Source organism: Lemur catta, chromosome 1 (genome assembly GCF_020740605.2).
Source record: "Lemur catta isolate mLemCat1 chromosome 1, mLemCat1.pri, whole genome shotgun sequence".
NCBI classification, from domain to species: Eukaryota; Metazoa; Chordata; class Mammalia; order Primates; family Lemuridae; genus Lemur; species Lemur catta.
In genome coordinates this window covers 56,027,681-56,247,752 of record NC_059128.1, presented here as the reverse complement: position 1 = coordinate 56,247,752, position 220,072 = coordinate 56,027,681, and the positions used below count along the sequence as shown (strand labels likewise).

The following is a 220,072-nucleotide window of genomic DNA, read 5'->3' as shown; positions in this document are numbered from 1 at the left end:
GTCTCAGCCTCTTTTTAATGCCACCATACAGAATCGGATCATGTTACTAACTTGTTTATTTCAACAGCAACCTAATTTGATTTTATTACAAGAATATAGAGCATTGTGGATTTTAAAGTATAGATGGTCTTCAAATGATTGTTTTTAAGGTTTTTGGTTTTGTTTTCAGATTCTTATAGTTAGAAGTAGGATAGAACATGTATAAGAATATTAGACAGACTTTTGCTTAGAAGAGAAAGGAATATTTAATGTTGTCAGGGCGTTGGATCTGTTGCTGCCATGCGCAATAATATATACAAGGCCATAAAACTTTAGGGAGCATTTCTGAATTGGCACTGCCATGAAAATGGAATCTAAAGTGTCAAACGAAGTCTGTGGCTGAAATGTATGTTTTATTTTTTACTTCTACATATTTGTAAAGACTTTCATGTTAAAACAACAATAAAAAACCATTTACCTAGAGATGCTCCAACTCGTTTGATGTTAAAGTCATGCGGTAATCATTGCGATGATGATTTTTAGAATGTGGTTGAACACTGGGAAAAATGGAACAAGTCTGGGATGCCCCCCTTACACACGTGAACGCGCGTACACACACACACACACACACACACACACGGCCTACAACACAGATCATATAATGTTTGTCAACTGTCAAGATGGAAGCCTACTACCGCCCTTTGCTCTCAGGTCTTATCACTTAACTTTTTCTACAGTTATACTTAAGCACTTCAGACAAGTGTCAGCAAAAATCATCCTTGGGGCTCTTATTTCGAGGGTATTTTGGCTGGACTGTCATCCATGTTAGGAATGGAGTGCGTAGCAAGAGCTGTGCATTTTACAATACATTTCAGCAACCACATCTCACCAGTAGCCTTTGAGGCACAGTACGCAGCTGTTCCCATTTATAAGTGCAGCAACCAAGGTCTGGGAGGGTGACTGCCAGGCGCGCAGCTGGGCCAGGGCTGCGCCGGGATCCTGACGCCAGGCTTCAGGTACAGGTACGAGGCGTGACGTCACAGGTGGTGCCAGGCGGGGGCTCCGCGGGCTGCGGACGTGGGCCGGGCCGGAAGCGGCGCAGCGCGGGGCCCCGCCCGGCCAGCGGGCGGTTGCGCCTCTCAGGCTGCAGGCAGCCGGCTGCGGGGGCGGAGCCAGCGGGCGAGGCGCGGGCCGGCCCCGCCCCTCTCGGCCATCAAGTCGCTCTCACAGTGACTTGGCGGGGCGCGGCGCGGCGCGAGGCGGGCACTCCCGGTGAGTCCCACTTCCCGATAGCCGGGCTCGGTCAGCGACTGGGCGGGGAGGTGGAGGATGGCAGTGAGCTTATCGGCCATTACCCTCTGTCTTGCCAGCGCCAGTAGTCGTGTGGCGGCGACCACGATGGACCCGGAGCCAGTGGGCCGTGGGGAAGGAGAAGTCTCAGCATCTGGAGCTGCGGCCGCCGCCTCATTCAGGGAACCGGCGCGGCAGGTAGGTGGGGCCGCCTAGGCTGAGAGCTGGAGAGCCGAGCCTCCTTCCTTACCTGGTCCGCGGGCTGCCCTTTTGGCCTGCCCGGCCTTCCTCCTAGGAGGCCGCCCGCTGGACATGGGTTTCGGGGTTCCTCCTCACCGTCCCCCTGACTCTGCTCGGTGAAACCGGCTTGTGGGAAGGAGCGGACGCCCGCTCCCAGCGGAGGCGCCCCACGCTCACCAGCGCCTTCGCTGGCCGCGCCGCAGTCCCTGGGACGCCCTCGGGTTTCCGGGGGTGAAATTCCAGCTTGTGTTCTGCAAGCGAGAGAAGGAAGGCATGCCCCGCAAAGGCTGTCCTAAGAGTAGCTGGAAGCCTGGTGACGGTGGCGTCAACCGCTTTTGAGTCTCTTCTTGTGCAAGCGCCTGCCTTGGCAGCTGGCCTTTGGTTAGCTAATAGCAACTATATGCTAAGCGTTTACAGGTCTTAGTTCGCTCGATCCTTATAGTAACCGCTCGAATGGGCGTTATCTCCATTTCACCAAGGAGGTAACCAAGGTTCAGAGCTGTGCTGCCCAACAGAAATAAAATGCAAGCCTCACTGAAAATTGCAATGGAAAATTTTCCAATAGCCCCTTCAAAAAATAACCGGTGATATTAATTTTAATATCATGTATTATTTAACCCAATTTATCAAAAACATTTCAACCTATACTTAATTTGAAAGTTATTAATGAAGTATTTTGCATTCTCTTTTTTGAGTCTTTTCTAAGTCTTTGAAATCCTGTGTGTATTTTACACGCAGCACATCTCGGGTCCTACTGGCCACATTTCAAGTGTGCATTAGCCACATGTGGCTAGTGGTTACTGTACTGGACAGTGCTGGTTTACAGAGTTAGGTACACTCAGTCTGGAGATTTGTTTTGGAAATGGTAGTCTAAATTAGTAGTTTAGGACCTTTACCCAAGTAAAACTAATGAAGAAATTGCTTTAACTGAAACTGGCTCAGGAGTACTCAATTTTGGCTGTTAAAAATCTGGAGTTGCTCATGTGTAGTAATCTTCCAATCGTTCATGAGAATGAGAGACTAAGTATCTGAATGTTAGTAAGACATTTCCCTCAAACTGTGAGTGTAGCTCCTATGGTATAAGATGTAGTGTGCATTAACAAAAACTTTTCCACATACTAGTTTCTATGGAATTTCTTGTTTCTTCTTCTGTGTCAGAAGGAGTAGGATAACATGCAAGAAGGAATTCAGGGAACAACACTAATTGATTAGGGAGCCACTTCATTTTCAGTTGAGACCTGTTGACAGGTACACTTGAACTTAACCTTTAAGTCCATAGTGCTTGATGTGCTTTTTCCATTTGATTTTTTCCATTTTCGTTACTAGAATTGTTTTTATCATTACTTCAGCTTTGAATCTCTCTAATAGCAAAGTAAACATACTTGTACTGATATAGCAGATATTTGTTGTTTAAACAGAGGCTCTTTTTTTGGTTTTGGTATTATGTTATTTTTATATTCTTGGTTAAAAAATAAATATTTAAACAGTAAAGAAGGCTGTAAAGAGAAAGGTAAAAATTCACAGGAATATCCATCACCCTTTCCTCACATTCTCATTCCCCAAAAGTAACTATTAAGTTTTGGTCTATTCTCTCTGGGATTTTCTATGCAAATACTACTCCTTCTTTCTTGTTAAACACAAATGAGTTTGTACTATACAAACTGTTTTCTAATTTGTCCTTTTTGCTTTCTCATTCACATTTCTAAAGCAGAAACGTCTCTGGGAACCCCAGATCTATGCCGAGGGATTTGAGCACAGTTAAGAGGGAAAAGGCCAATGCAGTGGAGATCTGAGTGGAGGGAGAGACTGTCATCTTAGACTCCTTCCCAAGTTTGGCAAAACTGAGAAATCTCAAGTGCCATGTAGGGAAGGGAGTAAGAGATAGGAGATTGGGTCTAGAATTAGGCCTCTAACCAGGCCATCCAGTACTTCTTGTGATGTTCTATCCAGCAGCTTCTCTGCATAGACTTTTAAATGGAATTTCAGCCTTAATATTATTAAAGGAGTTAAAATTTCCATACTATTTATTTATTTAGCACCTCTATTACTGTAGAGGCTAAAGCAACTCCATCTTGGATGCTAATTGGCCATGTTAACTTCTGAGTATCCCCTGTTTTAGGAATGCCTCTAAGATTTCTACTTTATCTACTGTTGCTGCTTTATATACTTTTTAATTTACTTTATCTACTGTTAAATTGTTAAATCCTGCCCTTAGGCAGATTCACATAGCATTCTTTTTTTTCCCTGAGTGGTCAGTTCAGTTGTCCTCCCCATTCCTTCCCTGTTGTATATAAGCCCTGGGTCTGGTGGGTAATGGCACTGGGATCCACAGTCTCAAGTCTACCAGTATGTGGCTTCTGTTCATAAGTCCCTATTAAATGTTTTTTTTCTGAGAAACTGGATTTGCCAGCCCCTTTCTTTGGCCTCTTAGCTTCCTCTGACTTTTCGGTTAGGTTTGATAGACCTCACCTTGGAACAGTTCCCAAGCACTTACTATGTGCCAAGAACTGTAGGCTAAAGGATATAGAAGTACTTACCTCCATGTTGCTAACAACCTAGTTGGGGAAGGTGATACAGAATAAATTCCAAGTGTAGTACCTGCTTTACATAAGTTCTGGCTGCTATGGAAGTAGATAAAAAGAAAATTGCCATTAAAAACAGGTCCTGAGAAACAGATTTGCAGTTTGATTAGCCATAAAATGTAGTAAAATGTTAATTGACACTGTATCTCAAAATTTCCCGGTGTTATGAAACTGTCTTTTCAGATCTTTGGAGTTCGTTAAAGTGATGGAATTTATATTGACAGTGAAGATTTTCTTACTTGCAAGTTTATTATTTGTAAAAATGAAACGGTTTGGAAAATTCAGAATAACTTTTATTTATAATTACTGGAAATTTTGTACCACATTATTTTCTGGTTGGTTTTACCTGTCAATGCCTGCCTTCACTGGGTTGGAATCACATGTCATATAGGTTGAGTATTCCAAATCTGAAATGCTCCAAAATGTGAAACTTTTTGAGTGTTCTCATAATTCTCAAAGAAAATGCTCATTGGAACATTTTGGATTTTGGATTTGGGATGCTCAACCAGCAAGTATAATGCAAATGTTGCAAAATTTGAAAAAAATCTAAAATTCAAAACACTTGCATTTTGGATAAAGAATACTCAAAACTGTATTGTCTTTCACAGGTTTTTTACTTGCCAGTCTGCTTCCTTAAGATCAGAGGTTGACAGATTACAGTCTATGGGCCAGATCCACGTAGCCACTTGTTTATGTAAAGTTTTATTGGAACATGGCCATGCCCATTCATTATGTAGTGTCCATGTAAGTGGCTACTTGTCCATGGCTGCTTTCACGGAGTTCAGTTGTGACAGAAATTATATGGCCCACAAAAGCTAAACTATTTATTATCTGGCCTTTACAAAAAGTTTGCTGATCCTCAAACCTAAAATTTAGATTTTACTATATCAAAAAATAATATCAAACTTTTTAAAGAAAGGCCTTAAATAAAAGTCTATTTAATAAAAATCTTTATGTGAAATATAATTAGACTAAAATGCCATTTCAAATGAGGTATTATGTATAGAGGATATTACTCAAAGTTCTGTTTCTACTTATCCAACTTTGGAATTGGAATGAAAAATATGAATCATATTTCTTCCTTCCCCTTTGTAGATTTTTTTTTTTTTAACCTTTTGGAAAGACCATAGCCAAGAGTCAGCGTTAATGGAGATTTCATACTAGTCGTTATGACCCACCCAGATTGCTTTGTTAATGATGTTTAAGGAAAATAAAGTGGTTAAGCCAATGAGAGACATTCCTTCTCCTTTGCCTATGTCTTAGGAAAACTTAAGCCAATGGGAGATTGCTAGAGGGAGCAGTGAGAAGCTGCTTCTGCTCTGGTAGGGGTGGTCGCAGGGAATAGGACGGGGCATGGTAGAATATTGTGAAAGATCTGAGATCTATTCACCGACTGGGGCTGTTGTGTTGGTATGAGATCCATCCAGTTAATATGATGACTGGGGATCTAACCTATCTCCTCTGGCTTTCCTTCCTATAGGAAATTAAGGGATCCAAAAAGCTGAGTCATGGTCTAAAAGGAAACATTAGTGTCAGGACAACCATAGGCCAAATCTTATCTCAAGGGGAAACACGAGATTGTGTAGGAATGGCTTTCAGTGTCTGGGGACCTGGGGTTGGGGGAGTTGTAGAAGAAAGGTGGCTTGAATAAATAAACCACTTGTCCATATGTTCATGGACACAATAAATGGGCTGATTTCCTTTATCAAGGGCTGGGATTTGTTTGAACCCCCAAGATGAACTGGAGAGAATAGGGAATTTTTTTCAGGTTAACCCATAGATAGCCTTATTAAAGTTTTCATGATCTGCAGTTTGCTATATGGCAGTTATAGTTGCTGTCAGTGATGTTCATGTGTGTCATGGAACGATGTATGTGTTCTTTGGGTTGGATATATCTGCATTCAAATCCTGGGTAATGACTAAATTTACCTTTGGGAAGTAAAGGACAGAGAAAAACCATATCTGTTTTCTAAGAAGGACCTTAGAAAACAATGCATAAAAATAAAGTAGTTTATACTGGTATAACTGGGCAATTCTAGTTTATTATTTTTATCAGTATTATCACATCTCTGCAAAATCGGTTCAAAAAACTTTTCTAGTGGTTAAACAGCAATCATGATTTAAATTATGTTTGCCCATAACTATAAGAATCCTGAACTGGGCATGATGGTTTGTAATCCCAGCAGAAGTGGAAGGATGGCTTCAGTCCAGGAGTTTGAGACTAGCCTGGGCAACACAGATGAGACTCTGAATTAAAAACAGCAGCAACAACCACCAAGAAAAAAACCCCAAATTCCCAAGAATCCTTATAGAGCACAAACTTTTTTTTTTTTTTTAAGCATGTCAAGGAAGACTCTATTCTGGACCACTGCCATGGTATAGAGACCACTGCAACAGGGTCTTGCAGTGGAAGAGAGAGACTGGGCTCATCTCTGAGTATAGCACAGGCAAGTGGAGATTTATAGCCAAGGAACAGGGTGGGGTCGAGGATGGAAAATGCCTAAGAGGAAACATCAGTGTTGGGGGACTCTGGCTTAACTGACCTAACAGATTCCTGCTGCAGCCAGGCCAGGGTGACCAGACACCATCTGGGGGATGGCAGGGAGTGTAGGAGCCTGATCAGATAGCAAAGGAGACCAGAGGCCGAAGGTGGGGTTCTTGCTAACCTGACTTAGCAGGGTTCTTTGTTAAAACTAGATTTCACAAAAAAGTGTATAGAGGGGCCTACCTAGGAGAAGGTTCAGAAGGCAGAATAAAGTTTGGCCAAGCAAAGAATCTTTGTCAGTCCCATTAGTTGTTGGGTCACCTTTTGTTCAGCAAGGGCCAGCTGAATCATCTGCCGGAGCTCGGCAGCCAGGACATCTGCTGGACGGTGCGAGCTGTCAGCCCTTTAATGAGGGGCATTTAGTTCTATTTAAATTTTTTTTAAAAAAAGCAAAGATTAATAGTTGGAACAAACTATAAACTCAGTTTCTGAGTCCAGAGGGCAACAGTCAAGAAGATTTCTAGGAACTGGGCCCAAAACATCTTTGGATGGAGCAAGGGTGGGCTGTAGCAATCTGACAGATTTCCCTGCTTTGCAGTTTGCGTGTTTTGAAGGTTGTCTGTACATCAACTGTTGTGATTTCTCTGAAGTTAATATCAAGTTGTCCAGCTTCAGCTTGCAGGACTTCAGGAAAAGGACAGTTTTAATTTTTGGTGGTTCTGGCCATTTTTTCCCCAGGGGCTTTATTGGCTTCATAAAGTCAGCCTTAGTTTCTAAAGTTGTCTGGTCATATCTGAAAATACCACATTCCATTCAAAGCCTTGGTAATATAACCATTTCCTCAGTTGTATCCAGCTTGAACAAAAGTTTGTCCAGAGCAATGGTTCAGGGGTCTAACTCATCAATGGACCCCAGAGTAAGTCAGGAGAGAAGACAAAGGTTGTAAAGATGCACACTGGGGGGCCTTGGTGAGAGGCCTGAAGGTCCCATGGTGAATCTGATTACGAGTTGCAGCACCATAAACTCCCCCTCTCTGAGGCTGCTGATGCCGCGCCAGCAAATAGGAAAGCGCCTGCTGAGCACGCTCCGTGCTTTGTTCACGGTCATGGTTGACGAACTAACGCTTCTGACTGGATTCTGTGGGCCCGCGAGGTGGCGCCGCTCCCCAGGACAAACTTTTTGAACTCTGGACTATTCTAGAGAATTCTACCAACATGGAGTCTAATCAGGACAGCCCTATAGTCTTGTATCGTTTACTTTGGTTTAGTTTTGATATACCAGTAATACACAAACATATTCTCATCCCAAAATAGCAATAATAAACACCAAAATGCAAAAAGAATAAAAGGCTTCCTTGACTACTCCCTGGCCTATACCTTCTTCCCCATCTTAGTTTCTATCTGTGGGGATAAGCACTGTTGCCAGCTTTTCTTCACAATTATGTATACGATGTCTTTTTGAAATCTAGGAGTTTAAACTTGAGGCAAGATGACAGTGAAAAGCTCTTCACCATCTCCCACAATATACATTTACTTTAAGTTTGGAAATTGCATATGCAGTAAAATTAATATTCCCTTAGGAGTGAATTTGGGATTTAAATAGAATTCCATAGATGGCTGTAGTTTTAACATTTGTAATATCTGGCCAGGTGTGATGGGAAGCCAAAACAGGAGGATCACTTGAGCCCAGGAGTTGGAGACTAGCCTGGGCAACATAGTGACACCTCTTCTCTACAAATAGTAAAAAAAAATTAGCTGGGCATGGTGGCATGCGCCTGTAGTCCTACCTACTTGAGAGGCTGAGGTGAGAAGATCACTTGAGCCCCAGATTTCAAGGTTGCAGTGAGCTATGATTGCACCACTGCACTCCAGCCTGAGCAATAGAGTGAAACTCTAGCTCTTAAAAAGAAAGTATAAAATCTTTTTACTATCAGAATCTCTATTGTCATCTATATATTATTGACTAAGATGGTCTGCTTTCCAGATTAGGCTTATAAATGGATTTTATTTGGCCTGCACAGTGTTTAAAAAAATTTTTTTTTAATTTAAATGTCTTTAGTTGGGGTGTGCATTCTCCAGGGTCTGCTCTTCCCTATATAGCAGCAGTCCCCAACCTTTTTGGCACCAGGGACCTGTTTTTCATGGAAGATAATTTTTCCACAGACTAGGGTGGGGGATAGAGGGTTTCAGGTTGATTCAAGCGCATTACATTTATTGTACAGTCATACCTCTCTGTTAATGAAAATTTGTATTTGCAGCTTCTCCCCAGCACTAGCATTACCACCTCAGCTCCATGGCAGATCATCAGGCATTAGATTCTCATGAGGAGCATGTGCAGTTTACAGTAGGGTTCGTGCTCCTATGAGAATCTAATGCTATGAATGATCTGACAGGAGGTGGAGCTCGTGTGGCGGTACAAGCAATGAGGAGCAGCTGTAAATACAGATGAAGCTTCACTTGCTTGCCTGCCACTCACCTTTTGCTGTGCGGCCCAGTTCCTAACAGGCCATGGACTGGTACTGGTCCATGGACTGGGGATTGGGGACCACAGCTACATAGGTTCACTCATTTTTGGTACCTGCTTGACCCTAAAAGGCATTTGAATTTAGAACTCCTGTTTTGAAAAAGGAGAGGTTTAAGCTGAACTGCTTTTCTTTTGCTTATGTAATACGTAGCTAAGGTCAAATCCAAAAATTTAGCAGAGTTCTCTGATATAAACTATTTATTTTATTTTATATTTCTGATATATCTGTGTGTGTCTATATGATTTTCCTTTGATATTATACATTAATCTTTCCATAATTACCATTATTCTTTAAAATTATTTATGTCCAGCAGCCTTCATTTATATAAAAAATTGGGATTGCTATGACTTAGTGTGGTGCTTAATTTATTGTTGACGTAAACAAAAAGTTTAATTGGTTACGTTCTATTTTTTAGCGTCAGTGAGTATGCAGATGTTTACTTTGGGTTATTCATTAAACTCTACGTACACAGTATGCTATGGATCCTCATGTAAGATTTGTTTTTTAAGGGAAAAAAACTGCTTGAAGTTTGTTTTTTTTTCCTTTATCCCCTAAAATAAAGCAACCAAAAATTTTTTGTGTGTAATGAAAGAAAATCTCACTTGAAACTCTCATTTTCTTAATTTATTATTGATATAGATGAGTAACGAGAGAGGCTTTGACAATGTAGAACTGGGAGTCATAGGAAAAAAGAAGAAAGTCCCAAGGAGAGTCATCCACTTTGTTAGTGGTGAAACAATGGAAGAATACAGCACAGATGAAGATGAAGTCGATGGCCTGGAGAAGAAAGATGTTTTGCCAACTGTTGATCCGGTAAGTTTGATATTGATGATCCGTTAGTCAGTGGGCGTTTTTTTTTTTTTTTATTAATTTATTTCTTGAACATTGAATGGAAGGGACCTTTTGAGGTTTAAATGAACTATATTCCAATTATAAAATTATGTGTTATGATTTTGTTAGAAAATGGTATTTTTACACAATACGAATGGAAATATTTTCAGCATTTCAGTAACCTTAAACCATTTGTTTTTCAGTGCCAGGATACTTTGTTAGTGTGTTAGTGTGAATAGATTTCTTTAAGATTTATCTTACTAAATTAAGTGCTTAAACCCTAGTTCCTTTGAATTAAGGACTGTACTACCATGATAGTTTCCACCCAAAACTTAGGAAATTGTCAGTTCTTTTTTATGTTGCCTCAAGTTTTGATTAGAAGATAGAAATATACAGTTCTTAACTTTGTGTGCCTCACTAGCTAACTTTAAGAATTTCTAAATTATGTGAGATGTGACCATAAAATTATGAGACTAACTGTATATTTTTAAAAAGGAGTAATGCCCTCCCAAGTAGTTATTTTGAGTTTCTGTATGATCACATATTCGCTGACTTTCTAACAAGTACTGTTTCAGGGACTGATGATATAGCAATGAACAGTATAAATTTCTGCTTTTTTCTTTCAGCCAAGAAATTTCTGCTCTTACGTACTAGTTGGAAGATAGGCAATAAACAAATAAATATGTACTGTAATTATCAGGATGTGCAAAGTGTTATAAAGAAGATAAAGCATAGTAACAGCATAGATAGAGAATTATTAATACTTTTTTAAATCAGATTTGGCTCTAAGTAAATTTTGGCTATTAAAAAAGCACATCTAGGTTCTCTACTACAGAAAATATTCAAAGGATTGTGCAATATACTCTGAAGGTAGTTCCAAATATATGTATTAATAAAATATTACAGAGATGTTTCATGTAGTGGAAAAGATATTGGAATAAATGTCTTCTTTTTAAATTATTTTGAAGGGATTAGTTCATATTTGTCTTTATAAACGTGTATATGTTTTAAAAAGTTATTGTCTCAGAAGTTGGCCTGTATTTACATAGAAACTGAAAATAAAGGCATTGTCATAAAAAGAATGCATCCTTATTACTTTCCTAAAGATTTACTCTTTTTAAAAGCTTTATTGAGATACAGTTTGATATTGAACTTGTGGGGTTCTGGGTGGCCAGGGGCATTGTCCACTATCAAAAGAACTTTAAAAAGGCAGGCTGTTATTGGCAAGGTACTTCCTGACTTCAGGGACAAAGTATCAATGGAACCAATCCAGAAAAAGGATCTCTTCTAAGAAAAGACTGGCAAGCTGGTGTTTATCTTCTCCCTTCAAGTCTTGTGGGTTAGCTTTATAGATACGGGCAGTCCTGACCATAAACCCAACTACATTTGCACAAAACAGTAGAATTAGCTTATCCCTTCTTGCCTTAAATTCTGGTGCTCGCTTCTCTTCCTTACTAGTAAATATCCTTTGTGGCTTTTTTTTTCCCCAAAATAGGGCACTTTTGTCTGCATTAAAAAACTGTTCAGGCAGGTATCCTTTTTCCACAATAATTTTCTTAATGGTGTTTGAAAACTTGTCTGCTGCCTTTTGGTTAACAGAGCTGCTTCTGTTGGTTTTTTTGACATTTTTAAAGTCAACTTCTTTCTAAAATGATCAAACCATCCTTTGCTGGCATTCAATTCTCCAGCTTTAGATACTTCACCTTACTTTGCTTTAAGCTGTCATATAATGACTTTTTCTCAAATTATATTAGAGTCTATAGGTATACCTTTCTAAGAGCAATCCTGCACCCACATAAAAGCTGCATTTTCAATACAAGATAAACAAGTATTTTCAAAAAGTGCACAGTTTTCATACTCACTAGCATAGCTGCAGTGATGGCTTCACAGATTTTTTTCTTTCTTTTTTTTTTTTTTTAACGATAGTCCTTACACTTGGATTCATTTATCTTGAAATGACAGGTAACCACAGCTGCAGACCTCAATTTAAAGTACATATCAAGACATTTAACTTTTTCTTATAGTATCATGACTTTTCTCTGCTTCTTAGGAACACTTCCAGCATCACTAGTGGCACTTTGTATAGGTCCCATGGTGTTATTTAAAGTTTATGGTATTACAGGAAACATGATGAAAAATACGCAAGAACCATGAGAGATCAAAACACTTGTGCTCACCGCAGTAGTAACAGGAGGTGGCTGTGAAATTATTACAGTAGTACAATATTACTACAGTTGATTTTATGCAGTTATGATTAATACTGTATCTTTATGTTTGTTTATATATCTCTTGACTGTAAATGGTACCATGTATAGTTTGTGTTTGTATGTGAAAGTTCTGATAAATTTAAAATTTTATGGTAGACTTGTGTATATTTTATGGTACTAAATGATAAAATAGACAAGTATCTATGTATATTTTATGCATTCATGACATACCTAACTTTTTCTTACTTTTTTTCTGATATTTCTAGGCTATATGGTTTATGAATTTTTTTAAATTGTCAATCTCCAAAAAATTTTCCAGTATATTTATTGAAAAAAAGTCCATGTTTAAGTTGATCTGTGCATTTCAAACCATTTTTGTTTAATGGCCAACTGTATACTTTGCTCCAGAGCATGTCTTGTCCTTTTCTAAATAGTTTCCTGGCCTTATCATTTATTACGTGTTATAGAAATTGACTCCATTTCCTTATACTTCTGCCACTTTCCCATTTCCTGTAAACCATAAGATCAGAACATCTTAAATAGAGCCCCTAAAGTAACCCTTATCCCTCATAAGAGACCCCTCCTTCTCTGAATATAGAAGATATAGCAAATTTGATCTAGGGAGTCAATAATATCAGTATTTTCTTGGCTGAATTATTTGGACATTCATTCTTGAGTAAATGGATAAAAAGGAACTGCTTTACTTCTGTGTCTTTTCAGGAACAATATCACAGAAATTGGCATACCTACTTTTTATAGTAAGACTGTGTTGTTTGTTTCCTTCTCTCTGCTTTCACCCATCTACTCAGTCTTAACAGATATTCTTGTGTTCACATTTTTAATGCTCTCATAATCGTAAGATTATGGACAAGTTTTCTCTTTCTCCTTTCCTTGGAAACAGTATTAAAACAATTATTGGCCAGGCACATGGCTCACATCTGTAATCCTAGCACTTTGGGAGGCCGAGGTGGGAGGATTGCTTGAGGTCACGAGTTTGAGACCAGCCTGAGCAAGAGTGACCCATCTCTACAAAAAAATAGAAAAATTAGCCAGACTTGGTGGCGCACACCTGTAGTCTCAGCTACTTGGGAGGCTGAGGCAGGAGGATCACTTGAGCACAGGAATTTGAGGTTACAGTGGTCTATGATGACACCACTGCACTCTGGCTCAGGCGACAGAGAAGACCCTGTCTCAAAAAACAAAACAAAAACAAAAAACCACACACACACACACACACACACACACACACACACACACACACACACCCAAACCCAAACAAACAATTATTAATGTATTTGATTGATTGCACTCTCTTTACTATGTTTTCTTTTGATAAACAAAATATTCGTACAATGAAGCATGCCTGTATTACTGGTTTCATCCACAGTGTCAAACTGTCATCTATTTGGCAAGCTTCACGAAAGTCCTATATGGAATCTAGAACCAAGATTAGCTATGGAGGTATGCAGTGTTGATTGCATTCTGCCAGTGGAGGTGGCTTACCAACATACACTGAGCTTGTCTTAGGTTGTATGGTCTAGTCCTTTTCTAATTCTTTTTTTTTTTTTTCCTGATTCTTTTTTTTTTTTTTTTTGAGACAGAGTCTCACTTTGTTGCCCGGGCTAGAGTGAGTGCCTTGGCGTCAGCCTAGCTCACAGCAACCTCAAACTCCTGGGCTTAAGCGATCCTACTGCCTCAGCCTCCTGAGTAGCTGGGACTACAGGCATGCGCCACCATGCCTGGCTACCTTTTCTAATTCTTAAAGAAACAAAACTTACCTTGCCACTTATTTGTCCCTTATTGTCCCACCATTAAAAACTCATTTGATATGCCCTTATCCTGCTTAATTTCCCTGAGCCTTAATTTCCCGACTATAACATACGTATGTCAGACTGTATGAGTCTTGAAGGCCCTTTTCATGAATTGTATACCCTCTCTGGTATTGTGATTATAAACAGTGAAGACAAAAAAGCAGCAAGATGGGAAAGGAAGCCTCTGGATTATCAACTCCTAGATAATCCAGACTGTGATTTACCAACTCCATTTCAGTGGCTCCATTTTTTTTTTTTTTGGTTCTTTTATGGGCTTAAGTAGGTGGTAGTTATATGAGTGAATGTAAAATATCTTTGTGGAGAGTGATGTTTGGAAACAGAACATAGGGGTATCAAAAACATCATGTAGAGACAAATCCACTGGATGAAGTAGAGATGGGGGAGGAAATTCAAGGACAGGTAGAGATGGAACAAAAACACCATCCCCTCTCTTCCCTTGCCATCAAGCTGACATTCAGAAGACTTGTATAGAGAGAAAGTCACTTAGGAATAAATCCAAGAATTAATAAAGTTAACCGGTCTCATGTTCCTGTCAACTCAGACTCTTATATCTGAAAGGGTGCCATAGTAGAAAAGGATAACATGCTCTTTGTACCAGGCTTTCTATGCCCCAGCAGCCCCACAATGAAGTCCTGAGCAGTCAACATCTTAGTGGCTCTGCTCATGCAAAGCCTGCCATGCTCTGGGCAACTGGGCCTGCCCAGCTACCAGAAGATTTGTGCACTCAGCACACACGACGATACCTGCAACCCATTGGTATCTATCTCTATTCCTCTCCTTTGTAGTTTTCAGAAAAATTAAGTTTATAGTGCCCTCTCATCTGGAATTAGAATTTTATAGATATAGCCAAAATTTTGTGGCCAGGAACTTTGCTACAGATATAATAAAGCCCCTTCCTCAGCTACTACAGTTTGGCTAAAGAAAAAAGAGAGAGAAATGACCATGTCCTCTGATGATGCCCATAATGTCCAGGCAGTATTCTCAGTTACAGAGGAAAAATTTTCTGTTACAGGAAAAAAAATCACTGAAATGGAAGGCAAAGTTCATCGTCCCAGAAGGTTGGGGTATACCTTAAGAATACTGTTGGCCAGGCGTGGTGGCTCACGCCTGTAATCCTAGCACTCTGGGAGGCCGAGGCGGGCAGATCCCTCAAGGTCAGGAGTTCAAGACCAGCCTGAGCAAGAGCAAGACCCCATCTTTACTAAAAATAGAAAGAAATTAGCTGGACAACTAAAAATATATAGAAAAAATTAGCCAGGCATGGTGGCGCATGCCTGTAGTCCCAGCTGCTTGGGAGGCTGAGGCAGAAGGATTGCATGAGTCCAGGAGTTTGAGGTTGCTGTGAGCTAGGCTGATGCCACGGCATTCTAGCCCGGGCAACAGAGCGAGACTCTGTCTCAAAAAAAAAAAAAAAAAAAACTGTCACCAACTCTGTAGCTATTAAAAATCCTATCATAGAAGTAATATATATATATATATATGTGCATATATATATATATATATCTTTGTGGGATTCTATCTATAAAGATTTAAAATTTTTGATTGGATTGCAGTCTATTTGTACTACTGCCTGTAGAATATACTCTGTTCCTACCAATTATTTGACTACTTCATTCTGGCGTAAATATATAGAGTGAGTTTATGTATGAATGTTGCTAATCTGACTTCTTGTTGCAGACAAAACTTACCTGGGGTCCCTATTTATGGTTTTACATGCTTCGGGCTGCCACATCAACCCTCTCAGGTATTGTTTTTCTGTTTGAATATTGTGTAATTGCTGTAACATGCTTAAAGAACAAGAGCTTTGCCAAATGGGATGTTTCCAAACTGAAGGAGAAATAATAGGGAGTTAATTATTCCATCCTCACAAGCTAGCTAGCATTGGAAGATATTAACCTAACTTGTACTTCACCTGAAAACATTCTTCAGCTTCTGATTATGTTTAAGGTAAAAGAACTGAAGAATGACTATATTAGTTTAGATATGTGTTTCACGTTCTTAAGCCCTTTCTGTTAGGAACTATTTTGCTGCTCTTACTTGATTTGGTCTCCTACTGGTATTGTTTTCATTCTGTCTCACTGCTTATTCTAAAGCCTGTAGTTCTAGTTCATTTATATTTTTATTTCACAAATATTTCATTTCTTATATAGATATTTAAGTCATACTTGAAATGAATAATCAACTTATGACTTAATGCTAATTTTAAATACAGGTTTTAAAATATAAAGCTTTCCTCTGCTTCCAATTTTAGCCTCCTCATAGCTTCTGTAACTTTCTGCTTTTTATTAGGACTAATTGTGAATAGTAATTGATTCAACAAACATTTACTGAACACTCATTATATGAGTGCTATGCTATACTCGCTAGACAGTCTGGTGTAATAATAGGAAGAGCATGAGCTTTAGATTCAGACCTGGATTTGAATTTTGGATCTCGTTTGTCAGTTGGGGCAAGTTCTTTAACCTCCCTAATCCTAACTTTTCACGGTGCCTGGTACATGGTAGGCACTCAGTGTTGTAAGTACAAACCATTCCTCTCCTCCAGCCCAGTGATATCCCAACGCTCTAAGAGTATACATTTTTCTTAAAAATATAGTTATGTAACAGATAATTATAATACCTGGTGATAAGTGTGTTAATGGAGATATGAATAGACTATTTGTTGGGAGCCCAGAAGCAGCTACTAATACTTCTTGGAGAAATCAGGGAAGATTAACAGAAGAGAAAGATACATTGGGTTTTTATAATCTCTTTGAGGGTGGGAACCGTAACGCTTGTATTCCTACTGTCTTACACGTAGAAAGTGCTCATGAAATGTTTTTGGAATTGTATAAGTCTTTTAACTTTTGTATCTTTAGTGTGTGACTTCCTTGGAGAGAAGATTGCATCTGTTTTGGGCATCAGCACCCCAAAGTACCAATATGCCATTGATGAGTATTACCGGATGAAGAAGGAGGTGTGTCTCCTTTTCACACTTTCTTCATTCAGTTTGGTTTTCTGTGGACTTGGTGGACTGTATAATGAACATATGTATTCTCTAGCTTCCCAAAAGATAGCTCTCTTATGCTAGGGATTCCATTCTAGAGTCATTAATTTCTTTACCAAATTAACATACATTTTAGAATTCTTTAAAACTGGCACTTCTCTAGGATCTATATACAAAACTAAGCTAGATTTCATTGTGCTAGTGCTATGTGAGGTGCCTCATGTATGTTATTTAATCTTCATACACCTCTATTTGAATTATTCTAATTTTAAGATGAAGAAACAAGACCCAGTCTCTGTACTCAGAGTACATGTACTGGGCATAGGAGAAGTGTAGTTGGTTTGATGCACAGAAAATTATAAGTTCTAGGAATGTGTATGTGCCAGTTGTCAATGCACAAAGATGTGAGGGTAGTTCTGTCTGCAGAAGTATAAGATCTCAAGGTGAGGGTTAATTGAGTTTAGACTTAAAGAAGGAAAAAGCTTTAGTGCTTAAGAACCAAACTAACTTTAGAGCTCAAGAACCAAAGGTCCTGAATTCAAAATCTGTCTCTGCCGCCTATAACTTTATAACTTTGGGCAAGACATTTAACTTCTATAAGCTTCAGTTTCCTCATCTTTATAATGAGGAGAATTGCAGCATCCATGCTCAAGGTTGCTCTAAAGATTAAATGAGTTAATACACAAATGTTTAGAACAGCATCTAGTATATATTGGTGAGCACACAATAAATATTATAATTTGTTATTCTTCAAGTAAATCAAGGGCAGCAGTTCAGGTAAAGCTAGAATATAGAGGCATGAAAATGCGTTGTATGTTTGGCGTAATGGCAAAATAGTTTACCGTCACTGGATCATAGGGTACAATGAGGGAATGGCTGGGCTTGAGATGAGTCTGGAAAGGTCAGCTGACTGTATTTGTTGTGTGGTTTCAAACACGTTTTATGAACAAAAAATATTTTTAACACTACCAGCCTTGTTTAAAGCCTCATTACCTCATCTGGACTATTGTATTAGCCTCCTAAATGGTCTCTCTCTATATTTTCAATCAAGCCTCAGATTAATCTTCCTGGGTTACTCACTCTGTACTGACTACTCATACTGTAGGGTCCGATACAAATGCCACCTCCTCAATGAATTTAGTAGTTCTGTAACTAGAAATTACTCTTTCTAAATCTCTATAGTGCTTATTTCTTTCTGTCTTAATACTATTTTTACCTGTCTTAACTTTCCTGTTAGAATGTAAACTTCTTGAGGACAGAGACTGGTTTGTCTGTATATTAGGTGCTTATGGGAAAACTAATCAAGTTACACCATTTTGTGAATGAAGCAGACTATTCAGCTGAATAGGCTGACATTCTATAATTGAAGTGATACAGTATTAGCTAATTTTTAATTTAGATTAAACTTACTGAACAAATACATAGCCACTGTCAAAGTTAATTCAGGTCTCATTTAAGCTAAGTTGTGCTGGAACATTCTTCAAGCAAATGGAGGGCAGCAGTTCAGGTAACTTCATTTTCCTTAAAATGTTTTACAATAGTCATTGTTTCATTTTGGGAACAGGGGAAGGGAAAGTGAGTCATAATTAGACCAAACTGCATTGGACATGACACTAATGTTTTGGTTTAAAAAAGACACGAGAAGCTGACAGGGGGAGAAGAAATACTATTCCTTTTGGATATTTATATTTCAACTATTGATATTTCCCCTTTGTAGGAAGAAGAGGAGGAGGAAGAAAACAGGATGTCTGAAGAAGCAGAAAGACAATACCAGCAAAATAAACTGCAGACTGATTCCATTGTTCAGACAGATCAACCAGAAACAGTGGTATCCAGTTCATTTGTGAATCTCAATTTTGAAATGGAGGGAGACAGTGAAGTAATTATGGAAAGCAAACAAAATCCAGTCTCTGTCCCACCGTAGAATGAAATGACTATCAAACTTCAAACACTAAGGTTTCTTTTTTTTTTATACCAAGAACTTTCATATTCTCTATTCAGTGGAACTTAATAGAGTTATTTATGCTCTAAATTATTATCTGGAAAGGGAAAATGTTTCTTCATTCTTAGTCTCTATCTAGCAAAAGCCAGCTCTGAAATTTGGGTATTTGTACTGTTTTTACTATGTCAAATTAGTGCTTTGGTTTTAAAATGATTTTTTAAAAAAGGACATTCTAGAAGCATAATCACTAGTTAAGAAGAGTTAAATTATCAAGCTTGTTTGTCTGTTGTGTATTTGTTAATAAAAAACAAGGTAAGTTGCAGATGAAGGCTAATTGGATCTGATAATCTTACAGTTTCAGATTAAAATGAGGATTTTTTTCCGTGTATTTTCTCATGTTATGCCTTGAGTTTATATATCTAACCATTAATTTCATACTAAGGATGGTTCACTAAGTGTATAATAAAAGGAGCAAGATGGATGCACTTTGAATTTTCTTTCATTGAGAATAACTTTTTATGGAAAACTGGAGTTTATAACAGCAAATATCAAGATGGGTTTCCATTTTTTAATACAAGTTACTTAATATTCTTTTTCAGTAGTTATTCAAATTAAATAGCTAGCTTTGAACTAATGTTAAAAATGCTAGTTATGGAATGAATTTGTTAGTGTATTTTTATTCAAGAGGTAATACATAGTGATTGTTCATATGGCATTCTGGTTATGTCACTCATTAAGCCCTAATGCCTCCTGTAGGCAAAGTAGTTTGAGAAAAGAGGGGATGGGGGATAGGTGTAGATTTAACCCATCAGCAGGTGTCAAATACTGTACAGGTGCAGTGGTAGCATAATGAATTTATGTGTCACTCACCATTTTAAAGTAGCAACAGTAAGGTGGACAGTTTACTTGAACAGGTTGGCCATTTCTCTATCTACTGAGGTATTTGCAAACCTTACAAAGGTATGCAGTATAAAGCTAATTTTTTAAATATTCCTAAATGTGTGTACAGAACCTTTTTGAGATATCTGTGACTAACTTTGTAAATAACTTTGATTTATAACTAAATGTAGGTAAGGAAGAATGTGTGGAGTATTTTAGACATGTTGATCTTAAAAGTCTTTTCAGAAACTTAATTGAGCTTTTAGAAATTAATGGTTATGTTAATAGCCTTCTAAACAGCATTACGTATTCAATCTTAAATATATCTATATAAAATATAGCTTCAGAGAAACTAACACTGTAGGTAGAGGGGGTCTATTATGGAAATCTGTTGTCAGTGAACATGAACTATTAATAAGTTCTTTAAGCAAAAGTTGAAGAATGTAGGAAGGATAATTAAACTCATTAGGAGTCTTCAGTTACACCAGTAAACATGAATATGTAAACATGAATATGGTGTATAGTAAGTGATGGGGTAATCATTTTATTTATGGGTATAAACTCTTTATAACTTAGTGCTTAAAAGATTATGTAATTAATGTCCCATAAATTACATTTTACCAATAGCTCTAAAACATGCTAACCTGATCTCCTCTCCAGTTTGTTTTTAATTTCATTTGAATTAGTACCTTCAACTCAGATATGTATTTGTTTATCAAGTGAAGGTAGGTTATGTCTAAAGGTAATCTTCTGAATATTCTCTCCCTAGAGGCACTAGTAACTAAAAGAGTTTACCTACAAACTTTTCTGATTGTAGTTTAAGGAAGATAGTAACTTATGAAGGTTTTATGTTTCTTGAATTTTACTTTTGATACTTGTCCAATAGTGGCCAGTTTATAATGTTTAAATATAGTTATTCACTGTGCCTTAAATTTTATACTTGTTTATGCAAACTATAACATTTCCCATAAATGCATTAAATTGTCTTATTTTAAGCCTCTTTCACTTTTTCCTACTTCCTTTTCAACCCTGTTAAGAATTACTGTTCCCTTTGTATCATAGTTCATATTTTACCTTCTTTTGATCTTTTATCTCATAAAAATGAAATACAACAGTATAATTGAAGAACCTTTACAAACTGAATTAACATAAAATCTTTAACATAAAATCCTTAACACTATGGAGTTAAGTCTTATAGAATGTAATCTTGATACTGGTTAATAAAACTAGATACATTTTTTATACCAGTGATTTTAATTTTTTTATATCAATGATTTTCATGAAAGTAAAGTATTAGTTTGAATACTTTTTATTGAAACATCCTATTAAAAGAAAGATCATGTCTGAACACTTCTAACCCAGAAATAAAATGGCTCTACTTTAATGAATGGGAAAGTCTGTAATCTTTGATACACATTTTAGAAGACTGAAGGTTAAATGACCATCTTAATAATTTAAACTATCCATCAAATATTCAAATTCTGAATGACTAATGTCAGAAATATTCCATGAAAACTTTATCTGTAAAGATTACACAGATCTGAATACCTGAACTGAATACCTTCTAACTACAGCAAATTACACTTCCTATCTTTGGGTTAAATGGAACCAGAGCTTACCACCTCCTCAAAAGTAATATTTGGTCCTACTTCCAAACTATTGCAACCAAAATTCCAGTAACCTAAACATTTGCTGTGTTCTCTATATGAAATGTTTTATTTAGACCATTTCTAAGGATTCTGCTTCAAAGGTTATACATGTGGCATCCAAGCATATCTTAAAGAGGACAGTCTAGTCTTTCAGAGATCATGTATCATCAAGGTCTCCAGAGTTTTCATTGTCATTTGCAACAAGAGCTTCCCTGTTCTCGTAAGTCCAGAAGCCATTCAGATCAATTAGAATGGTGGTGACTGTGTCTCCTTGATTACTGTTGATTAAATCCTGAAGAGAGATTTTCAAAGGGTCCTTTGGTTTTACCATGTCAAAGATTTCGTCCTGCAAAAGAGAAAAAAATACAATGAAATCTGATTCACTTAATTTTTAACACACACAGTGATCTTAAGTTCAGGGCTGCCACTTGAGCTTCCGTAAAAAGTTTTTGTTCCATTTTTTTTCTTTTCCATTTAACAGGCAATTTCCTTTACCTACAATCATACAGTTTTTTTGGAAGATTCCTCAGCTATATGGTAACTATCTCTCATTTTATAGATGAAGAAACCACGACTCAGTGTTTAATCTAATCAAAGCTACACAGCTAATTAGTGGCAGACCTGTCTAACGCAGTGTTCTCTGAATACATGTTAACTCCTTATATTTCTCTGTTGGGTTATTGGTGGTGGAACAAGGTCTTGGTTTAATAAAAACTCAGTTAAAGTAAACCCTAAATGCTTCAAAGATAGTGACAAAGCTTCATTTCCAATATTCATGTCAACCTTTTACTCTGGACCTAGGACGGAGAGGTGAGGGAAGTTTGGTTAGCATTAAAGAATTAGTTATGCAGAATGATGCTAAATTGTGCAAAAATTTATTGGAACAGATAGAAGAACCTCTCCTGTATAATGAAGTGCACAATATAAATATTTATAAAGAATCAGTACATGTTTTCTAGTCTTTTGTAGTAAAATTACTCAAGAATATTCAGTAGCATTTAAGGAGGCACATTTACATTTTAAAAAGACCTTTTAATCTTTTGTTAGTGAAATTTCCTTTTTTGGATTGGCTGCACTTTAAAAATTGCTGGTTCTTAAACTGCTTGTTGCAAAGTTTCAAATAAGTCTCATATTAAACCAAAATAGCCCTTTATCTTATACTTGGTTAAAATGGGTCAGGGTATTTTATTATGTTACTCAACCTGAACTGAATGGGTACTGGATACTGAAATGTTATTTCAGAGCTGGTCAGTCTGATTACTGAAATGCTAAGTAGCAGCATGTGTTTGAAATAGTGGTGGTTTTCATATTGTAGGACTGATGTCTCCTTAAATCTAATATGATATCAAAGTGAACAGAATCCTGTTCCCAAGTTACAAATTCAGTTTACTGTGGAATAGACTGCCAAAGGATGCAGGCTATACTGATTTTCTTAATTTTCAATTAAAATGAAATGAATGCTTCCAATGGTAACACAAAGCTGACAATGCTAAAATTATAAACTACATAAATCCATCATTAGTCCAAATGTAGTCTCAGTTTCTAATGATTTGGATATCAATTCAGAACAAATAACAGCAAATACCTGATTCAGTTATAGTGTTTCGTAAGCTGCTTTCATACAAAATTTCATGTACTACAAATGATTATCTGGTGGTATTATGATAATATCATCTGGTAATATTATGTAAATTAAAGGAAAAGGTAACCTTTACGTCTTGAAATGAAACAGGATCTTGTCCATGGATTTTCATTAGTTCCTGTATGGCCTGTATTTAGTGAAAATAAATCTGTAAATAAAAAATGAAATACACAATATCCCCTCTCTTACATGGCTTCGCAATTATTTTTATGATCTGCTCCTTCCATTTGCCATGAATATTGTTCACACCTTCACCATTCTCCTAAGACTATCAATCTACGCTCTCCCTTCCTACCCTGCACTTTGCTTTCTACATAATGGAAAAAAAAGGAGGTAGACCCCCTAAAACTCTTCCCTTTTATAATAAAGTACATGATCCGGGCCCAGCTTTATCACTGGGATACTGATGTACAAAAGGCTCTATGAATAGCCCAGGATTACAGGCCTCAGCACCAGAAACTTTTTATCTTATCCATACAACCAAGCCTAAATAAGCTTTGATAAAACAGATTCATGTATGAAATATTTTTATAAGATTTTTGAAACAAAATTTAATATTCTTAGGGTAAAAGATGCTATTAAATATAAAGAAATCCTTATGAAAAAGAATTCAGTGTTTTATTTCCAAGACATATTTACTTTGTTTTTCATGTAATAGGTTTATCTATAGAGGACATCCCTGTGATCAGTTGGTATTTACCTTCTCAGGTTAGCAACTGATACAAGCCCATGTAGCATTCAATTTTTAAAAAATATATTCTAATACTGTGATTATAATTTATCCTAATATTTGTAGTCATTACTGCCTGAAAAATCATAATGTAAAGTCTTGGAGGGAATTTAATACGAAATTGTAAAATATATATACTATGACACTCCTAAGGATGAATTCAGACACCAGAGTACCAAAAATTTAAAAAAAAAAGATTTTTTGAGAAAGGGTCTCACTATCATAACCCAAGCTAGTCTTGAACTCCTGGTCACAAGCAATCCTGCCTCAGCCTCCCAGAGTGCAAAAATTACAGGTGTGAGCCACTGTGCCCAACCTCCAAAATATTGAAAGAAAAAGTCTCTGGGGGAAAATGACTTATGACAAAGATGTGAAAATATCATTTTTATTGTTTTAAAAGATCCTGCTGTTGATCTGGACCATATAAAAATCACATGGTCTTGTAAAATCCACCTATGAATATATGGTGATGAAATAGAATACTACTGAACAATATTAATTATATTAATATTCCATCAAGTGGAAAAGTTACCATTCAAGTTAAGGGCAGACATTTCTACTTTTACACCTGTTGCATCTAAATGCTTATCATATACAAATTCCACTTCAGAGCCCCATCATCTTAGTCTCTGAGACCAACTAAAGCACAAAATAATTGCTTCAACAAATCTGATTCAGGCTGAAATGCAGCGCACAATTCTAGACAGTTAAAAAAATTTTATTTTCTTCAATATAACAAAATATCTACAACTGCGAAAATCTGTAAAACCTCTGTGGAAAGGAGCTACTTTTCTGAACTGTTTATAAAAGCTTAGGATTTTACACACAAGTTTTTGATCAACAAGAGTGCGGAATATCTCATGTGTGTTTCTATCTCCAATGGCTAGTACAGTCCCTGACACATTTATACTCGTAAATTTTTTAGTATTAATCAAGTCAGCTTTGATTTAGCCCATTTATCTTTTTTAAAAATAGAAAATAACCCTATAAACAGACTTGATTTCATTCTGAAATCTGTTGTGTAAATCCTTTTGTTAAATTAAAAAAATCACAAGTTAGGTGAAACTACCACTAAGTAGGTAATTTAAACCAATTGGTATAACATATCTTAAGGAACAATAAATCATTTACACAAATGATACTTACCCTAAAGAAATAATTAAGGGAAAAGACATTCAGATATCCTTTGTTCTCAATATCAAGCAGTTTGAAAATATATTGCAGAGCTGCAGGTTCCTTTCTGTTTTCTAATGCAAGAACAAAGTCCAAGTAGGTTTTGTAGTCCTATAGAAAAGAAAATGACATTCTTTAGAGGCCTTAGTTGAAATTAACTTTTCAACTGAATATCTGATATGAAGCTATCATACCATTAACTATAAGTCATTAAATATGAAATGTCCGATTTCAAATCAAAAATACAGTTTATTATATTTCAAGCAAGAAGCAATACAATTAATCAAAGTATGCACTTAAACTGTTGACACAGTTTTGCCATCTTAATGGTAGTTTGTTTATGCCAGCAGCAAAGAAGCCTGGAGAGCAGGTGTCAATGAAATCTCCAAAGGCGTTTTCCAAAGCCTGAGAATTTCCTTGCAAGAAGTGGTCCAAAGCCTGGAAGAAGTGGTAGTCAGTTGGTGCAAGGTCTGGTGAATATGGTGGGTGACAGAGTTTGCAAGTCTGGCCTCTGTAGTTTGAGCAGTGTTTGTGTGACATGTGGTCAAGTGTTGTCTTTCATGAGGATTGGCCTGTCTCTACTGACCAATCTTGGCTGCTTAATTTTAACACAAGCGTCCTCATAATTTTGTCCAATTGGTTGCAGTAGACATCTCCTGTTACCGATTCACTGGGGTTCATGAAGCTGTAGTGGATAATACCAGCACTGGACCACCAAACAGACACTATTAGCTTTTTTGGATGACTATTCAGTTTTGGACTGTGTTCAGCACTTCATCTTTACCCAACCTTTGTGCCGAACGCTTGGAATTGTCAAAAAGAATCCGTTTTTCATCACACATAACAATATGGTGTAGAAATGGTTCGTCTTTATGTCATGACAGCAAAGAAAGACCAAGCTTTGAGACAGTTTCTCTGCTGATACTCATTTAATTCATGCAGAACCCATCTATCCAGCTTCTTTACCTTGCCGATTTGTTTCTAGTAGTCCAATAGTGTTGGAATAGCAATGTCAAATGTTGCTGCTAATTCATGTGTAGGTTGAGATGGATTTGCTTCCACTATAGCTTTCAGCTCATCATTATCTACCTTGGTCTCAGGTCACACACGTGGCTCATTTTCAAGATTAAAATCACCAGAGTGGAACTTCTTAAACCATCGACGTATTGTGTGTTCATTAGCCACATCCTTCTGAAACAATTCACTGATATTTTGAGCTGTCTATGCTGTGTTGGTTCCACAACAGAACTCATATTTGAAAACAACAGGCTGGGCACAGTGGCTTATGCCTGTAATCCTAGTACTCTGAGAGGCTGAGGCAGGAGGATTGCTTCAGCTCAGGAGTTCGAGACCAGCCTGAGCCCTGAGCAAGAGTCTCCACTAAAAATACAAAAAATCAGCCAGATGTAGTGCATGCCTGTAGTCCCAGCTCCTCAGGAGGCTGAAGTAGGAGGATTGCTTGAGCCTAGGAGTTTGAGGTTGCTGTGAGCTAGGCTGACGCCATGGCACTCTAGCCTGGGTGACAGAGTAAGACTGTCTAGGGAATAACACAAATTTTTGACTTATCCATGGTTTCACAAAATTGCTCGAAAAAAAAATCTGAAAGATAATCACAAGCCAAAATGTGCATTTGAAAGACTGAGGATGTACTTTCACAATAAAAATAAAACAAGAAGTGTCAAAGTGAAATGTTAGAGATATCAACTGTCATACTTAGTAATTAAGGAAATCAGACATTTCATACTTAACCTTTGCAATCAAAGGTGGCAAACTTATTTTTTTAAGATAGTATGAAAAGAGAAATCTATTTGTATACTTAATGTTGGCTTCTAAGAACCTATGTGTAATCTGCACAGGACAGTTTAGGGACATAGTTCATTTTCTTGTGGGAGAAATTTGCTGTGTTAAACCATAATTTTCTTTCATTATACTTTTAAGAGACAAGCCACGGACTAAGCTATCATACACTGCCACTAAATTTATATTTTCATTTCATATTTTCATTTCAGTGTGGTTATTTGAAAATATTTTTTACCAGGAATGACAGAACATTTTATTTATTAGTATTTTTAGAGACAGAGTCTCGCTTTGTCACCTAGGCTGGAGTGCAGCGGCATGATCATAGCTCCTCAGAACCTCAAACTCCTGGGCTCAAGCAATCCTCCTACCTCAGCCTCCCAAGTAGCAAGAACTACAGGCACATGCTACCATGCGTAGCTCATTTTTTTAAAAAAAAAATTTCTTAGAGACAGAGTCTTGCTATTTTTGCCCAGGCTGGTCTTGAACTCCTGGGCTCAAGCAATCCTCCTGCCTTGGCCTCCCAAAGTGCTAGGATTACAGGTGTGAGCCACCATGCCTGGCCTAGAACAGTATATTTAAGTTGATATTTTGAAGTATTGTTTAAAATTTTTAAATTCAGATGATTTCCGGTAAGAGGCCATCTTGAGATTGCCAGATATTCTATAGTGAGCTGACACCTTCTCATCCAAAAAAAAGGGCAAAGAATGCTAATGAAGGCTAGAAAGACATGAAGACAACAGGAAACTTTCCCTGTGATAAAGGAGGGATACTCACAGATTACCTTTTTGTATGGTTAGAAGTAGAATACTTAAGATTCACACTTAGAAAAAATTTTATATTCTTGAAAAAGATTTTTTAGGCTAGAATTAAGAAATTTTTCCTGCCTAAATTGCAGTATAAAGAATTTAAAAAAATGTGGCTGAGCATAGTGGCTCACACCTGTAATCCTGGCACTTTGTGGGGCCGAGGTGGGAAGATTGCTTGAGCCCAGGAGTTTGAGATTGCAGTGAGCTATGATGATGCCACTGCACTCTAGCCTGGGCAAGAGTGAGACACAGTCTCAGAAAAAAAAAAAAGTTGCTTCTTCATGGTCTAACTCCATCCATAGTTTGTTGCCTCTGATTTTCTTTATTCACCAGGAGTTAGTATACTACAAGCCCCTTACTGTCCACTTTCAACAGCTGTGGGAGTCACAAAGCAGACTTTTGTGCCTTTCCCCCCTTTTCCTTGGCTGTTGGCTAACAATAGTGTTATTTAGCAAACTGCTATTAAAGCCAAATGAAAAAATGTAAAACCCCATTCTCTCCTGACAATATGACTATTTCTTAAGCATCACTGGTTTGGAAAATTTACCAGATTCTTAATACATGTTTTTAATAGCAAGAATGGTGATTTAAAAATGCTATTTGGAATTTTCCTGCTCAGGTATTTGACATTGTTATAATAAAAGGACAAGAACATACTAGTTATCTTCTGCTACTAATATAGCCACTTACAGAGACTAATACAACTTGATTCTGAGATTTAAATCATGGCATATATGGTACTTATCTGACCTGGTAATTTAATGACTGAACCATCTATATGAAAATAAATAATCCATAAGATTTACTAATGTTTTGGCTTTTTTTAACTAGTCCCCACACCTACACAATAGGTGGACTGACAATGAAATGAACAAAATATTAAAATTTTTTATTTGCCCTGAGCTCATAAGGCAAATGTCTTTAAATGAATTTACCTTAAGACCAAAGGCTCTGAATCTCAAGTAATTTAATCAGTTTATATTTTTAAAGATACTATTACACACTGATGTAAATAATGGTATTATCACATCAAGAAACGGACTTCCGGAAACTATGGGAGCATACATTTTTAAAACTTATCAACAGATTTAAACTACTACCATTTCTCCATCATAAGTGAGACACTCCTGGAAAACACGGTCTAGGAAAACACTGGTCATAGTTGCTGTTCCATAGCGGGAGAGTTCTTCTTTACTTAGCATGCCATTGTGATCCTTATCGAGATTCAAATACTGGCCTTGAGAAGAAAGATAACAAAAAGACACTTATGACCAAAATAAAATTTTAATGACAAGATAAAAGAACAGACATTAACAAAAAGTTCTTTTTATTGGTTAATACTTTGATTTTCAACCTAATCATGTTATAGTTAGGGCAGTGCCCTATGTGCAATAATATCAGCTATCTTTGCAATCTCTATCAGAACAACTATTAAGCTAGAACCAGTCAAAGAAAACCCATCATGAAGACCATGGCCTTTGGGCTATTTCATTTACATCATTATTTGTTTTCAATTTGCAACCTCTTAGAACATTTCTAGGTTTCAAACGGAGGGTAGGGGTCAACAAAAGGCACTGAAAAGCATTTGAAAAGCCAGCACTTGAAAGCAGAAATCAAGAATGCATATGAGTCAGAAAACCACTAAACAGGATAATGTAGCAGACTAGTGAAATTCAATAAAAGAGCAAACCAATCCCTTGAACACCTCCCTCTGTGGACCTTGGGAACAGCATTTTATAACAAAGCAAGACAATAGTTGATGTTCATAATGATGCTGAGTCAACCAAAAAGGATCAAATTACATTGTTCTATTGAAAAGTAAAAAAGAATAGTAACTTAAATGGGTTCCAAAAAGTTAAAACAATGGTATTCAAACAAGTACATTTTAGTAATCTAGAATATTAGATATTTAGGTAATTAGAGTATTTTGATCTTAAGGTAAAGTAGTCTATGTATAAAATTGTTCTCTGAACACCAATTACCTGATGAATGGATAATTCAAATTTTAGCACTATGATATGAACATACCATAAACCCTTAGGGCAGAAGGAGCAGAAAACCAATTTGTTTCTTGACTCTCCTTGGACAGTTCCTCATCCCTTAGCTAAAAGAACACAGAGACATACTTAGAATATAGCAACCGTCAAGTGATATAATTATGTAGTTTAAAAACATTTACCTCCAATAAATCATCTAGGAAGCTGCATGCTAAAATATCTTGAATTTTTATTTTCCCTTTAAAGAACATAAACACAATTAGTTAATTTCAAGAATAAGACCAGCTCAGTTTTTTAAAGGTATTATTTTACAAGAGCAATCAGTTGATATTTTAAAGCTTCTAGCTCTTATGCTCCTAAGTCCTTATTGCATATTGCCATGAAAAGGGAAGTCTGCAGGGAACATTTAATAAAATCTGTATTGCACATCTACTTGTATACCCCCAACTATATGAATCTAAGCAGTAAATTCTTTCTAGAATTACACTGATATCAGATTTCTAGAAAAGTTATGATGAATATTCTGTGATTAATAGATATGATACTGCTGGTAATCAAATAAGGAGACTGTCCATTTTTTTTTGGCTGGTTCTAGAATAGGAAGCCATATAGAGGTGTGGTTAAGAGCAGACAGATGGGAGTGTGAATGCCACTTACACATATGTAATCTAGCTAAGTCTCAGTTGCCTCTCACATAAAATGTGGACAATAATATCTTCTTTATGGGGTTATAAGAAGAAAATAAAAGAATCCATGTAAAACACTTATTGCAGTACACATCAGAAACAGTCAAAACAGCTATTATTTTATAAAATTTCAAAGGGAAAAGATGTGTATGTATGTGCCTATAGTGGAGGAGTTTAAAAAAAGATTGTTAGCTACTATGTCCTGTGATTGGACTCATGGCTGGATTTTCAAGGACAGCAGAATCAAGGACTTTGATTTGGGCCTTCTCTGTCCCTTCCTCTGCTCCACTTACACATATTTAAGTCTGGGCAGTTTAGAACAGTTACTAAAGCATACCATTAATGAGGTCAGACTTACTAACCTGATGCCCATATAGGATATAGTTAACTTGAAAAAGAGAAAAATAAAAATACATCATGGCTGATTGGCTCCAATATCCCCAAATGCTTATTTTTCATCAAAAAGAAAAAAATTCCACTATGTCACATATCAGGGAGAGCAAATTTTATAACTGGCTTCTTATAAGTGGAAGGAGCCACAATGAGTGATTACCCAGTTGACACTTCATTTTAGGGATGAAGAAAACTTCAAGAGGTTAGGTGACATCCCCACTGTCACACAGCCAGTGATGATCAGTACAAGTAAATCATAAAAGATCTTTAAATAAACCTAAACCAAAGGACTGCTGCTATTTTCTAATTTTCGACCCCCTTGAGATTTGCCAGATTATTAATGGCAATGACGTGTTAGGAAAATAACTGACATTTTTCAAGACTTTTCTCTAGTTATTGAGATCTAGGTATAATATCTAAGTTAGGTAAGTTTTTTTTTTTTTTTTTTACCTGTTCTTAGAGGGTCTAAAAAGAAGAAGAACTTCCTAACTGCTGTACAAACATAAAAGGAGTAAAAGGATTTTTCCAGGCCATCTAATTGTGGCAAAGTAGGGATAAGTTCCAATATGTAGTTTTCTAAATCCTAAAAACAAAACAAAACAAAACATTAAAGTGTTAAACATCCAATCTTTATAACCACAGAGCCTAGTCAAGAAAAAAAAAAATCCAATCTTGTGTCTTCATTAGATACTAGAATATAATTTCAGTCCTAAAAATTATTTAGTATTAATATTATATTGATGATGAAATAAATTTATAACTTTTAGTGGTGAAACTACTTTATATTAAATTTTGTTTCTACTAATTTACTTTTTAAGTTTTAACATATTTTTGAAAAAGTAATATATTCTGCATAGTTCTAAATTCAAAAGGAACAATGACACTCTGTGTATTTATTTCCCTCTTTTTATAAAAGATGTAGCAGCATACCATGAAAATTGCTTTTATCATTTATTATACTTTATAGTCATTCCATGTTGACTCTCATAGAGTTTCTACTATTCTAAATAGCTATATTATTTCGTTGTATGGATGTGCCATAATCTATTTAACTGGGCCTCTATTGATGGACATTTAGGTTGTTTCTAATCTTTTGCCACACTAAACAATACCATAAGGGCTAAGGTAATTTTTCATTCATAGATATTGTGGAAGAATATAGACTGCAATTTCTGTAAGTGGACCTGCTGGGTTGAAGCATATACACATGTATAATTTTGATAAATGCTGGCAAACTTCCCACCTTCCCATAAAGGCCACAGGCATTTTATTTTATACTCCCACCAGCAGCAATGTGAAGGCTATTTCTATAGTTTCCAAACTGCACACCCAGGTGCCCCAGAAGTGCTGACGTGAATGCACAGGGCTACATCAGCATATTTAAAAATTCTGAGGGAAATACAGTGATATCTGTCAGGTACTGCATGACAGATGCTACTATAAGCTAGAATCACTCACTCAAGGTAGATCCCATTTTCAACATTAGATCACAATATATTCCTTTTGATGACATAAATCTTCACAAAGTTAGGTTTTTGATGGTTGCTGTGATAAAGCCAAGTACCACACGAAAATCAGTGTAGAACTGGAAATGAGGATTACTGTGTCCAATCTAATTCCCAGGTTTAAGTAGTTGTACAGTGTGCCATGGGCACACACATCCATTAGTCACTGTCATTTAAGAATGCACTGCAAATATTATTTTCTTTCAACTTATGTGTGTTATTTTTTCAAATGGCTAACAAGATAATAAACTTAGTGAATACTTTCATTAAATTATTTAGAACTGGTTAATAAATGGAACTGTTAGGGATTTCTTTTGGCCCAGAGACAGTGAAAAAATTATGAGGACACTAATAGTGTTATTAAAAGCATTATCAAACATTCTGATCTTTGTCACTCTGACAGGTGAAAAATGGTACCTCAGTGTAGCTTTACCTGGCATTTTCCTTATGTGAAGTTAATGTTTTCTCTTATGATTAAGAAACATCTGTACTTTACCATTTATATCCTTTGCCCAGTTTTCTGTTGGGTTAGTGGCCATTTTCTCTTTGATTTCTAGGAGCTTTTTACACATTAGGGTAATTGGCCATTTGTGACTTTCAGATATTTCCCCTACTTTGTTGTTTTCCTTTTACTTTATCATGGTCTTTGCCATACAGACTTTTTAAAATTTAACTGAAATTATTGTTTTTCTAGACTTCTGCGTTTTGTCATACTTATAAAGGCTTTCCCTAGTCTAAGATTATCTATTTAAAAGTCTCCCAGGGTTTCTTGTATTTATTTTAACAACTGTATTTTTGCTTTAATCATTTTAAGTATAATGTTTCTGGTAGCTCTGAGATACTTTATAATTTAAGTTTTTATTTTTGTTTTGTTTAGTTTTAGAGACATGGTCTCACTCTGTCACCCAGGCTAAAGTCCAGTGGCATGATCATAGCTCACCGCAACCTCGAATTCCTGGGTTCAAATGATCCTATTGCAATAAGTATTCTCAGAGCTAGGGAAGTACTCGCATACCTGACCTCTGAATAAGTAGCAACAGGTGGCTAATTATGCCTTCCTTGCTAGAGAGAGATGGACAAATGAACATTTTACTGTGAAGTTGGCCTGAATTTTAACGAACAAGAATTGTACTGTGTTCCTGGGAAGGTTTTATGCGTAAATGTTCAGAATGAGCTAACAGATTCTATTTACAAAAAGCTGGACAAAACAGACTGCAACAGTGCTGTTCACAATAGTAAAGATATGAAATCAACCTAAGTATCCGTCAACAGATGAAGGGACAAAGATAATGTGGTACATATACATGATGGAGTACTATTCAGCCATACAGAAGAATGAAATCATGTCTATTGCAGCAATATGGATGGAACTGGAGGTCACTATTAGGTGAAATAAGCCAGACCAAGAAAGACAAATTTTGCGTGTTTTCACTCATATATGGGAGCTAAAAAAGTTGATCCCATGGAGGTAGAGAGTAGAATAATGGCTACTGAAGGTTGGGAAGTGTGTGTGGGTAGGAGGCTAAGGGGATGAAGAGAGGATGGTCAGTGGATACAAACGTACATTTACAAGTCATCAGTTAGAAGTTGTAAGTTCTATTGTTTAAAATAGCACAGTAGGGTGACTATAGTTAACAACAGTGTATTGTAGCTAGAAAAGAGAACTTAAAATGTTCCTAACACATGGAAATGGTAACTACTTAAGGTGAAAAATACCTCAGATACCCTAACTTGATCATGATATAGTCTATGCATATAACAAGATATCACATGTACCCTATAAATGTGTAAAATATTATGTATCTTTTTTAAAAAAAGACTGCAAGAAATTATAACAGGAACTATAACAAACTAATAAGGAATTTATATTTCTTTAAGTTGCACATTTGAATAGTTACTTGATTAATCTATTTCATATTTATGCCCAACTCCCTGACTTTCTCCCCCACACTCCTAAAAAAGGATATTATGTTTGGGAAAAAAGACTGAGGTAAAAAGAAGCATGTCCGTTTAATTTAGATACTCACACTTCCAAGAAGCATAGCCATTTACCATTTTACTTACTTACTTATTTATTTATTTATTTATTGAGATGGGGTCTTGCTATATTGCCCAGGCTGCTCTCAAATTCCTGGGCTCAAACAATCCTTCTGCCTCCCAAGTTAGAAGTATAGTCATTTGGATCATGAGGTTATAATTCTCTAGTGGCAACTTGGCCTAACTATGTTAGTACATAATAGGAAAGAAGCAGATTCTTGGTAATTGACCTTACAACCCTAAACCTACAGGTGGGAATACAGTGACATTAATTTTTTCTTATATTTCCCGATAAATGGAAAATTCCTGGCCCTTTTAAAAATAGTCACACAATGAAATAATCCATGAATAACCAAAAGTTTTTCACTATTCCTTTCAATGATTTTTAAACTTATTAAAATATTACATTCTTTTTATTTCCCTTTTAAAAGGCCTTTTTTAAAGTTTGGAGAAAAAGAATCTTAAAATGAATTTTTATGGGTAATATACATTAAAAATTTTTTTAGCAACATGTTTGTAAAAGCAAAAAAAAAAAAAGCCCATAAAAACAGAAACAAAACAAAACAAGAACTGCCTGTAAACCCAACACCCAGTGATAACTACTGTGAACTTTTTGGTGTTTACAGTAGTTATTAAAAGTAGGTAATACTTACAGATTCCCGAAGGTACCCTTGCCCAGCAACATCATATAAACTGAGTCCTATTCTTGTTTGATGAAGCCAAACTGACACAAAAGAAAACAAAATGTAATTATTAAGATCTATCCTTTGGCATACATATGGAAAAAGGAGATGAAGTTGAGATAAACTAATCCAATAACTCCATAAACATATTGCTTCTCTCATATATTACAGAATCAGTAACCCCAGAATTGTATGAAACAAAAAAACATACGACAGAATGGCAAATTTCAACAATTCTACCATGACTAAACTTATAACAAAATTGATGCCCTTGAGGATATCATTTTTTTACCTATTAAACTTAGTGTTCCACCAAACGGGGAAAGCTAGTATAATACTGTGCCTTCAGTGAAGCTGCTGTTGGTTAATTATAGCAACTAAGTATTAGTTAAAGATGGTTCACAATGGGATTTCACAGATCATTGTGGTACTTATAGGAATCATAGCTCCATGCTGTTTAATAGAAGTTCCTTGAAACTGACACTACAGTTGTGGATTTGAAACTATCCTTTCAGGCAACTCAACCTGTAATATATTAATGAAATAAAATTACCAATAAATTAAAATTATTTCAAATCATCACACTTTAAAAATCTTGCGTCAGCTTTTGGTATTTCTAGTTTGCTGCTATCTTTAGGATACATGAAGGTGTTTTTTTTTTTTTTAAATAATAGTGAACCCAAATTTATGGCAGAAAATCACAGCTTCTAGTAAGCTCCATGAGAGAATCATAATCATAGTAAAACAAATCTTAGTCAGAAGATAAGAAATTCTGCTATTCAAACTTAGAGAGTTGTTTCACGTGGAAGAAATACTATAAAAACACAGACCAAAAGCTACTTGATTCCCAGATAGAAGGGGCTTAAAGAACAATATACATGAATCACCTTTTCTCATGACATAATTAAAGAACTGCATGATGGAAATTCTTCCATACGAATCTGTATGAAGGAGTTTAGCAAACACTTTTGCTGTGAAAAACTGCCTAAGAAAAGGAAATAAGGATTAAAATAATTTGCCAACATAATATAAAAATACTTTCTACATGAATTAGCAAACAGCATAAATTCATACAATTAAAAATCAAAGTGAAAAAAATCAGTGAGAACTACAGAGGCTCACTTATAGTTCAAAAACTTAAAATATTAAGTCATACACTCTGCATTCTAAGAATGAAAGCTTAAAGTGTCATATAAACTATATTATTTCTTTTAATAACTCATACCAATGTAATTTCTCCTTCATTGCATATAATTTTATTAAATTTCATTAGTAACTCAAGTTGATCCAAACATCATACCACTGACTTCAATTTTCAAAATTTGAGACATTTAAAATGCTTAACATAACATACTCCTTTGTTTATTATTCTTACTTGCACTTTGGTCCAGCCTTTTCACCAACCTTCAAAAAATTTTCATAATTGATCATTGCTTCCTCTCCAATCATAGGTGGTGTCTGGTGTTTGTCCAGCAGAAACCATAAGTTCTTAAGAGAATTGCAAAACAAAGATGTTATAAGTCAAAAACAAAATTTTAAAATGTAGTTAAATGTGTCATTTCCACTAAAATGATAGCTTGATAGCACAGTTAATATAAGATGAATCTCATGACCTATTATCCTTTTGATTAGTGATGACAATAAAAATAGCTAACATTTATTGAGTGCCTACTAACATTTAAGTTTTTCATATACATTGGCTCTAATCCACTATGTGATGTAGGTGGTCATGCCTACTTTATAGATAAGAATTGAAGCACAGAGATGTTAAGTCCATTGCCTAAAGTTACACAGCAAAGCTAGGATTAGAATTTCTGCAGTCTGACCATACAGTGGTGGTTCTCAACGTTGGCAGCATATTAGAATCACCTAGGGGACTTAAAAATACATAAGCCAAACAAATAACAGTATGCTTGAGGGACATGGCCCACGCAAAGCTCAGCAGCTGATTCTCATGGGAATCCCACTGCTTTAGAGACTATGCAGTACCACTTGGCAGTACTGACTCCATTAGGTACCATGAGATCCTGCATAATATAAAATGGTTAACATCTAAAGCAACTTTTTAGTCCATTGTTACCTGTAATTCTTCATTATCTAACAGTTCTCTGCTTTTCCTTTGTAGAAAGACGGCTCTGGATTCTTCTCTTAATTTCTGTAGTAAGACTTCATCTTCAGCTGGCAGCTAAAAAAGTATTGTAAATTTCTATATGTAAATTTTAGACTATTGGATCATGTAAAATGTATATGGCCTCATAAAATAACTATGTCACTGCCTCAAATTACTACTTGTATCACACTTTAATTTTGCTTTACATTCACTTAACAAAAATAGATCTACAGAGAACTCAGTGATCAGCAAGACCAGATATCTGCCCTGAATAGTCTATTTCAAGTTTTATTTTATATTCTTAAAGCACTACGTTTCTTTTGTCACCTCAGACTGATAAAGAATTAAATTAGGACTAGCTGAGGATTGATAATCTTAGGAAAGCATGCCTGCTGAGACTGCATCACCTTCCTTCTTAGAGATGGTCAAGCCAGTGTCTATTATGTTGGCCTCCAAGGCAGAGGGTTTACCAACTGGGGTGATTTCCATAAGCAGGCCTTTAGAATGACTCATTCCAACCTGACTTAGAACAATTTGCTTTAAGGATTTCTTCCTTTTCTACATTTTTGCCCCATTAACTGTACCTCAGTAGTCCTTAGTCCAAATTGGGGTTATGGTTTTCACCTTTCATTTCTGAGAACTAAGATGCCGTCCCTCCCATCAAAAGGAATGGAGAAAGAAGAAACATTAGGAGGTGGGGGTGAAGCTGGAGTGGGGGATGACTGACACTGTGCTCCAGTGGCTAGTTAACTCCAGCTAACTAGCCAAGAATAAAAGTGATGACTGAAGATGATGCATGGTTTCTCTGAAGCAGTGGGATCACAGAGGGAGAAGAAAGAAGGGAAAGGACTTTTCAGAAATCCACAGCTGCAGACAGATAAGAACTTTTAACAAATCCATAGCTGCAGACAGGAAACCATCAGGGACCTGGAAATGGTCACAGAGAGAAGAGACAAGAAGACAGAAAAAAGGGGATTCCCTCAGGAACCAGAAGGGGAAGACAAAGCTTTGGTTCTGGAAGTACAGAAAAGTTCAGTCCTGGGCTCAGGAATGGGGTCACACCAATCCTATCCAGGTTTAATGAGCTAATATAAAGTGCTCTGCGGTACTTAGGAACTCAGTAAATGTCAAGTTCCTTTCTTCTTCCCTAGGTTATCAGGGAAATAAAATATTCAGTTGTTGGCCAGGTGCAGTGGCCCACACCTGTAATCCCAGCACTTTGGGAGGCCAAGTAGGAGGATCACTTGAGGCCAAGAGTTTGAGACAAGCCTGAGCAACACAGTGAGACCCTGTTTCAACAAAAAATATAAAAAAAAATTAGCTGGGTGTGGTGGTGCATGCCTAGTAGTCCCAGCTACTCAGAAGGTTGAGGGAAGAAGATCACTTGAACCCAGGAATTTGAGGTTGCAGTGAGCTATGATGACTCCACTGCACTCTATCCCAGAAAACAGAATGAAATCCTGTCTCAAAAAAATAAAATAAAATTCAGTCGTCTAGTTACCTCTGTTTAAGAAAAGTATGAAATGAAAAAGCAGAAAAAGTATGTATGATATAATCCCATTTTTGTTAAGAAACACATACACACCCACAGAAATGGATTCATGTAAAATTTTTTATTTACATCTTTGGGTGATGTTATCATGAGAGAATAACAGCTTACTGAGCTGTTTTTTGTTTTTCTTTTCTACAACAAATATAATCTAGATAATTTTTAAAAAGCTGGGAAGCATACAGTATTCCAGAAAGGTTTCCAATAAAAAATGTTCACATGAAAACAATTTTTACTTGAAGAAATGTTTCAATATCTGGATAACTCACTTATATTAATACCTTAATACCTAAGAATGCCAGGTAAAAATGTTTACTATCTTTGCTAATAATGTTATAATTCATAGAGTTTAAAAGAAAACAGGTTCAAGAGACATCCAGCTAGGATTCCAAAGTGGTTACATTTTACATAATACTAAGTAGGACTTAACTTCACTTTCAGGTACAAATAGCTTCCTTTCTTTTTTAAGCAGTTTTGCTATGTTGCCCAGGCTGGTCTCAAACTCCTGGGCTCAAGGGATCCTCCCATCTCAGCCTCCCAAGTAGCTGGGTCTATAGGTATGTGCTACCTGCAGCCAGTTTATAAATAGCTTTCTTAAGGTCTTACTGTTTTTTGTATACTCCCCTTCAAAGATGTCTTTAGGAAAGTTTTGGCACGAGGAAACATAATTAAGTAAAAATCTTTAAGATTTCCATTCTCAATCTATTTTTCAGTTTAGATTTGAGCAAAATTATTACACCTTATATCAAAGTGTTATACACTTGACACTATAATCCAATAGAACACTACTAATATTTATAACAATTGGAAAGAAAAAGCCCATTGTAGAACAGCTTGTCAACTGCAAATAACAAATAAGAGAAAAGAAAAGAAAAAGAAAGAAAAAGCCCATAGTTCAGAAAAAGGAGGAAGTAACAATTTTTTGTTTTTATACCAACTTATATCAAAACTCAAGATTTGGTTGGGCACAGTGGCTCACACCTGTAATCCTAGCACTCTGGGAGGCTGAGGCGGGAGAATCGCTCGAGATCAGGAGTTCGAGACCAGCCTGAGCAAGAGCGAGACCCCATCTCTACTAAAAATAGAAAGAAATTATCTGGACAGCTAAAAATATATATAGAAAAAAAAATTAGCCTGGCATGGTGGCACATGCCTGTAGTTCCAGCTACTCAGGAGGCTGAGGCAAAAGGATTGCTTAAGCCCAGAAGTTTGAGGTTGTTTGAGGTTGCTATGAGCTAGGCTGATGCCATGGCACTCTAGCCCGGGCAACAGAACAAGACTGTCTCAAAAAAAAAAAAAAAAAAAAAACCTCAAAATGTTGTATAATAGTGGTAGATCAACTAGAATGAAAGCATATACAAAATCTAAAATATAATCCTCTATTTTTTAAAACATAAAATTCCAATTCCATTTTAAAAATTACATGTTATTTATAAACTCTGCAAGACATTGGCTTAGATACCACTTACCCTATAATAAAACCGGGGAATAGTCTTATAGAATTCATTTGTGTTTTTTCTTCCTCCTTTCCATTGTGAATAGTATTTGGTAAATAAATCCATTTCTTCATCTTTTAATTCTTGTTCACTTTTTTTTTCTGGTAACAAAACAGATTAAGGGAAGAAAAGCACTTTCAAAATCAAGCAATACTTTTATTCAGATCATCCTATATACTAGTCTAACTAAAATAGTTGCAGTGCCAAAAAGGCCTTCACAATTGTCCTTAGACCTTGAATATCATATTAACTTGAAACTACCAAGAATCACTGCTTTCCACTGAATCAGCCTTCCCTACATCTTCAACCACTTCTGAGTATGCTCCCTCTACTCCTATAGACTTCTGGAATGTTCCTAATTCATTCAATCAAAAATATTTACTGAGCACCTTCTATGTACAGAGCACTGTACTGGATACTGGCACCAGAGGGGTTAGCAAAACAGCACCAGACTCTGACTTCATGGAGTTTCACCCTCATAATCACTGTTCCTCTACCTAATGTAAAAAAAAAAAAAGACTCCTCTGTCTGAAGCTAACAACTGATGTTATCTATTATCCTCCAACCTGCATTGGGATGTAGCTGTCTCATTCAGCTATTCCTCCTCACTTATTAATATTTGTGGACCACCGTGATTGGTGCACAGAATTCTTCACAAGGCCCTGCTATCCTCTACAATGAACAAACATTTATGTGGGTGACCATGAGCCCTGCAACTCTGAAGGTTTTCATCTCTACTTCACTCTGCCACTCAGTTCTATGGCACGACCACAGATCTTATTTGCTCCTCTTCTGAGATCTTAGGCTCTGAAACACTCTCAGATTATCCTTTCTGGTTATTCAAAACCTCACTGCCATAATACTTGCACTTCAGCCTCACTGAGATCTTGAATTCTGTGATCTGTTTTCTCAAAGGTTTATCTTCCTTTCTGCTCTCACTTCTAATAACCCTGTAGTTGTTTACCTGAACTCCTTTTAGGACTGCATTTCTGCCATGTTAATTTTTAACCTTGGACCAAACCTATAATTTAATTTCTTTACTATGGCTCAGCACTGTTGGAGAAAACTACAAAATTTTATAAGTAAAATGAGGACTGACAACTGACCATTGGATTTAACAATATGGAAGTCACTGATGATTCTGGAAAAGCAGGAATTAGAGACAAGTAGAGATTTAACCAACAACTCTTTTAACAAATGTTATTATAAGGGGAACAGAAAAATGAGGCATTAACTAGAGGTGGAAATTAAGTCAAGAAAGTTTAAGATGGGAGAAATACTAGCATGTTTATATACTGATGGAAATGATTAAGAAAGAAAAATTGATGATGCAGGACAGGGGACAACTGCAAGAGAAGGCAAAAATGGGATCTAGCACAAAGGATGGGATCCAGCACACCAATGAAGGAAAACAGCCTAAAACAGGAGCTGTATGACCTATATAATTTAGTTATTCTCCTCACACTAAATAGTAAATTTTACAAGGACAGGGATTTTTGTCTGTTTTGTTCACTGCTGAAGCCTAGAACAGTACTTGGCACATAACAGGCATGCAATAAATATGTGTGAAAGAATGGAGTGGGTTCAAGAGCTAAGGGGAGAAGAAAGCAGAGAATGCACAAGTACAGTGCATTCTTTGAGAAGTTTTCCTATAAAGGGTGCAGAGAAAGGTAGCAGAAGCTGGAAGGGGATGTGGGATCAATATGATTTTTTTTTTTAAGATGGGGGATATTACAGCATGCTTGTCAGTGCTCATGAAAATGATCCAATAGAGTAGTAAAATTTGATGATGTATGAGAGGACAAGGCTGGAGTGAAGTCAGTGCACATAAGAAAGGGAATGCGATCTGATGCTGGAGTGGAGGGACTCTTAAATAGGAGCATGGACAACTCTCTTTAACAGCCAAGGCACGGTGTATGGACAACTATAGGGGTGGGGGACTGATAGAAATGGTAAATGAGGACAGGCCAGGTTATTCTTTGACTGCTTCTACCTTCTCAATGAAATATATATTCAAAAGCAAACAAGTTCAGCTGAAGGTAAGGAGTGGGTAGGCCAGACGGTAAGTTTGGGAGATGAGAATTGAGTGTAGAAAAGAGAATGTCTAGAGACACGGCAGACGTGACCCAAACACTACTTTAGGTTAGTTGACATGGATTAAAAGTGCGACAACTCACCATGGTTCTGTTTTTCTCCAGCCACTTTCAGGAGCTCTGAGTGCGGATGTGAAATAGGAAAGAGAGATTTAACCAAGTTGGTTAACAAACAAGTATGAAGGAGGAGGGAAGAAACAAGGAAAAATGGGTTATGAAATCTAAAATGGATTAGGAAGGAGGCGAAAAGCGTGACAGTAAAAAGGCGGTAGGATCAATGCGGTACTGATGGGGTCGAAGAATTGTTGGAGCCGGGGTTCTCAGATATTCCTCACAAGTCTAGATCAAGACCATACAAGTCAGTGACTGAGGCTAAGTTTTTCGTTCCCGTAGATTCTTTCTTAGGGAAGTTTGGGTCGAACCTCTCTGGATCCCTAAACCACGTTCTACTCCGCCTCCTTTGTCAGCAGCCGTCCTTCACAGAAGCCGAAAGTGTGGCTCCCAATAGCTCCTCCTCCCCACTCCCCGCCCAAGCTCTAGAAGTTTAGGGCCGGGCTATCCCAACGAGCAGCCCCTCCCGAACTCACTGTTTGGACCCGTGTTGGGCGTCGCTAAGCGCCGGCGAAGAACTTCTTTCCAGTCCATGGCCGACTCCCACGCAGCAGCGCCTGCATTTGCTGTTTACTAACCGCTCCACCCCTACCAGTTCAGACGTCAGACGCCGATAAGCCCCGTACAGGTTAGGAAGGCCGCCCAGTCGCCATCTTGGACATGGGCGGAAGTCGCGGCTAAAGAGGCAAAAACCGGAGCTATCGCAGAGGATGCGGAGACCACGCTAGCGGGAAAAGCAGAAGAGAAAGATACGGAAAATGGCGTCCCAGGCTCACCAAGGCCGGTTTTAAATGCCAGGATAAGGAAGTCCGCATTTTTATTTCTTCATCGTGGGCCTCTGGCGCGTGTGCACCACGTGACTCGGTAGTCCATTGAAGTTTCCGGCTTGAGGGAAGCGCTTTCTTCTTTCACAATTTCTTTTCATTGTTCATTGTGGAAATCTGGTGGACCTCAAGGTCCACTGAATATAGCAGAGGCTTCAGCAGCCGTCTCTTACCCCTTCTGCCACTAAATGCTTCAAAATTGCCCGTTTTCCTCGCCGCTAGGCCCAGCGGAACTCCTGGGTCCAGGTCAGTCTCGCCCCAGCGGCCAGCGCGGTGCATTGTGGACACTGTAGTTCCCGCCGCGTTCCGGGTCGCCTGAGTGCTGCGTGAGTGCGGTGGTGAGTTGTTGAATGAAGTGCGCTTAGTTTGTCCGCAGTCGGTACACAGTCAAGGCAGCGCCCTTCTTGGACTTCTCTTCCTTACCTGAGTTGTTGGCTCAATTGACTCCCAACCTCCTCCACCCCTATTCCCTATCTGTCGAGTTTTGCCGCTTGGGGAGGGTTATGCAGGGCGAGGGCCCCTAAATTTGGCTTTCGCCGCTCTGCTGGTGGGCAGGGGTTGGCGGCTCCTGGTCGCGGTTTTTACTTTACGCCCCTTTTCCAGCAAGCCTCCCTGGGATCCTGCCCCATTTCAGGATAGTTGTGGTCCACGTGAGTTGAACTGCGTGTTCCTCCTTGTGCCTTTTCCTCAGATTCATGGACTGGAATATAAGGGATACCAGAGGATTCCTGCTCTGTCCGCCGGTTTGGGACTTTCGGTGTTGGATATCCCGGGATCGTTGTTTTAGAGAGAGAACTCACCTGCCTTCGTTGCTCTTAAGTAGTCGTAAAAGCAGCTCCCAATTTTTTTTGTAAGGAAGAAACAAAATCTCCTTTTTGAAAGTTGGACTTCGATTCTCCGCCCCGACCTCCAATCGCTTAATTTTGCTCTACAAGTAGGGATTTTTCCAAACATCTGTCTCATAATCTGGTGCTGATCTCACTGCATAATGACTTTCTGTTTGTCTGGTATTGGAAGCTTTGCTAAGCTTTGGAAGAGCAACCCGGTATTGCTAGGCCGAGGGCACTCTTACCTCTCTCTCTTTCTCACAGACTTCTGTGGCATCAGGAACCAACAGAGGTGGTTTTCTCTTAAAACAATGTCTCCACAAAATACCAAAGCAACGGATCTGCTAATTGCCAAGGCCAGACATCTCAGGAAAGATGAAGGCAGTAATAAGCAAGTTTCCTCTGATTCTTCTCATCTTTTTTTAGCTGGAGCAGCTAAGAAGAGATCGCAGATGAATCCTCAGAGTAAAGATCATGCCTTGCCACCTGTAAAGAACACTATTGAACTCCCAACAAAACCTTTGAATTCAAAGGAGTGGGATAAACTTAAGGAAGATTTCAAAGGAAAGGTCAATTTTGAAAGTTGGATCAGTTCACAGATGGCTCAGTGTCGTAGCTCTGTAGATGTGGCTAAATCTCTGCTGGCATGGGTAGCAGCAAAAAACAATGGTATTGTAGGCTATGATTTACTGGTCAAGTATTTGCATCTGTGTGTCTTTCATAAGCAGACATCAGAAGTTATTGATGTCTATGAAATCATGAGAGCCAGATATAAGAGTTTAGAACCTGAAGCAAACACTCTTCTCATCCGGGGATTAATCCATTCAGACAGATGGAGAGAGGCCTTGCTGCTGTTAGAGGACATCAAAAAAGTCATGACCCCTTCAAGAAAGAACTATAGTGACTGTATCCAGGGAGCCCTCCTTCATCAAGATGTAAACATAGCTTGGAATTTGTATCAGGAATTGCTAGCTCATGATCTCATTCCTATGTTGGAAACTTTAAAAGCCTTCTTTGATTTTGGAAAAGACATAGAAGATGATCACTATTCAAAGAAACTACTAGACATTCTTTTGTATCTAAGAAATAATCACCTATATCCTGGGGAGTCATTTGCACACAGTATAAAAACGTGGTTTGAGAGGTAATTTTGATTTTTCTTCACATGTATTTATTTTAATAAATATGCCTACAAGTAGCCTTTCTTTTTTTGTTGTTTCTGAGGATCATTTTATTCAGATTATACTTTTTTAGTAAGATTTGTTTCCTCTTTAAATTTTCTCTCCTTAAAAATGTAGTAGCATGAACAATTTGTGCTAATCTCTACCCATCACATAAAAAGGAAATTCTAGAGCACTTGTAGTTTTTATGTATTTTTTACCTTTTAGAAGGATCATTTATTTTGTTTTCTTAGGCATTAAGTAAGATACTGAGTGCTTATGAATAGTACTTGTGGCCTGAGTGCATAGCAAGAAAAGGATATAGTATTTGACTAGAGCTGTTCTTGGGCCATATTAGAATTTTCAGAAGTTCCTCTTAAATCTGGTGACTAGGATATAATGTGCTTATATTTATTCTGTCTAATCTCTGTTATATCGTCAACTTGGATGGTAAGAATGCAGAGGGAGATCCTAACCAAGCCTGATATGCAAACATTAAAATGGAAAATCTTTATCCTTCTAGTTTGTTTTGGATTTTTCCATCATTTGGTTGCTCTCTGTCCAAAGCTCTCACCTTTGCTTTCTCTTTGATTTTATGTATGTTACTGGCTATACACCTGTTTATTGCTTCAGTCATTTCCTCTTATTCATTAATTTGCTTCAGGCCCTTTCCTAAAAATTCATTTATTCCCTCTGTTTTTCTCTTGCCTTTTTATTCTATATCATATATACAGAGCTTTGAGTAGCAGTTATGCTTAATTGTCTTAGCAAACATATTGAACATCAACAGAGGAGGAACCAGGTTGTGAAAAATCTTTGAATGCCAAGAGTTTGGATTTTATTCTTTCATCAAGAATGCTGGTTTTGGATTTTATTCTTGTATCAAGAATGGTGTTTTTAGAATTTTAGAAAGGTAATTGCCAAAAAAGTGAGAAGAATAGATTGGAGAGGGATTAAGATTGGAAGCAGGGAAATCTGTTTGGATACAATTTTAAATTTGGATGTGAGATGATGAGGTCCTGAATTAAGAAGTAGGGAAGGAGAGAAGGCAAAAGAATCAATAGGTTTGAGGGCAATATATGTTAGAGGAAGGAGAAAAGGATAAATTAATTGAACAAATAAGTCAATAAATAGTTTTTGAATGCCTCCAGTTAGACTTGGAATTGTGTTTTGTGATGTAAAATCTATTATGACACTCTCAATTTAATTGGGAATACCAGTTAGTTAAATAACAGTGGTGTATAAGATGATAGTATAAGAGAAGAGAGAAATTATTCCAAGCAGCAGCAATCTCTGGCATCTTTATGGAGAAGGTTAGAGTTGAGTTTGATTTAGAGGTTACACTAGGTCAGCTGGTTTCTGTACAGCTCTAGTGAAGATACGTTTAGCTTGAAGATGATGAGGGTCAGGTGGCCAGAGAAGAACTGAAGGGAAGAAGGACATTCAGAGTAGGGTACCATCAGCTCATTAGCCCATCACAGGGTAGCAACCACTCTTCTAAATAAACCATTCTAGGGTAGTATCTTGACTTTGCAGAACTCTTGCCTTCAGAGTTTGTAAATATAGTGATTTATCTTTCAGTTCAGTAGAAATCTAACCTTCTGATGATTTGGTTTTGCTGTCTTCTTTGTAGCATTCCTGGACAACAGTGGAAAGGACAATTCACCACAATCCAGAACAGGTAAAAGCCAATATTTAGTTTATTTTTAATTTGTTTGATTCAGATTTAGTAAATTTTTTGCTATTGATTAAAAAATATTTAAGAACACCTTAGGGATAGGATAATTAAAAGTTTATAATTAGAGTACCTGAGCAAAAAACCACATTTTGCACAGAGACTTTGCAGTGATCAAAATGATTTTCCTGTAAGTACTGTGAGCCTGTGTGAAGCCTTAGAGATGTTTTCCCTAGACATTTGGGACCCAGTGTGTTTTAGGAATTACTTTAAAAATTTCATGTGGATACCCAGCAGTCTACTCTTTTGGGATTTCTTGCACGCTGATGTGTGATATTATCAGGTTTACAAAAAAATCAGATGCATGTGATGATCACAAAGATTTTAATGTTCTGTTTTATTACCTTTTAATTTCCTCATGTCCTGGGATTATTCATTTTAGAAAAAGGACATTATGTAACATAAACATTTTTCCAGGACTTTATGTAACATAAACAATTATAATTACAGTGGTCAGTGTTCGGGGTGTGGAAAAACCATAGAGTCTATTCACCTGAGTCCAGAAGAGTATGAATTTCTCAAGGGAAAAATCATGAGAGATGTAATTGATGGAGGTGACCAATACAAAAAGACAACACCCTGGGTGAGTCTAACAGGTTTTATTACCTTCTTGAATTGCTTGTCTAGAGCAGGGGTAGACAATTTCTGTAAAAGTCCAGATAGTAAATATTTTAGGCTTTATGCGCCACGTGGTGTTTGTTGCAACTTTTCAACTGTGCTGTTGTAGTTAAAACAGCCAGAGACAATACATAAATGAATGGGCATGAGTGTGTTCCAGGTAAACTTTATTCATGAAAACAAGCAATAGGCCTCATTTGGCCTGCTGGCCACAGTTGTCAACCTTTCAGAGAGTGCTTTAGAATTTCTTAGAATAATTGGATCAGACTATCATCTATTGATATCAGTTGTATTACATCTGGGCATAATAAGTACACTTAAACTAAAAAGATAGATGCCTTTTTTCTCTAAGTGCTTCCAGAAAACTATATTCAAGTAAACTCCCTTGAAGACATTGTGGTTTCTCACAACAGTTCTAATAAGGAGAGATTAGGGTAACTTGACAAAATCATTTACATACTCTCCTATATTGAATTTGATTCTCACTCATTTATAATAGCTTTGTTTTGCTAATCTTCAGCACTTTATGCTGATTTACTAAGGTTTAGTTGAAGAGGTAAGCTGTTTTTCTGTTGGTTATCCTTGGGGAAAGGCTGCCCATCATCTCACTGAATCTTTTTTCTTCAAGGTACCAAATAAAAATAAGAAGTGAAAATTGTTATGCTTTCTCACCTCGACTTACAATTTTTGAAAAATGTCCTAAGATCATATAAAGACCTTTAATTTCAGAATAAAGTCCAAATCTGGTCTATAAACATAACATCTCCATTTTATAGAATTCCGTTTAGCTAACTTTATGATAAAATAAATGACTGTTAACAATTATCAAGTAATGCTAAGCACTTTACATTTTATCTTGTATCTCATTTTATCTTTGCAACCACCCCAGAAGGTACTATTATATTTCTATATTACAGATAGAGTGATTGAGACTTTGGGAGATTAAATCTGCCCAAGGACACCTCACTAATAAAATCTGGGTTTAACTAACCCCAAAACCTTTGTCATTATACTCTACTGCCTCTCTTACAGTGGCAGGCTGTAGGTTGATATATGCCTGACAGCCAACTGGTTGTAGCAGCTCTTAAGGCCTTAGTAATTTCTGCTAGCTAAAATATGATTTAAACAAATTCCCTTTTCTCTCAACAAACATCCATTGAACATTTATGTGTATCTTCTAAACTAGGTGTTATGATAAACATATGGTTGTGTAAATCATGCTGTTTGCTATGAAAAACTTACCATTTCTGTTGTGGGCTAATGAAATATTCTTCCCACCGTCCAACTTTTTATTTGACAAAAATTTCAACCTACAGAAAAAATTTAAAAAATAGCAGAATGTACTACATATTCTTCATCTAGAGTAACTATTCATATTATGCCACATTTGCTTTCTATATGTATGTATCTGTTTTTATGAACCATTTAAAGATAAGTTGTAGACATGATGACACATTACCTTAAATATTTCAGTGTATATCTTCTAAGACTAGGAAAATTCTGTTCCTAAATACCATTATCACATTTAAGAAAACTAACAATTACTTCAATGTTATCTAATAAAAAGTATGTAAAATTTTCTCCATTTCCCTCCAAAATGTATTTTATAACTATGTTTTCCCCCAATTCAAGATTCAGTCAATTGGCCGGGCGCGGTGGCTCACGCCTGTGGTCCTAGCACTCTGGGAGGCCAAGGCGGGTGGATCGCTCGAGGTAAGGAGTTCGAGACCAGCCTGAGCAAGAGCGAGACCCCGTCTCTACTGAAAATAGAGAGAAATTATCTGGCCAACTGAAAATATATATAGAAAAAATTGGCCGGGCATGGTGGCGCATGCCTGTGGTCCCAGCTACTCGGGAGGCTGAGGCAGGAGGATCGCTTGGGCCCAGGAGTTTGAGGTTGCTGTGAGCTGGGCTGACGCCACGGCACTCACTCTAGCCGGGGCAACAAAGTGAGACTCTGTCTCAAAAAAAAAAAAAAAAAAAGATTCAGTCAAGGTTTACTTAATGCTTTTGGTTGTTATGGTTCTCTAAATCCAAACCAGTCCCCCTGGCTATTGGGGCAGCTACGGTCAGAGAGAGTCTGGGAGTTGTCCATATCTAACTTAGCCTACAGTTTTTAAAAAAATACATGGATAACTTTTGTAATAGGTGCTAGAGCTTTCCTCTTGAATTGCATCTTCTCTGTTTACAGGGTAAACACGTCTACTTTCCCAGCTACTCACACAGAGTTGTACCTCTGTGTAGCTGGGTAGTTGTGCCTCATGAAGTAGCATCTCTTACCTTCTTTGGGGATAAACTTTTTTTTTTTTAAATTACCAAAGGGCATGAAGCACAGATACTTCATTTAGATAGAATAGTTGGTGGTACAGCCCAGCCCAGGTATCTGCCTTGTTTCCCGGCCACAGTAAAGGAAAAATCTCTTTCCTAAAGGGCAACTTCAGACATATCCCAGGAATTGATGTCTCATTGTTCTCATTGAACAAGAATAGTCAAATTAGCAAGGGCAGCAGTTGTCAAGCTACACCATCACCGTCCTTTTGTAAGTCAGCTGGAGAGACTAGTGAGGAAGAACTGTCCCAGTATCCGAGCTCAGAATTGTTGCTATAAAGAAGCACAGATGAGGAAAATACTATAACATATGTGACAAGAGTTTTAGTTTTCCTTTTAATGAACACACTTATGTTGTCAGCACTATTCTTAAGTTATGGAGATTAGGCTAACTCTTCAACCCTACATAGAATGAAAAGAGAGAAGGAAAACATTTTTCCTGAAGTTAATGGCTGACACAAGTGGTCTGGAACATAATTTGATAAATGAAAGGGAGAAAAGACAGAGAGGGGAAAATAGTGTGAAAGAAGATGAGAGAATGGAAATGACATAGAATCATTGTGTTGTAGATGGGGAAAGCAGAAAGTGAGGGTCACACAGCCTGTCTCTTACGCCTATTGGGGAAGGTTTGGAATGGTTCTTGAGGGGGATATCAAGATGATAACTCAAGGCAGAAATGTGGTAGGGGTGGCTGCTGAGGTTGGAATCAGTAAATTTGTAGACATTACTCTGAGTGATTGTGTGATTTAATATATTTCCAATGGAAGTTGGCTCACTGAGAATATTTGTAGTGAAGACAAAGTGTAGCATTGGTCTAGAGTTTGGGGTTTGTTTGTAGTTTTTGAGACAGAGTCTCACTGTGTCGCCCCAGGCTAGAATGCAGTGTGTCATCATAGCTATTCATTGGATTTAGGGCCCACTCTAATCCCATATGACCTTATCGTAATTAAATTTGCAAAGACCCTTTTTCTAAGTTCACATTCTGAGGTTCCTGGTAGACATAATCTTGAGATGACTGTTCAACCTACTACAGCTTTTTTTCCTCTCAGGTAACTATTAGGACTAGAATGGTTGGGTCTTTCAGTAGATGTGTGTGTAGCTTTTTCAGAAACTGCCAAACTTGTTTGCTGAAGTGGTTGTATAATTTTACATTCCCACCAGCAGAGTATAAGTGTTACAGTAGCTCCACATCCTGGCCAATACTTAAAATGGTTAGTCTCTTTACTGTTAGTTATTCTAATAGCTGTCAAGTGCTATCTCATTGTGATTTTAAGTTACATTTTCCTAATTACTGATGATGATGGGCATCTTTTTATGTGCTTAATTGTCATCCATATGTCTTCCATATGCCATGCAAATATCTGTTCAGATCTTTTACAAATATTTTCCTTCATTCTGTGGTTGCCTTTCATTTTCATAACATACAGATTCTGATTTAATTGCTCTGGCTTGGGGTCCAGGCATTAGGATTTTCAAAAACTCCCAGATGATTTTAAAGTGTAGCCAGGGTCAAAAACAACTGCTTCTAATGTAAGATTTTGAAGAACTGTAATGTATGGCTGGTTCTTTTCTTTTCTTTCTTTCTTTCTTTCTTTTTTTTTTTTTTTTTTTTTTTTGAGACAGAATCTTACTTTGTCACCCTGGGTAGAATGCAGTGGCATCATCATAGCTCACTGCAACTTCAAACTCCTGGGCTCAAGAGATCCTCCTGTCTCACCCTCCTGAGTGGCTGGGACTACAGGTGAGCCACCATGCACGGCAAATATTTCTATTTTTAGTAGAGACAGGGTTACACTCTTGCTCAGGCTGATCTCGACCTCCCGAGCTCAAACAATCCTCCCACCTCAGCCTCCCAGAGTACTAGGATTACAGGCATGAGCCACTGCATCGAGCCCAGCTTCTTTTCTATGGGATAATTTTTGGAGAAAACCTCAGTTATATAAGGTAAATTTTTAGTTTTTCTGCTTTAAACATTCATTTACTGTAGTTAGACAACACAGCCAGCAGATGGCAATAATGTAACATATAAAAATGATTCTAGGTATGGCCAGGTCAATCAGGTTAAAGGACTTGGTGAGCTTTTAATATTAAACTGAAAGATAATTATGTCATTTTTATTTAAGTCAGCCTAGTGATAGTAGGTAAAAATAAGAGCTGTATATGTAAATTTTAAGTGAACAAAGCAGAACTCCAAATAATTTGCATCCACTGAATTAACTATATAAAACTAATTGGGCATCAATGAATATCAAAAAGTAAATTTGGGGTGGGGCATGGTGGCTCACACCTGTAATCCTAACACTCTGGGAGGCTAAGGTGGGAGGATCGCTCCAGGTCAGGAGTTCAAGACCAGCCTGACCCAGAGCAAGACCCTGTCTCTACTAAAAATAGAAAGAAGTTATCTGGACAACTAAAAATATATAAAAAAAATTAGCCGGGCATGGTGGCACATGCCTGTAGTCCCAGCTACTCGGGAGGCTGAGGCAGGAGGACTGCTTGAGCCCAGGAGTTTGAGGTTGCTGTGAGCTTGGCTGACGCCACAGCACTCTAGCCTGGGCAACAGAGTGAGACTCTGTCTCAAAAAAAAAAAAAAAAAAAGTAAATTTGGAGCTATATGGATAGTATTAGTTTAATATTAATTAGGTTCTTTTTTTTCCTCTTATTTTCCTCCATTCTTAATAGTAACAAATTACAGTCAGTTTTTTTAAATATATTCAACTACTAAGAATTGAACTCTTTAATCTTTTTATTAGGGAAAATTTCAAACATATACAAAATTAGACTAATAGAATGGACCCTTACTCATGGCTACTTTTATTTCATGTATACTTCCACCCATTTCTCGTTTGCAACTCAGATTTTTTTTTTTTTTTTTGAGACAGAGTCTTGCTCTGTCACCCTGGGCTAGAGTGCAGTGGTATGATCATAGCTCACTGCAACCTCAAACTCCTACGTTTAAGTGATCACCCTGCATCAGCCTCCTGAGTAGCTGGGACTACAGGCTCATGCCACTACGCCTCGGCAATTTTTCTATTTTTAGTAGAGAAAGATCTCACTCTTGCTCAGGCTGGTGTCAAACTCCTGACCTCAAGCAATCCTCCCACCTTGGCCTCCCAGAGTGCTAGTATTATAGGTGTGAGCCACCACACCCTGCCCCCCCAGATTATTTTAAAGCAAATCCTAGACATTAATCATTTATCCTGTAAATTATAAATTTACTTTTAAGTAGATTTCTTTGTTTCTCTTATCTTAAAAAATACTTTTTTGTAGAGTTATATTTTTCTTATTGTATAAGAAATATTTTAGAACTGCTAAAGACCCTTTTACATTCTTAAAAATTATTCAGGACTCCAGAGAGCTTTTGTTTTATGTGGGTTGATATCTATTGATAATTTCTGGATTAGAAATTTAAACTGAGAACCTTTAAAAATATGTATTGATTTATTTGAAGTACTATAAAAGTGATAATATATTAGTATAAGTAACATATTTTTATAGAAAATAATTCTAATGTCCAAAACAAAACCAGTATTAGTGAGGAGAGTGGCATTGTCTTATCATTTTTGTAAGTCTTTTTAATGAGTTAATTATACAGCTAAATTTTTTATGTTAAAAAAAACTTACATTTAGAATTAGCCAGCTGGACTCAGGTTAGATTATCCCAATATTGTTGGTAATATACAAAGCATCAGAGTCAGGAGCCAGTTGAACATAGGCTGCCTTCTCTCCATCAGTCCTGATCAGGGTGTTGATCTTGGCCATGTCAGTGTCATGGAGTTTCCTCACAGCCTGTTTGATCTGGTGCTTATTGGCCTTGAAATGAAAACCCACAGTGAAAACACATGCCATGTTGTCTTGTTCACGGTCAACTCAGTGGTCAGGGGGAACTTGATGATGGCATAGTGGTCAAGCTTGTTTCTCCTGAGGATACTCTTCTGAGGAAATGTCTTGGGCTGCTAGAATGTAGGTGACCTGCAGATCTTTTTTTCTGTAACTGTGGGTACCTTTCAATACTGCTTCCTTGACCTTCAAAGCCTTAGCTTTGGGAGGAGAAGGGGTTTCCTCCTTTGCTTTTAGCACTATCTTAGTGAAAGGGGGTGACAGGTGGATTTTTATAGCTGCTTCTGTATTCAGTCTGTTGTTATACGGTGTTTTGGTTAAAGCATAGGAAGCAAATGGAGGCTTGTGGAGATAATATAGTTGGAAAAGCAAAGAGTATTTTATTGGCACTTGCAGATAATTGTGTTTGTTCTTCCTTGTTAGTATGCCCAAACTCAACAGTACACGTGTAATCAAATGAGAGTGAAAAAGGCATGTAACATAGGAAGACCCTGTCTCTAAGAAAAAATAGAAAAATTAGCTGGGCATGGTGGTACACCCTTGTAGTCCCAGCTACTTGGGAGGCTGAGGCAGGAGGACTGTTTGAACCCAGGAGTTTGAGGTTGCAGTGAGCTATGATGACGCTACTACACTCTAGACCAAGCAACAGAGTGAGACCCTGTCTCAAAAAGAAAAAAAAAAGGATGAGCAAAGAAAGTCGTTTCTTGAGAGGGAATCCACTCCTGGTGAAGATGCTGTGAACATTGTTGAACTGACAACAAAGGATTGAGAATATTACATAAACTTGGTTGATAAAGCAGCAGCAGGATTTGAGAGGATTGACTCCAGTTTTGAAAGATGTTCTACTGTGGGTCAAATACTACTGCATGCTACAGAGAAATATGTAGCAAAAGGAAGAGTCAATCGATGCAGCAAACTTCATTGTTGTGTTACTGGAAGAAATTTCCGCAGCCAGTCCAACCTTCAGCAATCACCACCCTGATTAGTCAACAGCCATCAGCATCAAGGTACAACCCTCCACCAGCAAAAAGATTACAATTTACTGAAGGTTAAGATGATCATCAGCATTTTTTAACAATAAAGTATTTTTTAATTAAGGTATATATAGTATAAAAGTAACTTTCATATGAACTGGTAAACCAAAAAAAATTTTTAAATCCATGTGACTCAGTTTATTGTGGTGGTCTGGAACTGAACTTGCAAAATCTTTGAGGTATGCCTGTACTTCAGAATATATGGTTTAAAACTATACTTTGCAGATAATTAAATTTCTTTCTCAGATTTTTTTTGGTAACCTCTAAGCATCTAATATTTGCCATTTACCACACATTTTTTTAAATCTGAGGGAAAAACACATAGTTCAATTTCAAGACCACAAGCTCTTCAAACCCAGGAAAGAGAAAACAGAAGGTTCTGGACACTGTGATAAAAAGCTCAGTTCACATCTTTCACAGTTTGCAGCTGCCACTCTCAAATCTCTGTTGGGATATCTGCCCTTCAAATTAAAAAAAAACCAAAAAACCAAAGACCAAAAAACCAAAAACCTAAATTAGATCGATTCTTATACTGACGTTTCATTTGGGTCATATGTTCTGTCTTAAGTCTGTATTTAGAGAAATACCAGAGGCCACCCCTGTGTCAATTAACTGAAGAGATATTATCAAGCCAAAAAATGGTTTGATTTAAACTTAACCCTAAAAACTCAATTAAATGTACCATTGGCAATTTGCCTTTCTCCTTTTTTAAAAAGAGAATCCCAAGTCAGTAAAGATTTAAAAGGTTCTAAATCAAAGGATTATGGAGAACTGTGATTGTAATTAAAGTTCAAAATAAATGGACCATGGTAGGCTGTTTCAGCCTTCTTTAAAGCTATTTTAACTGAAATTTTTTTATAATTAATATTATTTTCACGATCAGAAAAAACCCACTTTCATTTTGAAAAGTGAAAATAAGTGATGAAATAAAAAGTCTCAATAAGAGCTAAAAAAGAACAGAAGAAACTAAACAGAAGATATGCTGAGTAGTAAGACTGTTGTCTTTGTTTTATTTTAACTTCCTTTGTTAATGTGCTCATGTAATAAAATTGAGGGAAATAAATTTTACTTTTAACATAGAAAAAGGAAATCATATCTAAAGCAGAGTATTTTCTAAAACTGTGATTCAAGGACCCCTGGGTGTCCCCAAGATCCTTTCAGGGAATCCACAAGGTTAAAACTATTTTCATAGTAACACTAAGATACTTCATGCCTTTTTCACTCTCATTTGATTGCTCGTGTACTGTTGAGTTTGGGTATACTAACAAGGAAGAACAAGCACACTTATCTGTAAGTGCCAATAAAATACTCTGCTTTTCCAACTATATTATCTCTACAAGCCTCCATTTGCTTCATATGCTTTAATAATAATACTACTACTGAAGACTGCCAGCTTCTGAGGAAAGAGAAAACTACCAGTGTGAAAAGGAGCAGTTGAGGTGTTGAGAATAAGGCCTCCCATCTCTGTTGAACTAAAATCCTGATCTTTATACACATGCCCCTCCTGTAGTCTTTCCTATCTCAGTTAATACAACTTTCTCCTTCTAGTTATTCAGGTGAAAAAGGTCAGAATCATCCTTGATTCCTCTCTTTCCTTCAGAGCCCACCTCCTATCTGCCAGAAAATCTTTCTGACTTCCTTCAAAGTATATCTGACCACTTCCCACCACCTTTACTCCTACCACTTCTTGATCCAAGCTGCCATCATCTCTACTAGACAACAGCAGTGGCCTTCTAACCGGTCTCCCTGTTTCCCAATACCCCAAATCTGTTTTCAGCACATTAGCCAGAATGATACTTTTAAATCCGTATCAGACCACCTCACTCCTGTGCTTAAAGCTCTCCAATGGCTTTCACTCTCAATCAGGCAGAATCTCGGAGTCTTTACAGTGACCTGTGAGGCCCTTTACAATCTGGGCCCCTTAAGCCTCCATACTGGACTCGTTGGACTCATATCAGATATGGTTGTGCCTCAGGACCTTTGTACTTGCTATTTCTTCTTCCTCCAGATATCTGCATGATTATTCATCTGCCTTCTTCATGTCTTTTCTTATCACCTTCTCATTATAGAATAGTTTTTCCTGACTTCCTAGTTAGGATATATGATTGCACCATAGCACTCCCTGTCTTCTGTCCCTCCTGTGTTTTTCAACATAGCAACTTACCATCATCTGACATACTACATATTTTGTTTTGTTTTTACTGTCTATTTTTTCTCTGTATTAAAATAGAAGCACCATGAGGATAGGAATTTTTGTCTGTTTAGAACACTTTTGTATCCCGATAACTTTTTTTTTTTTTAGAGACAGGGTCACCTTGTTGCCCAGATTAGAGTACATGGCGTGATCACAGCTCACCACAGCCTCGAACTCCTAGGCTAAAGTGATTCTCCTGCCTCAGCTTCCTGAGGAGTTGGGATGGCAGATACATACAATCATGCCCAGCTAATTTTTAGTAGAGACAGCATCTCTCTACATTGCTCAGGCTGGTCTCGGGCCCCTGACCTCAAGCAGTCCTGCCTCAGCATTATCCCCATAACCTGGAATAGTGCTTGACATAAAGATGCTCAATTTCTTGAATAAATGAATAATAGTTCCCATTTACTGAATTCTTAGTATGTGTCAGGCTAGGATCTTGGTGCTAGAATGTTTGTATTGGTTATCTCTAATCTTTGTGACAATCCTATGAGGAAGGCAGCATCCCTTTTTTGCTAGACCTCAGAAAAGTTAAGTGACTTCTCAAGCAAGGTTTGCAAGAAGCAGAATTAAGATTAGAACTTGAATCTGTCTGGCTCCCAAATCTGAGTTCTAGTCATTAAATTTCCTATGTTCATAATGAAAATATTGGGTCACTGAGTAATTTAATAAGATATTGTTCAGTGTTCTTCATTTGACAAAGGAAAGTATGCCCTGTATTTCTAACAACATTTCTATCTTTGATTATCTTGACCTTAAAAGATTAAAATGAAATAAAATGCAGTATTTAAAGGAGCATGCCTCAGTTATCTAGAACATTTAGATATTTGTAGAAAATCATTCCTCCAGAATGCAAAGTAGAAGGGAGTATTGTTTGTATTCTTGGAGAAGTTTAAGAGACCCTTATACATATACTAATTCTGTTTCTTAATTAGTTTTAACTATGCTTTTTTTTAAAAGCACATTTATATACAGCTTGTTATAAGTTAGTCATTGTTCTGAGTGCTTTACAAAAATACTAACTCATTTAACAAATATCTTTATAATAACCATGGGAAAGTTACTTCAGCACTCTCGTTCTGTTTCCTGATCTTTAAACAGAGAAGATTGGACCAGATAATCTCCAAGGCTCCTTCCATTTCTGCAATGTTAAGACTTTGTAACTGTTGCCAGGCAAACTAGAAAAGTTAAGATAAGGTTTTTCAAGTGGAAGTAGAGATGATGGTGGAGCCCTGAAGACAGTGCAGAATAAACTAGTAAGTTGTGATTTAGGTGAATAAAATAAAGAGTCTGTATCTATAGCACAGTGTCAGTTTGGGAGGGAAGAAAGATGGCATCAAATCATTGTTGAGATTTCAATGGTACAAAGCTCTGTCAACCACCTCTGTCTTTCCTTAATATTTAAAGGTAGAAATTCCAAGTTGTTAAGTCTTGAGCAGAGTACATGAAACTTTCTTATTAACCAGCACTCTTTTTTAGCAATAGGTTGAAGTTTAGCCAGTGGTTCTTCTCCAAGATTTTAAGAAACAGGAAATAGTTAAGAATTTGGTATATGAAAATATCAGGCTTCAATCCAATCAAGCATTTAGAGCTGACTATTAATGTATAGGAAATATAGGGGCCAGAGGAATATGTTAAATTATACCTCAAGGATACAATCACTAAATCCAGTCTGTAGGAAACTACAAGACAAACAACCCAGTTTCTTCCAGTAAATCAATTGCGAGAAAAAAAGAGAGATGGAGCAAGAACGTACAAATCGAAAGCCATTTGAGATAGAGCAACCATTTGAAGTGTATGGATCATATTGGGCCCTTAGTCCTTCATTTGAACAACCAAAGGACTCTGAATAGCAGCTATGGGAAATATTAAGAAATTATTATTGATTTTTATTTAGAGGTAATAATGCTAGTCAGTTAAAACTCTTTAGATTTCAGAGCTAAACACCAAAATATTTATGGATGAAATGATGTGATGTTTGAGATATGCTTCAAAAATAACTAGGACAGAGGGGAGGGAATAGGTGGGGTTACATATCTGGCCATGAGTTGATAAAATTAGTTTATAGGTTTATGGGGATTTATTTTATTCTGCCTACTTTTGTATATGTTTGAAATTTCCATTGTAAAAATCTTTTTTAAAAAACTTGACAAATACACATAAGCTTTCAGGGTAGAAGTTATGAAGAGGGAGATTATAAAACTACATCCTTAGTGATTTTCATGCAGAGGTAACATCGTTCTATAGTATATTTCCTCAAATAAACATAGTCTATATTCATTATAAAACATGAAAACAGTTTGGAAATGTCACTAAAGATAGCAAAAGTTTCTTTCTTTAAGCAAATAATATTTTTAAAATATTGAAAATTGTCATGATATTTGTACATGTGTTCCTTTTTCCATTTTTGAAATGTGCGAGACAGATGAAATTTCTTAATAGAGTAGAACAGCTAACTAATTTAGATCCAGAGTCAATTCTGTAGAGAAGGTTTCTTGCTGTACTGCATTGCTTTTGCTTTGCAAAAGGGTTGTTAACATTTGTTTTGGGGGTTTAAAAAATCCTGTACATGTTAATCCATTGTGTAGTGAAAACTATAGCTAAAGCAGCAATCTGTAATGCTCCAGTGTGCATCTACCGCTGCTTTTAGCACAGGTGACAACCGCAGATTAATTCTGGTGTGGTTAGGCCGTCCATGAAGGGAAATTTGAACCTAAGAGCTTATGTCCTCAACAATGCTAATTGGGAGATGTGGAGTGAGGGGATTTCCACTCTGGGTTAACAAGATCTCCAGGCGCATTTCCTCTTTGTTTTTGCATTTTCCTTAGCTGTGAAGCAGCTGCAGGGAAGTAAAATGTGATTTCCTGCACTTAGGAGTGCTGGCTTTTCTTTCAGGAAACTTATAATTGGAAGAGTGGAATGTGTATGGATTGAGCTACCTACACAGCTAATTTAAACAATACGTTTGGGTTTTTTCCTGTAATTAGTTCACTGCATTTGTGCCAGTAGTAAATTTGCTCAAATGATGTGAATTAGCAGATAACTCAGGTTGTCTTAAAGGCAGGCATCTCTCTTGATAGACCACTACTTTAACAGTGTGATTCTTTGCAAGCCGATTGGAAAACTACAAATGGCAAAATAACATTGTCATATTAATACAAATATGGTATTTCCTTTTCAGATTCATACTAAATAAATGCTTATCTTTTTGGGTGAACTGATTATTTAACTTGTAAAATTCTCCAAAATGAGAAAAACAGGCAGAAGATATTTTTCAGGAAACTATAATAAAGTCATATCAAGTACTGTGCCCAGGTACAATGTCAGTGGGAAGCGAAAAGAACTTATTAGCAGAGTAGATGTCCAGGAGCTGTTAGACTTTTAGGTGAAAGGTGAAAGGTCTTATCATAAAGTAATACTTTTTCTGCAGTCATTGTCAATATCCCATGGCCTAGTAACTGTGGTTCATTTTCTCAAAATATATTTAGTGGCCTGTACTACATCTAAACATGGACCAGGCCTTTGAAAATAAGAAATTTTTGATGTGATTTCTTCCCAATTCATTCACCATTTTGTTGATGGTACAAAGCTTCTATACTTATAATCAGAGAAACTTCTAATGACTATTAATAAATAAGAACTGATTAAGTACCAAAATAACCTGACAAATCACTTTCAGATTTAGCAGAGCTTCATGATCCAAAGCATAGCATTCATTGTCCCTAACTGTGAACTGTGTGATCAACGAAGCTAAACTAATATTTAAACCAAAATATAAATTTACTTTCATTGTATTGGGGTAAAATTTTTAAAATAGAATTGCTGCTATGAGTAAAGGAATGATAATGGGTTGGTGGGGAGAGGGAAGAACCATAACTCTGTTTCCTTGTTTTGTGATTCAACCCTGGTAGTTTTTGTTCCATAAGATTCTGAAACTCGAGAAATTGGTAAGATTTTGTGTAAATATGTGCACAATGTTTCAGGTGAGGTATGGATTAATAGGTAGATACCACATATACATCCAGTAAAATTAGATTAAGTTCCCAGGTTATTGAGCTAAGAACACTGAAATTTATTGGAAAATGGCCAGGTAGAGAAGAAGCAGGTGTAGTGTATTTTGTTACAGTTTTTCCAGGCCCTTGGAGTCCCTGATGTAACCAAACAGCTGCTAGTGACACTATCCACCCAAGGTAGGATCTCCTTCCCTTAATTCAGGCTGCATCACAAACCGTTTATCCTCAGGCTCACACAAGACTAACACCACACTCTGCATGCCTCCTTTAAGAGGATTTTTATGAATAGAAGGCTCTTCTGGTTTTTTAAGCCAAACTCCATGTCTTCTGCTGACCAGGAGGAGAGAAAAACTCAGTGCTCATCATATGGAAAACCCATTTTCCCTCAGTGAGAGCGTGTATCTTTCCTCTAAGGGAGGACCCAAACCCTGATGGGGTTTCTTCCTTCTCTTTAGCTCTACTCTCTTGTCCATGTGACTCCCAAATTGCTTTCTTTAATCTTGACTATTCCTTTAAATGCCAGATCATAAGTGTAGCCAACCGCTTATGAGACATTCGTACAAGAATATGCCATTATGAACTCAAATTTAATGTGTCAAAAGGCACATGCTTCGTAGATGCTTCTTCCTTCTAGGCCCTACATCCCACCATTGAGTTTCCTTTTATGACTTTTCTCTTTATCTACCACCCAGACTGAAAAGATTAAAGCTGATTTTGTCTCCTCTCTAATCCTAAACCTTCTTATCTAATCAGTCACTAATCCTATTGTGCAGTATTTCTCGCAACTGCCCCTGCTGTTCCATTTCCACTAATTCCATCTTGTCTAGGCCTTTAGCATCTCACTCTCAGCTTTGGGATTACCCCTAACTGGGTCTTCTGTGTCTATAGTCTCCTTCCATTCTTTTTTTCCACACTATTGCCAGGCCAGTCTTTTTAAAGTGCTGATTTAATCATATTACTCTCCTGCCCCCAAACCTGCAGTTTGCTATTCCTGCTCTGAGAGTTACTTCTCCACAGTTTGGCCACAACCTACCTTTCAGGCCTTATCTTTTATTACTCTTCTCTATGAACACCTGCTTCAGCCAGAGCCAGCTACTGCTGGCTTGTATTTGTATTTGCAATTGCTTTGCTATTTTCTTCCTCTTCTTTTTCCCCTCACCTAAAATATACTCCTATCTCCAAATCTTGTTTTTCCTTCAATGCTGTCTCAGTCCCTTTTCTGTCATGAAGCCTTTCTTGACCTCTGTAGGGTGGCTTTATCTTTTCTTCCTTTGAACTTGTAGCGTTTATTAATCCCGACACACATTTGGCTGTGGATCCTATACTGTGTGTTCTTGTTGTAGTGTTTAGTTTTTCACATCAGTATCTGTTGTCACTTCAACCAGATTGGAAACTCGGAAGGACAGGGCACCCTTTTTTTGTATTTTCTAGAGTGCATGGCATCCACTAAGTGTGCAATAAATATTGTTATTTACACATTAAATAATTCATTGTTTACATTTATTACATCACAACTACCATTTATTTAGTTATATCATTTAATCTTTACAAAAACTTTATGATGGAAGGAGTATTTTCTCTACTTTACAGATGAGGAAACGGAGGCTCAGAAAAGTTCAGTAACTTGCCAAAGCCACCGTTTAAGTGATAAAGCCAGGATTCAAACCCTCATCTTTAGACTCAGTAACACATGCTGTTCACACTATAACAGTAATTCTGCCTCCTTATTAGACTGATACATATTTTTTGAAGATGGAAAAGTACTTAACATTTAGCTAGCTATTACTTGTTTCATTATGGCAGCAGAAGAAAAGGTGTGCAAACATGGATTACCAGTAATTGCTGGCAGGAGTAATGAAACAGATTCAAACTGTGCCAAAGTTCACAGGAAAATAGAATTTCCCTTAATTGCGTTGATTACTGGTGGAATGACTCATCTTCCAGTTGTACATTGCTCTTGAGTTATTCAGATAATTTGTATAAGTTAGCAAGGAGGAAAAACCACTGATGAGAGATGTATAAGACACGTCATTTGAGCTAATGAGTTTTCCCTGGATATCCCCAAGATTTCTACCTGAGTATTCTTGCCTCTCCCATTTACTGTTTGACTCTTTCACCTTTTGGTTTTCTTTCAGAGTAAAATCACTTTGCATCTCCCTCTGCCCTCCACATGGACAACATTCATAGGCTACTCTCTTCCTGCTGCAATGCACAAAGATTTACTGTATACTTTATTTAACATTAGTCAGATTTAATGTTGCTGAACTTAGCAGTAAAAATTTCAGGAATTTAAAAATTTCCTTTCTCCATTCTCTCTTCTCTGCTCCTGATTTTTTTTCATTAAAAGAGGACAAAAAGAGCCCAAACCATTTTCTGTTCTTTTTAAATTAGCAATAGAATTGAGTAGTATAGATGATAGTAAATTCTGCTTCATTTCTATGAGAACATTTAAAACTGTGATGGCTTTTGTAGATGACTGATAAATTATTTCTGCTTTATAAATGAAAGAAATAGCTCATTCAACTCAGTGAAGTGATTAGTAAAACTGGAAATTGGAAATAGATTCTGTATTTTTTATGTGATCATTAACTTGGTCTTCATTCCCTCTGCATCTCCATTTTCTCACAGGATTGTTTTGATGATAGATGGGAAGACATGCACATTATAAAGCATAAGGTAATCCTTAAGGATGTACTGCAGGCAATTCCTAGCAGAGAAGACTTGATTTATGAATCATGTATACATGTGTACTACAAGGGGAATGGATCCAGTCTCAATCTAAACCCCTTTGAAGAGGACAAGCTGAATGGTTTCTTTGGCTCCTGAATCAGAATACCTGGGAACAGCTGAAATGTAGACATGCTTTTCTTACACATGTGGAGGTAGTTAGGTTATTGGTTGTTATCTAATCTACTGTCTTATGAAGACAGGAGCCCATTTCTCAGTCAGGAACAGGAAGCAGGGAAAGTTATTTTCCTGGTATCCTATGTTAAAACCTAAGGGCTTATAAATGGTGGCAAACTATTGGTAAAAGTGTGGTATTACTGCTTATCTCAAGCATATGAAGGGGCTTTTGTAGACTTTTTGTAGTCAAATCCTTTAATTTTATTGAGTCCTTACAATAGCCCGTGAGGTAGTATTAATAGCTCTACTTTATATCTGAGGACCCCTAAGGCCCGGAAAAGTGAGATGACTTGACCAGTAAAGGGGCTTAGATTTTCTATGTGTTTCCTTCCGAGGAAGGATGGAAATTAGGCACTATGTTGGTACTTGAGAGCAGGTTCCTGGTTGCTTGTGAAGCAGAGGGGATTTCCAGGACATGTAAGCATGGATGAACTTTTGAAAGAAAGCAAAAATTTTGGTTAATAGCACTTTGGGGTTTGCAGCATGCAGGCCATGTTATTGCCTTTTCCCCCCGATTTATTCCGTTCTAATTTGGGAGCAAGATTCTGTAATTAAAAACATACTGCCTTTTTGCTGTTCTTTTATCTATTCTCTACAAATCTATCAGGATATGATATGAAAGAGAAGGAAAGTAGGATTAAAAAGAATATAGTTTAGAAATTTAATTTCTAAACTCTCTTTACCTGGGTTAGATTTCCCCAAAGTTCAAGCAATATTTAAGGAATAGGCCAGATGCAGTGGCTCACACCTGTAATCCTAGCACTCTGGGAGGCCGAGGTGGGACGATCACTCGAGGTCAGGAGTTCGAGACCAGCCTGAGCAAGAGCAAGACCCCCCCCCCCCCCCCCCCCCCGTCTCTACAAAAAATAGAAAGAAATTATCTGGACAGCTAAAAATATATAGAAAAAAATTCCCTCCCCTTCCCCTTTCCCTTCCCTTCCTTCTTCCTTTCCTTTCCTTTCCTTTTTCCTTTCTTGTCCTTTCCTTTTTCCTTCCCTTTCCTTTCCTTTTTCCTTCCCTTTCCCTTTTCCCTTCCCTTCCCTTCCCTTTTCCCTTTCCTTTCCTTTCCATCTTGCTCTGTTACCTAGGCTGAGTGCAGTGGCATGATCATAGCTCACTGCAATCTTGAACTCCTGGGCTCAAGCGATCCTCCCACCTCAGCCTCAGTAGCTGCAACTAGTGTGCACCACCATGCCTAGATAATTTTTTTATTTTTTGTATAGAAGGAGTCTCACTCTTGCTCAGGCTGGTCTCCAACTCCTGGCCTCAAGCAGTCCTCCCACCTTGGCCTCCCAGAGTGCTGGGATTACAGGCATGAGCCACTGCACCGGCCCAACATTTTCTTTTTCTTCTTTTCTTCTCCATTCTAGTAGAATTTCTCTACATTTGTGCTGCATTTCACAAAATCTGTGTTCTAGTATATCAGTTCTAATCTTTACTGCTTTTAATGCAGATTTTAATTCTGCTTTTGTAGTTTGGGGTTTTTTGCATTTCTATTTTATTTTTTTCAGATCCCTTTGCATCTCTTGCTGTTTTGTCCTTAAAGTTCATTGCTCTTACGCGCTTGGGACTCTGACTCGGGGGGATGGGTGGGACATGGACAATGTATATGACCTAAACTTATGTACCCCCATGATGAGCTGAAATAAAAAAAAAAAAAAAAAGTTCATTGCTCTTTCTTCACAGATGCAACCGAGTTTGTCCTCTTCTTTGAGGGCTCTAGGTGGAGATCATCTAAATTATCTTTGAGTGTGAGAGCTATGCCCTTACCTGATTCTTTAAGGCAAAACTCCTAACATATGTTGCGGTATCTTTCATTGGCTTCTGATGGACTTTTTTCCTTGATTGAATCATCCTTGAATGAAAAGAGATCCATTTCAACCTGAGAAAGCTGATTGTAAAAAAAATAAGAAAAGAGATCCATTAATGCTCAGCATTTGCCAGTAGGCATTTGGGTAGAGTGTATTTACCCCTTCATTGTTCCTTTGGGTGTCAGCAGTTTCACCTTTCAGATCTAGACGCATCAGGAAATTGATTCCGTTTATCTGGTGAAGATGTGCTACATGGAGATGGAGCATCTTTCAACTCTGGCTTGTCGAGTCAGATGTAGTTCTCCTCTCAACAGTATATGAAAGACTACTCTGTGGGGGCATGTGCTTGTCTCATCATATTTTAGTCCTGCTTGTTTATACAACTTCTCTTTAGATGATAATGTGTCCAAAGATGCTGTATTCTCCTAACTCACCTGCCTTGGAGGTTAATCATTTAGTTGGGGTAGAAGAGAACAGCTCATGGGCCACCTGGATTGAGTAGTGAAGGAAACTTTCCGGGGAGATGTTTGGCATGTGATCAGGAGATCATCACTATTTTTTTTTGTTGTTTAGTACAACTCTTATTCCTAAAAATGAGTTAAACTATTTTGTCTACTTTGAGTTACCTCTACTCTTTTTGCCTCAAAGGCTGGAGCAGTGTGCTGAGATAGTTTGTCTCAAGGAATTAATACCGGTCATTTAGTTAGTAGAACCCTCTCTTTTCAGCTGAAAGAAAACTGTTGCCAGTTTAAACTTTCTCTAGCTTCTGTGTTAGTTGTTAGGTTACTGTGACACTTTCTAGACCTGAGGCTTCATTTTTCCCTAGCTACAGTAAGGCAGTCACGTTCGTGTTTCTTATATTTAGGATTTGTTTAGATCCCATGGTTTAAAGAAGGCAAATAAAGTAATTTGGCCATTAAATGCAGAGATGCATTTTTTGTTATTGTTCACATGTGAAGAGCAGTGCTTCAGGCTGGGCGCGGTGGCTCACGCCTGTAATCCTAGCACTCTGGGAGGCCGAGACGGGAGGATCGCCCGAGGTCAGGAGTTCGAGACCAGTCTGAGCAAGAGCGAGACCCCCGTCTCTACTAAAAAGTAGAAAGAAATTATCTGGACAATGAAAAATATATATCGGAAAAATTACCCAGGCGTGGTGGCGTATGCCTGTAGTCCCAGCTACTCGGGAGGCTGAGGCAGTAGGATCGCTTAAGCCCAGGAGTTTGAGGTTGCTGTGAGCTAGGCTGATGCCACGGCACTCTAGTCTGGGCAAAAAGAGCGAGACTGTCTCAAAAAAAAAAAAGAGCAGTGTTTCCAACCAAAATAGCTGGTATTCCCCTGTTTTTCCATGTCCACTGTGACTAAAGCTAATTGTTTGAATACTTCCTTTCCTATCCTTAGAAAATATCTGGTATTTGCAGTACATTGGATATAGTTAACATGTTAAGACTAGTTCCTTTTATGCTGTTAAGCTTTGAGTTTTGCATTATTGTATTCCTCCTACTTCCTCTTAGTTGCTATTCTAGAGTAGGACACTAGCTAAATAAATGAGAAAGAGCTTTTTTTAATTTGGTAAGACTTGTATCAGTCTCAGAATAGAAGTAAACTATCATGAACATGGACCATCATTCCAAAAAATTGAAGATTTTTTTTTCTTTTTTGAGACAGAGTCTCACTCTGTTGCCCGAGCTAGAGTGCCGTGGCGTCAGCCTTGCTCACAGCAACCTCAGACTCTTGGGCTCAGGCAATCCTCCTGCCTCAGCCTCCCGAGTAGCTGGGATTACAGGCATGTGCCACCATGCCCGGCTAATTTTTCTATATATATTTTTAGCTGTCCATATAATTTCTTTCTATGTTTAGTAGAGACGGGGTCTCGCTCTTGCTCAGGCTGGTCTTGAACTCCTGAGCTCAAACCATCTGCCCGCCTTGGCCTCCCAGAGTGCTAGGATTACAGGCGTGAGCCACTGCGCACAGCCCAAAATTGAAGATTTTTAACCTTTTCTAAGTAAAAAGGTAAAAAAGAAGTTTTAGCATGTCTCTGCATATCATTTATTGAGAAAAATCACTTGCTGTTAGTTTTCTCATCTAATGTAAGGAGAAATACACAGAAGAGTCAAGTTCTACTGCCATGTGTGTTGTCAGAGGCATTTTATAATTACGTCAGCCTTTGACAGCAGGTGCTAGAGTCACTTCTGTTCTAGAGCTTGTGTCATGTGTAGTGTGTAAACTGTGCCATTTTAAAATCTCTCTTATATTATTCATTTGTGATTAGGTAATAACAAAATAACAAGTAGCAGTTCTGCTTCATTATTTCTAATAAGAGGTTGCATAAGGTAAGGAATTTAAAGCTTTTGATTAACTGTTTTAGAATTATTTTTACATTTGTCCTGGTTACCATATTGTAGTAACCAGCAAGAGTTGATTTTTTTAAATTTAAACTCAAACATAATTGCATAAGGACTTTATTCTTTCACCTTCCAGATTGCCTAGATGTTAATCCTCAAACATGGAAAGCTCTGTTGTATCCAGTAAGGGCCTTGGCAGTCGTTTCTTCTGCCTAGAAGGCTCTTCTCCATGAGAGCAAAATTTTACTCCCTCACCTCATTCATGTCTCGGTTCAAATGTCATCTCATCAGAGGGGCCTTTCCCTGTTCATTCTCTATATGTAAAATAGAGAGGGACTAGGGAGAATGGTGGTAACATCTTACCCTGCTTAGTTTTTCTTGATGGCATCTACCATAAATTAAATATCTATTTATTTGTTATCTTGCTATTGTTTGTCTCTTCCACTATTGTGTAAACTCCTTGAGGGCAGGGAATTTGTTTACTGTTATGTTCCTAGGAATTAGAACATTGCTTGGCACATTATAGATGTTCAACAAAAATCTGTTGACTGACCAAGTAAATGTGTCATAAAATTGTAGCCTAAGGGTACAGTCTAGCCCATATGTGTTTTTGGTTTGAGCTTCTTTATGTTTTACTTTTTAAAAAAGTTATTTGATGTATTTCAAAATGTCAGATTTTCAACTTTCCTGAAAAATCAAATCTACTAACCCTGGGTCTTTATTTTTTTGTGTGGCAACAACTAGACTGAGCACTGGGCTGCCTGCTTTATAACGGACCTCCATTCTCCAGTTTGTTGCTCTCTACACCTCCCTTTCCTCTCAAATTTTGAACAATGAGTCTTGTGCCATTGCTGTTTATCATTTTGCCTGCTCTGTTATATTTTTCTTAAACTTGGCCCATTTTGCTTATTTGTTTTACCTGCCTGGTGTCTGTAAGCATTTGGGTTAACAACCTCTGTTGAAAGTCATAATATTTACAATTCTTGTGCAGATACACTTTTCAGATTTAAACTTAAATGTATAAAATGAATAAAGATGATAGAACTTGTGACTATTATTAGAGGAGATACACATTGAATTATGAAGCCTATATGTTAAAAAAATGAAAAGCTCCCCTTACACCAGTGAGCACATGAAAAAGATGCTCCAATTTAGTCATTAGACAAATGTGTATCAAAGCTACAGTGAAATGCCACTTCATAGCCATGAGCAGGATGGCTATAATCAAAAAGACAAACAATAACAAGTGTTGGTGAGGATGTGGAGAAATTGGAACCCTCATACATTGCATTTGGGAAAGTAAAATGGTGCAGCCAGTTTAGAAAACAGTCTGACAATTCCTTAAAAAGTTAAAAATAGGGTTACCGTATACCCTGATAAATCCATTTCAAGAGAAAGGAAAACATAGATCCATGTAAAACTTGTACATAACTGTTGAGAGCAGCATTATTCATAATAGCCAAAAAGTAGTCACAATCCATATGTCCATCAACTGATGACTGGATAAATAAGATAAGGTATATCCATACAATGGAATATTATTTGGTAATAAAAAGGAATGAAGTACTGGTTCATGCTACAGCATGGATTAATCTTTAAAGCATTATGCTAAGTGAAAGAAGTCAGTTACAGAAGGCCACATATTTGTATGATTCAGTTTATATGAAATGCCCCAAATAGGCAAATCTGTAGAGACAGAAGTAGATTAGTGGTTGCTTTGTAGTGGGCTGAGGGTTAGGGATTGACTGCCAGTGAGTACAGGGTTTCTTCTAAGAGGGACAAAATGTTCTGAAATTAGATTGTGGTGATGATGCATAAACCTGTGAATTGAGTTATACCTTCAAATGGGTGAATTTTATGGTATATCAATTATATCTCAATAATGCTATTTTTTAAATAAATTTTATTGATAGCCAGGAAACAAATGATTAAAAGATTCATGGATTTTCAAACCCCAGATCATTAGCTAATATGCAATCAAGTACAGCCTTAGAAAGAAATAATTGTTCTTTATTTGAATTTACCCTCCATTAAAACAGCTAAACTTGCATACTTGTAATACCCTATGCCATACTAGGCATGCTGTCTCGGTAGCTCAGCTCTTTCTTTGCCATATCCTCATGGTCTACTCAGTGGCTTTTGAATACAATGATATAAATATGTTTAGTTTGAAAAATGAGCATCTTGGGGACCCACCAGAAGTATTACAGAGAATCTCTGACTTGTAATATACTTAGTAAGTGGAACTTTAGTAATGGGAAAAGAAAAGCAACCCAACATGCTGGATTTTCTGTCTCTAGTAGCAGACGTGTATCAAGATTTTGGATGGGGATTTTTTTATATATCTTCTTGATTGTACAGAGGCTCCTGAGACTCAACTTTCAAATTAACCATCTCAAATATACCCTTTTAGGGCCAGGTGTGGTAGCTCACGCCTGTAATCCTAGCACTCTGGGAGGCTGAGGCGGGTGGATCGCTCAAGGTCAGGAGTTCGAGACCAGCCTGAGCAAGAGAGAGACCCCATCTCCATTAAAAACAGAAAGAAATTAGCTGGACAACTAAAAATATATATAGAAAAAATTAGCCGGGCATTGTGGCGCATGCCTGTAGTCCCAGCTCCTCGGGAGGCTGAGGCAGGAGGGTGCCTTGAACCCAGGAATTTGAGGTGATTGTGAGCTAGGCTGACGCCACAGCAGCACTCTAGCCCAGGCAACAGAGCGAAACTCTGTCTGAAAAAAAAAAAAAGAACAAATATACCCTTTTACATTCTGTGATTTTAAGGGATTTACAATTCCTGTTGACATCATCAAATAATCAGAACTGGAAGGGGATTTTGTAAGTTATCTAGTGTTGCTCTTGATTTTATAGGTATCCATTTTGCCAGGAATATTGAGCTACCTTAATTTGTCGTTACTCTTGAGATGAATATAATGTAGTACTAGGAGCAGCACCAAAATGATAAATTGGAGATGTACTGGGAAATCTTTTCCATGTTAATATTTATATCAGTGAAACTTGAATTTTAGAAATGTAATGCACTTGTTTTGTTTCCCTTGGTCATTCAGATATATAGACTGAAACAAAAAATGGTCATATTGTAGATAGTTTTAATTCTCCTTGATGGCTTTATTTTCCTTTATAAAAAATACTATCCCTATTCCAACCAATATTTAATTAATTTGATATTAATTGGAGCTTTCTAAACATTTTGTAGGAAATATATTTGAGCAGAGAAATTTTAAAATGATGATTCCACCGAACTGGAGTTGGCAGAGATAGAAAAGCTAAGAGGCTGGGTATGGTGGCCTGTCTCTTAAAAAAAAAAAAAAAGATAGGAAAAAAGAAAAAGAAAAGCTAATGAAGTCACGTGAGAAATGAAAGCATGCATATGGATCAATGGTAATTTTAAAGATATTATATATTAATATTAGGTTTTTCTTATTTTTTAAATAAGCTTTATTAAGGTATAATTTACATGTAATAAAATTCACCAGTGTACAATTCAGTGAGTTTTGACAAATGTATACGGTTGTGTAATAACCTCCATAATCAAGGGGAAATTTACATCACCCCAGAAATGTCCCTTATATTCATTGCAGTCCATTGCCTCTCCTAACTCCCTGGAACATTTTTTTTTTTAAGGGACAGGGTCTTGCTCTGTCACCAAGGCTGGAATGCAGTGGTGAGATCATAGCTGGCTGCAGCCTCCAACTTCTTGGCTCAAGCAATCCTCCTGCCTCAGCCTCCGTAGTAGCTGGGACTACAGGCATGTGCTACCATGCCAGCAATATTTTTATTTTTTGTGGAGATGGGGGTCTCAGTCTCACTGTTGCCTAGGCTGGTTTCAAACTCCTGGCCTCAAGCAGTCCTACCGCCTTGGCCTCCCAAAATTCTGGGATTACAGGTGTGAGCCACCACGCCCAGCCCTTGGAACCATTAATCTGCTTTGTCAGTATAGTTTTGCCTTTTTTAGAATTTTATATAAATGGAATCATACAGTATATAACTAGGCTTTTATGCCTTTTAACATAATGCATTTGAGATTCATCCATGTTGTTGTATGTATCAATAGTTCTTTATTATTGCTGAATAGTATTCCATTGTCTGGATATACCACATTTTTTTCCATTCATTCACCAGTTAATGGACGTATGAATCGTTTCCACTTTTTGGCAGTTAAGATAAAACCACTATTAATATTCCTGTTTAAGTCTTTGTGTGGATGTGTGTTTTCATTTCTCTTCTGTAAATACGTAGAAGTGAGAATGCTCAGTTGTATGATAAATGTATAATTAACTTTATAAGAAACCACAAAATTATTTTCCAAAGTGGTTATACTATCCTACATTCCCACCAGCAATGTTTGGAAATTCCAGTTGCTCCACATACTTGTTATAGTCAGTATTTTTAATTTCAGCCATTCTAGTGAGTATATAATGATACCTCGCTGTGGTTTTAAATTTGCATTTCTGTAAAGACTAATGATGTTGAATATCCTTTTATGTGCTTATTGGACCAGAAGGAGTTCTTCATCTTTGTAACATTAACACAATAGTAGTATCTAATCTACAGTTGATACTCAGGTTTTGTCATTTGTCCAATAATGTCCATTATAAAGTTTTCCTTCCCCTAGATCCAATCCAGGACCACACATTGGGTTTAGTTGTTGTGTTTCTTTGGTCTCTTTTAATCTTATTTTTCTTTGTCTTTTTTGGGCCTCAACTTTTCCTAAAAAGTATAGGTCTATTATTCTGTAGAATGTCTCCAAATTTGGGTTTATCTGATATTTCTTTATGTTTATATTCAGGTTATGCATTTTGGCAAGAATATCACAAAATTTATGTTGTGTCTTTCTTAGGGGCATCATATCAAGGGGCTCACTATGTGAATATTAGTGATGACTTTTTGTGTTGCCCAAGAAATTTTTGACTATCCTGAGGTTGCAAAGAATTCTCCTGTTTTCTTCTAGAGTTTTCATAGTTTTGGCTTTTCGATTTAGGTTTGTGATCCATTTAGAAATAAGTTTTGTGTGTGATGTGAAATAGAGATTCAGGTTTTTTTAATCACTTAGTTCAAAAACATTTTCTAATTTCCTTTGTAATTTCTTTTTTGACCCATGGGTTATTGAGAAGTGTTACTCGAAATATTTGGGGTTATACCGTTGTTGGTTTCTTATTTAAGTGTGTGTGTATGTATGTGTTTTATTAGCAAACAGTCGTTTTTTAATATTTTGAGGTGTTTTGAGACTTATTTTATGGCCTACCTTGTGATCTGTCTTGGTAGATGTTCCATGTGCATTTGAAAAGAGTATGTATTCTGCTATTATTGGGGATAGTATCCTATAGATATGTCAGTCAGTCGTGGTTAGTAATGTAGTTTTATCTTCTATATCCTCACTGATTTTTATCTACTTGTTCTATCAGTAATGCAAAGAAGGGTACTGAAATCTCCATCTCTAATTGTAGATTTATCTGTTCTTCCTTTCAATTCTGTCAGCTTTTGCTTCATGCATTTTTGAAGCTCTGTTCTTATTTATGATACAACTTCCTGATGTATTGATCCTGTCATCATTATGAAATGTCCCTTATTTTTTGTAGTACTCCCTGTCTTCCAGTCTATTTTGTCTAACGTTAGTTTTGCTACTCCCAAGTTTCTTAAGCTCACTGTTGTATGATATATGTTTTTCCCCTACTTTTCACTTTCAGCTTTCTGTTATATTAAAGATAAATGCATCTATTATAGTCAGCGTTTTTGATAGGGTTGGATTTAAATATTCTGTTTTGCTGTTTGTATTCTATTTATCCAGTCTGTTTTTTGCTCTTCTGTTTCTCCTTTCATGTCTTTTTTTGGGTTAATCAATTATTATTATTTTTTTTTTTTTTTTAGTTTTTCATTTAATTCTTACATTGGCTTTTATCTATACATTTCTTTTCCTTTTCTCTTTCATTTTCATTTTCTTTTTATTTTTTCTTTTCTGATGGAGTCTCACTGTGTTACCTGGGCTAGAGGGCAGTGGCATCATTATAGCTCACTGTAATCTCAAACTCCTGGGCTCAAGCGATCTTCCCCCATCAGCCTCCCGAGTAACTGGGACTACAGGTGCACACCACCATGCCCAGCTAATTGTTTTTTATATTTTTTTAGAGACAAAGTCTGTCTATGTTGCTCAGGCTGGTCTTGAACTCCTAGGCTCAAGTGATCCTCCCACCTTAGCCTCCTAAAGTGTTAGGATTATAGGCATGAACCACTACACCTGGCCTAGCTGTACTTTTTTTTTTTTTAATTTAGGATATTATGAGGGTACAAACATTTTGGTTACATGTAGTGCGTTTGCCTCATCCAAGCCAGGGCTACAAGCGTGCCCTTCCCCCATACAGTGCGCTCCACTTCATTAGTTGCAGGTTTACCCCCTCAACCTTCCCCACCTGACCGGCACCCAATAACTATTACTACCGTGTGAGCACCTTAGTGTTGACCAGTTGGTACCAATTTGATGGTGAGTACATGTGGTGCATGTTTTTCCATCCTTGTGATATTTCACTTCAAAGGATGGGCTCAATCTCTATCCAGGATAGTATAAGAGGTGCTAGTTCACCATTGTTTTTTGTAGTTGAGTAGTATTCCATGGTAGACATATACCACATTTTATTAATCCACTCATGTATTGATGGGCACTTAGGTTGTTTCCGCATCTTTACAATTGTGAATTGTGCTGCTGTAAATATTCGAGTGCAGATGTCTTTATTATAGAATGTCTTTTTTTCCTTTGGGTAGATGCCTAGTAGAGGGATTGCTGGATCAAATGGTATTCCTATTTTTAGCTCTTTGAAGTATCTCCAAATTACTTTCCACAGGGGTTGTACTAATTTGCAGTCCCACCAGCAGTGTAAGAGTGTTCCAATCTCTCCGTATCCACGCCAGCATTTGTTGTTTTGGGACTTTATGATAAAGGCCATTCTCACTGGAATTAGGTGATATTTCATTGTAATTTTGATTTGCATTTCCCTAATGATTAGAGAATGATTTGGCATTAAAATATGAATCCTTAACTTAATCCAGTCTGCTTAGAGTTTTTCTTGTACCATTTCACATAAAATATAAGAACCTTGGCTGGGCTAGTGGCTCATGCCTTGTAATCCTAGCAATCTGGGAGGCCGAGGCGGGAGGATTGGCACTCTAGCCCAGGCAACAGAGCAAGACTCTTCGTCTCCAAAAGAAAAAACACCTTACAGCAGAATTTCATTTACCACTTCCTGGCCTTTGTGCTATTGTTTTATTGTAGCATAAAACATATGCTACATCTGCATATTTTAAGCCCCATAATATAGTGAATAATATAGTGCTTTATAACTTTTGCTTTAAGTAGTTATATGTCTTTTAAAGAAATTAAAAGAAGAAAAAATATTCTTTGTTTTATAAATACCCACATCTTTACCATTTCTGGTGTTTTTTCCATTTCTTCTAAATGTAGGATTCCATCTGATGTTATTTTCCTTCAGCCTGAAAAAGTTGCTTTAGCATTTTGTTGTTGTTGTAGGCTTGCTGGGGTTATATTCTCTGTTTTCATTTACCTGAAAATGTCTTTATTTCACTTTAATTTTTCTACCTCAATGTTTTAGAAGGATATTTTTACCAGATATAGAATTCTGGATTGTAAAGGAGTGGCTTTTTGATGTCCTCTTACTGTCTTCTGGCTCCCATTGTGTCTGATGTGAACTAAACTGTAATATGTATCATTATTCCCCTAAATATATTGTATTCTTTTTTCTCCCGGCTTTTAAGATTTTTCTCTTTATTTTTGATTTTCAGCGGTTTTACTCAGATGTGCTGAGTTACAGTTTTAGTTATGGTTTTCTTACTATTTATTCTGCTTTGAATTTGCTGTGCTTCTTGAGTAGGTTATATTTTTCACCAAATTTGGGGACATTTTGGCTATTATTTACATACCTTTTTTTAGCCTGTTCTTTCTATCCTTCCTTTCTAGACTCTAATTACACATATGTTAGTCTATTTGATATTGTCCCACAGGTTACTAAGGCTCAATTCATCTTCTTTTCCCATCAGATTGGATAATTTCTGTTACCCTTTTGTGTTCACTGACTCTTCTGCCATGCCCAGTGTGCTGTTAAATCCCTTTTGTAAATATTTTATGTTTCATTTCTGCTTTTTGCTTCTGGAATGTTCATTTTTCTAGTTTACAGTCTCTGGGGAGATTTCCCTTCTTTGCATTCATTATGACTGTATTTTCCTTTAAATTCTTGATTACATTTACAATAGTTACTTTCATGTTTTTGTCTGCTAACTCCGGCATCTGAACCTGTTACTGCCCAACCAAGTCCCTTGCCACTGCCCAGGAGGAGGCCAGTATACTGAGACAGCAAGAGTTGCAGCAGAGAAAGAGTTTAGTATCGCAAGGTCCCAAGTGAGGAGATGGGAGAAATTTCCCAAATCCATCTCCCCAAGAATTTGGGGCTAAGATTTTTAAAGGCAGTTTCGCAAACAAAGGGATAGGAAATTGGATCTGCTGATTGGCTGGGGATGAATTCATAGGGTTGGGAAGCAGAAGTTGTCTTCTTAGGTGAGACAGTTCCTAGGTATAAGGTCACAAAACCTGTTGGGTCAATTGCCACGCATGGCCACCGGTCTGACTGATGTCAGCTGGTCCACCTAAATGCAGAATCTGGAAGGTATCTCAAAGAAGAGTCTTAGGTTTTAGATAGCGATGTTATCTATAGAGATGATTGGGGAAGTCACAAATCTTGCACCTGTCAAGGATACGTGACACCTAAGCAATAAGCAATTACAGCAGTAAACAGTTACAGGAAGGCAAGTTAGGAAACAATGGCTGTTTATCTTTTTAGCTGTGTCTGTACTTCTATAGAAATCAGACTTTTACCACAGTTCTTGCCTTATAGCCTTACATTATTTTAATATAGGTGGTTTCAGACTTTGGATTGGTTTCCATTGATTCCTTTTTTCTTGACTGTGGATCACATTTTTCTATTTCTTCTCATATTTATTGTTTTTTAATTATATGTTGAATATTGTGAATTATATATTGCAGAGGCTCTGAATTCTGTTTTCTTTCTCTGGAGATTATTGATTTTTTGCTTTTAGCAAGCTGTTAAACATGGTTAGACTTAAACTCCAAACTGTCTCCCTTGCAGTGGGCAGCAGCTGAAATCTCTGCTTAGGTCTGTCAGGTCTTTCTGTTGCTTTTTTGCTGGTCTCTTTAGAGTCTCCTCCATGCACGTACAGAACAAGTGTTAGCCAAGTATTTGGGCAGATTTATATGCAAATTTTGTGGTATTTTCCTTTCTAGGATTCCCCCTCTCACTTTCCATCCTCTGGCAGCCCCAGACTCTGTCTTCTGATTCCTCAAACCTGTAAGTCTGCAGCTTTCTGCTTGATTTCCAGCTGCTCCTGCTGGCCATGTTGACTGAAGGGTGGTGCCCTCTGACAAAAAGCCATATATAGGCAAATTTTACCTGGTACAGTTCCCTTCTTTTCTTTCCATTATTTTCCCAAATATAGTGGTATAAAAAAAACAAACATGTATTACTATTATTATTGTTGTTATCTCTCATGGTTCTAGGGGTTAACTAGACTCAGTTGGATGGTTCTTGCTTAGTCTCCTATTGTTATAACCAAATGGGGGCTAGGGTCATCTTGAAGTCTTCCTTCCTCTCATCAGTCTAGTAGTTGATGCTGGCTGTTGGCTGGGACTCAGTTGGGCTGTCAAGTGGAACACCTATATGTGACCTCTACATGGGCTTTCTCAGGATGGCTGGGTTGCAAGAGCAAGCATCCTGAGACTGAGAACTAGACTGGTAGGCTAATATGTCTGAGGCTTACTTCTCCTTGGTTTACAGAATAGGACTTAGAGATTTTGACATTTCATTCTCTTGATGACTATCATGTGCACCAATTTAGCAGTGTAGATAGGCTGGCTACAGATCAAATGAAATTATATGTGAAAGTATTTTGTGAGGTGTAAAGTGTTATGAGATTGTAAAGTGTATCAGATCATTGTATGCAGTTATATCCATTATGCTGGCTTTTTCAGATTTCATTTTGAGAGAGAGAGAGAGAGAGAGAGAGAGTGTATGTGTGTGTGTTTAAGGGATGAATAGTTTGAACTATCAAAACAATAATAAAAGTTATTGCAGTGTGTTTATAATAAAGTCCTTACTAAGTTCTTAATGTTTTATCTGACTTCTCTTTTTTAGGAACTTAAGAGATTTAAGAACTTTGTAAAATCCTGTCCTCCTTTTGATATTGTCATCGATGGCCTCAATGTTGCCAAAATGTTTCCTAAAGCTCGCGAATCTCAAGTTGTAAGTATAAGTTTTATCTTGTTACTCCACATCTCTAGAAATGTTTACTATACCCATTTGTGATTTTCCTTGGGGCTTTTAGCTCCCACTGTTTCCTTCCTCTAAAACTAAGCTCCTAAAAGTGCCACAGTGACCAGCTGCTCAATCTAAGGTTCACTGTTTTCATCTCTGGCAAGTAAATGGCTTTTAAAGCCTGGGAGTAAAAAATTAAAAGAGTGAGAAATTAAAAGAAAGACCAAGTAATAAAGGGCCAGATCTGCCCTTTTTATATAATTTTTAGCTAACCTTCTAGACCTCTACTCTTTCTTTGAGGTTACTCTATCATTTCTCTGTGGACCATATTCCTGTATTTGAAAATTATCAATATACATTATTAAGAAATATTAATCACTCATTACTCACATTTGTTTTTGCCAAACATAGTGTGTTCATAAATTAACCTAAGCTGTTCTTTTTTCATAAGGTAATCATGTGTTTTATCAACTTATAAATGCCCTAATAGTTTCTAATAAGAATGTCATGATTTTTCATAGCAGCAATGAGCATTTTAATCCATATTTTATAGATTAGAAAATTGAGGCTAATTTTGTACAGTAAATCCTTAGAAAACAGTCATATATTCAAAATTAGATTGTAAAGAGCTCCTGCATTTCAGGCTTGTGCCTCTTATCTTTGGCAATCTATGGCCATTCATCTGTATTTGAACTGTGTTATTTCTTTTTTTTTTTTTTTTTTTTTTTTGAGACAGAGTCTCACTTTGTTGCCCAGGCTAGAGTGAGTGCCGTGGCATCAGCCTAGCTCACAGCAACCTCAAACTCCTGGGCTTAAGCGATCCTACTGCCTCAGCCTCCCGAGTAGCTGGGACTACAGGCATGTGCTACCATGCCCGGCTAATTTTTTCTATATATACTTCTAGTTGTCCATATAATTTATTTCTATTTTTAGTAGAGATGGGGTCTCGCTCAGGCTGGTCTCGAACTCCTGAGCTCAAGCGATCCACCCGCCTCGGCCTCCCAGAGTGCTAGGATTACAGGCGTGAGCCACCGCGCCCGGCCTGAACTGTGTTATTTCTTATTGCTGCCAACATAGAGGCTTTTTCCTCAGAGATGTTAGTAGCCCAGTTTGGCCATTTATATTCAGAAGAGCTTACAAATACTAACAAAGGACAAATTTGATTTACAGGAACTTCTTTATATTCCTTTCTTTTATTTTTGTGTCTACATTCTTATGGTCAAGTATGTACATTTTTAATCCTTTATTTAAAAAAAAAAATCACAAAAGGAAATTGAAAATATTTTTGACTCTTATGTACCTGAGGAGCCTTTGAGGCAGTATGATGACAGAATCAGACCAGAAAAGGAAGAAAGAAATTTTTGTCATTTATGTGCGGTAGAGCTCAAGATCAGAAGGGCTCATTCTGAAAAGTTCCCCCTCTAATCTGTGAGAAATAAAAAGTTTCATATTCATTTACCTTTAGTTTGACTTTCAGCTTCACACAAAGCACTAAAAATTAGCTTGCCAGAGATATATACCCCAAATTGGACTAGATTTTGAGGGGAAAGTAAGATGTTGAAGATGATGTAGTGGACAAGTCCCCAGCATCCTCAAGAGAAAAATGTGTACACTTTGAAAGATTCTAGCACATTTTGGCAAGCAGAGAGGCAAAGAACAAAAGATCAGTCATGAAATCATAAGCATATGCTACTACTTTTTGGTTTTACTCATAAAAAAGTTTAATGTTAGCAACAATTTATGTGACAACCATTTGTTGTTACTCAGCTTTTTAGAGCACTGTTATCTTGTGGCAGTGCACTGGTATTAAAGTTGGGAAACCTCTGCTCAGAGACTCAGCTTAGGGACACTATCTGAATAAGGAAGGAGGAAAAAACTTCCTTTCAAAGCTAGAGATTTATAAAAAATAAAGGCATATCATATTTCCTGTAGACCCATCTCTTTTTATTTTTCGGATAAATCTGCCCACAAGTTCTTTTGTGGCTTATTCTCATTCTTCACTTTAACATTTGCTGGGTTGTCAGAAGTATCTTCCCATTTTTTCTGTTCATCCTGTAGATGGCATTTTAGTTTAGAAATTGAGAATGGGGATTCAGGAGCCAGATACTTTCGGTTCCAGTCCTGGCTCTGTCACTCGTGAGATTGCATGGCTTGAGCAAGTTACTTAACCTCTCTTTGCCTAGTTTCTCAATCTGTAAAATGGGGATATAATAATATTAATACCTGTATTATAAAGATGTTGTAAAGAATGAGTTAATATATGTAAGCACTTGGCACATAGTACTTCAAAGGTATAACTATTATTGTGATTACTATTCAAAAGAACTTCCCAAATGAAAACATAATTTTTGCTTTCAACAGACCTTTATATGACTCTAAAATTTTTCCCTGTCATGTCATCCGTGACAGTGGAGTTAAAGAAAATACAAATCTCTGCCTTAATATTAAACTTAGGCTAGGTCAGGTACTCAAATGATAATAGATTGAGAATTGAAGCCAAAATACAAAAAAATCATCAAAAATACAAAATCAAAAATACAAAAAAAAATTTTAAATATGAAGATTTTAAGAAATTTTATTTTCTTCTGATTATAAAAGTAATGTGTGTTCAATGTAGAAAATTTGGAAATCACAGGGAAAAAAATCATATATGTTCTTACCATTCAGCAATAATTTTTATTTCCTTCTAGTATTTTTTAATTTTTTTACGTAGTTGAACTCCAACTATGTAATTATACATCTACATTTTAATTTACAGTTGTTGAGAAAACTGTCAATAAAAATGAAATTATAAAGGAGTAGAAGAAAACATATGTACTATTTTTATATTTGAGATGGGAAAGATTTTTAAAGCATACATAAAATCCAAGAGCCCTAAAGTAAAGAATAGAGAAATTTGCTAGACAGTAAAAAAAAAAACTATATACACTGTTAAAAGACAACAACAAACTGTAAAAAATGTTTACAACATATGTAACAAAGGGATAATTTCTTATAAGCCTATAAGGAAAAGAGGAACCATGCAGTGGAAAAATGGTTTAACATCATTCATAATTATAGATATACAAATTAAAATACTCATCTTTCAGGCTGGCAGACGTTTAAAAGTTGGTAGTATTCAGTGTTTAGGATGGTTTGGAGAGATAGGGAAGCAGGTATTTAGTGCAATGTTTTTGGTGGATGATTTGACTGTAACTTTCAATATCTAAAATATTGAAATTCTACTTGTAGAAACTGACCTATTCACACTAGTACATAAAGTTGTATATCCAAGTATGTTAATTATTGCATGGTTGGTAAGCAGAAAAAATCTAAACAACCTAAATATTTATCAATCTAAGGGCTGGTACGTATTGACCAATGCTGTGTGTAGAAACTTAAAAAAAAAAAAAAGGGCCTGATACATATTGAAACATCAATTTAAATGAATAAGGCAGATTTATATATTCTGATATGGAACAATAGCCAGAATATAAGTGTACAAAGCAAATTAAAAAACAACATGCTTAGTATTGCTCTACTTGTATTAAAAACAAAAGATTACCCATATAGAGATAAATGTTTGTTAGAGAAGTTTGAATGTCTGTGCCCAGAAAATTTCTAGAAGCTTACACACACACACACAAACACAAACTTAAGAGCGGTTACTTTTGGGAGTGGGGATAGAGTACTTAATAGGAGAATGAGAGAATTTCTATTTTTCATTTTTATTTTTTGAATTTTCTTTTACAGTATGTATTCATTTAAAATCTTTAAAAAGATCATGAAAAGAAAAAAGTTAAAAGGCATTCTTGATTACATATTTTAAAGTAACTGTAGGATACTCTGTGTCTTGTGGATATACCACAATTTTTAAATCATTTCCGTATTGTTGGACATGTGAGGTTGTTTTCCATTTTTCACTATGATAAGTAGTACTTGGAAGAAGATCTTTTTGCATATTTTATATGGTTTCTTTGGAATATATTCCCAGAAATGGAACTGTTGAGTCAAAGGAGATATATATATTTTAAAGATCTCACTATATGTTGCCAAATTGCTTTCTAAAATAATTGTAGCAATTTATACTACCACCAACAGTGTATAAAAGTGCCCCAATATAACACATTTCTTCAAGCTTGCTTATTACATGATTGTTTCAACTAGTTACATCTGTGCCATGAGTCTGCTCAGTAAAAAAGGCCTGGACAGGTTTTTTTCTGCCCGTTTTTAAGGTCAAACAGATTTTTAAAATTTGGGAACAAAGTTTAATGAAATGGTTCCAGAAAGGAAATTCTTCACTCTTTTTTTGGTCTTTATCTCTTTCTCTTCCTCAATACAATTTCCTATAAGTATATATAAAGGGAAGATTAGGAATTCTAGTTCTGTGAGTCTTGAATTTTTTCCATCTTTCTATGAAAAGGTTTCCAGATTTTTTCTATGGAATAATATACATATCATTTATGCTCTTCCTATGAACTCTCTGCATAATGTTACAAATTTTTCTTGGTCCTTTCCCTTAGTGGTTTATTATATATTCAGTATTATTCTCTGTAAGCTCATTAATGAGAAAAGAACCTTTTTACATTCATTTTTTAGGGAGTAGCACCATGATCACACACCTTGATCTCAGCTTAAGGGTGTTAGAGATTAAAGACCTAAAAAAAGCAAGTTTGAGTTTTAAATTTATTTTATTTTCTCAATTTTCAGATGCATCTTTTTTACATTTTAATTTTTCTGTAGTCTGAGTATATCTTATAATTGATGTTAATAGAAACTTGCCATCCACCATGCAGAGATTTATTGGCAGATATCATTGCCTGGATATGTGCAAATTTAGCTACACACAGCATATGTTGATTCATCTATTTGTCACCTCAGTTGAGATAGTTGTATTGATAGCTCCATGCACTGTTTAATTTTAACCTAAATCTTGACTTTAAATATTTGTCAAAGGTTTTCTGACAATGTATTAAAAGGCAGTGGAAATTGACATGTCTCAGATTAAGATACAGAATTTTAAAGCTAGAAGAGGTTGTTAGACTGATTTTTCATTTTGAAAAGCTATTACTGAGGCTGCAAACTTGTCTGCCAAAAACTTCCCATAGACGTTGAAGCAAAATTGACTAACTTCCAGAATGGCAAAATTCAATTAAAGAAAAAGCAATAATCAAATGCAAAATACAAGTAAAATCCCAGTACTTTTTAGTCTGTCACTTGCATGCTGTTGGTCCTAAAAGTGCTACAAAAGTGAAGATGAAGAGTGCAGGTTCGAAGGAGAGTGGTGTGTAACACGTCACCCTGAGGATGTACAGAACTGCTATGGCCAAAAGTGATTCAGAAGAGCCTTTATAATCCTTTATTGCCCCTCATTAAAAAAAAAGAAGAAGAGCCATTAACTCAAATATGAAAGTTTATACTTAAATGTTAATTGTGATTCCAAAAAAAGGTTATGGTATAGAACTGTATGGGTTAAAGTATGAGTTTGTTGGTTACTGAAATAGTATACTTGTTTGTTTTTTGCTTAAAAGTTATTTATTCTTAAATCTGTGGTTCATGTTACAGTTTTGAGTATCTTAATAATGAGGAGGTATGATTATAAGACATACTGAATGGAAGTGGAGACCACAAAGTCCCTGATTGGGTTTCACTTTTGGCATAATTTGGGGTCTTGACCAAGTCATGTCTCAATTCTTTTTTTTTTTTTTTTATTAGAAATAGGGTCTTGCTCTGTTACCCTGGTTAGAACTCCTGGGCTCAAGTGATCCTCTCACCTCAGCCTCCTGAGTAGCTGGGACTACATGCACAAGCCACCATATCTGGCTAATTTTTAATTTTTTTTTAAGAGATGGGGTCTCACTATGTTGTCCAGCCTGGTCTTAAACTCCTGGCTTCAAGTGATCTTCCTGTCTTGGCCTCCCAAAGTGCTGGGATTACAGGCATGAGCTGCTGCACCCGGCCCATGTCTCAATTCTTTATTGTTTGCATTTTTCTCCTTTGCTTTATTGAGAAATATAATATTTATATACCATAATATTCATTCTTTTAAAGTGTACAATTCAGTGGTTTTTAGTGTATTCCCAAAGTTTTGCAACGATTACCACTATCTAATTCCAGAACATTTTCATTTCCTCCAAAGAAACCCCATACCTATTAGCAGTAACTCCTAATTCCTTTCTCCCGTTAGTCCTTGGCAACCACTAACCTTTCTGTTTTTATGGATTTGCCTATTCCAAACATTTCATACTTTCACATAGCATAAAGTTTCAAAGTCCTCCCATGTTGTAGCATGAATCAGGGCTTCATTCCTTTTGATTTCCAAATGATATTCCATTGTTTATGCATTCAGTAGTTGGTGGATATTTGAATTATTTCCACTTTTTGGCTATTGTGAATAATACTCTTGTGAACATTTGCGTGCCAGTTTTTGTGTGGACATATGTTTTCATTTCTCTTTAGTGTATACCTAGAAGAGGAATTACTGGGTCATGTGGTAATGCTAATCTTTTGAACTGCTAAACTGTCTTCCAAAGCAGCTGCACTATTTTTCATTTCCATCAGCAGTGTATAAGGGTTCCAGTTTCTCTACATTCTCACTAACACTTACCTGTCTTTTTCATTATAGCCATCCTAGTGGGTGGGTGTGAAGTGGTATCTTGTAGTTTTGATTTGCATTTCCCAATGAGACGTGGTGTTAGGTATCTTTTAATATGCTTCTTGGCCATTTGTATATCTCTTTGAAGAAATATCTATTCAAGTTCTTTGCCCATCTTTTAATTGGGTTTTCTTTTTATTCTTGAGTAGTAACTCCTTTACATATATACCAAATACTAGACCTTTATCAGATATATGATTTACAAATATTTTCTTGGGCTTTTTTTTTCAATTTCTTGATGATATCCTTTGAAGCATAGAAGTTTTTAATTTTGATGAAGTCCAATTTATTTTTTCTCTTGTCACCTGTGCTTTTGGTGTCGTATCTAAGAAATCATTGCCTAATATAAGGTCATGAAGATTAATGCCTATATTTCTTTTAAGAGTTTCATAGTTTTAGTTCCTGCATTTACAGTGTCTGCATTCTTAGGGAAACAGTCCAGTGTTGAGTAGATGATAAACCAACATAATTTAGAACATAATGTGACTAGAGGGGACTAGTCTTGAGCCTTTCTAATCAATTTGTTTAGCCTTCTGGGCAGAATATTTATTATCTTGTTATATCTTGTAGATGTTTTTCAAGTGTAAAGTGTATCCTGCTTTAAAAAAAAAATTTGTTTTTCCAAATTTTCAGAAGAAGAAAAATTCTAGTTTTTTGGTTTGTTTTTTTTTTTTTTTTAAGAAGAGGCAAGGGTTCTGAGTGACTAGCAGATTAATTATGTAACCTATATTTTGAGAAGGACAGTTATAACAACTTGGCAGGGCATTATGATATTAATTCAGTTACTATTTCTTGAGTACCCATTTCATGCCAGATACTGTTTTAAGCTTTGAGCATATGACCATGGGCTAATAACCGGAATGCTGGAAACAAGTTTAGGTTAATGGTTATGTTATCTAATCAAGAATGCATATTGTGTATCCTATTGTCTACTAACAATGATTCTTGTGTACATGCATGACTCTTAAAAATTTGCTTGAAATATCAAAATGGAGAATAGTATTTACCCAAAATGCATAAAATAAGCATTTTTTAAAATAAGTATTGCAAAATGGTTTAGTAACTTTCATTTCTCCAGAATATGTTGTAATTAAAAAGAAACTATGACCAAATTTTAAGAAGTGTTAGCTGTGACCCTTTTATAGCACTTGAGTCAACCTTTATGTAGTGCTTGAATTAACATTTCTTTGTCTTTTTTTTTTTTTTTTTTTTTTTTTTGAGACAGAGTCTCACTCTGTTGCCAGGGCTAGAGTGCCGTGGCATGAGCCTAGCTCACAGCAACCCCAAACTCCTGGGCTCAAGCGATCCTCCTGCCTCAGCCTCTTGGGTAGCTGGGACTACCAGCATGTGCCACCATGCCCGGCTAATTTTTCTATATATTTTTAGTTGTCCAGCTAATTTCTTTCTATTTTTAGTAGAGACGGGGTCTTGCTCTTGCTCAGGCTGGTCTCAAACTCCTGAGCTCAAAGGATCCACCCGCCTCGGCCTCCCAGAGTGCTAGGATTACAGGCGTGAGCCATCACACCTGGCCCATCTTTTCGCCTTTACCTGCTGCAAGATATTTTTAGATTTTCTTGGATTGGATTTCTTTCTATATAAATTTAACTTTTTGCAGCAGTTTTATATTCATGGACTTCTTTTTATGAAGAGCCATCCCCCAACAACTTATTACTCAGACTCTTAAAAATACTTTGGAGGAAAAGTATTACATAGATAAGGGGAGGTAGAAATTAAATTATATTCATTTTTTTTAAAGCTGGAGTGAGTGGGTAATTGACCATCCATCAAATTGATCAAGCCAAAAACCAAGGAATCCAGCCTCAATTACTCTTTTTCAGTAGCCCTATATCCATTTGATTGACAAGTTTTATTGGTTATAACCCCAAATATATCCCATAATCTAGTTACTTCTTTTCATCTCCATTAACATCATCTCTCATCAAAACTCCTAGGTGGGCTCTTTGCTTTTTCACCCTTGCCTCAACAACTTCCCATTAACTTAAAATAAAATACAAATTCCTTAGCAAGGATTATAGTACCTTTCATCGTCTGCTCTTCTCTTTTCAAACTCATCTATGGTTTTTTTGCTGTCTTACACTGCTTTATAGGCACAATAGAATTTTATTGCCCCTCAAACATACCAAACTTGTTCTTGCCTCAAGGTCTTTGTACTTGCTGTTCCTTCAGCCTTTAATGTTCTTCTGTCTTCAAATGGCTGGATCATTATTGCACCTCAGAGATCTTTCTTGATTCTTCTAAAGTAACCTCACTGTACTTAGCTACTTTTGCCTATATTTTCAGTTACATGCACCTTATTTACTTCTGTGGTGGGTTAATGGCTGCAGATTCTTTGCTTTTCCTCTCGTTAGGAGATGGAGTCTATTTCCCCATCTCTTGAATCTGAGCCTACCTTATGACTTACTCTTACCAGTATAATGTGGCTGAATGACATTGTGGGACTTTCAAGGAAGGACTCAAGAAGCCATACAGCTTATGCCATCACTCTCTGGGAACTACGACCTTGTGAACAAGCCCAGGTTAGTTTCCTTGAGAATGAGATGTGACATGGAGAGAGACAGAGATAGAGACAGAGACAGACACTGAGACTAGCCATCCCAGCTGAGGCCCCAGACTTGTGAATAAGGTCATCTAGGACCAGACAGCCTCCAGGCAACCTGCCAATTGATTGTGAGCACATGAATGAGCCCAGCCAGTACCATGTGGTACAGAACCATCCAGCTGAGCCCAACCTGAATTGCCAACCCAAAATATTGTGAGAAATAGTTATTGTAGTCCAAGTTTTGGAGTGGCTTATTACACAGGGATAGATAACTTGGGTTCAGCATAGCACTTACTATCTGCAATTACTTATACCTTTCTTTGTTTGCTTTATCAGTCTCTCCCATTAGAATGTAAGTGTATTGAGATTGTAGACCTTGTGCATCTTGCTCACTGTTGCATCCTCAGCACTAAGAAAAGGGCTTTGCACGAGTGCTCAGTAAGCACCAGTGCTTAGTGAATTAATGAAAGAATGGATGGGTATACAGTAAACTTTGTAACCTTTTAGAGGTAACATCTGCTTTTCAAGCTTGACTATGAAAGACTCTTTGAGTTTTACTCTTGGCAACTTACTTCACTTGCTGACTTTGTGACCTAACACAAGTAGTTAGGTTAAGTAAGTAAGTACTTAGTTAAGTAACTAAGTTACTTAACCTCTTGGTGTCTTAAGTGAAGATTAAGTTCTTAAAAAGCACTTATGGTAGTGCCTGGCACATAGTCCAATAAATTTAAAAGGGAAAAAACAAAGAAACAAAACCTTGTGAGTGCACTTATCATCCATGGCTGTAACTTTTGTAGAAATAAAAGCATGGTAATTTCTTAGGATGTGTATAGTCTCCTAATTTAAATAACTGACAGTCTTTACTCTTTCAGTTTTATCAGTTTGGGGTCTTCATTCTTTTTGAGCTGGTGCTGAGAATCTAAACTTTAGTCACCAAGTAAATGGTGATTACTCTGTAAAGGAACTAAGTAACAAATATATGGGCAGTATAGAGAAAATAAAGATTAGTCAGGCTAGGCTAGGCTATGCTGCAGTAGTAAATAATCCAAAATTTCAGTGACTTAAAATAACATTATTTCTTGTTCATGCTTCAGGCCTATTGAGGGTCATCTTTCATCATCATCCTTATTCCATGATCCAGTATAACTCTGAAATATTGCCAGTCATGTGACAAGGGAAAAGGGAAGCTGATGAAGTATGCACTGGCCTGTAAAGCTTCTGCTCTCTGATATGATACCCATCGTTTCTGCTCATATTTTATTAGCAGCTAATACAAGTTACATAGGCACACCTGAGTTCAACAGGACAGGGAAGACAATCCTACTATGTGCCTGAAAGGAGAAAGAGAATTAGTCATTTTGAACAATCCTAATGACTGCCACACTGATGTTGCTGATGTCATGCTTGTTATGATTGTCAAGTGTAGCCCAAGAACTAGAAATGAGTTTTAACATGGCAATGCTAATCATCTTTGCCTGATTCTTTTCTTCAGTATTACGTTCCTTCACTGTACATATATGTGGAAAGAGCTGATGCTTTTGTTGATCGTTTTTCCTAGGATGATGAGGGAGGGAATTCTAAAAGTCTCCATGACTCATACTTTACACTGATTTTTACAACTTTCATTTTAAGAAATTAGTTTTTCTTTTCAGAAAATCGTCATTAATAATTAGTGATTGCCTTGAGGGGACTGGGACAGCATACTAACTTTTCACTTAGAAAACAGAAGGATATAAAGGAGAAAGCTTGTTATGCTGTGTTTTCTCAGTCATTCTCTCCCCTCCCCCACACCTGCACATGATTCAATCCTAATGCTTTTGTTCCTTGTACCTTTTGCTGCTTGCCTTTTGAATTTTCAGTGTTCATAAGCTCCTCTAATAGAGGGTATATAGGAGGAAAAAAGCACATCATTTTAGTTAATCTTGCTAGCTGTTCAAAACTCTGTTCCCTATTTCTATAGATAACTGAGAATTGGTTAAAATGGCTTCAGCAGAATGAAAATTTATAATGTAATTTAAAAGAATTATGGCCAGACATCAGCACTGAATGCTTTCGTTCTTACAGCATGCTTGGGGCATTGAATAGAAAGTAGTTTGGTGGAAACACTGTAGAATTTGTTTTGATTGCCATCTCTTAGTTGGTTTTACTACAGGGAGAGAAAAATGGAGGCAGGGGTATTAGCTATTAAAGGTCATTTGGCAGAGAGTTTACTCAGCAGTGAGTTCTAATTTTTTTTTCTGCCACTCAAGTTATTTGATTTCTTTCTATTGATTTATATAACCTCTTGTAAAAGTTTCAATACCATAAAGCACCTAAAATACAATAAACTATGCTCAGTGTTTTTGTATGTATATAATCCTGGGCGTATTTTTTTTGCCCAAACTATAGAAATGTTATGGAGTTTGTCACCAACTGTGTTTGAAATTATGTTTCAATAATGTTAAAGTAGCAAGGAAACTTATAAATACCTTATGTTGTTTACAATAGCAAATGTTAAATATTGAAGTAGAATTTTTATTATACCTCCTTAACTTTTAAATACTGTTTTCCACATAATTGTCCTTTTAAGGACTAGCTTTAGAGGTAGACTGTCTTGTTCCTTGTGTCCCAAAACTTGGGTGTAATGCTGCTGCTATTGCCTCTGAGAAACATACTGCTCTCGTGTTAGCTCTGAGAAGCTGTTTAGTTTTTTTTGTCTATGATTTTTTTTAATAGAGACGAGGCCTCGCTATGTTGCCCAGGCAGGACTCAAACTCCCTAGCTTAAGTGATCCTCCCGCCTCAGCTTCCCAGGTAGCTGAGACTACAGGTGCATACCACCGCTGAGTAATTTTTTTTCTGTGTTGAAATCTAGAATCGAAAAAAATCTGTCATTTTTCCCAGTTTACTTTCATCTGAAGTTTTGTTCCTTACTAATGATTGGAAATGATAGGTGATTGGAAATAACTTCTAAACATTTTCTTAATTTTGGTCAGCTCATTAACAGTTTTTTTCCAATAGACTTTTAAAAAAGGTGGTTCTTACCGTGTTTTTAAGGCTAGCAGTTATACAAACAATTATTAACCCTAAGTATTTCTGGATTAAATTCTAATCCAGACAGTTTACTGGATTCACCCAAGACCAGGTTAATTTTTACTCACATTTTCTGATTTCAATACTAGTGTCATTCATGCTGTCTCCTACCAAGAAGCTCCAGTTTGTAAATAGTTATGTGCTCAGAATATCTAAAAATGGCAATGGGTTCTTCATTGGCCCATATTGCATTGCTAAACTGTTTACCAATTAAATTCTATAAACTTGTATTATTAATAGGGGCTAAGTACTGAGATAGATGCAGGAGAAACAAATATTAAATAGAAATAGCCCCTCTCCTGGAACTCCCAGCTGGTTTTAGTGTTAATATGTTTACCTTTGAGTGACTTTATAATTATCTGACTTAAACATCTTTGTTTAAAACCAAAAAACCATTATTGTTTTTTGTTGTACCTCAAAAGTTGGCCTGATGAGATTGAAAAACAAATGATTGCCTTTAAGTGCATTTATCATCATGATCATTGATATTTATTGAACAGTTACTGTGTATACTTTACTTATCTCATTTAATCCTGAAGAAAGACATTATTATCCCCATTTTGCAGATTAAGAAATTGAGACTCAGAGTGGTTAAGTAAGTTGCCAAAGTTGTCACAACCAGTAAGGGACAGAGCCAGGATTTATGCCCAGGTAGTCTAACTGCATGGCTAGTGGCCTAATCATTACCCAGACTGCTTCTGGTGTTTTTTTTTTTTTTATTGTTGTTGTTTTTGAGACAGAGTCTCACTCTGTTGCCTGGGCTAGAGTGCTGTGGCGTCAGTAACCTCAAACTCCTGGGCTCAAGCAATCCTGCTGTCTCAGCCTCCCAAGTAGCTGGGACTACAGGCATGCACCACCATGCCCGGCTAACTTTTTTTTTCTATATATTTTTAGTTGTCCAGCTAGTTTCTTTCTATTTTTTAGTAGAGACAGGGTCTCGCTCTTGCTCAGGCTGGTCTCGAACTCCTGACCTGGAGTGATCCTCCCACCTCGGCCTCCCAGAGTGCTAAGATTACAGGCGTGAGCCACCGCGCCCAGCCTGCTTCTGTTTTTTTAAAAAGTGAAATACTTCTTTATTTTGAATTGTGAAGTATAAATATTATAAGTTTATCGATATCCAAAGTATACTTTTTGTCAAATAGTGTTTTCCTAACTGATAACATATATGAATTTAAGTTTCTTTGGTTTAAATCAAATATATCCAATATCAGACATGTGATTTAGTATCAAAAGCTTTGAATAATATCCTAACAATACATTATCCTCTGGGATGAGGCTGCATATGAGATTAAGTCACATGCAGAATGCAGTTGACAGTTTAGTTTAACCTGCTTATTGGTTTACTTGGAGAGCTCATTCTAGTCAGCTACTTTTATTTTTTTATTTTTTATTTTATTTTATTTTATTTTTGAGACAGAGTCTCACTTTGTTGCCCGGGCTAGAGTGAGTGCCCTGGCGTCAGCCTAGCTCACAGCAACCTCAAACTCCTGGGCTTAAGCGATCCTACTGCCTCAGCCTCCTGAGTAGCTGGGACTATAGGCATGCGCCACCATGCCCGGCTAATTTTTTGCTATATATATTTTTAGTTGGCCAGATAATTTATTTCTATTTTAAGTAGAGACGGGGTCTCACTCAGGCTGGTCTTGAACTCCTGACCTCGAGCGATCCACCCGCCTTGGCCTCCTAGAGGGCTAGGATTACAGGCATGAGCCACCGCGCCTGGCCTACTTTTAGGCACATCTCATCTGAGCTAAGGATACTCTTACTTTGGTCATTTTAGAGTTTAAATTTAATCTTGGGCAGGCATGGTGGCTCATTCCTGTAATCCTAGTACTTTGGGAGGCCAAGGCAGGAGGATAATTTGAATCCAGGAGTTTGAGACCAGCCTGAGCAACATAGGAAGACCCCATCTCTACAAAAAATAAAAATAATAATTAAAAAATTTAATCTGGTATTGAATTATTAGCATACCATTTTTCATCACATTTTGGTTTCATGCATATTTTGATTGATATGGGCAAAAGGATAAATGGAGAGAATTTACATCTGGTTTGTTCCCAGGATGTGCCTGAATGAAAATAAATTTGAAAGAGATCTAGTATATTGTGCTAGTCCTTTATCTATTGTTTGCCTCTGGAACTTTAAGATTTATGAAACAAGCTTGAAGAGAAAGTGTTTTCATATAGTCTGAGAACCATTGCATTAATATAAGGGAAATACTTTTCATATTGCCTTTGAATCCAGTAATCATTTGCTTATTGGATCTATTCTATCCAAGCTTAAGGCTTGTAATATTATTACATATTTGAGAATTTGGTTGCTTCAGTGAATTTATGAGTACTTTTAGTTATCAATTTCTGTATGCCCCACAAAATGTATCTACCAGATTTATATCATCTTAGAGGGTACATGGTATTAAATCACATTAAAGAACATTAACACTGTTTCAGTCAGATATAAGCTTTTTAAATGTAGGATATATATCATTGGTTTCAAGAAAAATGAAATCATGATTATTCCCTCAGTTTATACCAAGAGTAAGTAATTTTCTCTTGTAAAGTAAACATCCATTAAGGACTTAGCCCTTTTCATGGTTTTTTACATTTATTTTCAGTGGAGGTTTTTTCCCCTGATTATTGAAGTAAAAAATGCTTATTATAGAAAATTTGGGAATAGATAGAAGTTTTCCAAGCCAGGTGCTTTCCAAGCAGTGGTGTGTCTCTGTAGTCTCGGCCACTCAGGATGCTGAGGCAAGAGGATCACTTGAGCCCAGGAGTTTGAAGCCAGCCTGGGCAACACAGTGAGACCCCATCTCCAAAGAAATAAAAAAACAAAAAAACTTTTCCATTATTTGACCATCTAGTAGTCATGGCTTTAAAAAATATATTAAGTACATTTTTACCCAATAAACCCTATGATGTTGTTTGATGTTAGCTGTTATTCTGTTGTAAAGGGGAGATGTCTTTATCTTTTAAATGTATTTTTGGATGAATTATAATTTAAAATAACAGTTTTTATTTAACAATAAGGTAATTGAGAAATTTAAATATATGTTTCATAATATTGCAACCATAAAGAAAAAGAGTGAAAATAACATTCCTTATATAGAGAGAGCACACGTCTGGCAGCCTGAGCCATATGAAGCATAGCCAAGAAATCAAAAGCAAAAAGGCCTATAAATAGTCAAAATCAATGCCACAAAACCCAGGATGATAATAATAGTGTTACTAGTAATAATAATAATCAACATAATAGTAGTACTGTAGTAACCAGCTACTGAGTATCTGCTGTGTACCAGACTCTTTACATTCATTTTCTCATTTAATAGTCAAGAAACCTATGAAGTGGACATTATCTCCATTTTATATATAAGGAAACAATCTCAGCTTGTTCACAGTCACAAGCTGAAAAGTGATAGAGCAGATCTGTTTAACTTCAAAGCCCGAGTACATCACTTAGAGTAAGGAGACTTTCTCAGGCCTTTGCTTAAAAGCTTGCTACCTTTTTTAGACACAGTTCTGCAGTCCACAGCAATCTGAGGAGCAGTACATTAGAGATTGTGTGTGTGGGATGAAGGTGGAGGGATGGGATTACTGCTAGAGGCAAGCAGGTTTATTTACACTAGGGGGAAGAAACTGCTACCTAGGTTGAAAGAAAAATGCTGCCAATAAGAAGCAAGAAAAGTACAGCCTCCTGGATCTAGCTCAGCCTTCTACTGTACAGATCAATAGCCTCAATGCCATTACTGTATTAAAGAAAGCAACCTATAATATTTAATGTTCAAAATCATAAAATCTTTTTTTTTTTTTTGATACACAGTCTTGCTCTGTAGCCCAGGCTGGAGTGCAATGGGAAGATCATTACTCACTGCTGCCTAGAACTTGTGGGCTCAAGTGATCCTCCTGCCTTGGCCTCCCCAGTAGCTAGGACTACAGGCACACACCACAATGCCCAGATAATTAAAAATAAATTTCTCGCTATATTGCCCAGGATGATCTCAAACTCCTGGCCTCAAACGATCCTCCTGCACTGACCTCCCAAAGTGCTGGGATTACGGTGTGAGCCACTGTGCCCAGCCAGAAATTTATAATCGTAATGAAAATCCTAAACTGTAACTGTTACATTCTCTTTAAGCAGGCGGGAAAATTATACTTTTTAGAAAGTTTCCCCCACATGTGATTTTAAAAGTTGTATTGTTTATCTAGGAATTCATTTATATGAAAGGTATATCTGAATAGTGTTCAGATAAATGAGGTATTAGTATACAGTGTTCATTATATAAAATATGTCACTCTTATTATAGATATTAGAAAACATTAATAAGGCCGCTCTCTTTTAAGTGGGAATATAAGTTAGTTCAGCTTTATAAAGTCAGTTTGTCACTGTATTTTTTCAAAATGTACAGTGATTTATCAGTTCCAATTCCAGACATCCTTTCTGCAGAAATATTTGTACAAGTACATAAATACACACAAATTTTTGTTGCATCTTTATAATAGCACAAAATTGGAAATTATACCAAAGCCAATTGAATACTAGAGTTGAATTTACATTTACTGACGCAGAAAGGTATCCATGACACGTGAAAAAGACAAACTGAAATCAAAACGTACATTTTGTTTAAAATACAAAAAAAAATACAACAAAAAAAATTACTGTGCTTGTGTTTATATATGCATCTAGGGAAAAACGTCTGAAAATAGAAATTCTATATTGACCAGTCACTTTTTACTTTATACAATTATATGTTTTTACAAGTACTTATTACAGTTCTTTTTAAAAGACTCATACATATTTTTAGATAAGAAATTAAAATTTTTAATGGTATAAACTTACATACTAATATTCTGCTATGCTGTAGAATACTGATTCTCAAACTTCACTGTGCATCAGAATCACTTGGAGGGCTCGATGGCCCCACACCCAGAGTTCCTGATTCAGAAGGTCCAGGGTGGGGTTGAGAATTTGCATTTCTAAAAAGTTCCCATGTAATGCTGATGGTGAATATCCAGATACCATGTTTTGAGAAACACTGTTGTGTAAAAATGATTTATCAGAAGTACATTCATGCTGCTTTACAAAAACTAGCAATTTTAGAAGTCAAATCGGTCTTTTAATGATTCGTAGAGTGGAAATCTATTTTTTTAACTAAATATGTGAAACTCATTTTAAGGAACTGGAACTTGGTCCTAAGAGTGATATTCTTCTTCCATTTTCAAAATAGAAGTTTATCATGTTTCCATAACCAACAGTTATGTTATCAAGGAGTTAAATTAGCATTGTGATGGTTTAAGTTACCTAGAATATGATCTTAAAAAATATATATATTAAGTAGCCCAAGGAGAAAGTGATAATTGGAAAAATCCTGGGACTAAAAGTAATTAACGTAGAATATCAAAAGCAATGAAATTGCTTGTTTCTCCCTAGGGAACCTGAACTATCACCCAAGTAAAGTCACTGTTAGTGTGGATTCATGGGACTAAGATCTGAAAAAAAATAAATCAATGGAACTGATAAACTTGCACTGTAAATCTTAAAACAGCTAGTCTAGTAGCAGCATTTACGTCCTATATCATTAGGGTTTAGGAAGGGCTGATAAGAGTTCTCTAATCTGTAAGCTTGTTACACGCAGGAAAAAGTAAATCAAATCTTGACTCCTTTTAAGAAGTTACATCTGGCTAGTCAAGGGTGATATAAGTGACTTGGGGAAATAAATGGGCATTTGTGGATGCCAATGCAGAATTCACTGAAGAACACAAAGAATGATTCTTGGTTTTTTTCTTACTATTCATTTTTCTTGACAGGGAAGTGATATTGCCCTAGGTCAAACAATACCAACCTGACTATTACCTTTTGTCATGTACACTCCACCCACTCCTCCTGCTTGACACTGAGTTCTGTTTTGTTATGTGACTGCTGAAATAGTAGGCACCACTCAGGATTATTCTTTCATGTACCAACTGGTAATAAAGAGAATGAACTGTCAGATAGGTGGGTTTTAGTGAAGTGATCAAGGGCATAAGTAGAAACATGAATGAAGCCAGGAAAAATTTCTATAATGAATTTGGCTTCATATTCCTTTCTTTTCGAACGCTCTCAAAAGGTACATTTTGCATGGTGTTTGAAATGAGATTTCCCCAATTATATTAGTGCAGTGGTCTGTGGTCTGGGTGTCTTAGAACAGCATTGTTAAGAACACTGCGTTGCCAAGCTCCCATATCTGTTATCTCTCTGGCAAAATCTTCATGGCAAGTTGATTCCCAGTCTTAATGTATCACTGATAATATCTGTGTGATAATTATTTGGAGATTGTTTTTGTGAGTCATTATTGTGTGTATCTTGCTTCTATGACAATATTTTAAAACACCCTCCTAGGAAGAGGCCACCTATGAAAATATACCTGCTGTAACCAAAAAATTTTTAAAATATTTGTTAAGTAAGTAAGATAAGCAGTGATTCAGAGTGAGTAATAAATTCACTTAAACTTTTTTTGGAGCTATATAAATTATTCTTACCTAATTATTACAGTGGTGATATTTTGTTAACCATTAATTTCTTGGTAACATTTATTTTAATACAGCACTTTTTTCCTTTTAAAATAGTTACTATTTCACTCTTTTCCCTATTATAAAGGCTAATTTTTCTCCCAATGAAATCAGATCGATTCAGATCTTAGGGTTTTTTTTGCAGTAATTCAGACATGGCTTTTTTTCTAGATAATATTAGGAAGGAGATTTTATATACATATACATATATAAAATCCTTAGAGTATTTACCTCCCACCAAGTGGATACTCTTCATTTATAGATGATTTCTATCCCATTTTGTTTTATAAAAGATATAAGATGGTTATAATAATGTATACAATACAGAAAATAAAATAAATTTAAAATAAGTTAAAAGAAAGTAAAGTTAAAATAAGAATAGGATGCAAAGGCAATATAAATTTAGGAAAATAAAGGATTTGAGGTTGGTGCACAGAATGCATACTGTGAAGTGTTCTATTAATTTGACTGTAAATTCTGTCAACAAACTTGATGAAAAACATGATCACTTAAGGGTAGGGGCTCAAACTTCTATCTGCTTGCACATCATTTGTAAGCACTCCACCCTCCTTTTACAAACATCTCTCTTTCCTAAAGAGATTCTCAAAGGAGGTGGGGTAAAAGCAGGGACAGAAGAGATAATCAGAACTTTAGAGAGTGGGGAAGTTGCCTGATATAATCTTCCAAGGGAGCTATTTCTACTGTAAGACTTATAAATTTATAGGATTCACATAATTCATTAGATTAAACAGAAACAAATTGTTTAGAGAAAGTACCGTTATTCCTGATATTGAAGCCAAAGGAATATCTCCTATGGGCCCTGACTGGGCAGGGCCATGTGGGCACTCTGAGTGCTATTCATAACATTCTTGGTATACAAAGTGAACGGATTGTGTAAGCATTGGCAGTAAAGGAGTCAGAACAGTGTATATGCTTGAGACAGGCCTCTGACAATACTCAACAGTATCGTCAGTATCACTAATGCTATGAAGTTGATCAGAAGACTTGATAACAGGACTCATGTCCTTTGACCCTTTTGGAAAATGGGTAAGTTGATATTTCACTTCAGATCCATAGTAATCCACAGTAGTGCTAGACCTTGTGTTTAAAAATTATAATTTCATTGTAGTTTTTTAAAAAGTCTCTTTAAAAAGCATGTATCCCTAATATTCCTGCTATGTAGTAAGCACTTTAAAGAAGTACTTGTGTGAGTTCCAGTGTAAGAATTGCCTTTGATGTCTGTTAAATCAGGGGTCCCAAACCTATGGTGAATTGTATAATGATTTCATTATATATTACAATGTAATAATAATAGAAATAAAGAACACAATAATGTAATGCACTTGAATTATCCCAAACAATATTCTTTTTATTAGTATTATTAATTCATTGTTTTTATTAATTCAAAGAATCAACTTTTTTTCCCAACCTTTCTTATCACTCTCCTTTCCCCTAACCCTTCCCAGCCTCTGGTAGCCACTAGTCTACTCTCTATTTTCATGAGATCCACTTTTTTAGCTCCTACATGTGAGTGAGAATATTAGTTTCTGTGCTTGGTTTGTTTCACTTAACATAATGACTTCTACTTCCACTGATGTTGCTGCAAACGACAGAATTTCATTCTTTTTTATGGCGGAATGATATTCCATTGTATCTTTATACACCATATTTTCTTTATCCATTGATCCAGTGATGGACACTTGGGTTTATTCCATATTTTGGCTATTAGGAATAGTGCTGCAATAAACATGAGAGTGCAGATATCTCTTTGATATATTTATTTCTTGTCTTTTTGATGGTATACCTAGTAGTGAAATTGCTGGATTGTGTGGTAGTTCAAATTTTGCACTTTTTGAGTAGAGAGTTGTTATTTATTCTCCACATCCAAGAAAATGATGTGTCTTTTCTTTTTGTAGATTTTAAAGGTTTTTAAAGTCAGATTTTTATTTTAAAATAGTTTTAGCTTTACAAAATAATTTGCAAAGATAGTAAAGAGAGTTCCCATATACCTCCCACCCAGTTTTTTCTATCATTAATATATTAGTATGGTACATTTATCAAAATTAATGAACCAATATTGATACATTATTATTAACTGAAGTCCATACTTTATTCAGATGTCGTTTTTTTACCCACTATCCTTTTTCTGTTGCAGAATCCCATCTAGGATACCACATTACATTTAGTCATTATGTCTCTTTAGGCTCCTCATTGCTGTGACAGTTTCTCGGATTTTCCTTGGTTTTGATGGCCTTGACAATTTTGAGGGGTACTGGTCAAGTATTTTGTAAAATGTTTCTCAATTGGGATTTTTTAAATTTATTTTCTTATAATTAGACTGCAGTTGTGGATTTAGGGGAGGAAGAGCACATAGGTAAAGTGCCATTATCACCACAGCATATCAAAAGTACTTACTATCAACATGACTTATCACTGTTGCTATTAACCTTGATCACCTGGCTGAGGAAGTGTTTGTCAGGTTTCTCCGCTGCAAAGTTACTCGTTTTTCCCCCTTTCCATGCTATACTCTTTAGAAGGAAGTCACTATGTGCAGCCCACACTTAAATAGCTGGTGGAGTTATGCTCTACATCCTTGAGGGCAAGTATTTAATAATATGCAAATTATTTGGAATTCTTCTGCACAGGAAATTTGTCTGTTCTCCCCCATTTGCTTATTTGTAACCATTTATTTATAGCAGTGTGGACTTGTGGATATTACTTTTAATACTTTGAGTTATAATCTAATACTCCTTTTTTATTGTTCAAATTGTTCCAGCTTTGGCCACTGCAAGCTTTTTGTTGGCTCTTCTGCCCCTTTGACATACTGCCATCATTATTGGTGGTTTTTTTTTATTTGTTTTTAAGCACATCGTTACTTTCTGGCACTACATAATGCCTCATCTTGTACAAAAGTCTTTTCTTTTCCTTCTTTCTCTCTTTCTTTCGTTTTTTTTTTTTTGGAGATAGGGTCTTGCTCTGTTGCCTGGGTTAGAGTGCAGTGGCATGATCATAGCTCACTGTAACCTCAAACTCCTAGGCTCAAGCAGTCCTCCTGCCTCAGCCTCCTTGAGTATCTGGACTAGAGGTGTGTGCCACTGCCACCTTGCCTGGCTATTTTTTTTTTTTTTTCTTTTTCAGAGACAGAGATCTTGCTATGTTGCCCATGCTGGTCTTGAACTCCTGGCCTCGAGCGATCCTCCCACCTCAGGCTCCCAAAGTGCTATGATTACAGGCACTGGCCACCATATGCGGCCCAAGATTCTTTTTCAAAAGCTAAAAAATAACATAGATAACTAGGTAGGCTGTTTTAATCGTCTTTGAAGACATGCCACCCTCTTTTTTGATTATTGAGGACAATTAAAGAAAATGTGTTTCTGTCACTTAGTGTCACAGTTTTGCCTAGTCTCATCTTATAATTTTCTTCAGGGGTTAATCTTATTTGTGGGTTGCCTGTTTTGGAGGCTCAGCATATGTTTTGGATTCTTTTTGTCTTTTTTTTTTTTTCTTTTTCTGTTTCCTCAGCAGTAGAGTAGGAAAAGGCACAAGTGAAAAGAGAAATTTAAGTAATTATTATAAACTTTGTTCAGAGCAGCTTTCCTATTACTGTGTCTCATGTCACCAAAAAGTGGTTGTTACTAATTGATAACACTAGGTACCTGCAAAAGGGAGAGTTATATAGAATGTTGGCTTTTGATATCATGTATTTGTGTAGTGTTAGAATATTTTTTAAATAATGAGCTTTATTTTTTTATAATCTGGAAAATAACAAAGGTTTATTTTTAGAGTCAGTGGAAACACAAAGAAAAGAACTTACCTTTTCTGTGGTTTGAAATGCTTTAGAACTTGAGAACTTTTTTCCATACTTGATGCACTCAAACTTTTGGTTGTTTTGCATTAATTTTGCTTAGCTGTACCTGTGTTTTTTACTACTTTAGCTATGCTAGTGAAATTGGCACTTCTGTCCAATTATGTTATATAATTGCAACGATCATTTTAGCATTTGAAGATTACTTGAGATTCTCTGACAGTTGTTTCCAGTGTATAAGACTTCTCTGTAACAAGATTATTAAATATCTTATAGGCAGAGACTGCTTTTTGTGTTCCCACAAAAAGATATACAGCTGTTTTGGTGTGTTGCTATAGAAGAGATAGGTGGGAGTCTTTCCCATTGTTTCTTTGTTCTGCAGGTTTTTCGTTGACCTCTTTCTGTTATATCCATTGAATTTTCTATTCTGTGTCCTCTGAGCATTATACCCTAAGATCACTTATTTTCGTGTCCTTCCTTTCTCCTTTCACCTACCAACCCAGGTACTTAGACCTGCCAACTCAAGTAAATCCCTCTCCAGATTTTCACTGGGATGTGTGGCATGTCTCAAAATGAGAGTGCCATTCTAGCCGCTAATCTGTATGTTTTCTAGCTCCAGTAGGGAGCAGCTCTACTCTCTTTGTTGCCCCGCTGCCACCTCCCCCGAGAAGAACTCCTACAAGTTTAAGCTCTTAATCTTGCTACTCCATTTGGAAATTAGGACATTCTAAGATTTAATAGCAGAAAATATAAATAACACATGGAGTTTTATTTGCAACTTAGTGCCACTTTAGAAACCAAAAAATATGTCCTTTTGTCTTTCCCATGTGTTGTTATTTTTATTTTATTTATTTTTTTATTTCCAGAGTATTACGGGGGTAGAAACATTTTTGTTACATAAATTGCTTTTGTACAGTTTGAGTCCAAGTTATAAGTATACCCATCACCCAGATAGTGTGCATTGTACCCGTTAGGTGTGAATTTATTCATCCCCTCCTCCTCATTTTTATTTTAATACAGCATACACAAAACAACCAAACTTGTTGGGTTTTTTTGTTTTTTGAGATAGTCTCTCGCTCTATTGCCCAAGCTAGAGTGCTGTGGTGTCAGCCTAGCTCACAGCAACCTCAGACTCCTGGGCTCAAGTAATCCTCCTGTCTCAGCCTCCTGAGTAACTGGAACTACAGGCATATGCCACCACACCTGGCTAATTTTTTCTATTTTTAGTAGTTATTGGGTCTCGCTTTTGCTCAGGCTGGTCTGGAACTCCTGAGCTCAAGCAATCTTCCTACCTTGGCCTCCCAGAGTGCTAGTATTATAGGTGTGAGCCACCATACCTGGCCCAAATATTTGTTTTTTTATAACCCAAAACCAAAAAGGTTTTGGTTTATTATATTAATACTTCGCTTGATGGGGTTTAAATACCACGTAGTCACTTTCAAATAAAATTGTTATCTTTACAAACCAACAAAAATTCTGTGCCCAAATTCAGTTTGACAGATATTAAATGACTGTTACATAGTTCTGGAAATGATGATATGGTCTTTGCTCTCAAAAAATGCAACAATCTGGACAAGATGATAAGACACGTACACAAATAAGAGAAGGAACATACACACCAATCCCGTAAGTAAAGTGCAGATAAGGAGATTAGAAAGGGCTTCATGAAAGAGGTGGCATTTGAGATGAACTTCATCAGCAGAGTTAATGGGGAGGGTATTCTGAGCAGAGGCTATGAATGGTTTGAGCCATGAGTGTTTGGAGGTAGAAATTAAAGGCATATTTGACGAATAGTGAGTAGACCGCTAGTAGCCAGAGCACAGCCTACTTGTTTGGTAGTAGTGGAAAAGGAGGTTAAAGGCTTGGGTGTGGCCATGGTTTGGATACTTTAAATACCATGTTGAAGATTTTGAACTTTCAGTCATTCAGCCGCTAGATCGGGGATATAGTGGTAAACACAGATGTGATCATTGCCCTCAATGGAGTTTATGTCTTGACATTAATGTAATAATCACAGAAATGTACATAAAATTGCAATTATAGTACCAAAAAACTCAAAAGGTACATGGTGCTTTAAAAGCATTTATGAAAAAACTTGACCTAGACAAAGAGATCAGAAAGAAGGTTTCCTTGAAGAAATGGCAACTGAGTTGAGATCAGGATAAGTGGGTTAAATAAAGAAGGATAGCAAAGAAAGATAACAGAGAGTATTTTATGTAGAGGGAATAGAATGTGCAAAGGCCCTATGGTGGAGAGGAACATGGCAATATAAGGAACTGAGAGTGCTAAAGGGAACGTAGAGGCTGAAAGGAAGCAGATCTTACAGCACTTTAAGGATTTGTGTCTTTATTGTAAAAGTGACAGGAAGCGGGGAATTGACATGATCAGATTTGCATTTTGAAAGTATAATTCTGACTGTAGTATGAAAAGTAGATCAATGATTTTTCATCACGATGGTTCCATAAGTTTACACTTTGATGTACCACCTCTGCACCAAACACATAGCAATGATAGAGGAAATATAGAAATAGAAAACTGAAATGATATTGCCAAGCTAAAAACTAAACAAAACATTGGTAACATAAAATCTCTAGTAGGGCTGAAACCACAGGCCTGTTTAGCTCTGAGTCTTAGAACAGGCATGGAGGCAGAGAATTCAACTCCTTTGGGGTAATAGAGACTGGAAGTGTGCCACACATGATGGGACAATGGCAGATTTATTGCTTAAAGCTGGAGTAAGAGTGGAACTCCTCAAAGTGGCAACAGAGGCTGGAGTAAGCAAAAAACTTTTTTTTCTTTCAACCAGAGCCTACTCAGAAAGAAAAAACCTTTTAACTACCATTTGAGGTATGTCCTGTAATTAGCTACAAGCTCCAGGAATGAAGACACAAGAAATAGCCTACCAACTTGCCAGTGACTGGATCTGTAATAATCCCAGTATCAACACAAGACTCAGGAACTAAAGAGGCAAGTATGCCCAATACTTTTAGGCAGGGAGAATATATGCACAGAGGAAGTTAAGAAGTGAGATGTAAAGAAAGAGACTATGAAAGAGAAAAGGAACAAGCAAAAACTCTCACTTGAAGTGAAAATGAGTCTGCAGAACAAAATTCCAAAATATGAAGAAATTAGTACCAAGAAAGACAACCAACAAAATCAATAATTAAAACAAATTTACAGATGAAATAAACTCTATGAAAGTTTCACGTATTTTAAAGTATGCTTAATGTGCTCAGATACAAATGAATAAATTTCATTTAAGATAAGAAAATGTGAAACAAAAAGAGGCAAAGGTAAAACAGGAACAGATGGACATTTAAAAGAATCAGGCCAAACGCGGTGGCTCATAGCCTGTAATCCCAGCACTTTGGGAGGCCAGGAGTTTGAGGCTGTAGTGAGCTGTGATCATGCCACTCATTGCACTCCAGCCTGGGCAATGGAATAAGACACTGTCTCTTAAAAAAAAAAAATCAGAAATCTTGAACAAAAGTAGTCATTGAAATAATGAATTTAATAGACACAATAAACTCGAAGCTGGCCACAATGAAAGAGAAGTTATGGATTGGACATTGGTGCTGAGAACTTTACCCAGAATGTTGCACAAAAAGACACAGAGATTTAGAGAGGGAGAGACTGACTAGATAGCAAGTAGATGAATCTTCAAATATTTAGGAAATAAAATGGAGAGAATATGGTAATGGACTAGATGGGAATGTGAATGAAAGGAAGCAGTCAAGAATGACACCAATGTACTGGTTTGTTTAACTGGATGGATGGTGGTACCATTTACTGAGAGAGGTTGGAAGAAGTCTAGAGGGAAAATTATGAGTCTGGCTTTAGATGTGTTGAGTTTGGTACATAGTGAGCATATAGCCCCAGAGTTCAGAAGAGGTGTCTGGGCAAAAGATAGAAAATTTTGAGTCACATGCCTATGGGTGATAGTTGAAATTGTGTGGAACGAGAAAGGAGAAATTCTAGGACTGAGCTTTAAGGAACTCTAATACTTAACTCTTGTGTAGAAGAGGATAAACTTGCAAACGAGATGAAGGAGTGGCTATAGAGGTTGGAGGTAAACTATTAATAAAAGAATATTTTATTATGGCAGCCAAAAGAAGTGAGTATTTCATAAGGGAGGCAGAGGTTATATTGTCAAATACTGCAGAAATATTGCTGGGAATGAAGATCAGGAAATGTCATTGGATTTTGTGATACAGAGATCATTGGTGACCATAGAATGAACTATGGAGGTAGAGGGAAGGGACCCACAGCCAGATGGGAGTAAGTTGAGTAAAGGAATTTGAGACAGTGACACAAGAAGGATCAACATAGGGCAGTATCTAGAAGGGAATGAGGTGCGTGTCAAGTGAACAGTCTGAGAACAAATGGAGAAGATCCAGATGAGGGGCTGAAACAGTTTATGTCAGAGAAAAGGAGTGAATGATAGAGTAGGATATCTGAGAATGTGGAAAATGATTGGATCCAAAGCATAGGTAGGGAAATTGGTGTAAAAAGGAGGGGGGATATACACATGAAGGGACGGAGAATACAGTGTGTGCAGGTATTTTCCAAGAAAGGATATGTTATTTGGCTATGAAATATTTTTCATAGAGCATCTTGAAGGATGTATTAGTTTCTCAAATTACACTTGGGGAAATACTGCCTTAGGCTTAACTGTCTTCTGAACTTTCTAAGTGGTCAAATATTATTCACCTGTTACCTGACAAGCCATAACAGGTATTCAAAATTAATTTTTGTGTGCTTTCTGGATTTCTTTTAGAGTAAATTAAAAATAATTTTTGATAGTAAAATGTTCTTTGTACTTTTCTTAAGATTAGTCTATAAGAGCAAAGAAATTGTATACTACAGATTTCAACCTTACTCAATTTGGCCTGATCTTACCAGATTTTAGTCTAAGGATATTCTTTTGATAGAACTGATCATCTTGTTATTGCATTGAGGCAATAACAAAAAATTCCGCTTTGAAAATAAAGCAAGAACATCCTAAGGTTTTTATTGAATTGGTTTATTAAATTCTGAACCACCAAATATGTACATCTTACACAGTTATCTTGAGCTTTGTATTTCACAAATGGTATCTGTTATCTCCTTCAATCTGGCCACCACAAAAAACTTCCTGCAGAGGAACAGCTTGTATTTTTAAGTAACACTCTGCTTACCTTTCCCCTTAAAAAATTTTTTTTCTCCCTCTTTAAAGCTTTACTAAAGGTAATACTCATGTTACATGGTCATGTTACTAGAAAGTTATGTTGGGAAAATATCTGTGAAAGAAACAAGAAAATGATTTTCAGTTTGAAAAAGAAATAAGTCAATGAGGAATCCTAGCACTCTGGGAGGCCAAGGCGAGAGGATTGCTTGAGCTCAGGAGTTTGAGACCAGCCTGAGCAAGAGTGAGACCACCGTCTCTAATAAAAATAGAAAAATTAGCTGGGCGCAGTCGCGCACACCTGTAGTCCCAGCTACTTGGGAGGCTAAAGCAGGAGGATCACTTGAGCCCAGGAGTTTGAGGTTGCTGTGAGCTAGGCTGACACCACAGCACTCTAGCCTGGCCAACAGAGCAAGACTCTGTCTCAAGGAAAGAAAGAAATAGGTTAATGAGACCACAAGACCTAACATTTAGTTTTATGTGCTCAAATTGAATGTGTACCTCAAGACTGCTGGCTCCCTAGTCATGAAGTTACCATTTAAGAAGAGTACTGGCTGGGGGTGGTACCTCACACCTGTAATCCTAGCACTCTGGTAGGCCGACGCTGGAGGATCACTTCAGCTCAGGAGTGCTAGAGTAGCCTGAGCAAGAGTGAGACCCTGTCTCTGATAAACCTCAAAAAAAAAGAGAAAAATTAGCTGGGCACAGTGGTGCATGCCTGTAATCTCAGCTACTTGGGAGGCGGAGACAGAAGGATTGCTTGAGCCCAGGAGTTCAAGGTTGCCACTGTATTCTAGCCAGGGTGACCGAGCAAGAACTGTCTCAAGAAAAAAAAAGAATACTGTTCAATTTCTTTAATCAATCACAATCTAATCACTTTGTGATTTTAATGCATTTTTGAGAGAGATTGCTCTGCTACAAATATACCAAATTTATTTAGCCTGTCTTCACTGACCCCCAACTACATTAATGTGAACGTGCTATTCATTTTATTCATCAAATATTTTTTGAGGGCCTTCTTGTTTTAGGGCCCTGTGTTGGGTGTATCAGAAGTACAAAGGTGAAAGAAGCATAGTTTTTATCCTCAAGGGTTTTGTACTCAGGGGAACTGAGAAAAAACATATTCTACAGTAGAAGACACAGTATGATTAAAAATTGTACTAGTAATTCTATATATAAGAACTGCAAGTAACATTTCTTAGATTTCTAGATTTTCCTATAGCTCAGGCTAATCATTCTGTCTAGTTGTTCAGAAATATTAAGCTTTTATGGTATTTCCAGTGAATTTATTCATAATGGCCCCGGTATCTTTCAGTTTTTTTAGTTTTAACTAGCATTTATTAAGAATTTCACATGTGCCAGGAACTGTTCTGAGTACCCTATATACATTATCTCATTTAATCCTCACAACAGTCTTATACAGTATTATTTTCATTTTACAAATGTAGAAACTCCCATGATAAATTCACCAGCTAGTAAATGTTAGAATTGGGATTCAAACGCAGGTTTCCTGATGCCAGAGCTTGAGTTTAATGACATTATTATTTTCTCTCTGTATAGACCTTGCCAACTTTCCACACATCATCTCTATTAACAGAGAAAAGCAGCTTCAGAAGTAAAAGGAAAGTTATCAAAAATTGTTGTTTGTTTTATTTAGGTATTGACATGGTTTTGAAGTAGAAAATATTCACAGTCTACTAAACAGCTCAAGCTTGTACAATCACTATAGTTTTGTGACTTTGTATATGCAGCTGTTTTAGTTTGGCTAATTTCTTCTCACCCTTCAGGGTTTACCTTGAGAGTCCTCTCCAGGAAGTCTTCCCTGACCTCCACCCCACCTCAACCCCCAACAAGTCCTCTTCAGTCTGAGCACTTGTGTTCTCTCTGAGTAGCCTGCTGTCTTCTCTTTCATAGCATCAGTTATATGATTACAGTGATCTAAGCTCCTTGACGGCAGAGACTATTCTTTGTTTTAGAAATCTCTGCATCTAGCAGTATTTGGCAAAAAACTGTTGCATGAATGTGTGACTCTATTTTCAGACTTGAAGAATGTTTGGTGACTCCCTTTTAGTCTGCATTTTTGCTCCAGAAGCTACCACATATGGCTGTGGTAGTGCTGCTTATGAGGACATTGTCCCTTTTGGTCTTCCAATCTTTCTGATGAATAAGGAGTATTTTTCATATCCCTAAAGGCTTGAGCTTATCAGCTGGGAGAGGAGTGAGGAAATGCTGTTAATGAGTTCCAAGTGGGGTAGAGGACACTCTTACTCTGCTTCCTTCCCTCCCAGTGAGAAGGTGGCCAAGCTTTAGAGTTAGGAGGAAGATAGTCGCACTAATAGTACACCTCAGAGTCTATCAACAGCTCACTATTTACTGGTTGGGACTCCTGTTTTAAGTACTGGTCAGATCTACTCTGTTCAGGCCCATAGCTATTATATACAACTTTATATTTCTACCAAGGAGCACCAGGTTTGAACTTTGTAACTCGAGGAACCTGAAATCAATCTCTTCTTCTCCGTCATAAGTCTATAGACTAGCAACACCATCTTATGTCACAAGGCAGGAGAACTGCACAACCATCTCACCAATACTGTTTATTGACTGGGTGACCATAGGTAACACATGAGCTTCTAATTGTCTCCTTTCTAAATTGGAAGTGCTTTAATTTTTTTTTTAAGGGTAACAGCCTAAGATGCCAGACAAATGTATACTTTCAGACCATTTACTTAAAAATGCCAGAGCCCTTTGGGCATGTTCATACATTTACATCAACACATGAGATAAATGCTGAAATGTTATTGCCTAAACTCTTTACTCTCAAAGTTCTTGAAAGTAAAATAAAAAGACCTTACAATTCTGCTTTATTAAAGCCTTACTTCCTCAAGGTAGAAATAAGACAACAAAAATTAAGAACTGCAGTAGTCACAAAAAAAATACCTTCCTCGGTGTTACTATGAGTACATGAATAGTTCATTGTCCTCTTCATCATCAACAAAGAGACTACAAAGCGTATAACATTTTAACAGTAGACAGTATCTGTAACAGGCCTTCTATAACCCTCTGATTCAGTCCTTTTCTACTATTCTATATTGCCACAACCTTCCTGTTTCCATTTTTTCCAATATTTTATTAAGAAGCATTTCAAAAATACAACAAAGTTTAAAGTTTTATAGTGAACACCTGTATACCCATCTTCTTTATTTCTACCATTAACCATTTTACTGTACTTGTTTTAACAGGTATCTAGCTATCCTTCTGTCCACTCATTAATCTATGTGGGCTTTTTGTGCATTTCATGGTAAATTGCAGATGTCTATATCTACACCTATTTTCCTGTTGATCACTGTTTGTATTTCTGCCAAAATTGATTGAGCTCAAGTATGCAGGCACAAATACCTCTTCTGACTGACTTGTGCAAGGCTTAACCCATATCACTAGCCTTATCAGTACAGTGCTGTCAGCTGGTATAAAGTGTTTTTCATACAGTATCAGATCAGTAACATTCTAGAGTGATATTCTAGATTAGCACCAGCAGAAATACAATGTGATTTTAGCTGGGCATGGTGGTGCATGCCTATAGTCTCAGCTTCTCGAAATACTGAGGCAGGAAGATTGCTTGAGCCCAGGAATTTGAGGCCATCCTGGGCAACGTAGTGAGACACTGTCTCTAAAAAACAATAATAATTTTTTTTTAATTTAAAAAAGAAATATAAGCCAGGTGTGGTGGCTCACTCCTGTAATCCTAGCACTCTGGAAGGCTGAGGTAGGAAGATCACAAGACACCAGCCTGAGCAAGAGTGAGACTCCATCTCTACCAAAAATAGAAAAAATTAGCCAGGCATGTGGCACATGCCTGTAGTCCCAGCTACTTGCTTGAGCCCAGGAGTTTGAGGTTACAGTGAGCTATGATGATGTTACTGCACTCTACCCAGGGTTACAGAGCGAGACTGTGTCTCAAAAAATAAATAAATAAAAAGAAATATAATGTGATTGTAAATGTTCTAGTAGCCACATTTAAAGAGTTAAAAGAAATAAGTGAAATCATTTTATTAATACATTTTATTTAACCCAGAATATTGAAAATATTATCATTTCAACATGTAATTAATATTTTTTAAATTATTAATGAAATATTTTACCATCTTTTTATGTAGTAACTTTTATAGAAATCCAATACATCTCAATTGTAATTAGCCATATTTCAAGGGCTCAATAATATGTAGCTTGTGGCTATCATGTTGGACAGCACAGTTTTAGACCTTCAAATACAAGGACTATATTCCTCCTTATAAATTTGCATTGTCTATATGTACTGACTCAGCAGATTTCCCAATGAATGCAAAAGAAGTAGGAGCGTTCATTGCAGCAAACCCTAATTATACCCTTTCATGTTGAAGTCATTCTTAGTTTTAGTTCCTTGTCAAAAACTTCTTAGGATTTTTTTCTTTGTTCTTTTCCTTTTTTTCCCCCAAGAAGTAAGCTTGAATCTGATCTCTTGATTTCTTAACATCTATACTCAGTTGAATTACATTCCCTGTAAAAATGTTGAGTGAGTTATTTTATTACTTGTCTGCCATCTTTCCTCTAGTTTCATCCCCCATCAGTATATCTTCTCTTATTTTTGCTAGAGCACTCTCTCTAAAAGAGATAAGATCTTTAAATTTCTCTTATAGTAACATATATATACTAGTGTTAAAATATTAACCAGCACAGAATTATAAAAACTAAAATTAATGGTAAAATTGTTGTTTCCTGATGGTGGTGATTAAAAAACCCATAAAACTGCACACATACTCACAGGTAGTAAGAAAGAAGTTGATTAGGTATTATGAATTGAAGTTTTGTACTTTATTTGACTAAAAGAAAGACCTTGACTGAATTACTAGAAAAATATTCCTGTATATAAAGTGTAAATTGAGTCTCCATTAATTATTTCTCAAAAGATACCTATATTCTTCCTTTCTCCACTAACAAAATGTTTATTTAATTTTGGACTATGAAGATGATTCATCTTACTTTCTACTTTCAATTATATTTCATTCAGTAAATGGATGAGAGAAAGTCAAAAGTCATATAAAATGATGACTTTCAGATACATCTGACTTCAGATACATCTTGGTTGTTTTTGTTTTTAGAGATAGGGTCTCACTCTGTCACCCAGGCTGGATGCAATGACACAATCATAGCTCACTGCAGCCTCGAACTCTTGGACTCAAATGATTTCCCTTCCCTCAGTCTTCCTAATAGCTAGGACTATAGGCAGCTAGGACTAAAACCAGCCACAGTACCTGGCTGGTTTTAAACTTTTAGTTTGTAGTTATGAGTCTCTTTTTTTTTTTTTTTTTTTTTTGAGACAGGGTCCCGCTTTCTTGCCTGGGCTAGAGTGCCATGGCATCAGCCTAGCTCACAGCAACCTCAAACTCCTGGGCTCAAGCAATCCTTCTGCCTCAGCCTCCCAAATATCTGGGACTACAGGCATGAGCCACCACACCTGGCTAATTTTTCTATACATTTTTAGTTGTTCAGTTAATTTCTTTCTATTTTTTAGGAGAAATGGGGTCTCGCTCTTGCTCAGGCTGGTCTCGAACTCTTGACCTCAAGTGATCCTCCCGCCTCAGCCTCCCAGAGTGCTAGGATTACAGGCATGAGCCACCGCGCCCGGCCTAATTATGAGTCTCGATGCCCATAGAGAAGACATACAGGGAAGTCAGCAGGAGTGGCAAGAATAACTAGTATTCTGACAATGGCAGAATTTTGCAGGAAAAGGCCCATGTTGATAAATATCAGTTATCTTGAAAATCAACACATCAACACATTCTGACTAGCCAGAAATACCTGAGTTGCCTGATTTAGATATTATATAAATAAATTAATTTAGATACCTAGAATACTAAGATATGGCTGCTGAGCTTCTGAAAAAAAAGAACAAAACAGTTTTATTTAGTAAAGCAAGTCACTGTAGGCCGCATGCTCGTAGCTTATTACATCATAATGGACAGTGATATATGTATATAGGATTGGCTTGGGTGCCATAGTAGAACTGTGGAACATTTTTTAGTGGGTAACACTAAAGATTACTTTTAAGGTTTTTCTTAGAAATCTATTTTATTGTCTTCTCAGCACTTCTCAACCACCTTGTTCTTTTATTTTGTTTACTGACAATGTTCCATCTCCCAAGCCTGTAAGTTCCATGAGAGCAGGGACCTTGCCTCTTTATTCACTGCTATATTCCCAGCACCTAAAACCATACCTTGCAGCTAATAGCTGTGCAGTAAATATTTGTCAGAAGAGTTAATGATTCTTGTCTAAAAGAAATAACCAGATGTTAAAATGTTAAAAAAATGATTATTGTCTTTACAGATTCATCAGTAGTCAAGTAACTATCGGCCAAGAAAAAGTATAGGCATACCTCAGAGATATTGCAGGTTCAGTTCTAGAACACCCCAATAAAGCAAGTCATACAAATTTTTTGATTTTCCGGTTCATATAAAAGTTATCTTTACACTATAGTGCAGTCTATTACTATGCATAATGTCTAAAAATAATGCATGTACCTAACTTTAAAATATTAATACTTTATTGCTAAAAAATGCTAACAGTCGTCTGAACCTTCAGCGAATCGAATCATAATGTGTTTGCTGGTGGAGGGTCTTGCCTTGATGTTGATGGCTGCTGACTAATGAGGGTGGTGGATGCAGAAGGTTAGACTGGCTGTGACAATTTCTTTCTTTCTTTTTTTTTTTTTTTTTAAGAGATAAGGTCTTGCTCTGTTGCTCAGCCTGGAGTTCAGTGGCATGATCATAGCTCACTGTAATCTTGAATTCCTGGGCTCAAATGATTCTCTTACCTCAGCCTCCCAAATAGCTGGGACTACAGGCACATACCACCATGCCCAGCTAATTTTTAAATTTTTTATAGAGACAAAGATCTCGTGATGTTGCCCAGGCATGGTCTCAAACTCCTGGGCTAAGTGTTCCTCCCCACTCGGCCTCCCAAAGTTCTGGGATTATAGGCATGAGCCACCACACCCAGTGACAGTTTCTTAATATAAGACAACAATGAAATTTGCTGCAATGATTGACCCTTCCTTCCATGAAAGATTTCTCTGTAGCATGCAATGCTGTTTGACAGCATTTTACCTACTACAGAACTTATTTCAAAATTGGAGTCAATCCTCTCAAACCCTGCTGCTGCTTTGATCAACCAAGTTTAGGTAATATTCCAGATCCATTGTTGTCATTTCAATAATGTTCACAGCATCTTCACCAGAAGTAGATTCCATCTCTTGAAACCACTTTATTTACTTATCCATAATAAGCAACTTCTTATATGTTCAAGTTTTATCATGAGATTGCAGCAATTCAGTCCCATCCTCAGGCTCCACTTCTAATTCTAGTTCTCTTGCTGTTTCCACCACATCTGCAATTACTTCCTCCATTGAAGTCTTGATGACTTTCTCCTCAAAGTCATCCATTAGGGTTGGAATCAACTTCTTCCAAACTAATGTTCATGTTGGTATTTTGACCTCCTGTGAATCACAGATGTTCTTAATAGGTTCTAGAATGCTGAATCCTTTCCAGAAGGTTTTCAGTTGACTTTGCCCAGATCCATAAAAGAAATCACTATGGCAGCTGTAGCCTTAAAAAATGCATTTCTTAAATAATAAGACTTGGAAGTCAAAATTACTCCTTGGTACAAACAGATGTTGTGTTAGCAGGCATAAAAACAACATTAATCTCTTTGTACATCTCCATCAGAGCTCTTGGTTGACAGGGTGCATTGTTAGCAGTAATATTTTGAAAGGGATCTTTTTCTGAGCAATAGGTCTCAACAGTGGGCTTAAAATTTCCAGTAAACCATGCTGTAAACAGAAGTGATATCATTCAGGCTTTGTTATTCCATTGATAGAGCACAGGCAGAGTAGATTTCACATATGTTTTAAGGGCCCTAGTATTTTTGAAATGCTAAATGATCATTGGTTCAAGTTAAAATCACCACCTGCATTAGCCCTTAACAAGAGAGTCAGCCTGTCCCTTGAAGCCAGGCATTGACTTCTCCTCTGTAGGTATGAAAGGCCTAGATGGCATCTTCTTCCAATAGAAGGCTGTTTTGTCTCCATTGAAAATCTGTTATTTAGTTCCGTATAACTTGCTGCAGCTTCTGCATCAGCATTTGTTGCTTCACCTTGCACAATTATTTTATGGAAATGGCTTCTTTCCTTAAACCTCATGAACTTGCTTCTGCTAGCTTCCACCTTTTATTCTGCAGTTTCTTCACTTCTCTCAACCTTCATAGAATTGAAGAGAGTTAGGGCCTTGCTCTGGATTAAGTTTTGGCTTAAGGGAGTTTTGTGTCTAGCTTGATTTATTCAGACCACTAAAACTTTCTTCGTATCAGCAGTAAGCTATTTTACTTTCTTATCATTTGTCTATTCACTGGAGTAACATTTTTAATTTCCTTCAAGAACTTTTCATTTGCATTCACAGCTTGGCTAACTGGTGCAAGAGGCCTAGTTTTCACCCTGTCTCAGCTTTCAACATGCCTTCCTTACTAAGCTTCATCATTTGTAGCTTTTAGTTTAAGGTGAGAGACATCAAGTTTCACTTGAACACTTAGAGATCATTGCAGGGTTAATTGGCCTAATTTCAGTATTGTGTCTCAGGGAACAGGGAAGACAAGTAGAGAGATTAGGGGAACAGCTGGTAGGGGGAGCAGTCAGAACACACAGAACATTTAGTGATTAAATTCTGTCTTATATAGGTTGTGGTTGACAGAGTCTCAAAACAATTATAATAGTAAACATCAAAGATCACTGATCACAGTTTACCATAATGGATGTAATAATAATGAAAAAGTTTGAAATATTTCCAAATATACCAATAATACTACCAAAATGGGACACTAAGACACAAAGTAAGCACATGCTGTTGGAAAAATGGTGCTGATAGACTTTTTCAATGCAGGATTGCCACAAACCTTCGATTTCTTAAAAACACATTATCTGGGCCGGGTGTAGTGGCTCACGCCTGTAATCCTAGCACTCTGGGAGGCCAAGGCGGGAGGATTGCTCAAGGTCAGAAGTTTGAGACCAGCCTGAGCAAAAGTGAGACCCCCGTCTCTACTAAAAATAGAAAGAAATTAGCTGGACAACTAAAAATATATAGAAAAAATTAGCCGGACATGGTGGCGCATGCCTGTAGTCCTGGCTACTAGGGAGGCTGAGGCAGTAGGATCGCTTGAGCCCAGGAGTTTGAGGTTGCTGCTGTGAGCCAAGCTGATGCCATGGCACTCTAGCTGCCTGGGCAAGAGTGAGACTCTGTCTCAAAAAAAAAAAAAAAAAAAGAAACAAAACACATTATCTGCAAAGTGAAGCACAGTAAAATGAGGTATGCTTGTATAATATCCCTGTGCATCTGCTCAGTACACTTTAAAGACTATTAATGGTGATGATGATAAAAAGCCATACATTCTTTATTCATCCCTTGTCAGAATGTCCATTTGTTTCTTTTTGTCAAATGAGAGAAAAACAGGACGTTTTTTTCAAAGAATACTGCCTGGGAAGCAAGATCTCAGATCTAGGAGTAGGAAAAAGAGAAAAGCTGAAATGACCAGGCCTATATTATTTTGGAGAAGTTATATACTGTTTCTTTTTATGAATAGTCATTCATAAACCTGCCTAAATAATGAAATGGTAGGATTTTTACTCCAGTATAATATCGCATGACATTAGGTCAGTTATACGTTCATGGAATTTCTCAGAACCCTCAAACAAATATCCAGTCTGTTCTCATCAAGATTTTGTTTTCTAGGCCAGGCACGGTGGCTCATGCCTGTAATCTTAGCACTTTAGGAAGCTGAGGCAGGAGGCTCGCTTGTGGCCAGGAGTTTGAGACCAGCCTGGGCAACATAGCAAGACCCCTGTCTCTACAAAAATAGAAACTTGAACTTGAGAAACAGAAACTTGAACTTGAAAAATTTTTGTTTTCTAGAGTTAAACAGAATGATTATATTCTCATCTCCTGTTCCTTCTTTTTAGATGAAGGACATATTATTAATAGGCTAATGCAGAGGTTGTGAGGTTTTATAAATTCCTTCTTATTCTAATTTGTTAAGCAGCAGGCAAGAATGTACATATTTTTCTAAAATAAGTCTTCTAAATGGCTGGCTGCCTAGAGTGCCTTTGAGTACAGGCCTTTGGACTTACTGAGGATTGGGAGAGCATTATTTTTTTTAATCCTTAAAATGTTTATTGAATAAAGAATGGGAAGATCAGAAAAAAATAAGCTCTGGTTAGGATCTGATGTGGGACTTTGTTCCCAGCTCTGTTGCTACCTCCTTTTGTGATCTTGAGTGGTCTCTTCTCCTTTTTGAACCCATTTCCTTATTTATAAAATGATGAGACTAGACTTAATAATCTCTAAAGACTCTTTCAGCTCTAAAAACTTAGTGATTCAAGCAGGTTCCCTGAGAAGAACCATTCATTTCTTCCAAAAGAGGGTGCTGTGGTATTTCTCAGTGCTTTAGCATTTTCTTAAAAGGAACTAAACAAAGGTAGAATCTCATCTTAACTTTGTGTCTTGAGACTCCCAAACTTTGAGAAATAGAGTCTAATTCCTTATTTTATTTAGATGAGGTGATATTATAAAGCAATTCTTAATGTTACTGAGACATTTTAAAGCTTGTTTCATTATAAAAGAAGTATGTGTTTATTTTAGAAAATCTGGAAAATAAGATTGAAAGAAGAAAATTAAAAATACATATAATCCTACCACCCAAATATAGACAGTTGTAACATTTTGATGTATTTCCACTCCCTTTTTTTGGTCTCATTCAATTTTTTCCCACAAAATTGAGGAAATATATATATACTTTTTAAAATAATTTTATTTATTTTTGTTTCTGTCTTCTCCTATCTGGTAAGAACTTTAGAATTAAATGTGTTTTAGAAACCATCATTTTTAATGATTACATAGCCATTTCCTATTGTCCAATATTTAGTTTGTTCTCAGTTTTTTAATATTAAAAGTAATGCTGTGAAATTCTTCTTATATATCAATCTCATACATAAATATGTTCAAGTTTCTGTAAACATTCTAAGGATCTTGAAATTTTGATACATTTGTTAAGTTGCTTTTCTGAAATGTACCAATTTACACTAAGTATTTTCTCATGAACTTGGAGTGTAATCATTTTCATTTCTGACTAGGCCAAAAGAAAAGATTATATTTTTTATAGTAATATCACTTTGTGATTTTCGTAACAGCTTTATTGAGATATGATTCACATACCATAAAATTCATCCATTTAAAGGATACAATTCAATGGTTTCTAGTATATTCACAAAGTTGTGTGACTATCACCACTGTCAATTTTATAATTTTTTCATCACCTCAAAAAGAAACTTCAGGCTGGGCACGGTGGCTCATGCCTGTAATCCTAGCACCCTGGCAGGCTGAGGCGGGAGGATCGCTCGAGGTCAGGAGTTCGAGACCAGCCTGAGCAAGAGTGAGACCACCGTCTCTACTAAAAATAGAAAGAAATTAGCTGGACAGCTAAAAATATATATAGAAAAAAATTAGCCGGGCATGGTGGCACATTCCTGTAGTCCCAGCTACTTGGGAGGCTGAGGCAGAAGGATTGCTTGAGCCCGGGAGTTTCAGGTTGCTGTGAGCTAGGCTGATGCCACGGCACTTTAGCCGGGGCACAGAGGGGAGACTCTGTCTCAAAAAAAAAAAAAAGAAAGAAAGAAAGAAAGAAAGAAACTTCATACCTATTAACAGTGTCTCCCTAGGTCCCCCAGCCATTCCCTCACCTAGCCCTAGGCAAACACTAATCTGATTTCTATCTCTGTATGGGCCCAGCACACTTCCGCTGCGCAACTCTGCTTGATTTCTATCTCTGTAGATTAACCTATTCTAGGCATTTCATACGTGGAATCATACAAGGTGTGGCCTTTTGTGTCTGGATTCTTTCACTTAGCATAATGTTTTCAAGGTTCATCCGTGTTGGAGCATGTATTAGTACTTCATTTCTTTTTATCACTAAATATTTCATTATATGGGCATACCAAATTTTATTTATCCATTCATCAGTTGGGTTGTTCCCACTTTTTGACAATCATGAATAATACTAGAAATGTTTGTGTGCATGTTTTTGTGTTGACATGTGTTTTTATTTCTCTTGGGTATGTACCTAGGAGTGGAATTGCTGGTTAATATGGTAAGTCTTCATTTAACCTTTTGAGGAACTGCCAGACTGTTTTCCAAAGGGCTGTACCATTTTACATTTGTACCAGCAGTGTACGAGGGTTCCAGTTTTTCCATATCCTTGCTAACACTTTTTATTAACTGTCTTTTTTATTATAGTCATCCTAATTGGTGCGAAGTGGTACCTGCAGTGATTTTGACTTGCATTTCCCTGATAGCTAATGATGTTGAGCATCTTTTTGTATTCTTATTAGCCATTTGTGTATATTCTTTGGAGAAACATCCATTCAGGTCCTTTGCCCATTTTTAAATTGGGTTAATTTTCATTTATTATTGAGTTGTAAGAGTTCTTTATATATTTTGGATACTAAACCCTTATCAGGTATATATTTGCAAAAATTTCCTCCCATTTTGTGGTTGTGTTCACTTTCTTGAAGGTGACTTTTGAGGCACAAGAATATTTAGTTTTGATGATGTCCAATTGTTTTTTCTTTTGTTACTTGTGCTTTTGGTTTTATACCTTAAGAAATCACTGCCTAGTCCAAGGTTACAAGGATTTCTGCCTTTTTTCCTAAGAGTCTTATAGTTTTACATTTAGGCTTTTGGTCTATTTGAGTTGAGTTTTGTATGTGGTATGAGACACAGGTCTAATTTAATTCTTTAACATATGGATATCCTGTTGTCCTGGCGCCATTTGTTGAAAAGACTATTCTTTCCCTACTTGAATTGTCTTGGTATCCTTGTTAAAAATCAGTCGGCCATAAATGTGAAGGCTTATTTCTGGACTCTTAGTTCTGTTCCATTGACCTATATGTGAATATTTATGCCATTATCATGCAGTCTACGTTAGTGTGGCTTTGTAGTAAGTTTTGAGATTGGAAAGTATGAGTCTTCCAATTTTGTTCTTTTCCCGGGTTGTTTTGGCTATTCTCAGTACTTTGAATTTCCATGTGAATTTTAGGATCGGTTTGTCAGTTTCTTCAAAGAAGCCAGCTGGAATTTTGATAGGGATTATGTTAAATCCTGAAGTTTTGTTTTAATTTGGTTTGGGTTTGGGTTTTTTGGTTGTTTTTTTGTTTGGTTGTTTGTTTGTTTGTTTGTTTTTGAGACAGGGTCTTACTCTGTTGCCTCCAAATTCCTGGGCTGAAGAGATCCTCCTGCCTCAGCCTTCCAAGTAGCTGGGACAACAGGCACAGGCCACCATGCCCAGCTAAATTTTTATTTTTTGTGGAGATGGGGTCTCACTACATTGCTCAGGCTGGTCTTGAACTACTGGGCACAAGCAATCCTCCCACTTCGATCTCCCAAAGTGCTAACTTGCATTTTTGAAGTAAATAATGTTGATATGTTTATTAGCAGTTTCTATTTCTTCTATAAATTCATGTCATTTCTATAAGTTCATGTTTGTGCTTTTTTTATGTTGGGCTTACTATTTATCTTATTTGTATGAATTCATTGTAAAGTAAGTGCTTTGGCTCTTATTTATTGCAAATATTTTCCCAGTTTGCCTTTAAATTTGTTTGTGATCTTTGGTATACAGAAATTTTGAATTTTTAAGTGACCAAATCTATTTTTTTTCCTTTGCTTTTTGTATTCAGAAAAGCCTCCCCTTCCTAAATTTATTCTTCTTTAGAAATTAGATGAACCTTGGGTTGCCTTGATTTAGAAAGCCACATTAGGTAAACTTAACTTAGAGGTAGATCAATACTTTTATTTTACTCATTTATTTTAAATATATATGTGACTGTCACATTAATCCTAAAACAATTTTTTTTCTTTTTTCTTTTCTTTTATTGTTTTTTTGAGACAAGGTCTCACTCTTTTGCCCAGGCTAGAGTCCAGTGCCATCATGGTAGCTTACTGCAACTTCAAACTCCTGGGCTCAAGCCACCTTCCTGCCTCAGCCTCCCGAGTAGCTGGGACTACAGGCATGTGGCACCACACCTGGTTAATTTGTTATTTTTATTTTTATTTTTGTAGAGATGGGGTTCATGCTATGCTGCCCAGGCTGGTCTCAAACTCCTAGCCTCAAGCAGTCCTCCCACCTTGGCCTCCCAAAGTGCTAAGATTACAGGCATGAGCTGCTGCGCCCAGCCAAACAACAAAATTTTAAATATTTCACAATACTTATGTCACAAATATTCTTCATTTTAATCCCTTGGCGTTTTTCCCCCACAAACCTAGCAAAGAATATAGTACTTTGCTATAAATTGTTGGATTCACTTAGTGTAAAAAGACCTTTTTATCCATGTGCATGTCACTGGGTATTCAGTAGACTATTTAACTTTATGTTCCTGAGGTCTAGCTACCTCTAGGAAAAATAGTTTTGGTTCTCCTGTTTCCACTTTTAGCTATTCTGAGAAAGACTTTCATTTGCCTTTCCTTTTCTGTGCTTTCTGTTCTTACTTTTTACCATGTGTCAGAAACTGTAAACAAAGAATAGCTATTCATTTTTCTTTGTCTTGTCTTTTTTTTTTAATGTTTCTCATTCTATTAATACTCACCAGCTCCCGATACAAAGTTTCTTCTCTTTCACTGATGAATTCTCCTCATCCTCTACCCATTTCCTCTTCTTTCTCTGAAGTATAACAATTCCTAGTTCTAGCTTGACCAGGAGCATTGAGACCAAATAGAGTAGCCCAGGTGTTCTCAACATCTTATGCCAGATAATTCTTTGTTGTGAGGTTGTGCTATTCATTGTAGAATGTTTAGCAGGAACCCTGGGCTCTGCCCACTTAGATGCCAGTAGCACTCCCCTACCCTTTCCCAGTTGTGAAAACTAAAAATGTCTCTATACGTTGCCAAAAATCATGAGGGCTAAAATCATCCCCCAGTTGAGAACCCTGAAATTGACAAAGACAAACCAGCTATTCTTGTTTCAAGATGTAAATCCCTATACGAATCCTGTCTTTTTCACTACCTGTTTCCTCTCTATTCCCCAAGCTAGAATGAAACAAAATTCTTTGTTACACTCATTTGAGAAGCATCCCTCATATTATCCATAGCATATATGTTGGTATTTTGTGCTATACTCACAAGCCTTTATTTATTGATTGTGTAACCTTAAATCCCTCTGATTACTTCATCTATAAAGGGGGGATAAATACCTACCTGTTGGATTTAAGAAGGTGAGAATTAAATAAAATAATGCATTTGAACTGTTCAACACATCGTAAATGTGCAATTAATACTTGATGTTTATATCTATTAAGAGACCCTATCTGTTTAAAAAAAAAAGTTGATGTTTTACCATCATCATCACTCCATTGTTTACCTTCTCTGTTTAGCTGACTCTGAGATATTATATAGGCACATCTCAAAAATTTTCCCTAATTCTACCACTCTACTCTTATCTCAAGCTAAAAGTAGCCTTGGAATTCCCATAGTATTTTGTCTCCACTTTTCTTGTTGCACTTGCCACTTTTTACATTATGTTTTCATTATTTATGTGTGTGTTTTTTCTTCCCCACTAGTCACTCTACTCCTTATGGTCCTCGGTGCATTTTTCACCTTTGTGGTCTAACACATTCTCAAACAATACACTTTTATTAAATATTTTGAACAACTAAATGAATTTAGAAACCAGTGGAGAAGCTCAGCGTAGCTTATTAACAGCAATAGAATATTAACTTGGAGACAGTATGGTAGACTGCTTAATAACTCAAGAGCAAAGGTATCTATCTGGGTTTGGATCAACCCCTATTCTCTATGTACAACCCAATTCCATCACACACTAGCCGGTGGTTTTGTGATCAGCAAATAAAACCTTAATCGGAAGAGAAAAATATTCCTGTGCATTCAAGGTATTTTGTCTTGTAAAAATAATTTAGAGATGTAAAAAACAATATTTAGTGCCGTCTAGTCAAGATGTATTCCTTTGGCTGGGCGCAGTGCTCACGCCTGTAATCCTAGCACTCTGGGAGGCCAAGGCAGGAGGATTGCTTGAGGTCAGGAGTTCGAGACCAGCCTGAGCAAGAGCGAGACTCTGTCTCTACTAAAACTAGAAAGAAATTAGCTGGACAACTAAAAAAATATATATAGAAAAAATTAGCCAGGCATGGTGGCGCATGCCTGTAGTCCTAGCTACTTGGCAGGCTGAGGCAGGAGGATCGCTTGAGCCCGGGAGTTTGAGGTTGCTGTGAGCTAGGCCACGACACTCTAGCTGGGGCACAGAGGGTGACTCTGTATTATCACCCTTTTCAATTAAAAAGGGGTGTGTGTGAACTTGGAACATCATTCTTTTTAGGTATCTGCATTTTCTTTAAAAGCTTATGAAGTACTCATAGATTTTCTTTTTTTCTTTTTTTTTTGAGATAGAATCTTGCTTTGTTGCCCCAGTTTGAATGCAGTGGCATCATCATAGATTGCTGCAACCTTAAACTCCTGGGCTCAAGTGATCCTCCTGCCTCAGCATCCCAAGTAGATGGGACTACAGGTGCATGCCATTGTACCCGGCTAATTTTTCTATTTTTAGTAGAGACGGGGTCTCACTCTTGCTCAGCTGGTCTCAAATTCCTGAGCTCAAGTGATCCACTTCTGCCTCACCCTCCCAGAGTTGTTAGGATTGCAGGCATGAGCCACTGCCTAGGCAGTTAATTCTGACAGAAGGTAACCAAGTTAATATTGCAACATAAAGCCCCATGAAGTATCTCATAATTAAGCCAAGACCCCAAATCATAGCTTATAGCTTGTTGCAGCTTTTCTCCAAAAAATGTTTTTATCATCAGTGACCCAGGAAATCCCTGATATCCTCCTGCCCTGCCAGGCTAAATAAACAAAAAACACAATAGGATAATGATTATACTTTTATGTATTAGGCAGTTTAGAGCATAAGACTGTGGTCCAAAGGCCCGCATTTTTATAGAAGCTACAGTTTTTCAGTTCCAGGAGCAGGTGAAGACAGGGCAGCCCTGTAATCTATAAAATAGAAGGGTTAGGATCAGTTTCTTGGTAACATTGAGATGGTTGGGCTGGTCTACCAGAAATCTGTGTGGGGGTGGGGGCGAAAGTGGTGGCCACCCTTATGGCCTTGAAAGCCTCAGCCCTGCGCACCATGGCGTAGCCATACTCCTATACAGCAGTCCAGTAGGGCATGCTCAGCCAGTAGTGGTTCTCCACAGAGTCCGCAGGCACCACTTCCTGCCAGGAATGTGACTGTGGGGAAGAGTGTGATCAGGAACACTCGCCTGTGGCCACCCGCTGGTAGGATGGCGGAAGTGTGCCTGTCTAGGGGTGGGAAGGGGCTCCTGGCATCTTCCTATTCTCAGATTTTCTATACCCATTTCATAAAATTAATAGCAAGCTAAAGGTAGGTAAGATAGGCCTATGGAGACATTGTTTTTCTACAAACGGGACATTATGAAAACTGTTGGCGCACATGTGACAGTGTTTAGGTACTGAGAACTTGAAAAGTATTTGGTGACCACTCAAAAAGCATACCTTGCCCCCTCACCTCCATGATTCGTATTTGCTGCTATTCTCTAGGTGACCGTGACATTTGAATGGAGTCCACACTGTCAACAGAAAGAACCCAAACTCTGTAAAATACTTTAAAGAGGTTTGTTCTGAGGTGAATATGTGTGACCATGACTCAGAGAGCTAGTCACAAGAAGCCTTGAGCAAGTGGTCTCGCCTTGTTTGGGTTACAGTTTGGTTTTATACATTTCAGGAAGACAGGAATTACACATAAAATCATAAATCAATACATGAAAGGCGTAGATTGGTTTGGCCCAAAAAGGCAGAACATCTCAAATCAGGGAATTACAGGTTATAGGTGGGTTTAAAGATTCTTTGTTTTGTAATTGGTTAAAGAAATGAAGCTTTGTTTAAAGGCTTGGAATATTTTAAGTTAAGATAAGGAAGTCTGTTAATCAGAGACAAGCCACCGGACATATACTGGCCATATACCCAGACTCAAGTGATCTGTAAGTAAATTAATGACCTGCAGGTGTGGTTTAAGCTTTATCTTGTATAGCAGTGGTCCCCAACCTTTTTGGCACCAGAGATTGGTTTCATGGAAGATAATCTTTCCAGGGACCAGGGGTCCAGGGATGGGGTATGGAGCTCAGGCAGTGATGTGAGGCCTGTTTCCTAACAGGCCAGGGACTGGTACCGGGCTGCAGCCCAAGAGTTGAGGACCACAGTTATATAGCTTTAGACCTGTTAATGAGTTAGAAATAATATCTCCAAGAAGGGAGGGGGGCATTATGAGGCATGTCTTACCTCCTTTCTCATGGCCAGCAACTCAGCATCAGGGTATTTCTGGGGTCCCATTGCCAAGAGGGGTCCATTCAGTCAGCTGGAGGGCTTAAGATTTTATTTTAGTTCACCTAAAGGCACCCTGCATGTTGGACACAGTTTCATGCATTGGATAGAATTGGTCAGAATTCATGCATTGGTTAGAACTCAGAAATTTGTAACGTCACTGGTTAATTTGTTGGCAAATTCCTGTGTGCCTGCTTAATACTTGCTTTTATCAAAATACATCTTTCTTCTCTATTGCCTAGAGAGTAGAGGTATCGGTTTCTAAAAAACAGTTTGTGGAAACATTACAGAAAAACTTTCCTAAGTGGTAGCTTTCCACATGGACTCTGTTGAGTTTTTTTTCCACTGGGCAGGAAATGACTAGAAAAAAGATTCTTAGATTCAGAAGATCTTACAAGTTTACTTATCTAAATTCCCCTCTGCCTTCATCTTCCCATGGCTACCTTCTCTGTGTTTCTCCTTCTTTCTCAAGGGCATTGGATTTGGTACACAGGTAATCCAGGATGGTCTCATTTTGGAGATCCTTAACTTGATTACATCTGAAAAATCTTTTTCCAAATAAGGTCACATTCACAGGTTCCAGGCCTTGGGACATAGATATCTATTTGAAGTTCACCGTTCAACCCACTACACTACCATGTCCCCCGTCTCACTCCGCTTTCTGCCAGGTGCATTTTACAACACCCTTGACAAGCAGTTGCAGGGTTTGTAGCCATGACACATTCATCATCTCACATGTCTACACATTCTGTTTATGAACAGCTCTAAAAGTTAAAAATTCTCCCCTATATTGAGCCAAATCTATCCTGGGAGGTTCTAGGTCTCTCCTGCACAGCTACAGGGGATAAGAAAGACTGGTCCCGTAAGTCTCAGGTTGAGGTAGAATAACACATGCACTGCTTCTCTACCATTCTGATACACCATTCTAGGAGGTATAAAATCCTCTTCAACATATGTACCACTACCACCCTCCCCAAAACCCCGGACTTAATGAACAGTTAATGCCAGTTATGATGGAAACGTAGTAAGTCCTCTTCAGGAGGGTTGGGAATAAACAATTTTCAGCCTTCATTCTCATGACAGCCATTCAGATAGATGAAGACAGCTACTATATTTCCCTGAGTCTGTTCTTTTCCTGCATCAACACTTTTAATTTTAATTATTCCCCTATGTCATGGCTTCCATTCCATTCATTCAGCAAATATTTTTTGAGGGCCTCATATGTGCCAAGCACTCTATTAGGTATTAGAGTGATACAGGGATGAGTATCCTAGAATCTGTGTCATCTAAAATTATAATCTGGGGGAGGATGTAAACAAATAAATTGCAAAACACTGTGATGGGTATTTTGATAAAGTTAAGTATAGGATGCAAAGGGAGCATGAGGAGGGATACCTAAACCAGTGTTAAAGAAATGACACCTAAACTGAGACTTGAAGATCAAGAAGAAAGGAGGTAGACAGGATAGATTTACATTCCAGGTAGAGGAATCACCAAGTACAAGTTTATAGTAGATATTTGCTGGGTTTCTTCTTGCCCAGCATCCACACCCACTTCCTGTTTTAAAGCCATGCTTTCCGTAGGGTGGAATCAAAGATGGTTCCAGGCAACTGTGCAGGCCGGGGACTGAGGTGAGGAGAGTGAGGAATTTGCCTCAGGTGTAACATTTAAGGGGATGCCAAAAAACTGAGTAATTAAATAATGTTTTAATGCAATTTTTTCTTAATCACAATTCAGAAATATCTATGATGAATAAAACATCAAAACTTTAGAGAAAGGATTAGTATAATTGGTTCTCTCTTTTACCTCAGGCTCTAGTACGGCTTGGCATGGCACTCTCTTTAAATTTTGCTATTTTATTCATCATGGATTTTTTTCTTTTGCATTTTGATTTTTTTTAAATATTACATTAAAATACTGTTTATCTTGATTAGTGAATTTTTTGATGCCCCTTTAAATTTAGTGCCAAAGGTGCCTTAGCCACCTCTCCCTGGCCCCAGCCCTGCAACTAGGACATACACACAAGATCCATGCTTGGCCAGTTGGGCTTTTCCTCATGGGGCTTTGACTCTGAAGTGGGGACTATAAAGACAAAAAGGTAGTTAGAGGTAGTTAGAGACATTTCACAGTGACAGCAGTGGAGGTCAGCATCCTGCTGTGACTGTCAGGTGGATGTATGTGTGTTTGTGTGTACGCATATGTGTGTGTGCAGTGCATGAGGGACCAGCGGCAGTCTATTGAGCCAGACCTGTGGAATGACTTTGGTCATGTTACTGCTCCCTGGTTTCTCATAGTCATGTCCGTTTTCTGAGCTGGTATTCTGATATTCAAGACCTATATTTCCTTCCTTTCTGAAAATCACAGTCACGTTTAAATATCTCCAGATTTTTATTCTCCCCATTCTCCCTTTTTTGGACATAACTAGTAATGGTTGTATAATTATATGTGCAAGTTTTCTTGGTGTCTTAGGGGGAAATTCATCCAGTACTAGCAAAATGAACTCATTGGAAGTAACAATTTCTTCAGTCACTTCACTTATACTTCTTTTCCCATTCAGTCTTTTGTCCAGCATTTCCAACTTGAACTTAACCTTGAACCTTTATTTTTAGTTGTCATTTCTTAATAATACACTAACTTCTCCAAACACAAATAAAAACACTTCTTGTTGTCCATAACTGAATAACAATAATAATAATTAGTCACTGGACCTGAACAAACACATGAGCAACAGAGATTAAAGGATGCCAGATTCAGAGGCCCTCACTAAAGATAAGTGCCAGAGAAATCCATAGAGGAAATGAACTGTGTTCACCAAGAAACAGCTGGAAGATTTAGAGACGTTATTCAATAAGAACCCATACCTAAACTCCAGTCTTTACAAAGAATAGCCTCCAAAATTGGCACCTGTCCAATAGATTTGGTTTAAGAACACCAGAGCAGGCCAGGCGTGGTGGCTGATACCTGTAATCCTAGCACTTTGGGAAGCTGAGGCAGGAGGATTGCTTGAGGCCAGGAGTTCAAAACTAGCCTGAGCAACATAGCGAGACTCCATCTCTACAGAAAGTAGAAAAATTAGCCGGGTATGGTGGCGCACACCTGTAGTCCCAGGTACTTGGGAGAAGGAAGATTGCTTAAGCCCAGGAATTTGAGGTTACAGTGAGCTATGATGACACCACTGCCCTCATGCCTGGCCAACAGAGCAAGAATCTGTCTCCAAAAATAAAAATTAAAAATTTTAAAAATTAAAAAGAACCTCAGAGCAAATCTCAAGAAACAAAACTACAAGCATATTCAATAAAAGCAACAAAAACCTCAAAAATAACAATATCAATTAAATTGAGAGAAATATGGGCACACCACCAAGATCCACTGTTGGTGCCACCCTGTCTTCCCAATTTCTATAAACCAGCATCTGGCACGCTCAGTCCAAGTGAGCGTGTCCCAATTTTAAGGTCCCCATAGACCAGTCTGTTGGCCATAAAATAACCTATTATGGCTACTGCCAAGACCCTAACAGATACTGCCTCTTCCCTATTTTGGACTCCTAAGTTCTTTGCCCAAGCTGAGGTTCTAATTCTTTAGTCTCTTCACCTCTTAACTAGAAATTCTGACCTGTAAGAGAAGGAAAGTGTCAGTGGGGGTAAAAAAAACTATTTACCTCATGCTGGGCATTCCTGATATTATAGTTTTACGTTTGTGCCACTCTTTGTATTTATCTTTTAATAAATGCATCTCTACTTGTTTTTTCTTTAGTTGCTTTCCTCCTTTGTTCCTTATCAAGTCAATTATATTATAATTCTGTTTTTAAGTCTTACCTTCCATGTGTCTTGGGTTATACTCTATTACAGTTTCTGGCTTGGAATTACAGCCATCATATCTCTGAACACTTTGAAATTTACTCTTTTAGGGCCTAGGGTTCTCCCATGCCAAGGGTTTCCTTTTTCTTTACTATTACAAAGTTCAAGCTATTAATAGCAAGCATGCTCTCTTCTTTTAAAGCTCTTGTCATCTCTGCATCACTTAGAGTTTCCTCGTCAGTCATTATAGTACTGAAGAGCAGTTCTCCTTGTTTCCTATGCTTTCTGAGAAATGATTGTCAATATGGTATCAATTTATCAGGTGCTCTGCTTTTACGAGAATGAAACCTCTCCCCCAAGCTGAGAGAGGTGAGGTTTCCTGTTTCCCATTACTACGGTATATTGTGTCTGTATCCGTATTGTAATCTGTATTAGGAAATTATCACTATGCATCAACTGCAACAGTATCACTAGAATAGAACGTACCTTGTTAATGTCATGAGTCTCTGTGACACTTGCCTCCTTGTGTTAACCTTCCAAGTTTACCTTTCTCATTATCCATGTTTTAGAGATTGTTATTAGGAATGAGGCCAGTAGCTTGCTTTCCGTCTACTTGAGTTTTTGCTGATAAATTATTGGAAGGCTTTAGTACTGTTACTATTTAGGTATCATACTAACATCTCTATGGGGGAGTTCTGCTCAATTTTATATAATCTTCTAAGACTTGAAACTCTACACCATCATTGGCTTTAATGTTTACTGTCATATGTCTAATAAAGGAAATGATATATTCCTCTCCTTTCTCATTTCCTTAAAGGCATGGCAGATCTGGAGGAAATGAATGCTTTTAAGGCACCCAAGCAAGAGGTGTGCTGTTTCCTGAATATTTATCTTTTAGCTAGAATTATAGAGAGGCAGAGTTAGAAATCATAGGGAAAAGCAAAAAGGACAGAAAGTAAAGACAGAGCAGTGCTTCTTCAAAAATAAAAAACTTTTTTTTTTAAGTTCCACCTGGTGGTGTCATTATAATACTCTATACAGCTGGAGACCTTCTCAATCATGTGAGCCCAAATTTTTCTTAAACCATACGTGGGGCCAGGAGTTGAAGACCAGCCTGGGTAAGAGAGGAACACTCCATCTCTACAAAAAAAAATTTTTTAATTAGCTAACACTATGGTGGTGCACACCTGTAGTCCCTGCAACTTGGGAAGCTGAGGTGGGCAGATTGCTTGAGCGCAGGAGTCTGAGGCTGCAGTGAGCTGTGATTGTGCCACTGTATTCCAGCCTGGGTGACACAGGAAGACCCTGTCTCTTAAAAAAAATCTTAAATCAGATAAACATCTAAACTATCAAGGACAGATTTTATGTAGCAAACATTCATATAGAGCTTACTGTGGGATAAATGTCCTAAATAGTTTATCAATGATAACTTATTTAATCCTCATAACAAGTGAATCTCGTTTGAGGTAGGAACTATGATTAGTTCCCATTTTACTAACATATGACATCTGTTATTTTTTGACTTTTAATAATGGCCATTCTGATTCAAGTAAGATGGTATCTCATTGTGGTTTTAATTTGCATTTCTCTGATGATTAGTGATAATTGAGCATGTCTTCATATGTTTGTTGGCCATTTGTATATCTTCTTTAAAAAATGCCTGTTCATGTCATTTGCCCACTTTCTAATGGGGTTGTTTGTTTTTTTCTTATTGAGCTTTTTGAATTCCTTTTCGGTTCTGGATTATTAGTCCTTTGTCAGATACACAGTTTGTGAATATTTTCTCCCGTTCTGTAGGTTGTCTATTTACTCTTCTGATTATTTCTTTTGCTATGTAGGAGATTTTTAGTTTAATTAAGTCCCATTTATTTATTTTTGTTTTTGCATTTGTTTTTGTGGTCTTAATTGTAAATTCTTTGCCTAGGCCAGTGTCCAGAAAAGTTTTTCCTAGGTTTTCTTCTAGAATTTTTACAGTTTGCTAGTTTTTTGTTGAGTATTTTTATATCTATGTTCATCAAAGAAATGGTCTGTAATTTTCTTTTTTGTTGTGTCCTTTTCTGGTTTTGATACCAGGGTGATACTGTCTTCATAGAATGAGTTAGGAAGGATTCTCTCCTTCTCAGTCTTTGGGGCAGTTTCAGTAGGGTTGGTACTAGTTCTTCTTTGTACATCTAGTAGAATTCAGCTGTGAATCTGTCTGGTCCTGAGCTTTTGTTGTTGTTGCTGGGAGATTTTTTATTACTGATTCAATCTCACTACTTGTTATTGGCCTGTTTGGGGTTTCTATTCTTCCTGATTCAAGCTTGGGAGGTTGCTTTTGGTGGTTTTGACATCTCCCTGGCAACTGTACAACCTATCTAAACTATAAATTACAGTGAAGATTAGAAAAGAGCTTAAGAAGTATAGTTCTTTGTAAGTCACTCACCTCCAGCCTAACCAAAGCATAACAAGCTGTAACATTAAGTTGTCACTAGACTGCTGGTGACTTAATGATACCAGTTATTACTCTCATAAAAATCACCAGCTTAAGTATGTATATTTACTGAAGCTGCCATATACATTACGTTTCCTGGTGCAAGAAATATTTAACAAAGATCCTCTGTTGTTGATTTTTGTGCCATGATGTTTCTCAAAAGAAGAACTATTTGGTTTACTGTGAGCCAGGTAAACTTTCAAATGTTAACATTCAATATTCATTAACTTTATTGACTCTCTGTCATGTGCCAGGCAGTGTGCTAGATACCATGGCAGATGCAAAGATGCATAAAATACAGTTCCTCTCCTTGTCAAGGAATTTATAATCCCATAAACACCCAAATTGTTAATATGTAGAGTATTTATAAGGGCTGTAAGAAATGTTTAGGGAAAGAGCTAAAAAATATTCATAGGCAAAGGAAAATTCCTAGTCTGAGGAGGAATTAAACAATGCTTTATGGAGAAATTACCATTTAATCTGGATCTTGACGGGTTAGGTTTTGAGAACTGGAGTTGTGGGTAGGAAAGAAGAGGGGCTGATTCCGTATCCAGACAACACTGTTCAAACAGCATCATGTAAGAAAATAGTAAGAGACAGGTGGTGATGGGTGGGGAAAAAGTAATAAATATTGCATAACTTTTTTCTACTATAAAAGGTTGTGTTTTCTATTATCAAAGGTTGTGGCAACCTTACTGTGATGAGATTTGACATTTGAGAAGAAAGATGAAATTTAATACTCCATTGAGAATAGCTGGTTAAACAAACAAACAAAAATTCTTATTATCCTCATGATATTGGTTATCTTTGGTTATCTCCCAAATAAAATTTCTTCCTTTTAATTCTAAAAAGTAATTTTAGGCCGGGCTCAGTGGCTCATACCTGTAATCCCAGCACTTTGGGAGGCTGAGGCAGGAGGATCACTTGAGGCCAGGAGTTTGAGACCAGCCAGGGCAACATAGCAAGAACCTATCTCTACAAAAAGTGAAAAAAAATGAACCAGGTGTTGCGGTGCATGCTGCAAGACCCAGTCTCAAATAAATAAATAAAGAAGTAAAGAAGTAAAGAAAGAAATAAAGTAATTTTAATAGATCCCACTCATTTACCTTAAAAGTTACACTATGACAATATAACACATTAGTATAATGTCCTCTTAAGAACATGAGATACCTTCATTCAGGCTTCTCCAGCTTGCACCTATAAATCTAAGCCAGTCTGTTAGCTTTCAGTGTTCTTCCTCCTCTTCCATCCTGTCTATCCCCAGGCAAGAGGAGTCCCACCAAAAACAAAAGACTCTTTTTACTTCTCTGAGGGACAACTCTCTTTAATTCTCGGAGATTCCCAATTTGTATCTTACAGCAAAGTAAAATAAATGGGAATTTGGGCATATTAAAAACATTTCTTAAAATTTTTTTAAAATTATAAATTTTTTCTTCATTTTAGTTTAAAATTATAAATTCTTTTTTCATGATTTCTTCTTCTGTTATATAGTTATATAACAGATAATTTAAAGTCTTAAAAATCTTAAGTGCTAGCTTTATAGTATTAATTTTTACAAGATAATAACCAGTCCATTGAATATTATTGTCTTTCCTTATATATGATAAAGAGAAAACATAACCTGTAACTTTGAATAAATGCAGGTATTTTTAAAGGATATGAAGATGTTAGCCTATAGTAAGCCAGGCTTTTCATTTCAGTTACTGTCCTCCCTTCCCCTCCACCCCCGCCCCTGCCAAAATACTGTGATTCCTATATGTCCTGTAGATGGCAGTACTTATATGGAAAATACAAGTTCATAAAGTGATTTGAGAATGATTAGCAGATGGGGTCTTTAATGAGTTAGGCTCCATTGAAAAGTTCGTTCTTTGTTCCTTTTTCTGGTTCACTGGATTTTTTTTAAACAATCATAAACTTTCTTTTTTACTCATGATGTTTCCGTTCAGTTTTCTTCCACCATCACATGACCTACCTCACACTTTTGTTTCAAAAATCACGTTATATAACCATTTTCTCTTTAGAGGGCAGATTGGAAACTAGGTGGTTATGGGCATGATAGAATCCTGTCTAAAGTTCTGGGTACATATGTTTTTTCCTGAAGAAGGTTGAGTGCCCGATGTCATTGCTGTAAATTCTGATAGGGACAGGGAAGTCAGTGTCATATGTTTCAAATACACTTTCATCACAAATCTACAGTTCCAGGGTCAAACAAGTATATCTTTGTATGGAGGGAAGTAGCTCATTCAGGAATATGAAAAGCTGTCTTGTTCTCCCTAAACATTGGGGATTTTGCTGTGAGAGTCATTTAATAAATATATATTGAGTACTTATTATATGCTAGGCACTGCGCTGAGCAGGCACCCTGCCTTACATTGATGACAGGACACGGTACCTACCCTCAGGCACCCCTTCCCAAGTTAGTAAAGTGTGATGATTCCTATGAGAGAAGCATGTGGGGGATACAGTAAGTGCACAGAAAAGGAATAGATAGATGGTTGTACCAGATATTACCAGTTAACAACATACTTCCCTTCTAAGTCTGCTGGCCTCAACCTCCTTCACAGCACTTGAGGAAGCTTCTGTTGTTCAATCAAGGAAGATATGCAAGAAGCAGCCTATTTCCTAACCATAGCATAGTGAGAGAAGTGCCTGACAATCTACCTACAAGCTGTCTACGGTATGCCACCAATTGTGTATAGAAGGTGAAAGAAAACACACACACACACACGTTGATGTCTCTCTAGAATGCTATCCAAGAAATGGATAATATTTGTTGCCTCTGGGGAGAAGAACTAGGTAGGTGGGGGATAGAGTGGGAGAGAAAGTTTTTATTATATATTCTTTGGTTTCTTTTAGAGTTTGAACCATGTGAATTTATTATCCATATGAAAATAAAGCTAAAGCTTTACTTCCTTAAATCACATTACCACATCTGAGGGTAATCCATACCAGTTGTCTTTTATTTGGTGGGTTGTGTAACCTACTATACTCCTAAACATACACTGGGTAGAAGAAAAGTATTGCTAGGAACATTTAAGTTTCTGTAACATTTTTTGTTTTGGTTACAGGGAACTTCCCACTTTTTATTTTTCATGCTACTCAACTAGTATATCCTGATAAACATCAAGTAGCTGTGAGTGACGTGGTTCCTCCCAGAGATGCCAACTATAGACTTTTTTAATAACAGCAAAGAGCCATGTTTTTTGTATTCCTTTGGCTTTGTTGTTTTAATGGAAATTACAGATGAGGTATGCCAGATAATCCTGGCAGAAAGCAGATTATAAGCAGAAAAAATCTGGCTTAGTAAATCTGTATTGCTCAGAATTTCGAGTATGTTGGCAGATTTGCCTGCTGAGATGAATTATTTATGATATACCATTAGAGGAGTCATAATAAACATAATAATTGTTTATGATATACCATTGGAGGAGGAGTCCTCATTGGAGGAGGATATATAGAGGCATCAACTTTCTTGAAATAAATTTTTGTAGCTAAAATAAAAAAAATACTAGTAATGAAAAAAGAAATTCCATCGAATCAGTCATATCCCATGTCCTTAGAAATTTTATATAGGTTTATGAGTCATGTAAAGATGATGTTGAAGATTGTAAAAAAAAAAAAACAGAACTTCAAGGCTGAGGCAGGAGGATTGCTTGAGCCCAGGAGTTTGAGATTACAGCAAGCTATGATGACACCACTGCACTCTAACCCAGACAACACAGCAAGACTCTGTCTCAATTTTAAAAAAAAGAAGAAGAAGAAAAAGAAACAGAACTTTAGGTCTAGTTGAAACCTGATAAATAGAAGAGAATGAAAGTCAAGTATATACAAGGAATTGTTTAAGTTACCAACTTTATATACAGGCATTTTGCTAAAGCACAAGATATGGTCAGTGGACATTAATTTGCTGATTAATTTTTATGATCTCTGTTTCTGTTAATTGGATAATAAAAACAGCTGATATTGTAGCACATAACAGTTTACAGATCACTTCTACAGTGTTTATCTCACTTGATCATAGTTTTAAGATTTTATTTGGGGAGGTGGTTCACATTATAATGAAAATAGTATCTTTTCTTCTTCTACCTCCCTGTACAGTATGGCCATGTAGATGTTTTTGATAGAAAAAAATGTAACTGGATAAACCTTTCTTGACATGCTTAGCCTCCCAACTAAGAATAAATTCTCCCTCTATGCTAACATAGTCTTTCCACCCCGTTTTATTGCATAATTTTCACTCGGCCCTTAATAATTCCGTTCCAGAACATGGTAAAACCTGGCAAGACACTTCAAACTGGTTCTACCATCCCTTCCCCCTCCTCCTTCATAACAAGTAGAAATTCCACTCCAAGGTTCTGGATTTTTGACTCACTACCTTAATCTCTTCTAATTGTAAAAGAATCCTGCTTTAACATACTTCATCTCTCTTCTGTGTCCTCAAACTTTAGTTTCCCCTTTTCCTTTCATTCATTAATTCATTCATCCATTCAGCAAATACTTATTGATCATCTTAAGTGCCAGGCCCTGTTTTTTGTGCCAGGGATGCAGCAGTGAGTGAAAGAGAAAGCGCCCTGCCCTCATGGAGCTCACATTATTTCTTATAGATACTTACCATCAAGGCTACTGCTTGCATATCACTCCACAGGCACCACTCATGTTGTAGTCTGTGTGAATATTGGCCCTAGAATTGTGCGGTGCACAACTAGCTCAACTCTAATGCAGTGGTCCTGTCTACTGTGCTTAATTTGGATGTTTGTCAAAACTAATTTTCTGTAGCAAAATCAGTCAGCTTTCATGTTCCAACAATAGCCAGAGTGCAGTCCCATCTTTTAAGGGAAGCATGCAGTCTCCCATGGGGTGGAAGAAGATTTTGTGGAGAAACCAACCTTTGTGTTTCGCATTAGGCAACTCTAAAATTCACTTGCTGCTTCCTTTTTTACCTTCAGCAGTATCCAAAGATTTTTTTTTCTATACCTGTGAGTAGTTCTCTAATTTTTTTTTCTTGTCTGTTTTTTCTTGTCTGTTTCTTGTCTGTCCCTTTTTTGGTTCTTTACATAGCAAAAGATGGATGTTTTTTCAAGTTTCTTTTCCCTCACAATGATCACAGCATCATGTTTTTCCTGAGCTGTGTAGTGGTTCTTCCACCTTGATTTGTGGTCAATAAATGTGCAGTTGGTAAGAAGTCTGCATTTTGGGTTTTGTGTATTTTTTGTGAGACGGGATCTCACCTGGGCTAGAGTGCAGGGATGTCATCACAGCTAACTGCAGCCTTGAACTCCTGGGCTCAAGTGATCCTCCTGCCTCAGCCTCCTGAATAGCTGGGCCTGCAAGGGCACACTACCATGACGCCAAACTAATCTTTTTTTTTTGAGATGGAGTCTCACTATGTTGTCTGGGCTGGTCTTAAACTCCTGGCCTCAAGTGATCCTCCCACTTTGGTCCCCCAAAGTGCTAAGATTCAGGTCTAAGCCACCTTTCCCAGCCTCTGCATTTTGAAGACAAAGTTACATTTCATATATTAGGAAGAGAGATATGGAAAAGTAATAGCATTTGATTCCATTATTCTGTTATCTTGCCTTGTGACTCTGCTCAGTCCTCCAAAGCTCTTCAAACTTCAGGTTTTCCTTGTGATCAAAATATGGACCTGAAAACACCTGTTAATACTACTTACCCTCCCTCCAATTTAGAAAATAACTTTAAATTTGTCTAAGAAAGCTATCACGTCAAGATGCATTATTAGAATGAAATGTGTGTTTGAAGAGAGTAAATCTTTGTGCACATAGGGTTGGAAAAATTGAGAAGTATGTTTACTTGCACATCATTGTAGTTAAAATCAGATGGAAAGGTTCAGAGATTGTGCAATTAACGAATGTTTTCCACCCACAAATTTCCTAGCTGTGTGTTTCACATTTATTAACAATTAGGCCCAAGGATATTTGGATTCAAATCTGCTTTGGAAACAAATTTTTCCAAATATTGTGTTTCCTAGATCTTTACTGAAATGATCAACAACATCAGGTATCAACTCTACCAAGTTTTCTCTGTAAGCTGGCTTTGTTTGTCCTTTGATCTTTTCCATCCATGTTTGGCCTTTTAAAACTTCATCTCTGTTGCAAATCTCATGTTTTACGGTCCAATGAGGAACTTCTACTTCAAATAATTTTTGGACGTATGCTAATCATATCTAAGACACAAAGGCTCCTACTCCTCTAGCCTCCTTTCCCTCTTGGCACTTGGACTTACTTCATCCTTTTTAGACTTCAAATATGATTAACTCTCTCAAATTGTTTCATCTTTCAACTGTTGTTCCTATTTTTAATATTTCAAAACTGAACACCTTAACCCTGGGCAACTTTACACACATCTTCACTGCTTAAGTGAAATGGCACTCTTCAATGCTACTAGTGACTTCTGAGGGGAGATGAAAGCTAGTATTTGTGGAGTGCCTTCTGTGGACCAAGCAGAAGGTGCCTATGCAGGGCACTACATCTGATTTAATTCCCACAACAGTTACATAGATACTGGTATTCCTTCCTTAAAAATGAGGAAACTAAGACCCAGAAAAGGTTAAGTGACTTGTTAGTAAGTGGCAAAATCACAGGATTAGATGTATCTCATTCCAAAGTTCATGTTCTTTACCCTGTAACACACTGTTCTTTGTATTTCAACCTATTGATCTATTTATTCCCTCTTACTTGAAATACCACTCGGGACTCTTTGTGACATGCTTTTCTGATTTTCTGGTTCTTTTGAATCTCCATTGTTTTAATCTCCATTGCACCAATTTATAAATAGCTCACTTTCTCTAGTCTCTCTCCTCCTCATTTAAACTTCTCAAAAGACTGGTATACAATTTCTTTGTTGCTACCCATTTGCCCCGTAACCCCTAAACCCACTGAAGTTTGGCTTAGCCCCCATCACTGCATTGAAACTGCTCTCCCTAAAGCCATCAGTAATTTCTTAATTATTAATTTCAGTGGATATATTTTAGTCCTTATCACTCTTTTTCTACATTTAATACTTATTCGTTTCTTCTTGAAATTGCCTGTCTTTGAATTCTATGTCTTCACACTCGTACTACTCTCATTATACTCTCTGACCATTCCTTGTTATCTCTGACGTATTTTTGAACTCCCCTTCCTCTTCTTTCTCCTTAAATGTTGGTGTTCCCTGAAGCTCTGTCTCAGGCCCTGCTACTTTCTCAAGTACTCTCATAGTTAACAAAGTTCCAAATCTATATCTCTACTTTAGACAGGGACTTCAAATTAAATACCATGTATCCAAAACTGAACTCATCATCTTTCCACAAGACATCTACACCAACAGGTGGTACCACCGTTCTTCCAGACATCCAAGATAGCAACCTGGCAGTGATCTGTGATCTCTCCCTCTCCGTAACCTCCATATCCAGTCATTCACCAAGTCTTGCCAATTTTATCTCCTAATTATTTCTCAGATCCATTCTCTTTTCTCCCTCTGTAACCATAGCCATCTCATCAGATCCTTATTAGCATCTGCTTAAATACCTACCAGAACCTCCTAACTGGTTTCCTATCTCCAGTTTTGTTTCTTTCAAATCTATCCTCTACAGGCAAAAATGACCATGTAACTCCCTAACTTAATTGATTTACAGTTAATGTTTTGACCAGGAAGATATCTGAATATATTAAAATATTTATTTTGATAAGTGATGTGAGTTTTTTGTTAAATGGTTCCCCTTTCCAACTCTTTTTATCTTCTTGAACCTTCCAATTAGATAAATATCTGCTCTTTAAGTGAAGCAAACAAAACTCTAAACATATAACACACATAACCACTCTAAGTTAACTCATCATTTTTTCTATGTGTTTTATGTGAAGGGCCAGAAATTAAAACATGTTGAGCATTCTATTAAAGCTGGACACTGTGCTTAACAATCCTGTGAAATAAGTAATTAAATTCCCATTTTACAAATGAGGAAACTGAGGTACAACTAAGTCAGTTCCCTGAGATGATAAATGCGAGTGACAGATGCAGAATTCAAATGCCAGTGCTCACTATGCCATGCTACCATGCCCTGTGGTATGCAGTTATACTTCCCGAACCCACATATCTAGACCTCCCCTACACCAGGTAGTTCTCTGGATTTGTTGACACCTGTAGGTTTAGACAGTCTACCAGAGCCAGAAATCAGGACTGGGGGGATGAGTATGAATAGGAAAATGACTCAAAGAAAGCAATGTTGTAGGAAAAGTAACCTGGCAATGCCCCAGGAGAAACTACACATTGAAAGATCAACCAGGATGCCTAATGACATTTTGAACTAAAGTGATGAGAATGGAATCTTAAAAAGAAGAAAGGAACATGCTTAAAGTCAAGGGATTAAGGTAAAGGACTTTTGGAAAAATATGTCAACTCTATTTATGTAAAAACCTCTTCATTCTCTTAAAATCTTAACCTTTTTAAGGTATATCAAAGCTATATATAAATGTACCACATTGTCTGTGCTTTTATAGCCTAACAATAACAATGGGTAGACTTTTACAGCTTACCAGAGCCCTTTCATGTGTTATCTGATTTGATCCTCACACGTACGTTCCTATGGACTAAGTACAGGCAGTTCCGCTTAACAGTGTTCAGTTCCCAGGTTATGGATGACCTGACTTATAGTGTTCCATACTTATGAACAGGCTCCCCATGATGATAATTTATAATTAAATTAGTAATTCGGGAACTAGTTTTTTCCACACATGTAAACAAACCTGCATGCCATAAGCAGTGCATTGGCACAGCATCTTTATACTGGCGCCTAGTCTCGAGGTAGATAGAGAAGCAGCTGATAGAAACACAAGAACACAAAGAATCAGAACATCCAGAGCCAAGGAAGTTTATGACAAAAGAATTAGCTGAAGACTTTGGTCTCGTTGAAGCAGGATTTTCTAGGCTTGAGGAATAAGATCCTAATGTTAAGCAGTTTATAAGGGTTTACCGTGCAGTTAGTGAGAACATCAGCTGCTACAAGGCCATTTGTGATGAAAATAAGAAAAAGGCTGTGCAACCAACCCCAGATACCTTTTTCAAGAAACCGACTTCAGTGGTAAGCTCCCCTCCTCCAGCAATCAAATCCTGATTCTCTCTCCAGCACCCAGTCCATCCTCTCCAGCACCATCTCCATCATCTTCCGATTAAGGTTAGCCTGCCTTCTTGCCTCAGAAATGCCCCTTCCATTCAAGCCAGCAATGGTATGTTTAAAATAATAATAATAGTAATGCCCCTTCCAGTAAGCAAGGCACTGATGCAATATTAGGTGAGTGTTAACCTTTAATATTCTTTTTTTTAATTTCTCCTATCTCCTATCTAAACTTTTTGTATGAGTTTGTTTTTATGTTCTGTTTGTTTGAATTAAAAGAAAGAGCACAATGGTTTCTGTAACTTATTACAGTATAGGAGTATTATTTTTATTACAATATTACAGTGTATTATTATTACTACATATGAGCCATTATAGTATTGTTGTTATTATTATTACCATATATGCGCTGTTCATCAAGATCTGAGTCATATACAAATCTGACCTAAAGACGTTCTCAGGAATATATCTCATTTATAACCTGGGGACCATTTGTAGTTGTATTTTTCTCATTTTACGTATAAGGAAACTGGCGTAGAAGGCTAAGTGACTTGCATTCCAGAGATGTTCTGTCTCCTGAAAAACAAACAGTATTTTTTCAAAGCAAATAATCAAGTGGGAGCCCCTTTTCTCCTCAGCACTTGAATACCAGCTTGGCAGCATATTAGAAATAAGAGTTTGATTAGATCAGGCAATGAGCAGGTGAAGAACAAGAACAGACTACTATAGGGTTCATAAAATTAAATGGCTGGTTTATGTCTTATAAACAGCATTCTTGTGTCCTTCGACAGGTTACATGTACATGACACATTATTTCTTTGGCATTTCATACATTGTCTATGAGCATTATGTGAATGAAGCCATACCAGTGTCATGCCAACTCATGAACTGTCCAACCAAAGAAAACGAAGGGTTAATATATAGAAAAAATTAGAAAAGTTTTTGAAACAGAGGGCTTGATAGGAATGTTGTACTAATTGGCATTTGAGTTGATGGCTCATAAATCATTTCACTACCGTCAAAGTTGTGGCTCAAACAGTTTCCTTGCATTCTGCACACATTCTTATTTTAGCATCCTTTAAAAATACTGTGGCTGCTATTTCCTGGGTAGTGGTCAACTTTCAAACCATCCTGTTTTTTTGTTTCAAAATTTACCCAGGTGGGTTTTCTTGGTCTTTGCTTGTTTATCTATAGCATCCATAGCTACGTGTGTATGCATGCACAAATGTAGTCACAGCCATTTCCAAGGCAACCAATTGTGTTTTGAGATAGCAAATAATCTCAGGGATAGCTGTGGTGCCTCCTACCTTCTTCTGGAGGTATCACTTTTCCTATGTTGTATTAGCTATACAGGTGTTGGAGGAGAACCAAAATTTAGTTCAAGTAGGCCGGGCACGATGGCTCAAGCCTGCAGTCTCAGCACACTGGAAGGCTGAGGCAGAAGGATCGCTTGAGTGATCCAGAATTTCCAGCCTTGGCAACAGAGTGAGACCACCGTATTGCTTTAAAAAAAAAATTAATTCAAGTAAACATCCTTGGAATAGCATATAGGATCAGACTGGATCCCCTCTTTTTTTATTCTGCAACATATCAGAAGGTCGTAGTAGTTTTCTGGCTATTAGAATTTAACGTCTTCACATATTGAATGGAGATGATCTTGAGGAAATCTTAAAATCCCACTTCTAGGCTGGGTGTGGATTTACAAAATAAGGTAGAGTTCCTTGGAATGTATATTTTTATGTTCGATTTTTTTAAATTTAGGAACATTTCCAAAAATCTTTCATTTTATTCTTCAAAAATATTGACAAGTATGACTGTGCTATTAATATAAGAAATAGTTACTTTAGAGGTGGAATGTGCAGCCTCATACACGTATTTCATTTGTTTGTTTTTGTTTTTTGGCACATGTCACTGTGGATATATTTCGTACATATTGAATTAAAAAAAAAAAAAAAGGTCCCAGCTACTTGGGAGGTTGATGCAGGAGGATCGCCCAGGAGTTTGAGGTTGCAATGAGCTATGATGACGCCACTGCATTCTAGCCCAGGTGACAGAGTGAGATTCTTTCCCCCCCAAAAAAAGTGGGGGAGGAAAGGAAAACTTTGCTCTCCCATGCCTCATCCATCCTTTTTGTTAAATCTCCACTCAGAGGAATCTTTAGGAGAGGATTGGCATCAAAGAGATCGAGACCAAAATCCTGGCTCTATCACTTACTTGCTAGGATTGCCTTGGGCAAATTACTTCATGCTCAGGCATTTCAAAGTTAATAAGCTAAAGCAAAACTTTTTTTTCGTTAAATTTTAATAGATATTTTATTTAACATAATGATAATATTGATATTATTTCTATGCATCATCAATAAATTGTAAATGAGATTCTTTCCTACGCCATCTTCAATTTAGACTTTTCAAAGTGCCACATCTCAAGTACTCACTAGCTATTTGCTACAGCTACCATATTGGACCACATGGTCTAAACCCTTATCACTTCTCCGAAAACAGAGGTCTGATCCAAATATTACTCAAAAATCTCAAAATCTTTAATCAGCTAGGCAAGGTGATTCAAGCTTGTAATACCAGCACTTTAGGATGCCAAGATGGGAGGATCACTTGAGGCCGGGAGTTTGAAACCAGCCTGGGCAATGTAGTGGGACCCTGTCTCTACAAAAAAATTTTTTTAATTAGCTGGGTGTGGTGGCATACACCTGTAGTCCCAGCTGTTTAGGAGGCTAAGGTGGGGAGATTGCTTGAGATGTTGCGGTGAGCTATGATGATTCCACTGTACTCCAGCCTGGGTGACAGAGCAAGACCCTATTTCTGATTTTTCATTCTTTTGAAGGTACTTGCTTATGAGATAGTTGTTGAATTTGGTGTTTATATGGAAGGACTATCAGTGGACGTTTCTATTCTGCCACCTTGCTCTGCCCTTCTCTAAAACCAAATTTTTTTTGTCTTCTCCTTTCTCCTTCCTCAGACCTGTTCTTCTTTCTGTATCCTCTATTTGGTTTGCACCACCCTCCATCCATTTACCCAAGGCAGCAATCATGGTGATTTCTACTTCCTTGTTCTCCACATTGACTAAGTCAACAAATTCTGCTGATATTGCCTCCTAAACTAATCCCTCAGGTCCTGCACTGTCCAATGTGGTCGCTATTGACTGCTGATTTATGGCTAACCAAATTGAGATGTGCTGTAAGTGTGAAATACAGTCAGCCCTCTGTATTTATGGGTTCTGCAACTGCCACAGATTGAAAATTCAGGAAAAAATGTCTGTACCAAACATGTACAGACTTTTTTTCTTGTTACCATTCCCTAAAGAACACAACAACTATTTACATAATATTTACCATTATGTCAAGCATTGTAAATACTATGTACATAGTTGTTATATTGTGTGCACAGAATGATGTGCACAGGTTATATGCAAGTACTATGCCACTTTACATCCAGGACTTGAGCATTGGCAGATTTTGGTATCCAAGGGGAGTCCTGGAACCAATCTCCTGAAGATACCAAAGGATAACTGTACATACCAGACTTCAAAGACAGTTTAAAAAAAGAAAATACAGTGTCTCAATAATTTCTATATTAATTTCATGTTGAAATATTTTTGATGCAGTAGGTTAAACAAAATATATTATTCATTTATTTTACTTGGTTTTTTTAGTGTAGCTACCAAATTTATAGTTATACTTGTAGCTCTTGTTGTATTTCTCTTGGACAGCTTTGCCCAAGTCTATTTTGTTCTATCTTAGACCCTTTTCATCTCTCACTGTTGCTGAAGTTTAATAATTGGCCTCTGTACATTCTGAACCTCAGTGAGAATGCTTTCTTTTTTCTTTTTCTTTCTTTTTTTTTTTTTTTTTTGAGATAGAGTCTTGCTCTGTCATCTGAGCTAGAGTGCTGTGGCGTCAGCCTAGCTCACAGCAACCTCAAACTCCTGGGCTCAAGCGATCCTCCTGCCTCAGCCTTCCAAGTAGCTGGGACTACAGGCATGCACCACCACACATGGCTTATTTTTTCTATTTTTAGTTGCCTGGCTAATTTCTTTCTATTTTTTAGTAGAGACGCAGGGTCTTGCTCTTGTTCAGGCTGGTCTCAAACTCCTGACCTCAAGCTATCCTCCCACCTTGGCCTCCCAGAGTGCTAGGATTACAGTTGTGAGCCACTATGCCCAGCCAAAAATGCTCTTTCTTAAATAGACTTCTGAAAATGTCACTTCCCTGCTACTACAACACTCCAGAGGCATCTGGTCACAAAACCCAAGGTCCTCCGTGCCTTATGCAAGAGTCTTGCTTATTTGACTCCTGCCTACTTCTTGCCCTTGTCTCTTACCTCTCCTCAGCTCCTCCTTCCTCCCACTTTGCACTGTACATTCCACTGATCCTAAGGTTTGTTTTTCCCTCAACATACCATGCTTGCTGTTTCATTCATCTGTACCTTTACATTTGCTGATTCTCTCTCTTTTTTTTTTTTTTGAGACACAGTGTCTTGCTCGGTCACCCAGGCTGATGTGCAGTAGCTCAGTCACAGCTTACTGCAGCCTTGAACTCCTGGGCTTGAGCAATCCTCCCGTCTCAGCCTCCTGAGTAGCTAGGACTACAGGCATGCATCACCACACCCAGCTAATTTTCAAATTTTTTTGTGGAGACAGGGTTGCCCAGGCTGGTCTCAAACTCCTGGCCTCAAGCGGTCTGCCTCAGCCTGCCAAAATGCTAGGATTACAGGTTTGAGCTACCGTGCCCAGCCCATTTGCTAATTCTTTAATCTAGAATGCTCTCCCCTTCCCCCTTCACCATTTGACTAGGGAGTTCCATTTTAGCTTTCAAAACTTTCCATGGGCTCCTCTTTTCTCTTGCCCTTGTAGTGATTCTACCAGCATCTTTTGTTTACTCTCATTGTGCTGTAAACTCCTTGAGGAGAGGGACCATGTCTGGTTCACCCATATATCCACCTGTGCTTCCGATAGTGCCCAGAGCAGAGCAGGTACATTCATTTGGGAAATTTGTGTGTTATTTTTGTTACCTTAGAATCATATATATTACAATGATTTATGTCAGTCTCCCTACTATGGAGTGAACTCTCTGAAGAAAAGAAATGAATCTTAATGATATAAAGATCTAAATATCCCAGCACCTCATGTAGCAAATATCATATGTAGATTGTGTTAAATTTAATAAACTCAGGCTGAATCTGCTCTGTATGTATCCTGCTGACTTTCAGATTAACCTTTAGACATACTCATTCAGAGGTTACTGTCTTAGATCTCTAGGGATCCTTTTCTATTTTTGCTCTTTGGGGTTACTGTATATGCTATTGTTGCTGTTTTTTAACCTTTAGATGATGTTTTTCTTCCTGTACATGTTTATTTCAGGGTGGTCAAATAATATCAAATGATAGAAAGTAAAAGCTCTTTCCCTAGTCGTGCTCCCCAAAAGAAATCACTGATATCAGTTTAGTGTGTATCTCTTAAGACTATTTTCAGCACATTATTTTGCACAAAAATGCCATAATTAAACATATTCTAACAGTTTAGTGTGTATCTCTTAAGACTATTTTCAGCACATTATTTTGCACAAAAATGCCATAATTAAACATATTCTAAAATTTGCACTTTCCTTAATATATATGTTTCATAAATTTCCAAGTGCAATATTTTGGAAGTTTTAAACTGTCAGATTAGGGCTGTGTTCTATATTGTGACTTTGTTCCTGGCCAGGGTAGAGGGCTGTGTTCAGCTGACTTATTTTATAATCTAGTGATCACTCCTCACACCATTTGCAGAGTTCTTTTAATAACAGAGGAAAAAGAGCTCTTTTTTTTTTTTTTTTGAAACAGAGTCTCACTCTGTTGCCCAGGCTAGAGTGCCGTGGCGTGAGCCTCACTCACAGCAACCTCAAACTCCTGGGCTCAAGCAATCCTCCTGCCTCAGCCTCCCAAGTAGCTGGGACTACAGGCATGCGCCACCACGCCCAACTAATTTTTTCTCTATATATTTTTAGTTGTCCATATAATTTCTTTCTATTTTAGTAGAGACAGGGTCTTGCTCTTGCTCAGGCTGGTCTTGAACTCCTGAGCTCAAACAATCAACCCTCCTTGGCCTCCCAGAGTGCTAAGATTATAGGCGTGAGCCACCGTGCCCGGCCGAAAAAGAGCTTATCCCCAAAGGTTGGAGAGTAATGACCCTGAGGGAAGTGCAAAATATCTTTGCAGTCTTATTTGTTTTATCTTAAAAGTTAGTGCAGATTTTGCATTTGAAGACACCATAGCATATCTGTGTTTGTTTTCATTTTAAAAACAAGGAGTTTCTCCCAAAAAATAGAATCTAAAGTAAAATTGTCACCCCAAGAAGATATGCCATGTTTACCCTAAGGCTTCAAGTACATATTGCCAAGTACTATTTGTGTATACCCCAGTTGAGAAATACGATGTTAGGCTTTCCAACAAAAGTGCCTAGTGATTTCCCACAAGCCAGGCGTGGTGGCTCACGCCTATACCTGGCACTATGGGATGCCGAGGCGGGAGGATTGCTTGAGGGCAAAGTTCAAGACCAGCCTGAGCAAGAGTGAGACCCCGTCTCTGCTAAAAATAGAAAAATTAGGTGTGGTAGCGCATGCCTGTAGTCCCAGCTACTCGGGAGGCCAAGGTAGGAGGATCGCTTGAGCCCAGGATGTTGCTGTGAGCTAGGCTGACACCAGGGCACTCTAGCCTGGGTGACAGAGCAGATTCTGTCTCCAAAAAAAAAAAAAAAAGGGATTTCCCACAGTTCACTTAAAAAGGATGGAAAAGTAGATGCAACTGGAATAATCATAGTCACAGTTAGCTGTAGAATAAGAGACAGGATTAAGAAGGGAATGTTTTGAAAAGAAAGGAGCTAAAATTGAACTATGTAGTAGGAGAGGGTTGCTGATTAAGAAGGTGGGTTTGTGGTTAGAATTGCCTAGGTTTGAATCCTGGCCCTGCTTTTTACTGGCCTGTGACTTTGAACTAGTTCCTTAACCTTGCCGAGGCTGTTTCCCTTGTAAAAGCGGAGTAGGAGTGGGTGGTGTCAATGGTACCAAATTCATAGGATGTCTATGAGGATTAAATGGTGATGTGTATAAAAACATTAACATTTAAAGTACTTTTGACACATTATAATTGCTCAGTCATTCATAGCTAAAGGGGAAAAAATAGACTCTTCTTTTTGTTTTTGGACACATTTTAATCTCTAGGCCTGAATAAAGAGGCTTTAAACAGCTCTTCTACCAAGAACCAACATAGTCCATCCATGTCTCTGCCTTGATTAGACAAGTATAGTGAGCACACTTGTCTCATTTTATAGCCTAATTCCTCCTCTCACACCTCTCCCTCAAATCACATCTGCATTATTGCTTCCTGTCATTTCCACTTTCTGTGTTCCCATTTCTACCAAGAAAAGCAGAAGTGAAGGAGATGTGAGGGTTGGGGATTTCTAAAAACTGTTTATAAGTTCTCATTGTTATGTTACATTAAACTGTAGTTGTGTTAATCTAGTATTTGCCAGATCTTTTCTCTGGGAAACACAAATAATATCCTCATTAGAGACTCACCATTTTAACTTTTTGGAGGACAGGAATTATGGTGTTGTGCATACATAATATGAGAGTTACACAATTATGAGTTCATTAAATTTAATACAGAAACCCTCTGTTTTTTTTTTTTTTTTAACTCCACATTTTGCATATGGGGAAACTTAGGCTCTTAATTTGCCTTGAGGGCACAAGGTACATTGCTGAGCCTGAACTATTAGGTTTAAACACATGTGGTTACTGTTTCTGTACTTCAGAAATGGTAAAATGTTGGCAATTTCATGTGGTTTATAATACAAAGCCTGTTGCGTGTGTTTGTGTGTAGATGTGTGTAAAATGTAAATGTGTAGTTGAAAGAGTAATAACACAGCTAACACCTTAGTACCCACCAGTTGGATTAAGAAGCTCTGTATGCACCCTGTTTAAATTCTTCTAACCTCTTCTCCTAGCCTCTCCTAACCTCTTCTTCCCCCACACACCATCCCAGCCAGGTAACATAATCCTGACATCTGTGTAAATAACTTTCTTGCTTTTTATTGTTTAGGTTTGAAAAACTGAGTAGCAAGCTCAACACTAGCTATGTGAGGAACGGGCAATAATGTCACTATTTGATGAAATATCCCTGGAGAAAATAAGCTAAACGGAATCTTTGGTTCATGATCAGGCTTTGTTCTTTAGGAGCCCCTTCTGGGAAGGTCAGAGTTCAAGACCAACTCTTAGGTTTGAAACAGAGGGAAACGTTACCACAGTCAGGGCATCTGGCAGGGCTGTAGTTTGGAACAGGTATCTGACATGATGCAACAGAAATATGGTCAAACAGAATGGGCTGCTGCTTTCTGCCTCTAAACTCACCATGACTTTCTTCCAGCTTTCAGGATTAGGTCAAGGGAAAAATTTCTCATATTTTCAATAAAATGCAAGTCTTCACTGATCGAAGCAGCAGGGAATATGGAAACTCCAGATTGTGGTTAAGACAAGCCAAGTACAAGCCCACTCAGGCATTCTACGCTCAGGTTAAAATGATGATGTGTGTTGGCAGTGGGGATCTTGCTGATGACAGTGTGCAGTGTGGCCATCTCTTGGGCACAGTCCACCTCGCTCCGTATCTGATACACAGTCATTATCCTGGCGTCTTCCTTCCCCACCCTCCTGGGCATTCCCATTGCCTGTCTCCTATATTGGATCTCCTGTTTCCTGTCTTCCTCATTCTTGAGTTAGTCTCTTTAATGGAAGATTATACAGGAGCTTCTAAAGGAAGGGTACATGGAAGGTAAAGTTTTTTAGAGCTTCCATGTCTGAAAATGTCTTTATATTATTCTTTTTTTTTTTTTTTTTTTTTAAAGACAGGGTCTCGCTTTGTTGCTCAGGCTGGAGTTCAGTGGTGCAATCATAGGTCACTGCAGCCTCAAACTCCTGGGGTCAAGTGATCCTCCCACCTCTGCCTCCTGAATAGCTGGGACTATAGGTGTGTACACCACCACATTTGGCCAATTTTTTTTACTTTTTGTAGAGACAGGGTCTCACTGTGTTGCCCAGACTGCTCTGAAACTCCTGGACTCAAGCAATCCTCTTGCCTCGGCCTCCCAAAGTGCTGGGGTTACAGGTGTGAGCCACTGAGCTTCTTGTTTTATTCTTATACATTATAGTATGGCTGAAAATAGACCTTAGGTTAGAAATAATATTCTTTCAAAAATTTGAAGACAGTGCTTTATGATTTGAAGTGTTATTGTTGAAGTCTAAGGATGTTCTGACTACAGATCTTTTGTAATGATTTGCTTTATTCTCTCTGGAAACTTTCAGAATGTTCTGTTTGTCTTCAGTGTTCTAAAATTTTATAGTGGTGTGACTTGGTATGATCTGTTTGCATTCAGTGAGTTGGACATGTAATGGACTATTTCATTCTATAATGGAAACTTGTATCTTCTTGTTTGGGGAGATGTTTGTTGGTTATTTTGTTGATGACTCCTTCCCCTCTGTTTTCCCTGTTCCCTCTCTCTCTGAACTCAAAAAAATGAACCTTCAGACTTCCATCTCCCACCCCAGCAGAAGCAATGTGGAGTTGAGGGGTCACAGGTGCATGAATCTAGGCAGCTATTGCTTTTACAACAGGTGTACCCTGTTCTCCTTAGCTAAACCACACACTTCCATTCAGCCTCACTCCTTTGCTTCCAGTTCTGGAGTCTTTTCAGAATTGAGTTGGTTCTTAGTTTATCTCTCTTCAGATTTGACTTTGTTGAATCTGTAAAGTCAGTTACCATTGTCCATCTGCTTTCTAGCTTCCAAAATTTTGTCACTGTTGTCTCCCAAGTCTTTTTGGATTTGTCATTTTAAAAAGTCTGTATTATAGTTTTAATGGAATTTCAAGTGTGATTAAGATTTGGGGGAGTTGTTTGCTTGTTTTGGAGGTGGGGAGGATACAGTGGGGTTTAGGAGCTCTAAATTCACTAATCCAGTCTGCACTGATTAATAATAGCTAACCTTTTTTTAAAATTTTCTTCTCCCCAATCAAGGGTAAATACCTAACATTTACTGAGTACTTTCCCATGTGCTTCATATCTACATGTATTATCTAAAGCAATCCTCATAATAACCCAATTACTATCTTCATTTTACCAATGATGAAATGGAGGTACACAGAGGAAATGTAACTTTCCCAAGGTCACAGTTTGTATGTAGTGGAATCACAATTTGAACCCAGGCAGCCTCATGCCAAAGCTTGTGCTCTTAATTACTATTATTATTAATATATTATTAAATAATACATATAAATTGGAAATGTGTCTTTTATGTGTTTAGTCAGGTTTGTTTACTATGTAAGTCCTTCCACATCAGAGTTGGTAGATGGCTTAGAATGTGAACTGGAGATGTCCAAGGTGTATTTTTATATAGGCAGGACTTTTATATTTTGAACAGACAGAATTGTTCCAGAAAACAAAGTCAGTAACCATAGTGTACATTGTGTGTGGCTTTGTAGCAAGACAAAAGCTCTGTGAATGAGGCTACACACATTTTCAAGCCTCTGAGCCCCTGCTCATCATACTCTTTCTCTTCTAGTCTCTGTAGTCCCCCACCAGTCCCGTGGCCTGTTAGGAACTGGCGGAAAGTCACTGCCTGAGCTCCACCTCCCTGACCCCGTTGCAGTAAAGGAAGCTTCATCTGTATTTACAGCAGCTCCCTACCACCTGAACTCCGCCTCCCAACCCACCCCCCAACAGACACACACACACACACACACACACACACACACACACACACACACACACACACACACACACACACCCTAGTCCATGGGAAAATTGTCTTCCATGAAACCAAAATTGTCTTCCATGAAACCTGTTCCTGGTGCCAAAAAGGTGGCAGACCGCTGCAAATGATCTCATGAGCCTGAAAGTGTTCACATACTTTCCCAGGGTGAGCAAATTATTCCCTATTCATGAATTGGATCTAGAAGCCTACGGGAAATTTTTAATAAATTTTCAGAGTGGAAATTTAAATGCATCAGAATAAGTTAGTTTAATCTTCCTGAAATTAGTTTTCAATCTTCAAAACACCTATCCTTTCCTGCCTTGCAGGATAAGGAAAACACAGATATCTCACAGAGAAACTAAAAAGACCAAAGAATGCATACCGATGTTTGGAGAAAAGTCACACTATGAGTCAGGAGGCAAATCCTCTGTCTTCTAGACAGCTCTGACTCTCAGCTAGCTGGGGAAATCCATCAGACCAACAATTTAATCGCTTTTCTAAAAGGCTGGATGACTGTGTGGGTGATAATGGCATCAGAGAAGACAGTGGTGCACAGGAAACACATCCCACACTAGACAGGATGTTCCCAAAGCAGGAAGGGCATTTCTCTTCCTCAGTAGAATTGTTTCATTGACTAAGGACAAGATGAGATAATTGAAATCTCCCTAAAATACCAAAGACTGACGAAAGCAGGATATAGGACATGGTGGATCTAATGTAAACCAGTGGGGTCACTCGTGACATCATAATGAAGTCATAGTATTTTATGTATATGCATTCTTCCAAGAGATTCAGTGAGCTTTGTAGAGTGAGCCAGTCATCAAATAGTTTTAGCTCTTCTGTACACAAAGAGATAGAAGTAGAACTCCTGCTCAGTCTCAGCCTTAGCCTCTCCCCTCTGGAACTATACCAGCCAACTTAAAAGTTACAATCCTTGCATATCACCCAGTGGAAGCTTCCCTCTCCCTCCTCACTTCGCTTTTGCTTCTTTACCAAAACACCTCCTTTTCTTATCTTCTTCCAATTCTCCCATTTTCATCAAGTGCTGATCTGCCTTTTAGATGATATATAGCTCTTGAACAATTCCAGCAAGACAGTGTTATTAAGCTTCCTTTAAATAAATAGTGATCTCTTTCTCCCCCTCTGCAAGCAGCAACAGCTGTCAGAGACAGAGCTGGGATGAGGTAGCACCAGTTGAGCAGCAGGCACATGAAACCAGGACAAAAATATTTGAAACCAGAAGCCTCAAGCCACAACTTTGGTGGGTTTCCTGCACTCTCCTGTTTGTTGGCATTTTCAGAGGTACACAGAAAAATGTTGAATGCAGCAGTCACTTGAGAAATACAGAGTCACTATCTCTAGGACAGGGATTCTCTTCCCAAAACTTAGCTCAGGAAAAAAAAATGAGAGGAACAAAAACAAAGGAGGGAATGAAACTGAGTATTAGCTAACCTGCAGAGGGTAGTAGCATCATAAAAACAAGCAGAAAACTGCATTGTGCTAGTGTAAGCTATAACTTCCCTGCTTTTTCTGCTGTGAATTTTGCGGAGAGCACAATGCATCAATTACAAACATTATGTTTGTTGTCTTCTGAGTCCTAGAACACTGCCTAGATAGAGTTCATCAATCATTGTCTTCATCGGTGAAATGGTTTTATGTTCTCTTAGTTTGTAGGAAATAATTCCCAAAATTAGCAAATGCTCATGAAAGAATATTTACTTTTCTTGCTTTCGCTTGTCTGCCTTTGACCTAACTCCATCATATCCTGAAATCCAGCCAGACTCAAACAGGAAAACCCCCACCCAGTTCCAGCCCCAACTTACCATGAGGTTGTCTTTAGTGAAGCAATCACATAAAAAGTGGAGATGGGGCAGGCACGGTGGCTCACACTTAAGAAGGCTGAGGCAGGAGGATCAAATGAGCCCACAAGTTTGAGATCAGCCTGGGTAACATAGTGAGACCCCATCTCTACAAAAAAATGAAAAAAAAAAAAAATTAGCTGGGCATGATGGCATGTGCTTGTAGTCCCAGCTACTTAGGAGGCTGAGCCAAGAGCTTTGCTTGAGCCAAGGAGTTTGAGGCTACAGTGAGCTATGATGGCGCCACTGCACCCCAGCCTGGGCAACAGAGTGAGACCCTGTCTGTAAGAAAAAAAAAGTGGAGGTGTATTTCCTAGATTTATGTCTATGAAGGCTATTTGTGGTTATTTTAAGAATTTCTCTTCTGTTTTTATGGAATTTTAAATATCTCTGCTTACAAATAACAAAAAATGTTCTCTTTAACATCATCTATTTGAAATGAATTTGCTCTCCTTTCATAGCTCAAGTTCTGAGCTACAGCTATGTGTATGTATAAAGAGGAGAAAGATCAGAGAGTAAATCACTTTATATCCTCCCTGGTATACACACTCACATGGTTTTATGTGAGAAAAATGAGACTTTTAAAAGCTTAGACCCCTCAAATGCATAATGCTTTGCTCCTCAAACACCTGCCTGATCCCAATTTGTACTTAAAACAGCTGTTGACCATTTTCAGAGAGAACAATCTCTACTTTAATCAAGCTCCCCTTCTACATCAGGTCCTTTAGAGAGAAGAAAAACTATTCCTGAGTTTAGGGATCTGTGAACTTTCCATGGCTCCTTAAGAGCTATTTACACTTACTCATTTCACACATGGAATAACAGCATCAGAAGCCGACACTGATGTGTTATCCAGGAGTACTGGACTCAAACTAGTCGAATAGAATTGGGGCCTGCCCCTAACTAAGGCACAGCTTCTCCTCACCATCCTCCAACTGACTCATTAAAGGGAGAGAAGTTGAACAGAGAAGGTAGGTTGAGGAAGGAAATGTACTTCAGCGCTAACACCTGGTCCCCCTGGACTACTTTATCAACTAGACCCCTAGCTGTTTCCTAGATAATACACCCTGAGAGCCAAGTGGTCTTGAGATCCTTTCTCTAAATTACCACACAGGAACACCTTGCATAAGTCCCTAATTTCTCTTTTCTTTAGCTTCTTTATTCTCTAAATAAAGAACTTCCCTCATAAATTGCTATGAGAAATAAAAGTATCAAAGATCATTTCATCTTTATATAGAAAAAAATTGTATGTAAGTGATGTCATTTTACATTTTTGTTAATGATGACTTAATAAATTTTCATCACACTGTTAAGGGTAGTGGAGGGAGGAAAGGTGCAGGCACAGGTGGGAGGGTACCTTATTCATATTTTACAAATAAAGAAATCTCAACAAATAAATAAAATAAAAATTTGGAATTCCTAACTTGGATCAGAACCCAAAACCACAGATTCTATGCTGATACAAATTTGGAATGGAATCTTCAATTACTAGTAATCTTCAATTAATAGTAAAAAGATAGAGTAATATTAGATGACTGATGTTTTGATTATGTTTCCACTAGAAAGTATCTTTTGACCAAATGTTACTATGGAAAAAGGAGGCCAATCATTATCTTGACTGGCCATCTTCCAATTGCCTTTTCTCATGGTGCAGGCAGGATGCTGAATGGTATAAATCTCCCCATTGAGTCAACTGCTGCCACCTCTAGGCATGGCTGGTCTCTAACCACACTTGGACTTTACCCTCTCCAGCTCTCTATGAATCTGTAGGCAGCTCCCAGGGCCCACACCAACTGTTTCATCTGCACCACTGCCCTCAAGCCTCCTACTGCACCCTCTCCAGCATCCCCCTGCCAATGATCTGCCTCCTGTTGCACACAAAAAACAGCAGATACAAAGAACAACTTCACATTTCTACATACAAACCACACACCGACACGCACCAACCACACAATCAAACTTTCCTCTGTTCAAATCTGTCCTTATGCTTCCATCTCAGTGCAAGAGGTGTTGTCTCCACCTGTTCTCTAGATTCTATCTCCTCCTGCTTTCTTAGGAACCTCATTATCCCTTCTGTGCCTATATTTTCAGCCTCTACCTGACTATTGGATTTTCCGTTCAGAATATGAATATTCTCAAGTCTTTAAAAAAACAAATCCAAAAACAGTGAAGCTTCTGGGAGGCTGGATTTTGAAGAGGCCACAGCACTCAGTGCCTGAAATGAAGAGAAGAACTAACTAATTGTTTGCTAAGCAAAATAGAGCTGCGCTTATAGGACAAAGTCTCTCTGGGCAAAACAAATTGCAACCTCATATAGGGTTTAGGGAACCAACTGAGATCTCACTCCTGCCCCCATGGCATCATCAATACGACTCCCCTGAGTTATAGGCCACATTTTCATCCTTACCTTACATGGTAACTCTGTAGCATTGTTCTCAACTTCTCTTTCCTTGAAATGCTCCTTATAGTCTGTCTGAGAAACCATGTCTCCTGGTTTTCCTTTTAGCTTTCTGGTCATTCCTCAGTCTCCATTATTGGCTTTTCTTAACACCCTATCCTTTAAATAATATTCCTCAGGTTTCATCCTCTACTTGATTCCCCTCTGAGTCCATACCTATCCCGTTACAGCTTATCTGCTCTGTGGCTCCTGCCATCACATATTCCCTGATGACTCCCAAATCTTTATGTGCAGCCCTATCCCGTTACGGCTTATCTGCTCTGTGGCTCCTGCCATCACATATTCCCTGATGACTCCCAAATCTTTATGTGCAGCCCAGAGCTATCTCGTAAATGTTAGAGCTACATAATTGGTTGACTGCTGGGCAGCTCCCATCGGGGGACATCAAAAGCGCCTCCTCTCATAGTGTTGATCCCATCGTCTAACCAGTTGTCCAGATCTTCCTTGGTTTGTCCCTCTCCTTATTATCCACATCCAATCAACGACTAAGTCTGTTCAATTCTGGTTTACTAACTCCCAGAGGGCTCTCCTCTCTTCATCTTTGCTGCGAATTTTCTCATTATCTCTTGCCTGTATTACTCCAGAAGCCTCCTAATTGATCTCCCTATTCTAGCCCAGCTTTCTTGCAATCCACAATTGTTTTTCTTTTCTTTTCTCTCTCTCTCTCTCTTTTTTTTTTTTACCATCCCCACCCCTGCAATGCACAATTTTGATCTCTAAAATGGTAGTCATGGCACTCTCCTCTTTTAAATCCTTTGATTTTCCCCCACTGCTTTCAGGTGGGAAAAGACTTATCACAGCTTATATGGACTCCTGGGATCTGATCCCTGCATTCATTTCCAGGCTTATTTCTGGCACTTCCCATGTCATCCTCCCACACCTCTGCTTGGGTCACATTTGACATCTTGCAGTTCTGCAAATTCAGCGTGCTTTAATAATAATGAGCCCCTACCTACAACGTGCTGTTCCTTGTCCTTGGAAACTCCCATTAGTTGCCTGGATATTTCATCTGAAAACCCACCTTAGCTGTCACTTCCTCTGTAGAAACTTCCTTGACAACTCACCTCACCCCTAGTCTGGGTTTCAGCATATGTGCTGAAACCTTGTGCTGCCTTTCAGCATATGTTACAATTATTTGATGGCAAAGTCCTTGAGGTTAGGGATTAACTGTGTCTTTATATCTGTACTCCAAGTACCCCCACCTAGTAACTTACAAAGAAGGTTCTTGTTAATGTTTGATGAATGAACTGATCTTTTCACTTTATCAGTACTGTGGTATTTTATTTATTTATTTTTTAATTTTTTGAGACAAAGTCTCACTATATTGCCCAGGCTGGACTCAAACTCCTGGGCTCAAGCGATCCTCCTGCCTCAGCCTTTCAAGTAGCTGGGACTGCAGGCGTGTACCACTGCACCCTGCTAAGGGTGATTTTAAATACAGACACATACGCATACTCACATGCCTACACATACATACATGCATACACACCAAAAAAAAAAAAAAAGAAGAGAAAAACCTTAAATCTGATTCAGTCTTTAGATCCAACTACCAATTTACAGGAAAGATAGAAGACTGGAGACCAGGTTATATGATACCATAGGGATGCAGTCAGCAAAATCTAAATGTGGGAAATTCTGTAAGAACAGCCAGTTTCTTTACAAGGGAAAAAAGAAATGGAGAAGGATCTTATAGAAAGTCTTAAGGGAAATATCAGGCAATTGCAATGTATGGAACTTTTTTAGATCCTAATTCAAAAAACAATTATGACTCAGAAAAATATGAGCACTTACTGGATATTTAATATTAAGGAATTATTGTCAAGTTTTTATTTTTTTTCAAATTCTTCCAGAGCCTAATGTTAATTTTTTAAATGTGATAATGTTTTTGTGCTTATTTTTTTAAAAGCATCCTTATATTTAGAAATACATTCTAACAGGCTGGGCGCGGTGGCTCACGCCTGTAATCCTAGCCCTCTGGGAGGCCGAGGCGAGTGGATCACTCGAGGTCAGGAGTTCGAGACCAGCCTGAGCAAGAGTGAGACCTCGTCTCTACTAAAAATAGAAAGAAATTATCTGGCCAACTAAAAAATATATATAGAAAAAATTAGCCGGGCATGGTGGTGCATGCCTGTAGTCCCAGCTACTCGTGAGGCTGAGGCAGGAGGATCGTTTAAGCCCAGGAGTTTGAGGTCTCTGTGAGCTAGGCTGACGCCATGGCACTCACTCTAGCCCGGGCAACAAAGCAAGACTCTGTCTCAAAAAAAAAAAGAAAAAGAAAAAGAAATACATTCTAACATATTTACAGATTAAATGGTATGGTATCTGGGATTTGTTTCAAAATAATCTGGGAAGAGGAAGTGAGTGGGTATATAGATGAAATTACATTGGCCATGAACTGAAATTGCTGAAGCTGAGTGATAGGTACGTGGCAGTTCATTATGCAATTCTGCCTACTTTTGTTTATATTTTTAAATTTCTATGATAAGACTTTTATTGTGGTAAAATATGCATAACAAAATTTACCATTTTAGCAATATTTAAGTATACAGTTAGTTCAGTGACATTGGTTATTTCACATTGTTGTGCAAGCATTGCCACCATCCATCTCCAAAACTTTCTCATCTTCACAAATTGAAACTCTGTATCCTTTAAACAGCAACTCCTCATTCTGCCCTCCGCATATCCCCTGACAAACACCATTCTTCTCAGCTTATGAATTTGACCACTTTAGACCCCTCATGTATGTGGAATCATTCAATATTTGTCTTTTAATGATTGGCTTGTTTCACTTAGCATAATGTCTTCAAGATTCATCCATGTTTTAGCATATATCAGAATTTGATTCCTTTTTAAGGATGAGTAAAAACTCATATATATATACACACACACACATGCACGCACATATATATATGTGTATATGTATATACACACACATACCACATTTTATTTATCCATTCATCAAGGTTCTTTCCAAAATGGTTTATAAATTCTTTGCTGAAGGTATTCCATAATGAATTTTTTTATAAATGAGGTATGTTGACTATAGTTACCTACCTGAAGAACTGGCATAGAATTTCTAATTCTTGTACATATCAGATCCCAAAGGCTTTAGAGTTATTGAGGAGCTACAGTCCATACAATGCCAGGAAGTGCCAGAGACTACAGAGGGGGAGGTAAAAAATTACAAGCATGGGGAAAGGAAGTTACATTTGCTGTTTAGGATTACTCAGAAAAGCTCTTGCTCTCATTGGCCTCTCCCACCCACCTCCCAGGCAGTTTTTCTATTTCCTGAGCATCCCTGGCACGGTTATTTCTAACACATGTAGCCTGCCAACTATATTTTTACCCTAAACTCAGGAACTACTTTCTAGCAGTTTTATGTGTGTCACTTAATGAGTTTTAAAAAAAAAAAAAATCTCTACCTGTAATCCTAGCACTTTGGGAGACCAAGATAGGAGCATCACTTGTGGCTAGGAGTTCGAGACTAGCCTGGGCAACATAGTGAGACCCCATCTCTACCCCAAAAATAATAATAATAGTTAACTGGACATGGTGGTGGGTGCCTGTCATTCCAGCTACTCAGGAGGATGAGGCAGGAGGATCACTTAAGCCCAAGAGTTTGAGGTTATAGTGAACTATGATTGTGCCACTGCACTCTACCCTTAGGTGACAGAGTGAGACCCTCTTAAAAAAAAAAAAAAAAATCTCATCTCTTCCTACAGAAGATAAACCAAATTAGGATAGAAGCCAAGCTAGAAAATGTTTGTACCAAGTATTAATCTGAAATTTGTTTTTACTGGTCTGGTTTTTAGAGAGTTATCCTTAAACATCTTGAGGAACAGTGGTAGACAGAAAATTAAAATTTAGTTCAGACAGTAATCAGAATAAAGACAATGTTTCAAGGAAAAATGACTTTGTGAAAAGGAAAAGTGAAATAATAGGTAATATAGAAAACAACTCCAAATGAGGAGAGAGAAAAAAAGAATTCCAAGATGATGAGTCTGGCATGAGAAAGCCTCCATCTCCCCATTCCAGAAGGCTGGGCCAAGTGTACTTACTACTAAGGGAAGGTATGGACTAGGCAGGACCAGTGATGTGTTGTGAAGGATGCAGCAGGCAGGGGGTGATATCTTATCCCAGGTTAAGCTTGAGGTGTTGGGAACTCTAGAGGTCTCATTAGTTCTGTAGTCAATTTGGAATTTTAGATATGCTCCAGAATGAGCTATGTACTGTTTGTTTTGCTCTATTAAGTGGTACAGATTCCAGAACACTTAGGCAAGCCCACAACTGTCCCCACTGTCTCTGGGTTCTCTAGGTTGAGAACAGTCCAGGGTAGATCTTAGCTTCTCTAGTTAGGACTGCCCTGAGCTCAAGGAAATTCTTCTTCATCTCTCTCCCCTAAACCTATTCCTTCTATATTAGTCTCAGGGGAGGATTGCTTTTTATGAGGTGATTGTCCTATATGCATTGAATATTTGTCACATACTCCTTTATCCTCCCTTAGAAGACCTAGTTTGTTTTTTGATTTGAGGGTGTTTGGGTTTTGTTTGTTTACTTTTTATTCTGAGATAATTTATAGAATCGTATACAGTTATAAGAAATAATACAGGCCTCACCCTCTCCTTAGTCCCTGGCCACCACTCGTCTGGTCTCCATTTCTATAATTTTCTCATTTCAGGAATGTTATATAAGTGGATTCATACTGCACATAACCTTTTGTGTTTGGCTTTTTTTCCCTCAGCATAATTCTTTGGAGATCAGTCCAGGTTGTTGTGATATCAATAGTTTGTGCCTTTTTATGTGCTAATTAGTATTCCATGGTATGGATGTACCACAGTTTGTTTAACCATTCACCCTTTGGCTGTTTACAAATAAATCTGCAATAAACATTTGTGTACAGGTTTTTGTTTGAACATAAATCTTGATTTCTTTGGGATAAATGCCCAGAAGCTCAGTAACTAGGTCAAATGGTAGTTGCATGTTTTGTTTTATAAGAAACTACCTGTTTTCTAGAGTTTTCCATTTTAAGTTCCTAATAGCTATATATGAGTGATTCAGTTTCTTTACGTCCTCACCAGCATTTGGTAATGTCACTATATTTTATTTTAGCCATTCTGATAGATATGTGATGATATCTCATTGGATTACAATTTGCATTTCCCTAACAGCTAATGATGTTGGACATCTTTTCTTTTTGTGTGCGTATTTACCATCTATATATCTTCTTCAGTGAAAGGTCTTTGCTCATGTTCTAGTTGGATTGTTTGCTTTTTTTTAACTGTTTAATTTTGAGAGTTCTTTATGTGTTCTAGATACTAACTCTGTATTGAATATGTGGTTTGTAAATATTTTCTCTCAGTCTATAATTTGTCTTAACCCTTTTAACAGGATCTTTCACAAATCAAACATTGTTAATTTTGATAAAGTCCAATTTATCAATTTTTTCTTTTATGGGCCATGTTTTTAGTACCAAGTTTAAGAATTCTTTTCCTATCTCTAGATCATGAAGACTTTTCTCATAGGTTTTTTCCCTAAAACTTTATAGTTTATGTTTTACATTTAAGTCTGTAATTCATTTTGATTTAATTTTTGTATAAGGAATAAAATTTAGGTAGAGGTTCATTTTTTTTTACTTATGAATGTCCAATTGCTCCAGCACACTTGTTGAAAAGGCCGTCTTTCCTCAGCATAATTGTATGGGTCTGTTTCTGGGTTCTCTGTTCTGTTCCACTGATCTATTTGTCTGTCTCTCCACCAGTGCCATACAATTTAGATTACTGTAGCTGTATAATAAGGCTTAGAATGAGGTAGACTGATTTTCCCACTTTATTCTTCCTTTTCAAAATTGTTTTGGCTATTCTGTTAATACTTCCTTTGCCTTTCCATATAAAGTTTAGAATAATCTTGTATATAACTACAAAAAAATCTTGCTGGGGTTTTAATAGGAATGGCATTAAACCCTAATATCAAGTTGGGAAGAATTGACAACTTTACTATGTGGAACCTTCCAATCCATGAACCTGGATGGTGTTGTTGAGTTCTTTTATATGCTTGTTCTTTTATATAGCTGTTCTCTCAATTGCTATGTTTCCTTGGTGAAGTGACCCTTTTATCATTATGTAATGTCCTTTTGTGTCTCTGGTAATTTTTTCTGCTCTGACGTCTATTTTCTTTAATATTAATGTAGCCATTCCAGCTTTCCTTTGATTAATGTTTGCATGCTATGTAACTTTTTCCATCCTTTTACTTTCCACCTGTCTATATTTGAAGTGAGTTTCTTTTAGATAGCATATAGTTGGGTCATGTTTTTTAGTCCAGTCTGCCAACCTCTGTCTTTTAATTGGTATGTTTAGACCCTTTATACCTCATGTTGTTATTAATATGTTAGGGCTTCTGCCTGCCATTTTATTTTTTGTTTTCTGTCTGTTGTCTCTTTTTATTTCTCTGTTTTATTTTTCCTGCCTTCCTGTGGGCTACTTGAACTTTTTTTGGAATTTCATTTTTATTTCTCTGTGGTGCTTTCTAAAAAAATTGACATTGTTTTTCAGTGTATCTCTTTATATAGCATTTTTAGTGGTTGCTTACGATATTACATATACACACCTAGCATCACATTCTACTGGTGTCATCATTTTACCAACTTTTCTGTTTGACTAGACTGCCTCTTTCCTGGTCCTTTAGATAGACAAAAAGGACTTTGTTGGGCTTTTTTTTTTTTTTTTTTTTTTTTTTTGTCTTTTGTCTGCACACATTGGTGTTTCCAGGTTGACAGCTTCTGCAGCTCCAAGTCTGGGATATATGAGGCAAAAAGAAAACCCAGGGAACTTACCGCCATGTCAGTCCTTATGTCCTGAGGTTCCTAGCCAGTTTGCCTTTTTTCCTCCACTTTTTAAAATCAGCTTAAGTTTACTTTATATATAATGTCTAGAGTTTTTAGTTATATAGAGTGGGAGAGATAGGGAGAAATACATCTACTCCATCTTCCCTCCCAGTTTTATTTTTGACCTTACATAGCATTTTAAGTTGAATTTTCTTTTTCTTTACTATTCCAAGTATACCTATGACTGAGCCAGTCCACTTGTACCCAGCCTTGGAAGGAAGTAGGTTCATCGCTGAACTGTCACAGAGTTTCAAGCTATTGTCTTTATTCTGCACACTCATCTCCTTTTTTTTTTTTTCCTATCTTTCATGTATTCTCCTTTGTTTTCATTTTCAGAAAATTGCTGCTAGTAGAGACCTCTCAGCCACAAGATGGTGCCCCGGAGTAGTTCAAGCTAAGGCTTTTCTGCTCTTCCTTGGGCTTCAATTTTTATCTTACTGTTAGTACACTCAGGGCTATTTGTCTCAACCAGGGTATAGCTGTGAAGACCCAGTTGCGTTTTTCGTTAAGCCACGTCTTCCCAGTTGCATGGAAACTTAAGCAACTGGTATCAAAAATTGTCTTTGTCTGAATTTTTTTTATATCTCTACAACAACTGTGGAAATTCATATGGAAATTTTAAAAGTGATTGTCATTCCTGTCAATGAGTTCAGTTGCCATTTTATATCTGGGTTCAATGAAAATAATCTGTAATCTTAGCATAGCTTTTCAAAAGGAAAGTTACTAAGTGCATTCTGAAGAAGATGCACTCTTAATGTCTTTTGAATCCATGAATCAGAGTTTCTTAGTGTAGATGTTTGGTTTTGATTACAAACCCAACTTTTAAAATAATATAAGATTATATGAAAATGCATAGAATAAAAAGACTGGTAAATAGACATTAACAGTCTTTGGGTAATGAGCTATGAGTGGTTTGCTCTTTCATTTTTCAGGTTTTCAATATGAGGTACTTTATGATAGATAAAAAGAGATGTTGAGTATATTCTTCTGCTAATCAGAAAATGTTTATTAACCACCTAATATGTGTAGAGCCAGCATATATGCTTTTCTAACCTTACACATAGAGAAGCCTGAGAAATGAAGCCTGTGTGGAATGAACACAGAAGGCACTATTCCTAGCTTTGAAGGAAAGAATTATATTTTACTAGTTGTAAAGCTTTACATTTGGTGTCCTCAAGCTGGTGTTGATATTCTTTTCTGCTTGAGTAATAGCTCACATGCAATAGGCAAATTGTATCTATTCTATATCTTAATTGTAAAACTAATAATTAGGGATAATAAAACCAACTACTTCTTCTTAAAATAATAAGATTAGCAATGGTGTAGTATGGGCAAAAATCCAATGTAAATCCAAAGCAGTAAACAGTGACATTTAAAAATTCAGACCTTGCTAATTCATTGTTAGATTGTCAGAGAGTCTATGTGTATTAGACGTAACAGGTGCTAACACAGTATTTGACAATTGACTAAATAAATGAATTTTATTGATTAAAGAACTTGAAATAATGTCCTGAACATCTACAGGGGAAGAAATGAGTAAGGGGAAGCTAGACTAAAATAGGTACCTTTTCCAACCAAGACCCAAGAAAATTAAGAATTTCTTCTACTTTCAACTTGTGGTTTGTGTGGGCCCAGCAATTCCTATAAATTAAAGAAATTTTATATTTCTGATACACTACTATATAACAAATTATAATGTTATTGGCTTTTGTTTTACTTAGTAATATCCATTTATGGCTTACTTTATTAGGTTGTACATGAAGGTAATCTGTGGAATTTTAATTTTGAAAGATTGATTATAGGCAAGCTCACCAAAGTACTAGATTTGCTAAAAATCCAAGTCTATATCTTCGAGTTCATGTGCACACAAGACAGGTGGGAACTGGAGAGAATGGGGATAAAGTAACTGACTGGAAAGTAGGTTAGAGGGTGGTAATTGACAGATCATTGGGAGAAAAAGGGATTTCAATGAAAGCAGTCTTAGCAGCAGTCATGACATGGAAAAGTTGACTGAAAAGTCACCATCTTGTCTAGTCATTTACAAACTTAAAAAAAAAGTAGAACCCTTTATTCAAATGAAAACCTAATGTGGAATACCAATATATAAATATTCAAAAGTTGAGCTGTTCTGGTTGAAACAGGGTTAGGCATGTATAGAAGCAATACCCCATCTCTCTTGAGCCTTCCCATCTCTATCCTAGTCGGCTCTAAGGAACACAATTTCAAAGCAACTGAACTAGTCTATGCTTAGAAAACCCCCCTGGATCCAATGTGGCCTGACTGGTGGACAAGTGTCAGACATTAATTTGTAATACAGAGGCATCTTCCTCAGGCTTTCAAAGATAGAAATTTTTTAAGGACTTTCTTCTTACCCTTTACCAGAAAAGAGTACTTCACCATTGAGGTAACAGGCTGGAAGAATCACTCCACTTATTTGAGATTCTTCCCTTGACCCTCTTGCACACTGACTTTGTGTTTTTTAGCTCTTGGAATTAGTCTCTCAACTAGCCAAACAAAATCTGCGACTGCTGGTCCTGGGCCGGAAGCACATGTTAAAAAAGAGTCCCCGGTGGAGAAAGGATGAGATGGAAATGGTGCGAGAGCAAGCCAGCTGTTTCTTTGCTGATAACATGTAAGTATTGGAAGTGAATTACACTGGCCTGCAGTCATCTACTTACCTACTTTTCCTATTTTAAAAATGCATATATATATATATGCAACCTTGTTCAAAAAAGAAAACATTTGAGGCAGCTTACAAAAATAGTTTCTACAGCAGGATAAACTGACACAGATGAGGAAATCATGATAAAGGAGAAAAGGGGAGATGATAAGTCAGGAGTGAGATCAGTGCAGAGAATACATGCCATAAGATCCTAAATAGGGCCAGGTGCGGTGGCTCACGCCTATAATCCTAGCACTCTAGGAGGCCGAGGCGGGAGGATCGCTCAAGGTCGGGTGTTCGAGCCACCGCGCCCGGCCGAATGTAAAATTCTTGACACAGCACCAAGTACATGGCAAGCATATGTGTTAGTTGCCGTCATCATCATTATTCTTTTTCTTATATGGAAGAATTGGATAAATGTAAAGTGTTATGACCAAGAAGCCTATTGGAAATTGGTCTCACTGTTTGGAGCCTATATTATTTATTGTATCAGCTAAAATTCCAAACTCAGTTATAAAGATTGATTCACTGACCTTCTATGGCTTTGGATTTGAATACTTAAATTTTTAACATTAACTCTGTTTTCTACTAATGTACTAAAGAAGCTTTCAAGCATACACTAAAGTAGAGAGCACAGTGAATGCTCACATAACTGTCACCGGCTCCAATAATTACTGTCATTTTACTAATTTTTTGGTGGGGGGGCAGACAGAGTCTCGCTCTGTCACCCTGGCTAGAGTGCGGTGGCATCCTCATAGCCCACTGCAGCCTCAAACTCCTGGGCTCAAGCAATCCTCCTGCCTCAGCCTCCCGAATAGCTGGGAATGCAGGTACACACCACCATGCCCAGCTTATGTTTTCTGGTTTTAGTAGAGACAGGGTCTCTCTCTTGCTCAGGCTGGTCTCAAACTGCTGACCTCAAGCAATCCTCCCACCTCGGCATCCCAGGGTTCTAGGATTACAGGCCTGAGCCACCTCAGCCAGCCCCATTTTACTAATTTTGTTCCATATAACCCTATACATTTTTTATTTTTCTTTTTTTCCTACAGAGTTGTAAGGCAGATTCTATCATTTTACCATTTCACTTGAAATATTTCAGGCTAAGGTGAACAGAAGTCATATATATGACATGTTGTAGTTCAAATGTCCTAAGCCAAGGTAGTTACTACCATTTTATAGTGCTTACATAAAAATGGTAAGTGTAGGCTGGGCGCGGTGGCTCACGCCTGTAATCCTGGCACTCTGGAAGGCCGAGGCGGGCGGATCATTTGAGCTCAGGAGTTCGAGACCAGCCTGAGCAAGAGTGAGACCCTGTCTCTACTAAAAATAGAAAGAAATTAGCTGGACAACTAAAAATACATAGAAAAAATTAGCCAGGCATGGTGGCACATGCCTGTAGTCCCAGCTACTTGGGAGGCTGAGGCAGAAGGATTGCTTGAGCCCAGGAGTTTGAGGTTGCTGTGAGCTAGGCCAATGCCACAGCGCTCTAGCCCGGGCAGCAGAGCGAGACTCTGTCTCAAAAAAACAAAAAAAAATGGTAAGTGCATGCTAAATTGGAGGTAATTGATAAGCACTTATGTGTACATATGGAAGTAAAACTCAGTGGAAATCAAGCAGGTGGGAGTGGGGAGGAGGGAATGGGTAAATTCACACCTAATGGGTACAATGCACATTATCTGGGTGAAGGGCACACTTACAACTTTGACTCAAACCTTATAAAAGCAAATTATGTAACCAAAATGTGTATACCCACATAATATTCAGAAATTTTTTTTAAAAATAATAATTTGAAATTTATATAGTCAGTGTGTATATTTGTACATTTGTATATAAGATATAGAAGAAAAGACTAAAAGGAAATAAGCCAAAATGTTAATAGCAAAAAAAAAAACAAAAAATAAAAATAAAATGGTAAGTGCTAAGGTCTGTTGGAGACTCTGAGTCACTATCTCTTAAAGCAGGAGAGGCTCTGGGTGCTGATCCACGTGACTGCCCAGAAGCTGCTTTGAGATACCATTTTCAGCTTTAGGGGCAGCCAGTTATTTGGTGGCTTGCAAGAAACTGTTGTACTTCCCTAGTAGTATTTTGGATGTTTCTTCAATTTGAGTGAGGAAAGGGGGGAAAAGGTGTGCTCTCTGGTGAATGAGGCACATAGGAAAAATACCCACAGAGAACTAACTTTTGAGTGTAAAGAGAGAATTATCTGAATTCTTCATTCTAGAGGGAGAGCCCAGTGTCCCAAGCATTAGCATTCCCTTCCCCTCCGCTTTGCATTTGTGTTCTAGATAGCAGTAATCTACTAGGAAAGGACTTCCAGGTGGTTCATAAGTATCACTGAGATAGTATTGGTCAAGAATTCAGAGGCACCTCTAAGGAAAGTAGGAAAATCAGTAAAAAACACGGTGAAAAATTATATCCTCTGCTTCATTGGGTGTGCTTGTGTCCTTTCTTATGCCTGTTCAGCTCAGAGGATGATCCATTCCTTCTGTATGCCACACTGCACTCGGGGAATCACTGCAAGTTTGTCACAAAAGACCTGATGCGGGACCACAAGGCCTGTCTGTCTGATTCCAAGACCCAACACCTGTTCTTTAAGTGGCAGCAGGGACATCAGCTGGCAATTAGGAATAAGTTTCCGGGATCAGGAATAACCTTTCAGGTATGGTATCTGTTCCTACATACTGTTAACTGAGTCAAGTATATAGTAAGAATGTAGCATAGAAAAAGAATGTTACAACTAATGAAGGTTTCTAAATGCTTTATCTCGGTTTTAGTTTTGTAAATAGCTAGTTCTTAGAAAGAGTCTACCAGAGCAAAAGGTTTCCTAAGCCAACCGAAATTAATTGACAGATTGAAAACACCTGGGATGTCATCAATTGTGACTTTAATTATGTCATCAATTATGAATTTTATGTGTTTTTTATTTCCCTGTCTATTTGCAATAGCTCAAAATTCTTTATCCCTTATGGTTTGTCATACTTCTGCTAAGTAACTCATTTTTCTTGTTTAATTCACTTCTATAGCAAAGTCTCAAAGTTCTCAAAGGAGAATTCAATTGAGGTATTATAGGTATTATAGATATTAAATACCTATAATACAAGGATGCATCTTGTGTGAAAGCAAAAGGAGAAAATCCAAAGTGAGTTATTACAGAAAAATATGCTGACCACGGTAAAAAAGCATATGGGGAGGTTGGCCGGGCGCGGTGGCTCACGCCTGTAATCCTAGCTCTCTGGGAGGCCGAGGCGGGTGGATCGCTCGAGGTCAGGAGTTCGAGACCAGCCTGAGCGAGACCCTGTCTCTACTAAAAATAGAAATAAATTATCTGGACAAGGCTGGGCGCGGTGGTTCATGCCTGTAATCCTAGCACTCTGGGAGGCCGAGGCGGGTGGATCGCTCGAGGTCAGGAGTTCGAGGCCAGCCTGAGCAAGAGCGAGACCCCGTCTCTACTAAAAATAGAAAGAAATTATCTGGCCAACTAAAAATATATATAGAAAAAATTAGCCGGGCATGGTGGCACATGCCTGTAGTCCCAGCTACTGGGGAGGCTGAGGCAGTAGGATCGCTTAAGCCCAGGAGTTTGAGGTTGCTGTGAGCTAGGCTGACACCACGGCACTCACTCTAGCCTGGGCAACAGAGTGAGACTCTGTCTCAAAAAAAAAAAAAAAAAAAAAAGTATATGCGGAGGTTGAGGGAATGGGGATATGTTGGTGAAAGCATATAAAATTTCAGTTAGGAGGAATAAGTTTCCAGAGATCTATTATACAACATGGTGACTGTCATTAACAACAATGTATTACATCCTTGAAAATTGCTAAGAAAGCAGACTTTAAGTGTTCTCACCACAAAAAATGCTAAGTATGTGAGGTAATACATATGTTAATTAGCTCAATTTAGCCATTCCACAATGTATATATATTTCAAAACATGTTGAACATGGTGAATATATACAATTTTTATTTGTCAATTTAAAAATAAATAAAAATATCCAAAACAACAAACTTATAAGAACTATGGTATCCAATGATACCACAGGAATTCAGTCTGCAAAATCAGGATTTTTTTCATAGGAAATGATACAGAACACTGACCTGATTTCCTCAAAAACAATAAAAAATTGCAAGAAAAATAGAGATGGAAAGGGAATCTCTAGATTAAAAGACAATTAAGAGACATTTCAACCTATCACAATGTGTAATAACATTTCAATTCCTATTCAAACAAATCAACTATAAAATATATGTATACATATATATTGCAATTGGGGAAACAAACAAATTTGATGATTTTGAAAAATTATTAATGGTACTGATCTTACATTTACAAAATAAGTCCTTATCTCTTGAAGATACATACTGAAATATTACAGAAGAAATGATATATCTTAGATTTGCTTCAAAATAATCTTTGCTGAGGGGATAGGGCCAGGGCGTGGGTGGGGTATATAGATGAAATCAGATTAGCTGTTGGAGTCACTTGCCCGCTGCCAGCACTTTCACCTTCTAGTCTGTACCCCACCAGCTTCAGCACCTTGGCCCAGAACAATGTTGAAGTAGCTGTGCAAGGGATTTCTGGAGGAATCAGGCAGCCCCTTTTGCTTTTGTTGGAGAACAGCCCCTTAGTGAGCCACCTGACCCTCTACAATATCTCTCATACACCTGGAGTGGCCACAGATCTGAGCCACATCAAGACCAGAACAACTGTGAAAGGCTACTTTGGACCTGAACAGCTGCCAGACTGCCTGAAAGGGTGCGATGTGGTGGTTATTCCAGCGGGAATCCCCAGGAAACCAGGCATGACTCAGGATGACCTGTTCAACACCAGTGCCATAATTGTGGCCCTTGTGACTGCTGCCTGTGCCCAGCATTGCCCTGAAGCTATGATCTGCATTATCACCAGTCCGGTTAACCACCATCCCAGTCACAACAGAATTTTCAAGAAACATGGAGTATACGACCCCAATAAAATCTTTGGTGTGGCAACCCTGGACATCATCAGAGCCAACACCTTTGTTGCTGACCTTAAGGGTTTGGATCCAGCTCGAGTCAATGTCCTTGTTATTGGTGGCCATACTGGGAAGACCATCATCCCCCAATCTCTCAGTGCACCCCCAAGGTGGACTTTCCCCAGGACCAGCTGACAGCGTTCTCTGGGTGGATCCAGGAGGCCGGCATGGAGGTGATGAAGGCTAAAGCTGGTGCAGCCTCTGCCATCCTCTCCATGGCATATGCTGGTGCCTGGTTTGTCTTCTCCCTTGTGGATGCAATGAACAGAAAGGAAGGAGTTGCTGAATGTTCCTTTGTTAAGTCACAAGAAATAGACTCTGCCTATTTTCCACACCGCTGCTGCTAGGGGAAAAGGTCATTGAGAAGAACCTAGGCATCCACAAAGTCTCATCTTTCAAAGAGAAGATGATTGCCAAGGCTATTCCTGAGCTGAAGGCCTCAGTCAAGAAAGGAGACTTTATGAAGAACATGAAGTGAGAAGCAGTTGAGAGCAACCAGTTTCCTTAATTTATTAAGGCACCATGTCACCGTAAAGCCATTTCAGATACCTTTGTATTTTAATTCATTTTGATGATGATTATTAATGCATCATCCCTTCCAAATTGTGGGTGAGTCTATTGGCATGTCAATAAAAGCAGCTGTGACACAGTGGTGCAAACAACTGGAGATGCATGGCACATACCATATGTGACGAAAACCTGGTGGAAAGATATTCCTATGAAATACCAACCAAATGGCACTTAGATTTCCTTTTTAAAAAAATCAGATTAGCAATGAGTTGATAATGATTGAAGCTAGGTGATGGGTACATGGGAGTTCATTATACCATTTCTCTACTTTTGTATATAGTTGCCCCTTAGTATCTGTGGGGGATTGGTTCCAGGACATCCCTCAGATACCAAAGTCCTCAGATGCTCAAACCCCTTATATAAAATGATGTAGTATTTGCATATAACCTACACACAACCTCCTATATACTTTAAGTCATCTCTAGATTATTTATAATACCTAATACAAGGTAAATACTACACAAATAGTTGTTTTTGTATTGTTTAGGGAATAAAATCTATGCATGTTCAGTACAGATGTAATTTTTTAAAAATATTTTTGATCCACAGTTGGTTGAATTCACAGATGTGGAACCCACAGATACAGAGAGCTAACTATATTTGAAAGTTTCCACTCACACACACAAAACTGACAAAGGCAACAAAAGGAATTCTGTATCGTATAAGTGTGATGCTCCTATTAAAAGTCCTTAACTTTAAAAATGAAAACTCCCTGCCTGGGCATGGTGGCTCATGCCGATAATCCTATGGGAGGCTGAGGCAGGAGGATTGCTTGAGCTTAGGAGTTCGAGGCCAGCCTGAACAAGAGCTAGACCCTAGCTCTACCAAAAATAGAAAAAATTAGCCAGGCACGGTAGCATGCACCTGTAGTCCCAGCTATTCAGGAGGCTAGAGCAGGAGGATTGCTTAAGATGAGGAGTTTGAGATTGCAGTGAGCTATGATGACGCCACGGCACTCTACCCAGGGCAACAGAGTGAGACTCTGTCTCAAAGAAAAAAAAAGTGAACACCACTGCCCACCCGCCCCCCCAAAAGTGAGAAGTTGTCAGAAAAGAAAAGAAAATGGTCATGTAACCCTTCCATGTTATTCTCAATGTTTGGTTCTCTTTTCAATTCAACAGCATATTCTCAGCCATGACACCGTGGTACAAACAACTGGAGACTCGTGGCACATACCATATGATGAAGACCTGGTGGAAAGATACTCCTACGAAGTGCCAACCAAATGGCTTTGCCTCCACCGAAAAACATAAAGACTCTGACCCCCATGCTAAATTTGTGTTTGAGTGCTTATCTGGTTGCCATCAGAGCTCTTAAGTTGATGCTTGTTTAGGGCATTGCCTCTCTCCTGAAGATAAAAGGGTTCTATTAATACTGTTTTGTCTGTTTTGTTTATATGTCAATGAACTGATTTTTAATTAAATGAGATATAACATCTTTTCATAACCAGCAGCATTTTTCCCCTAACATTTATTTTCAGAGGCTTATCCAGAGTTGGAGAACTCAGTGCAGAATGAAGCCTACATTTCTCCTATTGACCAGCTAGTCCACTTAGCTTGGGTGACAAGTAGTGCTTCTGGTATCCATTTTGATACTTCTGACCTCACCTTCCAGGCCCACCAATAGTAGGACCAGTCCTTCTGGCCCTGGGCTACTCATGTTGTTTCTAAACCCCCTCTCCCATCTCTGACATAGTTTCATTCTCTATATGTTATCCTCTACCCACATGGAATCATTTATGGTCCTCTGTGATGAACTGGCCAAAATAGCAAAGGCTTACTAGCAACTTTTAATTATTGATCATCCAATGATTTGGGTTGGAAAAGAGGGGCAGCCACTTCTCCTTAGACTATGATGGTTTCTTCTTCATTCTATAATTCCTTTTCCAAATTGGTTCTTCATTTTGTGAACACTATTAATGCTATCATTCAGTATGATGACTTTATAAAGTATACAAATTTTTTTCATTTAATCAAGTTTGACTTAGTTTAACAAAGTGATTAAGTTTTAATTGTTGCCTTTCTCTTTTACCTACTTGCTAACCAGCTTACACCTTACTGGCTGTTGATTTCAGCTGAAAATATTAATGTCTGTACCCCTTTATGACAGTTCTTTCCTTACCCATACATACTATATGACATAATATTCAAGAGCAGGCAGGCTGGGTGGCTCACGCCTATAATCCTAGCACTCTGGGAGGCTGAGGCGGGTGGATCCTTTGAGCTCAGGAGTTCGAGACCAGCCTGAGCAAGAGCGAGACCCCGTCTCTACTAAAAAATAGAAAGAAATTATATGGACAACTAAAAATATATATAGAAAAAATTAGCCGGGCATGGTGGCGCATGCCTGTGGTCCCAGCTACTCAGGAGGCTGAGGCAGAAGGATCACTTGAGCCCAGGAGTTTGAGGTTGCTGTGAGCTAGGCTGACGCCACGGCACTCTAGCCTGGGCAACAGAGTGAGACTCTGTCTCAAAAAAAATAAAAAATAACAAAAAAAAAAGCAGGCAAAACTAATCTATGGTGATAAAAACCAGAATAGTAGTTGCCTGAGGAAGGGGACGTGAGAGAACTTTCCATGAGTGATGGAAAGTTCTATATATTGATCTGGGTAATGGAAACATAGGAATATGTGTACATTAGTTAAAATTCATCACACTAAACATTTAAAATTGATGCATTTACATTTATGACAATAAACCTCAAAAAAGTATGTTAACATAAAAAAGAATTATTTACATAAACAATGACTAATTTACATATAACTGTATAATGTATATAAATAGGCTGTGTATTAGGCACAGAGAGACAATCCAGGAAAATCCGAGGAGGGGCTGTTTCATCTTCTGACCCATTTACTAGGTTCAGCATTACTGTACACCTACACAAAAAAGCTCTCCAAGAAAATGTTTGATAAACTGAGAACATTAAAAGGTACTGAGAATCAGAAACCTCATAAATCCAATCTGCTTATTTTCTAAATTTCATGAACTACCTTCTTAGAAAACTGTGCATTAAGTGAGCTAAACTTTTTTAAGGAACTATACTAGTTCTAAGAAAAAAATTTTAAGAAGAAAAAAGGCCGGGCGCGGTGGCTCACGCCTGTAATCCTAGCTCTGGGAGGCCGAGGCGGGTGGATCGCTCGAGGTCAGGAGTTCGAGACCAGCCTGAGCAAGAGTGAGACCCCGTCTCTACCAAAAATAGAAATAAATTATCTGGCCAACTAAAAATATATATACAAAAAAATTAGCCGGGCATGGTGGCTCATGCCTGTAGTCCCAGCTACTCGGGAGGCTGAGGCAGTAGGATCGCTTAAGCCCGGGAGTCTGAGGTTGCTGTGAGCTAGGCTGACGCCACGGCACTCACTCTAGCCCGGGCAACAGAGTGAGACTCTGTCTCAAAAAAAAAAAAAAAAAAAAAGAAGAAAAAAGCATTTATTAAGTTCATCTAAAAGCTTACTGCAAATTCCCAAGAAGGAGCACATAGAGATGGGGGCAGATACAAGAAGAATCCTAGAACTTTATAGCAGGAATAAACCTTAACGAACATAAAGACCAAGAGTCGCATTTTAGAGATGAGAAACAGATCCAGAAAGATAACAAGGTTTCCCTGAATCTCATAGCTAGTTAGTGCAAACATTTCAGCTATAAGCCACCTCTTCTGATTTCCAATCAAATATTCTCGCTGGACACTGATTTAGGCTAGAGTAATTAATAAAAACTCAGACTGAATGGTAGCACATACCGTGTTTAGATTTAGAAACTTTGTTTTAGCCACGTAAGAGAAAGGGGAAAGAACCAGAGGAGGGGAACGATGGAGTATCTCTTTATCCTGAATTGCTCACCAGCGTAGAATGTTGTGGAAGAGAAATTACATTTTTTAAAAACTCTTTAATACCATTCAGAAGCAAAACCCTAACTTTTTTTTTTGGAAGCTGCCCACCACTGGAGGCACAGTGCAGCCTGTAGGATTACCAAAAACAACCCTATCTTCTGTTTGATATAAATTGAGTGCATCTGTCCTCTGTCCAGGAGTGGGACCTATCCTACAGCTGCTCAGAGTAAGATGCACTGCCACAGTAACCTTGCGGAGTGCTGGGATTCTCTGAAGGAAAGCAGCTGGTACCAAACACTTAGGCTGCCTGTTTGTGTTCTGATCACTTGAGTGAAACAAAAGCTACCTATCAAGCAAGGCCCAAGACACAGTGAAAAGAAGTCATTGTTTAAAGAGCCTGTAATCCTACCACTCTGGGAGGCTAAAGCAGGAGGATCGCTTGAGGCCAGGATTTGGAGGTTGCAGTGAGCTATGATGACTCCACTGTACTCTAGCCAGAGTGACAGAGCGAGACCCTGTCTCAAAAAAGAAAAAACAAAAGTGTTCTGGATTGTTAGTGTCTTTAAAGTCAGTTATGAATAATGAAACTTTGGAAGGGCATTGACTCTGCTACTTGGAAGTACTTCTAAAGTACTTTGTGCTTCCCTCTGGCATGCTCCTGAATTTAAACTATCTTTTCCTCCTGCTGTTCTCAGACTCAGTAAAGAGAAAAATCTCAAGGAAAAAGCCCGAGTTGATTCTCTAGGGCTCTTTTGGAACTACCTCATCTAGGTGGCTTGTTCTTCATATGAAATTGATTTTTCTCAAGTTTGCACTTAAATACAATTACTGCTTCCTTGGTCCTCTAGCAGATTTATCACTTTTTTTTAACTGTCTTAAGGTACTATAAAATGTATGATATATATTCAACATTAGATCTCTTCTTCTCCATTAGCTTCATTCTAAAGCAGGAATCGAAAGGAAAGGTGTATTATATAGGCACCTGAATTCTGTTCCATCACAGTGAGTCTTATCTTCATTTGCTAAAAATCAAAATTATCAAGGCAGTTGGGTGCAAAGCTAAATGGAGTCAAGATCTGGTATCTTGCCCATCCTTCATCAATTCAGAATTCAACATGAAAAATGTGTAAGGGAGCCCTTAAGGGAATGACAGGGAGTATGGGAACTGTGATGAAATGGTGGTATCTAAATACCATTCTTTCAAGACTAGAGCTTAAGCTGATAGAATTCTCAGTAATGGGGGCCAGGCAGCTGCTGAAGCCTCCTGTTGCCCACAAGGAAGGAGTAGGGCTTCCAGATAAAATATAGGACTCCCAGTTAAATGTGAATTTCAGATAAATAACAAATAATGTTTAGTCTAAGTATATCCCAATTATTGCAAGGACATACTTATACTAAAAATATTCATTGTCTATCCAAAATTCACATTTAACTGCATATCCTGTATTTTTATTTGTTAAGTCTGGCAACCCTACGTGGAAATTACATGAGAGAATGGCAGAGTAGAGAAATGAGGCATCCATATAGCCCAGTAGCTACAGGGAGCAGGAGGGGAGCAAGAGTAAGAAGGAAGCTAGTAAAAAGCAGGTGGAAGGGTGAGGAAGGGAGAGAAGACCAGCTTTTCCCTGTCCTGTCCCAGCCAATGACAAGCAGTCTGCTTGGTCTATACTGTGTAAACATAGGGAGTGCCATTCAAATATCTACCTAGAGGAAGCCATAGAAAATAGTGGGATGAAAGAAAATGTAAGAGACAAGAGCACAGATGAGCAAATACAATAAATTTGTGAAATAATCTCTAATTTTCTTTCCTCATCTCCATTTTATGCTGTTTCATAATTCCCTGAACAAACTCAAGTTTGTTCTTTGCTGGCAGTATTTGATCTGACCAGTGCTTCCAGCGACTCTACTACATACATAACTTGCTTTCAACTAGGAATTGAAATAAACAGGAAGACAATTATCTAGTCACCAATAGCAGCTAAAAATAGTTTGTTTGGCTACTAGAGTGCCCTTACAAGTATAGCTTATCAAATGAATTGAGTTATTAAGATAATCACGATAATGTGTTATAAATAGCAGTGACACGTGAAGATTTTTTGTAACTTCTGACAAGAAATTTGGTGTGGAAGATTAATTTCAACCACATTAAAATGACTACCCCAGTCATCTCTTTGGTGCTATTTAAAATCCAGCCCAAGAAGCAAATACTTAAGAAATCATTGGTAGGGGATTTAATTTCTAGTATGTCAGACATTAATTCATTTTAATGAGTCAAGGTCAGATTGCCTCATCACTCTCAGCTGGACTAGAACATTATTTGGTATCAAGTACAGTTCACATCTAAATATTTAAATCCTATTATTAAAAGAGGTTTCTTGTGCTTTCTATGACTGCAACAGAACAGAGAATGTCAGTGTCCTGAGGGTGCCAATGGAATTCCCTGACAATTCTGTCCATGTGGCTCTGCTGGAGCAGAGTAGTGTCGTAGGCTGGGAGAATGGGATGGAGCCTCCACCTGTTGAAATAGATTTCTATGGAAGTGGCTATGGCGAGTCTTCGGAAAAGTAAGTCCCTCACTCAGATTTGTTCTTAAGATGTACCATATTACTAATTCTTTGAAATAAATCATTCGTATATTTTCTTCCTCTTTTCAATGACCTTGCCCTAGAATCCAAAGCTGCATTTTTTTCTATCCTCTGTTCCATAGCTGAGCAATCTATTGCTATTGTTTTTATACATGCCTATGCCTATTTTCTCTGTACATATATACCCACTTTTTTAAAAAGGATCATTCTCTGTAAACTTTTTTTTCACCTGACAGAAAATGAAAACTTTTCCTTGCTCTTGTAGTCTTTTTTTTTTTTTTTTTTTTTTTTGAGGAATAAAGTCTGTATTGGGCTCAGACCAGGAGTCCATGGGTCTTGAGAATCTCTGTGTATTTGTCAGTTTTCTTCTCCACATTCTTTTCGGCCTGTTTCCATAGCCTCATGAGCTGGTTTTACTTCCAGTAGTGGATCTTGGCCTTCTCCTTCCTCTTCTCCAGGGTGGCTGTCACTGCCTGGGACTTTCAGCCAATTTCGTGAGCCAGGTGCCCCAGGTAGGCAGACTTTATTGTAGGCTTCAGATGCACAACCTTGAGGGCAGTAGGAACCACCAACCTGCTGTTTCTTGTCATAGGGCGGTGGGATCCCATCAAACACCTTGAGGCAGTCCAGAGCAGCCTGGCCTCACTTGGTCTTGTGGGGCAGCATGCCCCCCACAGTCTGCCAGAAAATGGGGGCCCAGAAATGGCAGGGGCCACAGGATGGGTTGGTGTTCATCTGCTTGCAGAGGAAGGCCAGGTACTTTAACTTGTTTCTATAGAAATTGCCAGAAATGCTGATGCCCTCACAGCACACAACCACCACCTTCCACCCCAGTAGTACCTGTTTGGCCACGATGGCCACCAAGCGGCCCAGGAGATGGCCTCTGCCATCGAGCACCAGGACCTGCCCCTCTGCCATCTTCGGGAGCCAGCCGCCTGGGAAATGTTCTTATAGTCTTCTACTACTTCTGCCTCATGTATTCTAATCTTCATGATGTAAATTCATAAGAAGAAGCAGCCAGCTTAAGCTAGGGCTTTGCTGTATCCCATAAAATACTACTTCCATAGCTGTAAACTCACAAACTTCTGCTTAAAGCTTGCTTGTGTTCAGAAGGAAATTTGTGTTCCAGGAAGCTGTCATCCTGATAATAGCTGTTGGCTCAAATTAAGGGTCACATCCTTTAGCACTTAGTCCCGTTCTGGCAGGAGTGGTCAAATCCTTGATGAAATGGGTCTTTTCCAAGTCAGGCCCTCTGATCTCCAACTCCTAAAGAAATAAACTCTGGTCAGACTATGTTATTGAAGAGAAAGTCTAAGGAAGAATGGCTGCTTTACATAGATAAAAAGCTTTTTATTTTTTTAAAGCAAATCATGTGATTCTTTTTGTTCATTAACACACCAGTGAAAGTTTATGTGAGGAAATTAGTATTGAACAGTTTGTGCTTTATAAATGCCAACAGAATATATTTTTCTCCCACTGCCACTGCCAGTATCACCAGAGATTTCAACTCTATATACATTCTGGTCTCGTTATCTCTTAACTCTGGTCTCATGCTTTTTGTTTGTAAGAGAAACAGGGTCTCACTATGTTGCCCAGGCTGGAATACAGTGGTTATTCACAGGTGCAGTCATAGCACACCGCAGCCTTCAACTCCTGGGCTTAAGCGATCCTCCTGCCTCAGCCTCCCGCATAGCTGGAACTACAGGCACCCACCACCGTGCCTGGCTGGTCTTGTGATTTTTGTTCCCCTGTGAGATGACCAACCTGGACGTTTTTGACTACTTAAAACAGCCCTAGTTTCAGGATTTTAAACTTTAAAGTTCCTCATTTTGACCACAACCTCCTTACCTGCCCCACTCCTTGAACCCAAGCACCAGTTCCTTGAGCTGCTCCTAGGCCTGTCCCTTCCTCGCCTAGGAGGCCTCTATTGCCTGTCCCCATCTGGCTCTCTTGCCTTCCTCCCCACCCCACCTCTCAGAGCATTCATATGAGGGATGGTTTCCATAGCAGGGCACATTCTTTCATTCGTTTTTTACCTCCTGTTGTGTCTATCTTTGCAATTCCAAACCTAATTTTGAGTAGCCACAGACCATTCCATTTTCTCAGTATTGCTAGAATAAACTGTTGGAACTTCACTCCCACTTGAAGGTCCTTTCTTGTATCTTGTATTGAATTCTCATTAATTTCCTGAAAGCTCTCCCAACCTTTGCAATCTTAGCTTGAAAAATAGCTAATCTCCTGGAACCTCCATTTCCTTTTCTGTTAAGTGGAGAGGGTGGGCTACAGCAGTACTTCTCAAACTTTAATGGGCATAGAACCACCTGGGGATCCTACATAAAATGCCAGTTCTGATTCAGGTCTGGCATCCCTGGTCATGCCAATGCTAAGACCTTAATTTGAGTAGCAAGGGCTTCAATGGGAGCTCCATGATTATTTTTAAAAATAGTAATAAAACAACACTCGTGATTCTAAGTCCTGAGTCATAACCTCACCATTCTCACTCTCAGGAGAGACTTAACCAGAAATTAAAAGCCATCTTAATAAGCCTCTTTAGCAATCTTTGCCCTTTCCAATAACTTTCCTATCCTGAATCTTTTCTCCCTTTTCCTTCCTGGGTTACTTTTTCTACCTGCTTCCATACTGTCCCTTCTTGCTGAATTGGAATCTTCTTCTCTCAGTTAACCTCTTTGTACTGGCTTTTTCCCATCTACTTACAAATACCTCTAGGCTTCTGGCCTGACAAAACTGTGCTTCCCAAGGGATAGTTTCATGGCAAACTTGTAAAAGGAAGGAGCCATCTCTACCCATGGTTTCTTTCCAAGTCCACATTCACAGCTGAGCATCTTCACCTGAGTAGCCTTTGAACACTCGGACTCAACCACCTTGAATACAACTCACTCATTCAAAATAGTGTTATTGATAATGTTAATAATAAAATTGGAAGTAACTAAATGTTCACTACAAGGGAAGGAAGAAGTAAATAAACAGTATTAAATGATGCAGTGATTACAATGATACTTTGTGGCCAGGCACAGAGGCTGACACCTGTAATCCTAATACTCTGGGAGGGCGAGGCAGGAGGGTCACTTGAACTCGGGAGTTCGAAACCAGTCTAAGCAAGAGCGAGACCTCATCTCTACTAAAAATAGAAAAATTAGCCAGGTGTGGTGGTGCACACCTGTAGTCCCAGCTGCTTGGGAAGCTGAGGCAGGAGGATTGCTTAAGCCCAGGAGTTTGAAGTTGCAGTGAGCTATGATGATGCCACTGCACTCTAGCCTGGGGGAACATAGCGAGAGTCTGTCTCAAGGAAAAAAAAATGATACTTTGTGTGTTGGCATGGAATAAATGAAAAAGCAGCTACAAAATGGTATGTCTAGTATGATCCTATTTTTTTAATAGGAAGTAAGTAAAGAAAATACTTGGAGGAAAATGTCTGAAAGGAATAACAGTTTATTGATTTCAAAATGTTTAATAGGTTTCTCTCTGGGTTTTGGGATTATGTATGCTTTTTACTTTCTCTTCATCTTCTGCACAGTCTGAAATTTTTACAATATGTATAATAGAGTGTTAGACTAGAACTCTTCCTGCCTCAGTTTCTACTAAGGCACAAATATAGTGGATTCCAAGATTCCCAGGTAAGTTTGAGGCAAACACCCATACTCGGAATTTGCAAAAAGAATGAAGGGGAATTTGTCTCATAACTCCTGGCCCCCTCAGCCAGGCCAAAGACATAAAGGAATCAGAGGAAAGAGAATGATAAAGATGTTTCTTTGGAGAGAGCCATTGCCATGCTCTGATTTCCTTGGGTGCCCTCTGACCCTAAGACTCCAGGAAAGATGTCTCAATACGAGGACTTGGAGCACCTTCTACAGTATGGAGCACACAGAGCGGTGGTTCCTGAGAAAGCTAAAGCCACTGTAGATGGGGCCTGCCTCTGCCTGGGAATCTAAAGAGTGACAGAGAAGGGTTGACCGGGGGCATTGGAATAGGAGCCAAAGAGGCCTGCTGCCTTGAAGTGGGACTGTACTACGTGTTTCCTGAAGGCCAGATAGGGACCAGACAGGTAGGGAGAGAGCTGCCTTAGAGTTGTCTTGGGTTGGAGGGGAACTCTGGATGCCCAGGGGTTGAGGAAAGTGCTGCAAGTGGCCACCTAGATATAAAGATACATGGGCCTAGCAGGGGACCACTGAAGAGCCTAGAAAAGTGACCAAGAGACGAAGCATCAGCTTTAACCATCTGCCAGGCTCACTAGAGACACAAGCTTTAAACATCTGCTGGACCTAGAAAGCATTAAGCTACCCACCCTCACCTCTCCTCCTCATCCTAACCCTCCACTGCTCATCATCTACCTTTGCTAGAGCAAAATAACAGTCAGCAAATGGGGGAGGAATTGAGCCAGGAGTGATTAAAGAGGAAAGGCCAACCATACTCCCAGCCCTTTTCCACTGGAGGCTTCAGTCTGAGGCCAACCTAAGCTGGTGGAGTAGAAATGATACAACACTGTTTGGCATTTTCATTGTTACACAAGTGGATATTCTAATTTCAGAATTGTGTGTGCATTTGTTAAAGTGCTCTTAGTACTGTGTATTATCTAAGAGGAATAGAGAAGTAATGGGATCTGCCAGAGTTTTCATCTAAAGGAAGGAAAAATCAAAGGAAGAGTGGAGAACAAAAATCAAGTTGTATCAATCTGTTCATCACACTCAGAAGCTCCCTTAGGCCCCCTTTCATCATTTCGTACCCCCACAAAGGTAACCACTATCTAGTCTTCTAATGGTATAGATTCATTTTGTGTGTTTTGTACTGTACATAAATGGAATCATTCAGGATGCGCTCTTTTGTGTCTAACTTCTTTCATTCAACATGTAAGGTTCATCCATATTGTTGCATGTAGTTGTATGTATTTCATTCATTTCATTACTATATAATGTTCTATAGTGTGACTTTACCACAATTTATCCATTCTATTGTTGATGGACATTGGATAGCTTCCACCTTTTGCCTATTACAAATGGTCCTGCTATGAATAATGTATTACTTTTTCTTTTCTCAAGACAGTGTCTTTGCTGTGTCACCCAGGCTACAGTGCAGTGGCACCATCATATCTCACTGTAGCCTCAAACTCCTGGGCTCAAACAATCCTCCTGCCTCATCCTCCCAAGCAGCTGAGACTACAGCCACGCCACCACACCTCGCTCTTGCTCAGGCTTGTCTCTAACTCCTGGCCTCAAGCATTCCTTCCATTTGGACCTCCCAAAGTGCTAGGATCTGTGTGCCAAAGTGGTGGTGTGAGCTACCTCTCCCAGCGCAAAACATAATTGTTATGCCACCCTCTTTGCTCAAAAAAATTAAATGTCTGGCCAGGCGAGGTGGGTCACACCTCTAATCCTAGTACTTTGGGAGGCTGGGGCAGGAAGATTGCTTGAAGCCAGGAGTTCAAGACCAGCCTAAGCAAGAGCAAGATCCCATCTCTGCAAAAAAATACAAAAATTAGCCGGGAATGGTGCTACCTGCCTGTAGTCCCAGGTACTAGGAAGGCTGAGGCAGGAGGATAGCTGGAGCCCAGGAATTGGAGGTTGCAATGAGCTATGATGATCCACTGCACTCTACCCAGGGCGACAGCAAAACCTTGTATAAAAAAAAAAAAGTTAAATGTCTCCCCATTTCCTTCCAAGTGGAGCATAAATTCCTTAGCTTAGCATTCAAGGTGTCCTCTCTTCATTTGTACCCCTAGAATATTTTTGTGTCCTAGTCAAGCTAGTCCATTGCCTCTTGTCCTCACTCTAAGCACAGGTACTTTTTTCTTCCTCTGCTTCTCTATTCATGCCACTTTCACTCCATGTTGCATTGTGGTGCCTCCCACACTGCTCCTAATATCTAACACACCTGTTAGAATCTTCCCTGTCCTTCCAGGCTGAGCTTGTATAGACTTCTTCCAGCAGGCAGTCTTACATTCTTTCTGGGCAATCGACATCTAAGGTCATTTCCTCATCTGCAGTGCTTTGTTACACTCTTCCTTATATATCACAAACTGCCTTGGCCTAGCTTTGCTTTCATTCATGTTTCATCTTCTCCACTGAATTCTGGTGGGGACCCCAATTAGTTCATCTGTGTATCTCCCAGTGCAGCTAGCCCAGGTTCTTGCTCATAGAAGTGGCTCAATAAATGTTGTTAAATTACTTTGGAGGCCAGGTGAGGTGGCTCACACCTGTAACCCTAGCACCCTAGGAGGACAAGGTGGGAGGATAGCTTGAGCTCAGGAGTTCGAGAGCAGCCTGAGCAAGAGTGAGACCTGTTTCTACTAAAAATAGAAAAAATTAGCCAGGTATGGTGGTGTGCGCCTGTAGTCCCAGGTACTCAGGAGGCAGAGGCAGGAGGATTGCATGAACCCAGAAGTTCGAGGTTGCTGTGAGCTAGGCTGATACCACGGCACTCTAGCCTAGGCAACAGAGTGAGACTCTGTCTCAAATAAATAAATAAATAAATAAATAAATAAATAAATAAATAAATAAATAATTGCTTTGGAGAAGTTGTTTGAAAATGTCTTGTTAATTTTTACCTCTAATACCCACTTCTCCTTTGAGTGAATTCCCCTCTTTCTCCTTGGTATTTTGTATGTGAGTTGGCTAAGCAGGAACTTAGTCTATGGTGTCTGATGCCACACAGATACTCAAAAAAGAATGGTAATCTCTCAGTGCTATCCTCTATAATCATACCATATCTTAAGTGAATTAAAGATTTATCTATATTAAGCATCTGCTATATACATGAGAGTGTGGTAACTGGAATAAAACTTGCTATGCACTTGTAAAGACATCATCCAAGAGTTTTTTTATCTTTGGAATGTTTTAATGTCTAAATCTGCTGTCAGTGGTTGATTTTTGAAACCTGTGTTTGTTTCACCACTATGGTGAAATGCACTTTGGGTGAAGTGTGGGGACCCCAGCTGAGGGCCATCGAGTCATTTTAAAGCAAGTAGAATATAAAACTGGAGCAATATCTCACTTTCCCGTCAATAACTATATTCTCAAAAACTAGTACCTAAATTAGTGACTGAAAATACTGGTTAAAATAATGAGAAACTTCATTCATTTGTGTTCTCTCTCTCTCTCCCCCTCTCCAATTACCCCAAGAGAACTTGGTTCATTCTGAGCATTAGAAATGACTTAATTTTGTGGTAAGAAAATAGGAATTAGAGGAAGCCAATTAGGAAACCTCAAGGAAGAGGAAGTGTCTCTAGGCTAAAGGGAAGGGTGTTGAGTCTTATTTCCTCTCTGCTCTTGACTCACTCTCTCGGTGCCTGGCCAACCCCTGCACCTCCCTTTCGCCACCTGATCAGGGAGCTGGGGGGCACAGAGAAAAGAGTGAATAAAGTCTAAATAAGATTCATAAAGATTACAACATGGAGGGAAACACCATGGATAGGAAAACCTCAGTGAACTGATTGATTCCTATCCCCCATCTACATTCACGGTGAGGCTGCATGTGTGTGGACAGGGTAGATAAAAGAATTGGCTGCTTTCCAAATTAAGAGGACAGACTAAGTTTCACTTCTGAATAATAGCAGTGTACAGGGCAGGCCCATCCATGCAGTATGTACTTGCTTTTATTCTTTACTAGGAATAGATCAAAACAAATGAACCAAAATCCAGGCCTTATTCACCCGAGCTCCTACTTACACAAAGAGAAGCTGAGTTCAAGTCTACTCGCAGGTGGGTTATTTTCACTGTAGTGGTTAATATATTTTACTCTGTGCCTTTAAAGTGGGTACTGCATGCTCACCTGTTTGAGAAAAGAAGAAACTGAAGTCAGGATCACCAGATAGCCTGTGGCAAGGCTTCAGATTCAAACCCAGTGCGTCTGACACTCATGGCACAGCCTCAGCATGATCAAAGCTCAGGACCTTTCCTCTCTCTTCCCCATATTATTTTTCACTGGGACATTTGCTGTTTCTCAAGCTGTGAAGAATTTCCTGTGTTATCATGCCTAAGGGGAAGTTGTGTGTTAAAAACCACCAATGGTTAAGCCCAAGCCAGCTGGGGTCTTCCATTTCCTCTTCCAGCATTCTGGGGAGACCCATGAGAATTCTCAGTGTTTCTCAAAGTGCTTGTCTTCCAGAAACAAGAGATCAGCTGAACATTGGGTCTTCATTTAAGAAGAGTTTGGAAAAACCAAAAGAAACATCAAAAGTTTTAAGAGGATAATAATGAAGTTGTTTTAGCTAAAAATGAAGGGTGAGATGAAAACCTAAAGATTTTGGCTCCATAGAAAGGTTAATGGATAATTGTATTTAAATGTCTTTTGGGTTGAGCTGATACAAGTTTATTCCCTCTCAAACCAAAGGACAACATTTATCATTCAGGAGAATGGCTGATAGAATCTAGGCACAGAATTATTTTGACTAGTAAGGAAGTGGGTGGCACAGAAGCGAAATAATGAGAGCTGTGTGACTGCTATGTTGACAGAGAAACTGTATTGCACCCACCACTGGTACTGGAGGGTGATGTTAGGAACATCCTACTCGATGTCCACACTAGATGTTATGGACAAGGGGGCTGAGGATTGTTGCTTTATTGGAATTTGATCAGTTAAGGGGTTTGAAGGGCTTACGAGTAAAAGCATAACCAATTTGCCTCATGTAAGTCACAGGAGTCATACTGCATCCCACATTTGGTGCCCCATTGTCCCTTTTCTTTACCCATAAATGATATAACTAGAATATAGAGAAATCACCTTCCCCTTCCCCAAGACTCATCCAAAATGACTGAAGTCCTCCGTAGCCAACCATCGCTACTAGGGTGCAGGAAGAAATACAAGACTGAGATTGGTCTGAGAAAAAAAAAAAAAAGAAGAAGGTGCCGGGCTGGATGGCTCACACCTTTAATCCCAGCACTCTGGGAGGTCAAGGTGGGAGGATCACTTGAGGCCAGGAGTTCAAGACCAGCCTGAGCAACATAGTGAGACCCCATCTCTACAAAAAACAGAACAATTAGCCAGGCATGCTGGCATGCCTACTAGTCCCAGCTACTTGGGAGGCTGAGGCAGGAGGATCACTTGAGCCCAAAAGTGAGGCCACTGCACTCTAGCCCGGGCAACAGAGCAAGACCCTGTCTCAAAAAAAATAAAAAATAAAAAAATAAGGAAAGATACACATAGAACCAGGTTCTAGCCCTCAGCAAGTCCTCTGAGGAAGCTCTGGACTGGTGAATGTCTGGCCAGAGAGCTGGGCAGAGCCCTACCTCCCTCTCATTGTTTCCCAGAGCTGCCATATGCCTAGCTCTGTCCTTGCCAAAGCTGCCCTTTGGGGCCTCTTAACATCAGGAAATCCCAACTGTCCTGAGACACTCTATTACCAGTGGCCAATTCACAGAGCATTGTGTTTCAACACCTGCTGATACCATATGGAAAAGAAACACAGGCTTCATTTTTCTATTCCCTGCCTCACTGAAACTGCCAACAGAGCATCTTAAGCTAAGGGCTAAAGTCTTATCTTGCCTTTAAACGCCATGTGATGCAGGATGTTTTCAGTCACTGGGAATCTACGCTGCCACTTTATACCTTTGCCTTGTGGGTAACCCCTACCTTCCACCTACCTCCACCCCCAGGGGAGAATGTGGGCCTTGCCAAACGGAGGCCCCCAGGAGATTTTCCAAGACTCACGAGATGTCAAGTCATTTCTAAAACTTTTCAAAAAACCAGAAAGTCATTTCAAAAAGTCTAACTTGGTGGCCCCACAGAGAGGAAGATCAAAGTTTCCACACAGACATAGCAATTCTGCCCCACAGGCTTGTGTTAAAGCTACGGGAGTGTTGGTACCCAGACTTTGGTGAAAGCTCCCCAACTCAGGGGAAAGTCCATCTGGGTGAGTAGTTTAGTTGCTGCCTGGCACCCAATGGCATATATTCATGAAGTCTGCTGCCTGGGGATTTCCCATTATAATGGAATCAGCAAGGGTTTTGTCTTTCTGAAAGATTTCCCAGAGGAATTCATTTGCTTGTGTGGAAAAATCTCAAATTCTAATGTAAACTCTCTGACCTTTTGGGGGATTGAGATTTGGATTTCTTGTTTAATCACAAACTTTTTTTTTTTTTTTGAGACGGGGTATCTGTTGCCCAGGCTAGAGTGCAGTGGTGTCATCAGAGCTCACTGCAACCTCAAACTCCTAGGCTCAAATGATCCTCCTGCCTCAACCTCCTGAGTAGCTGGGACTATAGGCACATCCCACCACGCCTGGCTTTTTTTTTTTTTTTTTTTTAGAGACAGGGTCTTGCTATGTTGCTCAGGCTGGTCTCAAGCTCCAGGCCTCAAGCAATCTTCCTATCTCGACCTCCCAAAGTGCTAGGATTACAGAAGTGAGTCTGCTAGGATTACAGACATGAGTCACCAAACCCAGCCACAAATCTTTTCTAATAAAGAAAAACAATCCAACATAATAGGAAACCCAAATAGTGAGAATGCACTTTAAGTGAATGATCTGAGTGCTTATTTCATGTTAGGAACCATTTGGTATTGAGGATACACTGGTGAGCAAAGCAAATGTGGCCACAGCCCTCAAGGAGCCTGAGGTTCTAATTCTAGCTTTCAATTTATGCTCGTATGGAAAATTAAATTGATTCCTTCCAGGAAGTATCCTTAAGAATATTAAAATGTATATACCATCCTAGGGCCGGGCGTGGTGGCTCACATCTGTAATCCTAGCACTCTGGGGGGCCGAGGAGGGAGGATGGCTTGAGATTAGGAGTTCAAGACCAGCCTCAGCAAGAGTGAGACCCCATCTCTACTGAAAATAGAAATAAATTATCTGGGCAACTAAAATTAGAAAAAAATAGCTGGGTGTGGTGGTGCACGCCTGTAGTCCCAGCTATTCAGGAGGCAGAGGCAGGAGGATCGCTTGAGCCCAGGAGTTTAAGGTTGCTGTGAGCTAAACTGAGGCAATGGCACCCTAGCCCAGGCAACAGAGCGAGAATCTGTCTCAAAAAATAAAAATAAAAATAATATATATCATACACACCATCCTAAATCCCATGCCCTCTTGCAGGGCCCACCTTAAATGCAACCTCAAGAGGGGGTCAAGATTTGTTTGAATGTATGAAATAATTCTCACAGCCTGCATTGTGTGTGATTTGAAATATCTCATTACCGCAAGGCAGTGAACATTCAGAGCTATGTCTATATGGGAAGCAAAGGCTTGCAGCTACGAAAACATTCCTCAGTTATTCCCTTTCTTTCTACAGTTTTTTGTTCAATTTAACAGTTACCTATTAGGCTGGGCGTGGTGGCTCACGCCTGTAATCCTAGCACTCTGGGAGGCCGAGGCAGGTGGGTCGTTTGAGCTCAGGAGTTTGAAACCAGCCTGAGCAAGAGCGAGACCCTGTCTCTACTAAAAATAGAAAGAAATTAGCTGGACAACTAAAAATATATATAGGAAAAATTAGCCAGGCATGGTGGCACATGCCTGTAGTCCCAGCTACTTAGGAGGCTGAGGCAGAAGGATTGCTCGAGCCCAGGAGTTTGAGGTTGCTGTGAGCTAGGCTGACGCCACGGCACTCACTCTAGCCAGGGCAACAGAGTGACACTCTGTCTCAAAAAAAAAAAAAAGAAAGAAAAGAAAAGAAAAGCCACCTGCTGGTCTCCCGGAGCTACCTCCCCTGCTTGGATTACTCTCATTAATCCGTCCAACACTAGCTTGCTATAAGCCCCACCCCTTTGGCTCTTACTTATCAATCAAAGCCGCTTAACCTCGGGTTTCCCCTATCACCCATATTTTAACCTCAGTTCAACCTTTAAGAGTAAAATTGTCGGAGCTGCTGGCCAAAGGAAAATGTTTCCCAACTAACGAGAGACGGTCTATTTAGGTCACATTGATAGGCAAATCACTACTCTGGGCCCCCGGGAAGCCTTTTCCTCCTAGCTCCAGGCAATTCACTCTCCCGATGACAGCCCTAAACCGCCACGGCCTGTTTCCCCGGGTATAAGCAAGCTGTAGCCTGGCGCAGGCGCACAGCGAAGACATCCGCCCTCGCTCCTGGGCTCCCCTCAGGGGCGGGGCCTCGAACATTGCTCAGCACTCAAAGAGGCTAGAGAGCCGTGAATTTGGCGTGCGAGAGCGGAAGAAACCCGGCCAGTGCCCCGGAAGCAGTCGCTGCAACTTCCGGGAGGGGTTTGTACGCCTTGTGCGGGTGCTACGGGGCCCAGATACTGTGCTTGAAGTAGTGGGTGCACCAATATGTCCCGTGGTTCCAGCGCCGGTTTTGATCGCCATATTACCATTTTTTCACCCGAGGGCCGGCTCTACCAAGTAGGTGAGTGACCCACGTCCGTCTACGGTCCACCTGAATTGCCCTGTCATGGTACGGCCTGGAGCATGCAGATGCGGCCGGAGTTTAGTCTGGGGCTGAAGCAGGGCCGGAGCTGGGTTGCGTCCCATGGTGCTCCCACCCTTCCCTGGAGGTAGGGATCGGGGACCTGAAGGCTGAAGTCCTGGCTCTCTTCAGGGCGAGCGGCCGTACTGCCTGCACACAATAGTTAGGAAGATAGGGCTATAATGCCTGACTCCGGCTTCCTGAGGCCCCTTCAGTTGTTGCATTCTGTTCTGGGTTGTCCCAAGGTCTGTTCTTCTCTAAAGGGTAATTGATTCCTTAACCTCCCAACTAAAATGCCCCCTCTCCTTTTTCCTTTGCAGTATGGACTTCCTTGTCCATTACACACAGGCATTCAGAGCCTACTATATGCCAGACACTGCTGGTCCTAGGAGATACAAACATGAATGTCACACCCTCTCCCATACTGAAGTTCACACCTTAAAGGGAGTGACAGATACGTAAACAAACATAAAAAGAAAAATGAGAAGTGCCAATGTACACGTATCTACAGAATTCAAGACATCTTTGGAAAACTGGTAGATAGAATTGAGAACCACCCATTCTAGAGCTGTTCTTGAAACTGGCATCCCCTTTTAACCCACAGCTATTTGAATGCTCCTATAGTTTAAATGCTGGCTCTGAATTGTAATTGAGGTGCTGTGTACTAGTTGTTAAGGAACAGCTTTAGTAGGAAGAAACACAACAAGTTACTCAGTATAGCAGTTATATTTTGCTGAAGTGAGATGGTGTCAAGATTTAGGTTATGATTATAAGCCAGACCCTTGACTTCTTGCCATAGAGAATTTAGTGTCAGGAGAGCCTTATTTACATCTGGTCCATGATAGTTTCATTTTTGAATGAATTTAGTATCTCAGACCCTCGGCGAGGCCAGTAATGTAATCATCTATGCTTGGAAATCATGAGAGAGTTGGCCTGTCAATGAGATTCTCTTCACCTATAAATTTTAGAAATGCAGTTAAAGGTAACTTGGAATGAAACTAGTTCACTGTATAGCTACATACTGTATATAATGTAGAAGAATCAACATCATACTGGTAATTCGATAATCCTGTAACTTATCATCAATTTGAAAAATATAATCAAAATAGAACAAAGAGATAACTGTATCCTCAAGGAATTTTCATTTTTAGTGTTTCATTCCTGAGTTTTAAAGAATTTTGCTATATTGGACTATTGCTTTGAGTGTTCTACTTTGTAGTTTTTAATATTTGAACAGGAAAAGTCACACAGAGACCTACACCTATACTTCTATATACTGTGTTGTAAAATCTAGCCATAAAGCATAGTCTTTAATGTTTCCTGAATTTGGTGAGTAGAAAGACTGAATATAGTGTCATTTTAATAGTTTAAAAACATTTGGTAGAGAACATATAGTTCAAAACAAGTTTAATATCTAGACAGAATAATTTTAATCTCTGTAAATAACACACTCCTTCCATTATTCAGGGCATTAATTAGACATTGTCAGGAAAAGGAAAGTGAAAGAATAGTTAGTATGAGCCAGCATTATAGTGGTGAAGAGTTGAGGCCCTGGCGCTTTAACTGGATTCACTTCTCTGCTCTGCTCCATACCAGCGGACCCAGGCACTTGCCCAGGTGTGCAACCTTAGCCTTCATTACTACTTGCAAAGTTGGGCTAATATAATTCTTCCTTATATGGTTTTGAGAATTAAATAAGGCAATGTATGTACAGTGCTTAGCACATGTCTGCCACATAGTAAATGCTCAGTAAATGTCATTAGGCGCTTGTTTGATTCTTTGGCTCATTTTTGTGGTCTCTTAGATTAGTAGCTCTCTAAACTACCAGTGGTAGTCTACATGGAATGTTTCCCTTTCTATGGGTCCCTCCATGTTCTTCAGTAAAATATATGTACATAATCATAATATTATAAATGCTGTTTATTAGTTTATACACTTTAGAATCTTCCAAAGACAAATCATATAAGAATAATAGAGTGCAAGTTGTTAGCTTTGACAGTGGAAAAATAGTATAACAAAAATGGGTTGATGACAAGGGAAGAAAAGATTAATGAAAAGGTAAGTATGCTCCTCATCTTCCATACTTGGGACTCAAAAGATAAATGTAGTCTAAAGTTGATAAATCAGAAAATAGAGATATAAATTTAAAGTTACAGTGCTAACCATAATTATAAACATAATATATAATTATAACATTAGGGATAAAGACTTGTTTTTCAGTTTATACTCTTGGGTAACTATTGAAATGGTTCTTTTAGGCCAGGCGAGGTGGCTCACGCCTGTAATCCTAGCACTCTGGGAGGCCGAGGCAGGAGGATCCTTTGAGCTCAGGAGTTAGAGACCAGCCTGAGCAAGAGTGAGACCCCATCTCTACTAAAAATAGAAAGAAATTATCTGGACAACTAAAAATGTATAGAGAAAAAATTAGCTGGGCATAGTGGTGCATGCCTGTAGTCCCAGCTACTCAGGAGGCTGAGGCAGGAGGATTGCTTAAGCCCAGGAGTTTGAGGTTGCTGTGAGCTGGGCTGACGCCATGGCACTGACTCTAGCCCGGGCAACAGAGTGAGACTCTGTCTCAAAAAAAAAAAAAAAAAAGAAAGAAATAGTTCTTTTAATGTAAGTACGCAAGCTGTATGTGTGTGTGCGTGCACATGCGTGTGTGTTAAAAATTGGAGAGCACCTAGCTTTGAAATCTAATTTCAGGAATTGCACAAGTTAACCTGAAACTGAGGTGCTAGTGGACCAAATTCAGCCTGGCTATTTTAGTGCCCCTCCCCCTTTCTGCTTGCCGATCCTGTGCTGGATATGTCTAGCAAAGGAGGGGAGGAGTAATTGTTTGGATTTGCCTATCAGGTAGATGTGAGCACTGCTTGGTTGCTTTTGAGGACGGAGCATACGGATAGGGAGCTCCAGAGAAATGGACTGGTAGAGACAGATTGGAAATAAATGTAGAAGTGGTATTGTGTATTGAAGCCAGATTTCCTGGGTTTGAGTCCTTGCTTTACACCAAGTATGAGAATATGAAAACTTTCTTCATCTGTAAAATGGAGATAATAATTCCACTTAGCTTCTAGGGCTCTAAGGAATTAATTAGTTAATAGATGTAAAACACTTAGAACAGTGCCCACCTATAGTAAACACTCAGTCTTTCTGTGAGGGATGGTGTCTAGAAGAAACGAATGGCTTACTATTGAGTCAGAAATTTCCCTAATAAATGACCTGAGATGTACTTACCATTTGCCTCTTTTGCAATTGAAAAAATATTTTATTTATTTGTTAAGGTTTATTAAGCAACGGTGAGCCAGGCACTCTACAGTACCAGTTGATTTTTTTTTTTTTTTGAGACAGAGTCTTGCTCTGACACCCAGGCTAGAGTACGGTGGCATGATTGTGGTTCACTGTAACCTCGTACTCTTGGGTTCAGGAGATCTTCCTTTCTCAGCCTCACTAGTAGCTAGGACTACGGGCATACGCCACCACACCCAGCTATTTTATTTTTTGTAGAGACAGGGTCTTGCTGTTTTGCCCTGTCTGGTCTCAAACTCCTGTCCTCGAGTGGTCCTCGCATCTCAGCCTCCCAAAGTGCCGGGATTATAGGCATGAGCCTCTGCACCTGGCCCCCCCCCCCCCCAGCATTCTTATTTTAAAGCAGTGTTTCTCAACCCAGGCTTTTCGTGCCCTCCTTGAGTCTGAATTAAATGCATGTGTATGTGTGTGTGTGCATACCTATATATGTAAACATATAAATGCATATATAACTATACAAAAAAGTGACAGATCAAACACTGCTATATTTTCAGATCTCATATTCTCCCTCTCACCAGTGCCAAGATTTCGAATAACCCCATCCCCTTGAAAAGTACTGCTCTAAAAAGTAAAATATTAGGAGGTACTGTGTATTGAGCCACGCTTCCCAATTATGAAACTTACAAGGTTAGAGAAGTACAGACTAAGCAGCTTCAAAATATTTTAATAACAAAGTTTTTAGTCACATGGCATTGAAATTGAATACAGATAAACTTTTTTTTTTTTTTTTGAGACAGTGCCTTGCTCTGTTGCCTAGGCTAGAGCGCTATGGTGTCAGCCTAGCTCATAGCAACCTCAAATGCCTCAGCTCAAGCAATCCTCCTGCCTCAGCCTCATGAGTAGCTTGGACTGCAGGTTCAGCCACCACGCCTGGCTAATTTTTTCTATTTTTAGTTGCCCTGCTAATTTTTTTTCTATTTTTTTAGTAGACACGGGGTCTCACTGTTGCTCAGGCTGGTCTCCAACTCCTGAGCTCAAGCAATCCTCCTGCCTCGGCCTCCCAGAGTGCTAGGATTACAGGCATGAGCCACCTCACCCAGCCCAGACAAACTTTCTTTACCCCAGTAGAACATCCCTTGTTGTTTTTGTTGTTGTTGTTTTGGTTTTTTTTACCAGACTTCATAGACTGTATATCTCTCTCAATTCATCTTTATTTTTCCAGCTTATATTTATATGGGGAAAAAATTAGATTTATGTCCCAAAATTCAGTACAGCATTTTAAACAAAATTATGGGTGGGAAAAGTTTTGATTTACATTCCTAATAATTGTTAGCACCTCAGAAATCACCTGCAAGATGCCTTGCAAAGCCTGATGGCGTAGATAGCAGCTCCACTGTTGTTTGCATCATAGTCTGAGCTCCTTACCGTTTGACCATTGTCTGGCCTTATGTTTGTCCTGAACATTTTGCCACAGTACCTTTTATATTTAGCTCCCTTTTCCCCCCTAGTGTTATACAAATGAATCCCAGAAAAGTTGGGAAAGTGTTGGGGAAAATTGTAGGGAAGGAATAAAAGCAAGTAAGAGATCACTTTGGAAAAGCCGCGTCTACATACAAAACAACTATCTCTTAACCATTTTGTTTGTGAGTGAGGATGCAAATTACATCGTGATTTACTGATTTGTTGTTAGGTTGAACCACATGAAACTGCTGGTGTTTTGACTATTTTTTGCCTATAAAAATGGCAGTTTCATGTGGTTCAACCTAATACTTATATATAGGCATTTTACTATGTATTTAAGTTATAATTTAAAGATTGAGGTGTTGGGATTGAGTGTGATCCATTATAATTTTTCCTATTTAAAAAATGGGAAATGCGCTATTAGTTATTATTTTCTTGTATAATCGTGGACATTCAAAGACAGATTACTGAGGTTAACAAAATGGTATTTGCTAGTTTTGTAAGTTTCTGATATTTTAGCCCAAACCAAAATCTTTAGAGATAGAAATGTTTAAATACTGTTGCCAACATTTGAATTCTGACTTAAAAATATATATATGCCTTTAAAATGCGGCCCATAAGCTATTTTTTTCTTAGTTGGCCTTCATTTACCATATAGGTTGCTCACCTCTGCTGTAAATTGTGATATTACTTTGTATCCTGACACTGTTTCTTTTGAAGGTACTCCTTTTTTTTTTTTTTTTTTGAGACAAAGTCTCACTTTGTTGCCTGGGCTAGAGTGCCATGGCATCAGCCTAGCTCAAGCAACCTCAAACCCCTGGGCTCAAGCAATCCTCCTGCCTCAGCCTCCTGAGTAGCTGGGACTACAGGCATGCGCCGCCGTGCCCGGCTAATTTTTTCTATATATATTTTAGTTGTCCATATAATTTATTTATTTTTTTTTTAAGTAGAGATGGGGTCTCGCTCTTGCTCAGGCTGGTCTCGAACTCCTGAGCTCAAAAGATCCACCCGCCTTGGCCTCCCAGAGTGCTAGGATTACAGGCGTGAGCCACCACGCCTATCCTGAAGGTACTCTTTAGGTATTGGGTTGTCTCTAGATTCGTTACTCTGGCAGTTTCCATTTTTCTGGAAATTATTATAAAATATATAATGGTAGTGTTAAAATGGAGATTCATTTATACAGACCTTTATTGAAAATTACAGGGGCCAGGCACAGTGGTGCATGCCTGTAATCCTAGCACTCTGGGAGGCTGAGCTTGAGCTCAGGAGTTGGAGAACAGGCAGAGCAAAAGCAAGATCCCATCTCTACTAAAAATTGAAAAAATTAGCTGGATGTGGTGGTGGACACCTATAGTCCCAGCTACTGGGGAGGCTGAGGGAGGAGGATCACTTGAGCCCAGAAGATTGAGTTTGCAGTGAGCTATGGTGATGCCACTGCACCTCTACCCAGGGTGACAGATCAAGACTCTGTCTCAAAAAAAGAAAAGGAAAGAAAATTATAGTGCAGCATGGTGAGTACCAAAATAATGGCACAGAAAAAGGTACAATAGGAAGTGATTAACTGCTAGGCAGAGCCAGGAAAGGCTCCTCAGAGAAGAATAATTGACCCAGGTGGAGATTAGTTAAGAAAATTTGGAGGACCAGTGCATAGATCAGTGTGGTTGGAATTAGACGGTGACAACTGGAAGAGTAGATTGTAGCAAGATTTTGAAGGGGTTCAGGTACCATGCTAGAGCTTGGACTTTGTCCCATAGATTTTGAACAGAGCTAGCAGAGGTGTTTGAGAACAGCAAGGTCATCAAGTAAGATAGCAGGGGAGTTGAGTTATGAAATGGGATTAGAGTAGAAAGGGGACTGATGGCAGGAAGACCAGTTGGTTGAGGCTTGTTCAGTAATCCACGTTAAACCCTAATGAGTGAACTAAAGTGATGAGAGAGAAAGAGTGGACAAGAGGAAATCTTGAGTTTATTTTAAAAAATTTTATTATAGAAACTTTTAAGCAAAGTAGATAGAATAGTACAGTGACCCTCATGTACCCATCACCCAGTTTCATCTGTTGTCAAGATTTTGTCAGTGATGTTTTCTCTCTTTCCAATACACTCTCTTCTAGAGTATTGAAAGCAAATTCTAGATGTAAGAGTGGACATTTCTAGGGTGAAAGAGGGGGAGGTGAGGAGTCAAGGATAATAACCAGGTTTATAGCTTGAAAAACTGAGTGGCTAATAATGCCTTTATTTGAGATAAGGATTGTAAGAAAAGAGGCCATTTCATACAGAGGAGTTGTTCGTTTTCAGCCATGTCTGTGGGAGAAATAGGCATTTGCAAGTACAGGTCTAGAGCTAGAGATGACAGAATTAGTAGGGATTATGTAGATTATAGCTGAATCCATTGTATAGGATAAATCATACGGGAATGGGGAGAAATGGTAGAATTCTGGGGAATACCACTATTTAAGGAGCTAGCTGAAGAGATGGAAGCAGTGAAGGAGAATGAGAAAGAAGTTCAGAGAAGTAGGAGAGGAATAGTAGGAATAATATTCTTAACTAAGAACTTTAAATTAAATTAAAAATCCAGTTCCTGAGTTGCACTAGCCACATTTCAAGTGCTCAATAGCCACAACGCAAATATAGAACACTGCCATAACAGAAATTTCTGTTGGACAGCCCTGGTCTATGTAAAGAGGGAGAAAGGAGGATTCTCTTAAGGAATCCTGGCAAATTCACAGGTGCATTCTCTATTGAGAAGTATTTTTAATATGTAAAATATTTTTTATTTTGTGGGACAAAAGTTTATTATGTGGATTTTACATTTTGCATTATATAAGCAATAAGCAAGTATTCATTTAGTTCAGGGATGACAGATGCAAATGCTTACCTAGGCCAGATAAGTAATGCCAGTGAGTGAAACAGGCTGGGTGAGATATGACGGGAGATGGTGGGACCTGTGGAAAACTGCAAAACACACATGCCCAGCCTAGTTGATTTTTGCTATGTGGGAATAAGGGTCAAGTATTACCAGAATTTTTTCGTAGTAAAAACTTAATCATATCTGCAAAGCTCCTTCCCTTTTTGCCACATAAGGTGACATTCACAGTTTCCAGGGACTAGAACATAGATATCTTTTGGGGGGGGGCATTTTCTTTTTTCTTTTTTTTTTTTTTATTTTAGCATATTATGTGGCTACAGAAGTTTAGGTTACGTATATTGCCCTTGCCTCCCCCGCCAAATCAGAGCTTCAAGCGTGTCCATCCCCTAGAGGGTGTGCATCGCGTTCATTACGTATGTATACACCCATCCCCTCGAGGGCGGCACTTTCTAGCATACCAAAGGATTGATAGTCTTGTTGGTTTGTGATTTCTGTTCAAAAAGCCAGTATTGACTTTGCTGATTTTCTCTGTCTGTTTCTATTTCATTGATTACTAGTCTTTATTATTTCTTCAAATTTGGGTTTACTTTGCTCTTTTCTAGCGCTTAAGGTGGAAACTTCAGTCATTGATTTTCAGATTTTTCCTAATATAAGAAATTAAGGCTATTGTGTTAATTTTCTATGCTACATAAAAATTACTAGAAATTTAGTGGCTTTAACAATACACATTTACTATCTCAGTTTCTGTGGGTCAGGAGTAGTCTGGGCTCAGCTTTGCTGGGTCCTCTGCTTAAGATTTCACAAGACTGCAGTCATGATGTCATCCAGGCTATGTTCTCATCTGGAGGCTGGACTGAAGAAGAAGCTACTTCCAAGTCCACTGAGATTGTTGGCAGAATTTATTTCCTTGCAGCGTAGGACTGAGGGCCCCAGCTTCTTGCTGGCTGTTGTCAGAAGGCCACTTACGTTATCCAGCCAACAAAGAGGATCTCTAGAGTGAATCTGTTAACAAGATGGAGTCTTATATAATATAATCATCTCCTTTACCATATTCTTTTTGTTACAAGTATGTTACAGGTCTTGCCCACACCAAGGGGAGCCAGTTACACAAAGTGGTGAACACCAGGAAGCAGGGATTGTGGAGGGGGAGGCCACCTTAGAATGTGTCCACCACAGCAATAAAATTCTCTCAAAACACTATTTTAGCTGCATTTTACAAATTTTGATATATTTTTATTATCATTCAGTGAAAAATATTTTAAAATTTCCCTTGTGACCTCTTTTACAACCCACGGATGTCTTTTTTCCCCCCATTTCTAGCATTTGTTGAGCAGAAGTGTTAAAATCTTCAACTATATGGGATTGAGCATGTCTCCCTTTAAGTTTGTCGATTTTTCTTTCATGTATTTTGAAGCTCTCTGATAAGGTACAGATACATTTATGATTGTTATGTCTTCTTAATGGATTGGTCCTTTTACCATGATGAAATCTTTCTTGATCTCTGATAACACTGTCTTGAAATTTACTCTGTCTGATATTTTAAAAATTATTTTTCTTTTTAGAGTTAGTGTGTTGCCCAGGCTGGAGTGCAGTGGGTGCAGTCATAGTTCACTGTAACTTTGAACTCTTGGGCTCAGGCAATCCTCCAGCCTCAGCCTCCCAAGTACTGAGACTACTGGCATATATACACCAACACACCTGGCTAATTTTTAAATTTTTCTGTATAGCTTGTTATGTTGCCCAGGCTGGTCTCGAATTCCTGGGCTCAAGTGATCCTCCCACCTCAGCCTCCCAAAGTGCTAGGACTACAGGTGTGCCTCAGCCTCCCGAGTAGCTGGGATGAGAGGTGCTCACCACCTCTGGTCTATTTATTTTTAGTAGAGTTGGAGTCTTGCTCTTGCTCAGGCTGGTCTCAAACCCCAGACCTCAAGCAATCCTCTCACCTCGGACTCCTAGAGTTCTAGGATTACAGGTGTGAGCCACTGCACTTGGACAGCAGTCATGCATTTTGAAAGAAATAAAGAGAAGAAAATATTTTCTGGCTGGGCATAGTGGCTCATGCCTGTAATCCAGCAGTTTGGGAGGCTGAAGTGGGAGAATCACTTAAGGCTAAGAGTTCAAGAGCATCCTGGGCAACATAATGAGACCCTGTCTCTACAAAAAAAGTTTTTAAATTAGCCAGGTGTGGGACACACCTATAGTCCCAACTACTGGGGAGGCTGAGGCAGGAGGATCAGTTGAGCCCAGGAGTTCCAAGTTGTAGTGAGCTATGATTGTGCCGCTGTACTCCAGCCTGGACAACACAGAGAGACTTTGTTTCTAAAGATAATAATAATGTTTTCTGTTTCCCCAGTTTTTATGTTTCTGAGTTTTGAAGATCAGAGGTTTTATCTAGTATCATTTTTCTTTAGCCTGAAGAAGTTTCTTTAGCATTTCCTGTTGCTGGTCTGAAAGTTTCTTTATTTTACCTTCATTCATAAAGTATATTTTTATTGGGTGTAAAATTTTGGATTACATTTTTTCTTTCCACACTTTAAGGATGTCGTTCCACATCATCAGTGGAAGTCATGTCATTCATACATTGTTCTCTTGCATTTAATTAGTTGTTTTTCTCTGTTTTCACATTTTTTACTTACTCTTTCTTTGGTTTTCAAGACTTTGACCATGATGAGTGTTGTTTTCTTTGTCTTTATCCTGCTTGGAGTTTGCCAGCCTTTTTTAATCTAAACTTTTCTGTCTTTTGCCATATTTGGAACATTTTTAGCCATTATTTCTTTAGATTTTTTTTGCAACAGTCTTTACTCTCCATATAGAACTCTGATTATATTGTGCATATCTTACACCTTTTGACGTTAACCCACAGATTCATTGTGTTTTTTGATCTATTTTCTCTCTCTCCTTAGAATTGGATGATTTGATTGATTCATATTTACTCTTTCCTTTATCACCTCCATTCTGAAATTAAGTCTATATGGTAAAGTTTTAAATTTCACATATTTTCAGTTTTATAATTTCTTTTTTGGCTCTTTTATTCTTTCTCTGCTGAGATTTCCTATCATATTTCATTTTGGGAATATTTCCATAATGTTATTGAACATAGTTATAATAGCTCTTTTAAAAATCCTTGCCTGCTAATACAAAATCTGGGTCACCTCAGGGTTTGCCTTTTTGAGATTGGATCACATATTCCTATTGTTTGGTTTTGTTTTTTTAGTTTGAGTTGATTTGTTTTCTCTTTTGATATGTTGAGTAGTTCTGGATTGTATCCTGGAGATTTGTTATGTTGTGAAGACTCTGAATTCTGTTATATTCCTCCAAAGAATGTTGACTTGTTTTGTTCTGGTAGGCAAAACAAGCCACAAAGTCTATCTCTCCGGTGGCATCCCAGATTTCACTTTATTTCTTTTATCCTTTACTAGGCTGCTTGGAGTCTGTGTGTGTGTGTATATTGTTATAAAATTCAGAGTTTTGGGCAATGTTTATATATAGAAGTTGGGACTCTCCCTGTCTGGTACTTTCCTTTCTTACCCTCATTTTCCAGCAGCTATCGTTATCCCTAACTGTTCACTAGTTCTGTAAGCCAAAAGGACTGAGTTTTCTGTTGGAGTTTAGCACTGACTGCTGTCAGACTTTGAGCCAGGAAAATGGGAAACTTACCCATGCTGTTCCTTTTTCCTAAGCATTGACTTCTCGTCTAGAATCTGTCTGACATCTTCAGGTAGTTATATTTGATTTTTCTGGAGTTTGTAGTTTTTATCTGTAGAGGGCTGATCGGGTAGAAGCTTTATTAGCCATATCAGAAACAACCAAGAAGCAGTTTGAAAATTCTACAGTTGGCCCTCTGTATCTGTGGGTTCTATATCCATTGATTCAACCAACTACATATCAAAAATATTGGGGGAAAAAAGTCCCATCTGTACTGAACATGTACAGACTTCTTTTCTTGTCATTATTCCCTAACAATACAGTATAACAATTATTTATGTAGCATTTATATTGTATGAGATACTACAGATAAACTAGAGAGGATTTAAAGTATACAGAATGATATGCATAGGTTATGTACAAATTCTACACCATTTTATATCAGAAGCTTGAATATATGTGGATTTTGGTGTCCACAGGAGTCCCAGAACCAATTCCCCACAGATACCGAGGGACCCAGTGTATTTTTATTTTATTTTATTTTTTTTTGAGACAAGAGTCTTTCTCTGTTGCCTGGGCTAGAGTGCCGTGGCATCAGCCTAGCTCACAGCAATCTCAAACTCCTGGGCTCAAGTGATCCTACTGCCTTAGCTTCCCAAGTAGCTGGGACTACAGGCACATGCCACTATGCCCGGCTCATTTTTTTCTATTTTAGTAGAGACAGGGTCTTGTTCTTGCTCAGACTGGTCTTGAACTCCTGACCTCAAGCGATCCTCCCACCGCGGCCTCCTAGAGTGCTAGGATTACAGGTATGAGCCACCATGCCTGGCTCATTTTCTCTATATATTTTTAGTTGTCCAGCTAATTTCTTTTTACTTTAAGTAGACATGGAGTCTCGCCCTTGCTCAGGCTGGTGAAGAGAGGATGTTGAAATCAGCTATTATGTGTCAGAATGTAAATAATGATTGGGGTTACTATGAATAATTTTCTTTTTAATTATCTTCTGTATTTTCCTTGTTTTCTGCAGTGAACATATATTAATTTTTGTTCCTTTTTTCCTCATTACAAAGTGTATCTATTATTCTTTTTTTTTTTTTTTGAGGGAGAGAAAGTCTGTCACTCAAGCTAGAGTGTAGTAGCATGATTATAGCTCATTGCAGCCTTGAAATCCTGGGCTTAAGTGATCTCCTGCCTCAGCCTCCTGAGTAACTGGGACTATGGGCACACACCACGACACCCAGCTAATTTTTAAAATTTTTGTAGAGATGAGGTCTCAGAGTGTTGCCTAGGCTGGTCTCAATCTCCTGACCTCAAGTGATCCACCTTGGCCTCCCAAAGTGCTGGGATTATAGGCGTGAGCCATGGCACCTAGCCATGAAATTTAAATATTACAGAAATATATAACATATAAATTGATAGTCTCATCTGTAATCTTACTGTCCAAAGAAAATAATCATCACCATACTACATGGTGCCAAGGTAGTTTGTTTTTATGCTGCCATTTTGATCTCAGTGTTTTAACCCATAGAATGGATTAACAGTAGCTAGAAGTGCACAAGCCTAGTCTGTTACAGATAAACTAAAGAATCATATGTTGTAGGTAATATGAAAATTGCAAAAAGCATGATCCAGAAAAATTCAACTTGGTAGACAAAAATCAATGCAAAAAATCTAACAGCAATTAAAACCTCATGTGGTCAAATTAGTTATTGACCAAAAGTTAACAGAAGTGTTAAATCTTGAGAAAATTTAGAGCAGCCAAATTTAGATTAGGAGAACTAGGGTTGGTAGAAATGATGGCCATAAAACAAACTTTTAAAATGATAAGACATATAATTGATAAAGATTTGATATGGTCAAAAGCAATTAAATTAAAACTGTATTGGAAATTTGGTATTTGAGCCTAATGAAAATAATTTCAGTAAGATGAAAATGAAAGAAACTGAGTTGGCTTAACTGTAATTTACTATTATCGTTATTATTATTTTTATTTTGCATGTCTTGGATGGCATTCCATGTTCATATGGAATATGTTTTTATGTTCATGCCTCATTCTTTTTAATTGCTGTTTATTATTCCATTACATGAACCTATGCTAATTTATTCCATCTTTTTAAAAAACTTTTATTTTCCAGAATATGCTTTTAAAGCTATTAACCAGGGTGGCCTTACATCAGTAGCTGTCAGAGGGAAAGACTGTGCAGTAATTGTTACACAGAAGAAAGTACCTGTAAGTAATACTTTCCAAGTAGTCAGTTATTACAGAATATAATGCAAGAATTTTTCCCGAGTTTGTGCAAATGTATTATATATTATTATGTACATAAGTTAACATTATTCTTGCTTTGACTCTGTGTTCCTATCATTTAAGAAGTGTCTATTGAATGTTTACATATAGTTCAGCTAAGTAGACAGAATTACCATATTAAACTTTGTAGTGTGATTATAAGCACAATGGGAGTTCTAAGTCTTTCGTCTTCAGGGACCTTGAGACAAGTTTTGAAAAGTTGTCATTCTTTTGCACAGGGAACATATCGTCTAAAAAAGGAAAACAGAGTTCCCTACCCTGACCCTTTTTTAAAAAATGATTTTAACTATAAAATGAACAGAAGACATTTATTGTATATAGTTTATTGTTACAGTTCCATAGTATTTTTTTTATAACTACACAGAGACCTGTTGGCTTTTTTTAAAATTATCTTTGTTTTCTTTGTTCATTAGGATAAGTTATTGGATTCCAGCACAGTGACTCACTTATTCAAGATAACCGAAAACATTGGCTGTGTGATGACAGGAATGACAGGTAATCAGCCAGATGTCTACTTAGGTATCTAAGCCCTATGTTATTGTCTTCAAATTATTTTTGAGTTTTGTATTTTAAGCTTCCTTTAGTGCCTGATTTCAGGTGATGTGAGTGGATTAGCAGTCTTCCAAAACTAATATCAGTATTTTGAGTATTGTGAGCTTTTTTGAAATTATAATTATAATAAAATTAGGTCTTTATGCTACTGTCTGGGAAACTGGGCTGAGACCCCTCTCACAGATGATCTGTCTTATTTCATCTACAGTTAGTAGTTTAAGGGGACCTAAGTCAGTATATCTCAAACCTGGTAATAATGACACTGGTTAGAAGTGGGTGAGAATTATTAGAAAAATTACTTTGGCTTTTTATTTTCTGAAAAATTCAAACCTAGAAACAAAGATTGAGAGTATTCTTTCTCTTTATTGCTTGTTCTTTTGGGAGTTACTAGATACTTGTAGAAATTATTTGACTGCTGATGAAGAGCTTCATTTAAAATGGCAGTACTGTGTATGGAGTCCATCTTTTAAAAAAAAAATGTATATACTTGTTGCTGAGTCATTTAGTATTCATTGGTGATAGAAAAAGCCATAGTGGACCCCTTCTCCTTTCCTTAACGTCGGCATGTGCATAGGGTGGGAAAATGGTCTAGTTTTCAGGTTCATTCTTCTAACAAGGTAAACCTTTGTTTTTTCATGCTATAAGCTGACAGCAGATCCCAGGTACAGAGGGCACGCTATGAGGCAGCTAATTGGAAATACAAGTATGGCTATGAGATTCCTGTGGACATGCTGTGTAAAAGAATTGCTGACATTTCTCAGGTCTACACACAGAATGCTGAAATGAGGCCTCTTGGTTGTTGTAAGTATGCTAAGAAGTTTCCCAAATAATTGATGAATTACAACTTTTTTAAAAACAAAACACACATAGAGAAAAGTTAAGCAACACTTGGATTCTGAACATGTGGTATGGAAATTATATAAGACAGGAAAATATAATAAATCAGAGCTGAAGAATAGGTTTTACAACAGTATTTTACATATTATCTTTAAGCTTTAGGTGCTATTATAGACTTTTTATCAAAATGTTTTTATTTGGAGCATGTGATTTGAAAGATCCAAGTCCCTGTTTTATCAAGGCTTCTCTTGCAATTCCAGATTACTAATTCCATGGAAATACCTACACTAGGCATCTAACAATGTAGCTGTTTCTTTTGACCACCCTAATGAATTAGGGTCACACACAGGCCTGTGATTCATATTTTTAGAATGAATTTCTCTATTTTAAAAACAATTGGGAGAGGGATGGGATTTACTGATTTTAGATGTAATATAATAAATTAGCCTGAAAAATTCAATACATGTTTGTTTCTGACATTGTGTGCATTCATTTATGATAATTAAAGCAGTCGGTGTAATGATTTCTCCTTAGCATCCAACCCTATTGACCTCCCACTTAAAAATTACTTAAACCCTACTCATCTTAGAAGACCTTAGAGTAAAGAAGTATTTGTTGTGTCCTCCAAGCCTATCTCTTTGTGTTGCCCTTGTACTTTGTATATACCAAATATAAAATGTAAAGAAAATTACCGGGTGATGTAACGTTTGAATAAAGCAATTACCTGATCTTGTCATAAAATAAAGTTGAAAATTCCTCATTAGTAGACATACAAAACATCTAAAATATGAATAAAGTAGCTGGCTAATATGAAATCTTACGATAGGACACTATATAACAGAGGTTCATATCTAGAATATAACAAACCAAGAGTTGAGCCATTTCTTAATTACTTTGATGCCTGTTTTACTGAGCGGAAAGAAATTTGATGGTATTTATTTTAATCGTATGTTTGCAATGTGGTAACATTAGATTTGTAGTAACAAAGTTACATGTATAGAATTTAGAGGTTAGTTTGTACTGACTTACTAGAGGGGTGTCTACCAGCAGTAATGAAGATGGGCAGTGCGAAGGTGAGCGGGTAGCCCCTAAGTGTATTTCACTTTGTGCCATCATTCTCTGAGTGTGTTCCCTGGAACCTTAGTAGTATTTCTTAAATTAAAAAAAAGAAAAGAAAAAAAATTATTTGGTTAAATAAATCTAAGAACTACTGAGTAAAAGTTAAGTAGGTCAGCCTACAACAGAATGTTTCAGCACATTTATTATGTTATTGTTTATTATTTGACTCCAAAAGCAGTATATGAAAATATTTTCCAAATTCATTTGACCAGGTAACATCTTGAAGAGTTGGGGCTCAAATAAACATGGTTTGGATAATAGCAAGGGATGGAAAAATAGTTTGTAAATTACATTTTTAATAATTCAAATTATTTTTTTAAATCTTTGATAAATCCTTTTGCGAAATGGGAATTAATCTGTTACCTAATTTATCTGTGGTGATAACCTGTATTTTGTTTATCAGTTTTCGTAAAGCAAAACATATACTAAAATTGATGGCCAAAGTAATGATTAGCAACAGTTATGTGACACCACTAAGAAAGAGGAAATTTTGTTGTATAAAGCTAAAAGATATTTCATTAGTGTCTTTGTTTTTAGGTATGATTTTAATTGGTATAGATGAAGAACAAGGCCCTCAGGTATACAAGTGTGATCCTGCAGGTTACTACTGTGGGTTTAAAGCCACTGCAGCAGGAGTTAAACAAACTGAGTCAACCAGCTTCCTTGAAAAAAAAGTGAAGAAGAAATTTGATTGGACATTTGAACAGACAGTAGAAGTAAGTTAACTAAAAGGAACTCCTTTTATATTATATAGAACAGTGAGAATCTTTCATAATTGACAATATAGAAAAGCTATTCCTGAGTTATATACCAAGATCCGAGTTTCTCAGCTTAATAATAAAGTTGGGCTGGCACAGTGGCTCATGCCTGTAATCCCAGCACTTTGAGAGGCCAAGGTGGGAGGATCGCTTGAAGCCAGGAGTTTGAGACCAGACTGAGCAACATAGCGAGACCCCATCTCTACAAAAATATTTAAAAATTAGCTGGGCATAGTGGCATGATGCCTTGTAGTCTCAGCTACTTGGGAAGCTGAGGCAGAAGGATCACTTGAGCCCAGGAGTTTGTGGTTGCAGTGAATTACGATGATGCCACTGCACTCTAGCCTGGGCAACAGAGTGAGACACTGTCTCAAAAAATAAAAAGAAGAAAATTGATGTCATTCAGCTGACATGGGAAAATTAGAGCTGCTTTTATTCCCTTAATTGCTTATCTTATTTCATAATGTATTTGAGATGGCTTTTTAACAACATATAAAATGGGAAAACAAATAAGATTAGGAATCAGCTGAGTGTGGTGGCACAAGCTTGTAGTCCCACCTACTTGAGAGGCTGAGGCAGGAGAATCATTTGAGCCCAGGTATTTGAAGCCAGCCTGGGCAACATAATGAGACCATGTCTCTAAAAAAAAAAAAAAAAAAAAAAAAACGAGGCCGGGCGCAGTGGCTCACGCCTGTAATCCTAAGCCCTCTGGGAGGCTGAGGCAGGTGGATTGCTCGAGGTCAGGAGTTCGAGACCAGCCTGAGCGAGACCCCGTCTCTACTAAAAATAGAAATAAAAAAAAATTATCTGGACAACTAAAAATATATACAGAAAAAATTAGTCGGGCATGGTGGCGCATGCCTGTAGTCCCAGTTACGTGGGAGGCTGAGGCAGTAGGATCGCTTAAGCCCAGGAGTTTGAGGTTGCTGTGAGCTAGGCTGACGCCACGGCACTCACTCTAGCCCGGGCAACAGAATGAGACTGTCTCAAAAAAAAAAAAAAAAAATGAAAGAAAGAAAAGAAATAAGACAAGGCCCGGCCCAAAGACCTGCATGGTTGCTATGGTTGAAACTCAAATTTGGCTTAAGCTTCCTGCTAGCAAAAGTAAAAAGGTTGAGAGTCAGAAATACTATTCTGTGGTCCTAATGGAAAGGCAGCCAGACACTGAAATTTTAGGGAAGCAAACCTCTTCCTAGTAAAAGAATGACTTGGCAAAGAAATTATATCTGCGATGCAAAAGTAGAGTTAGCTTTCTACAGGGTTCTTGAGGGGATTATTCACTATGTTTGGGAAGTTTTAAATTGACAGAATAAGCTAAAATGCTTATACAAATATTTAGTAACCTTAGACTGTAAGGAAGCCTCTTTTTACTGCTGAGAAATTAAAAACAAAAATTTTAGTAGATTTTGAACTTAAGAGTATGAAAGCCAAAGTCTGAAGACTAACAACAGGCTTCTGATAAATGACAAGAAAAATTACCATCTAATGCTTTTATATTTCGTTGGCAGTATATTTTATGCTAAGAGGAGATAGAAAGCTAGTTCTCATCCAGGAGGTACTGTGCCCTGTTTAAATGTTTCTTAAAGTTTTTTTTAATTGCAGTTCATAATTACATAAATATTCACATCAGATATCAAAACATTTAAAACATTTTTTAATTGTTGTTACTGTAAATTCTTTGAAGGTATAAACTGTATCATTCAACTTTTCCCTTTCCCCATTTCACCCCACGTGCTAAGCATAATGCCTAGGATATAGTAGTCATCAAGCACATAAACTGCTTTGTATAAATCATCCTGTTCTCTTTGATGGACCCCTTTAACTTATGCCTTGGTAGAAACAAGTTTCTATAATTGGCAGGCAACACATTGGAGTTAAGCACTCTCTGTTAGTAACATGTGACTATAAAACTATCACTGAAACATAGAGTTTGTCATTAGCAAATAGCTGGTGGTTAACTCATATGATTTCAATGTGCCTAAAATGAAAACGACTTGGTATCTCTGAAAAATACTGTATTTTAATCTTGATATTTTTTCCAGACTGCAATTACATGCCTGTCTACTGTTCTATCAATTGATTTCAAACCTTCAGAAATAGAAGTTGGAGTAGTTACAGTTGAAAATCCTAAATTCAGGTAAGTTATATTGCCAGCCATGTACTTAAAGAAGTTTGCCAAGTGCAGACCAGAAAAGTGGAGGTGTGTGAGTGTAGTTGTCCTGTAACTAACTTTGGGGGGGGGGGGGGGGCGGCTTTTTTTTGGTAACTATGATTATAGTTTTTTTCCTTCGGCGCCTGAGAGATCTGTTTTAAAACTTACTGGAGCCTCTTTAAGACAAATATAACAGCTTTTCTCATTTCAGAGTGATTTTATATTTAATATCAGAGGTGACACAAAATAACCTTCTTTATGTAAGGAGTAAAGTAAGCATAAGGTTTTGTTATGTTTTGTTTAACGCCAGTAAATTTAACTCTCAAAGTAGTAGTTTTCAAGTTTTTCAGGTAGAGCTTTGGTTATTTAGTGGTTATTTAAGTGGCGCTTTGAAGAATAATGTGAAATACCGATATATATCAGACCTTTATCTGGAGATCTTTGGAAAGCCCAAATTTTGAATACAACTAATTGAGTTGCAGGTGCTGGGTGCTTGTGTGTTCTTACTCATTGAGTGACTAACTCCCACACATCAGCCTTACAGATTCCATGATTCAAATCCATACTAGATGCTTAATATACATCAGCTCATTTAATTCTCCCAGCAACCCTATGTGGTGATTTACATACCATGGACTAGGACGCTCTTGTGTTTAATGAAAATACTACGGTTGAATCTACACATGTAGGAAACTGCTGGGAGGCATTTTAACTATTATGTGAATTTACTCTTAGATCACAATCATAAGGACACATGGTCATTGTTGTGGTGGGGGATGGGGAGTGGGGAAGTAGTAAACTAAGCTTAACCAGACCTTGAAGAGTTTTTTGTTAGTTTGTGGTTTTCTTCCTCATTTGTTCTTTTGGTCACCTACAGGTAAGTGATATAAATGTGAAAGATTTAAAGAAAATTCATAGGATTAAAAAAAAACAGAACCACAAACTGAGAGCTGGGTATACCTGTAATCACAGGTACTTAGGAGGCTGAAATAGAAGGATTGCTTAAGCCCAGGAGTTTGAGGCTACAGGTACTGTGATTGTACCTGTGAATAGCCATTGCACTCCAGACTGGGCAACATAGTAAGACCCCATCTCCTAAAAAAAAAAAAAACACACACACAACAGAATTGAATCTGTTATTTTAAAAATTGATAAGAAGCCAAAGATCTTGTGTCTTCAAAAAGCCTTTGTAGGCCAGGCATGGTGGCTCATGCCTATAATCTTAGCACTTTGGGAGGCCAAGGCAGGAGGATTGCTTGAGGCCAGGAGTTTGAGACGAGCCTGAGCAAGAGTGAGATCCCATCTCTACAAAAAAATGGAAAAATTAGCATGTTTGTGTGCACCTGTAGTCCCAGCTACTCGGGAGGCTGAGGCAGGACAATCTCTTAAACCCAGGAGTTGGAGGTTGCTGTGAGCTGTGATGACACCCCTGTATTCTAGCCTGGGCAGCAGAGTGAGACGGTGCCTTTAAAAAAAAAAAAAAAAAAGCTTTTGTATCATTTATAAATTATGTAATAGTATATGTAAATAGTAACCAGAATATATAGATAGCATAAGCACCAGCAACTATATAAACTACTTACTATTGCCTCATTTGCATTAAAAAATGTTATTTTGAAAAATTTCACTTTTAAAAAGTCTAGCAATAACAGGTCACTTTAACAGGCTTGCCAATTGCTTCCTTTCAAGGCAAACATCATTTAGAAAATATCATGTTCAACCTGGATTACCTCTGGCTAATAGAATATTTATCCAATTATAAACTTATTTTCATGGACTTTTACTGAATCTAGGCAACTTTTTAAAATCTTAAAATTTCTCAATTTTCATCTCAGCTGATACAGACTTGAGTTATACTAGGTATAAATGTGTTTTTACTAGATGCTAAATAGAATACATTAGGTATAGTTTAGCTTTATACTTTATACTAGTCAATTAAAATATTCTTCAGCTAAAGGGTTTCATTTTCAAACGACTTATTCTGGATCTGATCTCAGAAGTAAACATTTTTATGTATAGATGAAGATGATATACTATCGGGAAAAAGATTGGTTATAAATAGGTCAATGTTGAAGTAGGTTGATAGGTACGTGGAAATTTATACTACCTGACTTTTGTATGTGTTTGAAATTTTCCATTTAAAAAAGTTTTTAAAAAGTAAATAGTTGGGTTTTTCTTCCCTTTTTCCTTCCAGGATTCTTACAGAAGCAGAGATCGATGCTCACCTTGTTGCTCTAGCAGAGAGAGATTAAACATTGTTACTAGTTTACCAAATCCGTGATGCCACTTGCCTGTATTTGGCAACAACAAATCAACATTATGGAGGCCCCTGAATTGAGAAAGGAACCTCTCCCACTCCTCCTACTGCTGTGAAGTGGTTAGGACTCTGTATAAATAAAAGCAATCCTTTTGGAAAATAATCGCATCCTGTCTTTTTTTACCTCCATTTTTTTCAATTATTTTCATTTTTAATTGACATATAATGTACAGATTTATGGAGTACAATGTGATGTTTTAATATATGTATACATTGTATAATTATCAAATTGGTAATTAGCATATCCATCACTTTAACATGTATCATTTCTTTGTGGTGGGAACATTCAGAATCCTCTTTTCTAGCTATTTTGAGGTATAGAATCCCTTATTGTTTACTGCGGTCACTCTACTGTGCAGTGGGATACCAGACCTTATTCTTCCTAATTATAACTTTGTACCTGTTGACCAACCTCTCCCCATCCCCCCCACCACCACCTCTAGTCCCTGATAACCACTGTTCTATTCACTATTTCTGTGAGATCAACTTTTTTCAGATTCTGCAGATAGTAAGAATGTGTTATTTTTCTTTCTATGTCTGATTTGTTTCACTTACATAATCTCCAGCTTTATCCGTGTTGTCACAAAATGACAGAATTTCATTTTTTTTTTATGGCTATCTCTTTTTATTTTTTGAGTTGGGGTCTTGCTCATTTGCCCAAGCTGGAGTGCAGCTTCGGACTCCTGGGTCAAGCATTCCTCCCACCTCAGCCTCTCAGGTAGCTAGGACTACAGGCGCATTCCACCATGCCCAGCTTCTGTGAATCTCTCTTCAAGGTACTGATTTCATTTTCTTTGAATATATGCCCAGTAGTGGGATTGCTGGATCACATAGTAGTTCTATTTTTAATTTTTTGAGGACCCTCCATACTGTTTTCCATAATGTCTATACTAACGTACATTCCCACTAACTGAGTGTTCCTTTTTCCCCACATTCTCACCAACACTTGTTATGTCTTTTTGATAACAGTCATTATAACTGGAATGAGGTGATGATTGTGGTTTACCTCCAATTTTAAGTATTAGGCCTTTAGTACATGCAGACTTAAATATTCACCATCTTCACTTGTAGCATCAGTCATTTTCTTGACTAATACAAGCTTTCTTGGCTTAAGGAACTTAGTAGCCAGAAATTTAAACTTTAACTATATAATTAAATAACAAACTACAATTCTGGTTTTGAGACTTGCTCTGACTATAAGTTGGTATGTGAGACAAGGCCTTTATTTTCTAAAGCCTCATTCAAATGGGATATTCCTGAACCAGGACTCCAGTTCCATTGAAGGCGTCAACTATAGTAAAAAGATTAGCCTAGTTGGTATTAAGAGTTTTGAGATAAATATTTATATTCAATAAGAACTAGTATTTTTAAGAGTAGAAATTGTTATCTTCGGGAAACATAGGACTAGAAAAGTAGAATGTGTATATTTTTTGCACCTTAAGTATTTAAAGCAGACATTAAGGAATTGGTTTATAGTAAAGTTTAGAGGTACCACCATAAATACTTTTAAGGGAAAACTATATTCATAGTAACCCTTTTTGTTTTTTAAATGGACAGAATTAAGTTTTTAAGATCCCCAGACTGGTGACCTGTACCACTAATTGTTGTAGATAATCCAGAAATCTTGGAAAGTCTAAGGCATTTTATGTCTTCATTTGCACTAATTAAGACTGGTGCTATTGACCTCATACAGGTGAGTGTGGCTGCTGGTCTAATAGCAATCCCTGAAGTCAGAGTTGACCCTGTTTTTGTAGCCACCAGGCCCACACAAGAGGAGGCCATGTGAGCATGTGACCACTAGAAGCAGGAAACTTCACAGACCACATCCTCTTCAGAGCTGAGTCAGGAGTAGTAAAGTTTCCTAACAGGGAAGCAGGGTTCTTCCAGTTCAGAGGTTGCTGCTTTGGGATTACTCATCCAAATCCACCAGGCTCTGTTGAAAGTGGTGCCATCCTTTTGAAAGTGTAGATGGGCTAATCCCCTGAACAGACTGAACTACAACCTTAGAGTGTTGACCAGTTTCACCCTTCTGGAGATGGATGAGAGACTATCACATAATTCTGTTTTTCCTGTAAGAGGATACCTTTTAGGGAGAGCATACTGAAGCTATAACTTGTTAGAAAAATGAATTTTACATTATAACGCAAAATCTACGTGAATTAAGATTATAGAATAGCTTGGGGTTTTTTTGTGTTTTAGAGACAAAGTCTTGCTCTGTCTCCCTGGCTGAAGTGCAGTGGCATCATCATAGCTCACTGTAACCTCCAACTCCTGGGCTCAAGCAAACCTCCCATCTCAGTCTCCTGAATAGCTAGGACTACCTACAGGCATGCACTACCATGCCTGGCAAATTTTCTTATTTTTTGGAGACACAGGGTCTAAATGAATCTGGTTTCTCATTCACTTACAACCTAAATGGTACAATGTTGTTTCTTTATTAAAAAATGAAGTATCAAGAGAAGGAAAGCCTCATGTCTACCCAAATAGCTTCACATTCATGAATGTCTGCACATAGCCCTCTGAGTGTCAAAATTCTTATATTTCTCATATTTTTAAAATTATAGCTGAGGACCAGGCACAGTGGCTCATGCCTGTAATCCCAGCACTTTGTCTTTTTTTTTTTTTTTTTCTATTTTTAATAGAGACGGGGTCTCGCTCTTGCCAAGGCTGGTCTCACACTCCTAAGCTCAAATGATCCTCCCGCCTCGGCCTCCCAGAGTGCTGGGATTACAGGCATGAGCCACCGCGCCTGGCCCCAGCACTTTGGGAGGCCAAGATGGTAGGATCACTTGAGACCAGCCTCAGCAACATAGTGAGACCCCATCTCTACAAAAAATTTTAAAAATTGGCTGGGCATGGTGGCATGCACCCCTTGTCCTAGCTACTCAGGAGGCTGAGGCAGAAGGATTGCTTGAGCCCAGGAGTTGGGGTTACAGTGAGCTATGATTGGGCAACTTTACTCTAGCCTGGGTGACAGAGCAAGACCCTATCTCTAAAAAATAAATAAATTATACCTGTATTCTTTTTTTTTTTTTTTTTTTGAGACAGAATCTTGCTCTGTTGCCCTGGCTAGAGTGCCATGGCATCAGCCTAGCTCACAGCAACCTCAAACTCCTGGGCTTAAGCAATCCTTCTGCCTCAGCCTCCCGAGTAGCTGGGACTACAGGCATGCACCACCACACCCGGCTAATTTTTTCTATATACTTTTAGTTGTCCATTTAATTTCTTTCTATTTTTTAGTAGAGACAGGGTCTCGCTCTTGCTCGGGCTGGTCTCAAACTCGACCTCAAACGATCCACCCGCCTCAGCCTCCCAGAGTGCCAGGATTACAGGCATGAGCCACTGTGCCCGGCCTCCATATTTTTAATAATAAAAAACGTGTATGAAGAAATTGAAAATACCCTAGATAGCCAGCAAAAGGAAATTGATTAAGAAATCATAGTTCAGTAAAATATTTTGCTGCCACTAAAAATGTTTTAAGGCCGGGTGCAGTGGCTTACACCTATGATCCTAGCACTTTCGAAGCTCTAGGTGGGAAGATTGCTTGAGACCAGGAGCAACAGAAGGAGACTGAGTCTCTAAAATTAATTAATTAATTAAAATAAAATTCTATTAACTTAAAAAATACATAGGGAAAAAAATCTCGAGATAATAAAAAATGTTCATAATGGTTACAGATTTTTTCTTATTCCTTATATTTTAATATTATTTTCTAAATGTTTTTCAATGATCAAGTATTATTTATAGAATCAATCTAAAATTAAGTTCTGAATTTTAGAAACCTGTACTGAAAAGCATGGATTTCTTTTTTTTTTTTTTTGAGACAGAATCTCGCTTTGTTGCCCGGGCTAGAGTGAGTGCCGTGGCGTCAGCCTAGCTCACAGAGACCTCAAATTCCTGGGCTTAAGCGATCCTCCTGCCTCAGCCTCCCGAGTAGCTGGAACTACAGGGATGTGCCACCATGCCTGGCTAATTTTTTCTATATATATTTTAGTTGGCCAGATAATTTCTTTCTATTTTTAGTAGAGACGGGATCTCACTCTTGCTCAGGCTGGTCTCGAACTCCTGAGCTCAAACGATCCACCCGCCTCGGCCTCCCAGAGTGCTAGGATTACAGGCGTGAGCCACCGCACCCGGCCTGGATTTCTTTTTTAAGATTAAAGTTTTCAGTCTTTTTATGAGCGAATAAGCCCAAATTTTCTCAATAAAATACCAAAAGAAAAGCTATGGATTTTCTTACCCATTTTTGAAGTGTCCCCACATCCTATAGTGGCACTACGTGGAGAGGAGGCTTGCTCAGCTGCTCACACATGCTGGTCACGACCCCTGGTTCAAACCCTGTGTGGGCTACTTGTTTTTCTCAGTTCTGGGTCACAACCCCTAAGCCAGGTGACCGCACACTCAGTGCATACATGAAGTGCATTCACTTTCCCAGGGCAAAGCCATCGCCACTGCACGAAGAGCAAGAGCCACTGAGGGAGAGAGCGGCCTACAGGGTTTCCTGACACCATCTCATCCTATCACCTGTTACACATCCGACTGACCTCAGGCTTGACGGCCTCACCTCCAGCCCTGTGAATCTTTACCTTGCCTCTACGTGAAAGATGACCATCGCCATGAGCGGGTGCTTGGTTCTAACTCAAGAAGAGCCTCCAGGGTGACAAAAAGCATTATTTGCCTATTGACCTCTCTGTGCAATGAGGAAATCACTGAGTTCCGTGTGGTTTTAAATTCTCTGTAATACCACTTTTCTATGCCCATGTCCCATCTGGGTAAGCAGTGAAGACTTGCAAACTGAAACGTGCTGAATTAGTAGCTCTCAGCCGGGGTTTCCTATCAGAAGCAGCAGGGGAAATTTTTCAAAGAGAACAAGTCAGGCGCCCACTCTTGGTCTGTCAGATCAGAGTCTCCAGGACACTGCTCTGGGCATGTGCCCCTCGAGGTGCTCCCCAGTCAGACCTGCTGCTGGCTGCTGCTGGGGAAGCAGTATGAGCGGAGCTGCAGGTGACATGACCACAGTCAGGGGTCATTCTGGGCTCATTCCACCTCTGCTACTCTTTTGGTCAGTGGGCAGCTTACCAGTGTGCTGAGAAGTCAAATGGGTTTCCCGGAAGGTGACCCTGTGCCTTAGGCTCATGTCATCTGTGCCTTTGAGGACCTCATCCTTGACTCCCACAGCCAGTGGAAGGGATAAAACATGCAAAGTCTAACAATAATTGACCCTTCTCAGCAGCCTAGCTGCCTAGCAACCTCATCCGGGGGCTCCCCTTTTTCAAGGGCTTGGGGCAGATCCACCAGGCCTTTCTGCAGACCCCTCTTGAGGAGAGGCCTCTACCAGATCCAAAGGGATATGAGAATACAGGAAAACAAGCATCTAGAAGAAAGGAATGCACCATTGTCCCAGATGGCAAGTGGGGTTGCATAAACTTTGGTGAAGCTACCGATGCCTCTTTTGAACAGCTGCCACAGAAGACTGGATTAGGGGCATCCTTTCCACGGAAATCAACATCTGACCTGGTTGCAGGGGGTGACCTCAGAGTTAACCCAGTGGTTTAGGTTTTACCAAGCTCTGCAGTGTTTACACCTTCACTGGGAACTGGAATGAAGATGGAAAGGAGAAGCAGAAGAAGAACAGGAAAGACCTGTTCTTGGGGCAGAGTAGGGATGATCTGGGGAGAGCCCCTGCTAACAGCCTCAGGCCTGGGTCTGGCGGGGGTTTCCCGGGGATAGAGACATGAGCTGGAATCTGGCCGTCAAGTTGATAGCCACCATCAGAGCCGTGTTTGCCTCGCTCAGGCAAACTGGAGCCACCCTGCTTGGGCAGCCTCCAGAGGCCTGGCTGGCACTTGTTTCTGGGAGCTCATACAAGTCCTCATCAAAAGGGAAGGCAAAAAAGCTTCTGTGAAGTTGGCCATGCTGGCATTTCTTGGTTTTTTTTTTTTGTTTTTTTTCTTTTTGAGATAAGGTCTCCCTGTGTCACCCAGGCTAGAGTGCAGTGGCATCATCTTAGCTCACTGCAGCCTCAGACTCCTGGGCTCAAGTGATCCTCCTGCCTCAGCCTCCCAAGTAGATGGGACTACAGGCACCTGCCACCATGCCCGGCTAATTTTTTACATTTTTTTGTAGAGACAAGGTCCCTCTATGTTGCCCAGGCTGGTCTCAAACTCCTGGGCTCAAGCAATCCTACTTGCCTCAGTCTCCCGAAGTGCTGGGATTGTAGGTATCAACCACTGCGCCCCGCTCATGCTGGAATTTCTTAAAGTGACAGTGGTCAAGTTTAAGTTTTGAATGGACACAGGAGGGGGCAAAATCACCCCTATCCAAACAACTTGCCCACTGATCCCAGCGGAGTGGCTGCAGAGCCCTGTCACTCCAGGCTGAGCTGGAGAAGGCCGCTTGCTACTCGGTGCCTCTGTACCCAGCTGGCACCTGAGAAAATGTGTTTCAAGAGGGAACCCAGAGAAGAAGGCTGTGCAAAGGCCAGGTTATTGCACCATCTCTTGTCTATTTAGGAAGCATTTTCTTAGTACTTCTTATCGGTTAGCAAATATTTTTGAGCCCCTCCTATAGGTCATACCCTGCTTTGGGCACGTGGGACAAACACAGCAACATGGACCACGTCTCTCTAGGGGCTAAGAATTAAAGCCCTTGCATGTCTTGCAGAGTATCTCCTCCAAGTCAGCGGGCTGTCACTGAGACATTTGTGGCAGCGTCACATGCCGTCTGCATCCAGCAGGGTGGGAGTTTGCGCCTTTACAGAAGCAGACTGGGCATGAAGACATCTTGTGCAGAACCAACCTCTGGGCCTCTTTCCGGGCAGCTGTTAGGGACACCCCCAGGGACTGCAGCGACCTGCCCATGATTGGTGAGCCGATGCCTCTAACAACGCAAAAGTACTTGTAGTAGGCCCCTTTCCTGCCACAAACTACCCAGAGATCCCGTCTGGGTTTTTTTTTTTTCCCTTTTTTCTTTTTATTCTTATTTCTTTCTCTGTAAAGTGTACTTAAAAATCAAAAGATCATTGTAAAACAGGGTATAATGCTGTTTCTTCTAAAGCAGGAAGGGCTGTAGGTGCTCACAGCTGATTTCTCATTTCTGAAAAACCCCAGTTCCAGGCCTCCTTACACAAAGCGGGGGGAGGGCGGCTGATGGCCTTGGAGGGCGGGGGATAAATAGTCGCTTGAACCCCTGTGCAGGCACTTGCCCACCAGACGATGCGGTGGAACTGGGCATAGGGAGGAACCTCCTGAAAGGGTGCACAGGTGCACACCACCACGCCTGGCTAGTTTTTTATAGTTTTGTGGAGACGAGGTCTTGCTTTGTTCTCCAGGCTGGTCTCCAACGATCCTCCCGCCTCAGCCTCCCAATGTGCGCTATGCCCAGCCTCTTCTCACATTCTTATTGACAGAATATGGCCTCTTGAAGCCTACGAGTGCAGGAGGGATTTTGCAACCTCCCAGTGGCATTCGTCACCTGTGGAAAACTACAGGTCAACTAATAAAACAGCTTGCGTATCAGGGGCTTGGAGCCAGGAGGATGGATCACCAGCCTTGGGAAATCCTATCTTCCCCCGAAGGGCAGGGTGGCCTTCCTGGGCCTGGCACCCGGGCTGCTGGGCTCCCAGCCAAGTGTCCATAGGACACTCCTCCTGGCACCTGGATCCTTCTTACCTTCCTGGAACACAGAGACCAGGAGGCTCCTGCTCTGGAGACTGAACAGACAACATCTGCATTTCCAGGACCTCAGAAATAGCCTGCTCCAGCCAGCTTTTCTGGGAGAAACAGGAAGAACACTGGTCAGGAACATTTCCCCCTTGCTTTGTACTGCCTTAGCGCGTCCTCCTGCTGGGGGGGCCCTTACCAACCAAGGCTTGAACTAGAGACTGTGTGAACCTGCCCAGCTCACAGCAGGTGCGCCATGGGTGTTCTTCCCCAAGGCCCCGGGCCAGCAAAGTACTACATTAACCAGTGCTGGGTGAACTTTAGAGTGTCTGCATCTGAGCTGGAATAGTTATTTAAATTTACAATCTTGCTGTGCCAGTGGAATGTAGCTTGATTTCTTTAAACCAATATAGCCTGATTTCTTTCAGATTCTCAGCCTGTTTTGAAGGGTTATTGAACCTTCTTTATATGCAGAAATTAGGTCTGTCTTCCTGCATTTCCTAATTGCTTCCCCGGCCCCCACCCCATGAAGCCCACAGCCAGGCCAGGTCCAGAGAAGCGAGAACAAAGTGGAAGGTCAAAGGCTGAGGCTCCACTCCCCTCCCCTGGGAGCTGTTCACAGCTGGTGCCCCAGTCCCTGACCCACCAGCCTCAGGTTCAGGGCCAGGGTGGGGCTCGGTGCAGGCGCCCCGACCCTGGCTGCAGCCCCAGGTACAGGAGCACTGCGGGAATTTTCCACCTTACTCTGCAGCCTGGTTGGCTCCTCCTTTGATCATCATGGAGCAGCTGACAGGCCTGGCTTGGGCAAGGTCAGTGAGGGCGGCAGAGGCAGCCCTGGCCTGCTCAGGGCCTGGCTTCCCTCTCTGCAGGGAGGAAGGGCGGAGGAGGCCTGAGCTATCTCTCAGCCTGGAGCCTCAGGCCAAGCAGCCTCTGCCTCAGCCTCTGCCCAGGCCTGTTTCCTCCTGGTCTCCTGCTCTCTGGTTTCCTTCGGCTTTCCCTCTGGGCGGCTCCCAGTTCCTCCAAAATCCCCTCCAGGAGATTTGCTTGTTGCCACAAAATAATGCAAATCTGTTCCTAGGGCCGCCCAGGCAACCTGCAGTCTCTGTCTTCCCGATACCTGAAGAGGGTGGGAGGCAGGCCCTGTGCCCCCCGTGCCCTTCTCCAGCCCCCACAATGGGACAAAGAACAAACGGCACCCACTCAGTGCCATGTGGGGTGCGAGAGATGAGGCCCTGTCTTTGCATTCAGGGAATGGAGCTCAACCCAGGGAAAGGCCACAAAAACCCCTCAGATTCTCCGGTCCTTTTTTTCCCTACTTAATGGATAAATGGTTTGTATATTAAAGTTTATGTTTATGTTTGGCATTTGTTTATCTGTGTTTATCTAACTTGAACTCCTTGCGCTGTCTGGAGCAGAAAGTGAAGGCACGTGGACAAAGACTTCTGAGTCCCACGGTCCTAGGTGGTGACAAATGCAGGAATGCACCAAGCAAAGCAAACCCTGCCGTGTGGCCATCCACCAGCTGGGCCTGGCATGGGGCCATAGTCAAGGCGGCCTAAGACCCTTGAACATGGAGCCAGTGACCAGAGACAGCTCATCTGCACCCTGGTGAACCCCATGGCAGGGTGTGGGGCGAGTGCCCTGCAGGTGGCCCCCCAGGCTGTCTCCAGGGGTGAGGGAGCAGTGCCTGAGGCAGACTGGACTGAAGCCAAACCCTCTCAGCCACCCCTGTCCTCCCCTGTCCTCCTCCTCCGTGTCCCTGGGCTGGGGGCCAGACCTTACCTGCCGTGCAGCACCCTGCCTGTGTTGCTGCTGCTGCCGCCTCCAGGGTCAGGCCTGACTCCTCTGGGGAGGAGGGAACACCGGGCCCCCCCTCCTGCCTGGGGGGAGGAGGGAGGAATGCGAGTGGCTGTGTGCTGTGTAGCAGGCCCTCAGGGGCCAGAGTAAGCACTACCTCCTGACTCTGCATAGCAGGCCTATGAGGCAGTGTTTTCTCTTGCCTGACAGATGGGATTCCGAAGCTCGGAGACATTGGTGACATGCCCAAGGTCACACAGCTGGTAGGCGGAGATTCTAAACCAGGTCTGTGCAGTTCAGTGACCAGAGTCTCGCCCTGGTACACGGGCTGCTGGCGTCACACGCAGCCGTTGCTTCCTGAAATCCAGCGCAGTTGATCCACATTCTCACCTGACTCCAAACTCCAAGTTTCAGAGCTTCTTTGCACCCATTAAAGGGGGCCCAGAGGCTCCCTTGAGGCCTCAAAAAGACAGGGCTATTCGTCCAGCTCAGCTCTCTGGACCG

At 38.3% G+C, this 220,072-nt stretch overlaps 5 protein-coding genes, 1 long non-coding RNA gene and 1 pseudogene across 13 annotated transcripts; 4 read left to right on the top strand and 3 right to left on the bottom strand.

The window, feature by feature from the left end:
- The first annotated feature begins 1,147 nt into the window (after positions 1-1,147).
- On the top strand, positions 1,148-20,750 carry FAM177A1 (family with sequence similarity 177 member A1). 2 transcript variants are annotated; one of them, XM_045568748.1, is made up of 6 exons: positions 1,148-1,251; positions 1,350-1,467; positions 9,740-9,913; positions 15,648-15,714; positions 16,828-16,925; positions 18,673-20,750. In XM_045568748.1, the coding sequence occupies exons 2-6, from the start codon at positions 1,378-1,380 to the stop codon at positions 18,877-18,879; spliced, it is 636 nt and encodes a 211-aa protein (XP_045424704.1). In that variant the 5' UTR covers positions 1,148-1,251; positions 1,350-1,377; the 3' UTR covers positions 18,880-20,750. The 2 variants fall into 2 exon arrangements, with proteins under 2 accessions (XP_045424704.1, XP_045424695.1); XM_045568739.1 differs by having other exon boundaries at positions 1,216-1,467.
- A 719-nt stretch (positions 20,751-21,469) lies between these two features.
- Positions 21,470-43,327, bottom strand: PPP2R3C (protein phosphatase 2 regulatory subunit B''gamma). Its single transcript, XM_045568731.1, has 13 exons — positions 42,713-43,327; positions 40,006-40,133; positions 36,958-37,062; positions 36,253-36,365; positions 35,765-35,862; positions 34,848-34,918; positions 31,103-31,235; positions 29,756-29,811; positions 29,605-29,680; positions 28,677-28,813; positions 24,944-25,081; positions 23,135-23,194; positions 21,470-21,771 (listed from the first exon to the last, which is right to left on the bottom strand). The coding sequence occupies exons 1-13, from the start codon at positions 42,768-42,770 to the stop codon at positions 21,583-21,585; spliced, it is 1,362 nt and encodes a 453-aa protein (XP_045424687.1). The 5' UTR covers positions 42,771-43,327; the 3' UTR covers positions 21,470-21,582.
- LOC123650148 (protein only RNase P catalytic subunit) lies at positions 43,123-171,444 on the top strand. 4 transcript variants are annotated; one of them, XM_045568676.1, is made up of 8 exons: positions 43,257-43,306; positions 43,752-45,031; positions 46,681-46,728; positions 47,233-47,365; positions 78,096-78,203; positions 164,319-164,467; positions 166,961-167,156; positions 171,194-171,444. In XM_045568676.1, the coding sequence occupies exons 2-8, from the start codon at positions 44,049-44,051 to the stop codon at positions 171,323-171,325; spliced, it is 1,749 nt and encodes a 582-aa protein (XP_045424632.1). In that variant the 5' UTR covers positions 43,257-43,306; positions 43,752-44,048; the 3' UTR covers positions 171,326-171,444. The 4 variants fall into 4 exon arrangements, with proteins under 4 accessions (XP_045424651.1, XP_045424632.1, XP_045424624.1 ...); XM_045568668.1 differs by lacking the exon at positions 43,257-43,306 and adding an exon at positions 43,320-43,398; XM_045568695.1 differs by lacking the exon at positions 43,752-45,031 and having other exon boundaries at positions 43,123-43,306.
- Positions 168,194-170,614, top strand: LOC123642951 (malate dehydrogenase, mitochondrial-like). The gene is given in 4 exon segments (XM_045558533.1): positions 168,194-168,203; positions 168,913-169,587; positions 169,590-169,829; positions 169,832-170,614. Coding segments are annotated over 4 exon segments (1,074 nt in total). The 3' UTR covers positions 169,981-170,614.
- A 5,311-nt stretch (positions 171,445-176,755) lies between the features above and the next one.
- LOC123650192 lies at positions 176,756-177,565 on the bottom strand (annotated as a pseudogene). The gene has a single exon (XR_006739292.1). The product of XR_006739292.1 is annotated as a 60S ribosomal protein L13a-like (transcript).
- Positions 177,566-188,520: 10,955 nt separating this feature from the next.
- On the top strand, positions 188,521-210,213 carry PSMA6 (proteasome 20S subunit alpha 6). The gene is made up of 7 exons (XM_045568642.1): positions 188,521-188,790; positions 202,203-202,297; positions 202,789-202,870; positions 203,573-203,728; positions 205,421-205,599; positions 207,684-207,778; positions 209,988-210,213. The coding sequence occupies exons 1-7, from the start codon at positions 188,715-188,717 to the stop codon at positions 210,043-210,045; spliced, it is 741 nt and encodes a 246-aa protein (XP_045424598.1). The 5' UTR covers positions 188,521-188,714; the 3' UTR covers positions 210,046-210,213.
- LOC123650140 lies at positions 197,143-219,758 on the bottom strand. 3 transcript variants are annotated; one of them, XR_006739274.1, is made up of 3 exons: positions 219,554-219,758; positions 217,781-217,881; positions 197,143-197,424 (listed from the first exon to the last, which is right to left on the bottom strand). It is a non-coding gene; the product is annotated as an uncharacterized LOC123650140 (long non-coding RNA). The 3 variants fall into 3 exon arrangements; XR_006739273.1 differs by lacking the exon at positions 197,143-197,424 and adding an exon at positions 209,076-209,098; XR_006739275.1 differs by lacking the exon at positions 197,143-197,424 and adding an exon at positions 209,235-209,258.
- Positions 219,759-220,072: the final 314 nt, after the last annotated feature.

Coding starts and splice junctions, on each gene's coding strand:
- PPP2R3C (XM_045568731.1), bottom strand. CDS start 42,770: ATGGACTGGAAAGAAGTTCTTCGCCGGCGCTTAGCGACGCCCAACACG. Junction 36,366..36,957: donor TAGATAATGAAGAATTACAG/GTAACAATGGAC, acceptor AATTCTCTTAAG/AACTTATGGTTTCTGCTGGA. Junction 35,863..36,252: donor AAGGCTGGACCAAAGTGCAA/GTAAGAATAATA, acceptor TCCTTTTCTTAG/GCAGTTTTTCACAGCAAAAG.
- LOC123650148 (XM_045568676.1), top strand. CDS start 44,049: ATGACTTTCTGTTTGTCTGGTATTGGAAGCTTTGCTAAGCTTTGGAAG. Junction 47,366..78,095: donor ACAAAAAGACAACACCCTGG/GTGAGTCTAACA, acceptor TCTCTTTTTTAG/GAACTTAAGAGATTTAAGAA. Junction 78,204..164,318: donor AAGCTCGCGAATCTCAAGTT/GTAAGTATAAGT, acceptor TGTGTTTTTTAG/CTCTTGGAATTAGTCTCTCA.
- PSMA6 (XM_045568642.1), top strand. CDS start 188,715: ATGTCCCGTGGTTCCAGCGCCGGTTTTGATCGCCATATTACCATTTTT. Junction 202,298..202,788: donor TTACACAGAAGAAAGTACCT/GTAAGTAATACT, acceptor TTTGTTCATTAG/GATAAGTTATTGGATTCCAG. Junction 203,729..205,420: donor AATGAGGCCTCTTGGTTGTT/GTAAGTATGCTA, acceptor CTTTGTTTTTAG/GTATGATTTTAATTGGTATA.
- FAM177A1 (XM_045568739.1), top strand. CDS start 1,309: ATGGCAGTGAGCTTATCGGCCATTACCCTCTGTCTTGCCAGCGCCAGT. Junction 1,468..9,739: donor TCAGGGAACCGGCGCGGCAG/GTAGGTGGGGCC, acceptor TTATTGATATAG/ATGAGTAACGAGAGAGGCTT. Junction 16,926..18,672: donor ATTACCGGATGAAGAAGGAG/GTGTGTCTCCTT, acceptor TCCCCTTTGTAG/GAAGAAGAGGAGGAGGAAGA.